The following is a 226,222-nucleotide window of genomic DNA, read 5'->3' on the forward strand; positions in this document are numbered from 1 at the left end:
TATCTGAGATATCTTCTTGGGGAAAGTGGGATTTGGAAGGAGGAGTGGAGGTAGGGCTATCACAGGGAAGACTATGGAGAGGGTGGAGCACTTAATCATCTTTGAAGAAAAAAGAGAAGAATATTCCAGAAAGAAGGAATAGGCTGTTTATGTGGAGCCGAGCTTTTGTGTATTGTCATGATTAATCACAGGAACATATGCCAAGCTTTCATCATAAAAATATTCTCCAGGAGAATTCATCAAGTTCCATTGCCTATTAATTTCTGTCGATGCATTTTGTTTCACATCTTCAATAACAGGGGAAACTTTTTTTTTTTTAAAGAAATGAAGGCAATAAAATGAAATTCATTAAAGGACTGATTTATGTGTGATATTTTAAAACTGAGCAATGCCATTACCCCAGGCAAATTGAGTCTTTAGTTTTAGCACATTTTTAGTGTCCTTGAAATTTCTAAATGTATGACTTGACATTTTTACCTAGTGCATATCAATTGATAGTATTTTATCATCCTATACTTATCAAGAAATTATGAAGCAAAGCACTACAGTGCTGTGACATATATTTTCAATTGGAATAAAATACTTGGAGTCTGACTTTTACCATTAAATATTCTTTTCTTGTATGACCTTGAATATATTTCCCATCTGTGAATCTGTATAACTTGTATAACAATGTACAAAATAAATGAGACTAAATGTAAGTGCATCTTAATCTCTTCAAGTTTTAAAATTATGTATTTTTTTTTAAAAAATCACAATACTCTTCTATTTTCATCCTTTAAAAAAAAGCCACATTCATGATGAATGGGACCTGCACATTTCAAATGTTTTTCTTCTTAGGTAGCAAGATAATTTTTCATGGGCTACATGGCAGCTTTTAGCCCAGTTAAATCTTAATGTCAAAACCAGCATCCCAAAGAAATTTAAAAAGATAAAGGATGATTTTAAAACAATGTCTTTCTGCTCCTGGTTGGGGCTTGCAGGGAATTCTGAAATATGTATAACTTAACATTAATTTCAAGAGTTTATGAGGTTTTCCAGTTTTAAACGGCATCCACTCATATAATTGCACTTGACCTAAGTGACCTTTCATTAAAGGTAATGTATTCAAGCCTCACCACTGGGGTGGTGATAAGTGGATGCTACTTCTATGTGGAGGGTGTATCCACAGGAAGCCTAGAGCTGATGGATGGTGTCACACTTATGACTATAGCACCCAATTCCTGGTGGTACCATTACTCTCTCTCTCAGTCCCCCATCTTGAAGATTAAGCTCCCATTCTCTGTGTTAGAGAAGATGTTTGCAGGTTATCAACCAAGACAGAGCATTGATTAAGCATTGCGGATGCATCTCTATCAACAGAAACCATGGGGTGGCTGGCAGTTTTCAGAACCTTTGCAAGAAAGCTTAGAATTGGCCTCTGCATAGTCATAGTTTCTCCAGCCCTGAGAAACTCTTTCATTTTCATAAGCCTGGGTCCTAGATGTGCATGTAATTCTAGCTTACACATAAATAAATAACATCAGTGCTAACAATACATACACTTTTGTTGTGAGGTAAATTTGTCCTAAATGCTTATAGTTATACATTTTTAATTCCCTTTAGAATAAATAGAAGCAGTTCTTTACAAAGTGGTTAATGAAAGGTAAAGCCCTTTTCTTTTATTCTTCTATTTGATGAGAATAAATGTCTACATCTTCTTTAAGATTTAAGAATGTAGGAGACCCTATCTTTATTCCCTGAAGCAGATTTGAATTCTCTAGTTTTACTTTTTAATGTTTAAATGTTACTATATCAACCAAAGTAAGATCATGACTGTAAAAACTATAATTCACAATAAACCTGAAGTATATGATCATTTGAAGTTAGCCTCAGTATAGTGTAAAAACCATAGTACAACACAGTTAGGCAGACTGAAATTGAGCTTCTGGCTTCACTAATTGATATCATTATGCCTTCTGGAAGTTGCTTAAGTTTTTTGAGGCTTTGTTCTTGTCTGTTTAATGGTGATGATAATCCAAAATCATAGGGTTGTAAAATAAGATACTGAGATATGTTTGCTATAACAAAGATGTCCAAAAAAATACTATTCTTTTCCCCCCTCTCCTCCTTATGTTGAAAGTACAGGGTAGGAACTTAATGAAAGCTTCACTGAAAAAGAAAATCAAATCTTCATGATTCCTTCCTAGGTCTCCTGTTTTCCTTACTTTATACACTATCTTGAGCCATCTTGATCTCTTTTGGGGCCACAATTACCACCTCTATACTGATAGTGTTAGTTGCTCATTCATGTCCAACTCTTTGCCACCCCATGGACTATAGCCTGCAAGGGTCCTCTTCCCATGGAATTCTCCAGGCAAAAATGCTGGAAAGGGTAGCCACTCCCTTCTCCAGGGGATCTTCCTTGACCCAGGGATTGAACCCAGGTCTCCTGCATTGCAGCCGGGATTTTTATAGTCTGAGCCACCAGGGAAGCCCTATACCGATGGCCCCCATATGTTTGTTTCCGGTCCATAGCACTTTCCTATATTCCAGACTCTTTTATTTATATACTTTTTAGTAATCTCACATGCATGCTCCTGTTAAACTTTGTGTTTTCAAAACTGAATTTATCATCATCCTATCATTAAAAAATGTAATTAACAATTTTAAAAATTGCATTCTCTTACTTTGTTTCCTTTCACAGTTACCCAAGCTAAAAATTTGGGTTATAGACTGATTCCTCTCTCTTTTTCACAACAAATTGCCAAATCTTGCCCTTCTACTTCTAAAGTATCTTTGAGACCTATCAATAACTTTTCATTCTTACTGCCACTACCCTGCTTCAAGCCACCATCTGTTCCCAGATGGTGCCAGTGGTAAAGAACCCTGCCAATGCAGGAGACATAAGAGACATGAGTTCAATCCCTGGGTTGGGAAGATCCCCAGGAGGGCATGGCAACCCACTCCAGTATTCTTGCCTGGAGAATCCCATGGACAGAGGAGCCTGGCAGGTTACAGTCCATAGGGTCACAAAAGGTCAGACATAGGGCCACAAAGGGTCAGCACATCATATTGTGTCTCTTCTTTTATTGTGCTTAAACCCCCATTTCCCATTCTAATGGTTTATACAGTGCATCTTTAATATACTTTATTACAATGGGATGCACTTCCTAGATCTCTTTGAAAATTCAAGTGTTCATTGTAGTGTTGCAGCTAACAGCTCTAAATTCTGTCCTTCCCTGGGACTTTCCCTCAGCTGAAGAGAACCTACATGCACAAGTTTATACCCTCCCCAGGACAGCCGTCATCCAATGACACCTCCATTCAGAAGCATAAAATTCTAGTTTCCTGAATACAATCATAGACTATTCTGAAGGTCCATCCCTATTTCAGAGCTTCTTGTGGGATTGGCTGAAGACTTTGTTGTGATCATATTACAGCCCAACTTCCCAGCCCAGGGAGAGAGAGGTTGGGTAGTAGAATGATTTCATTGCCTCACAGGTGTTGATATTGAAAACTCTCCCCAATAAACCTCCTATATCAAGACCTCAGCCTCTGAGCCTATTTTCAAGATGTTGGGGGAGTGTGTAATTTCCTTGGCTCTGTCTCGTCTCAAGAAAAATTTGAAGCGATGGACCAGCATTACAGCTGTCAGATGGGCCACCGTTACAGCTCTCTGACAGACCAGTGTCACAGCTCCATGTTACAGCTCATTTTTATTTAGAAAATAAAGGAAAATACATCCTCGAGGCATGAGGGCATGATAACCCAAAAGACTCAAAGAGGAGAGAGACCGAGCAAGAGAGCGAAAGGGAGTGAGGGAGACACCGGGTCCTTTGGCTCCTCTTTTTACATATTTTTCTTTTCCCCCTGGGCCTGCCCTATGTAAATTGGGATTAGCCAGGAGTGCTGTTTGTTCTACCTGAAGTCCTCACTCCAGTCCTCAGACCTTCCTTTGTTCTATTTTCACAGGCTTTCCCCTTCCTTGTCTTTTAGCCACCAGCATTCTGGATTCCTTTTTCCTATTCTAACTACATAACAAAGAGAACACAATATTTGAATGAGACTCTCCGATGATGGACTGTTTAGCATTTCAGCCTCATACTGTATGACCTCTTCCCTTTGTACTCTCTCTCTCTCTCTATATATATATATTTCAATCTGGCCTGACCTAACTTCAGTTCTTCAAATATACAGTGCTCTACCTTTGAGCCTTGGCACTTATTCTTTCCTGAGCTCTCTCCTCCCTCATTCTTTTGGTCTTTGCTAAAGTGTCACTCCTTTCAGGAAGCTATTCTGATCCTTATTCTAATTAAGTGCATTTCCATTGTGTTCTGCTGTACTTCCTTCCTTACAGCATTCACCACTTTCATGTTGTATTGTTATAGCCCATGGCCATGTCTAGTCCGTATTGTTGACTGGCTGTAGGCTTTGTGCGGAAAGGGAATTATCCACTGTTGTATCTCAGCTCATTTTAAGGTGTTTGGTTTATGTTAGTCTCTCAAAAAATACTTGCTAAGTGACTGAAGGAATTAATCAATGAACAAACTGTTATTTAAGACTGGATTTAGAGTGGTTATAATTATGACATTCATGGAAGAGGAATTATCTTAAGAATGATCATATGCATTTTGAATGCTTTAGTTTTTACTGTACATACTCATATGTGTATGTTAATTCTCACACAAATAATCATGACCTCATCTATCATTCAAATGCAAGAATTTAAAAAAATTCTGTAAGGCATAGCTCTCCATGAGAGTTATTCAAAAAATGTCAGTTCAGTACCTGCTAAGAATTTATGTCTAACTATATTAAAATCTTTCGTGAAAACCTGATTTGACAAACTATCAGAACTTATATTAGGTTTCTCCTCCCCACAACCTACTTCTGTTCTGCTCTTTCCAACAGTCTGGGAAATGAAGAATCAAAATCGATCAAATACTTATGGTTTTATTAAGTGACCTAAGAAATCAAATGGCCTGACAAAGGTGTTTGAATTAGTAAATTCTCAGCCTTATGCCATAAAATGGAAAATTAGGAGGAAATTTGATGTGACTGTCAACCATTCCCCAGATTGACCACCACAAGTTGGGTTCCCTTGAAGCAGGGTGCATTGTCATTCTACTCAGCAGCTAGATTTTGAGGCATCAGATCCTCCCCTCTGGAAAAGGGTGGAATTTTCTATGTGTTTCCTAGTGACGGGGTCACTCTTACTGGCCTAGGGGAATTCTTCAGAAAAGAGGGAAGCTCTGGGTATGAAAACTGACAACAACTGAGGGACCTGCATGCTATCCTAGTAAAGGGAATTTGAGTGAGGACCATGCCTATTACTCAACATTCAAAAAGCTAAGATCATGGCATCAAGTCCCATCACTTCATGGCAAATATACAGGGCAAAAATGGAAACAGTGACAGACTTTATTTTCTTGGGCTTCAAAATCACTGCAGATGGTGACTGCAGCCATGAAATTCAAAGACGCTTGCTCCTTGGAAGAAAAGTTATGACCAACCTAGACAGCATATTAAAAAGCAAAGACATTACTTTGCTAACAAAGGTCCATCTAGTCAAAGTTATGGTTTCTTCAGTCGTCATGTATGGATGTGAGAGTTGGACCATAAAGAAAACTGAGCACTGAAGAATTGATGCTTTTGAACTGTGATGTTGGAGAAGACTCTTGAGAGTCCCTTGGACTGCAAGGAGATCCAACCAGTCAATCCTAAAGGAAATTAGTCCTAAATATTCATTGGAAGGACTGATGTTGAAGCTGAAATTCCAATACTTTGGCCACCTGATGCAAAGAACTGACTCATTGGAAAAGACGCTGATGCTGACAAAGATTGAAAGCACGAGGAGAAAGGGACAACAGAGGATGAGGTTGGATGGCATCACTGACTAGATGGACATGAATTTGAGCAAGCTCCAGGAGTTGGTGATGGACAGGGAAGCCAAGGGGTCAAAAAGAGTCAGACACAACTGAGTGACTAAACTGACTGACACCTATTACACTGTTCCCACGCTTCTATGGCTATGTCTTTAGATAGCTACAAGCCCATTCCATGCTGCTTGCTGTCTTTATCTAGACCTCAAGCCCTTCTTTCAGAATGGAGGCAAACCTGTGCCAGAATCCCCTCCATTGTCAGTGGTGATCACTAATTTTTTCTTAGAATTTACAAGTTGTCTATTGCTGACAGTCTCTTATATCTAAATTAAAAATAATTCTAGCTTAGAATTTAGCAATAATATCCAATTTACTATAAAGTCTCTCAGATATGAGGAAAGAATATGGAAGTCTAACCATTTCTTACAAAGTGTGTTAGTAAAAACAGAAATTATTTTCTAAAGCCACAATATTATACTTGCTTTTTAAATACTTGGGGACATTTTTGATGTTGGTGGGAAATCTGCACCTAATTACATATTCATTCCCCAAAAAACAAGCCAGAAAAGAGAATTAGTAGGAAGACTATTAGGAGGCTCCAGCATGAGGGAAGCCATAGCATAGGTCCCTGCCTCATGTAAGAGCTTTGCTTAAGACATTGTATGCTTGTTCACAAAAAGATGACAGCCTGCCATCTACACATCTTATACTGAAAGCATAGGATGACTTGTGGACATGGCAGGGGAAGCTAAGGGTGGGATGAATTGAGAAAGTAGCACTGGCATATATACACTATCATGTGTAAAACTGATAGTGAGAAGTAGTTGTATAACATAGGGAGTCCAGCCTGGAGCTCTGTGAGGACTCAGAGGAGTGGGATGAGGGGAGGAGAGGGAGGCTCAAGAGGGAAAGGAGCTAAGTGTAGATATGCGTGTGTGCGTACCTGTGTGTATGTGTGTGTGTATATGTGTGTGTGTGTGTGTGTGTGTGACTGATTCGCACTGTTGGCATAAACCAACACAACATTATAAAGCAATTTTCCATCAATTAAAAAAATTTTTTTTAAATTACAGTTTTAAAAAAATAATTTGCCCTTATCAATATCCCAGGAATACTAGTACTTAAGGCCCTTGTCAGAAACTATAACATCAAACTGTTTTTGACTTATCAAAAGTCAGAGAAGTAGAGTTGGCAAAGGATACTTTGCAGTTCAGTCTTTTTTGTAGTTTTTACACACTCCGTTATTGGATAAGCAGAGAGCCTTATTTGGGACCACATGGAAACTCAATGGAAACACACAATGGTCAAATTCTAGAGAGACCCACTGCAGGTTTGATTTGATCATAATCATGTTGTTTTCAACGATGTTCAATAGAATCATAAGATGCTGCAACTTAAACAACTACCAGTGTTTGTTAACAGGCTGACTGAACAGTTGTAGTTTAAAACCAAAGATCATCTAAATATATATCTTTGGGACAGTAAAGAAGGAAAAATACCTTAAGTGAAAATTGGCTTTAAATCAAATTGAGAAAGGGTTTTAAATGAGATCATGTTTTTCAGATGAAAAATACATGGGAATTGCTACCTAAATACTGACTATGAAACTTGGCACATATTATAAATTGCTAAACTAGAAAGTAGTTGGACAAATACTGTATGCTATCACTTATGTGTGTAATCCTAAAAATACAACAAACTAGTGAATATAACACAAAAGAAGTAGACTTACAGATATAGAAAACTGGTGGTTACCACTGGGGAGAGGGAAGAGGTACACTATGGGTGTAGGAGTAAAATGTACAGACTATTATGACAACAATAATATATTGAACGACACGGAAGATAAAGCCAGTATTTTATATTAACTATAAATGGAGCATAACCTTTAAAAATCGTGAATCACTATACTGTATACCTGTAACTTATATAACATTATACAGCATCTATATTAGTTTAAAAATGATTAAAATAAAACAGGGTTATTAAGTGGCAGATAATTAAATTATACCTAGACTTTGCTTCCAGAGTCCATGGTCAATAAATAAATATTTGTTGAACTGAGGAATAAATAAAAGAATCACAAATTTTTTAAAAAGTTCTTTCATCTTAGAAATGTCTGAAACCTCAGGCAGCTTTAACTTGCATTCAGTGAAGGAAGAACAAGCAAATGAGCTCTGTCTTTGATCAAAGTGCTCCACAACAAACTCAGTATTCAGCTACTAATTTTGAAAAATTGAGTAAAGGGTAGCAAAGTCCTTAGAAAGAACTAACTGTTCACTGTTTACAACTCTCAGATTATGTTACCACCTGCTGTCCCTTTTAAAACGTGTATTATAATCTTTCTGGAATTTTTGAATGTATTAGTGTTTCCACATTTTTGTAGTTGATATTTTCTATGTCTAACAGAAGTACCTAAGTCTTCAAGTTGAGATGATTCTACTTTTGCTTTCATTGCAGGCAAATACTTGAGGCATTTCCCTGTAGAATTTAAGACCGAGCTTCCCCAAAGCAACCTCTAGTTAACTGCTCCACTGTGATCTAAAAGATCTTTCTCTCCCACTGCGGTTACCAGGATTTTGACATCAGTTAGTGAAGCAAGAGGTACTAACTACTGAGGCTGAGTGACGGTCTCAGTCTCATCTTGGCACCTGTGTATGAAACAGGCTCTAACCACCAGCTGACAAAGAAGTCAGAGAGGCTGCTGCTACCAGAAAGCCCTTCCTGGAGTTAAAATCTCAGGTCAGTAATTCCCAAGAGCTTTGGAAGCTATGTGGAGATGTCAATTTCTTCTATACTTCCTTACTCATCCCTCAAAGACACACTTTTATGCACTTTTTTCAAAATAAGTAATGTGAAAAAGTATATGTGTGTGTATATATATTATGTGTGTCGTTTAGTCATGTCCAACTCGGCAACTCCATGGATTGTAACCTGCCAGGCTCCTCTGTTCATGGAATTATCCAGGCAAGAATTCTGGAATGGATTGCCATCCCCTTCTCCAGGGGGTCTTCCCAACCCAGGGATTGAACTCAGGTCTCCTGCATTACAGGCAGATTCTTTTAACATTTGAGCCTCCAGTCAAGTATGTGTGTATACACACACACACAATATGTATGTTATAGAACATACAACCGCATACATCCTAGTTCATTGTCCTGGGGATATGGTATAAGAACGTTTTTCTTAGGAAAAAGGACTATATATTGTTAAGGACATCCCCACAGAACTTTATTTTTATAACATGCTTTCTTTATTTTCCTGTGGTAGAAAGGGCTCTATAGAGAGCCAATAAAATTGCTAGCTTCCACATTGGTTTAATGTCTGCAGATGGAATTAAAAACATTTTAGTGTGCCCTTCAGTGCAATATTACCACTTCCTGGCCATTTTAAAATTGGGTTTAAGTGCTTCGATGTCTGCCAGTAGCAATATTCATGTTAAACAGTGATTGTGAGGCACGTAAAATATTTCACCAGGGCTTTTGTCTGAAGTCTCCCACACTGTCTTTACAGATGGGAACTAAACACGAGATACTGAATATTTTCTATGCACACTGGATGAAATACTTAAATATAATTGTTGGGAAGGTGTAACACTGGGATGTCTTAATTGCTCTGTATTTTTCTCTTTTAGTTGTATACAACTGTGGGGAGCTTCACTTTGCCATAAAACACATCTCTTAATTTTCTTTTATTCCAGGACTAATTGATAGAAAGGAAAGGGTGGATATGAATCCATCTCCCTACCTAATCCTTAAGCGCCATAAAAATGAAAACTTTTTACTTTGTAGTTCCTTTGATCCAACAAGTAAAATATTGTATACATTTAATCACAGATTAGTGATTAAAAGATGAGTATCATTTTTTAGAAATCAAGCTCTAAATATTTAATGACAGATTCAAAGTTATCTCATCAGTTTAGTAATGTCTATTCGCTAAGTGATGTTCCATGTTTGCTATGAAAATGCAATTTATTTATTGTCTTCTTGCTTCCTGTGCTTTTTATAAAAAATATCAAGCAACTATTCACTGGTTCATCTCTGTTACAGAAATGAAATGTTGATTTTTTGTCATCTTTACTTGTTTATGTTCTAATCGCCCTTTTTTTTTTATGTCTAAACTCACTAATAAAATATCTTGCTCAGTTTTGATGAGAATGTGCAACCAGAATCATTCTGTAAAGCATTTTCATACTAACATTAGCCCTTTTCATTCTAAATGAATCTTATTTTCTCATGAACATTTTTCTGTTTCCAAGAAGATACAAGAGCTTTGGGACCCTCTGCTTAGAGTAGAATAACTAGAATCTTCTTACATAGTAAGCTTTGTGCTCACTATTCTTTAACTGAAGCAGTTAAAACTAATACAAGTATGAGAAACACAGACAGTAGAAAAACTGTCCTTTTGAAAAAATTCATAATTTGTGATTTATTCTCAGGTTTAAGGTATTATTTTTTTTCAAGATAAAATTACTTGATAAATGTTTTGAAAATTTATGAGTATATCCAAACACTAAATGAAAAAGAAAACAGCAGTTTTAATATCTTTGTATTTGGAGATGCTTGATGAGTAACTGGGCAGCTTATCTCACTCACTGCCTGTGTCCTTAAATACAGTTCTGTGCAACCTAAATACCAGTTGGACAATAGAAATCCATCTCAGGTACAGCATTGCTATATTTTTGTTAATTTTTCTCTTTTCCCCTTTAATGTAAAACAGTTACCTTTTACACATAAAGTTCCAATTAAATACAAAACAGAATGATTGCCAACATGACCTTAAAGGAATATACAAGCAAACAGTGAGGCCCAAATCCTGAAAGCATCCTCACATGGCAACTTGCCCACTCTCTGCCCTCTCTGCATTGACCTGATTGTGCTTCCTGTCCAAAAGCCTGGACTCATACTATGGTTCCAAGTCTACCTCAAGGTTAAAGCCTCAGTCTAGTATTCCAATTTTAAATAACCTCTTTGCCCTATGCTCATTAAGCTTGCTTTATGTCTAAATGGATTATAAAATTCATGCAACAGAAGAACCTTGTTCTATAAAACCTCACCATTATATTCACCGGACTATAATGTACATCAATTCTACCAGCTATTCTTTTTTTTTAATTTTATTTTATTTTTAAACTTTACAATATTGTATTAGTTTTGCCAAATATTGAAATGAATCTGCTACAGGTATACATGTGTTCCCCATCCTGAACCCTCCTCCCTCCTCCCTCCCCATACCATCCCTCTGGGTCATCCCAGTGCACCAGCCCCAAGCATCCAGTATCGTGCATCGAACCTGGACTGGCGACTCGTTTCATACATGATATTATACACGTTTCAATGCCATTCTCCCAAATCTTCCCACCCTCTCCCTCTCCAACAGAGTCCATAAGACTGTTCTATACATCATTGTCTCTTTTGCTGTCTCGTACACAGGGTTATTGTTATCATCTTTCTAAATTCCATATATATGCATTAGTATACTGTATTGGTGTTTTCCTTTCTGGCTTACTTCACTCTGTATAATAGGCTCCAGTTTCATCCACCTCATTAGAACTGATTCAAATGTATTCTTTTTAATGGCTGAGTAATACTCCATTGTTTATATGTACCACAGCTTTCTTATCCATTCATCTGCTGATGGACATCTAGGTTGCTTCCATGTCCTGGCTATTATAAACAGTGCTGTGATGAACATTGGGGTACACGTGTCTCTTTCCCTTCTGGTTTCCTCAGTGTGTATGCCCAGCAGTGGGATTGCTGGATCATAAGGCAGTTCTATTTCCAGTTTTTTAAGGAATCTCCACACTGTTCTCCATAGTGGCTGTACTAGTTTGCATTCCCACCAACAGTGTAAGAGGGTTCCCTTTTCTCCACACCCTCTCCAGCATTTATTGCTTGTAGACTTTTGGATCGCAGCCATTCTGACTGGCATGAAATGGTACCTCATAGTGGTTTTGATTTGCATTTCTCTGATAATGAGTGATGTTGAGCATCTTTTCGTGTGTTTGTTAGCCTTCTGTATGTCTTCTTTGGAGAAATGTCTATTTAGTTCTTTGGCCCATTTTTTGATTGGGTCATTTATTTTTCTGGAGTTGAGCTGTAGGAGTTGCTTGTATATTTTTGAGATTAGTTGTTTGTCAGTTGCTTCATTTGCTATTATTTTCTCCCATTCTGAAGGCTGCCTTTTCACCTTGCTAATAGTTTCCTTTGATGTGCAGAAGCTTGTAAGTTTAACTAGGTCCCATTTGTTTATTTTTGCTTTTATTTCCAATATTCTGGGAGGTGGGTCATAGAGGATCCTGCTGTGATGTATGTCAGAGAGTGTTTTGCCTATGTTCTCCTCTAGGAGTTTTATAGTTTCTGGTCTTACATTTAGATCTTTAATCCATTGTGAGTTTATTTTTGTGTATGGTGTTAGAAAGTGTTCTAGTTTCATTCTTTTGCAAGTGGTTGACCAGATTTCCCAGCACCACTTGTTACAGAGATTGTCTTTAATCCATTGTATATTCTTGCCTCCTTTGTCAAAGATAAGGTGTCCATATGTGCGTGGATTTATCTCTGGGCTTTCTATTTTGTTCCATTGATCTATATTTCTGTCTTTGTGCCAGTACCATACTGTCTTGATAACTGTGGCTTTGTAGTAGAGCCTGAAGTCAGGCAGGTTGATTCCTCCAGTTCCATTCTTCTTTCTCAAGATAGCTTTGGCTATTCGAGGTTTTTTGTATTTCCATACAAATTGTGAAATTATTTGTTCTAGCTCTGTGAAGAATACCGTTGGTAGCTTGATAGGGATTGCGTTGAATCTGTAAATTGCTTTGGGTAGTATACTCATTTTCACTATATTGATTCTTCCAGCTAACACCTATCCTGCTCAAACTCTTCCAGAAAATTGCAGAGGAAGGTAAACTTCCAAACTCATTCTATGAGGCCACCATCACCCTAATACCAAAACCTGACAAAGATCCCACAAAAAAAGAAAACTACAGGCCAATATCACTGATGAACATAGATGCAAAAATCCTTAACAAAATTCTAGCAATCAGTATCCAACAACACATTAAAAAGATCATACACCATGACCAAGTGGGCTTTATCCCAGGGATGCAAGGATTCTTCAATATCTGCAAATCAATCAATGTAATACACCACATTAACAAATTGAAAAATAAAAACCATATGATTATCTCAATAGATGCAGAGAAAGCCTTTTACAAAATTCAACATCCATTTATTATAAGAACTCTCCAGAAAGCAGGAATAGAAGGAACACACCTCAACATAATAAAAGCTATATATGATAAACACACAGCAAACATTATCCTCAATGGTGAAAAATTGAAAGCATTTCCTCTAAAGTCAGGAAGAAGACAAGGGTGCCCACTTTCACCATTACTATTCAACATAGTTTTGGGAGTTTTGGCCACAGCAATCAGAGCAGAAAAAGAAATAAAAGGAATCCAAATTGGAAAAGAAGAAGTAAAACTCTCACTATTTGCAGATGACATGATCCTCTACACAGAAAACCCTAAAGACTCCACCAGAAAATTACTAGAACTAATCAATGACTATAGTAAAGTTGCAGGATATAAAATCAACACACAGAAATCCCTTGCATTCCTATACACTAATAATGAGAAAACAGAAAGAGAAATTAAGGAAACAATTCCATTCACCATTGCAACAGAAAGAATAAAATACTTAGGAATATATCTACCTAAAGAAACTAAAGACCTATATATATAGAAAACTATAAAACACTGGTGAAAGAAATCAAAGAGGACACTAATAGATGGAGAAATATACCAGCTATTCTTTATTTGGATGGCTAGTTTCCATTCTTCTTCTTTTGGTAAGAATACCAGGATTCACTTTGGGCAAATAACCTCTCCTCATATTTTTGTGCAGTCAAGATGTTTGCTCTCTGTCAGTCAAGAGGACAGGTTGGGTCAACTGGGTTCTTTCTGTAGACTCGGAAACATTTTCAAACTGAACACAAGGATAAAAAAAGTGGTCAGAGTTTGTTCTTTTTGGAAGGGATACTCTGATGGGTTTGTTACATTGGGCCTTAGAGTCTTGGTCACAGTTTTTCCCCTGAGTCCCCTTCTTTAGCCTTCTTGTAAACTTTGAACTACAAAGTATCTTTATAATACATTATTTTCTCCTTAAGTTACCCAGAGTTGATTTTGTTGCTTGTAACAAAAAAATTTTAGCTGAAATATGTTTCTCTCTTGAGCATAGGTCTGAACTGCATCTATATTCCTTACAGAATAATCAACATAATTATTTCTGAATGTACACTTTTGGGAAAATTTTGAGTTTTAGAAATGGTTTCAGGGAGGGTTAGGATATCAGCTTGCATTTTAGGCCAGGTTAAAGAGAAGAGTGCTTTAAAATATAAGATTCCTGGTCATGTAATAAGTATTTGTTTAGGTGCCTATAAAGAGCATATTTCTATGTTAGATTAAGAGGAAGATATAAAATAAAAGATTCACATCTCCATACTGAAGGAAGATTTAACAATCTAATGAGATTATGTTAGACATAACCACAGAAAGTTTTTTCTAACAGGTAAAATGTTTTAAATAAAAATTAAATCATAATACAAAAAGTGTCATAAGGCAAGCACAGGCTTACTGCCAAGTGAGAGACAGAGTAACAAGTGCTATGATGTCAGAGGAAGGTGAGACACCTATGCTTGAATGATCTAAGAAGGCTTCATAGAGATCTGGAGGAGACTGGGTTGAACTGGGCCAAAAAGCATGGGGTGTACAGTTGAGCAGTGTTTTTAATTTAAGCATTTCCCTCAACTCTGCAAAGCATACCAAACCAAAACAGAGTACAGCAGTAGAAGATACACAGTAATTCCCAAACTGGCCTCTGGCACACTGATACCTCACTCCTTTTACATCCTTCAACTCAACTCTCACGTTCACTTTCTTTCGGTTTGTTCAGATCATCTGACTCGGTAACTCCTTTGATCAAATCTCAGGGCTATTGGTCCCCCCATTTACTCACAGGTTGAAAACTGCCTCCTTTATCCAATATTGATTGTAAAGTGTCTTCTTGGTAATGGCCTTCTAACTGGTTCCTCCCCTGATAGAAGACTGGCCTTTTGAGTAGCACCTCCTGGGTATGTGCCAAGCTTCTCTCCTTCAGTCCCCATAAGCTGTACTCAGAAACTGAGAGGAGTTGGAGAGATTTAAGGAAAGAGACTCAAGAGTGATAAAGTACAGGGAAAATAGCATGAAGCCAAGGGCAGAAGTAGAAAGTACATGATGGATTCAGGACAGCAGCTCTGATTGAGTTGACAGGAGTGAAAGGAGGAATTGTGAAAAATTAAAATAATATAACAGGTTGGAGTTGATAAGAGTGTTGGCACCAGAATAATCAGTATAGATTTTATCTCTAGGTAATGGAATAAAATCCAATGGTTTTTAAGCAGCACTATCTATATAAACCTTGACTGGATTTTAGAAAGATTAATTTGGGAAGGTTCTAACCAATAGATTGAAAACAAGAAACTCTTGCAGTAACCTAGATACGAAGGTTGGCTAGATGGTAACAGCAAATAAGTGACTGAGATGACAGGCATAATAATGCTCCTAAGACCCCAGGTGGTTTTTATTGTGCTAAGCTTATGCAGAATAAATTACCAGTGATTATATATTTCAGAGTAAGCCATGATAATAAGAAAAATTATTCTTAATATTTTATCCAGGTTGGTTTTCAAAAATAGACTGATTCTTCAAAATTCTTCTGTTTGAGACACACAGGCATAGAGTTACAAGTACTGTTACCAAAATGGTGACACCAACCTCCATCCTCCCACGAAGATCAACCACGAGGCAATTATGAACAAAAACAGCTTTGGGAGAGCTCAGGAGCCCATTTAAGAAACTTCAGCAAAACAGTGGAAGAAAAAACCTGAGAATACAAAATTGGAATGAAGAACCACTTTATTTTGCCTGCATCACCCCAGCATCTAGGTTGGCACTGCTCATCACCAAAAGGGAACTCCCCAGCTGGAAAGATTTTCCTTTCCTGGGAAAGGGAAAATGGGTGAGTGACCAGCTTACCCAGAGTTTGGGGGCACTCCAATTGGGCCTGAACAACCCAATTCAGTTTCACAGAAGAGAGTGGTAAAGCTAAGACAGATGGAAAAGGCTGGACACAAAGAAGGAGAGCAGACTGGACTAACATCAGCCCTGAAATGGGAACAACTGTGGATCCCAGTGATCTGCCCTTGACAGAACCCTTGGAACTTTTGCCACCGAAGAAACCAGTGGGTACCATGGACACTGAGGACCTCCTGCAGATTTCACTAGTTTTTGTCTCCCAGGTAGTAGCATCTGCAGGCACCTATCCTGAGTCCTTTTCTGTTTCCTCTTCCCTGCCCCTGCCAGGTCCCAGGATTCTCACACACAGCAGCTATCCCAGCCTTCTATCTGTGTGAGAGGCCAGCCTAGACCCCCACAGCTGACCCCCACCACCATGACCACACTTGACGCCAGCCTCTCCAGCAGGGCTCCTGCACACTCCTGGCCTGATGCTTGTCACAGCCCCCACTGCTGTATTTTCCTCTGTGGTGAGACCCTGTAGCCATGGAAGTGCACACCAATAGCCAAGGCCACCAGAGCTGTGCATTGGCCCAGTTTCCATCTTATCTCCTATTCTTAATGGTCTCCTTTTCTCCTATCTCCTGCATCACTGGGCTCAGCTCCAGCTGCCTGTTTACCCATGCACCTGCATGACCCCTGCTCAACTCCTGCTGTTGGACTCTACGACTGTACATGTGCCTGTGGTGAAATCCTGTGGTCATAGGAGTGCACACAGATAGTCAGGACTCCCACAGCTGCCAGTAATTATATAGTTGACCCTGGCTCTTGCAGCTGGCCCTGGCATTAAGTGGGAGTCTTCCACTGGCCCTACTCTAGCCAGGTACTTGCAGCTAGGGCCCACGGCTGAGTGTGTACACACTGCCTACTCCAGCCACCACCACCGTTTGTCCTAGTCCCCAGCTTTTGGGGACTATTAGTGCTTCTGAGAATCCAAACAGTCCTAGAAAACACTGTGGACTCCCCTCAGGGTTTGTCAAGGATTACACAATGAACCCAGCAGCTCAAGATGAGACATCACATTCCCCTATACTTGAAGCAGACACATGCTCCAGCTCTCAATGCCCTGTACCTCTAGTCCTGGGGTCACAGCATGCTCCAGAATGCCTCTACTTGCAGGCAGAGATCTTTTCTTACTGAAGTTAAATCCATAAAATCTGGAAGAACTGTACTTCTTCAAATACAGACACCTACACAAAGCTACAGGGATTACAAAGAATCAAGCGAATAAGACAGCAACCAAAGAAGTAAGCTTCCAGGATTTGACACACAAGAAGTGGAGATATATGAAATGCCTGACAAAAACTTCAAAATAAAAACTTAAAAGTTAGCAGAAGGAGGGATATAGCAAAGATCAGAGTAGAAGTAAATGAAATCTAGAACAAACAATAGAAAAGATCAACAAAACTAAGTTGTTTTTTGGAAAGAAACAAAAATGGACAAAGCTTCAGCTGAAAAAAGGAGAGAAGAACTCAATTATGAGTTAAAGGATAGACATTACAACTCATACTACACATATATATGAAAAGCACAAAGAATATTATATGCCAACAAACTGAACAACTTGTAAGACATGGATAAATATGTAGAAACAGACAACCAACTCTGAATTATGAAGAAATAGAAAATCTGAACAGACCAATATCAAATAAGAAATTGAATCAATCAGTGCTCTGTGATGACCTAGGTAGGTGAGATGGAGGGTTGGGAGCAGATATATGTATACACATAGCTGATTCACTTTGCTGTACAACAAAAACTAACACAACATTGTAAAGCAATTATACACCAATAAAAAAAGAAATTGAATCAGTAATCAAATGAACAAATGGCCATGTTCATGGATCAAAAGAGTTTTTATTGAAATGTCCTTACTTCCCAAAGCCATCTATAGATTCAATGCATTCCCATCAAAATTCCAATGGCATTTTTCAGAGAAATAGGAAAAAAATCCTAAAATTCATATGGAACCACAGAAGATCCCAAATAGACAAAACAACCACAAAAGATCCCAAACAGACAAAACAATCTTGAGAAATAGCAAAGCTGGAAGCCTCACTATATTATGAAATTATGGTAATGAAAAGAGAATTATATTGGCATAAAAAAGATACATAGATCCATGGAACAGAATCAAAAGCCCAGAGATAAACCCATGCACATATGATCAACTAATATTTGACAGTGGAGCCAAGGATACTGAAAGGAGAAAGGATATTTTATTCAATGAATGGTACTGAGAAAACTGGTTATTCACTAGCAAAAGAATGAAACTGAGCCCCCAGCTTACATGACTTACATAATTATCTTGAAATGGATTGAGAACTTAAATGCAAGGTCTATAAGCATAAAACTCCTAGAAGAAATTGTAGAAGGTAAGCCCCTTGACATTGGTTTTGGCAATGATTTTCTGGATGTGACACCCAAAGCACAAGCAACAAAAGCATAAATCAGAAAGTAGGAGTCATCAAACTAAAAAACCTTCTGCACAGCAAAAGAAACAATCAACAAAATGCAAAGCCAAGCTACAGAATGAGAGAAAATATTTGCAAATCATGTATCTGATACAGTTAGTATCTAAAATATGTAAGGAACTCATAATTCAATTCCCAAAAAACTCCAAAACAGTCCAATTTTAAAATGGTCAGAAATCTTAAACATTTTTCAAAAATAAATACAGGAAAGCTAAGCAAGTATGCGAAAAGTTTCTTAACATCACTAGCAATTAGGAAAATGCAAATATAAACCACAATAAGACATCATTCCCTAACAGTTAGAATGGGTATTTTCAAAAAGAAAAGGTAAATAAATTATGATGATAATGTGATGTAAAGGGAATATTGTTACCTTGCCGGTGAGAATGCAAATTGGTGCGTTCCCTCTTGAAAATCGTATTGAGGTTCCTCAAAAAATTAAAAATAAAACTCTCATGTGACCCAGCAAATCCACCCATGGATATATCTCCAAAGAAAATAAAGTCCCTATCTCACAAAGAGATATTTGTACTCCCATGTTAATTGCAGTACCATCTACAATGGCCAAGACATAGAAATAACCTGAGTGTCCACTGATGGATGCATGTGTAAAGAAAACGTGGCAAATATACCTAAAATGGACTATTAGGCAGTCAGAAAAGGAGAAAATCCTGGCATTTGCAACAACATGGGTGAACTTTGAAAATGCAAGAGAGAGAAAGACTAATACTGTATGATTTCATATGTGAAAGCTGAAAACAATACATAGAAATACAAATTAGAATGGTGATTGCCAACGGCTAAGGGGTGGAGGAAATAAAATGTTGGTCAAATGTTAAAACTTTTAGTTAAAAGATGAATAAATTCTGGGATCTAATGTTCAGTATGGCAACTATAGCTAATGATACTGTATTCTATACTTAAAAGTTGCTATGAGAGTGGAGTTTTAATGTTCTCACCATAAAAACAACTACAAAATGTAATTATGTGAGGTATAGGATGTGTTTATTTATCTGGTAAGCATTTCTTTCTCTTGCTGTGTGTGTGTGTGTGTGTGTGTGTGTGTATCAAATCATCACATTGAATACCTAAATTTTTACATTGTTATATGTCAACTATATTTTAATATACTTTAAAAAAGGAGTAATCAGTACTGTAATTTTACAGTAACTCACATTCTAAAGCCTATTTGAAGGTTTCTTCTAGACAGGAATGTTTTCTCCAATTTTAATATAGTTTTAAGCATTACCTGTATGCCTTGGCCTCTGTAGAGGGCAGATTAGTATATTTTTTTAATGATTAAGAATAATAGTCTTCAAGTATCTTCAGTAATGTGATATAAATTGCATAGGATGATATTTACTTGTCACATTATAGTTTTGATTAAAGGTTTTCAAAATCCATCGATGGAGGCAAGGAAAGCATATAAAATTCTGAAGTAATCCTTGAAAATTAATATTCATGCTGCTGCCATATTCAGAAAGACAAATGCTATATCATTTTTCTAGGAATCATTTCGACCGTTTCTGAGCAGGGGACACACAGCAAATAAGCCTTGCTCCATAAGGGAGGCCTGCATTTGCTCCTTTCTGTGCTGGTTTCACCATCCTGAACTTCCCCCTTACATAAACACAGATACAACCAGGGCAAGTGCTGAATTAATCACTTAAAACTTTTTTATTTTTTAAACAAACTAGAAGATATCTCATTTTTGTTAGTAAAATTCATACTTCATTTTCAAAAAATTCAGGCTAGAGATGAAATTCATAAAACAACAACAATTCTTAAAACACATCCAAATATCACCACCAAGATATTTAGTGCTTAATGTATAGGCCTCTACACATTTTCACAAACTTAGGTTTGTAAGAATTTTAAAGAGTTGGAAAATGTTAAAATAAGTAGAAATACTTCAAACACACTCCCCTCTTTGACAAGTATTTTCAAATGCATATACATATACCCATTCTAGTTGTGACTATAGGAGCAATACATGAACACATTTCTGAGGCTGCTTATGATGAAACTTTGAATCTCATGGGAGCCTGCCCCAGAACCAGAGGCTGAGTTAGTAAGCCTTTGCAGCTAAGGGTTTCTATACACATTTTATTTAAAAGTGTTCCCCTAGGAGGATTAATACTTGGAAGCAAGGCTGGTTGATGATTTTGTCTTTGTTATCACAAAGAAACAGCACGCAAAACCCAGCTTCATTTCCCTGTTCACTGGAGTCAATTCAGTTAAATAGTATATCCTCCAGATGTGAGAGTTGGAACCTTTTACCAGCAACAGTGCCTTCACTGCTGAGAGAGAGGGGGGGATGCAGAGAGAGAAAGAGAGCTCTGTAAGATGAACCAAATATAGCACTCAGCTGCCAGCTGACAGTTTTAAGAAACAGATGACCTTAGGTTACTCTAACCATGACTCTATCTAAAATACATCAAAAACATAAAAATCAATTTTACCAACATAGAAATAATGGGAAGAAATGCATCAAAATTCAATAATTGTTTATCTCAAGACTGTGACCTTATTTTTTTCTTCTTCCTGTATTTTTCCAGTTCCTACAAAGAGCATGTTACTTTTGCAATCCAAGGAATAAGTACTAGATTTTAAGAAAATAAATATTCTATAGTGCAATGTGTTCCCCCAATACATCAGGAGACACAGACCCCTTTGAATTGTACAGCCTGATGAAATGTGGCTAAGCAGCTTACCTTCATCTGCCGACTGCACAGAGCTGGTCTGTGATTATTGACTAGTGAGTGCGTACTGAGATCTGGTTCATGGTTGCTATTTCTTTATACCAAACCAGCAATGACTGGTGCAAAGATTTAAAAACCAGATACAGACACAAATGGGTACAGTGGATGCAGCTCCCTAGAGCCCTCCTCCCCTTTGGAGGGACACCCAAAGAGAGCTAGCCACAAGCAGAGTGAGCAAGCAGTGAGATCATGGGGATCTAGAGCTGTGAGCTGGTTGTCTTCCTTATCTTTGGTGGCCACATCACAATATCAGACTTACTTACTACCAAATAGGGCAAACTTTGCGGTCTACAAGTTCACTTTCTAGGTCCATTTCTTACCATTAATCCCACAGGGGCACCTTTTACAGTAATAGCAACCTGTAGTGGTCTGAGGTATTCCTGACCCGTTATTCCTCACTGTTCTAGCTTGCTTAGTCCATGCCTTACTTTGCTTAGTTCTCTTGACTCTTTAGGCCATTTAAGTGAGATTGTGATTAAGAGGCCTGTTTTAAGTATAGATCCCAGTACTGTGTAAGTACTGCATAAAGTCCCCAGAAAACCGAGTATTGCTCAGGGCTGTCCAAACAACTTGCAGTGAGGAGGAGCATCCAGGCACATGAAATTTACAACAGAATCACACTAATCCTTAGCACCCCTCCCTACCCACAAAGTTCCTTTTCTGCCACACTGCACAGAATGAACTCAGCTTGTTGTGTTTTTTTTTTTTTAAACTACAAATGAAGGAAGTGAAAGATAATGAAGAAAAGAAGGGTGCTAGAAGAAATTTGTCACAAATATGATTGACGGATTGATTAGATGAAGAGATCCTGCAGGATCTGATGTAATCACACCCAACTACAATTAGCTATTGTTACTATTAGGTGATTAGCTATTGTTAATCATTAGCCAATGATTAGCTATTGTTACTTCTAAAGACAAACTGTTGTCTGCTTTGTTCCCTCCCTTTCCCGCCTAGTTCCTATAATACTATGTTACAAAGAAGGCATCAACTGAGTTGATTATTCTACCAAAACATCATTGGTTATTTTTTTCCTTGTACATTTCATATTAGAGAATATAAGACCTTGTTAGTGAGTTAGTGAAAATATTGTGTCCATTGAAAGTTCGCTAGAGACTTGATTAATTTGATATTAGAACACAACAACAATATTTTATTCTTTAGTTTTTTTACTTTTGAGGTAATTTTCATGTACCTTCATTTTAATAAAACCATTTAAAATATCTCAACACTGAAGTATTAGAAGATAATAATAATTAATGATATAATTCTTATAGAGCACTTATAGTACAAAAATTATGGTATTTCTCCCTAAAATTTCTTTTATTATTCAATTATTATTATTGTTGTACTTGTTTTATTCTGAGACATACTAATAGACCCAATATGCATTAGTATAAATAATATATTAGACTCAACCTGTCTTGATATAATATTTCAATGCATATAATAATAAATCACAATTTCCATAAATATAAAATGTAAAAATGCAATTTAAATTTAAGTACGTCACTATCTCCCTAGTATAAGAAAAGACTGTGTTCCTCTTAATAAGAAGTAAATCAACAGCTATAACCTGTGTATATTAATACTCAGCTACATTGAACCAGTAAGTCATATTTGCTAAGCCCCAGATAGACACTGATACAGTTTAAAATGGTCTGCCATTTTACTATGTTGTATGAACTAAAAAATAAATGGGTAACTTGTATTGTATCTGCTACTGGATATACTAATAAAGAATAAAACATTTCCATGAGATTTATATCCAGGCAGTACGTGGGCTCATAGCTGTTTTTTTTTTTTTTTTCCATTCAACTACACATTTTTTCTCTGCATTGATCTCTGAGGAAGGCTTTCTTATGTCTCCTTGCTATTCTTTAGAACTCTGCATTCAAATGGATATATCTTTCCTTTTCTCCTTTGCATTTAGCATCTCTTCTCTTCTCAACTATTTGTAAGGCCTCCTCAGATAACCATTTGCCTTTTTGCATATATTTTTCTTGGGGATAGTCTTGATCACTGCCTCCTGTGCAATGTCACGAACCTCTGTCCATAGTTCTTTAGGCACTCTGTCAGATCTAATCTGAGAGATCTAATATAATAGAATGGGAAAGACTAGAGATCTCCTCAAGAAAATTACAGATATCAGGGGAACATTTCATGAGAAGATGGGCAAAATAAAGGACAGAAATGGTATGGACCTAACAGAAGCAGAAGATATTAAGAAGGGGTGGTAAGAACTACACAAAAAAGATCTTCATGACCCAGATAACCATGATGGTATGATCACTCACCTAGAGCCAGACATCCTGGAGTGTGAAGTCAATTGGGCCTTAGAAAGCATCACTATGAACAAAGCTAGTGGAGGTGATGGAATTCCAGTTAAGCTATTTCAAATCCTAAAAGACGATGCTGTTAAAGAGCTTCACTCAATATGCCAGCAAACTTGGAAAACTCAGCAGTGGCCACAGGACTGGAAAAGGTCAGTTTTTCCAATCCTGAAGAAAGGCAACACCAAAGAATGTTCAAAACTACTGCACAATTGCACTCATCTCATATGCTAGCAAAGTAAAGCTGAAAATTCTCCAAGCGAGGCTTCAACAGTATATCAACAGAGAACTTCCAGATGTTCAAGCTGGATTTAGAATAGGCAGAGGAACCAGAGGTCAAATTGCCAACATCCGTTGGATCATCAAAAAAGCAAGGGAATTCCAGAAAATCATCTACTTCTGCTTTATTAACTACACCAAAGCCTTTGACTGTGTGGATCACAACAAAAACTGTGGAAAAATTTGAAGAGATGGGAAAACCAGACCACTTACTTGCCTCCTGAGAAATCTGTATGCAAGTCAAGAAGCAACAGTTAGAACAAGACATGGAACAGCAGACTAGTTTCAAACTGAGAAAGGAGTATGTCAAGGCTATATGTTGTCACCCTGCTTATTTAACTTATATGCAGAGTACATCATGAGAAGTGTCAGGCTAGATGAAGTACAAGGGGAATCAAGATCACCGGGAGAAATATCAATAACCTCAGATATGCAGATGATGCCACCAGTATGGCAGAAAGTGAAGAGGAACTAAAAAGCCTCTTGATGCAAGTGAAAGAGGAGAGTGAAAAATCTGGCTTAAAACTCAACATTCAAAAAACTAAAATTATGGCATCCAGTCCCATCACTTCATGGTGAATAGATGGGGAAACAATGGAGACAGTGACAGACTTTATTTTCTTGGACTCTAAAATCACTGCAGATGGTGACTGCAACCATGAAATTAAAAGATGCTTGATGCTTGGAAGAAAAGTTGTGACCAACATAGATAGCATATTAAAAAGCAGAGACATTACTTTGCAACAAAAGTCTGTCTAGTCAAAGCTATGGTTTTTCCAGTAGTCACGTACAGATGTGAGAGTTGGACCATAAAGATAGCTGAGCACTGAAGAATTGATGCTTTTGAACTGTGGTGTTGGAGAAGACTTGAGAGTCCCTTGGACTGCAAGGAGATCAAACTAGTCAATCCTAAAGGAAATCTGTCCTGAATATTCATTGGAAGGACTGATGCTGAAGCTGAGGTTCCAATACTTTGGCTACTGATGTGAAGGACTAACTTAATAGAAAAGACCCTGATTCTGGGAAAGATTGAAGGCAGGAGGAGAAGGGGAGGACAGAGGACGAGATGATTGGATGGCATCACTGACTCAGTGGGCATGAATTTGAGCAAGCTACAGGAGTTGGTGATGGACAGTGAAGCCTGGCATGCAGCAGTCCATGGGGTTGCAAAAAGTCAGACAGACTGAGTGACTGAACTAACTGAACACATCTTTTCTACTTATTGATACTTATAATTAACTTCCGTTTTCAACAGGTCTTCATTCCTACTAAGCTAAACCCATTAGCCCCCAAAGATCTCATATACTTACTGGGTTCAGATCTACTATTGAGAGTCTTTGTTCCTGTTAGAGCATTCCATCTCTAGGAAGCAAAGCTTGTTTGTGAGTTAGTATTCATACTTCCTCATTGTTATTTTAGCATAAGTATCATAAAATTTCTTCCAAATCAGAATGAAAAATTCAATGAAGAGGGTGAAGTATCAGCATTCTTGAAATCTCAGGGTAGTAGCAGAAGGGGAAGAAAAGAAGAAGGGGAAGAAACAGCAAGGAGGAGGATAGGGAATAATGAAGAAGGAAATCAGAGAGAACAAAGCAAATATGGCACCGTTTGCTTTCACATGACAATGTTACAGACATTGAGCTTGATTCAAACAATAAAGTAAGATTCTCAAGGAAGAAATTCAGTCAAATTCATGGAATCTTTCTGAATTCACCTTATTCTAAGAAGTCACCTTATTCTTTTCCTGACTCAGACTGGTTAACTTGTGGAGCATGACACATAACTGCATTTTCAAGCTTGAAAACGCTTTTATTTCATTCACCAGAAGATGGAGCCATTATATAAAGAATTTTTAAAATTTGCAGGCCAAAATTGATCTGCAGTTTCTCTCTTTAATATTTTCAACCATTTTATGCAATTTGAGTAAACTGAATGCCATTTTTCTTTAACAATGGACAGGAGGTAACATGTTTTAACCTCAGATACACAGAGAAATAATATATTATTTTCCAAGTTTTTTTTTTTTTAATACTACTCACTAATATGTATACAAAAGAAAAAGACAAAACAGAAATTAAATGTCATATTCAACTAAGTAAGGCAAACACTCAGTAAGCAGCAGAGACTGAGACCCTAAGGAGAACTTCCTAACTCATAGCTGAGGCAGTCTGCTGGGTCCTAAACCAGCACTGCAGCTAATGTCATTCAATACACACTTGAAACAAACCAGGACACTGTGGGAATGAGTGCTTTTCTCATGGGTCAGTTGTAGGGGGAACACTGAGAGCTGTGTGCAAAGAATATGGCATCTATGGATTAAAGCCAGAGCAACTTCTCTTGGTTTTCAAACTTAGCCGCACATTAGAATCACCTGTGGAGTTCTTCCTATTTCTACAACACTCAGGCTGCACAGCAGACTAATTAAATCAGAATCTCTGAGTTTCAATCCAGGCATTGGTTTTAAAGTCCCCTTGTAATTCAATGTTGAAAGGTTGTTGTTGAATCACGCGAATACACCAGGATTCTTGGCCCCCGGAGGAGAAGAATTCAATCCGGGGCCAGAGACGAAGCTTGATCGCTCAGAGCTTTTGTGTAATAAAGTTTTATTAAAGTATAAAGGAGATAGAGAAAGCTTCTGACATAGGCATCAGAAGGGGGCAGAAAGAGTACCCCCCTGCTAGTCTTTAGCTGGATGTTATATAGTCACTAGCAGTCTGTTAATGAAAGAAAGGAATGTCTTAAAATTCAGAATGGCACCAGGCCCCTCACCCATAAGATGCATTTTGGGATAATCTTGGCACCAAATGGTTTATCCTGGGCCATAAAATGATTAACTTGAATCTTGAAGAAGGGCAGACCACCATACAAATAGTTTCATTTACATAGATCAGGGGAACAATATCCATACTGGTTTGTCAAGTAGGTTCTGGGCCAAGAGGCGGAACCGACTTGGAGACAGAGTTTGGGGTAAAGGCATAGTACATTAGCATAGCTTAAGACGAATATTTCCATAAGAAAAAGGCATTGGTTATCTCTAGGCTCGAGAGTAGCTAACTTCAGGCGAAACCAGGTGTCATTATGGCAACACAACCAGGTGTCATTATGGCAACACAATATTTTAAGAGAAACCTCCCTTTAAATTTGTATAGAGAAGGAAAAAATATCGCTAGTTTGTTTCCTCCTGCCGCTTAAGAGAGATAAAAATGTCTGATACTTGCAGGCTATTTCCTCTATTTGGAGACCCCTGGCCTTCCTGCCTGTTACCCTCTCAATGTGAAGTTTGAGAAACGTGGTCTTGACCAGTGCTTTCCAATCTGTAATATGTATGCAAATTATTGGGTTATTGTGTGGTTACTGTATGCAGGTCAGGAAGCAACAGTTAGAACTGGATATGGAACAACAGACTGGTTTCAAATAGGAAAAGGAATACGTCAAGGCTGTATATTGTCACCCTGCTTATTTAACTTCTATGCAGAGTACATCATGAGAAACCCTGGGCTGGAGGAAGCATAAGGTGGAATCAAGATTGCTGGGAGAAATATCAATAACTTCAGATATGCAGATGACACCACCCTTATGGCAGAAAGTGAAGAAGAACTAAAGAGCCTCTTGATGAAAGCAAAAGGAGAGAGTGAAAAAGTTGGCTTAAAGCTCAACATTCAGAAAACTAAGATCATGGCATGCAGTCCCATCACTTCATGACAAATAGATGGGGAAACAGTGGTTGACTTTATTTTTCTGGGCTCCAAAATCACTGCAGATGGCGACTGCAGCCATGAAATTAAAAGACGCTTGCTCCTTGGAAGAAAAGCTATGTCCAACCTGGATAGCATATTCAAAAGCAGAGACATTACTTTGCCAACAAAGGTCCATCTAGTCAATGGTTTTTCCAGTGGTCATGTATGGATGTGAGAGTTGGACTATAAAGAAGACTGAGCACCGAAGAATTGATGCTTTTGAACTGTGGTGTTGGAGAAGACTCTTGAGAGTCCCTTGGACTGCAGGAGATCCAACCAGTCCATCCTAAAGGAAATCAGTCTTGGGTGTTCATTGGAAGGGCTGATGTTGAAGCTGAAACTCCAATTCTTTGACCACCTGATGAGAAGAGCTGACTCATTTGGAAAGATTTAGGGCAGGAGGAGAAGGGAATGACAGAGGATGAGATGGTTGGATGGCATCACCACCTCCATGGACATGGGTTTGGGTGGACTCCAGGAGTTGGTGATGGACAGGGAGGCCTGGTGTGCTGTGGTTCATGGGGTCTCAAAGAGTCGGACACGACTGAGCGACTGAACTGAACTGAATAAAAAGCCTCAGCATCACCTGAGAACTTGTTAGAAATGCAAATTAGGGCCACACCCTGCATCTGCTTCCCCTCCACTCCTCCGTGGCTCAACTCAGCAATAAAAAATCTGCCTGGAAATGTAGGAGACAGCTCGATACAAGAGTCAGGAAGAACCCCTGAAGGAGGCAATGGCAACCCACTCCAGTATTCTTGCCTGGAGAATCCCACCGACAGAAAAGCCTGGGCTACAGTCCATGGAGTCACGAAGAGTTGGGCAGACTGATCGACTAACACTGACTGACTGACACGATCTTAAGCAGCAGCATTAAGATTAAACATTAATTAACATTAAACCAAAATCCTGTTTGTTGTTGAGGTTAGGATTGCCTTCTTTGACTGCCTCTCTGTGAAACAAATGAGAAATGTGGTTTCTGAAGTCAAGCCTGGAATTGAGCTCTGGTTTTACCCCTTTCCAGATGTGTATTCATGAGCAAGTTACCTAAGTTTAAGTCCTTATCTCTGACATATGCCTATCCATTCACAGGCTGCTTTAAGAAAGGAGAGACTGAATTTGAAATCTCCACCCTGCTCTTGGCACATGCTAGCCAGCAGTGGTCTGCCAGAGCCAGCTTGGACCGGCTGGGGGGGCCTGTGGCGCCCATCTCCTCCCAACGATACATCCTGAGACTTCAGGTTGTTTGCTTGAACTTTGTTGTTGTAGGAATATTTATACTATAGGAATTGACAACAGGTACATACAAATAAGAGCTTTTTAGTCCTGAAGAAGAGCCAGTTAGTAAACATTTACCAGGACACTACTGGTAGGCATTCATTTTGTGGTTATTTACTCCTGAGGAGAGGTGATTTGCTTTTCTCTTGTGAAACAGAGTAACCAAACATAACCCAAATACGAGACAGGTGTGGGAGGATTTCAGGAAGGCCCTTCCCTGCTAGGCACTCCCCACCATATATTCCCAGGATTTCTGTGTTAAATTCACAGACTTGTGGAAAAGGTAACACTATAAGTGGACACTGACCTTTGCGTAATAGGAGTCCATTGGAGCTTTTCCTTTTCAAGCCAAACCGATGGAGTTCAGGCCTCAGAATAACCCATTGAACTAATCCTCACTGAGCCTCTGTTGGAGGTCAGACCTTCTAGGGTTAGAGAAGGCAAAAATAAAGAGTGTGTCTACCTCACATAGGTCTGTTTATCAGCTGAGAGGAGACAAGTCAACCAATGGATAAAAATCATAAGAATTTTAGGTAATAGTAAATGGTGAGATGAAGACGGAACTTCAACTTGGTAAAGAGTGGCTGGGGCAGTGGGGTTACCTTATATAGAGTGTAAGGCAAGGCCTCTCTAAAGAGGAAACATCTGAGCTGAAATCTAAGTGGCTGCAGCTGGGTTCTGAATCAGAGGCACAAAGAAAAGGGGAGAAGAGCAAACAAAGGAGCTGAGGCAAGAGTAGATTTAATGAGTCAAAGAACAGAAGGAAAGTCAGTGGAGCTAAGGCTCTGTGAGTTTCAGAAGTGGATAGTATGGCAGGGGGACGTGCAGTTAAGCAGGGCCCAGGTCATATCAGGCCCATTATGCTAAGAAGTCTGCCCCTCATGTTAAGTGGAAGAGGAAGCTCTGAAGAACCTTAAGAGGAAGTAGGGCAATGGGGGAGAATTTGTGTGTGTGTGTTCGTAACCCAGTAATGTTTGGCTTGTTGCAACTCCCAGGTACTATAGCCAGGCTCCTCTGTCCATGGAATTCTCCAGGCAAGAATACTGGAGTGGGTTGCCATTCCCTTCCCGACCCAGGGTTCAAACTCAGGTCTCTTGCATTGCAGGAAGATTCTTTGCTGTCTGAGACACCAAGGAAGAATGGTTTGTTTAAATGAGGGTTTCAAAGGATCATTCTGTTTGTTCTATGGAGAAAAGATTGTAGGGAATCAAAAGTGGAGCCAAAAGACCAGTAAAGTGGCTACCAGAACAGATCAAGCCAAAAACAATACTGGTTTAGACCTATGGGTAAAGGTGATAGAGATAAGGAGAAATGAACAGCTTTGGGGTGTATTTTATAGCTTGAACCAACAGTACTTGTTGATGAGTTGGATGCCTATATAAGGGAAGGATAAAAGTATGCTCTGAGGTTTGTTTTTTTAATTTGAGGAACAGGGTAGATATTATTATCTATCAGCTAATTTCTAGTCTGAGGTCAATTTAAAAGAATGACCAGTCTAAATAATGAAGAAAAGAAAAACTTTAAGACACTGCAAGCTGGAGAAAAGAAGGCTGTTCATATTGCATTCTTTATTTCAAGCCATTCCTCAAAAGATAAATGAATGTGTTTATCGTACATCCAAGTTCTCAGATAGCTTTGTGTTGTTAGTGAAATGCAATTACAATGCAGTAGGAAAATGATGTTTCAGTGAGACCACCAAATAATTACTCTCCTCTAAAATAATTAAGACATTATCTAAATTTACAAACTTAAGTCTCAGGCTTAATGAGTCTCTTTGAATAAATTATTTTCCCCCATTTTCCTACTGCTTTATAAAAGCTATTTCTAGGTTTGCTCTGGGAGGCTTTAGAAATGGAGAAAAAAATTCTCTTGGGAGCCAAAGTTTCATTAGGATGATCTTAGCTTTTATGACTTTCAGACAACATCACAAGAGATTCTTAAGTAGGATATCATTTCATGTCCATTTGAAAGTGAAAGTGAATGCCACTCAGTCGTGTCGGACTCTTTGGGACCCCAGGGACTATAAAGTCCATGGAATTTTCCAGGCCAGAATACTGGAGTGGGTAGCCTTTCAGGAAAGATCTCCAGGTGATCTTCCTGACCTAGGAATGGAACCCAGGTCTCCTCCATTGCAGGCAGATTCTTTACCAACTGAACTATCAGGGATGCCCATAAGCTTTATATAAGAGCATAAATATGTATTCAGTATTACTATCAGAAAGGATAGGAACTGAGCTATCATGGAAGCCCATGTCCATTTAATGCTCAACAATGAGATGAACAGATATCCTGAAAAAATTCTAATATAAGATGCGTGTTGAGTAGAATTTAATAGGTATATTTTTGAATGCAAGACGAAGCTTGCAAGAAATTAAAGGAAATTTCTAAGAACCAAAAGAAAAGAAGCAGCGGGACACAGAGGAGAAAACACTGCAGCTGAGCTGCCTTGGAGGTTTGGTGGCTGATCTCTAACTCAGAATACTTTCTAATTGTTGATTATTACTTTATTGAGGTATAATAAATATGCAGTAAGTGAAAAATCATGCAGTTCTAATATACATATTTATGCTCTTATGTAAATGCCACCCAGATTAAGATATAAAACATATCCTGTATTCTACAATTCTCCCTAATGCCCAAGTCAGTAAGCCTCCAAAAGGTTATTACTCTTTTGACTTCTATTATCAGAAATGAGTTTTGCCTGTTATTAAACTTTATAAATTAATTTATACAATGTATAATATTTTGTCTAGCTTCTTTAGCTCGTTATTTTGTTGGTGAGATTCTCTATGATACTGCATGTATCAGCTAGCTGTCCTTTCCTGCAGTGGATAGCATTTTGTTGTATACTCTACCACAGTATCCTTTCTGATAGAAATACTGAATCTGCATTTCTGAATTTTCATAAAAATTTCTTTTGGTGATTATAAACACTCATTTTTGTGCATCACAAAATTTCCAGTAATAGAATACATATATGTTTAAACAGATATTGACAAACATATTTTCAAAGTAATTGTTCAAATTTATATGTTTACTAGCAACGTATGCGGAGAAGGCAATGGCACCCCACTCCAGTACTCTTGCCTGGAAAATCCCATGGACGGAGGAGCCTGGTAGGCTACAGTCCATGGGGTCGCTAAGAGTCAGACACGACTGAGCTACTTCACTTTCACTTTTCACTTTAATGCATTGGAGAAGAAAATGGCAACCGACTCCAGTGTTCTTGCCTGGAGAATCCCAGGGACGGGGGAGCCTGATAGGAGGCCGTCTATGGGGTCACACAGAGTCAGACACGACTGAAGTGACTTAGCAGCAGCAATGTATGAGAATTTCTTTTGCTTCACATTTTAAAAAATTTATTGGGATACGGTTGATTTACTGTGTTGTGTTAGCTTCTGCTGTACAGCAAAGCAAATCAGTTATACATATACCCACTCTTTTTTCTCCTTTATTTTTTTTTAATTTTGCTTTAAATGCCTTACCTGCTTCAAATTTTTAACAAGACTTGTTATTGTCTGTCTTTTATATGTAGTCATTTTGGTGATAGTCTAATAATATCTCATGGCTGTTTTAATTTTCATTTGTCTGATGAATAACAAAACAAAAATTAAAAAAAGAAAAATACTGATATTTCAATGCATTAATAAGGTAGTATTTGTTTGACATTTTGAAGTTTATTTTTTATACCTCTTACATGTTTTTTTCCTCCTTATATCCTTTTCTTATTGACTTCTTCTGTCTAAATAGATATTTTCTGGTGTTTTCATCGAACTACAGGCCTTTATATATTCAGTTGCCTTCAGTACATTTTTTACTTTGACCCATAGTAACTCAAATTCAACACACTCAAAACTAACTCTTATTCACTTTTCAATATTTGACTCTAGTCCACCCTTACTAGATTTAACTCATCTTCCTCGTGCTCCCATGGTACATTAGCACTGAACAACCATCACTGACTGATTCTTCTACGATACAGCAGATGCTGAATATTATCTGATAGAATTTATTTCTGAATCCTAAGAGTGAGCAGTACTTCAGAAAATGCATAATAAAGTGTTTGCCTTTAAAACTCCTACCACATATTTATGTATTTTGGATCTAATAAGTGCTGGTCTCTTACAGATGAAGAAACAGGCTCAGAGAATAGAGTACATTGTTTAAGCTTATAGTCACATTGTTAGTAAGTGCAAGAAAGATTTAAACTCATGATACTATGTAATATGCTGCTGTTGTGTATATGGGTGGATATTTGTATTTTTTGGCAAATCTTAAAGGCATAAGATGGTATCAGACTCTGAAAAGCAGAGCTTAGATTTCTTTAAGTGCTTTCAATGATCTTGTAAAGAGGGAGAGGTTTGTTTTGTTAGTTTTAGCTCTGAAGATGACAGATACTGGGGGTAAACACGAGTTCTCTTACTTTTGGAGGAGATAACTGAACAGGAGGAAATGCTGATAGGGAAAAATGCTAATGGCATTTTCAGTCATTTTAAGCTGCCAGAATGATTCATTTTCCTGGATGTTCTTCTCAATCCTTGAAATTAAGAATTAATTTTATAGTAAAATGCTATGAATAAGAATTAGGTATCAAAATTCCACAGAAAACATTGGTTTTCTTAAACATCCTGTGAAACCCACAACTATCATACTTCTAAATATCTTCTTTTGACTCGCTTGAAGAGATTAGTAAAGACATAAGTTTCTTGTAATCTCCCTAACAACTCAGCCTGTCCTGATATAGTGGTTCTAGTTGATGAATTTAATAAAATCAACTGTGTTAAAAGAATAGAGGAAACAGAGGTGGGAAACAAATTCCTTCATGCTTCATTTTCCTGCCTAATTTATTTTATTTTATATATTCATCTTACTCTAACCACTGGTTTGGAGTCACCTAATTTGGTTCTGATACTTTTAAGTAAAGGAAAAGATGTTTCTCTCTAAGGAATCACACATTGTCCATTTATTTGAGAGGTAATGGGTCTGCCTCCTACAAACCACAGCCAGAGTACCACTTAAGAGCCAGGTTATAGGCAGAAAGGGATCTGGGAGGTAGCCAGGGAGAAGAAAAGAAATAAACGATCTACTTTAGCTTCATGATACTAAACCACAGCCTACATGAGAAATCTGAAGAATAACTGCAGGTAAGAAGTGAATGTGAGCAAGCATAATTTAATCGTTTTCACTGAAATAAAGTTAAAACTTCACTTAACTCTCATGCCAAGAGCTACAAGAGACATGATGAGCTTGGTCTAAGGAGGTCAGTGCTTCCATAGGAAAACAAAGCCCTTTGACTTGAACTAAGCTAGAAAACAGGGACTGGCAGACGTGCAGTAAAAGAATCTGCACAACCTCCAGTCACTATTTTTAAGTTATACCCAGAATTATGAAGCTTTTGAGAGTGGAGCATCCAGATACTGTCTTTCAAAGTATCATGAAAGAAAATAGTCTATAACATAGGTTATAGAAGAAATAGTAAAATAGAATTTAACAAATAGATGATTTATAATGAATGATAAATCAATATAATATTACACTCTGATATTTACATTCAGATGTCATCATCATGTTTGTCTTTCACGAAAGTGAGTGTTGGCAGTTCTAAAACTCTGCAGAAAGACCAAAAGTAGATGGGGTTTGGGTGGCTTTGCCAGAAGGTTGGAAAATGTCTCTTTTCTGTAGTCTCAATTTATTAACAGTCTTTCTCAGACTTTGAGTTGCATTCTTTCCCTTCAATAAATTATAGAAAATTTCTCCAGTAGTTCTCTTTTCAATTTTCCCTGGGGTTTATGCAGTGAAAATCAATTCTATTTAAATTTCTCTAAGGTCTCTAAGGTTCTCTAAGTACATTCTGCCTGGGTTGAAATATTCCCATTGGTGCCACCTGCTAGTTTGTACAATACATAGCTTTTTCAGAATGGTTTCTTTCACTTAGCAACATGGTTTGTTTTTGCTTTTCTTATTCTTGTAGGCCCATAGAGATATCCCAAGGTGTTGCTAGTCACTGAGTGGAAATTGACAAAATACAAGTCATATTGTCTTGCACAAAATACAATGGAAACTAGCACATGCTAGCAAATATTACATCTGGAAGAGGAATAATTTTTCCTCAATGCTACTAGGTTTTCAAAACTGTTAATAAGCTCTGAATCTTTTCTATATACTTACTACCTATAGTTTCATCCATGGCTTTTTTGCATTTAAATTGCTTATGAAAAATAAATTTGAGGGTCAAGCTAAAGCACGTGATACAGACATGACACAGCTTCCTAAATCTCTTAAAATTGGCTTTTTCTTCTGGGACAGATTGTCAATATGGGTATCCAATTACACAACTTTCAGAATAATAGACAGAAAGTACAGCATGTTTCCCCTGTTGCTTGTTTACAGCTCTCAACTAGTCATGTGTTTCACCCCACGTGCAGCAAATCCTGTTGCAGCAAAGGCCCCCTCCACTCTAATCAGTACGCAACCTTTCCCTCCCTTGAAAGAGATTTTAACTATGTACTCTGCAGCTCCTTTTGCCTGGGTCATGGTGTAATGTTAAAGGTTATTCTCACAAAAACAGAAAATACATGCAAACATGATTTTATTTTTTGATGACTTTTATTTTTAGATTCTATTACAATGTGCAGGTCTCAAGTATAACTACAATATAATTTATGACAAACTCAAACATTTTGAGCATTCATATATGTATGAAATTTATAAAGAATTCTATGTAAACAGCATTATTATATTCATGGCTATTCCTTTATTTTTATGAAGCAACTCAATTATTTTCCTCAAGAATATAACATAACAAACCACAGTTATTAAAAGAAATTGGTGGCCTCTATACATAGGTCCTAAACCCAAGCCAGTTACTTGGCCATTCTAATTTAGCTGGCCCACTTTCATCATTCCCATTAACATTTCTCTGAAATTGCTATTTAGAACTGCTTTATTTACATATGCATTTCCTCTTAACTTTTGAATAAAGCTATCAAAATTCTATAAAATCATGCTGAACAAATATTTAGAGTTGAAGTTTTCATCAGTTAGCATTTAGAAACAGCCAACAAGTTACTTACATCTTTTGCAAACTACGTAACAGTCAAAAAGATAAAATGAGATTCTCCCATGTTTATCTCCATTGGATGAATGGATTTGTGTTCACATCTGTTCCCTGCCACTTTATTCCAATTTAAATTGTACAGTGTAACTATCATTTTATATCATTAGATTAAATGTGTTATATGATAGTGTGACTTAAATATTAGCATTACAGTGCTGAGAATGGTATCTTATTATTAGTACCAAACAGTAATCTGTATGAAAAGAGAAGTCTAACTTCCCTTCAAGCTTGTAATATATTAAATGAGCACTTGGTTCCAAAATATTGTTATTAATTGATAAAAAGTTACAATTAGACATTCCTGGGAAAACATATATATAAAAAAAACTTAACCATGTTACATTAAAAAATTATAGTTCAGCATGAAATGGAAGGGCAACTTTGTAATTCTTTTTTTGAAATGTTTAGAATAAATTGTGTTGAGGAACAAGTTGCTAATATTTTTTTTCACATAAAAATCAGGCAATGTAAAAACATGAATAGTAAATCACACATAAACCTTCCCACATCTTTTCCCACTATATTTTATAAATACGCAAAGTACAGTTATATAGATTTAAAATGATGAGGATAAACTTCACATTTAAGGTAATATTAATTTCTTAATTTTGTGTATTAAAAAATCTTACAAAGGTAATATATTTTGCATGGTTCTCTAAATTGGTCAAAACCTATTTTCAACAGACTTAGCAGGGAGGTGATACAATGCTCTATATAGTCTAGGAAAACACTGCATGGTATCTTATATAGTAAATAAAAAAGAGGCCCAAATAATGTAAGATGGATGATTGGTAAAGAATCTTTGGCCCTAGGTTTAATTTCATTCATGCTTTAGGACAAATGTCTAGATGTGATAATCTCCTTCACTAATGCTGTAAAACACATCATACTTTAGAAATATTCTAGGTAGGAAGTTCTGTGGAGATGTCGCTTTCTTTGTTTTTGTCTGTCTTTCTCATTTCTGTGGTTTTTTTTTTTTGCCCTTTGCCTTTCATCCTCTATCTGTACTTCTTCATCTCTATGGGTATGCTTAAATCTCCTTTATTTTTAACTAGCCAAAAGAACGACAACGGAAATGTTTTAAGCACTTAATATAGAAATACAGTTTATGTTCTTTTTTCATTGAGGAAAGCAAATGAATGAAATATTGTTGTATATATTTGTTTTGAAACCTCCCACAAAATCTTCTAAATAAAATTACTTTCCACTTTTGTAACTCAGTTTTTGCCTGTGCATGAATAACTCGATAGAAGAATGATCTCACGTTCCTGGAATAAACTCATAAAAAATGCATTATGGCTATTTCTTTTCAAGCCAGTATTAACAAGTTTTTTTTCTAAACTAGATATATAATCCTTGATAGAAGAACAACAGCAGAAGCAAAATGAATGTGTGCTTGGTAAACTTTAAGCTCAGGGTACATTATTGATGGATACATAATATATCTCATAGTCATAGAATTTTAAGGAGAAAGTGACATCCTCCTCCTTTTGTAGATGAAAGAACAAAGGTTCAAGTGGATTACTAGAACCAATCAGGCAAGCAAGTTGGCAAGAATCCTGGTTGAATGCTATTTCATTCTTACTACACACAAGTTTGTGTTGAAAGCCTGCCATGTAGTACGACTTGAAAGCTTGCCATACACATTCAGGATATTATGCAGGTGAAATACTAAATACTGTGCCCAAGTCATTCTGCTCAAACATGTACCATGATATCAAATATCTTTCTGCATATCTGGAAGCACTCCACTGAAGACAGTATCAGCTTTGCTCAGTGCTGAAGAATGATTCAACAATACTGCATGAGAAAGCAGAAAACTGTGACAGAAATGATAAGAGTTGGGTCATTGTTGGTATTTTTGGAGCAGCACAGTCCGGCATTACAGTATATAAATTAAAATGGATAAAGCTTTCTTTAGTTGCTTATTTTCTCAATCATGTTCATTTTTTTCTTTCAAGGAACGTGATATGTACTTAAAATAATTTTTCATGTTTCATGATTACTGAATGAACAAACAAAGATATAGAAAAAGGCAGCCCACGAAGCACAATATTCTAAAGGTAACTCTTATCCTAATCAGTATATGCATCATGATAAACAAAAAGCATTGGTAGAACTGACCAGCCTACATGTCACATGGCATTTAGTGGGCACATATAAATTGGTTTTCATGTAACATGGATAAATTTAAGCACCTCAAAATATAGAATGACCTTTGGACATGGACAAAAGAGTCTTGCCCCCTAATAACAAGATAACAAGATGTTTTAACTGAACATTCATTACTGGTGCCTTCTATCAGAGCACTACATTGAAAAGTCAAGGCAAAATACTTTTGTAGATATCCAAATGTTAGGTATTGGCGTGTGTGTGCACCCACACATGCCTACATGCATGGGAAACATGAATGTTTACAATCCTGTGAAAAGATGACAAGGCAGATGTGAATATTTTCTACAAGTTTTTCTGATTTATTAAAAGTAAATAAAATTAAATCACCTCTGTTTGCTGTAATCAATAATTCCTGTACACTCACTCTTAACAATTCTTAGAGATACATTTACCAATGTAAAAATAGCCATCTGCTAATGCTGCCCACCTATGTCAGAGAATCAGAGCTAGCAAATGCACTGACTTTGAGAATAAATTGATAAAAAGAGATTTGGCATAGACCTCCTCAAAAGAGTCTTATTAACACAAATATATCACCTTCACAGGCTGTAAACAATATATCAAAAAATGAGCTCTATTTTTTGCCTTCCTTGCCATCTTTCCCTTTGTCTTCCTTTTCTGTTTTGTCTTTTTCATATTTCTCTCTGTCTGGTTTTGTTACACTATCATAAGAAGGTGGGGAGACAGTGGATGGAGTTGCATCTGTTTTTTCTGGACTTGAGTTCTCATTAACATTATCAAAAACCATATCTTCTTTATTGGGCAAATCATCATCTCTGTCACCATCTTTGATGTATATACTTGATATATTTTTGACATTTTGCCGTAGGCGGTAACGTCTGTAAGCACGCTGAATGACTGTAGCAGACACATCCTCTTGCTTTCTTTTTAGTGTAGTTGTGATGGGCTCATAAGACACCTTAGAGGGATTTGCAGACATGAACCTTTCTTCCATCTGTGAACGAAGAGAGTCCATCTCTCCACCTTCCCCCAAAACACGCTTTGTAAAAGCAAATAAGATGTCGAGGCAGTGGATCCTGTCCCCACTGACCATGGGCAGGTCCATGGCAATGAGCTGGACTTTGTTTGGTTTTGCTATGAGAAGAGGAGGATCCAGGGCAGCTGCAAAATCAGAGAGTTTGCTATATTCTATAAATTGGGTCGCGTCTGGATCAAACTTCTCCCAAACCTCATAGAACATCTCAAAATCGTCCTCACTCAGGGGCTCAGTACTTTCTTCAGTAGCAACACTGAAGTTCTCCAGGATGACAGCAATGTACATGTTCACCACGACCAGAAATGATATGATGATGTAACTGACAAAATAGAATATCCCGACAGATGGGTTCCCACAGTCTCCTTCAACTGAGCTTCCAGGATGAACTTTTTTGGGGTCACAGTCCGGTGGTTTACTGTTGAGGATAGGTGCCAGCAATCCATCCCAGCCAGCAGAGGTGGTAATCTGGAACAGGCAGATCATGCTGTTGGCGAAGGTCTCAAAGTTGAACATGTCATTAATTCCAGCTTCCTTTTTAACATAGGCAAAGTTGGACATTCCAAAGATGGCATAGATGAACATGACCAGGAAGAGCAGGAGGCCGATGTTAAACAGCGCAGGAAGGGACATCATCAAAGCAAACAGCAGCGTGCGGATCCCCTTGGCCCCTTTGATCAGACGCAGGATTCGGCCAATCCTGGCAAGACGGATCACTCGGAATAGGGTAGGGGACACAAAATACCTTTCTATCAAATCTGCCAGAAACATACCTGGTGAAGAGTGGAGGAGTAAATGGTAAATATTTAAATATCTATGCTACAGAAAATTATGACTCTAAATAGTTTTATGTGCCATTTTATCTCTTGTGATTTCAGGATTTTCATTTTATATTGAAGACAATATTATAACAATCCAAGGACTGAGCAATCCCACAGTAAAATGGCTAGCCTTAACCACTATGACTTTTTTTTCTACTTTAGTAGGTTTGTGAACCTTATATTTTTTCATGCACAGTTTTTTAATTTGTAAGGGTAGAAAAATTAAAGTCACATAGTAAAATGCTAAAAAGAAAATATAAATCACCTGAAATATCAACCAACCATTAACTGCTGTTAGTATTTTGTTTAGGATCACTCCATTTTTCTATGCAAGCACACAAACATATACAAATGTAAGCATGATAATAGAAGGGTTTTTTGGTCATCTGTTTTAGTTATTTCATCATATGTTATGGAGGTATTTCCATATAAATGACAACAGAACAATTCCCTATAGTTGTATAATGTTGTGTCAAAGTCACCATATTTTGAAGAATTTTATGCTGTTTCCAATTGTTTTGATTGAAATGAATATCTAAGCAGGTATATTTTTTGCATGAGCATTTTTTGATAATAATAGAAGGTAGGTGAAACAGTGATTTAAATCTTTGTTATATATTGCAAATCTACCTCCAAAAAGTTTGTAGAAACTAACTTTTATAATGATAGTCTATGAAAGTGCTCCCACTTCATATGCTCACTGGTGCTGTTTTCTTCTTTGTAATTTTACCAAAAATATCTCTGTGATGTTTGAAACATCTCAGTATTGTGGCATTTTTTTGGGGAAAAATAATCCACATTTTCTTAATTTATTGGACATTTTGTATGCTTGTTGACTATTTTCAACTTTCTCCTTTTGGCCTAGTCTAGTTTTTGGATATTTTTCTGTTGGGAGATTTACTTCTTATTGATTTATGAGGAATATTTTTTTGTGTGTGTGGTTCCTTTTTTTTTAAAATTTATTTATTTTAAATGGAGGCTAATTACTTTACAATATTGTACTGGTTTTGCCATACATCAACATGAATCCACCATGGGTGTACATGTGTTCACAAGTACTAATCCTTTGTTAGCCATAAATGTTACATTAACAATTTCCTTGTTTTTAACATGTTTTTCAACTATTTTTTCTTTTAATTTGGTGGCAGTAGTGATTCTTCCTCCATAGAATAAATATTTTGATTTTTATGTGGTCATATCTATTATTTTGTCTCAAGGGAGTTGTTTGTCATGAATAGAAAGGGCTATTTAAGCTCATGGTTATAAATCTATTTCTACTAGAATACAATTTTACACATCCATTAATCTTGATCCATGAGATCTTTTAACTGAGTAATTTAGTAATTCTCCATATATTGAAGCTTAAATTAGGATTATTTATTTGAATCTATTACTTCATCAACGTAAAAACAATCTTTAATATCTGGCAATGTAAGTCACCCCTCATTACTCTAATTTTTCTTCCAGATGAATTTTAGAATCATTTAGATTTATGTTGCCAATTTATTATCCCACTCATATTCTCATTGGGGTAACACTGGATTTAGTATTTAAACTTTCTTTTGTTTCTGTTAGTTTTCCTCATAGAAGTCTTATACATTTCTTATTACAGTTATTTCTAGGTATTTTCCTTTATTTTTACTGGAATCATGAATCAGATTTCCTTAGATATATTTTCTAATCTTTTGGTCCACATAAACAATTATTAACATTGGTTCATGGTTCATGCAATTTAAAATCTGTACCTTCTGAACTTTAATTGAATCCATTTTATTGGTTGATTCTCTTGCATTTTTAGAGTACCACAGTAAGATGTGAAACTGATCATTTGCTCCATTGTTTAAATATATGTACCTCTCCGTTTTCTCATCTAATTGGATCAGCCAACACTGTTACAAAGCGAAGTGATAGAGGGATATTCCTTTCTTCTTCCTAAGTTAAGTGGAATGCTTCCTCTCTTCTGCTTGCTGTTAATGTGTGATTCCTACCTAAATTTTAATTTTTCTTTTATTTTTTTCAAAAATTGATTTTGAATGCCTATTCTAAGTTGCAGTACTCAATATGGCAGTTTTAGATTATAGTACTTTCAACCTTTCTGAGTCTCCTTGTTTCAGCATCTCTAAGTGAGTTTGTATTAAATAATCTCCACAATCTCTTCTGTCTAAAATTTATAATTATAAAAATAAATTCAAACCTAAACTACTGGGAAAGGCATGTACAAATAATGAAAAACAAGATGACAGGAAAACAGCTATGGGAATGAAACAAGAGGAAGTATAAAATCAAATATTGTGATTCACAGACATGACTGTGGTTGGCTGAAAATGATTACAGACTTGACAAGTATGAAGCTGTAAGAAATGAAGCTGGCATTTCTTCATACCTTAACTTCACTTTGATTTCAGGGAGAATTTTCAATCACCAATATTCTGGCTAGTTATATTATCACTAATCAAGGGATAGTTCTCATATATGCAAAAACTAGAAATGATTTCAGATTCTACATTTAGATTTACATTGCCAGTTTACATTGGTCTAAGACACATCTATCTACTGGCACACTTGCTATGTTTGTGAAGGGTATCCTGGAAGTCAAACATCAAGGGGTATTATGTGCTTCCAACAAATAGAAAATGTATCCTTCAGGTTCATAACGTGAACCTAGGAATTCTGACGCAGATGTTTTTGTTTAGTTTTGCTTTAAAGGTTACTTCATTTTTTTTCAGTGTTACTCAAAAGTAGGTTTATAGTCATGAATTCAGAAACTTCTCTGAATACGTGTGATGTTTAGTTTGACTCAGAATTAAAATCTGATTAATAAATGGTCTTACCTACAATGGAGAGAATTACAACCACAAAATCAAAGATGTTCCAGCCTACAGTGAAGTAGTAGCATCTGAGGGAGATCAGTTTCAGCACGCATTCTCCAGAGAACAGGATAATAAAAACCACATTGATCCAATTTAAAACTTCAGTCACGTAGTCACTTTGTCCCTCTTTTTCCACCATCATGGTTACCATGTTGAGGCAGATCAGAACCATGATGGCTATATCAAAAGCTTGGTTTGTTACTAGGTCAAAGATACATCCTTGGAATTTGTTCTGCAAAGAAACAAAAATGATAGGAAATTGTACAGTAAATTTTCCAAGTAGTATCCATAAATGATTACATTAACAAAACAAATTTTAAAGGTACCTGTCTTCAAAACTTGCATAAATTATCCTTGGTTATAAATTCTTGCTTTGTTTAAGGAATATGATTAATGGGCTAGATCTAAGTCAGAGTACATGACAACTTGCTGTTGACTTTCAGTGTACCAATTCTTCAATTAACCTTGTAAACTAACATTTGCTTTTAAGTCTATCCACCCTAGTATGTCATACAGGAATTGCCAGGATCACAAGGTAATTTTTTTACTAAGAAACTCTCAGAGACAAAAAAAAAAGAAAATCTCAGTTCCATTACCTACAGTGTTTCAAGGTAATAAAATGACATCTCTAAATTTCTACTTTGTCACCTTATTTTGACTAATGTGTTGGCATCATTGTCTTACACTGGTATTACTGCTATAATATCAGAGATATATACTTTCCTGTCTCTTCCATGTATAGAATATATACTTCCAAACATATCCATATTTAACATATCACTTTTCTTATCAATCTCACTGAACAGTACTGTGCTTTTCATGAAACTCAATTTCAAAATCACTTTATTGGTTACATAAGCAAGTTTTAAGACACTCTATCAAGATCAAGTAGGGTACTGAGAAAATTAAATACTAGAGCTTTAAATTCATAGATTATGGTTCTGTAGGTCTGGATGAAACCTGGCCATGTGTCCATTTAAAAAGTGCTGGATAATCCTCATGTAGGCAGCTGGTACTAAACATATTCCCATTTTTAGGATGCTCTGTCTTCAGCCACAACTTTGCTCTACAGTGTTATACAAAACAGAAATTGAGATACATAAAATGCGTTTAAATTTATTTTAACTATTAGAGGAATACAAACTATTTAACTGCTAAGACTCACTATTTACACCTGAGCCTATTCTGGTCTTTGATCTTATGGCAGGATAAAGTTTAGATTCATGACCAGTCTGACTGCTTCCCTGGTGTTCTGTCTGTTGTAATATCAAAGGTCTACAAGGTTGGTTTCACCTGACTAAAGACACCTATCACTACATGCTGTGACTACATCATAGAGTCATCAAGATAATCAAATTTCAGTCAGAAGTACATTTTATTTTGATTCTCTATAGAACATTTGTACTAATAGTAAGATGTACAGCTAATGTAGAGTAAAAGCATATATAATTATTTTTTCATTTTTATAGAAAAGGAAAATATATGAAAGACTATTAAGAGCTGTGATAGTGTTCAAAATACATATATTCAGTTTTATAAGGACTTTTTTTTAAAATGTTAAAATTATACATTCATGTTTAAGAAATAATTATACATTAAAGATGAATTAAAATAATTTTAAAATTTACATGCTAAATATAATATTTTTTACCCCTGGCCGAGGTATTGGCTTTTGTGGTTTCTTGGATCCCAGCTTTTTCATTGCATTATAATATTTCTTCTGTTCTTCTGTCATAAAGATATCTTGACCTCCAAGGTAAAGAAATAAAAATAAATCTAGTTAAAACCAGAATCATTTTCCAGATATTCCTTCAGGTGATTATTCAGGTTAAAAATGTATTCATACAGAAATGAAATGTGTTTTCACTTCAGTAGCACATATATTGGAGAAGGCAATGGCACCCCACTCCAGCACTCTTGCCTGGAAAATCCCATGGATGGAGGAGCCTGGTGGGCTGCAGTCCATGGGGTCGCTAAGAGTCAGACACGACTGAGCCACTTCACTTTCAATTTTCACTTTCATGCATTGGAGAAGGAAATGGCAACCCACTCCAGTGTTCTTGCCTGGAGAATCCCAGGGACAGGGGAGCCTTGTGGGCTGCTGTCCATGGGGTTGCACAGAGTCGGACATGACTGAAGCGACTTAGCAGCACATATATTAAAATTGGAACCATATAGAGATTAGTATGGCTCTTGAAAAGTATTGCATACTTCTGGTGACAGATGGTGACACATGTAACTAAAGTCTTATGGTAATAATTTCACAATGTATGCAAGTACTGAATGATTCTATTGTACGTGCTGTGTGCTGAGTCATTTAGTTGTGTCTGACTCTGTGCGACCCTATGGACTGCAGCCTGCCAGGCTTCTCTGTCTGTGGGATTTTCCATGCAAGAAAACTGGAGTTGGTTGCCATTTCCTCTTTCAGGGAACCTTCCCAACCCAGGCTCTAACCAGCATCTGTTGTCTCCTGCATTAACAGGCAGGTCCTTTACCACTAGTACCACCTGGGAAGCTAATATATTGTTATATGTTAATTACACTTCAATAAAATGAAATGTATCTTATTATGTGCAAGGTAGCTATAAATCAAATCTATCTTAAAGGATTACCTACACATAGGGACATGACTCTCTGTATGTAATGTAATATGCATAATATATAACATATATGGATTACGTGAAATAATAATTGGCTCACTTATTTTTTAGTAGCCTAACTTGTTTTGTTTTAAATGATATGCTGGTATCTCATTTTATCTGCTACTTGTCTCATCAGGCATTTCATTGTTAAATAACAAATATATCAGGAAGAGTGATAAGAAACAAAAGTAAGTAATAATAAGTTGGCTAATGTTTACTTATTAGCCATACTGACTCATAAATAGTAGGGGCAAAAAGTAATAATATTTTTGTATTCACTTGTATTCATTTTATCATACCATATTCCTTTAGCATACAAATGAATATACTATATATGTTATGATAACACATTGATAAATAGTGTACACACACAAATATATTTGGTATACACATAGTACATTTATTTACTTATTTACTAAAAAAAACTTTCATTACCTCTTTAATTCCAAATAAAGGAATTTCAACATAAACACTTTATTGGGTATAAACAATATACATAATAGAGTTTTAGATGTTGAGAAAATTATCAATACTCTAGGGTTTCTGACTTGAAGGACTTTCTAATTGAATATACAACATTTAAGATTCAACAGTAAATAAAGTAACATCTAAATAAAGTTTCTGATCCTTTCTTCACTGTAGAAGTCTAAATCTCACACAGGAGACCTAGAAGCTTTGCCTATTCTTTTAAACTCTGTTGATTTCTTAAAATTATCTACAATTTATACAGATTCATGCACATTCCTCATTGACCTGAAATATAAACTTTAAGTTATGGCATAAATTAGCACAATCCATGTAATTAGGAATTGGGGGGGAAATTTATAGTTCTGAAATCTTTCCTTTACTTGTAGGGTCCTGGAGTTAAAGGTGATTTGGATATGGTTTCCCTTTGGTTTTCCTGGATTGAATTTTCTTATCTATCAAATACCTAATGAAAACCAGTCTTCCCTTTCTGTCTTATGTGTTTTAATTTACATGTCCTCTAATTGATACGCAGTCTTTGTGTAACTTTGGTATTCATTTGATCTACTGATGTACAAGAAAGAACTTTCAAGATAATGTCAAGAGAAACCTAAACCCTTCACTGTCTGGTGACGAGGGTTGAAAGTGAGTACATGCTAAGTCGCTTCAGTCATGTCAAACTCTTTGTGACCCTGTGTGCTGTAGCCCACCAGGCTCCTCTCTTCATGGGATTCTCCAGGCAAGAATACTGGAGTGGATTGCCATGCCCTCTTCCAGGGGATCTTCCTGACCAAGGGATCAAACCCATGCATCTTATGTCTCCTACACTGGCAGGCGAGCTCTTTACCATTAGTGCCACCTGGGAAGCCCAAGGGTTGAATATCATAGCCTATTAACTTATAATTACATGTCTTGTCTTCCGTTGACGATACCCTGGTTGTCAGTATAATGAAGAGCGGGATGAAGCTAAGAGGAGATTACAAAACACTCCAGTAGAGAAACTCGTGTTGTAATTTTAATTAACCGTAGCTTATAAAGACCCTGTGAAATGCATCCCTTTAAAACCTAGGTGGCAGACATTCTGTAAGTCAGGCTGGTCTTTACATGTTATGTCAAAGATGTATTACATAGCAGTTAAAATCAAATCCCTTATGATTATACAGTGGAAGTGACAAATAGATTTAAGGGACTAGATCTGATAGAGTGCCTGATGAACTATGGACAGAGGTTTGTGACATTGTACAGGAGAGAGGGATCAAGACCATCCCCAGGAAAAAGAAATGCAAAAAAGCAAAATGGCTGTCTGAAGAGGCCTTACAAATAGCTGAGAAAAGAAGAGAAGCAAAAAGCAAAGGAGAAAAGGAAAGATATACCCATTTGAACGAAGAGTTACAAAGAATGGCAAGGAGAGATAAGAAAGCCGTTCTCAGCAATCAATGCAAAGAAACAGAGGAAAACAATACAATGGGAAAGACTAGAGATCTCTTCAAGAAAATTAGAGATACCAAGGGAACATTTCATGCACAGATGGGCTTGATAAAGGACAGAAATGGTATGGACCTAACAGAAACAGAAGATATTAAGAAGAAGTGGCAAGAGTACACAGAAGAACTGTACAAAAAAGATCTTCACAACCAAGATAATCACGATGGTGTGATCACTCACCTAGAGTCAGACATCCTGGAATGTGAAGTCAAGTGGGCCTTAGGAAGCATCACTACGAACAAAGCTAGTGGAGGTGATGGAATTCCAGTTGAGCTATTTCAAATCCTAAAAGATGATGCTGTGAAAGTACTGCACTCAATATGTCTTCAAATTTGGAAAACTCAGCAGTGGCCACAGGACTGGAAAAGGTCAGTTTTCATTCCAATCCCAAAGAAAGGCAATGCCAAAGAATGCTCAAACTACCGCACAATTGCACTCATCTCACATGCTAGTAAAGTAATGCTCAAAATTCTCCAAGCCAGGCTTCAGCAATACATGAACTGTGAAATTCCAGATGTTCAAGCTGGTTTTAGAAAAGGCAGAGGAACCAGAGATCAAATTGCCAACATCTGCTGGATCATCGAAAAAGCAAGAGAGTTCCAGAAAAACATCTATTTCTGCTTTGACTATGCCAAAGCCTTTGACTGTGTGGATCACAATAAACTGTGGAAAATTCTGAAAGAGATGGGAATACCAGACCACCTGACCTGCCTCTTGAGAAACCTGTATGCAGGTCAGGAAGCAACAGTTAGAATTGGACATGGAACAACAGACTGGTTCCAAATAGGGAAAGGAGTGTGTCAAGGCTGTATATTGTCACCCTGCTTATTTAACTTATATGCAGAGTACATCATGAGAAACGCTGGGCTGGAAGAAGCACAAGCTGGAATCAAGATTGCCGGGAGAAATATCAATAACCTCAGATATGCAAATGACACCACCACCACTTTCGCAGAAAGTGAAGGAGAACTAAAAAGCCTCTTGATGAAAGTGAAAGTGGAGAGTGAAAAAGTTGGCTTAAAGCTCAACATTCAGAAAACGAAGATCATGGCATCTGGTCCCATCACTTCATGGGAAATAGATGGGGAAACAGTGGAAACAGTGGCAGACTTTATTTTGGGGGGCTCCAAAAACACTGCAGATGGTGACTGCAGCCATGAAATTAAGACGCTTACTCCTTGGAAGGAAAGTTGTGACCAACCTAGATCACATATTAAGAAGCAGAGACATTACTTTGCCAACAAAGGTCTGTCTAGTCAAGGCTATGGTTTTTCCAGTAGTCATATACGGATGTGAGAGTTAGAATATAAAGAAAGCTGAGCACAGAATTGATGCTTTTGAACTGTGGTGTTGGAGAAGACTCTTGAGAGTCCCTTGGACTGCAAAGAGATCCAACCAGTCCATCCTAAAGGAGACCAGCCCTGGGTGTTCATTGGAAGGACTGATATTGAAGCTGAAACTTCAGTACTTTGGCCACCTGATGTGAAGAGCTGACTCATTTGAAAAGACCCTAATGCTGGGACAGATTGAGGGCAGGAGGAGAAGGGGACGACAGAGGCTGAGATGGTGAATGGCATCAGTGACTCAATGGACATGAGTTTGGGTGGGCTCCGTGGGTTGGTGTTGGACAGGCAGGCCTGGTGTGCTGTGTTTCATGGGGTCGCAAAGAGTCGGACACAACTGAGTGATTGAACTGAACTGAACTGAACTGAAGGTTGAATAATCTCACACTGCAAGAGTAATTACCTCATTGGTTTGTTGTGAGGATCAATTAAGATACTGCATTCCAAACATTCAATAATTATTTATAATTCCTGTGGTTGTTATTAACGTTCCAAATAAGGTTACTGTTACTGAAAAGGGTTGATGTTACTTAGAATTTACTTACATGTACCAAGGTCTGTACTAGTCATTTGTGTAAATACATTGCATACATTTCCCTTTTATAACCTGAACTCATTAATAACGTTAAGTTCAAATTTTAGAAGTATATTTTCTGATGAACTATTAAAACCCAATTATCACATAGATTTGTTAAAGATAAAAACAGTATTTATAAGACTTAAGGACTAGTTTCAAAGACTAGTTTGAAAAACTAGTAAAGTGGGGTTGGCTATTAGAAAGAGGTATGGGTAATGGTGGGCATCCCAGGTGGCTCAGCAGTAAAGAATCTGCCTGCCAAGTGGGAGATGCAGGTTCGATCACTGAGTTGGGAAGATCCCCTGGAGAAGGAAATAGCAACGCACTCCAGTATTCTTGCCTGGAAAATTCCATAGACAGAAGAACCTGGTGGGCTATAGTCCGTGGGGTTGCAAAGAGTTGGACATGACTGATCAACTAACACTTTCATACCAAACCGAGATCAAAGTGTTGAAGTTAAAAAGCACTAAGAGGCCACATTTCATTTTGGATGGGCTTTGCACTCAAACAGAACTTTGGACCCTGACTGCCAATGACCTAGTTCTTGATTTGAAACAAGCTGTTTACTCTTTATAGGCCTCGGTTTATACGCATGTATAAAGGTACCACTTTCATTTGCTTGTTCTATGGATTAGATGAATTCATACACACTTTGTATAGCACAGGAGGCCTCCTACGTAGTAGGTTATTAACTGAAGACAGGTTGTTCCTGTCTTCTTTCATTCTCCAAGTAGGTTGGAAAGAAACTGTAAACTTACTCAGAAAGGGGCAGAAGATAAAAAGCATGTTTCAAATGCAAATGAAACACGGGAAGAATGGTAGGGGATAACAGGAGCTGACAGGGTTTTGAAATTAGTAATTTTGCCTGATGCTACTGGGAATGGTGTCTATTCATCCCATCTTCCTGCAGTGGCAATTCTTGTTGTAAGAATAATATTTAAAAGCAAGGGGACTAAAGCAGTGAGGGCTGTAGCTGTCCTGTCATGGTCATACTGCTCTTTCTAGATACATGTATAATTCATCCTCTATAGGAAATGCTGCAGAACTATATATGTGTGCTTATATATCACAGGTACACATATATAATGACCAAAGTAGGAAAAATAACTACATTGGAAATGAAGGTATAATTTATATTTTTTTCAAGATTATTATTTAAGATTCTCTGCCTAAAGGCATGAATATATGATAATACTAACTTTGACTGTCAGATATAAAATGTTAGAATGGAACAAGGAATTTAAAAAATTCTTTGAAAAATAAACACCTGTATTCAGAATGTAAGCATAAACAACACAATATTTACTACATTTTCTTTCACCCATGAACAGTCAATCATATCATGAATGACATTTCATTGCAAGTACATCTGTCTTTTCTTAGATACTAAGCCAGTACCTGAAATCACTTCCTCTTGTTATTCTATACCTCATCCTTCTAAAGTCTCTTTTCCTGTGGGTGGTGCTACAGCCACAGTAACCCAGTTTACTTTGAGAAAACTGAGACTTCATAGATAATTTTTTCTCCTGCAAACCACAAACAATACTGTAGATCCTACCCTCTAAAATCTCTTAATTGAATGTATCCCCTATTCTCTAGTGGGTTTCCCAAGGTGGCGCTAGTGGTAAAGAACCCTTCTGTCAATGCAGGAGACATGACATGGGATTCCACCCCTGGGTTGGGAAGATACCCTGGAGAAGGGTACGGCGACTCACTCCAGTACTCTTGCCTGGAGAATCACATGGACAGCGCAGCCTGGTGGCTATGGTCCACAGGGATGCAAAGAGTCGGACATGACTGAAGCGACTTAGCACTCACACACAAACATTCTCTAGTGCTGCAAATGACTAATTTGGAGAATGAAGTGCGGTCTGCTGCTGCTGCTGCTAAGTCACTTCAGTCGTGTCCGACTCTGAGGCTCTCCCATCCCTGGGATTCTCCAGGCAAGAACACTGGAGTGGGTTGCCATTTTCTTCTCCAATGCATGAAAGTGAAAAGTGAAAGTGAAGTCGCTCAGTCTTGTCCGACTCTGTGCGACCCCATGGACTGTAGCCCACCAGGCTCCTCCATCCATAGGGTTTTCCAGGCAAGAGTACTGGAGTGGGGTGCCATTGCCTTCTCCGAAGTGTGGTCTAGGTAGCAGGTAAAGGAGAGCCTAACCTAGTCTTTGGGCTCCTACAGTCATTCTCTGCATCACTGATAGATTAATTTTTTAAATTAAAGCTGGATTTCCATAAATTCTGGGAAAAAAGACCTCAGAGTTGGATCTACGATGCAGCTACTTCTGAGCTATCCAATCATGTGCAAGGCACACAACCCCTCTGAGAGGTGAAATGCGGATACTATGCCCTCTACACTTACAGAATGTGATGAAGATTACTGTGTAAAGTACTTTACACAGGATCAGACATGTCATCAAATCTTAATAAATGTGTATGTCCTGCTTGTATGTTCTTCCTTAATACTTCAATGACATCAGCTCCTATTGAAAAATATCTAATATGGCTTTTCAGATCTGTGCTCAAGCAAATCAAGACCTCTTGCTATTTCTTTTCTCAAAACTACATCCCAACTGAATGGACTGGTATTTTGCCTGGATTGCTGCCTCCTTTATCATCACTGTGCGTGTTCTCAGACATATCTCTGACCCGCTGTGGACTACTTATCCTTTTGCCTCCCCGTTGCTATGTGTTTCTTCATCCATCTTCCAAGGCCTGCTCAATTGTCACATACATCATAAAAATGTTTTAGCTGTATCTAGCTTTCTTCTAACTGCCTATTTACATTTCTTGTTAACTTCTTATTGCATTTATAACTATATCATATTAAAGTATTTGGGGGGTAGAAAGGGGCCTAAATAATATACAAAGTATATAAGATCAACTGCTGCTGCTGCTGCTGCTAAGTCACTTCAGTTGTGTCCGACTCTGTGTGACCCCATAGACAGCAGCCCACCAGGCTCCCCCGTCCCTGGGATTCCCAGGCAAGAACACTGGAGTGGGTTGCCATTTCCTTCTCCAATGCATGAAAGTGAAAAGTGAAGGTGAAGTCGCTCAGTCGGGTCCGACCCTCAGCGACCTCATGGACTGCAGCCTACCAGGCTCCTCTGTCCATGGGATTTTCCAGGCAGAAGTACTGGAGTAGGGTGCCATTGCCTTCTCTGATAAGATCAACTACTGACTATTAAAACCCTATCACTTACCAGGTGCATAATTTTGGTAAATTACGCAAAATCTCTGTGCCTTTTCTCGTTTATAAGACAAAGTCTATAACAATAATCCCTCTTATGGCTCAGAACAGAATATAGGAACTATTTATGAAAAGCATTTTGAATAAATAATTAGTGCACTGAGTTTTCTTAATCAAGTCTCCACAGGGAACACTGGGGGAAAAAAACCTGAATAGTTGATGTATTGCTTAAAAATAATTAGGACTTTGTGGTCATTTAGTTACTAAGTTGTGTCTAGCTCTTGTGACCCCATGGAGTGTAGCCTGTCAGGGTCCTCTGTCCATGGGATTCTCCAGGCAAGAATATTGGAGTCGGTTGCCATTTCCATCTCCAGGGGATCTTCTTGACTTAGGAATTGAACCCAGGTCTCATGTATCGCAGGGTGATTATTTTCTGTGCAGAGATGAATGAGATTAAGCATATCCATCACTGGATACTAAAAACTACTTGGAAAATTAATGAAATTCTAATGAAGTAATTGACATTAAATTTCACATTATATTTTTTGGAAAAATAATGTTCATGTCTTTCAGGGCAATGACAAAAACTTGAAATACTTATCTTCTTTTTCTGTTGGTTGAAATTATCTATGATGACACCAATGAACAAGTTCAAAGTGAAGAATGACCCAAAGATGATGAAGATGACAAAATAAATATACATGTAGAGGCTGTATTCATAAATGGGCTGCTTGTCTACCTACGGAATTAACAAAAGTTAACGTATGTTGACAATAAATTCATCATTTTCTTTCTCACATGCTCTGACAAGGAAATTCAAATAGTGCAATCCTAGGTAAATGTGGTTTTACAGAAGCCATAGTGTTGTCAAAGTTCAACATAATCATTCTTAAACATTTACTCAAAACTAAATATAATTTTCAAATAACTACAAAGGGCTTATCCACTTTCTTGGATTATAGGACAATGTAGTAAGTAAATTACAATCCATGTTATTTATTTCCAGAAAAAACAGTAAAAGAGATGACATCATATTTATATAAATTTTTCCTTTTTAAATTTGATTATAGAAATATCTTCACTAATAATTATCACTTTTGTGATAATATAAACTAGTCAGTAGTTTTCAAAATTCCTTAGTGTGAGACTTATTTCACATTAACTCTTCCAAGGCACTTTAAAATATAAAAGCAGTAAGACTGATAAATAAAACATGTTATTTCATTTTTATTTTGATAAATATTTACTGAACACATTACTGCCAGGATGAACTAAGTTCTCTATTTACATTTTCTAGCTGGATCCAGAGAATAGCCCCATGAGGTAGTGGTGAATTATTTTCTTTTTATGGATCAATAAACAGGCTCAGAGAGATAAAGTGGCTCGCTGCAAGTCAGATGCAAGCTTGTCTGATACAGTAGAGTCACAGAATTTAAGTCAAGCTCTGTTTCCAAATGCCACACAGGTAACTGAGGCAACTACCAGGTGGATTTTCTTCAGTGAGCATGCCCGTAGCAAGAGCTTCTTGGAGCTGCTGTTTGGAAACAGCCTAACTCAACAAAGAAGCTTTTCAAAACTGTAGAGTTCAGTGTTATGTTTACCAATACTTACGTTAACAGAATCAACTGCTGCATACATAATATCCATCCATCCCTTAAATGTTGCCTGTAAATATAACATTGATAGACTCTGAATGTAAAGCTCATAGTCTAAAATAGCCATAAATGAGTAAGTGTATTTAATATTACAACTTTTAAGTAATATTAAGTGAGTGAACTATACAGTCGTCCCTTGGTACATGCAGGGGGGACTGGTTCCAGGGCAGTCCCTGAAAATACCAAAATCTGCCCATGCTCAAGCCCTTGCATCATGCAGATGCAAAGCCATGGATAAAGAGAGCCCATTATATTTCAAGATATCAACTTAACATAAAGATGCTGTGTCAAGAAGAAAAAGAGGGGGGGCACATTGCCAAGTCACGTTCTAAATCTCAGTCCTAGTGGAGGAGGAAACGGCAACCCACTCCAGTGTTCTTGCCTGGAGAATCCCAGGGATGGGGGAGCCTAGTAGGCTGCTGTCTATGGGGTTGCACAGAGTTGGACATGACTGAAGCAACTTAGCAGCAGCAGTGAATTTCCAGGTTGTTAGAATTGCCTGTGAGTTTTGTACCTGAACTTTTATTTTTCCAGAGGGGGCAGAGAGTTTTACAACTAAGGAAAGAAGCAATTTTTCTCCATATCTTAAGGACTTTCTGTACCAGTGGCAAGTCCTTCTGATTTCCTTGTAGTGTGAAAGCAGTAGTCCAAAAAATGACTATTCATTTTTGGAGCAATTCAGAAGGCACAATGGCAGGGGGTCAGGTGACTCTGAAAAGGTGATTATGGATTAATCACCTGTACAGCAGTGCAATAGAGCCCATGCTTCTTAACTCATGTTTATAGGCACATGTTCTACGAAAGACCACTTCTGTTTTTTGTCACACAGTACTTTATCTTTAATTTTTAGTCAATAGCTACATGATAATGACAGCTCCTCCATCCAACGTGCACTCAAATATCAAGCATTCATAAAACGAGTCACTTACCACTTGAAGTAGAGACAGGTAACCAAGTCCAACATTATCAAAGTTCACTTTTAGGTTTTTCCATCGCACGTTTTGACTGACATTCATAAGCGCAAGACAGGCAGAACGGTTTTCCACTTCACTTGTAGGAAAACGTAATCCATTTGTGGTGTTAATACACTCATAAAACTTGCCAGCAAACAAATTTACTCCCATGATGCTAAATATCAGCCAGAATATGAGACACACAAGTAGCACATTCATGATAGAAGGAATTGCACCGATGAGTGCATTCACAACCACCTAGCATTCAAAAGAAAGAAAAGAAGGGTTAGGACCAGTAAGAATGTTAAGTAGGCAACATTAATGAAACATTATGCAGAATTTAAAAAGTTAGAAGAGCTACCCTTACATGTTTAAGACATAAGACTTACTGAATGCCTACTATACGCTCAGCAGTGTGCTAAGCAGGACAAAATGAGACAGGAGCCCCGTGCTCAATGAGTTTACAAAAATACATGAGGATCACACAGTGAAACTATTAGCAACAATACGAAACAATTTACTAAGATTAAATGACAGTTCAAATAAATTAAATAAATAAAAGAATAAACCAAAAACCTGATGTATGTAAGGTGAAGTCATAAAATCTGCATGCTCTAGAAAAGAAAGAAATTTATAAATATAAATGATTAAATAAACAAAATGTACATTTAAAGGTTCATAGTCCTAGAATTACCAGTGCTAAAATTCTTCCATGTAAACCATTACTATGTATAAACTGGAATTAAGACTAGGAATCTTTTTGTGGTTTGAACTCCTTAGATTTAATTGGTTCTGCTAGTTAGGTGATGGGGCTTCCCAGGTGGTACTAGTGGTAAAGAACCTGTCTGCCAATGCAGGAGACATAAGAAACTCAGGTTCGATCCCTGAGTTGGGAAGATCCCCTGGAGGAGGGCATGGCACCCCACTCCTGTATTCTTGCCTGGAGAATTCCATGGATAGATGAACCTGGTGGGCTACAGTCCATAGGGTCGCAGAGAGTTGGACATGACTGAAATGACTTAGCATGCATGGACACTAGTTATGTGATGCATAAATATCTTTAAGACTTTAGGATCCCTGTTTCCTCTTCTGCAGAATGAGAGCAATCTTTTCAAATTAATTATTCTAACTTTGAAAAGAACTTTACACATAAGCCTTGGCTAAATACAGATAGAGCTAGTCTCAGCTAACACAAAAATGCAATACAGTTTATCTTTCATGCTCCCTTTATTTCTGCTTTTCAGCCATTTCTACTACTACCTTTCACCAATGCCTCTTCCTACTGCATGGCAACTACTGTAACATTTATCACTCTCCAGATTTTCTTAATTACCTCATCTTTCCAAACTTACTATCTTCTTAAACTTTACCCTGAATTTGGGGATAAATGCATTAAAGACTAACTTGATAAGTAAAAAGCATATGTTCCCTCTTTTTTTATAATATGTTGAGCAGGCTCTCAAGACGTTTCCAAAAGGGAAGACATTAAGGATCCCTGATTACTTTTGAGATTGTCTAGAGCAGGAGTTGGCAAATATTGTCTTCAATGTTTTTAGGCTTTGCAGGTTATATGATCTCTGTTGCCACTATTCCATTCTGCCATTGTAGCAACAGACCATACATAAACCAATGGGTGTGGCTATGATCCAGTGGGGCTTCCCAGGTGGCTCAGTGGTAACGAATCTGCCTGCCAATGCAGGAGTCACAGTGTTGATCCCTGGGTTCAGAAGATCCCTTGGGGAAGGAAATGGCAACCCACTCCAATATTGTTGCCTGGAAAAACCCCATAGACAGAGGAGCCTGGTGGGCTACAGTCCATGGGGTCATACAAAGAGTCAGACACAACTTAGTGACTGAAGAACGCAATGTGATCCAAAGAAACTTCCTTTATAAAACAGGCATCCAGCTTGTGGGCTTTGGTTGTTGACTCTTGACCCAGAACTACAGTTACTACCCTGCGATTTCTGGACCTGTAGAGGTTCCATGGGGGCATGAGATTATATGAAAATATTATGGGCATGCTTTGTTTATGGAGATGATTTATACTTTCACAAGAGTTTTATAGTGTACATCACCCTCAAAAGGGTTAGGAAGAACAGGATTAGAGAGTTCAAAGTGGTCAGCTATAATTCAAACCTGCATTTTCACCCTCATTTCCTTTATCCTCCCACTATGCTTATCACCTAGGCGTGCTGATCCTTCTAGTCGCTGCTCAAACACACCTTGCCTATGCAACTCTGTCCTTCTCTACCGAGTTGCACCTCTGCCTGAAATGCCCACCTGCCTGTGAGCTAGGGTCCATTCTTTCAGTCATGGCTCCAAGGTCACCTCCTTATGAAGCCCCTCCAAGGTCCCCCCAGGCAGCCACTTTCATCTTCACTCCCGTAGCACTGGGTGCCTACTGTTTACAGCAGAAGCCACAGAATAACTAATATTCCCCTGTCTAGCTCTCCATGGACACTGTCCTGACTCACTCCTGGAGGGCTGGGGTCTATTTACCATTGTACTTCTTTTATAGAACAAAATTTGACTCATAGTTGGTGTTGAAAATGTTTGCTGAAAGAATGTGCGTTATGATGGGTCTCTGAGGGAGATGGATGTATGTTGTTCTGATGAGAAGCCATTTGGAGAAGTCAGTAAGTTCAAGAACCTCAAGTCTTTTCAAAGGAAGCTAACTATAAAATGTCTCCAATCATATTCTTAAAAATGACCCTGCATTGTGAAGAAAAGTCCCTTTTTTTGCCTGGCTAATAAACATAACTAAATAGATACATTTGTCACTCCAAATGCATTAAAACATTCTCCTTCATCCTATTCAGCTGTATTACAGATAAAGAACAAAGAACAGGGTAAAATAATGGAGTGACTTAATCACTGAGGGAAGTAGTCTTGTTGGTCAAAGTATATTCCTTGATCATGAAAATGTCATAAGTGCTCCGCTTGAGTCCAAGGATCAGTGAGAAGTTCTGATGGCAACATTCTATATACTAATGTTCAAAGAGCAAAATTAATGTCAATCCCAATATTACCTTTGTGTATAAAATGAAACGTAATTTTTCAGTTCTTACATGACAAACAGGAATTGACTTTTACTTATGAAATTTTTTTTTGTATAATCATGATCTCTCATATACATTGGAACAATATGCAGTGGATACACTAACTGGTTGAGGTAATAGTCTTAATTAGGTTAGTAAGAATAACAATGAAGATCTGCTGGACTAAAAGACGTCTACCATTCCCCAGAGGCTTCAGATTTCTGAGCCCCACTCCAGAGTTTATCATTCAGCAGATCTAGGGTGCAATCAGGAATTTGCATTTCTACTAAGTTTTCAAATGATGCTGACTACATTTAGAGAAGCAGCAAGCTAGATTAATCTGCATGTTAAATTGTTCAGAGACTACAGAGAGGCAGTCAGATAAATATGTATGATGCAATATAATAAGGATTTTATGTGTTTGAACACATAGGAAGGATGCCCAGTTATACCTGGACAGATAAGGCACATTTAAATTTAGGTCTAAAGGATAAGTAGGAATTTGCTATATTGATGAGTTAGAGTTGAGACAGGGGAGGGAGAAGCATTCCCAGCCAAGAGAATGGAGGCATGAGAAAGCAGGAACCTATCTGGAAAAGAAGAAATTTGAGGGGAGTAGCAACAAATGAGGACATGGACTCATTAGAGAAAATAAAGTCACTGTCCTCTTATCCTCTATGTATTTTATGAAGAAGTTGCTGGTTTAATATAGCCCTAAAGCTAGGTTTCTGGTAGTCATTATTTATCTCACCTGGTTTGTTTCTGAAAAATGAATCAGTTGTCAGGCACTATACAGACTAGTGCAAATTAACTCAGAGCTTCCATTTTCTCAAATATAATTTGGAGATATTTCCATTTTTATTGAACCATATATTTCAAGAATGAAATTTAAAGTGATGCCTGATGCTATTTCTCTGTCTTTTCTTATGCTTCCTACCCAGAATGACTCCTTAAAAAAATATTATTTAAGCACTTGATACAGGCAAGTTCTTCATGACTTGTATTTGAGAGATGCTGTCAGGACTAATAGTGTCCCCTTCATTTGCATTTCCTACCATAGGAAAGATTTTCATTTAGGAAGGGAAAAGTAACTTATTTGAATCACTGCCTAACAATATAATATGAAGGAGGCATTACTATATTTCACGTACTCTTTGTTAAACAATATGCACTGAAATGTGTGTATATGCACATGTATACACACTTATTTACATAAACAGATCATACATATGTATATATATGCACGTGTATAAACAGTCCATAATTCCTAATTACCCATTTTTCATATTTCATACTCTATTAAGAAATATGAATATATTAGAAAGTTTAGTATTTTCTTACCCTCATTCCTTCAAATCTAGATAAAGCTCGCAGAGGTCTTAAAGCTCTAAGTGTCCGAAGGGATTTAATGGGACCAAGATCTGAGTAGCCAAGAGTGTTTGCAACTAATGTAACCAAAGAAACCTACAAAAAAGAAAATTTTCATTAATCAAAAATTTCATCTAATCATTTCAATTAAATAATAAAGCATGATGAGAACAAGTCAATTTTAAAGATCACTAAGAGCAACCAACAAAGGTCCATCTAGTCAAGGCTATGGTTTTTCCAGTAGTCATGTATGGATGTGAGAGCTGGACTCTAAAGAAAGCTGAGTGCCAAAGAATTGATGCTTTTGAACTGTGGTGTTGAAGAAGACTCTTGGGAGTCCCTTGGACTGCAAGGAGATCCAAAGAGTCCATCCTAAAGGAGATCAGTCCTGAATGTTCATTGGAAGGACTGATGCTGAAGCTGAAACTCCCATACTTTGGCCACCTGATACGAAGCACTAACTCATCGGAAAAGACCCTGATGCTTGGAAAGATTGAGGGCAGGAGGAGAAGGGGACAACAGAGGATGAGATGGTTGGATGGCATCACCAACTCAATGGACATGAGTTTGAGTAAATTCCGGGAGTTGGTGATGGACAGGGAGGCCTGGCATGCTGCAGTCCATGGGGTCTCAAAGAATCAGACATGACTGAGCAATTGAACTGAACTGAAGAGCAACTCGACAAGAACAACATGATTTATATATAAAGTTATCTACTAATTGTCTAAAAATTGGTTAAAATAGATGCCTTTTTAAGGAAATAGATTTAAAGGAAAGTTAACCAGAAAAAAAGAAATAGTAGAAGGAAAGTAAGTTATTTCTTATATCTGAATAATAAAATCACATATGCTTTTCATACTTTTGTAGGTTTTTTACTTGCTTATTAATTCTGAACATTTAATTAAAGCAACTATCAAAATTTCAATTGGAATAAAGTCCAGGGTATTTTCTTGGGCTCTAAAATCACTGCAGACGATGACTGCAGCCATGAAATTAAAAGATGCTTGCTCCTTGGAAGAAAAGCTATGACCAACCTAGACAGCATATTAAAAAGCAGAGACATCACTTTGCAGACAAAGGTCTGTATAGTCAAAGCTATGGTTTTTCCAGTAGTTTTGTATGGTTGTAAGAGTTGGACCATAAAGAGGACTGAGTGCAGAAGAACTAATGCTTTCAAATTGTGGTGCTTAAGAATACTCTTGAGAGTCACTTGGACAGCAAGGAGATGAAACTAGTCAATCCTAAAGAAAATCAACCCTGAATATTCATTGAAAGTACTGTTGCTGAAACTGAAGCTCCAATACTTTGGTCACCTGATGTGAAGAGCCAACTAACTGGAAAAGACCCTAATGCTGGGAAAGACTGACGGCAAAAGCAGAAGGGGGTGACAGAGGATGAGATGCTTAGATAGCATCACCAACTCAAGGGACATGAGTTTGAGCAAACTCTGGGAAATAATGGAGGACAGAGGAGCTTGACATGCTACAGTCTATGGGGTCACAAAGAGATGACTTAGTGACTGAACAACAATAATGAACTGTGTGATTCTAAAGCTAAGTCCAAAGAGTGTGGCATTCACTCAGCCAAATTTATGTCCTAGTATAGACCTTGTTCAGAGAAGGCAATGGCAACCCGCTCCAGTACTCTTGCCTGAAAAATCCCACGGATCGAGGAGCCTGGTAGGCTTCAGTCCATGGGGTCGATAAGAGTAGGACATGACTGAGCGACTTCACTTTCACTTTTCCCTTTCATGCATTGGAGAAGGAAATGGCAACCCACTCCAGTGTTCTTGCCTGGAGAATCCCAGGGATGGGGGAGCCTGGTGGGCTGCCGTCTATGGGGTCGCACAGAGTTGGACATGACTGAAGCGACTTAGCAGTAGCAGTAGTAGTGCTAGATAGACAAATTTCTGTTTTTGAGATAATAAAAAAAAAAATCTCAACTCCTCCCCTAAATCCACATGCCTAGATGTGTATGAATATTGTGAATATTGGGTAAAGTTTTGCTCTGTTGCGTTATTAAGACATTTTGTAAACATACACATATATATTATATATATGTGTATATAATTTATTTAGCTTTTTGCAAAATATTTTAAAAATTCAAATTGAAGCTATATAACTTTTCTGAATTCTGCATATTACATACTCCAAAATATTGAGAATCACACTTCATATTTTCAAAATACAAACAAATTCCATTATTAAATAGCCATATCCCTTTATTAACTAAAAATAAATTCAACTCTGCTTGTAAACTTTTTTCTTAAACTGAGAGATGAAAAGAGCAAAGTTTGGGATAATATTTTAAGAAGTTTGTGAAGATTTTAAATATTTTATAATAATTTTTAGAAGACTCAATCATAATTACAGGTTAAAAGAAAAGATCTAAATTCTTTCTGTTCTTATTTTGGCTAGCCTTTCTTTAAAACTATTATATTGCAAAAGTATTCATCTTACCATTCATTTTTCTAGGCAGTAACTATGTAACATATATATTAAAAGGGTGAATGAAAAAAATCATATATGAAATTATTAGTATAAGTATCAAAAATCAAATTTCTCATAGAGGAAGTCTGAGAGAACACAGGAGATTATAAGGTATAGCTATGCCTTGGGAAAAACTGTTTCTTGCATATCACGTATCTAAATATGATTAATACACAACATTAGTGAGATTTTTCAGAGCTCTTATTATTAAGAATAAACCCTCTTTAAAATTTACTCAAAAGTACCTACATCGACAATTAAGAAATCCAGCCAACACCAGGCATTGGTGAAATAGGTTTTGTAACCATATGCTACCCATTTTAGAAGCATTTCTAGAATGAAGATATACGTGAATATCTTGTCAGCATACTCCAGGATAATCTTAATGTTCTTTTTCTTTTCAATATATATATCTTCAAAAGCCTGTGAAAATAACATTTGAATTTAAATTCGGTACAACTTAAAGCTTATGATTCAAGACCAAAACAGGAACTGAAATTCTGATAAAGAAATCACTGACGTATTGTGCTATTACGGGGCTGCTGGCTTTCTTCTGGTTTACAGTTACAGTGGAGCACATGTGCTTCGCAGGTGGCGCTAGTGGCAAAGGGAGAAAAAGAAAGAGTCTGTTGCTAAGTTTCCTACTATGCAATCCCATGGTCTGCAGCCCTCTGTCCATGGGATTCTCCAGTCAAGAATACTGGAGTGGGTTGCCATTTTTTCCTCCAGATCTTCCAATCCAGGGAATCAAACCTGGGTTCCTGCATCTCCTGTACTGCAGGCGGATTTTTTTTTTTTTTTTTTTACCACTAAGTCACCAATCTGCCTGCCAATGCAGGTAGACGTAAGAGACACCAGTTTGACCCCTGGGTTGGGAAGATCCTGCATCCTGCAGGATTGAGAGACCTATCCCATTCTCATCCACTCCAGTATTTTTGCCTGGAGAATCTCATGGACAGAGGAGCCTTGCCACAGGCCACAGGGTTGTTAAGAGTCAGTCATAACTGAAGTGACTTAACACACAAGCACACATGCAGGTGTAACACTCAGTTCTCATCAATACAGGTGGCTGGTCACCAGAGGTCAAGAGAAATAGGGTGCAAAAAAATGAAATTACTATAGTCCTATAAAAGAACCATGATCTCTGACTCTTTCAGTGATTTCCACTATCTGACACCCCTAAACGCTCCTGCAAACTAGTAAGTCCTAATAATTTAAGACATGATTCCAGGGTCAGCCCCTCCTATAAATCTCTCTCACCCTGCACTCTTCTTCAAGCCAGCAGTAGGATTTAGAGCCTCTCCTTCAGCTCTTATGTGCTTATGAATTCTCAGTACCTAGCTCTATGTCAAGAACACAGCAGGAAAGGTTTGTAAAATCAAGTGCTGTAGCTTAACAGGGCTATGGAGCACAGAAGATGGTTTCTTTCTTTGAATTTTTCACCAACCCTTTATCATTCATTAAAAGCTTCAGCTCTACTAATATCTGTTATATTCATTCCATCAATGTGACACCTTTTGATCCTTCCCAAGAACTTTTAGTGAGTGGTAGATGATGATACTGTGGTTACAGCCACAAAGTCCTTGAGAAATAGTTTGAAAGGACTTAAAGAACTGAGTTAACTGAAGCCACTGAAAATGACTGCTGACCTAGACAGGTCTAAAGGATTAGAATTTTCTCTTTCAAGTTTAAACAATATTCACCTTGTTAGAGAAAATTAAAGCAAAAGGACCTTTATCTTTAGTGGTTAACAGTGGTCTACTTGTCCACAGTTATGGACTTGTGCCATTCTTATTCTTCTTATTCCAAGTTTTTCTATTGATACTTTAAAAATAATCCTTAGCACTTTTTACAAAAGTTTATTGTCAATATTGAGGAAAACACAGACGTTGGGATATAGAGAATGGACAGACCTACTAAGATGTTGAGAGAAGGTTCCAGCAGTTGGCAGAGTTTCTGAATGACAGTGGAACTGAAATGCAAGAATTAAAGTCAAGCCCTCAGGACTTTCTTGCTTCCCTTCTCTAAGTCAAGAAAAAGCTCAGGGAGCCTCTAACTCTCCCAGATCCTTTTCAAATCTCATAGAAAGTGTTAGCACATGTATAAGAATGAGAGACCTATCCCATTCTCATACTAAAACTACAGTATTTTCTTTTATGCAAGATGCTTCCTAAATTGACACTGTCTATCTTTTTCACAGTATCTCTGGTCACCACCCACCTCTCTGGATTTGCTCTTCCTCCCACAACACTTTCTACACTTTGACAACTTTCAATTTCCTAAATGTCTCATGCTATTTCATGCTTCATTCCCCTCAGGCCACCTTCCTGGCTGGAAAATTCCTATTCATCTTTCTGGATTTTGCAAAACATCATCTACCTTTCTGAATTCCCAAGCAGATGACTCTTCTTGCTCCAGAGCTTAAACGTGCATGTAATTCACTTACAAACATATCCCAGTTCTGTACCACTCATGCCTCTTACTTCCCTAAAGCTCTCTGATCTCCTTGAGAAAAGTCTGTGGGTCTTAAACATCATTGCATTCCAGGAGGAAGAATAATGCCTGGCATGTAGTAAGTATTTACTAAGGTAACTAACATGTTGTCCTTTACTGATCAGAGGGATTAATTTTTAAGTAAAAAAAAAAAAAATGCCACAATATTTTTAACTTCCAACACATTTATTAAAAATAATGGCCATCCATTTAAGCATTAGGTGTCAGATCACTTACCAGAGCACCACTGCTGAGCAAGATCATGAGAACAATGAAGCTTTCAAACCAACTGTGCTCAACTATCCTGAAGCAGGTTTTCCTGATGTTCCACCAGATTTTTCCTTTCCCTGATTCTATGTTAACTTGGCAGCATGGGAACCTCTGTACGCAACCTGGCAAGAAAGACATGCATGTAAAATCTGGATATTCAGAATAAATAAAATACTTAAGAAATATTATTTAATGTAAAGTGCTCCCTATGATAATTCCTCAACCAAATAATTTCAAGCACATCTGAAGCTTCAAATAATTTTAACTTGAGTGTTGCTTTTTCTTATCTCCTAAATCTCCATGGCGTTTTCTTAATATTTGTCAGTAATTTCTAACTTGGATATATTTGTGTTTTCTAATATTTCTCTAGTTCCTCATCAACATCTTCTACAGTATTTAAACCACATACTGTTATTTATTATTGCAGCCCTAATACAATCCTAATCCTGATACACAATGAGCAGTAAATAATGATTGGTGAATCAATATAAATCTCAAGATAATATTGCATTTCATGACCTTCTTGATGTGAATTTAGTCTACAATCTGGTGCTGCTTCAACTCCTCTATAAAAAAGCACTTTTGAGAAACAGCATTCTAAGTAATATTTTAAAAATTAGTGGAAGGACCTATACATTCAGTTCAAAAGAAAGAGATCTTGATTATAAGATGCAGATAAAACTTTCAAATAATGTAGGTTAAAAACCAATTTGACTTTGGAATCACAGATGTAAAACATACTTCTATTAAAAAAAACAGGAATTTTTAAAGTTGTCTAGGTTTATTCATTCACATCCTTATCAAACATTTATTTAGCAAGCATTTTACTCAGCTGTGTACATAGTTTCTTCTTCTTATGGAATCTACTTTTGGCTTTTAGCTAGGCAGCTAGATATAGAAATAAATGGCCACAATAGGATAAAGCAACTAAAAGGACAGATATGCCGGGGTTATTTTTGGTAGCATGGAAGACATTCACCTAAGCTGGCTTAATTTGTTAAAAAAGTAAGGTCAGAGGAGGTTTTCTGGAAGAGGTGTATTAAATCAAATTGTTAGTCAAGAAGAGTTTGGGTGGAATTCCAGCCAAGAGACAGCAAAATGTGTACAGAGATTATTTCAGAACTGTGATGTATTTCAGAACTGTGATGAAAGCAAAGTGTACACAAGAGGCACGGATGAGAGATGAGGCAGAGAAATTGGTCAGATTATAGAAATATTTTCCCCCACCTTAAGTAGTTTGGTCTATATCCTATATTCTGATGACGGGTAAGTGAAGGGTTGTAGGTAGAGAATTACATAGGAAGATCATAATTTAAATAGACATCTCCAACAACTGTGGAGGATAAGTTGGAAGAGAAGAAAAAAGAGGGATGGGAAGGTACAAAGAAAAACCCAGACTAGAAAACCATTTAGGGTGCTGGTTCAGTATCCTCAACAAGAAAAATAGATTAGGGTAGCTTTTGTTAGGAACTAGAGCAGTAACAGAGTCAAGACATATTTGGTATAATCAGTGGATTTGCTGACTGACTGGATATGGGATGTAAGAAGAAGGGAGAAGCCCAGACAATTGTGAGGATGTCAGCAATGAATGAAGACCACAGAAGCAGGAGCTGCTTGGGGTGGTAATGAGTCTGAGATGCCGGTGAAATCTCTAAGCACAGAGGTCCTGTAGATATTTGAAGGTGTGAATCTGTGAAGTTTAAAGGAAAAGTCTGGGCTGGAAAAGAATGTGAAGGAATAATTAGCATGTATGTGTCAGCTGAGATCAGGATAGTTGTTAAGGCCACACAAAAAAAGTATTTAGGGTAAGAGAGAAAAGGGGCAAGTCTGGAACATTCTGGAACAGCTATATTAAGAGAATTCAAAGGTATGCTGGAAATAATTCACATTGGTCTTGACAACTTATTGTTAAATTGTCAGGAAATTTTTGCTAGCCTGTTGTTAAATGCAGCTGTTATCAAAAATTAAAGTGTATAAACCTAAAAGTATAACTTTAGAAAAGGTAATAAATACTAAAAACATACTACTCTAATAATTTTACTACAATTTACAATTGGTGAAAAGCAGAGACATTACTTTGCCAACAAAGGTCCATCTAGTCAAGGCTATGATTTTTCCAGTGGTCATGTATGGATGTGAAAGTCGAACTGTGAAGAAAGCTGAGCACCGAAGAATTGATGCTTTTGAACTGTGGTGTTGGAGAAGACTCTTGAGTCCCTTGGACTGCAATTAGATCCAACCAGTCCATTCTGAAGGAGATCAGCCCTGGGATTTCTTTGGAAGGAATGATGCTGAAGCTGAAACTCCCATAACTTTGGCCACCTCATGCGAAGAGTTGACTCATTGGAAAAGACCCTGATGCTGGGAGGGATTGGGGCAGGAGGAGAAGGGGACAACAGAGGATGAGATGGCTGGATGGCATCACTGACTTGATGGACGTGAGTCTGAGTGAACTCCGGGAGTTGGTGATGGACAGGGAGGCCTGGCATGCTGCGATTCATGGGGTTGCAAAGAGTCGGACATGACTGAGCGACTGAACTGAACTGAATGCTCTTGAGTATCTTTATGTATTCTACCTGGTTGGTAGAAATATGTTACACTGTTGGGCTACTGTGTGTCTCTTTTCAACTCCACATGCAGCAAAGTGACACCAGTAGTTTGAAATGAGTCATGGTGGGAATCTTTACAAAAGTTATCAAGTGCTATAAATCAAGGCTTGCTGATTTTCTAGAGTAGACTAAGACAGTGATGGATAAAATGTTAATAAAACAGTAAAAGTTATGTATGTTTGCAGCCCTTACACTGTGAATAGCATGAAAAACTTGAGGAAATATTCCTTCATTGCTCAAATCCTATTATCTGATTCAGCAAAAATTTGTTCACATCACTGATGAATGAGTCAAGTTCTGACAGGAAGTCTGTTTCATGTTACTGATTAATGTAAATGAAAATACCAAGCAACCTTCAGGTTAAAACTATTATTGTTTATCAATTGCAATCATTGTTATAAATTTAAAAAATTGGCAAAATTCACACTCTGTGAGAATAGCTATATGGAATAGTCAATGAAGGATGTTGATTATATTATTATTTGTAAATTGTGTACCACATATCCTTTACATCAACAGAATATGGTCAACTGATGGCAGTACGTATACCATTTTTTTTTTTTTTCTTGGAGAACTGGTTGTTAAACATTTAGCTGTACATCACTGGGATAGGCGGAAGAAAAGAAAACCCTGAAGGAAATGACAGAGTCGGTAGTGGGGGAAATGTACAAGAGGCTGAAGTAAAAGAAAAGTTAGAAAGGAAGAAGTTTCCTGAAGGACTGTGAACAGAGCTATGACCAAGAGAGGCTTAGAGAAATAACAATTGAAAATTTTAAAAATTAAAATTGATTAAAGAATAAACAATCAAAATTACTTTAAAAAAAAAGAAAGAATTTAAAAAGAGGTACTATAGTTAATTCTTCTCTTAAAAATCTTAGACATAAAACCTCATTTGGAAAGAAAGTAGAATTGGGAGAGCAAAAATGAACAGTGCTTTCAGAAACTTGTTTCAGACGTTTCAGTTCAGTTCAGTTGCTCAGTTGTGTCCGATTCTTTGTGACCCCATGAACTTCAGCACGCCAGGCCTCCCTGTCCATTATCAACTCCCGGAGTTCACCCAAAGTCATGTCCTTCGAGTTGGTGATGCCATCCAGCCATCTCATCCTCTGTCGTCCCCTTCTCCTCCTGCCCCCAGTCCCTCCCAGCATTAGAGTCTTTTCCAATGAGTCAACTCTTTGCATGAGGTGACCAAAGTACTGGAGTTTCAGCTTCAGCATCATTCCTTCCAAAGAAATCCCAGGGCTGATCTCCTTCAGAATGGACTGGTTGGATCTCCTTGCAGTCCAAGGGACTCAAGAGTCTTCTCCAACACCACAGTTCAAAAGCATCAATTCTTCAGTGCTCAGCTTTCTTCACAGTCCAACTCTCACATCCATAAATGACCACTGGAAAAACCATAGCCTTGACTAGATGGACCTTTGTTGGCAAAGGAATGTCTCTGCTTTTGAATATGCTATCTAGGTTGGTCATAACTTTCCTTCCAAGGAGTAAGTGCCTTTTAATTTCATGGCTGCTTTAAAAATAATTTCCATGTCTATCAAGCAATATATTTCATTAAAATATTGAGCCTATCAAGTAATAACTTCATATAATCATAAACTGTATGTCCTGAAACAACATAGCTAGAATTTTAATGAAATACATTTTTTGGACAATGTACTGTACTTCTTTTATGATTCTGTAGTAAAATTAGTTCATTGATTCTTAATAGGAGGTAAGTCTTAGTAAATAATTTTCAGCTTTATAGAAATGCAGCAAGTGATGTTTCCCCCCAAGTCTCTGACATTTTTCCTGGCATGTATATTTTATGTGTTCTTGTCCTTTCTGGGAACTTCTAAGTTCTGGCATCTCCTGCATTGACAGGTGGATTCTTTACCACTGAGCCATCAAGGAAGCCCCAAGAAGATTTTACCATTTGGGATTTATTTTTGTCAGTATTTAGATTGAAGAGAATATTATTCTTATGATTCAGGTAGGAAAAGGCACTATATATTATAATTAGAAAAGTAGATAAACCTTTTATCTGAGATGAAGGTGCATAAATATTTTCCTCAGGATTTATCATACCTCACAGAGTTTCTCTCTTATTTTGAGACAGGAGTGTAAGACCACTGCCTGTTTGACCATCATAGAAAGGTATATCCCAAGGTGTTTCCAACCTAGCTGGTTAGCAATGGAATCACACTTTCTTTTTTAAAAGGACTATTAATTAAATGTAAACATAACAGAGAACCTCTCAAACATTTTAATGGGTCCCCACGGGTAAATGCTATTCCTTTTGGGTGGTTTCATTTATTTGCTCTTATGAGCCATTACATCAAATCTCCACTTGGTTTCATCATGTTAAACTAACGCTTTCAAATAAAAAAAACCCACAGACTTCTTCTAAGACAGTTTATCCATTAATAAAAATGTAACAGCATGATCAGTATAATTAATGTAAAAACTGATTAGAAAATGTCTTTTTTTAAACACTTAAAAAATTATAAATCCTTTAAAACAAATGTTTTGTCCATATTTTCCTTCAAAAAAAAAAAGACAAAATAGGCACAAAAGAGTTAGTTATTGTGTTATCAAAGTTAGGATTAGTTATTAGCTATTTTTTAGGAAGTTGAACTCAGAACACTTGAGGGCAGAGCTGAGTTAGTGCCTCCTATCAAATTAATAGAAAACACATCCTTTTAAGGAAGAGTGTATCCTTCTCACACCCTAATCCTAATTTTTTGATTTACTAATTGTTTAATCCAACAGGAGTACAATATAAAACCAAGCAGAACCAGAGTCATGTCATGCTCATAATTATACAGATTGCAAAGACATTTAGAATTAAGGATAGTAAAGAATGGTACTAGAACTGGGGAAGGAACCTGAAGTCTTGAATTATAACACTAATGACAAAGAACTAAAGAAAGACACACAAGAAGAGGGAGGAGAAAAAGGTGAAGAGGAATAAGGTGCAAACTGATAAAGTGGTAGTCATGAAGCTGAAAAAATGCATGCGAGACTATAAACAACAAAATCCTGTTAGTGTTCGTCTTCACCAAAACACAATTATTCTGACTTAACTCACACATTTGCCTTGATTTTTCTGCTGCCATTCAGGTAACAAAAACCTGTGAAGGCCAAACACTGCTCTAAATTGGCACTGATTCTAGCTCAACGCCTGTCAGCCAATCACAGCTTGGTCAGGGTCATTCCTACTATAAATAAACAAACTGTGGATTTCCCATGGAGACCAAGCCTGCTCATTTTTAACCCTTCGTGTGGAGACTATGTATTTCTCAGAGGGCCCAAGCTTGGAGTCATCTTTGACTCTTCTAAAGAAAAGAAAGCTTTAACACCCAACATCTAATCCATCAGCAAATCCCTTCAGCTTTAACTTCAAAATACATTCAGACACTTATACTCCCACAGTAGTTTTTAATTTCCCATCACTTCTCACCTGGATTACTGCAGGAACATTCAGAGGTTTTCCAACTTCTGCCCTTGCTACCCACCCATCTGCTTATAAGATGGCATGTTGTGAGACTTCTAAATAAGATTCTTATGTTTTTTCAATACTCTTATGATCTGGCCTCTGTTGCATCTCTAACCTCATCTTTTTTTTTTTTTTTTCCTAACCTCATCTTTTACCAATCTTCCCACCTCTCAATCTGTTCGACTCATACTGGCCCCTTGATTTTGTTTTCAAATGTGCATATCCCCACTTCAGGGCATATGCCTTCCTTATTCTGCTTGAAACAGTCTTCCTTCATATATCTGCTTCAATTTCCTTTAGGTCTCTGATCAAGTGTTATCTTTTTAGAAAGTCCTTCTCTGATCACTCTACTTATATCGTAGTAGGCTTCTACCCCTTGACCTTGGTACTCCTATTTTCATTTTACTTCTCTAGAGCACATATTGCTTATCTGATCTACTACATACTTACATATTTCATTTGGGTAAGAAACTTTTTTCTATTTTTCAACTGCTCTGTCTAGTGCTCAGGCCTAGGCCTGGCAGAAAGTACTTAATGATTATTTGGTGACTGGATAAAATAAGTAGATAAGCTGAAGGTTGCCATTGTTCATTGGTTGCCCTGTTTAATTCATCAGGCTGAACCTCTTACCCCAGCAGGTCCAATGAGTATAAAGTCTCTAGTGGAACACAGCTGCTCAAAATGATATAACTAAGAGATGTGTGTTTGCTCATAGATTTTCTTTGGTGTTCTGGTCATTAAAAAATATATTTATCTATTTATTTAAATTCTTGAGGAGAACGTACATACAGTATAGTATATATATTTTAACTATATAGATTAATGTTCTCATGGAATAGCCATGTTGGTCATGATATAACATTTTCAAGCACCCGGAAATCACCATCATGCCCTTTCCCAATCTGTACCTCCTAAAGGTGAGTATGAGTCTGACTTCTACCTTTGTAGACTGATTTTGCCTATTCTTCTTTTGGGCTTGCCAGGTGGTGCTAGTGGTAAACAACTTGCCTGCCAAGGCAGGAAACACCAGAGACATGGGTTTGACCCCTGGGTCGGAAAGATCCCCTAGAGGAGGGCATGGTATCCCACTTCAGTATTCTTGCCTGGAGAATCCCATGGACAGAGGGAGCCTGGTGGGCTACGGCCCATAGGGTTGCAAAGAGTCAGACATGATTAAAGTGACTTTGCATGCAAACATTCTTCTCTTATTCTGTCCATTTTTTTCAGCTTTATTGAGATAATTGACAATTAAAAATTTAAGTTATACAGCTTGTAAATATGTTATGTTTACACTGTGAAATAATCACCACAATCAAGCTAATTAAATTGCCATCTCTTCATATAGTTACCAATTTCTTCTTTTTTGGGGGGTGGGTAATTAAAAACATATAAGATCTACCCTTTTGTGTATTTAAGTATACCATAAAGTATTGCTAACTATAATCATATTGTTGCCTGTTATATTTTCAGAATGCATTCATCTTACACAACTGAAACTTTGGTTTACAGCATGTTTTCAGTGTTGAAGGCTACAATTCATTGAAAATGTGTTTCTGTAATATCTCTTATATACTAGACTCAAATTAGAGTTGTGAATTTGAAAAGTTATGAATATCTCTAAGTTATTATATAAGTATTCTCATTGGTATTTTATAGGATTAAAATAGCCTTTGTAAAGTTTGATCTCAGTAAAATAGCACCTACAGTCTGAAATAGTTTAGCATTAATACTTTCCACAGAGGGTTTGCTGCTGCTGCTGCTGCTGCTGCTAAGTCACTTCAGTCGTGTCCGACTCTGTGCGACTCCATAAACGGTAGCCCACCAGGCTCCGCCGTCCCTGGGATTCTCCAGGCAAGAACACTGGAGTGGGTTGCCATTTCCGTCTCCAATGCATGAAAGTCAAAAGTGAAAGTGAAGTCGCTCAGTCGTGTCCAACTCTTAGCAACCCTATGGACTGCAGCCCACCAGGCTCCTCGGTCCATGGGATTTTCCAGGCAAGAGTATTGGAGTAGGGTGCCATTGCCTTCTCCAGATGATACCCTTAAATGCCTTTAATAGGGATACTTCTAAAGGAAACTCCATGTGTTTTGCTTATAGTACTAATTTGAGCAAACACAAATTTCCATTAATCGGGTATCACACTTATTTGCTTCTCTCAAAAAATGGCAGTGCTTTACAGCATAACACACACATAAACATTCTAAATTACTATTAGTAGCATAAGTATGGAAACAGAAGCCTAGTCAAAGAGCCATGACTAAATCAGCATGGAATGGAGTCTTCTGACAGTTTATTCATCAATCCCAAGTAAGCATTAGGCTTTAAGACCGAGGCCAAAACATTAACAAATGGATGTTAAGTGAGGTCTCAATTTTTCTCTTACCATCGGTAAAACAGGCCTCTGGCTCATCTGAATTTACAGGCTCAGCCTCTGCCTCTTCTTCTCCAGGCACAGGGTTATCAACTGTGCTGCACTCTGAGGAACTTGATTGGTTCAGCCTCTAAAAAGAAATCACCACCCCACCAGAGAGTTCATTTAGGGTTCAATTCAAATCTCTTGTTAAAAACCATATTTGATCATCAGAGTCATGCAAAGTGTTATGAAAAAAAGATTAACAATACGATGGCCATAAAAACATATAAACATACACTGAGATCAGGTCACCTTACAATGCATCTATGCTTGATCTTTCTATCTACACATCCTGTGCAAAATACATTTCATTATTTTTAGTATGTCAACAATTATTAGGACAGAATTAGCCTGAAGGTACAATTTTTATGTAAACTATAACATTTGCAAAGTATTGACCACACCTTTGTTTTATGTTTAATATAAGTTTATATATACAACTAATTACTATTTTAGAACAACTAAGACCCTAACAGCAATAATATACAAATGCCAAATTGCCAACACCTGATAACGGAAAGGTCTGATCTGACAATTGGCAGAAAAAGCTAGTTGATACTTAAAATTTAAAAAAATAATAAAATTAGTGTAAAATGAAATCCAAACATATTTTTTCTATCATTGCTTGGGTTTAAGAATATGTATCAGGATGATATAGATAGAAGGCCTTTCATCCAAACAAACAAAAAAGTCAAATACTGTATCAGAATCAGAATGTCAACGTCTATAGCAATTATTCATCATCACCTATCTTAGTGATGGAATTTCAGGATAGAGTAGAAGAGATCATAACTAGTATTTATAATGTCGAGAGATACTGGCTACTAAAGCGCGCACCACATGCAAAGTCTGAAACAAAGATTCCATGAACTTGAACACGGCAGACCAACACATGAGAGGAATGAACTCATTGTCATTATGATCATGAAACTGATCATAACACAAACAGGCTTTTTCCCACCCAGGACTTTGTGATCAAACAGGATGTTTACGCACACACAGATACACAGAAAGTTTTCAAAAAAATACATACAGCAACTGTAGCAAAACTCAGTCAGACTTTCCTAAAATTATTTTATAATGGAGCAGCACATCAATGCAAGAGTTCAATTTTCATTCTCATTTGCTAAATGACATGTGATTATTGGAAACCTCTAGTTATTACAGCATGTAGTCTCTTACTAAGATTACAGCTTTACTTGTTTTTTTTAAAGAATAATTCCAAAAAAAATGCAAGTTTTAAAAAGGAGAAAATTCTTATTTCATTTAGATTTATTCTTCAGTCTCCTGAATTGCATTAAGATCACAGGCCCAGCCTAGACTATTAACTTTTAGTGAATGACTTGGAAGCTAAAAGTGTGCTTTATGGGTACCACATTATGTTCTCAACACTATTATTACCACACAGTATTCAACATCAGTAAAAAAAAGGCGTTGATAAAGTAATGAGCATAAGCAATGAAGTAAGGAAAGCTATTTGTATAACTGAAGTAAAGAACTATGAATACTCTATTAAAATTAATACTTCTAATCTATATTAGCATAGAAGTATTTTTCCCACAATGTCAAAGATTTTTAAAATATTATGAATTAACAATATCAATATTAAATTTCATTTAAGAAGTAGGGGAACACATGTATAATTTTTTTAAATTAAAATTGAAGAAAAATTATAAAAAAAAAAGAAGTAGGTTATTTAAACTGATTGTACTCATCTAAAATTACTTTAAAGCAAATACAAATTAATTATAAGACTGGATATTCCGTAAGACTTAAGGTTTTAAAATATTTATTACTCCTGGAAACAATGGGGAAATTTGTAATTACTAATATGTCCTATTGTGCCAACTACCACAAAAACCAATTTTAAGTACCATATCCAAAGACTACAATTATTTGATACCCTCAATTTTGACCTTTAGGGACATGAAAGATAAGACACTTTGATTCTGTGGAGCTAAAATCAAATACTGCCATCCTGAAAAAAAGTTACTGGCTTGGATTTGAGGCAAAGCAGTGGGTGAAACAGTTGATAGAATAAAAAACTCCTTACTGTCCTTAGCCAAAACATTGACCACTTGGATATAATTATAATGATTTTCTCTCACCTGGTAATAACTTCTAAATAAAATGACTAAAATTCGCAGAGCTGTAACATGGGTTAAATTAATGAAAGCATCCCACTCTTCAAAAGAGCATTAACAAAGCAGATTAATGCCAAGTTAATTTATAAGTAAAAACTAAGATGATTTTACGAAGCATATCTTGCCATTGAAATGTACCCCCCATAAGTTTTATGGCAATTTTTTTTGTCAATGAAATTCAGAGTTTGACTCAGATTTTATACCATAAATGACAGTTATTCAAAATTATTCCTCACTGGAACATAAATTATCAAAATATTCAATATGTACTATAATTTGTATCACAAGTCAAATTCTTGTGGCTTTCAAATTCAATCTTTAGAATGTTTTTAGGAAATCAATGCTTTCCTGGGAATGTACTAAGTATTCACACAGTAGTAATTTCAGTACTGTATATACTTTCAAATATTTATGTGCATGTCCTAGCAATATAGATAGTTTAGTTTTAATCTATTCAGCTTTTAAATTTAATACTTACTAAAGCAGAAGTTTCTTTAACAGGGTAAATAGAAAGGCTTACATTTGTAACAAAGTTTTTCTCTTGAAGATAAATTTTTCAAATCTCATAGTAGGTGTTCTGATTTTAACTACTGACTGTTTTTTTATTCTTATTTAGTACACAGAGAAGATCAAGTCAATTATTTGTGTTATTTTAAATAATTATATGGTTATTTTCATTTCTATAAATTCAGTTATTTGCTATTTATTTAGCTTTCTTTCTTGTGATTTTGGAAATGGAAGAATAACTATACTATACTAAAAGCAGTAAAATAAATACTTCAGAATGAAAAATTTCTCCTTTGGTTTTATAAATAGGTCATTTTATAATTTCATGTTGATTTTATTTTTAGTAAAATATGAAATAAACTTTTTGCCTATTCTTTGCTTGTCAACAGGGAATCTTTCGTCTTTGGTGTTCTACACAGAAGTGGAAACAAGTGTAAAAATAGGATAATTTTTAGTAGAATCACTAGTATAGTATGACTGTAGGTACTTTCTAATTTTTTCCTTCTTTCCTAAATAAAGTCTATATACTTGCCTCAAAAATTTCAAATGTACAGTAGTATATGATGAAAAATACAAGTCTCCTTCACTCTCTCCCTGATTATGTCTCCTTTAGGTAATTATTATATTATACATGTGTTTTGGACATAGTTTTCTATATTCAGTGTGTATCCATAAAATAATAAAGTAGTTTTGTAACATTCTAATCTTGACTACAAACTTCTGTAGCTATTTCACTATTGAAAATATGATCAAAGTAAAGCTCAACTATTCTTTATGCATTTCCTTTTGATTGCCTTGAAGGTGTGCTTTTTACAAAACTGCATTTAAGAAGAGATTCTGTTAAATATAGGTGTCATATGAAAAACTGCCCTAGGTTGGTCATTTACAAATTTCTTACTGACATTTCCTGAAATAGACATTCACACTGTAAGCCTACTTCATGCTAGTATGGATGCTCATTAATGTTGGTCATATTTTATCTTGAGAAGTTTGAAGTAGGATTGTCTAATAACTTGATAGTCTAGCACTCAAAATCAAAAAACACTATCAACATAGAGCACTGAGGAAACACAGAAGTCAACAAAAGCCTTATTCAAAGAGGACGGCTGGTGTTGAAAACATCCCAAAGATGTCACATTTAAAGTACATATTATAAGGCTGTTTGCTTCACACAACAAAAGAAAGATATTCTTTGAACAGCACAGTCTAGAATAGTTATCTCACCTGAGCATCAAATCAGAGAAACACGAGGGACAGGAAGAAGGGTGAAAGAAGCAAATCAAAAGGAAGGGCTGGCCATAAAAGGACAAAAAACTATGGGAAGCATTAGTGATTAAAAAGCTCCACCGTACGTCAGTAAGCAAGGAAGACTTTATTAGATTCAAAGACTTGATTAGATCCAGTATCACGCATCTTTTAACTTTACAGCCTCGTTTTACAATTTATACATATAGTGAAGTTCTGAATCTACAGTGAGTAAAATGGTAAACTTTATAACAAAGGATCAAAGCACCTTTAGAGAAGAATTCTATAGATAGAATTCTATACTATGCTCTGTGTGACTAGAAGTCCAGTTTTCCAAGTTTACCATTCTATTACCGGATAACTTGAATTTAAAGCCAAAATATGCTTTCCTCTCTCTTGCAATTGAAAGGCCCCCCTTTTTCCCCCCACCTTCTACGGAAATGCAAACACTACTCTCTTCAGCACTTTTAAAACTAGAGATTACCTATGATATTACCATTTGTATGTTTGTTTTTATCTTGACAGTAATGGTATTTATTTTCTTTACATGATTTAGCTTCTGGGCCCCATAAAGTCCCTCAAATCCTCTTCTGGTCTCTCTGGAATTCTGCTTTCTCTCAAGATTATATTTAAAACATAATGCTCCAAGGTAAAAAATGTACCAGATCAGTTAAGTTCAGTTTCCTAGCTCAGTTGTGTCTTTGCAACCAGACATCATTCATCAATGATACCAGATATCATTCATCAGTGGAATATTAAATATTTTTTCCTCTCTGTGGTCTAAATTTTCATTTTGCTTCCATTTAGGTTAGTACAAAATAGTTTATTTACTAGTTAAATTCTTTTCTCACATAGTTAAGTCTGGAGCCCTATATCAAGTTCACAGGCGTGGAGCCCTGTACCGAGGCCACAGGATAAAAACCTCTGGAACTGACCAAGCCCCATAGCAATACTGGTCGGCCTATTCCTCAGTTGGAAAGGAGTCAGAGAGACTATCACCCATTTGGGTGGAAGCTACTGGGGCCCAGTGAGCAGTGGCACTCACTGTGGAGAGTTACACTGGAGAGTAACCCTGGCCAGAATTCCTCAGCTGCTTCCACAGCCACTTGCCTGTTTGCAGAGGGTCCTTATGAGAAAGGAGAAGTGAGGAGGTAGGGGAAGAGACCCCAAGTCCAAGTACGGGCCACCAAAAATGTTGTGGTCTGTGTGCGGGTTGGAAAAGAATTTCCAGACATGAGACAGAATGAGCAGAGAATAAAGTTTATTAGAGTGAGAGACACCATTAGAACAGTGGGCTGGCTCAAGGGAGAGCCGAACCCTTTTGCAGGCTAGCAGCCACTTTTTATAGTCTCAAGACAGAGAAAATTCCTACTGGAATGGTGGCACTGGGTGATTGGTTAGGATACCATGGAGTGGATAATAGGGTGGGTATTTTACTTAATATGGGGTCAGGGAACTGGCCAGTTTAGATCCAGAGGCTCATGGAAACAGTTGCTATGGGGCTTGGTAGTTTCAGAGATTTTTATCCTGTGACCCTGGTACAGGGCTCCATACCTGTGACTTTGCATAGGGCTCCACATTAAGGGCAACTAAAACACCAGCACTTTCTAAAATAAAGAACAAGAAAACAGAGTTTTTCCTTTCCTAGTGTTTTGTTTATTGATATTAGAGAAGCTGCATAGGCTTTGGGGGAACAGCTGTTGTTCATTCAGCAGGAAACCCACTTAACAGTCCTATCTTATGATCAATTGGTTTATAGTTTTAGATACTGGAGAAATAATGAAGTAAAATCTCAGTCACCACCAGGAAACTCAAAGCAAACACTTTACTAAAAGTTCTTTGTTTTCTTAAAGTCTTGTACCTAGGGTAATTTCTGTCCAATACATGACAATTTATGCGACTGAAAGATACGATCTTGCATATAAAAGCAAACAAAAAAATGCAAGAAAGTTTGGTCATATAAGAAGATTGGACTGGTTTTAGACTTCCCAGCCAGATCCTACAGTTTCATCCACTTCTTTCTAAAGGAAAATGGCATTCACCCTGGCATTCAAGGTCTTGAAAGGTAAAACAACAATTGGTATTCAGGGGCTTTGTGCTATTTGCAGAGAAGAGTATATAAATAGCTGGAATGCAGTGGGTCAAATCAGAAAGAATACCTTAAAAGTTTTGGGAACAAATATTTAAACAGTTCTACTTTTGAGGCCTGCTAGAATACTGCAAGTTGGTAAATAAGGATCGGGACACAGGCAAACATGACAGCAAAATGTGAGGTAAAAGCACGTACTCTGTGACTTAAGATCGCTACAAATTATCAATAATAAAAAAAGAAATGACGAAGAACAAACTGCCTGTACCTCTGAATGATGAATACTATTTCCTAAAACTATCCACTTGTAAGGAGGAAGGACAAGGAATGACAATTCCAATAATACAACAATTACCATTTTTTAAAAATATATCCAGGCTTCTAATATTGCAAACACAGTGTAAAAATAGAATTTGGCACCAATAAAAATATATTTTTTCTGCCAAAGAAAATATTTCAAGTCATTCTTTGCAACTGAGCCTTTATCTAGAGAATGACCATTCCTTAATATGCACCTCATGTTCTCTAATATAGTTTGATAACAAGAAAAAAGTAATAATAATTTAGTAATTAAGCACACATACACATACATGCATATATATGTGTGTATCTATATGTATTTCTAAAAATAGTTTTCTCAAAAATAGTGTTTTACCTATACATATATAGATGCTATTGCATATGTATGTATCTTTACTTAGGTTCTAGAAGGAGGACTGACTACACTTTGGAGCAAAATAGTTTTCTAAGACAATATTGCCTCTAAATCATCATCAATCTCAAATACAAAAATATGTCTTTTACTCAGGAATTCCTTTAAAATTAACTGCAAGTAAACTAGAACAAACTATATGCTTCTTTTTAAATTTGAAACTGAGCATTATTATTCCTAGAGTGTATGAACTTCAGGATAAAGTTTTGCTTTCATTATTGAAAACAGTAATAGAAACATTCTAACAATGACAAATAAATTAAAAATATGAACTCTATTAAGTATAAAAAAAAGCATGATTCCTATTAACATGGGTTTTTCCTTCCAGTTCAGTCATTCAACAAGCTATACTAAAATTAAAACAAGATATTATATCTGAGTAGCATATTTTTTATATGTTAGACTTTAGTTATAGCAATTCATATTAATCTGTTTCTAATTTTAAGAAAGTGTTTTATGTCTTATTGACAGATTTAGTGTCCACTTCATAATATGTTCCACTTAAACTTTTTATCTTCTTGAGGCTACTCTATGTATCTATCTCCTTATGAGATAATCACAGATATACACAGAAGATATCAAAATCTGCATAAGTTCAAGTCCCTTATATAAAAAGGTATAGTATTTACATATAGCCTATGTACATCCTTTATACTTTATATATCCCTTATAGTTTAAATCATATCTAAATTACTTATGATAGCTAATACAATGTGAATGCTATGTAAACAGTTGTAAATACAATGCAAATGCATGTAAATACTTGCTGGCATGCAGGCAAATCATGTTTTGCTATTTGGACTTTTCTGGAATATTTTTGATCCCTAGTTGATTGAATCTGCACATGCAGAACCCATAGGTACAGGGGGCCAAATGTACATAATCAGAAACTTACTCTCATCAGTGTATAAAATTGATTCTGGAATCAAATTAATCATTTCAGGCATTTATAACTCATTCATTCATAGGCCCAGTAAATTATTAATGATACACTTTACATATGATCAAATAAAAATCAAATGTTAATTACTGAATCAATAAGGGAATAAAGCCCTAGTTATCATTTTGCTTAAAACTATTTCAAAATATATGCAAAGTTTGGCCTAGAAGCTGGGTAACCCTGTCTCTGTCTTCAGGGTTCTACACGCGTCCTCAGAAACTGCACGAGCCTCAATTTCCTTAACCTGTGAATAAAAGACCAGCACTAGAATGGTCTTTTCTTGTTACAAGATTTTTATGTTTATACCTGAAATAATACTCCCACAAAATATTTCTTAATAAAATTTTAATTTACTGACTTTAATGTGACAATCTTAATTTTTCCCCCGAGATGTAATTGACATATGGCACTGTGTAAATTTAAGGTAAACAAGGTGATTAGATTACATGAATATACGGTGAAATGTTTACCATAATAAGGTTAGTTAACACATCCTTCACCTCACATAATCACCGTTTTTGTTGTTGTTGTTATGGTGAGAATATTAAAACTCTACTCTTATCTCAGTAAGCCTGACAAGTTAATATGATATATATCTATACATATACAGTTGACCCTTGAACATCATGGGGGTCAGGGCACAATCCTCCATGCAGTCTAACATCTGATTAAAACTTACAGTCAGCCCTCCACACTCACGGTTCCTCAGATCCTCTGTTCCGCAACTGTGGATTCAACCAACCATGGATCATGTAGTACCGTATTATTTACTATTTAAAAAAATCACTTTATAAGTCGAACCATGCAGTTCAAACCCCTGTTGTTCAAGGGTCAACCGTAAAGCTTAAATTAGGAGGGGAAGTTGATAGAGGTTTTTAAATTAAATGCTGCTTCAGTGGTTTCTGTTACATGCTATACCTTATTTTAAGAATCTATCCAATAAAAATCTATAGCTCATGCACTTGAAATCACCTAAGGACATGAGAGATATATCAAGGGAGTCATCGAGAGAATAACAAAAATAGATAGAACTGCCCGTGACATGCTGTGATGTCAATTTATCTATGGCACAATTGTATGTTTCTACTTTCTTGCAATGGGTCAGGCAGAGAGATTTTGTAGCTGAACAGCATGCATGACACTGAAAAAAAATATCATATACATATGTATGAATTTTTTTTTAGGTAACCTGTGTAAAAGTGGTCACATATGTCTCTGCCTGGTTAAAAGCACAGAGCTGCATCCTTGATGGATCCAGTTTGTTTTTACCCCTGTGAGAAGTAAGAAAGTTAGGTACTGAGGTGTGGAAGTGGAGCATGATGGAACAGCTTAATCAACTGATTTAAGTGTTTAAAGTCACATACCTGTAAGTAGAAATTAGTTACATTTGACAATGCATGCTATATGCTAAACACATAGAAATATATTTGCCACAGAGTAATAGCACAGACTGTAAACAATGAACTAAACAGTTATATCATTCTGTTTTTTATGAGATGAATTAAATACTGTAATTTCTGAAGGCAACCTTTTGCATTCTGTTTGCGTTTCATAACAGACATTTTAAAGGAAGTCATCCTCAATTTTGGAGTGGGGTGAGAGTGCCACTATATGGTTTTTGAAGCATACTGTAAAATTAGCATTGATGATTTAATTTTGACATTCAAACGATATTACATGAAAGGAATGTTTTCAAATTTATCAAAATATAACAATTAAGAAACACTGATTTGAAAACATCAGACCAAAATTTCATCATTTTTAGACACATGAACAAATGCAATAAAGAGGAAAAAATTTTAAACAGTTTAGAACCAATCTGCAAAAAGATGATCTAAGTGAAATCCTATAGGGGTATTCTGTTTTGTCTTTGTAAGAATCTATGCATAAAAGATAGGGATGTCAGCTCCCCCCAGAAGCATAATTGAATATTGCCAAATCCAATGAATTTCTGGAAAAATTAATATATTTTCTAAAATGGAATAATGAGAAGAAATCTAAACTGCCTGCAACTGCCTCTTAGCGGAAAAAAACTTTACAAAAATCTTAGGAGAGACAGACCTGACAACAGTGTAATAAAACCACCACATAGTAAAACACATAAAATATTCAACATAAACCACCATATAGTAAAAAACATAAAATATTCAACCTCGATGACTGCAAATATTTAAAATTTGTATCAAATCAATAAAAGGAAGCAATAACAAGTAAGCACACAAAGTTTCTCAAAACATGATGGCTTGCAGAAACTGAATACTGAATAGATGAATGGGTGGATGGATAAGTGATTAAGTGAATCAGATGAATAGCACGACTGTTTGTTCCTCTGCCTGGGGTTTCCATCCCTACCACATTCACACAAAAATATGATCTCCATTCTTTAATGTCTAGCTTAGGTGCCACTTCCTTTCATGTGCCTTCAATCTAATAGAATCCGTTACTCAACTCATCCTCATTGGACTGGCTTCTCATTTTCTCATGGAATGTGCTTTGTTCCGCTTTGTGTTATATTTTGAAAGTAGACTATAAGCTAATAAATTAGCACTAAGGAGGACTAGAAACTGAACATGAATCAGCAAATGCACAATATCATTGTAACAGAAAATCTGACCATGAATTGCAGCATTGCAGGGATATAACAGAGAATACATTCCTACTCATGCTTTTGCCTTTCCATGATATGTATTAGAGGTGGTTAAAGCCTGGAGTTCAAATTTAAAATGACTCTCAGAAACATCAGCAACTAACCTGCACTATTTCTTAATCCTTTAGCATTTTAGTTATCTGTGAATATAGATTAACATCACCCTCTTTCCCAGGTTGCTGTAAGAAGGAAAGTTATATAGTGTATATGAAAGTGGCTAATATATACATTCTCTCCTTAGTCTCTTTGGTGCTTGCTTTCATGTCCACTTGTCAAGTTATTCACTTGTCCTCTTCCTCCTGTGGTCCCTGTATTGCAGTGGATACTGTGGTTGCACTGCCCAGATCTGCCTTTCAAACAAGCTACTCATTCCTTCACCTTCTAGGAGTATTGGCAGCTGAAGGCTCACAGCTGAGTCCCTCTCTGGGAAATGAAATACAGAAGGGAGCTGCCTTACCCAAGGTCATACTCCCTTCCCTGGAAGAGTGGAGGGAGAACCTGTATCCAATGACTGAGGGGTTCAGGGCACACAGGTCCTGAGCCTTGCTTTGATCTGGGATTACTCCAAAGGCTCATACATACCAGCGATGTCTATAGAACCAGCTGAACCCTCTGCTACAACTGCAGAGCATGTCAACTCCTCCCTCGGCCCAATCAACTAGCTTCCATCATTTCATACAGGCGTTAGGTGTTTAACCTGAAAACACTACTCACAGTTGGTTTCCCAGGGAACCTGACCTAAAATTTACATACAAAATTCCAAGCTGTCTACAACTCTTGAGTTATCTTCTTAAAACCTCCAAATATCTACTGTTCACTATCACTTAGCTATCCTGTGAGTAGTATACAATTAAGATGTCCCCAAATTAAACTCTCTCTCCCCTACCTCCTTAATATTTCCCTCCTGCATATTTTTAACAGCATCAATATCCATCCAGTCGTCTAAGCCAAAACTCTTTTATTATGAATTACTTTGTATCTCCCAAAATATATGTTGAAGTTCTAATGCCTGTTACCTTTGAATATGAACTTATGTGGAAAGAGGGTCTCTGCAGATGTAGCCAAGTTAAGATGAGGTCACTGAGGTGAGCCCTAATCCAATATAATTAGTGTCCTTATAAAAAGAAAAGACAGGAAGAATCCCATGTGACAAAAGAAGCAGAGATCAGAGTGATGCAGCTGCTAATCATGAAGGCTAAGGATGAAAGACCACCACCAGAAGCTAGGAAAAAGCAAGGGAGAATCCTTTTTAGAGCCCACTGAGAGAGCATAGCCCTGCTGACACATAAGTTTCAGACTTACAGCCTCTAGAACTATCAGAGAATACAGTTCTTGTTGTACAAAGCCCCGGGTCTCTGATACGCTGTTATGGCAGCCACAGAAAATGAATATGCCCTTTGAAACAGCTCATAATTCACATATCCAGAACTTGAGCCCTTATAGTTTAGCTTGGAAGTGTCTTTCACTTATCCCAAGTGTCACCATCACTCCTTGACCTTGAGCCTCCATCAAGTGTCCTTAGGACGGTTGCAACAACTTTCCATCCTCTCTGCTTCCTCACCTTTATTACACCCCCAAACTTCCTTTAAAAGTAGAAGTCTGCTAACAACAAAGAATAACACAACAAGACAAAGTTTTCCCTTTCTGTTAAATAAAAAGAAACCTACTTCAATCTCCAAATCACAGTAAGTCGTCACTCACTATCTGGCTCCAATCAACCTCAGTCACCTACTGCATCCTATGTGGCCATCCTCTCGTGTATTTAATGGGTGTTTTTGTATCTGGATGCTTCCACACAGGCTGGGCCTTTTACATCTACCAGAAAGGTGTTTCTTTGTCCTTCTTCGTCTCTGTCTCCCTCCATTCTTCCCCTTCTCTCCCTATTCTTTCTCTCACCTGATGAATTCTTTTTATCATAAAACATACTTCAACTGGCATCCCCATTGTGAAGTACTCCAATTTATTGTCAAGGTTAGTCACCCTATCCTTATCCTGCCTCAATATGTTTTCTAAAAAATCTGTTTTAATTATTTTTATATATGTATTTATAATTCCTGATTTTTGTGGGTGTTTTAACTCAAAGGTAGGAACCTAGCTTTACTCTTTACCACTTACAACACTTTACAACACCATAGACCAAGAAGACTCTGAACCACATCTCCTGAGGAAATGAGTACACTGCTGACGTCTTTCTAGAATCCAGCAGGCATACGGCAACAAGCAGGTGCTTAGGAAATGGAAGTTGAAAAAATGAATAGCCACAGTTAATGGAATATTTACTCATGGATTCCTTTGCAATTTTTTCTCCCACAATAATCAAAGTGAATGAGGGCTTTAGGTGGCCTTCACTTCCTTTAAGAACATAAATTTTGCATAACTGTTTTTGCAATGTTTTAAATGACACTCCCTTGAAGGTGAGAAGTTTGATTAGGTAAATTTGAAAGTTTCATTGCTCTCTCTCCTTTCTCTAAGGACCTCTGCTAGCTCCATCACAACTTGGAGACAATGTTTCAAAACACTGAAAAACCACTGAGGAAAGCTAAGTATTTGCATTTGGATAGAGGAAGAATGAATGGGGAGATCTTTCTGTGAGGATGTTTTCCTCTCTGCTGAGTACACAAGATGAACAAATTCACTTTAGCAAGCATTGATAATACATTCGTCAAAAGAGCATTAAAGAAGATTTAGGGTTTTAGATTCATAGCTACCAGCGTCTCTGAAACCTGTCAGAATTTATTCCAAAAACCACATGACTGTTATGTTTTAAAATATTTGGAGAAATAAAATGGATAAATTTAACGTTTTCCCCTGAAATTTACACACACATTCAAAATTAACATCACAAGTCTATAATTAACATCACAAGTCTATAAACTGGTTATTTTTCTTTCATCTTGAAAGCAAAAAAGGAAGTAATCTGTAATAACAGAAAACAAAAGGATGTCCCTTTAACCCTCTAAGAAAGAGCTCTCCATTAAAAAAAGCTTAGTAATTTAGTTTTTTACAACTTTCAATTTTGAGATTTGGCACAATTTAAAAACAGAAAAAAAATTAAGCCAGATGCCAATCACATTGAATTATTGCACCTGGCTGAAAAAAAATTTTTTTTTTCTCTAAGCAACTATTAGCACAATGCCTGGAGCATAGTAGATCTCAATAAATATTTATTGAATGAATGGATGCATTTCATGCTTCATTTGAGGCTCATAATAATGAAGCACTTCAATGCTAATGGTGAAAATCTGCAGTGTGTTAATGTTTGCCGAGGGCTGCACTGCACCCCAGGAGGAGATTGATTCTGAGGGTGGCCATCAGTTCAGCATGTATTCCGAGAAGCAGTGACAGGAGCCTTATTCTCATGGGTCCCTAGAGATGACAGCATGTCTTTCTTGATTCTGAGACAGACTCATCCTCAGAGAAATGCTGGCGTTCTAATGCCAATTATTGCCTCAAAACTCTTAAGATATTTTACTCAACACCTTACTTGAACTCATCTCTGGTCATTTTCTGATAAGGTATTTGATGACAAAGTATTTTGCCTTCATTCTGGAGTGTATATATCTAACTGTCTATCAGAAGAAGAAAACTTGCCTGAGAGCTAATGCTAGAAGAGGGCAGAAAAAAGAAAAAAAGGATATTAGGTCATAACAGACAGGGTGGATTTATTTTCCAGATGGGGAAGGGGAAAGTAGGAAAGGTCAGAGATTTTATTTCCCCCTGTTCAAAATGCAGATTCTTAAACAGACAAATGTAGAATATATCCCCAGCCCTTGAATAAAGAAAATGAATTTTCAGAAACCTGGATCAAGACAAGCCAGAGATGAATTAGGTTCATTTATGCCCACCAATCCATCACAGTGGTCACTGGGAGCACCGCGGCAAGGATTCTGAGTGCATCCAGACTTAGACAGAGAGCATTTGCAGGATGCAGCCCAGAACGGGCATTTGCAACAAGCTCCTACATTTGTCTTTACACATAAAAATTTAACCTGTAGCAAATAGCTGCTTACAGTATGTACATGACTACCCAATTCCATACCTATGGCAATTGTTAATTGGGCACTTATTTTTCAGCAAGCACTTGTTTGTTTACCCAAATAATGTAATCTTGATTATAATTCTATTTTGCATGTAAGTAAACTAGAAAAAAATAACCAGAGGATTTTGTAAATTGCTCAAACCATGGAGACAGTAAATATTAAGGCTAAGATCTAAGGCAAGAATTCTCTCTCCAGAGGCTGCCTTCTTCACCATACTCCAGGTAGTGCTTAAGACTTAAATAACTGACATTCAGTTGGGCAATATTTTCTATCGGATAATCATGATTTGCCTTTTTGGGAAAAGTTCATCAAGAATTATTTCAAAGATGAAAATATAGGAAAGATACAAAGGAGAGAATAAGCAATTAAAAAACTGGGAACTCAATGGGAGCTGAAGATTAGGGGAATTAGAGCAGAGAGCTTAGCCTGAAATGATGTAGAAACACTTCAGGTAAATAAGGAAATGTGAATTCCTTTTAGTGTTCTGAATTGAAAAATAAAACCAAGTCATAACTAGAAACATTTAAATCACAAGGCACTGGAGAGGAAGACTAGATGCAGGTTGTTACAGTTGGCAACTGCTTAATACTACATAACAAATTTCTTATAGATCTTGAAATTTCATTACTTCTCAAGTCCAGTATATAGTCAAGCGGGTTTGAATACACTCAGGGTGACACACTTTTGAGATATGTCATGGAAAATGTCTTAAGGACAAAATTTCAAAGCCCATAATTTAAAATCTGAATTTCTAGAGGCTAATAATGATGATGAATACAATAATAAACACGATACCTAACATTTGTTTGCTGCTGCTGCTGCTGCTAAGTTGCATCAGTCATGTCTGACTCTGTGAGACCCCGTAAATGGAAGCCCATCAGGCTCCTCTGTCCCTGGGATTCTCCAGGCAAGAATACTGGAGTGGGTTGCCATTTCCTTCTCCAATTTGTTTAGGGCTTACCAACTCAAATACTGTGCAAATGACTTAAAGAAACTAGTTTATGTATTTTAAATTATGACCTACAAGGTAGCCTCAAGCTCCTGAAAATGATGCCACGTATTTCCATTTCTATGAAATAGAAAAAAATGTATTTTTTCTCAAGTAGTTATGACTACAATGTCATAAAAAAACTCAATGATAATTAAAAATATTAAGTTACCATCAAATGGTCTTTGGATAACACAGTTTAAGTGCACTAAATTTCATGCTTTTTAGGTTTAGGAAAGGTTTATGGGACAGGTGGCAGAGTAATTTTATGAATGGTTAAAATAGTCTATTTCAGTACCAAATAACTTATAGATGAAATCATTAATTATAGACAGTTGGATACTGCTGCTGCTGCTAAGTCACTTCAGTCGTGTCCGACTCTGTGCAACCCCATAGACAGCAACCCGCCAGGCTCCCCTGTCCCTGGGATTCTCTAGGCAAGAACACTGGAGTGGGTTGCCATTTCCTTCTCCAATGCATGAAAGTGAAAAGTGAAAATGAAGTTGCTCAGTTGTGTCCAACTCTTAGCAACCCCATGGACTGCAGCCTACCAGGCTCCTCTGTCCATGGGATTTTCCAGGCAAGAGTACTGGAGTGGGGTGCCATTGCCTTCTCCGAGTTGGATACTATGTCATCACAAACCTCCTCTGGATACCACAGGATATGTAAGTTCTTCAGAAGCATGGCTCAGTATCCCAGGGGAGACAAACTGGGTATGAACCCCATTAGGAATGTGAGTTTTATCCCTGAAAGGGACAAAGACAGGAGAATAAAGGCAGACTTATGCACATCAAGACTGGGACTTGATTTTGCTCTGCCCTGAACGAGTTTCATAACTGTAGATAAAGTTGCTTTCTCTTACTGGCTTTCTGAATTAGAAAATGAGGTGCTATATGGGACAGGTCTATTAGATTCCCTTTAAAATGTTATAATTCAACATACTAAGAATATGATATTTGCCAGCGACTTAAGGAGATCCATGTAAGGATAGCCACAGGCTTTGAGCAAAGAAAAAATGACCAGGTAAGAAATTATTCCTCTCAAATGTGAAAGTTGCTCAGTCGTGTCCGACTCTTTGCGACCCCAAGGACTGTATAGTCCATGGAATTCTCTAGGCCAGAATACTGGAGTGGGTAGCCTTTCCCATCTCTAGGGGATCTTCCCAACCGAGGGATCGAACCCAGGTCTCCCGCACTACAGGCAGACTCTTTACCAGCTGAGCCACAAGGGAAGCCCAAGCTACCACAGTGCTTTAACACCCAGAATCTAAGCTTATTCAGAAAGTCTGCTAGGCAGTTAGGGTTTTACAACTCTAAACTTTGTAGGCAGAAAAATGGGTAATTGAATTCGTTTTTCTTTTCACATGAGTCTAGACCCAGATTACTGCTTCTGCACAGGGTATGAGGAATCGAATTTTCTACTTTCAAACCAAAACAACTATACCTTCTGAATCTTTGGAGTTATTAACCTCTTCCACGCAAAGATTTTTAAAATAAAAAATAAAATATTTTATTCCTTACTTTGTGATCTTGGAGATAATTTCTTTGGCTACTTAAAACATATATTCATAATTTATTAATCATATATTTATTTAGTGAATAAGTATTAAGCATTTACTATGTACCTAGTATTGGTTACATGGCCAATGCACATGTGCACACATACACACAGAGCTGTGTATCTTTTTCCAAAATCCACTCTAAATTTAAGAAGGATAGGTCTTAATATGTGTGTGTGTGGTGTGCTCCTTCACTCAGTCATGTCTGACTCTTTGTGACCCCAAGGACTGTAGCCTGCCAGGTTCCTCTGTCCATGGAATACTCCAGGCAAGAATACTGGAGTGGATTGTCATTTCCTACTCCAGCGGTTCTTCCCAATGCAGGGACTGAACCCACATCTCTTGGGTCTCCTGCACTGGCAGGTGGATTCTTCACTTTCCCACTGTGCCACCTGGGAAACCCAGATCTTAATATAGGGCCAAGCAGATAGAAGATGTTTGGGAAATACGTGTCAAATATTTTCAGATGTGACCTAAAGAGAGGAAAAATATTGTAAAATGGTATCTTAAAACTTTAGAGAGATGCCATAAAAATCCTGTCATAAAACTCACTTATGATTATATTCTATATTAATAAAAATGCAGCTCAATAATACTTTGAATATATGCCCCTGGAGGTGGGGAAGGAGGATACAAAAAAGTTGTAATGAAGCTTCCTGTTCTCAATGAGTTTATAGTACTATTTGATGCATATAATAATTTTTTAAGAATATAAAATATAATGCTAAATAATCAGTACAACTTCTGAGCACTGTGAATACTGTTCTAAGCATTTACATGTGCAATTCATTTAACCGTCACCTAGCTCTTAATAAGGGCTAATAATTTTATATACAAGGAAACTGAGGGCTGTGTCTTAAAGGGCGTACTCAGGATTTTGACTGAAGAAGGAGACCCCAAGCAAAATCCCGCAGGTTGTGAGTTGTATGTGGCCCAGAAGAAAACTGGCTTGGTTCAGGGGTAGGAGCCCCAGGGTGACACAGCCAGTCAGTTGGTTGTGAGGGCATGATATGAAGGCTTTTACCTACAGTGTACAATTCAAATCTATCTTGGGGATCAAGGATACTTCAAAGGAGTGATGTGATTAGGATTGGACCTGAGTAAAATTAATCAAACAGATGGATTAGAGTAGATGGAAAATGAAGGCAGAGATATCGGTGGGGACACCATGTGGAAATGGCTTAGCCAAGCAGAGGGCAAAGGCAAAGGTGATGGAGAAGAGCTGTGGATTCAACAGACACTATTAAAGCAGACTGCATATGACTTTACCGTTGATGACAAACGGAATAAAGAAAAGGAAGACTTAAATATTCCCAAACTTTCAAATCTAGCTAAATAAGATTGTATCAGTTATTAAGAACCAGTAGGTAAAACCTTACCACGTGAACCTTCAGGAAGTTACTGTACAAATTCACAAAGTACCTATTAGTATGCATATTAGAAACTAATTCATGACAGCAAAAATCTGAAATTTTAACTCATAATAAATAACATTAAACAATATATGTAAAAAACAATCTTACCCCTTTGCTGTATTCGCTATCTGAATCACTGCTAAGTTCCTCAGTGTTCATAATTTCCAAATCAGATTCCCCAGGTGCAATTGGTACTGTCACTGTGAGGCTGGGATTATGAATAAATGACTGACCATCACTTTCTTCCATTAAGTATTTGTCCATGCTGTTTCCAAAACCACTGGTTTTATCTTTTTCTTTGTGGAATTTGTGATCCTTGCTCATTTCAGCAAGTGTGCGGTTAGAGATGTAGTTTTCCTTTTTACAATTTAGATCTTCTGTTTGTCTAATCTCTTTGGAAATCTTTGGCTTTTTGGAAAATGCTTTTAGAACAAACCCCCGTAAGGTTTGTTTCACGTAATTTATTCCCTTCTTAATTCTGGCCACTGCAATCTGGAGGTTGTTTGCATCAGTGTCTTCTTCAATGGCTGTAAGATTGTCTGAACTAAATGAGCTCAGTAATAAAGCAAGAAATAGGTTGAGGACCTATGTCAGGAGGAGAATAGGGTTGGAGAAACAGGGAGATGGGAAATAAAAAAGAACATAAATACAGTTTTCTGAAATATAGGCCAAAATCCAAACCAGCAATGAAGAGCTCTATACATCTTCATCCATAGATAAGAACACAGGATGGGGCAGCAGAGGAGAAGCTAGAGTTCTCATCAATCTCCCATGTGTGAGCCTCTGTGCACGCTGGAGCAGAGGTCAGCCCGACCCTTAAAGGGCCAGCATGAGGAGCAAAGAGAATGCTCCCTCACCATTGCTGTGATGTCATTCCTAAACTCATTTCTACAGCAGAAAACCTGTGTCCAAATTCCCTTTTATGCACCTAAAATGCCCTCTTGACATTTGCCTTTACTTAATATTTGTTACCTGTGAGAAACAAGTAGAACAAGAAAATTGTGACTAGTGTCTGTTGTGCTGAAGGTAACTTAAGCCAAGATCTGCGTTTACTTTTCCCAGAAGATAAACTTCACTTATTGCAATAAGTGGAACATACAATGCTTTCAGAGTTCCTGTAATAAAATACTCTGTCCAAGAATTGTGCCAACTTGCAACTTAATGAGACTTTTAAAGCAAAGAAAAAGATCTGCCCATTGAACCCAATTCAAATGAGATAATGGCATTATGATTGGGTGGCTTTACTGTCAATCATTTTGGCCCTGGAAAATATTATAAAACAGGTCAGGATAACTCCTGTCCTTGAAGCAAAATTTTGTGTGCAAAACCATTTCTGTTTTCCTCCTAGAGGTAAGGGTACAAGTAAACTGAATATTATTTTTAAAAAAATTCTCACAGAGGGCTCAAAATATGTAAATTATATTTTTAAAATATTTTATATAAAAAAAGATAACTGAAAAACCCTTTTGTGTAAGTCTTCATGGCCAGAAACATCTACTTCACATTTAAACAATCAAAATTATACCAAACTGAGGAAAAAGGACTCACCACTAATTTTGGTCACATCTAGAATAATTTCTCAGAAATGTAAGTAGAAAAGCATAAGTAAAAAAATGTCTGTGCTAATATATCAGGCTTAAGAGAAGAATCTGAGATGGAGGGGAGAGAAAATCACAGAAATCAATTTGATGAATCATTAAGAAATTTTAAGACTATTTTCCTTTTGGTCTTCATTGTCAATAAAAAAGTATTTTTCGCTATAAAATATATGTTCGTTGATGTGTGTGTGTTCTGATAGGAATGGTGATGACGAACCAAGGGCTCATTTTCCCTTTAGTTTTCTTAATCATTGCAAATATTAATAGTTTTTTTTCCTTCAAATTTGTAATTAGATTTAGCTTTTCTAGCTTTATTGAGATATAATTATCATATTACATTGTATAAGTTTAAAGTGTACAACATGGTTTGATGAGCATATAGACAGCAAAATGATTACCACTATAGTGTCAAGGAACACCTCCATCATGTCTCATAATTACCACTATTTTTTTTGCAGTAAGAACATTTACGTCTACTCTCTTACCAACTATCAAGCTGGCATGGGGGCTACAAGGATTAAAAAAAAAAAAAAATCTAGCAACTTGTTTTCAAGTCAATGGGAAGTGAAGGTCCTAATCATATGGCTGTTACCATATACAACCATACTTGATGACTGGCTGACCAACTACATCAAATGAACATGATGGCTTTGAAAACTGAAGTGAGCCACTGAAAAGCATTTTATTGCAATTTTCTCCTGCCTCTAAGCTTGAATATTCCCACCAACAGGTAGGTATAAGATAGAAGGAAACAGAAGGCATACAAGCTAAGAAAACAGTAATGGAGAAGCAGATCACTTGTAAAAGAGATGCTATAGAGTAGTGGTGGGCAAACTTTTTCTGTAAAAGGGCCAGGTGGTAAATTATTTAGGCTTTGTAGGACAGAGGATCTCTGTCTATGTAGAGTAAAACAGCTACAGACAACATGAAAATGAATAAGCATATCTGTTTTCAATAAATTTTGCTTATAGAAACTATAATTTGAATTTCATTTAATTTCCCTGTGCCAAAAAAATATTTTTCTTTATATTTTTAAACTACTTTAAAATGTAGAAAACATTTTAGCTTTGCAGGAATCATACAAAAACGGGCAGTGTGCAGGATTTGGCCCTTGGGCCATATAGTTTGCTGATACTTGTTATAGATGCTAGTCTTATATATGACTAACACAGCAGGACTAGGCCTTCCATTTGCCTTGTTCCATTATAAATTCATTTTGTTATTATTAATTTAATCATATTCTGTTTACCAGCATAGCTTCATGTTTGAATCAACATTTAAAAGATATGAAAACCATGGATTAATTCATATGACATTACTATCAAAATGAAAGAAGTAGAAAAATGAAAACTTTCCATTAAAATAAATATTGTGAAAGCTATAAATAAGCATTATCTGGCAGAGAAATTAAGACAATAACTCATTATCTTTTCTGTTCTTCACTGGATTAAAATAGTCAATATTCTATTACAATTAATGGCTTTAGACCTAATTAACCCTATAATTATAAAAATAAATGATCATATCATCATATAATAATTTTCTATGGAGAATTTTAAATGTATGAACAGGCGATTACATACCACCAGGTTTCCAATGACCATGACCATCATGTAAACAATAAGGCACATGGCTTGACCGGCCACCTCCATGCAGTCCCACATGGTCTCTATCCACTCTCCACACAGCACCCGGAACACAATCAGGAAGGAGTGGAAGAAGTCATTCATGTGCCAGCGTGGGAGTGTGCAGTCTTCATTGATCTTGCAAACACATTCTTTGTAGCTCTTACCAAAGAGCTGCATGCCAACCACAGCAAAAATGAAGACGATGATGGCCAACACCAAGGTTAGGTTTCCCAGAGCCCCCACTGAATTGCCAATGATCTTGATCAGCATATTCAGTGTTGGCCAAGATTTTGCTAACTTGAAAACTCGGAGCTAAGAGTAAACACAAAACTTATTATCAGTTTTTATGAAAAAGTTCTCAATGTTTCCAGTCTTGAACTTTGTTTCAAAATTTAATTCTAAAATATTATCATTATCTAGTTAAAATCAATTATTTTTATTATTAATTTTTAATCTACTGTCAATATTCCTATTATTTTGTTATATTTGCCACTATACAATTACTACACATATTTTGAAGAAACTGTAATTTTAGTTCAGGATAGTTATGGAAATCTCTTATCACAGTATCAGATATTATATCCTTTAGAATTGATCATTTATCCTTAATTCTATTTTCTGATACTTTCACAATTTTTTTTCATGCTGACATAAGGAGAAAGTTCAATATATTAGAGGGAAAAGGATTAAAAAGTCATTTTTTTAAAAATATTTTTGACATCAGACAGCAATTTTGAGGGGATAAACTTTATGAAATCCACAAAGTTATGAACATATTATAATGATTGAAATTCTATAAACCATAAGCTTCTTATTGTGATATAAATTACTGCCCTATCATTATACTAGCATGTAGAACTGAATACGTCTTCAAGATCCCAAAATTAAAACATTCAAATATTGTTGAGCTCTTTAAGTGCATTTGCTACTGAAGGAACTTCATTTTACTAGCTACTGAGATCTAATCTTATATTTTGAATCACATCTCCAAAAGTTAAAAAAAAAATAGTAATGTGAAACCAAAGAATCACCCCTTTATACATAGAATATAAAGGCAAGGTTGGGTCTATATTTACCAGTCTGAATGATCGTAGAACTGACAATCCTTCCACATCTGATAGAAAAAGTTCCACTAAGCTTAAGGTCACAATAAGACTATCAAAAATATTCCATCCTATTTGGAAATACTCATATGGATCCATGGCAATTAGTTTTAAAACCATTTCAGCTGCAAAGATGCCAGTAAAGACCTACACGAGAAATAAAATATATATCTAGTATTAAAAGGTATGAAAACAACCTAATGATGATAATGACTATTTGTGTAGCATTTACTGTGTTTCAGACAATGTGCTTTATAAAGATACTTTATAAACATATATTATTGTTTCATTTAATCCTATAAACCAACTATCACTATTCCTATAGCTATAAGCATTGAAGAGTTAAGAAGCTCTGACTCTATCAGTTTTCATCACCTTTAGAGAGCATTTTAGAAGAGTACACTAAAATCTCTGATACATAAAACCTTTGAAAATTAAGATAGGCACTCTTTGTAAAACACTTATTAAATAACTTATGTCAACAAGTTATTCTGGAAGATAGTAAAAAGGAAACATATTGATACTGAAATTTTGAGCCAGTCTTTTTTTTGGTCTGACTGCTCTTAGAGTAATAAGGAATAAGTTGACTCACTCCAAAGATGTATCAGTAGAAGAGGAAAAAGTATTTAATCGATACAGTGGCAGCTAAAGTAAGATTTTCTACTTAGTGATGTCTGATTCTTTATGACCTGATGGACTGTAGCCTGCCAGGCTCTTCTGTCCATGGAATTCTCCAGGCAAGAATACTGGGGTGGGTAGCCATTCCCTTTTCCAGGGGATCTTCCCAACCCAGGGGTTGAACTCAGGGCTCCTGCATTGCAGGCAAATTCTTTATCCTCTGAGCCACCAGTGAAGCCCCAAAGATTTCCAAAGCTTTGACACAATAGTACATCACAAAACATCATTAATTTATGACATGGCATCAAAAGGACTCATTTAAAAAGGCAACAGCAGAAGTCTTATAAATGACTTGGGTGCAATTTGATTCAAAGAAACAGCAAAGAAGGTTCAAAGGGAAATGGTTAGCTCTATAACTGTGAGTCATTTGTAAAATAATACATCATCAAGAAGACTGGCAGGGAGCACCCAGACTTGGGACTGTATAGACAAGAAACATGATGAATCATTTGTGGATTCACAGTGATACAGACAACTCAGTGAGAAGGTACTGGTATTCATGATCTGACCTCTACCAACAATTAGAAACTAGACAGTCCTGCCCTTTTGCAATTAGGAATAGAAAGAAGAATGCTAACTCAGGGCACATGAGTTTAAACATCCTGCCTTGGAATATGTGTAAGAAATTTTGGATAGAAGACCAACTCAGAAACACTCCTTGACTTCAAATAGCAATTGATTTGGGACCATGGCAAAAGCAAAATTATCTTATACAGACATTTTGCAAAGACATCCAGAGTTATTCATGATTGATTAAGAGTTACACACTGGGACCTTTTGGCTGTGAAATAGAACTTCTGCCTGGTTATGCAGATTGCTGGAAACTAGCACTTTCTGTTTGCCATAAGGCATTAATTGAGTGTGATCACCACTGCCCATTTAAGAGGTCACTCTGGCATCAACTTTCCTAACAGAATCCTATATCTTCCTGAAGCTTACAGATCCCTTCTAGGCTGCTGTTATTTCTTCTGTGTCCAGTTTAATCATTTTGACTTCTAAATATTTTTGTTCTTAAGGCTTGTTTCTGCTGATTCATTGAAAGCATGATGATTATAAAAAACAGATAATTAATAAGGAGCTACTGTGTAGCACAGGGAGCTCTGCCTAATACTCTATTACAACCCATATGGGAGAAGATTCTAACAAAGAGTAGATATACGTCATGTGTATAACTGACTCACTTTGCTGTAAAGCAGAAACTAACACAACATTGTAAATCAACTATACTCCAACAAAAATTTTAAAAAAAAGAAAGCATGATGATTACGATGATGATGGTGATGACTGATGAAAACAGGTTTAAGTACTTACTATATGCCTGGCTAATAAGTAGAAAGTCTTCATTCCTCTCAATAAATATTAATAAATAAGCATTAATTTTATTTATATATTTAATATAAACAAAGCATTATTGTTATATTAAAAATAAAATATTATTTTATAAAGAAAATATTATTATTACATAAATGAGAAAATGAAAGAGTATAGATATTAAAATTTTTTCCCAAGGTCATATAATGAGTAGGAGGCAAAACCAGGACTCAAACTAAGGACTTTGGGATTCCAAAGGCCTGAATCCTTTGCCTATATGTCAAAACAAAGTGTCCGTAGTTTTTCTGAAAACTTGTAGGGTATGTACTCACAAGTAAGCTGCAAAATAATTATAAAATGGCTTAGAAAGTATCAAGTTTTCAAAGTGTTGCTGCTAACAGACATGCCTGTCAGAAAACACACATATTTACTCCCAAGATGGTGACCAATTATGGAGATAATGCTGTTATTCATAGACCTCAATATGCCTGCAGAATTACTTTAACATAGTGTTTATTACCAGAAACTTCTCTCTGTACAATGATTCACATTATGAATCCTGAACATGCATAACTAACTAGCTAAATATCCATCTGACTTAAGAAAAAAAAAAAACAGGAATGATAATCATGACAACCAAAGAGAGACGTTCTGGGTACATAATACACATTAACAGACTTACCAAATTTCCCACAACGAGCACATTTTTGATTCCTCAGTCATTGGGTGATGTTCCATAGCCATGAACAATGTGTTTAAAACTATGCAAATGGTAATAGCAAGATCTACAAAAGGATCCATTACAATAAAATAGATAAATTTTTTGAATTTTATCCAATATGGAGAGCAATTCCAGATCAAGAATGTGTGTGCAAATCTGTACCACCAAGGTGGACATTTCTGTCTGGACTCCTCAAGTTCTGGAAGAAAAAACCACAGAGATCACCAAGTTAATCATTAGCATATTATATATTTTATTGCTAACCAGATACACATCAGCAGTACACTTTAACATTGAAACAAGTCTTCTGCTTTATACTTTGTAAGTTTAACAATATCCTTTCTACGAAAGCATAGCATATAACATAAAAATCTTATATCATGCATTCATTTATTAGATCAATCATAAGAAGGCAGTGAAATTAATGAATAAGAGCATTTATGGGTATCTCTGAGAGAAACAAGCACTTAACATATGATGTTAAAAGAATTGATGTTTTCTTAATTCAGATAATGTATATATTTAAGATAAATGTATATAAACCAATATATATACATACAAACACAAACACACACCCCAATATATACATTCCCCTATGCCCTGAATCCATTACAATAATAACACATTTCTATTCTCTCCAGGAAAAGCTTTTGCCAGCTCACAGGTGAAAATAATCCCAGGACCAAGAGACTAGAAATAATTTATAGAGCTATTCATGCAATAGGTAGCACACACCATTAGCCCATTTAGTTCTCATCATAAATTTAGGAGGTGGGTGAAAACTTTGTCTGGGCCCATCATGGGTGTGTTGGGGGATGAGGTGGTATCCCATGGATAAGGTGGAACCAGAGGCTTGTTGAGGGGAGAGAAGGTGGGCGCCAATACATTATTGAAATTGCCGCCCTTTGGCTGATCACTACTGTTCACATCATATTCTCTAAACTGCTTTCTCTAGCGCTTTTGCATCACTATCTTGAAAGATGTTGTGTCACATATTACCATTTTACAATTTTATAGAATGTTCTCAGAAGCAGAAACTTACAGAACCTGGAAGTTGGTATTGTTTTCTTGCCTGTTAGAAAAATGATCAATTTCGAGAGACTAGGTAAGATTTCTAAGAGTATATACAGTAAAAGAGTCACATAGCCCTGGGCCACCCTCACTGTCTTCATTTAGTACCATAAAGCTATTTATCTTTGAAAGGTCATTATTGTCCAAAGAAAGAAAGAAAGAAAGAAAGTGAAGTCGCTCAGTCGTGTCCGACTCTTTGCAACCCCATGCATGGTAGCCTATCAGGCTCCTCCATCCATGGGATTTTCCAGGCAAGAGTGCTGGAGTGGATTGCCATTTCCTTCTCCAGGGGATCTTCCCGACCCAGGAATCGAACCCGGGTCTCCTGCATTGCAGGTAGATGCTTTACCGTCTGAGCCACCAGGGAAGCCCTTATCACCCAAAGCCTGTCTTTAATCACAAAGAACTTTATCCCCTTTTTAAGCACTAAAGACAATTCCATTAGTACCTATTGGTTAGTCTTACCATTGCTCATAACCATTTTACATTCTTTGAATTCTTCCTAAGTACTTGCTGTATCTATTCGAGGCTGACCAGGACTTACCTGAATTTTGCTTAAAAATCTGTATGGTTAAGAGAATGTTATTCCATACCTTCTACAGTGTTTGTTAATATGCTTGCCCTACTCATTGCCCTTTGTCTGAGATTGGGGTCATTCAACATATCCTCAGAAAGGAGGTAAGAACTGTGACGTCTTTTCTTGTGTATTTGATTGGTTGTACCCTGAAAAAAAAAAGATGATTAATTACAGTTTAAGAATGGCATTTCAATAAATTGTAGGTAGAAAATAAAATCTTGCCCACAAAGTTGTAGTGAGTAATTAGAGCCTAGACTGTTGATTTGAGTCATGGCTCTGCCATTTACTGGCTGTGTACCATAGGAGAGTTACTTAACCTGTCTCCATTTCATCACTGGTGAAATGGAAATAATCATAGTACTTGCCTCACAATCTTGTTATGAGGATTAAATGGCTTAACACTAAGGAAATAAAAACTAAAATGAGCTGCTTTCATTGTTATAATCACTATCATTATCTATCTTTCTTGGTCTCCAATTTATTCAGATAGCTTTACTATGTAAGAGTCCTAACATGAAAACAGCTAAATAAGTTTTGCAATGGTGTATGTGTGTGTGTGTAAAGGAAGAATTTCAGTGTTCTCTGATAAACTTCTGTAATTATTCTTTGTTGGGGCAATAACAGGGCAATGGTCATGACTGTTTCTCTTGCCAAAGCAGATCTCATGAACTGCTCTATCAAGATGAATGACTCAGTAGAAAAACAATGATTAAGACTGATGGACACTGTATCAAAATGGAGAATGTAAGCTCCATCTAAAAGAGGCTTCAAAGGATTGCTGCCATGCAGGAATATGAGCTCAATTTTACCAGGTATACCATATTTATGTAAAGATATCTTATTTCTAAATCTCGGCAGCTAATTCAGAGTTAAAACACTGTGCCAGTTCAGTGCAGGCCAACAATACACACACACATACACATATATACATATAGACTTCAGACAACTTTATGGAGAAGGCAATGGCACCCCACTCCAGTATTCTTGCCTGGAAAATCCCATGGATGGAGGAGCCTGGTAGGCTACAGTTCATGGGGTCACAATATGTGGTATGTATATATATATATGTGTATACACACACACACCATTCTACAAACATATACATAGATATACAGATTTAGAGTTGTAAAGTATAGTTGTTTAGATACAGTTATATATGCTTGTATATTAAAACGTAGACAAACAGGCATAAATAGATGTACGTGTGTTTATATGCATGCATGTCCATATATGTGTGAGGATACACACACACATATTTGCAGGTGGCTTCTTACGGAGATCTGTCTATAACCATGTTTTAGCTGAAATACTCTCTAATTTACTGACTTTCTGGAAGCAGTGATTTCTTTTTTCCCCAAGTCAAACAAATAGCTGTGTTGATAAAGCATTTTTTTCTCCATGTAGACATGTCTCAGGTCTCAAAGTTATATTATTTCTCATGCAATTTTTTCATCTAAACTGTACATTATTTCACGCTATTATGTTTTGCATTTATTTCTATTGAATTATAAAGTATCCACTAATTACTCCAGCTCTGTAGTTTTAGTCTTAGAATTTAGAGTGATAATGATTTTTCTGTGGTAAAACAAAGTATTAAGTGAAACATTTCATTTAAAAATAGGAAATAATCTCTAAATCTGATATACATTATATAATCTTTTATAGGTAATACACATTATTGAAAAGCAAAACACAGCAAAGATATGATTCCATGGAAATTTAACATGCTTGTTTGATAAGAAAAACACCTTGACAGAGGGCTGAAGCTGTATCATGCAAGCACAGAGGTCACATATGACCTAAAAGCATATGCATGCATTCAAACAAAAATGCATGCGTGGCCATGGCTTTGATGGAACTTCATTCTCACTTAAAATACTTCATTGTCTGCAAATATGATTTATGAATAGGTGGCACAAGTTCAGAGCTTGTTAAGTTAGTCAAAGCCTTTCCAATATCAAGCAACACAATGTAACATGGTGAGTGACCTTAACACATAACCAAGAAACTCTAAAACCAGAAAGATCTCACTTTCAGGCTTCATCACACCCTTTTCTCATACCACTCAATGACTCCCGAACTCTTGAAATTGTTGTTTTGGAAAGGTGTTTTATTTTTATCTTATATGTATATGTTTGCATTTACGTATGTATTTTGGATATTATGTTTTTATTCACAGATTTCAGATGAAAGAATTTTGGTATTTCTTTTAATGATAACAGTGTGTTTCATTTATGTGTGGGGGAAAATCACAGTTACTCTAAACTATTCCTAAGAAGTTTACCACATCCTGGAGAGAAAGTGTGGTGGTTAAAACCACAAGCTCAGAAACAGAGGGCCTCTTTATGAATTTCAGGACTACCATTTATTGGCTGAGTGACTTTGCACAAATTGTTTCATTTCCCCATGACTCAGTTTCCCCAGGTGTATAAAAGGGATAGTAATATATCACCTCCTAGGGCTGCTATAAATACTAACGTGTCTGCTATTATTATTACTATTATTAATTATTAAGAACTCAAATAAGATCCCTTGGAGCAAGGTATATATAAAGTAGTGACTTGAAAAAATAGCAGTAGGTGGCAAATAACCCAAATCTCCTTACAGACATGGAACCTATTATCAACTAATAATGTTAGCATTATCAATGCATTTTATGCTGATATATATATTGTTTTCTAAGGGGGTGAGTCATAATCAAGTATAATATCAGTAGATAAGTACTATTTTTTCAAAAATGGGATTTTAAATATGTTGGAATTGGATACCTACAACAATAGTATAAGGATTACATTAATCAGTTAAAGGTGTGTTTCTAGCATAAAAAGTATTGCAAGATGCAGAGCCATTCAGAGGACCAGAGAGAAGGCCCCTCCAGCAGAGAGAGTGATGGATGCAAGAATAAGGGCCGAACCATGCCTGAGCTATTTAAAACGTCCTTACGCTGTCATCAGAAGTTGCCTTATCTATTATCACCTCTGGCAGGAGCTGTCCATTGGGTAGCATGAGGGCGGAGGGTCCATCCACCAAGGAGACCACGCCATTGCAGTCGACAGCGCTGTGCATCTTCCCGTTCACTGGCAGCACTGGGGGAGACCTACTGGCTTGGCTGATGTTACTGCTGCGCCGCTCCCGAGGTCTGTGGGGCACAAACAGGGAGCCCCTTCTGCTCTCGTTGTCACCAAAGATGCTGTGCTCGTCGTCGGCAAATTCAGTCTCAGATCCAATATCTCTTCCTCGACCTTTGAAGCTGAAAAGACTTGTTCTGCTGCTCCGCCTTGCAGAAAACAAGGAGCCACGAATGCTCAGTGGTGACTGCAGGAAAAATAAAAGGTGATGTGTATCTGCTGAAGCAGACGTGCATTTCCTAGAACTCCTATGAAGACCACGGACCTGAGGGCAGAGGGCTCTGTACTGGGTTTAAAAGAAACATATTTAAAAACAAAGAAATTCAGCAAAACAACAAATTCTTTCAAATAAGGAATAAGGAGACTGGAAAAGTTCATCTTTTCAGGACCAAGTGCGTTATCTGCTACTGTATCATTCTCTATACTTCTGGCATCAAGTTATCTCTCCACTCATTCTGTACCATTCATGTTGCTATAAATAAATTATTACTTAAAAAAGAATTTGATACTAATAGCTGTTACCGAGCTGTTCATACATCAACCCCTACATTGCTTAAGTACTGAAACTTTCTTGAGGCTAAGACCACACTGTACGCATCTTTGCATTCCGTTGCTTGCAACTCTACCCTGCACACTGAGGGCTCAGTTACGGTCTGTTAAGAAAGACATTCTAATTACCAATGGATTTACAAAGTCTTAAAAATATTTTTTGTCGTTGTTGTTTAGTCACTCAGTTATGTTTGACTCTTTTGGGAAACTGTGGACTGTAGCCCGTCAGGCTCCTCTGTCTGTGGGATTTCCCAGGCAAGAACAGTGGAGTGGGTTGTCATTTCCTTCTCCAAGGGATCTTTCCCACCCAGAGATTGAACCCTGTCTCCTGCATTGGCAGGTGGATTCTTTACCGCTGAACCACCAGGGAAGCCCCCATAATAATATTAGAACATGGAGAAGAAGCTGTCCAATACTAAAGAGGTGAAAACAAATCACATTTATATGACTTGTGTCCAAGATAAACTATGTGTATAAATCAAACTGCATATTCCTTGGGTGTATCTAATTCAATGAACATTAGTGCTTACTATGTTAAGGACAATGTGATAGGCATTGAGAATAATGGGAAATGCATATAGTAACGTCTTTACCTTAAAACTAGCTTGAACTGCTCCACTCATAGTTTTGTTTTGCTTTTTTTTTAACCGATATTACATTCAAGTTCTATCTCCCCAACTAGATTATGAAATCTTTGAAGGAAGGGATTCTTTCACTTTTGTGTATATCTGGTAGGGTCCTACAGACTTAAGCAGCAGAAGCTAGAAATTTTAATGACATAAATGAAAATGAGAGTAATTCTAAGTGGGTAACTGAAGAGCAGATTGGGAGGAGCAGAGAGAACAGAGGACTCTGTGGATGGGTGGCCCCTGAGCTAAGGGGCAACGAATGGGTGGCCCCATGCCAGGAGGAAAACAAGGAAGAAGAGGAAACCATGTGCACCAAGTCAAAAGCCATGAGAACATAGGGCATGGAGGGGAGAGTCACCGTGGTGGTGGACCGAGGCTACATGCAGGCTGACAAGAGTGGGACTAGATCAAAGCCAAGGCATTGACAAGACGTGGGGCTTGTTCTGTAGTCAGTGGCTATTCAACATAGTTTTTGTCTGCTTTTTATGTTTTAAGTTGAGCAGAAAAACTACTTGGTTTTAGAAAACTTATTTGAAGGGACTCTGCAGTGGAAACCAGGGACGTGTAAAGAAGAATAGGAATTCTTGCTCCTGGAGGTTTGTAGGCAGGAAGGTCTGAAATACAGAGGTGTCAGTGGGGAAAAAAAAAAAAAAAAGAAAGAGAAATTCCACACAAGGAGAAATAAGAGACTATGGGAGGGACTAGATGGTAGAGACTGGTACCTTTTGGGGTAGAGGCAGTAAGGTTTGGGTGACTGATACTTGCAGTCATGTGGTGACTACCTACAGTAGTCTGGTGTACCTACACTGGTGAAAAAAGAAAAAAACTAATCTAAGGTTAGTTTTTAACCAATGAGGCACTGCAAAATGAAGACTAAATAAAAACAAGAAAAGGTAACTGATACTGTAAATGTTTTCTTCATTTCTACGCTGGTTCTCATGAACATGTGTTTTGGATATTTATATTGGAGAAGATATGACAATTCTAAAACTATAAGCTCCTTCAAAATGGTCAAACTTAAATGGAAGACTATACATCTCTATGTTCTTTCCATAAATGCCCAGTCATCAATAGGTTTTTACCTAAAAACATACTAACGAAGTCACTCACTCTTCTCCTGAGCGCCCTTCCCTCAGACAGAACTCCGTGATCCCACCTCTGGCAATACACATGTGAGGGTGTCAGTGGTACCTGGTTAGGGGTAGACAATCTTTTTTCACGTGCTCGCCTATGACCTTCAACACCAAGGTGGAAACTTTTTCTCCTGATGCTCTCCTCAGATTCCGATTTGGACAGTTTCTCATCATCTCCCTTTTCTTCCCCACTGGAGAGTTTCTTTTGGTTCTTTTTCCTTCTCCTGTTTCTTCTTTCTTTAGCACTTTTAGAGCTCAGTTTGGATGTTTCAGAAGAACTCTCAGACAGACCCATTATTCTGCTTCTCCCAATGCTGGTATATTCAGCTGCTGCTAATGCTATTGCCTGTTGAACCAAGAGAACACACATACAGTGAGTCAATTCCAAGAACTGCAAAATGCACCTCTTTACCACAAATTTAATTATACTGTGCATATAATCATGTCCCTCATACGGGAAGTAATGTTTCCTTTGCATCATGACTGAGAGCTTATAAAATGTATGTTTATCACTTCTCCTGCATTGTTAATAAAGCCCTACGGTATTTCATAATTAAACAATTATATACTATTACTATACTTATAATAAAGCAATTTTAAATAGTGTATGTAAAAGTTTTAACTGTAGATAATTCTGGGACATAAAACATACCAACCATGTGATAAGATAATTCATTTGTATACGTTGTTCAGGTATACAGTATACTTCAATATTATCAATAGATTCACGCACTTCTATAGTTAAATGAAGAAAGAATTATTTTAAAATAATATTAATTATTACAGAATAATATATCAAGAAAATAAAAGACACTTTTAGCGATTACCCAGGAAATTCCTGTAATAGCCTAGTGCTAACCCTTTTATAAAAATTAAGGTTTTATTATTAAAAACCCTTGTAAAACCTTCCAACCCTTACAAAATTTGGAATTAAAGATATTGTGAATAAAAAGCAAGAATTACTCACAATCCTACATCCCAGGAATAACTGGCATTAACACGTCTTTCAGTCTTCATATATTTTTAATGTATATCTTACATTCAATTTTGTATTCTATGACTTAATATATTATTATATTAACACCTTTTCCTGTCATAATATTCTTAAAACACATATCTTATGGCTGAGTAATATTTCAAGACACAAAAATATTATAATCCTCTTAGCTACTTTCTAATTTTTGGAAATCTAAATGCTTTCTGATTTTAAATATTAAAATATTACACTGAACATCTTTCTGCCTAAAAGCTTCTCTGCATTACAGATTACTACCTTCCTCCCAATAGGTTAGATTTCTTGAAGAGATTTTACTAGGTCAAACCATCACTTATGTAAAATACTTGAAATTTTGGTTCTCTTAGTACAAACTTCCTCAAACTTTTCCACTGACGTACCCCTTTGGAGGGAGGAGTAAGGAAAAATCCACAAAAATTTGCGACTTAACCTAAAGTGGCCACAATCATAAGTATGATTTTTTCAACATCTCACATTACCTTAAAATTTTTGCAACTTTAACCAAAACTGATGCCCATTTGCTTTCTACTCCACAGTGTATTTGTTAACTCTAATAGCAACATAATTTTCCCTAAGGACATGTGTACAATTGTTAGTGTGGGGAAATAACATCATAAATGTTTCGGGACTTTGCTTAATACCATACACACTGAGGAATCATGGGGAACAGGCTTAGGAAAAAGAGCTTAGAACATTCTCCATGCTGAAGTGAGCTGATTAAGGGGGAAGGTAGAATGAAACAGATGTCAACTCTAACTCAATACAGAATTGCTTCCTTTGACCACACCAGAATGAAAATTCAGTTTATATGAAAGAATCCAGGAGAGAAAATCTCCCTGGGAAAGGTCAGACAGAGATCACAGGGGTTCTGTTGTTCCCTTTGCCTGTTCACTTCTAGGAAGAATTTTAAACCAAATAAAAATACCTCCGCTTCCTCTTGCTCTTTTTTAAGTCGATCCAGCATCTGCTGAAATTCTAACTCTTTCTGCCTCGCTTCTTCAATGTTTGCCTGGTTCTGTTCTTCATAGGCCATGGCAACAACAGCCAGGATCAAGTTTATTAGATAAAAGGATCCCAGGAAAATCACCACAACAAAGAAGATCATGTAGGTTTTCCCAGCAGCACGCAGGGTCTAGGCAAAAAAGGAAATCATTATTTTAATAACACAAAGGGTTTTTTTTTGGTAAATCATTTCAACTTGAGTGGCATATTAAGGCATGGTAAATCGAGCAGTTCTGTATAGTCTCATGTTATCAAAAAATAAAGGAATAAAACTGTATCTTCATGGAAAACAATCAGTATTAAAACACACACTTTTCCAAGACAAAAGATATAGCAATGTATTAAGCCTGTACCAAAATTAAATATGATTCTAGACTATGATAAGCTTAATAAGAACTCTAAATTTTTTTCTCCCCTAGTCTGAAAATTACTCAAAAACTAGATGTTTTTACTCATTTTCAAATTATAGGACTAGATAATTTCTATAGTATCACATTCTGATATATTAAATATTAATGTTTATGTTACCACAAGGTAAATAGCCTTATTAAATGAACTTATGTATTCAACTTTTACATATTTTTAATTAACACTAAACATTTTAAAATGTAATACATGTTAAAAAATTAAATTGTACCAACAGATATTAACTGAAAAATAAGTCTCTTTATCCTTTCTCTAAAAACTCAGTTCCTTTTTCTATCAGTATCAGTTGTTACTGAATTCTTCTTTTGGATAAATTCTTAGTAGTGGAATTCTTAAGTCAACAGGCATATTCATTTTAATTTTCATAGAAACTCCCATGTTAGCCTCTCCAGTGGTTCACAGAAATGTGTGAGAAAATCTGCCTCCCCATAGCTTAATCAGACAGTATCTTCTTTTGATCAACTTTTTGATCATTGTCATTCCAAGAGATGAAAAGTTATATGTCACTCTAGTCTTAATTTGCAGTAAAGGTGAGTATCTTTTTGCATCCTTAAACAGTCATTTGTATATTTCCTATTTTTTCCTGTAAAGTTAGATTTCCATATAATTTCTATATTCATTTATAATATTCTCAGAAATGAAACAGACAAAACAAGCCAAAAGAACCTGTGGCAATCTGAGAAAGATCAGATCAGATCAGTCGCTCAGTCGTGTCCGACTCTTTGCGACCCCGTGAATCGCAGCACGCCAGGCCTCCCTGTCTATCACCAACTCCTGGAATTCACTCAGACTCATGTCCATCGAGTCAGTGATGCCATCCAGCCATCTCATCCTCTGTCGTCCCCTTCTCCTCTTGCCCCCAATCCCTCCCAGCATCAGAAGCTTTTCCAATGAGTCAACTCTTCGCATGAGGTGGCCAAAGTACTGGAGTTTCAGCTTTAGCATCATTCCTTCCAAAGAAATCCCAGGGCTGATCTCTTTCAGAATGGACTGGTTGGATCTCCTTGCAGTCCAAGGGACTCTCAAGAGTCTTCTCCAACACCACAGTTCAAAAGCATCAATTCTTTGGCACTCAGCCTTCTTTACAGTTCAAATCTCACATCCATACATGACCACAGGAAAAACCATAGCCTTGACTAGATGGACCTTTGTTGGCAAAGTAATGTCTCTGCTTTTGAATATGCTATCTAGGTTGGTCATAACTTTCCTTCCAAGGAGTAAGCGTCTTTTAATTTCATGGCTGCAGTCACCATCTGTAGTGATTTTGGAGCCCAGAAAAATAAAGTCTGACACTGTTTCCACTGTTTCCCTATCTATTTTCCATGACGTGATGGGACCGGATGCCATGATCTTCATTTTCTGAATGTTGAGCTTTAAGCCTACTTTCTCACTCTCCACTTTCACTTTCATCAAGAGGCTTTTTAGTTCCTCTTCACTTTCTGCCATAAGGGTGGTGTCATCTGCATATCTGAGGTTATTGATATTTCTCCCAGCAATCTTGATTCAAGCTTGTGTTGCTTCCAGCCCAGGGTTTCTCATGATGTACTCTGCATATAAGTTAAATAAACAGGGTGACAATATACAGCCTTGATGAACTCCTTTTCCTATTTGGAACCAGTCTGTTGTTCCATGTCCAGTTCTAACTGTTGCTTCCTGACCTGCATACACATTTCTCAAGAGGCAGATCAGGTGGTCTGGTATTCCCATCTCTTTCAGAATTTTCCACAGTTTATTGTGATCCACACAGTCAAAGGCTTTGGCATAGTCAATAAAGCAGAAATAGATGCTTTTCTGGAATCTCTTACTTTTTCGATGATCCAGCGGATATTGGCAATTTGATCTCTGGTTCCTCTGCCTTTTCTAAAACCAGCTTGAACATCAGGAAGTTCACAGTTCACATATTGCTGAAGCCTGGCTTGGAGAATTTTGAACATTTTTTACTAGCGTGTGAGATGAATGCAATTGTGCGGTAGTTTGAGCATTCTTTGGCATTGCCTTTCTTTGGGATTGGAATGAAAACTGACATTTTCCAGTCCTGTGGCCACTGCTGAGTTTTCCAAATTTGCTGGCATATTGAGTGTAGCACTTTCACAGCATCCTCTTTCAGGATTTGGAATAGCTCATCTGGAATTCCATCACCTCCACTAGCTTTGTTCGTAGTGATGCCCTCTAAGGCCCGCTTGACTTCACATTCCAGGATGTCTGGCTCTACGCCAGTGATCACACCATCGTGATTATCTGGGTCGTGAAGATCTTTTTGTACAGTTCTTCTGTGTATTCTTGCCATCTCTCCTTAATATCTCTGCTTCTGTTAGGTCCATACCATTTCTGTCCTTTATCGAGCCCATCTTTGCGTAAAATGTTCCTTTGGTATTTCTGATTTTCTTGAAGAGATCTCTAGTCTTTCCCATTCTGTGTTTTCCTCTATTTCTTTGCACTGACCACTGAGGAAGGCTTTCTTATCTCTTCTTGCTATTCTTTGGAACTCTGCATTCAGATGTTTATATCTTTCCTTTTCTCCTTTGCTTTTCACTTCTCTTCTTTTCACAGCTATTTGTAAGGCCTCCCCAGACAGCCATTTTGCTTTTTTGCATTTCTTTTCCATGGGGATGGTCTTGATCCCTGTCTCCTGTACAATGTCATGAACCTATTTTTTATAATACAAAATAATCATTTTTGGTCTCCTTTCTCTTGAGGTTGGGTGCTGATAACATACAGGTGAAAAGATAGAGCCCACAGTCCCCAGAAGACCACATGTAAGTTGGAGGAGATGGCCACATGAATGAAGAATTCCACTACAAGAGATGGATGATGAAACCTGCAGCTGAGTTAGGGAGGAAAACTTAGAGTCATGAATTGAGTCTTCCATTCCTATTCTAGTTTGCTCAGGCTGCCGTAACAAAATCCTATAAATTGGGTAGCTTACACAACAGAAGTGTATTTTCTCATAGTCCTAGATGATGAAAATTCAAGATCAAAGTGTTGGCAGGTTTGGTTTTTCCTGAGGCCACCTTCTAAGTCCTCACTTGGCATTTTCTGTATGTGTGTGTGTGTGTATGGTGTCTCTCACTCATGTCCTAATGTTTCCTTCTTATAAGAACATGAGATTGGTTTAGAACCTACCCAAATGGCCTCATTTTAACTTGTGCTCAGTTGCTTAGTCGTGTCTGACTCTTTGCATCCCCATGGACTGCAGCCTGCCAGGCTCCTCTATCCATGGGATTCTCCAGACAAGCATACTAGAGTGAGTTACCATTTCCTTCTCCAGGGGTTCTTCCTGACCCAGGGATTGAACCCACATCTCCTACATTGGCAGGTAGATTCTTTACCAATGAGCTACCTGGAAAGCCCTTCATTTTAACTTAGTTACCTCTTTAAGGGCCATAACTCTAAACATAGCCATTCTAAGGTACTGGGAGTTAGGACTTCAACATATGAATTTGGGGGAGATACTACTGAGTCCAGAACAAGTGTCCAAGGTAGTTAAAAGATAAAGTATGGTGAGCACAGGAGAGCCTAGTATTTAGAGCACTGTAAGCAGGGAGGCATGTGTGGAAAGCATAGAGTATATAGCAGTGCTATGAGAAAATGTTATAGGATATTTCTTGCTATTTACCTAGGACCCCATGGGATGCTACATTCACAAAGAGGGAAAGAGATCTGGAGATCAAAAAGCCCAGAAAAGATAAGAAAATAATTTATGATTTAAGAATGATCCATTCTAATAATACTAGAAGTAGAACACACAGGACTAATACAATAGAGTTTTCTCCATTCTAAATCGAATAAAATGTCTCATACATAAAGCTGGTTAGCACATACATCAGTTTTTTTGTGGAGTGAATACAATGAATGCTTCTCTTGGCACGCACCTGTTGGTAAAGGTTTTCCCAGTAATCCTGGGTCATTAGCCGAAACAAGGCTAAGAAGGCCCAGCTGAAAGTATCGAAGCTCGTGTAGCCATAGTCAGGATTTCTGCCAATCTTCTTACAGGTGTACCCTTCTGGACACTGACTACATGTGAGAAAGAATATCACAAGTCAGAGGATGCAAGCTGAAGAGTCTTACAGAGAAGTCAAAAACTCAAGATTTCCTTTTCAGGGGGACAATATCGAATAATTTTTAAGAACACACTTTTTGAAGTCAGAAAGAAGTGGGTTTCAACCCCATCCCTACTTTTTACTAGTTGCTGACTTTGTCAAATTACTTAAATTCTGCAAGGCCCAGTTTCTTCTTTCCATGAGACAAGATAATAATACATACTTCCAAAGGTTAAGATTGTTTTAAAGTTTAAAAAAGATAATGTATGCAAATTACCTAACCTACTTCCTGTACATGAAAAACATTTGATAAATGGTAGCTGCTATTAGTATCATCATCAACAACCATCAAAACTTGAAAACTTTCACTTGATATCATATAAAAATTCTTATATTCACAAAGATTGATATTAATATACAGGTCTCTAATAAAACTGTTTCCCCAAATTATTCTTGAGGTGAACTAGAATCAACAACAGTCAACAGATAGCAATTGTGTAAGTTCATGGAGATTTATAATTAGACTTTTTGTCTTTTTAAAGTTGGTAGATTGGTATCCACAATGACAGATAAAAGGTGTTTTGATGTGTCTTTGGGAGCAGCAACTTTATCTTGTTTATTTTTATGTTCCCTGTGTACACAGAGTCTGGTCAAGGGATCTCTGGGCAGGGAGAGTGCAAGAACAAAGGCCGTACAGCAGAAATAAAGTTGTGTATGGGAGAAACAGCAGGTACTTACATAAATATGATATCTTAAAATAGCTTTACCCAAGTCCGTGGGACCCTTTTGTTTAGAGTGGCCAAACTGTCACTGCATTCTGTCACCCATGAACTGTACTCGATGGGAGAATGAGTAGAATTTAGGGATGGAAAGAAAAGCTGATTTTATCACTCTTCTTTCTGGAAACAAGAAAGGCTAGAAACTATCCAAACAACTCTTGGTTGGGTTTTTTGGAAGTAACTTTCTTTCTACTTCCTTAAGATATATATGACTGGTATCTTGTTTTAATCCAAGCATACCTATGTCTTGCTTTCAAAAGTACGCATTAACCATGATCGTTTTAAAGTCTGGACTCACTGTGGGACAGAATGCGTCAAGTAATGTCATGAAATATAAGAAAATAACATAGAATCAAAGGTCCTTCTTAGCAAACTGATTGAACTTGCTTTTTCTATTTTTCAGTCTTTAGACTAAAATTGAAACAAATATTACATACCCTGAATCACTGCTGAAACCACAAAGGAGAGCATCTTTGGATCCCTCCAAGTAATAAAAATATTCTGTTTAGGAAGAAATTGGACAACATCACGTTATGGAGTGTAAGCTTTCAGAGTGGCTGAGTAGGTAAGTTAACTAAAACAGATATATTTACAAATACATTCAGGCCCGGCGATAGGCATTCATTTATTTATTGCATTCTTATAAATTCTCACTCAAAAAATGTTGATAACCTATTATGGGCCAGGCAGTGAATACAATGACAAACAAGATAAATAAGATCATCAGTTTTATGAAGCTTTATGCTCAGGTAAGGGTGGAGGCTAGGGATGGCGAAGAACGCTTAACAAGTATATAAATAAATATACAAGGGATTTTCACATAGGGGAAGATGCCCTATAAAAATATATTAAGAAAGTGTGACAAAATGTGGCCTGGGAAGTCTTTTCTAAAGAGATGACATTTAAACTGGGACCTAAATGCTACAGAGAAGCCAGCTACTCAAAGATCCTGATGAAGAGACATCTTGACAGGGTGAAGAGCAGAATAAAACCCTAAGGTGAAAATGAAATTGGTATGTGGGAAAAAACAGCAAAATGGTCAGCCCAGTTACAGTGTAGTGAGTTGGGGGTATTGTGGTGGCAGAGATAGGCAGGGGCCATGTGGCAAGTCTTTGCATGACATGCAAAGGAGTTTGGATTTTAAGTATGATAGGAAGCAATAGAAGTAGGAAGTAGAGATACAAGACAATGTTGCTGTGGCTGCTTTGTGGACTCTGGACAATAGGAGGGCAAGTGTGGAGGCAGGGATACAAGCTAAGAGACTACAGTGAGAGGTGACAGGTCTCCAGAGAGTAGCCATGGATACGGAGAGAAGGGCGTAGAATAAAGGTATCTATTCTTCCTTTAGGAATGTGTGTGGGATGTGTGGAAGAGAGGGGACACGGGGATGTGTCAACTGGTCAGAGCGGTGCCAGTTACCTGGGATAAGGAAGATTGAGGCAAAGAAACGGCCTGAAGGAAAACCAGGATCTCTGTTTTAGCTGTTCTTTGTTTGAAATGATTACTAGGTATTTAATTATATTTGTCAAGTAAGTAAGTGGATGGATATGTCTTAAGGTCAGTGAAAGTATCAACTACAGTCAGGCCAAGGGGATCTGATGAGTGAACCCAGAGAGGAAGTGGAGTAAGGGAGGGGAGTGGAGGGAGGGAGAAGAGAAGGGAAAGAGCTCCAAGGATTCCAGAAGAGGAAGAACCGGCATGGCAAAACCACAAGCAAAGGAAACGTATTTTCTGAAATTCTCTCATTGTTTACTCACTAATCAATATCTACTTACGACTTACTAAGTTCTGGAATGCTGAGGACATTGAACTGAAATAAATGCACATTTTCCCCTCTCATGGTACCCTTGGTGCCCATTTTCAGGTGCAAAGGAACTCATAACTCTTCCTTTATTCACTGCAACAACTTATTCTTAATACAGAGGGTTGATCCAAAAGCACATAGTAAAGGTATAAAGGACAAAAAAACATTTTAATAGGGGCTCAACTTCCTATTTGGCTCAAGTCAAAAAAAAAAAAAAAAGATATCATTTTTAGCAGCCTCTGGAGCAACAGTAGAACAAAAACTCTGAAGTCAGATGTACTTAAATTTGAATATTGCTTCCACCCTTTCATATGTAAGTGAATTGCTTTACCACTTTATGATTTGGCTATTGCAGTTGTAAAATGTGGATAGGAACACCTACTTCAAAGAGCTGTTGAATAGTACTAATATGATATTGCATGTAAAACACTTAACACAGTACCCCACACTTTCTATATAAATACTCAAAGAGCAGCAGCTCTTATTAAATAACTTCAGGTAAGACTGACCAACTTACACATCACCGTTTGGCATTATGCAGAAGACACAAATCTTAGAAGACACAAAGCAATAAAGCCTCTTAGTTTGGGGAGAAAATTCTCACACTGTGCTTTAAAAAAAAAAACAACCCTGTGCCTCAGGGAGGGTAGGCATGGCAGAATGAGGATGGAGGAGGTTATCATGTAACTTTTTATCCATAAATCTCTGAGATTTTTTTTATTATGGAAAGATTACTTTAGAGTCATCCTTTAAGGTAATGCTGATTCATATTGGCCAATCACTGAGGAGTTGCTTTATAAAAGTGGGCTCTACAGCTGCCTGCATAGGCATGCTGCAGGGCTAACTATTCAATTCAGCGCATGAATGATGAAAGGGAAAGCAATGGGAAAGCTCACGCTGGTCTGGTGGAACACTTGAAAATAATTCCTAAACAAGTAAACAGTAAAGTAGGTAATTAGCCTCGAGAGAATTTAAGGTTAACATGTAATGGGAGAATGTAATACAAAGAGAAGAATTCTGTTCCTCCTAGCCAATGATACATCTCACACTTTTCTGCGGAAATAAAAACTCCTGGGCTTGACTTAATCCTCTTCTGATGAACGCTGCAGCCTGCTCCTCCATCTTTCCTCCTGCTTCAATGGTGGAGATGTCTCTCCCCTTCGCTCTTCCATTTTCTCAAGGACTTGCCTCTCCCTACTCTCCTGAATTATTAATCCATATTTTACTACTCATTCCTCTTTAGCGCTAGAAAAATCTCTCTATCAAAATCCACCTTAAAAAAAAAAAACGCCAGCCACTGTCCCTGTTATTCTGATTCCCTTATAGACAAATGTCTTGGAAGAACTGTCTACACACAGTCTTCTCTTCTTTCTGCTGTCTTATTCACCCCTGTCACCGCCTTAGTCCACCCTGTACTCCTACCACTTCACTGAAATTTCTGCATGAAAGTGACTAATGATTCCCATGTTGTTTAAGCTAATGTACATTTCTCCATCCTCATCATCCTTGACCTTAACCTTAATCCTTGATCTTGCAGCATCATTCAACACAAGCTTTCCCTTTTTCTCAATCTACTGTCTTCTCTGGGCATCCTTACTTATATCTTTGCTTCTTGCTTTACTGGCCACTCTTTCTCTATGTCTTTTTGGGGTACTCCTCTCTACCTGCTTTCAGACATTAGGGTTGTGGAGATTAGCAGCTTCTAACCACCAAATTTGTTTTAAAAACCAGATTGCCCATTCTCTACCTACTTATAAACATCAGGGTTTTTCAGAAGAATGTGGGTAGCTGTGTACATATCTTTTCCTTTTGATGAATACTTCAAAGTATGTATCTCCAAACTAGGCAGTTCCTCTGGTCTCTATTCTTAAATCTCCAACTGTCTACTTTCTATCTCCATTTGGATGTCCCAGTGACTTCTCAATTTTAACTGGGTAATAGTGACTTTCTCCTATAAACCTGCCCACTCTTCCCTCATTTCCCATTGCCACCTATCCAGTTACTATGGCCAGAAACCTAGATGAGATCCCCAAGCCCTCCTCTCCTCTTTAATCCATCCATGAGTTATATAGGTCATCTTGAACACACCCTTTTCATTTTCTGACTTCTCTCAAGATGAAGTCACAATGTTTTCCTGTTTGGATGACAGAAACAACATCCTATGGCCTTCAATATTTCAGTCTACTATCCATTCTTGCGCAGTGAACTCTCCATATGGCAAAAGTGATTAAAACCACTGCATTTAAAATAAAATCAAAACTCCTTTCCTTGGGCTAAAATATCCTTCATGAAATGACCCCTGCCTTTTCCCTTTACTTTCTCTGTTGCCATTCTGCCTCTCTTTTGCTAAAGTCTAACCATACTGCTGTTTTCCCATTCTTTTTCTTTCCCATTCTTTAAATACATACTCTTTCAGTCTTAGGGCTTTTCCATAGCCTCTTCCTTCTAACTCAAGGAACAGCCTCCATATACACTTACACTGTGTTATGACTTCTTCTTATCCTTCATATCTCTGCTTAAATGCCACCTCCTCAGAGAAGGTTTCTCATTTAGTTGGTATCTCAGCCCCTGAGATTTACTTTCTTTGCATAGCATTTATTATAACTTATAATATTGTTATTTGTCTGTTCCCCTCCTTTTATTCTTTTATTCCCCCAAGATGATAAGCTCTGTGGATGCTGGGTCTGAGGTTACCATACTCATTGCTGCAGCTCCAGAAACTTGCACAATGCTTAGCTCGAGGAAGCATTCAATAAAAAGACATGATAAACGAATGCTTGAAGAAATATTGCAGTGAGACCAGGCTTCCATGACACAACAAACAGGTGGGACATCAAACTCAGATTCAACACAGTAATCTCTGCTGTGAAAGTATATTTCAGACTAAAATCAAGAATAATATACAGAATTAAGGGAGAAGATGATGGTATAAAATTTCACTCTTAGCTAAGCTGTAATGTAAATGCAACAAGAGGACACACTGCAAAATCTAAGAGCTTTTACTACTCCTTTCAAAAAAAATTGCTTATAGCAATTCTAAAATGTTTTTAAAAATCACTCAAATCATCAACCCAGGAATGAGACCAAGATTCTGAAAAAAGGACATAGTGATCATAGTACAAAAAGTCAAGTTTAAGTAAGTGCTGTAAACCAATTCATAAAACAGAATATAAATGTCAGCAATTACCTGTAAGATACATAAATTTTTATGGCATAAAATTAGAAATAAAGTCTTTGGGAAATATATAAAATTTAGTATCATATTAATAAAATCAGAAGCTAAAAAAATAAATTAAAAAAGGAAAGGAAAATCTGCTAAATTCCTTATCCTTCAGTTAGTAAAAAAAAAATACATTAAAATTTTACTTTGAAAATCTTCAGTTTTCTTGTTTTAGGTTCATTTTTTTTTAGTTTTCTTTATTTACAGTTTTTTCCTATATTAGCTAGATTTTATTTGCCTTTATATTTCTCAGTGAGTAGGAAAAACACACTGAGTTTAAAAAAAAAAGATGCATATGACGCTTTATTATTTAAGGAGAATTAACCCCTGACCTTTACTCCCTGATCCCCTTCTTCTTTTTTTTTTTTTTTTCCTGATCCCCTTCTATCTAAGGCACTTGTATATCCATTTACCTCTGGATTCAATTATCTATTAACTTTCATGGGTTCTGTGGGTAACATCATACAGACACACTGCAGGTGTGAGACAGAAAGTACAATCTTGTCAGACCTCATTCTCACTCAAACTAATCAGCTTTGGTGAAAGGAACTGTGGTAGGAGATAACTGTTAGGAAACATACAATTTATGCTTTCTGTAAGATACTCAAAAATATATTCGTGAATTAAGTAGACTTCTGGGACTGTGTATACATATCATCTGAAATGATACCTACAGAACAAGTTCTGAGGAATTAAACTTCAATGGTCTATTAGCTAGATTGAGGGGAGCCATTAGAAAGCTCTGTGAAACACATCATTGGTTATAATAGGAGGATAGAGCTTAATATAATAAGATGAAGCTGAATAAATTTCTCTGCTTATACAAATCTTTAGAAATATATTGAGACAAATATTTTAATATGTGATAATTGACATTGTACCATGATTAATGTTATAAAAATAATACCAGTATAAAAATGTAATTGTATTATTATATAATAAATCATACTATAAAAAATGTAAGCATAAACTATACAATAAAACTACAGTATATAAACATATAGTTCATGATGAAATCTAATGGTCAATACCATTGATTTATAGCTAGATTTATTTCTCTACAGCCGAATTTATTCTTTTTTATTTTATAGAAATTGAGAATTATGGAACTATCCCAAGTTCTCAATATTAGAGCTGCTAGAAAGCTTAGATCCAAGGGAAATTTATGAAAATACAACATAATAAAAACTCACACTGTTGCAACTTTCTGTATATTTGAGTGGTTTTGAAATAATTAAAATGAAAGCAACATTTCATTGCCAAAAGAGAACAATGCTCTTAGCCTTATTTCAACCTATTAGCAACTACAGAGGTATTCTTACTTGCATATTCTTCTTCATCGAGGGTGTTCAATATGTTTTCCATTGTTTCATTATTTGCAAGTGAACTCTGCACGCATTTATGCTTCAGGTTGCCCATAAAGAGCTGCAGCCCAATCAGAGCAAACACGCTCAGACAGAACACAGTCAGGATCATGACATCTGAGAGCTTTTTCACAGACTGGATCAGGGCCCCCACGATGGTCTTCAGGCCTGAATACAGCGAAGAAAAGGTGTTCAAAATGAAATAAAGTTTCTAAATGAAAAACAAAAGCAAAATACAAGCTTTCCTAGAAGTGCATGCACTTTATCAAATCAATGATCTTAAATAACCTAGTTCAAAAAAAGTCTACCAGCTCAAAAGGGGGATCTGCTGTTTTATATATTTCATTTCTGTATATTGCAGCAAATGACTAAAAACTTTAAAGTATTTCCAGAGAATAACCAGTCAAAATGAATAATTTGGTTGCTCGAATCATAGCCACACTCACTTGAAAAAATAACTTGTGTCAGTTCAGTAAATGTCTGTCAGACAAACCATCTCTTTATAATGACCAAAACAGAGGCTGAATTACAGGATACAGTGACAACTGTTTTCAGTAAAGAAATGGTTTGTTGAGGAAAGAAAAAAGCATTGTGTCATGCAATCCTCCCCATGCTAATATTTTTATATCTCTTTTCTTCACTCTAAGAAAGCAGTAAAACAAATTGAAATTTTTATTCCTGGATAAGCAAAATGGAAAATAAACTGTTAAACAGGAGGAAAAATTTCAAGTTGAGATGTGAACCAAATGGCCATCTTCATCCTCTAAGACTCATGCAATTGATTAAACTCAAAGGCTGACTTTACATAACAATTATGAAAGACATGAGATCAGATTTAATTAAAATTATGTTAAGATTAAGTTTTTATTGTTTTTTCCTTCAAAAGATCAAAGTCAGCCCTGGTGTTTAACCCCACTCTCACCTGGAATGACTGAAATTGTTTTCAAAGCTCGGAGAACTCTGAAGGTTCTCAACGCTGAGACATTGCCCAGGTCCACAAACTCTGTCACATATCTGAAATAGGGGAGTTTATACACAAACACGGTGACAACACACACCCACACACACACACACACACACACAAAGAACAACTCCCAAATAGTTGGAGTTATGAGTGACCTAATGCTTCGCACCAGTTACTTCTTACCTGGGATTACAGAAATAGTTTTCAAAGCTCTCAACACTCTGAAAGTTCGAAGAGCTGAAACATTGCCTAGGTTTACAAATTCTGTTAAATACCTGCAGAATTAAATCAGAGTTATTCAGAATTTAGATAGAGTCTATGATACTTACCTGTGCCTTTAGTCAAGGTGTTTCCTATGCTTGGAACTTCTTATTTAAATTTATAGTTCTGCACATCTTTTGCTTCTATCATTACTAATTTAATTTGATTTGAGTCATTTGATGTGAGCAAAATGCAAATATTAAAATGGCTTCATACACTTAAATGCCTAAATAAACGATGAAATGCTTCAATGACTAGACTTCAATATTATGGTAATATTGATAATGTTCTACAAAACACCATCAGCAAATCTTAACAACTGTATGCTAATTAAAAGAAACCAGCCACAAAAGGCCACATATTTTAAGATTCCACTCATGTGAAATGTCTACATTAGGCAAATCCAGATACAGAAGATAGATGAGTGTTTTCCAGGGACTTGGGGGAAAAAGGGAAGGAAAGTGACTGCTCTCTGGGATAATGAAAATTTTCTGGAGTTAGAGGGTGGTGATTGTTGCATAACTTTATGAACATACTATAAAACACTGAATTTTATACTTTAAAAAAAGATAAAGTTTATGGCATGTAATTTATACTCAATAAAAAAGGAGACCCCTGAGAAGATGCAGCCTTTTTGACACAGTGTTATCTTAGCAGGTGGTGGGTGGACCTACAGTAGTCATGGATGAAGGACAAAGAGGTGGGGCAGGTGTACAGAATTGGAGACCAGAAATCTCAAGACCCTTTCTATTGTCTAAATCCCTCCAATGAACACGTATTACTTTTACACTTCAAAATGACAGAGGGAAAATATTGCATTTAGGTTTGAGATGTTAAAACTAAAGAAATGTTCTGACAAATATAGTTAGGAAAAGAGCAGCAATATAAATAAGCTAAAATTATATCTTAATGTGATATTTTTCCCATGAAAATAAACTGTAGATGCTTATGTAATATATACACAATGCATTAATGTTAGGTTCAGTATGCAGTGACAGTTCTTATGAAAAGATTTGCTTCTATATTTTATTAGTTCTTGAATAATATACATTAATAGAAAGAGCACCATGCTAATAATAAATGCCAGAGTTTTCTCTGTTTCTTTTATTGGTTTCACCAGATATTAAATAAGAATTTGGGAAAAGTGTGACTCTAACTGCCACCACATATGCTATCCTTCCACATGCTGAGCACAGAGGAAGATCCTCTATTATAACGATATCATACATACATGTTTGAGTGGGAAATGCTCTTTCTGAAAAATTATTACCATTTTTTGATGACTAGTTTCCATGCAGTATCTTTTAAATCAAACTATTATATGTAGGAAAAGTCTGATCCCAAAGTTCTTTCTCACTGGGATACTGTGCTGTCTGAGATTTTCATGAGTTTGGAGTTTTAAAAAATAAATACTTACGCAAAGACAATGACTATGAAATCAAGCCAGTTCCATGGGTCACGAAGAAAAGTGAATTCTCCTACACAGAATCCTCTTGCAAGGATTTTCACAAGTGACTCAAATGTATATATTCCAGTAAAAGTGTACCTAGGTAAAGGAGTCCATTGTGATATTAATCCATTGTGAAAAGAACATGGTACCAGGTAAGCCTTTATAATTATTTTTCTCAGATCAACCAAAGGAAGACACTGATTAGAGTATGGCTGATGATTAAGGGGCCCATTCTAACTATTAGAATAAATTACAATTAAGATCTTTCCAGAAAATCTTGAAATGTATATGTCAGAAACACTCCCAGAAAGTAGAGGTATTTTAAAGTAAAGGTATTTACTAAGAACACAGGTATGAGATCTGCCTAGAAAATTCCTGTATTGTTCCTATCTGAAATACATCCAAGGACAAGAGATACATGACATGTCTAAGAACAGGCAGGGTATCTGGTAAGATCTTTTTTTCTAGAAAAGACTGTAACATGTATTATTCTTTTCTAATGTTAGCAGGTTAATAAAGGAGAAAAACTAATTGAAAGTAAAGTAACTATAGAACATGGGAAGATAATCACCACAATTTTTATACATGCAGTAACTTCCTGGTATGAAAAAGGAAGGATAACAACCATAGTAAGACTATATTAAATGTACTTATACCCACTTACTCTACATTCTTGGTCCAGTCTGGAGGATTACTCATGGTCATAAATATGCAGTTCGTCAGAATAGTGCACATGATGAGCATGCTGAATGCGGTAGCTTAGAGTCAAGGAATACGATCAAAGAGCACATGGTAACTTTGAATATCTGATAATGACATTTGTTGAAATGCTGACAATTTTCCTTAGAAAAATAATTCTAAAAGAGCCTATAGACTTAAAAAAAAAAAAAAACCTCTCCGAACAAAAGAGTAATGGATAAAAGCAATTTATCCTAAAATACTAAAATTGCCATGATGATGATGATATAATGAACACATGCATGCATGCTAAGTCACTTCCGTCATGTCCAACTCTTTGCAAACCTATGGACTGTAGCTCACCAGGCTCCTCTGTCCATGGGGTTCTCCAGGCAAGAATATTGGAGTGGATTGCCATGCCCTCCTCCAGGGGATCCTCCTGACCCAGGGATCAAACCTGCATCTCTTACATCTCTTGCATTAGCTGGTGTGAGTTCTTTACCACTAGCACCACCTGGGAAGCCCCAAATCGCCAGACTCCCAATCTATGCAGAGATCTACACCAAATTATACTGAGATTGACAGACCTAAGTCTTCTCAGGTAGGAAAGAAAACTCTATGTTTAAATAAAATAGCCAAGAACTACATTTTAAAGAACCACTGTAAGTAAGCATTTTAAAAAGGATATGCATGTACTAAAATCTTAATAGATATTCTTCTGAGAGGACTGAAAGGAGAGAGCATGTACAAAGCAGGTGTGGCATTGAAACGGAAGATTGCTTTCCCTTTGTTCAACACTATGAAAGTCTGCAGGAGCAAAAAGAAAACAGTATGAATTGAAATTCCAAAATTTCAATCTAGTACATTAATAGTTGCAGTTTACCTCTGCATGTGGTAGAGTCATATTAAAGAAACACTGCCATCAGACTCAAGCAGTGCGATTCCAAAGCCATTGATGGAGATATTCACGTCATGTTAGCCAATGAACTCCAAGTCCATTGTCCATTTCTTCAATAAAGTAAGAAGTGAGCCATTTATGGGTATGTATTATTTACAGCTTTCAAAATGCAGTGTTCTCTTTTTTATACCCCTTAACATTCAAATCAGTAACAATAACTTGTGGCCACTGGAATTATTTTAAATACAACTTCCTTGTACCATTGCACTGCATTTTATGCAAACCAAATAGCAACCAGCTATCCCTGATTTTTATCATGTTGCTTTGAGAATTGTAATACTTCCTAGCTATTGTCAGGGTTAGTAGCAAATGTTCTAAAATATGAGTTTTCAAAATATTTTCATGAATTTAAGGAACATTAGAGTTGAAAAATCCTATTACTCAATTTGATTTTCCTATTTTACATATAATACTAATAACAGCTAAAATAAAAGAACACAAATTAAAGAACTTGCTTGCTACTATTCATGGTAATTTTTTGAAATGTGAATAGAACCATTGAAAAAATATGTAACCACTGAATAATGAGTTACATTCTCCATGGCTTTGGTATTTAGTTGAAAAATTTAAAAGCCAAACAAATAAACAGCAATAACAACAAAACATTAAAACAACCTAAGGAATTGGCTTGGAAACCAGAAAGACTTAAGTTCAAAGCCTGCTCTTACTTATCTGTGGCTGGCAAGCAAATTCCTTGTGCTATGTATTAACAGAAGACACTGATTTTTGGTCTTTTTGATGCTGATTCTGAATTTTATATATGTTTATGAGTGGTAAACATATGTAATAAATATTTTCCACCCAATTTTAGAGATATAACTTTGGGTAATCTTGCTTTTGTATGTGGCAATGTTCCTGAGAAAACAAATGAGAACTATCTTAGGTTAACTTTTTATACTCCTTGTCTCTTTTACTATACCAGGTACATTAAAACATAATTGAACATAAAGTTCACTGTTATATTGAAAATTAGTTTCAAAATTAATACCTCATGTTTGAGTACAATTATTGCTTTCTTAAATCTCAATGCACTGTTCTTTTTAAAATTCATTCATCTAATATTTTCTACAATTGTCTCGTGAACATGAGTGTGTGCTAAGTCGCTTCACTTTTGTCAACTCTTTGTGGCCCTTTAGATTGTAGCCTGCCAGGTTTCTCTGTCCATGGGATTTTCCAAGCAAGAATACTCTAGTGGGTTGCCATGCCCTCCTCCAGGGGATCTTCCTGACCCAGGGATCAAACCAGTGTCTCTTAAGTCTCTTTTGCATTGATAGCAAGCTTTTTTTTTTTTTTAACCACTAGTGCCACCTGGGAGCAACTATGGCATAAGAGATACTGAAATGAATTTGAACATAAGTGAGGCATGAATTTTGCATTCAAGAGGTTTCAGAGAAAAGTGATTAAGAGCACAGTAACTAATACAGGGCTTCCTTGGTGGCTCAGAAAGTAAAGAATCCACTTGCAACACGGGAGACCTGGGTTTGATCCCTAGGTTGGGAAGATTCCCTGGAGGAGGGCATGGCAGCCCCTCCAGTATTCTTGCCTAGAGAACCTCCATGGACAGAGAAGCCTGGCAGGCTACAGTCCATGGGGTCATAAAGAGTCAGACACGACTGAGTGACTAAGCAGACAGCACAACTCTAATACAAGGCATGACATGACAGGTATCATACAGAGAAATTCAAATGGCAGAGCATGAGAGTAAAGAGGGAGCAGGGTCTTACGTCTATTGGAATAATCAGGGAGGCTTCACGAAACAGAAGTCATCTGAGCTAACATGAAAATATTACTGCCTCAACTTGGCAAGATCAAGTTAACTTGTACTTGAAATTAAAAAAAAAAAAAGACTTGGCTTACTATTTTTAAATTCAAATTCCCAATTTTCATTTACATTAAAAACTTCTTTAGGATTGTCTGGATTTATACATAGCCACTAGTTAATTACAGATGGGAGAACAGATATGAAATTTTGAGTAGCAGAATGAGTATCTCTAGAAAACTCTAAATTCCTGCTAGCAAATGCACAGATGTCAATGTCTGAATAAATTATTTTAATATGGCTCACTTATTTAATAATTTATTGAACATAAAATCGAGAATTATGAAATTACGAGTATAAGCTTTGGAGTTGGACAGATAGTATTCTAAACACTTGATCTACCATTTCACAACTTGAGAGCCAGCACTCAGTGTCTGTGAAGCTTTTAAGTTCTGGTACATTGTAACTTCTTGGTAAATGTTGGGAACATGTATGCATGCTAAGTCACTTCAGTCCTGTCTGACTCTGTGTTACCCTATAGACTGCAGCTCACCTGGCTCCTCTGTCCATGGGATTCTCCAGGCAAGAATACGGGAGTGGGTTGCCATGCCCTCCTCCAGGGAATCTTCCCACTCCAGGAATCAAACCCACATCTCTTATGTCTCCTGTACTGGCAGGTGAGTTCTTTACCACTAGGGCCACCTGGGAAGCCACTTAATACATTTATCATATATGAAAATGAAGCCCTAACCTCTACATACCTCTACATTAATTTATTAAATGTTCTTTTTTTTTTTTAACAAAGCATTGACCATTACACTCAAGCATAAGTTAAAATCTGAACCTAAGTCAAATCAGGAGTCATTAAGATTTTTAATCCAAGCAATGATTATAGTGTAGCAGAAATAAAGTTCTCGTCTATTAGTGTGAATAACCTGAAACATTAAAGACTCAATCCACATGAAAGTCAACCTGAAGTTGCAAGGGGATGTCCAAACTATTTTAACCAAGAATGATTGAGGAGCTAGGACACAGCACTGAAAGTTGATCATTTAAAGCTCCAAACCAAAAAATAAAAATAAGAAGACTCAATAATCCCTTTGGGTATTTATTTATTTGTTAAGAAAGAGCCATGAAAAATAGATTACTTAGTCTGACTTAGCTCTACCTAAGTATTATATTCTGATGTAGATGTGCGTTGTGCTTTTAACATGGTTGGTGTCACATCTGAAAGGAGCTGGTGTCAAAGCGAGGGACTAGAGTCCCACCCCAAATATTCTCTATTACATTAGTCTATCCCAGAGCTAAAATGATTCCATTTTTCATCCTCCAAATGCAAACATTTTCTTCTTACCTCCCAAGTCACTTTAAGCCAATATTAGTTTATGTCTCTGAACTGGGATTTACTCCAGAAAGATTTTTTTCCTCCTTAAGGAGGCTGGTTAAATTACATCCAGGCCCTCTCTGGAAATGGGAAATGCAGGAGCCAGACATTTTTCAGGATGAAGTAATATCAATAAGTAAAATGAGAAAGCATTTTTAATTTTGCCTATTTCATTATTTATCCACTCATTGTCTCATTCATTTTTGTAAAGTTGTGAGCACAGTAGTTGCTATACAACAGAAACAAAACCAAACTAAGAGATGCCAGACAACATCTCAGTAGGGAGTCAAATCAACTTGAACTAAAAAATCTAGGATGGAATTTACGAGTGTTTATGTAACATTTTGTGAGTTAATTAATTTCCTTGAATCCTTTATTAATTCCTATCTCTCCCAGTTGTGGTGAATATGTTGCTAATTTGTATGAAAAATCCAGTGTCTATCACAGAGACCCTAAAAACATGTTAGCTTTCTTTTCTTCTGTGTCGGAGTACCGATGGGTGAATAAGAATGCTGGGTATTATCTCAAAGGCTTCTCAGGTATTGTGCTTGTTTGACATGCTGTCAGTTTGTTGACATGCTGATTTTAATATGAGGCAAAAAATTATGCATTGTTATTCATAGTAGATGTGTTTATACCATCAAAATTAAGTTAATCACATTTTCTATTTCACAAGACATTTTACTATTCCTTATTTTGTCTGCTAGTTATCTTATCAAGAAATGTGCCCTTTTATTTATATCTTAAATAAAAATAACTTTTAAACGGACTTTATCCTGCCTCTCTTGACCTCTTGACGGTAAGTCTGCAGGTGCTGTGCAGCAAAGCGTTATTGGGAGAAAGTTAGGGAACCTGCTGATTTTATCCTGTACTGTCTCTTCTTTGTCAAGTTATATCTGGTTGTATCTGCTACTGTCTCAAAAATGACGGTAACCTCCTTCTCATTTTGTTGGTAGAATTATCTTTACAGCAATTGTTTCAAACTCTCCCATTTCCTTGTTCCCAAGACTGACTCTCAAAGGACAGCTTCCACTCCTGTAGCATGGAAAATATTGACAGTATTTAACGTGCATTTCCTCAGATGTCCCTACATTTACTTCAACATATCTTAAATCATCGTATTTGCCCTACAAGGCTCACACAGTAAGGCTTCTCTCCACTTTTCTGAAGTTTTCTAATGCAAATTCAAGTCGACTTGTGGTTTATCCCTTGTCTGTTAACATCAGCAACTAACTACTTTACTCAACCTTCTGTATTTTCCTCTCTGGGAATAATTTTTCTCCACTTTTAAACATGCTATTTATACCCTGTGTAAAAAAGGTTTTCAAGGGACTTCCCTGGTGGTCCAGTGGTTGAGAATATGCCTACCAATGCAAGGCGACATGCGTCTGATACCTGGTCTGGAAGATTCCACATGCCATGGGACAACTAAGCCTGTGTGCCACAACTACTGAAGCCCATGTTCTACAGCAAGAGAAGCCACTGCAATGAGAAGCCCACACACTACAGCTACAGACTAGCCCTTGCTCGCCACAACGAGAGAAAGCCTACCCAAAGCAAGGAAGGCCTAGCACAGCCAAAAATAAATACTAAAAAAACTGTAACTGCAACGTTTCATTATTTAAAAAAAAATGTTTTCAATTTTTCTGTTGCCTTAAGTGACCATCTTTCTGATGGAAATTTCTCAAACTTCCTCTTTTCACTTGCTGTCCAACACTATCTTGCTTTTTCAAAAAAATGAACAGAGTATGGTTAATTACAATGTTGTATTAGTTTCAGGCATACAGCAAAGGGAATCAGTTATACATATATCCTCTCTTTTTTTTTAAGATTCTTTTCCCATATAGGCCATTACAGAGTTTTGAGCAGAGTTACTATTCTCTTGCTTTGATTTCCATCAACATAAACTGCTTGCAAAAAAGTTACCAACTCATCCTCCTTGTTCATTCCAATAGTCTTTATCCAGCCTCAGCTTCCTGAGTAATTTTATGAGATATTCTCTTTCCTTTTTTTCTTGAATAGTGGAAAATTTTCTTATTTATGTCTTACCTTTCTGACCATCTCAGATTCTCCATTCTCTCCAACCCCCTAAATGAGTGGCTCTCAAAACCCTATAATTAGTTAAGTGATTTTATATATTCCCACGGATTCAACTGACACCTCCATGCAAATGCATTCTGGACGTTTACCCAGGTCTTACTTCTCACATTGACAGTTATTTTGTTTCTATGAGGATGCACTTATGTCATGTCTAAAGGGCAGAACATGATACTGAACACTATTTTCAAAAAAAAAAAAATAGTATGCCAGTGACAGAATCAGTTTTGATGAAAAATTAGAAAAAGTACATATTCTGAAATATCCTACATATGCATTTTTAACTAAACATGTTTTCATGATGTAATTTTTCACTAAATTCCTCTTAATCTCAGTATCTGTTTGTACAAAAGAGGTAAAGAGAAACTACACCATTGCAGGTACAATAAACTTACTTTTTTGTCTGCATAGTAAGGGTCCAAGTCCTCCAGGGGCTCTGACACCATGCCCGGAGGAATGTCCCCATAGATGAAGGGCAGCTGCTTGCCGGCTTCCAAGTCACTGCTTGGCTTCGGCCCTTCATCGTCATCGTCTTTCTTTTCTTCTTTGGGTTCCTTTGCTTTTCCTTCAGCAATACGTTGTTCAATGAGGGCAAGAGACTGTTTTGTGAAGAAGACAAAGCTCTGAGGTCCCGGGGGAGGCAACATTGCCATCTTTTCATCCTGTATGTTTTATTTCCCCTTCAACTCCTTACATAAGAGGCCTAAGGAGAAATAAAGAAAGCTTTAACTGTTTGCCAGTCAAGAATGACACTTAACAAATAATAATAATAATTATAGTAATAATAAAAAACAGATTCTGGTTTCAATTGCAAGAAGTAATGTGTTCACATAATTACCATCATGTTGAATGGGCACCTACTAAGTGACTACCATGTACATGACTTATTTCCCATGCCCTCTAATGAACTTTACTTAAGAACTTGAACTTAGTACTTCGTGGATCTTAGTGACAACTTAATTAAAAATGCTTAATTCAGTTTTCTTTTCATCTGTGCTTACTCTTAGGGCAATTCAACTTCCCTTGTTTAAAAATCTCTGTGATAGGACTTCTGACAGCACCATGTCCCAGTTCTCCTCTTTCTGCATCACCTGATCCTATTCTGACATACTCACAGTCTCTGCTTCTCTCTCTTAAAGAAACCCATTTCTATAAAGTGAAGCGGTAGAAGATTGTTTTACTCTATTTTACACATTTAGATTTTCTTACAATAAATACATAGGCTTCCCTGGTAGCTCAGATGGTAAAGAATCTGCCTACAATGTAGGAGACTGGGTTTGATCCCTAGTTCAGGAAGATTCCCTGGAGAAGGGAATGGCAACCCACTCCACTGTTCTTGCCTGAAGAATTTCATGGACAGAGGAGCCTGGCGGGCTACAGTCCATGGGGTTCCAAAGAGTCAGACACGACTGAGCGACTAACACACACACACACACACAATAAATACATGCCATTTTACAAATCAGAAAACATTTTTACATTTTGAATTAAAAATGATTTAGGGAAATGTTTTAGAAGAACAAAGAAGATAAAAGGAATTTTGGAAATGTTTGGGGAAAGATTCAATTTTTTTTTTTTTATAGTTAATGTATTTATTATCTTTAAAATCTGATGAAAAGGCAATGCTCCTTAGGTACTTCATTGAAAAATTCTCAGTTCTTGTCACTGAAACCTGTAAGTAGCTGAGCAGCTTCTGTCTGTATCTGTTTATCCTCCTCTGTGTGCACTGGGTAGTCCTTGGCCTTTGTTAGCCAGAAGGCAGCGAGCTTTTTGTTGTGCAGCTTCAAATATGTCTTTCCTAGAAGGAGCAAGTTTTTGCTGTAGAAGTTTGGATCCACTTGCTCTGCCCTGTGAAAGTAGCCTAGGGCTTCCTCATAGGTGGAGCTAGGTGGAGTTGCAAACAGCACTTTAGCAATCCTTCTTTGATACCAAGGCATTTCAGCAACTGTGTAACACCAAATACCCATAAGGTGAATTGAAGTAGCGTCTTTAGGGTTCAGTTCAATTGCTTTCTCAAAATGCTCCTTGATAATGTAGGCATTTGCAATTTTAGCCTTGATTCCTTCATAATCTCCAACATCACCAATACAGATTGCATACCACTTATGGACCGCACGACTGGATTCGTTTTTCTCTAGTGCCCTTTTCGCATACTCTAGGGCTTCATATACCAAGAACTTTTTCTCCTCTTCCGAGGTTCTACTAAGCTGAGCTGCATCACGTGATGCCTGTGCCAAACGCCACAGTAACTCTGCATCTTCACTTTCCTTGTACTGGGTTAGCAACTGGTAAAGTTTTTCTGTTTCTCCACTTTCATATAAGTAGTCTGCTTGTTCAAGGACTTCTTCAATTTTGAAGACTTCCACACAGAGCCTTTGTTATTGCTGCTGCTGTGGTGCGCTCAGTCATGTCCGACTCTGAGACCCCAGGGACTGCAGCCCGTCAGGCTCTGCTGTCCATGGGATTCTCCAGGCAAGCATACTGGAGTGGGTTGCCATTTCCTACTCCATCAATTTTTAAAGTTAAAAAAAAACTATGACCAGATCAGATCAGTTGCTCAGTCGTGTCCGACTCTTTGTGACCCCATGATCACAGCACGCCAGGCCTCCCTGGCCATCACCAACTCCCGGAGTTCACTCAGACTCACGTCCATCGAGTCAGTGATGCCATCCAGCCATCTCATCCTCTGTCGTCCCCTTCTCCTCCTGCCCCCAATCCCTCCCAGCATCAGAGTCTTTTCCAATGAGTCAACTCTTCGCATGAGGTGGCCAAAGTATTAGAGTTTCAGCTTTAGCATCATTCCTTCCAAAGAAATCCCAGGGCTGATCTCCTTCAGAATGGACTGGTTGGATCTCCTTGCAGTCCAAGGGACTCTCAAGAGTCTTCTCCAACACCACAGTTCAAAAGCATCAGTTCTTCGGTGCTCAGCCTTCTTCACAGTCCAACTCTCACATCCATACATGACCACAGGAAAAACCATAGCCTTGACTAGACGAACCTTTGTTGGCAAAGTAATGTCTCTGCTTTTGAATATGCTATCTAGGTTGGTCATAACTTTCCTTCCAAGGAGTAAGCATCTTTTAATTTCATGGCTGTAGTCACCATCTGCAGTGATTTTGGAGCCCAGAAAAATAAAGTCTTACACTGTTTCCACTGTTTCCCCATCTATTTCCCATAAAGTGGTGGGAAACTATGATAGGCACTCAAATTATGACTTCCTTAATTGACTTACATGTATATACAAAACAACACAAAAAGTGCAGGAAAGAAAAATTTAAAAATTATATATTATTATTTTGGAATGTTCTAAATAAAACAGCATAAAAATCACAGTTCTTATTTTTAAAATGATAGGCGCATTATTTCATTGAGTCAAGGTAACTTTATAACGCCTCCACTGGGAAATAAAAATGAGTCCTTCTGCATCAGGATTGCCTGAGTGTTGGGATACACCAACTTCTAGTATGTCAACCCGCTGTGAAAAGCTTGAAAGACTGTGCATTAAGTGATCTTGATACACAAAGGGAGGATGAGCTAAGAGAAGCCATGGTCTGCTCTTTTATTTTCCGTTGTGAAACGTAAAAATTAAGCAAATCACAATAGTGACAACACAGGTTATATAGATTCAGAAAAAGAAGTGAAAGGAAGCTGAAACTAATTATTCTTTCTTTTACAGATTTCTCCGCTTCCCATGTTAAAATCAACTCTAGTTATGTTTAGAGCAAAATGGATGACTCTTCCCCTTAGCTACTTGAGCACAGTATAAGAATAACAACCCTTAGTAAGTAGTAGTGTTAGTCGCTCAGTCGTGTCCAATTGTTTACAACACCACAGACTGTAGCCCACCTGTGTCCACTGTTCACGGAATTCTCCAGGCAAGAATACTGGAGTGGATTGCCATTCCCTTCTATAGGGATCTTCCTGACCTAGGGATCGAGCCTGGGTCTCCTGCATTGCAGGGAGATTCTTTATTCTCTGAGCCACCAAGGAAGCCCTTATCAGAAATCTATGTATTTTTTAAAGGTGGAAAGCCAGTTTAAAAACAACATAAAAACAATCATTTTGCAATGTAAATTTATGTAAAAACTTATAAAGCAAATTTAGCTTTTCTGAAAAATAACCTTTTTATGTTTTATCACACAGCTCAGTCAGTAAAGAATACGCCTGCAATGCATGAGACCCAGGCTCGATCCCTGCCTGGGTCAGGAAGATTCCCTGGCAGGCTATAGTCCATTAGGTCACAAGAGTTGGACACAACTTAGCAACTAAACCACCACACACTTGAATCTGGGTTTTGCCATGGCAGTGTCTTATCACATTTCTTTTTAACTTTGCTAACTCATATTCATTTAAAATAATTTTACCAAATAGTTAATCTGGGCATGTTTCTATATCAGATATATAGAGCTATGAGAGTAAGGAGAAAACACAGCTTCTGTGTTTATGAAACTTCTAAAAAGGAATACCAATTGAACCAAATCATACAGACAAACCTGGTTTGACCATAGTAAAGGACAATACAATTAGTTTAACTCACATTCTTTTTTTATATATTGAATGTAGAAACAAAGATAGAGAAATTAGGCATGGATCAGGAGAGAGGGTACCATATGTAAGAGGAAGTAGTGAATTCTCTGATTTAAGAACAAAATTTCAAACATTTCTGACAAATTCCAAGACTCTTTTAGTATCCTCTCCAAATATGCAGAACTAAAACCCTCTTATAAATAGTAGACATATAGCAATCATTCACGGGAAAGAACATGTTGAAAGCCATGCAATGGCATAATTAGAAATAAGAACATATCTCTACCTGGATTCAGAATTATAGAATTTTATAATTATAGAAAAGAACAAAGTCTATGCTACTGGCCACAAGCAGCTAATAATATTGCTTTTGAACAGTTAATGACTACATGTTTGCTGGCTTTCCTGGGTTTTAAAGTATTTGACTAAGATTATTTACTTCATTGGACTTCTCAGGGGTGCTGGTGGTAAAGAACCCACCTGCCAATGCAGGAATTGTAAGAGATGTGGATTCAGTCCCTGAGTTGGGAATATACCCTGATGGGCTACAGTCCAAAGGATTGCAAAGAGCTGGACATGACTGAAACAACTTAGCATGCATGCATTCATTTACTCCATTGTTTCTATAAATTCAAACCAATAAGAAGAAACATTTATTATTTATTTATTTTGATGGAAACTAAAGCTGAGATGACTTTTTTTTTAAGAAAGTAGTGAAAGATAAGGAATATCTCAATGTGCACATTCAAAAGCAGGCCAGGGTGACTCATGAGAGAATGAATCATGACTCATCATTTCACTACTACGTAAGTACTCAAAAGAATTTAAAACACGTCCCCATAAAACTTGTACATGAATGTGCATAGCAGCATTATTCTTAATAGCCAAATAGTGGAAACAATCCAAATGTCTGTCAACTGACAAAATGCAGTGTGTCCACATAATGGAATATTACATGAAAATAAAAATTAGCAAAATATGGACTCATGTTACAACACAGATGAACCCTGAAAACCCCATGAATGTAGCCAGATCCAAATGGCAAAAGGCTGGATGGTTCCATCCATGTGAAATGTCCAGAATAGATACATCCTCAGAGACAAAAAGAACATTACTGTTGCCAGAGGCCAGCAGGCGGGGATAGTGAGAAATGACCATTAATGGTGATGGGGTTAATGGTTAATAGGAATGAAGCTTCTCAGAGAGATGAGAAAAAGTTCTAAAATTAGATAACGCAATGATTCTGCAACTCTGTAACTATGCTATAAATCACTGAATTTACACTTTAAAGGATGATTTTTATGATATGTAAGCTACACCTTCATAAAACTATTAAAAACAATTTCTAAGAAAACAGAATCATGAAATCCATGAAAACTGTCCTACGTCAAGAAAAGAGGTTTAGAAAATGGAAACAAATGCACACGTTCAACACCAATCTCTGCATAAGTCTCTATGGTCTCAGTATAAACACAGAATATCTTTTGGTGTAAGACTAATTTAGGAGAAGCTATGATTTAGTTTTAGCACTTGCAGGCCAAGCCTGGTACAATTTACAAAACTGTGGTCACAAATCACTGGATTCCAGAAGTTAGTAGCCTTTTGGAAATGGTACTACCTCTCTCTGAGAAACAAGGTGGTGAGTGTAGTTGCCGTTTGGGCTTAGGAGATTCCTCAACGCTTCTAGAAATCAAAGGGGTAAGGAGGGGTTACTTGTCCTGATTGACTTTAAGTGTACACATACTTGGTCTCCTGGGGGAAGAGATGGCTGAAGAGCTGGTATTTCTGTACATTTTATATTCAAATGGAGGTGTCACATGTTTCAAGAATTATTTGACAGAAATTCTGGTAAGTAGATGTCATGACCTCAGATATCCAATACTCTTCCAATATTGTTATTTTCTTTTTCCCTGTTTTTTCTTGTCCTCACTCTCTATTCATGCACATTCTCAACATACAGTTTAAAAGTCACTAAAGTATATGCCAACAGTGAGGGTGGTGGGTGATTCAAGTCAGTGGTACCACAATTTTAGATACTTTCCTCAAGCTAAATTGAAGGAAGATGTTAAGCCCTTGCTTAACATGAGGGTCTTGAAAAAAGTAAGTTAAAGAGCTTTGGGTCAGATTCCATAATCATCCTCTAGTTTGGGGGGTAGAGGGGAAATCACAGCCTCCTGTCTGGATGATGGGAAAAAATAATGTGTACAAATTTTTGAGGGTAATTTTGCAATATCTATCAATAAATATGTTGATTCATTTTTATTGCCAAATAATTTCCCTTCTAAGAAAGTAACCAAAAGCAATAATCTCAGATGTCTTTAAACATTTATGAAGATATAACTGCAATATTTTTATAATATTGAAAAAGTGTAATCAATCCAAAAGTCTAACTGTCAGGGTTTCATTAAATGAAAAATGAACATATAATAGGAAACTGAGTGGCGTCTAAGGAGTGCTTTAAAGACTATTTAATATATTTTACAAATCTTATATAAATAACAGAATATAGGGTACACAAACAAAAACATATACTTACTTTCATCTCAATTTTTAATTTTTTTTAATTTTTTTAAATTTTATTTTATTTTTAAACTTTACATAATTGTATTAGTTTTTTTTTTAAATGTATTGAAAGTATGAAATTAAATGTACTGTATATTTAATGAATGCTATTCCTAGCTGAAGGATTAGGAGTTATTTACTAATTTATTTATATTTTTTCAAATTTTAACATTAAAAATGTCATACTTTTTTATCAAAAAAATGTACTTAAAACAGAAGCATTGAAATTTATTTGACCTCTGGTGGCTCAGCGGTACAGATTCCACCTGCCAATGCAAGAGACATGGGTTCAATCCTTGGGTCAGGAAGAGCCTCTGGAGAAGGAAATGGCAACCCAAGTCTAGTACTCTTGCCTGGGAAATCCCAAGGACAGAGGAGCCTGGCAGGCTACAGTCCATAGGGTCACAAAAGAGTTGAACATGACTTAGTGACTAAACAGCAACAACACAGTTAATAAAATTAGCCAATATTTATTCTTTCCTTTTTAGTTTATAATTTGAAAATACCATATTTCCATGCATTAATATCTATGAAAGTATTCTGAACTCTCTTATTTTCTAGCTATTACCTATGTACATATGCATCTACCATCTACCTATTTTTATCTTATACATCTTTCCAGTCAAAGCAATGTCTGCTTCCAGTTCATGACAATGGTCTTATTCCATGTGTTTATCACTCTTTGGCTTCTAAATCCCCACTACATTGAAAACAAAGATGCACAGAAGGGAACCAAGGGTTTTATGACATCACTGAAAACCAAAAAAAAGATACTAAAGAGTTTTCACAAAACTAGAGATGGCGATAGACAGTGATAGAGATCGGAGAAGGCAATGGCATCCCATTCCAGTACTCTTGCTTGGAAAACCCCATGGACAGAGGAGCCTGGTAGGCTGCAGTCCATGAGGTCGCTAAGAGTCGGACACGACTGAGCAACTTCACTTTCACTTTTCACTTTCATGCATTGGAGAAGGAAATGGCAACCCACTCCAGTGTTCTTGCCTGGAGAATCCCAGGGACGGGGGAGCCTGGTGGGCTGCCGTCCATAGGATTGCACAGAGTTGGACACGACTGAAGTGACTTAGCAGCAGCAGCAGCAGCGATAGAGATACAGACAGACTTCCCTGGTACCTCAGATAGTAAAGCATCTGCCTACAATGCGGGAGAACCAAGTTCAATCCCTGGGTCGGGAAGATCTCCTGGAGAAGGAAATGGCAACCCACTCCAGTATTCTTGCCTGGAAAATCCCATGGACAGAGGAGCCTGGCTGGCTACAGTCCATGGGGTTGCAGAATCAGACACTGAGGGACTTCACTTTCATTTTCAAAGAGATAGCAGATGGGATTACCCTAGAGAGGAGATAAAAGGAGAAGGCAAGGCCTAAAACAATCATCTGAGAATGTTCAAGAAAGAAATACTTCTTTCTAGCACAGAAGTCATAGAGTTGGCACACGAGCAAGTATGTCAGAAACCAAGTTGACTAACCAAGGATTATCAGCTTAACAACTTGCAGGTCGCTATCCCACAATTCCCTCTATACTTCTGTATAAGGCAGCAGAATTCATCCTGAGGCTAAAACCAAAGAGTTAATCTCTGAATTAACTGAGATAAGACCTCTAGAATGTCCATATTCATTTTAGGTGAAAGCGGAGTAGAGTCTGGGGAAAGATGGATTCTTCTTCTTGCTCACCTATCCTAAAATGAAGCCAGTCTATCAACTCATCAGATACATATAGAGAACTTGAAATCATCCTGCACTTTCAAGGGAGTACTTATTTGGAAAACAGGCCTACATAAAGGCAGAAGAAACCCTGACCAACAACATCACAACCTTTTATTTATAACTACTAATAGATAACTAAGGGTAAACTGGTAATCAAAACTACCAAACATGAAACTGAAGGACTAAGATGTACAGATCAAACTCTTAACTCCAGAAGAAAGGAAAAAGCAAACATAGGGGAATATTAAGAGTTTAAAATTAGCATTCCCAGAGAAATTTGAGAGGATAGAGAACAATATCAAGAATCCATAATATGAAATTAATGAGTCTTATTCCCTGTCATTTTCTTAAATACTACTATTTCAAAATAGTAAGTACTTTCCCTATAGCTACCAAAAAATATTTATGTCAGAATGAAGGTATACTCCATTCTCAATGTAGGTATATAAAGGAATCATGCGTATAACTTAAAAAAATACAACTGTCAGGGTTTATCCAAGTAATGCTGAAATAAAATTTTTCAGGGAGGGTTTACGCTTATCTACTTTTAAAAAAATCATAAAATATTGATGTGACTTCTTTTAAGAACCATTTTTTTAAAGGAACAAATGCACCAAATCAAAACATCAGACTGGGGCTTCCCGGTGGCGCAGTGGTAAAGAATCCACCTGCCAACACAGGAAACACTGGTTCAGTCCCTGGTCCAGGAAGATCCCACATGTTGCAGAGCAACTAAGCCTGTGCGCTGCAACTACTGGGCCTGTGCTCCAGTGCCCAGGAGCCACAGCTACTGAGCCCCACTGCGGCAACTAGCGAAGCCCGTGCACCCCAGAGCCTGTGCTCTGCAACAAGAAGCCACCACAGTGAGAAGCCGGCACACCGCAACTGGAGAGTAGGCCCTGCTCATCACAACCAGAAAAAACCCACACAGCAACAGATATCCAGCACAGCCAAAATCACATAAACTGTTACAAAAAATCAGATGAACATTGTAAATTAATTACCAGGTTTCATTATTTAATAGAGAAAACAAATGCAATTAAAACCACACAAAATTTTTTGGGTTATGCTTTATTTGAACAGTAGGTAGTAGGAAGTAAAATATGAAAATTTAAAGTCTCCATGTTAAAACTGAAAGGATAAACATAAATTCCATTCAATAAAAACAACACATTTTTGAACTCTGAATCTCTATCATGCTCAGTTAAAGAAAGAAGATTTTGGGATGAGGTGGGGAAAGGAGGAAATGAAAGAGGTTGAGCAAGAGAAGGAAGATAATAAACAAACCAAACACAAAAGGAGAGTGTAATAGGGGAAAGGGGGGAAAGACTAACAAAAATACCCTGAATCCCTTAGCTCCCTTCTAGCTACAAAGTCCAAGATAATAAAAGAGCAAAGCAAGTTCTTTGCCATATTAATTTTTATTTTTAATTCTCAACATTTTAAGCATCACTCATGCTGTATTCCCTGTAGCTCAGTTGGTAAAGAATTCACCAGCAATGCAGGAGATGTGGGTTCAATCCCTGGGTCAGGAAGAGCCCCTGGAGAAGGAAATGGCAACCCACTCCAGTATTCTTGCCTGGGAAATCCCATGGCCAGAGAAGCCTGGCAAGTTGCAGCCCAAGGGATCACAAAGAGTCAGACATGACTTGGCAATTCAACCACACGTTGTATCACTCATATCGCTTCATCACTATTAAGCCTGGAAATTTCAGTTTTGTATCCTTTATGCTCTCCATTTTCATTTGAGGTAAGCAATGCTCCTCCTGGGAGTGTCCCCCACACTCACTCATCCTTCAAATCTGTGGTCTCTCACGCGAGCCCAGATAATGTTTGCTAAGCAATAAGCATGGAGAGGAATAGCTAATACTGCTAAAAAAAAAAAAAAAAAAAAAAAAAAATACCAAGAGTTACCTTTAGCCTTTCCAAGTATGTCTTTTTAAAAGCTGTTCTTCCATGGTGACTATAGTTAATAATACTGTATTACATATTTGAAAGTTACTGAGAAAATAAACTTTAAATATCTTCATCACAAGAAAAACAAATTAACTATGTATGACAGATGGTATCTAGACTTCCTGTGGCAATCATTTCACAATGTATACAAATATCAAATTATTATGCTGTATATCTGAAACTAATTACAATGTTATATGCCAATTATTCTTCAGTTTAAAAAAAGCTGATCTTCAACTTTCAGGAATAAATGACAACACTGCAAAAAAAAAGATATTAAAAGATGCATGTTTATCAGCTTAAGAATTAAAGTGCTAGTTGCTCAGTCATGTCTGACTCTTTGGGACTCCATGGAACTTTAGTCTGCCAGGCTCCTCTGTCCCTGGAATTCTCCAGGCAAGAATACTGGAGTGGGTAGTCACTCCCTTTTCCAGGGGATTTTCCCAACCCAGGGATCAAACCCAGGTCTCCTGCACTGCAGGCAGATTCTCTACCATCTGAGCCACCACGGAAGCCCTTAAAACTAAAGGTACGTGGTAATTTATGAATGCTATTTAGGAATGTGCACACTTTAAAAAAATAATTTTTCACTTTATGTAAGTTTCTCCAGTTTCTTTTCAAATTTGAGTTTCTATAAGATATTGAAAGTATGGCATGTTGATGTATGGCAAAACCAATACAATCTTGTAAAGTAAAAAAAAAAATAATAAAATTAAAAAAAAAGAAAGTATGACTCAATTTCCAAAATGTAAAATATAAAATGGACAAAAGTTTTCATGAGGTATACTTGCACTCAATACAGGAAAATCTGAACTGTTTTCAGTAGCTCACAGATCATTTCATCATCTTGACCTTTCCTATCACAATCCACATTCTATGTTCTACAGCTATTAACTCCGTACATATGACTTAACTTCTCTGAGCCTCAGGTTCCTAGTTTGAAAATGGGGTTAATAATCACTGCCTCAAAGAGTGGTTAGGATTGGGATGATTAAGTGTATATAAAGAGCATAGGAGAGAGTTTTTCATATAGTAACCATAAATGGTGCCATTAATATTATTAACTTGTCTCATTCTTTCATTTAAATTTCTTGCTGGGGTCAATTTCATCATAAATTTGTAATTAAGATCTATTAATTATGATCAACTTGAGGATATTTCAGCTTATAGATATATATTAGCCTGTAATACTTTGGCCACCTGATACGAAGAACTGACTCATTAGAAAAGACCCTGATGCTGGGAAAGACTGAAGGTGGGAGGAGAAGGGGATGACAGAGGATGAGATGGTTGGATGGCATCACCAACTCGATGGACCTGAGTTTGAGTAAGCTCCAAGAGTTGGTGATGGACAGGGAAGCCTGGTGTGCTACAATCTATGGGGTTGCAAAGAGTCAGACACAACTGAGCTGAAATGATTAGCCTTTTAAACATGAAACATAGCTCAATATATGTGTATAACATAAGCAGAGATTTGATTTAGAGAAATGATTCAAGTGCAAGTTCAGGAGCTAAAAGTCCTAGAGTTTGAATCCTAGGTTTTCCAGTAACTAGGTACGTGATCTTGTATATCAAAGTTATGCAACCTCTCTGAGCCCAAAGATGGCAAAGCATTTATAAAAGAACCGGTTACTTCATAAACATAATGTTAAACAGTACAAATACCCTAGGAGGCATTTTGATTACTCAGAGATTTAGACTGCTACTGAGTTTCGTTTAAGTAAATCCCCATTATTTTGCTGAACTTTATATGAAGATTTGCAAGATATTTTTTTATTTAGACAAAGTTAGGTGGTTCAAGAACTATCATTAAGATTTTTTCTTTTTTTTTTTAAACTTAAATTTGTATTTGTGAACAGACTCAAAAGGAAATGAATTCAACCACTTGGTTCACCTTCTAAGAAGCATTTAAGTATCATTAATAGAGTCTCCGAACAGAGAACAAGAATGATCCCTTCCTTCAAGCAAAGAAATATGACAGTCTCTAGAGAGTTTTAGGGACTATAGGTACTTTCTATGGCTCTGAACATACTGTTTCAAAAACTGGATTTTTGTCATCATATACTAGCTGCAGCCATCAGGAAGCTGTTTGGGGGGATTCCTTTAATCTTCAGAGCCCTATGAAGCCCTTGCCATAGAAGTAACCTCTGAGAGTAAGAAGGGCATGGGGTCCCATAGATATTTACAATCCAAACTGGGACTCTCATAGAAATCACTGAAGTAAACCCCAAACCAGTTCTTACTTAAGTGACTGAAAGGGGAAAATGTCTGTGCCCATTATCTTATGCTGACAAAGGTCTCAGCAGCCTGTTTCCTTAGTGCCACGGCAGGTGCCTAATGCTGACTCTAATAAACCCAACTGGTTTATTAATGACAGTATCTAGTCTATCGTGGTTCAGGTAGCATATGTATATATTTTTGTCCATATAATTTTCTAATGAGAGTCAGGCTTTTGTAATGATATCAGCATATTTTGTCTTACACATGTAATACAGATTTAAAAATACAATTATTCTCTTAAAATATTTCCTACGGAAATCCTTTAGCAGTTAGTTTCATTTGACAGCTTTCAATATTTCTTGTAGAAAGAAACCACCATTTGAACTTCCTGTTTCTTTCGTTGAGATTAGACAATTAAAGATATACTTACTCATTTCAAGGAGCAGGAGAATAATTATATGCTCAAAATTCTTTCATAATCTCAGATTCTGTTTTATATTTCCTCATTGGGTTCTTACCTATGGCTAATTTAAATTTATATAAAAGTAAAATAGGTTCAATAAACCATTTTGAAGATCTGTCAAAATCTGAATCAGCTTCAGTCAAATCTAAACTATTTAAGACAGTGGACAAATGTAAAAGGAAGTAAAATAGAATGTTGTATTGATACATATGGTTGTCAAGCAAAAAACTGCTTTGAAACTGCCACTTTCCCAGAAACAAATGGTGATATTTTCCCATAGGTAAGATTTTAGCCAGAGTACCAATTATTTTTAAAGCTTTCTGAAGGCACCATGGAATCCATACACAAGCACTTTAAAGAGCAATTTAAGACAAATCATTCCTCACATCAGCAGTGATAACATGTTGATAACATGCTCACTTGATATATGATGATCATGGTACTTTACTTGTATAGTCTTCCTCCCCAAAACCTTGATCTAAATCATGAGAAAAACATCAGAAACTCTCAAGTCAGGGACATTTTACAAAATGCCTGACCAGTACTTCTTCAAATCATCAAAGTCATCAAAAACAAAGGAAGTCTGAAGAACTGCCATGGCTTGAAGATGCTTAAGGAGACATGATGGTTAAATGTAATATTGGTAATGTGGGAAAGATCTTGGATGAGAAAAAAGACAGTGGGGAAAAGCTAGGGAAATCTAAGTATAGTAATAGCATTCTTTAATAATAATAATGTATCATTATGGTTTCATTAATGCAACAAATATACCATAACAATGTAAATTGTCATTAATATAGTAAACTGAGTATGGTTTACATGGGAACTCTGTACTACCTGTAAAATTGTTCCGTAAATCTAAAGCAATTCCAAGATCAGTAGTTCATTTAAAACAAGAAGAAATCACAGGTGTAAAATTATACTAATATTATGTAACATTACCAATGTCTCAGTAATTTGATTTTATCAAGTAAATACACTGCTATTATTTAGAATGTACCTGCAATAATAGATCTACAAAACTGAACTACTTTAATTAAAATGGGCTATACTTAATACATAAAAATAATGTTTTACACAGTAAAGATAGCATAGATTTAATAAATATGAGATCCATTAGAAATGCTGATCAATTTTTAAGTTATTATGCTTGGGAGGTAATTTTTATAAATGTGCCCTCTTGGGTAAGGAATAAGCTTACAATTTATAAACACAGAACTTGACTGGATTCACAATGTCTGAGCCCTAATTATACTTGAGATCATTATGACTAAGTGGGCTAAAAAATTCATCTATAAGGGATTCATGTGTGTTTTCTTTTAGAATAGGTCTGGGTTGGGAAGATCCACTGGAGAAGGAAATGGCAAACCCACTACCGTATTTTTGCCTGGAAAGCCCCATGAAGAGAGGAGCCTGGCAGACTACAGTCCATAGGGTAGCAAAGAGTCAGACACGACGGAAGCGACTTTGCACAAACCTGCAAGGGCAATTTCACTCACTCCGTAGTGTTAAGATGCCAAATATCTTCTAAGTTGTTAAATTAAAGCTTTATTATATATCTGCATGATGATACAGTTAAGTTACAAAAGGCTCTGTTCCAATTTCTGTATTACTTTAGGAACTGTAGGATAATACTGTGATGAAAGAAATCTGACTGCAAAATTCTCATTTTACTGACATCTAAACACCTGAGAGCTTCCCAGGTATCTCAGTGGTAAAGACCCTGCGTGCCACTGCAGGAGATGTGGGTTCAATTCCTCGGTCAGGAAGATCCCCTAGAGAAGGAAATGGCAACCCACTCCAGTATTCTTTCTGGAAAATCCCATGGACAGAGGAGCCTGGTGGCCTAGAGTCCATGGAGTCTCAAAAGAGTGAGACACGACTTAGCAACTAAATAACAACAAACACCTGATAACAACAAACAAGACAACAGACAACTCTGGCTAGCAGGGATACACTTGATTAACCATTTCTTACAACCAAAGTGCTCTTTTGCCAGCACAGTATTAAAAAAAAATTTGTTTGGCTGACTTGCATCTCAGTTGTGGCATGTGGGATCTCCGCTGCATCATGCAGAATCTTTTATTGCAGTGCAGATGCTCTAGTTATGGCAGGTGGGCTTACCTGCTCTGCAGTATGTGGCATCTTAGTTCTCCAACCAGGAATTGAACCAGTGTCCCCTGCACTGCAAGGTGGATCCTTAACCACTGGACACCTGGAAAGTCCCACCACCAAAACATTTTAAAATCCTCACCTATGTTCAATGACATCCCCTTTACAAATTTTCTATTCATAAAATCCAAAGTCTCTTGATAAAAGAGAAAGTCATCATCAGGGGAGACGAGAGAGGCAAGCTTCTAGTATGACTGTCGTGATACAAGCTCTCTTTCATGAGAACTGAAAAAATTTGGATGAGTTTGGAAGTTCTGCTCTACCTCTTGGCTCCAAAGGAAACATGTGGATCCTTCCTACACCCAGCTTCAGCACAGGAGAGGAATACCTAGGTCAATTAGATCCTAACTGTCAACAACAAGGAAGACGAAGGTGAAACAATTTGAGATAAGAGGACTTGCACATTCGTCAACCACTAGCTCTCCTACTTAGATAAGAAAGGGAAAGCTGCTGGAGAACTAAATCTGGAGAATACAGAGGAAAAACAGTAACTGAACCAGGTGTGGGGCAAGTACTGGCTGCTTTCTGAATCATAATTAGAAGGCCTCTCCATAGTTGTTCATTTTACTCACACATGAATACCTGATAGGGGCTTCCTAGGTGGCGCTAGTGGTAAAGAATCTGCCAGATAACATCACTGGAGGAAGGCAATAGACAGATATGCCCTGGGTGTACAAATCTGGTTCCATCCTTGGCAGGATAACTGTGGCATTTACACAGCAAAGCAAAATATTTTGTCAAGATTAAATGCTGTATCACATCAGACACCAAGACATAAATCGAAAGACATAAATCTTAAGAGACGTATATGCCTATCTTCCTCTTGAGACATCATAGAAGTTACCAAAAAGAACCTGAGAGCCTTATAAAGGCACTCGCTTGTAATAAAATTTTCCTCTTTCAGGAAGCATGTGAGACTAATTGTCTTGATGACTGTCAAGATATGCAATCTTGGTATTGTGTGCTTTGCTCAAAGATACATGTTATAGCTGCACTGCAGTACTAAAATAAACATAAGCAGAACTTAAAACTTAAATTCTTAAGGTTTAATCATTTTAACTGCTTCTTTTTACTATAATCTACTTTTAGTGCATTATCGTTCATACTTGTGTTACCTTTTCATATTATATTATTTCATAGTTCACTTATCAAATTAGACAGTAGGCATAGTTGGGTTCTAAATCACTTGGGAATTCTCTGAACAACAGTATTACAACTACATAGATAGAAAAGCACCACAAATTATCTATTACTTTGGGGTGGTGGTGGTTTAGTAACTAAGTCGTGTCCAATGCTTGCAACGCCATGGACGGTAGCCAGCCAGGCTCCTCTGTCCATGGGATTCTCCAGGCAAGAACACTGGAGTGGGTTGCCGTTTCCTTCTCCAGGGGATCTTCCTGACCCAGGGATCAAACCTGAGTCTCCTGCATTTCAGGCAGATTCTTTACTGACTGAGTTACAAAGGAACCCCCTACTTTGGAGAGAAGGGGTTACCAATTGCTACCATAAGACAAATTCAAATATAAAATGATACTTTATTGAAAAGTCATACTACTTGAGGTAAAATGCCTTCCTTTGCTTCAAGCAAAGGAAGATATAAAAGGTATATCTATTCCAACTCACTGCACACACAGATCAGTCTTACATCAGTTCAATTCAGTTCAGTCGCTCAGTCGTGTCCGACTCTTTGCAACCCCATGAATCGCAGCACGCCAGGCCTCCCTGTCCATCACCAACTCCCGGAGTTCACTCAGACTCATGTCCATCAAGTCAGTGATGCCATCCAGCCATCTCAGCCTCTGTCGTCCCCTTCTCCTCCTGCCCCCAATCCTTCCCAGCATCACAGTCTTTTCCAATGAGTCAACTCTTCGCATGAGGTGGCCAAAGTACTGGAGTTTCAGCTTTAGCATCATTCCTTCCAAAGAAATCCCAGGGCTGATCTCCTTCACAATGGATTGGTTGGATCTCCTTGCAGTCCAAGGGACTCTCAAGAGTCTTCTCCAACACCACAGTTCAAAAGCATCAATTCTTCGGTGCTCAGCCTTCTTCACAGTCCAACTCTTACATCCGTACATGACCACAGGAAAAACCATAGCCTTGACTAGACATAGTCAGATATTAATTTGCTTCATTTTTTAACCTCAAAGGAAATTACAGATATGTCTATGCAGAGAAGTATGTGTGTATGTGTATATGTATATACATTTATATCCAACAACCAATCTTCCTTCTTAACTGGGGTGAACAGGGATGTCCCTTTGAGAGTAGTGGTGATGGAACTTGAGCCTTTACCTCTTACTATAAAAATCTAAGGTGAATTATCCTTCCTTTCTACTCTTGTTAGAATAGTGAGGCCTCATCTCCTAAGTTGATCCAAATGGACTAACTTTCCCTTTACTTTTACTCTGGATTGAGTGAAGCCAAGATGGAGGAAGGTCAAATTGGAATTCCTAGGTGCTTGAGTCTTTGTGCAACTACAGTAAAGTCCAGTTGTGGTAGAACTGTCCAGCAGTTCTGTCCTGGCCAGATGAGTCTGCAAATAGTCTCTGGCCCTCCCGTTGGTCTGTTCATTTCCCCATCCAGCTTGTCCACATTCCCAAAGCTGTCCAGTGACCGTGTGAGAACCCAGAATCTTCCAATAAAACTCCTTTTGGTGTGAAAGAGCCAATGTTTATTTCTCTTGCTTTCAACTAATATTCTTGCTTAATAAGGGAAAATTACTTCTGACTCACTGTGTGGAAACTAGGTTATGAAAAGAACAGGCTAATTTTAGACAGGGCAGTTTTGCTAAGTGATTAAAATACTTCAAAATTAAATTTTCTTTTAATGTTACATTTTTAATAGACTATTTATAGTTTTTTATCCTCAGGAAAGTCTGGGATAAACAGGAATATTGTGATTATGAGAAATATAAAGATTGATAATAAAGTAATTTAAATAATCATAAGAATGCTATATTATTTGATCTTGGCCTAAACTAGTGGTTCTCTCAACAGGGCAATACTCCCCTACTCACTACTCAGGTAGAGTTACCAGAGTTAGCAAATAAAAAATCACAACATTCAGTCAAATTTAAATCATTTCTAATTTTTTATGCAATTATGGAAAAGGTCAGTTTTCATTCCAATTCCAAAGAAGGGCAATGCCAAAGAAGGTTCAAACTACCGCACAATTGCACTTATCTCACATGCTAGCAAAGATATGTTCAAAATTCTCAAGCCATGCTTCAACAGTACATGTACCATGAACTTCGGGATGTTCAAGCTGGATTTAGAAAAGGCAAAGGAACCAGAGATCAAATTGCCAACACCCTTTGGATCATAGAAAAATCAAGAGAGTTCCAGAAAAACATCTACTTGTGTTTTATTGATTATGCCAAAGCCTTTGACTGTGTAGATTACAACAAACTGTGGAAAATTATTCAAGAGATGGGAATACCAGACCACCTGACCTGCCTCCTGAGAAACCTGTATGCAGGTCAGGAAGCAACAGTTAGAACAGGATGTACAACAATAGACTGGTTCCAAATTCGGAAAGGAGTACATCTGTATACTGTCACCCTGCTTATTTAACGTATATGCAGAGTACATCATGCGAAATGCTGGGCTGGATTAAGCACAAGCTGGAATCAAGATTGCCAGGAGAAACATAAATAGCCTCAGATTACATAGATGACACCACCTTTATGGCAGAAAGTGAAGAGGAACTGAAGAGCCTCTTGATAAAAGTGAAAGAGGAGAGTAAAAGAGCTGGATTAAAACTCAACATTCAAAAACCAAAGTCATGGCATCTGGTCTCATCACTTCATGGCACATAGATGCAGAAACAATGGAAATAGCGAGAGACTTTATTTTGGGGGGCTACAAAATCACTGCAGATGGTGACTGCAATTATGAAATTAAAATATGCTTGCTCCTTGGAAGAAAAGCTATGATCAACCTAGACAGCATATTAAAAAGCAGACACATTACTTTGCCAACCATGGTCCATCTGTATGGATGTGAAAGTTGGACTAAAAAGAAAGCTGAATGCTGAAGAATTGATGCTTTGAACTGTGGTGTTGGAGTAGACTCTTGAGAGTCCCTTAGACTGCAAGGAGATCCAACCAGTCCATCCTAAAGGAAATCAGTCCTGAATGTTCAATGGAAGGACTGATGCTGAAGCTGAAACTCCAATACTGTGGCCACCTGATGCAAAGAACTGACTCAATGGAAAAGACCCTGATGCTGGAAAAGACTGAAGGAGGTAAGAGAGGGGGTGACAGAGGATAAGTTGGTTGGATGGCATCACCAACTCAATGGACCTTAGTTTGAACAAGCTCTGGGAATTGGTGATGGACAGGGAAGCCTGGTGTGCTACAGTCCATGGGGTCAAAGAGTCGGACACGACTGAGTGACTGAACTGAACTGAATTGCTTATGCCCATTTTGAGATAAATAAAACACACACATAGAGCATACTTACTTTAAAATTTCATTCATTGTGTATCTAAAATTATCAGTATCTAAATTATCTATACCTTTCTTAAATATTTCCTTGGTGTTTCGGCTTTCATTAACAGCTCCTTGTTTTGCTGAATTTTCTTATATAAAATTTCTTGCAATTAGAGTCTATGTTCCATTTACATTGTAGCATATCTGGTATAGTGTTCACATCCACTTATTTCATTCTCTTGTCTACTGAACATTCATTAAGGAGAAAACATGGTCAACATCAGCCTTTCAAGCTGAAATACTGAGCACATATGTACAATGACTCTGAAGTCATATGACTGATTTCTTTGAAGTGTATAATATTACCTTTCATGATATAACTTGCTTTTGTATTTTTTAGGACTAAGTCATCTCTCTTGATCTATGACTTTTTAAAATGTTGTCTACTGACAAACAAACACTGTCTTGAATTTTTAACCTCTTTTTCTTTGACTACAGATGGTTCCAGTAACCCCATTCTGGAAGAGAATTTAGCAACATTCATAAGCAAGAATCAAATTCTTCAAGAGATGAGTCATTTCAAAATACAGTCATCACGCCTGCCGTAATAATCATTCATTAGAAGATGGATTTTCCCCCACTTGTTCTTAAGTAAAGTTGTCCCTTTTAAAAACAGCCTTGGTATTTAAGGAATAACATTTTCCTTAATTTTTTTCATTCAACAAGTTCTTTTAAGCAGTGGAGTACTTCAATAATACTTTCTTCTCTGCTTTCAAACAGCATAATCATACTGTAAAGAGATACTGAAAACTATAAACAGGAAATAAGTAGGCATCACTCAGTGAGTTATTTAAAAAGTCAACAAGAATTTCAGAATGAATATATGATTTCAGTGCTTCAAATAGTCAAGGACTGTCTCCACTGCATTTTTAGAAAGCCACTAGCTTTTAGAATGCAAGAGAACTGAAAAGTAATGAACGCAAACAAACTATAAAAATCCTCCAATCATTCTGTTTGAGCAGAATCTTAAAATAAGAAAATAATTTCACGACGATTACATTACTGTCAATATGGTGCTTAGTCGCTAAGTCATGTCTGATTCTTGTGACCCTGTGGACTATAGCCCACCAGGCTCCTCTATCCACATGGTTTTCCAGGCAAGAATACTGGAGTGGGTTGCCATTTCCTTCTCCAGGGGATCTTTCTGACCCAGGAAATGAACCTGGGTCTCCTACACTGCAGGCAGATTCCTTACTGACTGAGCTACCAGGGAAGCCCTTACTGTCAATATAAAGGACACCAGATGTTGCTCATTATGTAAAACATGGCAGAACCGTCAACACTCAGAGACTCATTTATACTTTGCTTCAACTTTGAATAAACAACACACCTTTAGGTAAACATCCACCAAAATATGAATGTCCCAGAATCCGCCTGCTAATGACACAAGAGATATGGGTTCGATCCCTGGGTCGGGAAGATCTCCTGGAGTAGGAAACGGCAACCCATTCCAATATCCTTGCCTGGAAAATTCCATGGACAAAGGAGCCTGGCAGGCTACAGTCCATGGAGTCACAAAGGGTCAGATATGACTGAGCGACCGAGCACACACACATCACCAAATTATACTTGTATTATCTCCACCAAAAAAGTACAATTCTTATAATTAATGCCTAACTCAGTAAGAGGAGGAGTGCTTGTCATGAACATCAAGCAGGAAGAGTCTAGGGAGCTTGCTAACCATCCTACAGGAACACCTCCAACAACAAAGAATTACGTGGCCCAAAATGTCAATCTTGCTGAGTTGAGAAACCTGTGGTTAGACCACAGTTTTATCCACGGGCCCCTCTGATTTAGCACTGGCCAAGGTTCTTAGGAACTTACTTGCTAATCTGACTCACTGATTTTTACATTGTCTACTTGCTGTTTACACTGTAAACTCCCTGAGCAAATGGCTCAGTTTTTGGTTCTCCTTCTCCTGATGGGTATTGTAGGCTGTCAATAAATCCACAATGGCTCCACTCTTCTCAGTTATAATCACTACATTATCCTTAGCTTTGGTCCAACCTTTGGTACTTCTACTATAGTACTCATTATAAAGAATATCTGTGCAGAGCTAGAGACCTAGATATTGACACTAATTCACTTGGGAAATATTCACTCTTCCCATTCCTTTTAAAGGAACTATGTCCTTGAAAAAATAATGAAAAGAAAGGAGGGTTGGAGAATAAGGAAGATGCAATGACTGTGAATTAATTTAAGCAGGAAAATGATCAAATCTGTATTTAGTAAAACTCATGTCTTCCACAGTGCAGAGGGTGAATTTACAGTATAGAGATCAGCTAGCAAATGAGTACAAAAATGTAGCATATCAAGGTGCAGAAGCATGATCATATTTGAGAGCACATGAAAAGTTAAAACTGACACTTAAATGTGGTACCCTAGGAATGAGATGAGAATCAAAAATTGCTTTCAGGTATCCAACTTGGACAACCAAGTAAATGCTTCCATAATTTCTGATGGTAAGAAAACTAGGAGGATGAGACTTAAACAAGAGAGAAAAATGACGGGTCCAGTTTTGAACATAATGTGTTTGAGATGTTTGCAGACATAAAGTATACAGGTGAATAAGTAGTGAGCCATGTTCAGTGACCCACTCAGTATATGAGTGGGGATGAAAATAGTAACTCTGGACTCATCAGCATAAAGAACCATTTGACACAGACCAGAAAAAATTCTATTTTTAAAGGGTAATAGTCTTTAAGAAAGACTTATGTACAAATTAGCATAATACAAGGGAGGCTGAATGGAAAAAGTACTTTAGAAACACGAGGATGTAGAAGTGTGTTTGAGCTAGGGTAGGAAAGATAAGCCAGAATTCCATAGAAGTTCATGGTTGAATAGATATTTCTAATTATCCTGACTATATAACCCAGGCAGGAGAACTTCTTTTTAATCCTGACTTCAAGACTTAGAAGCTATGTTACCTAGGTCAAATAACTTAATTGGGCATTTCAATTTACTTACATGTAAGACGAGTATGGAAAGGATGATGGAGAATTAAATGAATCAACAAATATAAACTCCTCAGAACTGCATCTAAAACAGTAAGACTTTAATAAACGCCTATGATGATTGCTATTATTATCATTATTGATCTGGCAGTGGGAACAAAATGAACCAAGGCACTGATGCATCAAAACACACAGAGCAAACTAAAGAAATGATGAGAGGTCTATGGAGTACTTGGTAGCATTAAACCCAGGAACAGATGATTATGAACAAGAACTTCCTAGCAGAGTAGTGCTTTCACTGGCATTCCTCTTCTGGTGGCTCAGATGGTAAAGAACTTACTGCATTGTAAGAGAGGGTTTAATCCCCGGGTCGAGAAGATTTCCTGGAGAAGGGAATGGCTACCCACTCCAGCAGCCCTGTCTGGGGAATGCCATGGACAGAGGAGCTTAGCAGGCTACAGTCCAAGGGGCAGCAAAGAGTCGGAGACGACTGAGTGACTAACCACTTCTATAGGAATCTGTGCAGCAATTTTTATGCCATTACGTTGCGGGAAGAATATTAGTAGGAACCTTAGGAAACCATATTTATGTTCTGGCTCTTACTCTTGTCACCCATGAGACCCGGAGCAGGTTTTACTCAGCTTACCCTAGCGCCAGTTATTCCACTGGGAAAATGAAAAATTTTGATGATGATCTTTAAGTTCTTTTCCAATCTAAAGAGTTCATAATTTTCCTGAACTTGTAATTTGTTCTGACTAAAAGTTCTGAATAAAAAGTTTTTGTAAACTTGTAACTTTTTCTGAATAAAAAGCACAATGTCTATAAATGATTATTTAATAAACCCTTCAGTATTACTTGATAATGAGACTGCTTCTTGAAAAATTTAGAAAACCTCAAATGGTCCCATCATTTGGAACAAAAGAGGAAATGTATGTGTTCTAATATTCATTCTCACTCTCTTTTTTTACACAAGAATCCTGGGTTATCAGCTCTACTGAAAAACTACATTACTCAGTTTTCCTCACAGGTAGGGGTATGACTAGTTCTGACTAAATAAATGTAATAAGTATTGATGGAACTTCCTTGTAGATGCCTGAAAAAGGAGAAGCTGAGTCCTCCCTCCTTTCTGTTGCCTTGAATTTGGGCATTAGCACTCCAACAACCATCTTGTACTATAATGGACCTTCTGGCTGGAAGTCAGGAGTAACAGAAGGAGAAGGACCGTGTAGGTACCTACTGATTTTTTGCAGGCACTAGACAAGTCCTGGATGTCTATCTTGGCCTTCCATTCAGTTCAGTTCAGTCAGTCAGTCATGTCCGACTCTTTGCGACCCCGTAGACCACAGCACATCAGGCCTTCCTGTCCATCACCAAATCCCACAGTTTACCCAAACTCATGTCCATCAAGTCGGTGATGCCATCCAACCATCTCATCCTCTTTCATCCCCTTCTCCTGCCCTCAATCTTTCCCAGCATCAGGGTCTTTTCAAATGAGTCAGCTCTTCACATCAGGTGGCCAAAGTAATGGAATTTCAGCTTCAATATCAGTCTTTCCAATGAACACTCAGGATTGATCTCCTTTAGGATGGACTGGTTGGATCTCCTTGCAGTCCAAGGGACTCAAGAGTCTTCTCCAACACCACAGTTCAAAAGCATCAATTCTTCGGTGCTCAGCTTTCTTTATGGTCCAACTCTCACATCCATATATGACTACTGGAAAAACCAGTCTAGCTTTGACTAGACGGACCTTTGTTGGCAAAGTAATGTCTCTGCTTTTGAATATGCTGTCTAGGTTGGTCATAGCTTTTCTTCCAAAGAGTATGCGTCTTTTAATTTCATGGCTGCATTCACCAACTACAGTGATTTTGGAGCCCCCCCAAATAAAGTCAGCTACTGTTTCCATTATTTCCCCATCTATTTGCCATGAAGTGATGGGACCAGATGCCATGATCTTAGTTTTCTGAATGCTGAGCTTTAAGCCAACTTTATCACTCTCCTCTTTCACTTTCATCAAGAGGCTCTTTAGTTCTTCTTCACTTTCTGCCATAAGAGTGGTGTCATCTGCATATCTGAGGTTATTGATATTTCTCCCAGCAATCTTGATTCCAGCTTGTGCTTCATCCAGCCCAGCATTTCTCATGATGTACTCTGCATATGGGAGTTTAAGCTACTGTGTTCAGGTCACTATTATTAGCACTGGAATGTAATTCCAAATAATCCTGAAGCAATATTGAATAACTATCAAATTAAGTGATATTAATTTGATTCATATTAAATTAAACTGATTAACTGAATTAAATCGCTCTTAATAACATCATATACCACATGGAAACACATTTCATGTGCTTCTGCTTTTTACATTTATGAAACATTATTTCATTTTTCACAATTATTTCTAATTTTAAAAAATTATCTTATTCAGTGTTTGACGTGTTACCACACAGGTTGGTTTCAAGAAGCAAGTTGTTCTTCAAGATGTACAGTCCTTATGAATTGCAGACAGCTATAAAAACAACCCTATAATTGAACAACTTTAATATCATAATTAGTATTATTTTTCCAAAGAGAAGAGAACAGAGTGACTACATCGTAGGTGCCATTTAAGAGGAAGTTCAAAGCACAGCAAAATAACAGTTTCACTTATAAGAAAATTCCAAGGACTATTCTCATGAATCCAGAGGTAATATTTTAATAGGACTTCAACAACTATAGTACATTCAGACCTTGGTCCAAATGGTCTGCATATAAATGGCTATATTAAAATAATTTTTCCTAATTGGAGTTTTCCAAAACCAAGATTTTCCAAGATAGTACTAAAATCTGTTTTATAGCCTAGAAATAAAAAGACAATTTGAATACTTTAAGTAGACTACATTAATTACTATCTACTGAGGCTCAACAATTATTTATCATCTTGATTTAATATGCAAATCTTGGATGGCAGGATCAGACTCATTGTTCTGAGAGGAATAGGGTGCAGCAAAGTCAACATTAAAATTTAACCACCAAATGGACTTTTAGGATGCAGAAAATACTTGAAATACTTGCCCTCACCTTAACAGGGCAAAATAGTATTCAGTGCCTTGAGCACATTCTGCTTTTCCATGACTACTTTTTTTTTAATTGGTGGAATTGCTTTACAAATTTGTGTTGGTTTCTTCTGTACAACATGAATCAGTCATAATTTTATGTATATATATTCCTTCTCTCCTTTGCCTCCCTCCCCTCGTGACTACTTTTAATATAATCAAAAAATTATATCATACATATTCAAGGCATGAATTATTCTGGTTTGTGTTTACTTTATTCTGAGGTTTACTGTTTGGGGACATGGTGTTTTTAAGGCTATTAAGACAATTAAAATTCTGTAGTGGGAACAGGTGTTATTTAAGTTTGTATTTGCAAACCAACCATTATAAACAGAGTGGGAAAGATCCGTAAGATTCTAGAGAAGTCCTCACAGTTTATGACCATGACCCACAGTGTAACTTTACACTGAGGCTGAGTATACATGTTCACTTATATCTGAAACAAACTTCACAAACAATATTTACTCTTACTATAAATAATACGGATGTTCTCTCTTCTAGTCTACCCTCATTTCCTTGAGTATGTGTGCCTGTGTGTTAAACCTACATGCTACAACTCACTAATCCAGTATAAAAACACTACTCTAGAGTCACTGGAACTTAGAGGAAATCTAAGTCAGACCTCTCAATTTACAAATATGTTAACTGAAATGTCATCTAGAGTGTGACTTTGTCCAAGATGACAGAGCTGTGTGAAGCAGAGTCAAAACTAAGCAACTAAGGTTGCTGATTCTCAATGTGGGAAAAAATAACACTAGAAAAGGGATATTCATGATTTTAAAAGTTCAAAATGCAGAAGTATATGGCTGAGAGGATGTACCTGTCACAAAGGTCTTGGTATGTGAATCACTGGAGTTCTTAATTGATGATTCATTTGGCTTTGTTTAGCAGGCTTGAGTTTAGAAATTCAATCAGCAAGTAGTTTATCTAGTAAACTGACTTCATAATTAAATAAAACAATCCCCAGAAACTTAATTGAGGAATGTCTACACATCAGTAACACTGAGAAGGTACATATACTCTGTTGGTGTGATTATGTCACATTTCTGTCACACTGCTCTTTGAAAATCAAATTTAAAATGACACTGTTTGCTCTTAACTTCCTTAAAGGCATAAACAAGTAACTGCAAACTCTGAAATTTAATCTGTCAAGGAAAAGGATTTCATAGGCAGCAACTTTTTATTGATAGGCACACAATTTGGGAATTTCTGAGTCTGTAACTTAGACATTGTAATTAAAGATTAGTAAATATGCAAAAATAGGTGAGGCCAAGAGGACATGAAAGATATGCCTTGGGGAGGAAACACATTTTCTCATATTTTGTAGAAGTACAACAAACCTATTGGTCTTTGTATTTTTATAGGCCCCCATCCCTAAACATATGAATTTATGAAGATGGAAGAGAAGCTTTTTAAATCTATTGCCTTTTGTTCTAATATTTGATATCAAGTCTCTCCAACATGAGAAACGCTAGACTGAAAGAAACACAAGTTGGAATCAAGATTGCCGGGAGAAATATCAATAACCTCAGATATGCAGATGACACCACCCTTATGGCAAAAAGTAAAGAGGAACTAAAAAGCCTCTTGATGAAAGTGAAAGTGGAGAGTGAAAAAGTTGGCTTAAAGCTCAACATTCAGAAAACGAAGATCATGGCATCTGGTCCCATCACTTCATGGGGAATAGATGGGGAGACAGTGGAAACAGTGTCAGACTTTATTTTTGGGGGCTCCAAAATCACTGCAGATGGTGACTGCAGCCATGAAATTAAAAGACGCTTACTCCTTGGAAGGAAAGTTATGACCAACCTAGATAGCATATTCAAAAGCAGAGACATTACTTTGCCAACAAAGGTCCGTCTAGTCAAGGCTATGGTTTTTCCAGTGGTAACGTATGGATGTGAGAGTTGGACTGTGAAGACGGCTGAGCGCCGAAGAATTGATGCTTTTGAACTGTGGTGTTGGAGAAGACTCTTGAGAGTCCCTTGGACTGCAAGGAGATCCAACCAGTCCATTCTACAGGAGATCAGCCCTGGGATTACTTTGGAAGGAATGATGCTAAAGCTGAAAGTCCAGTACTTTGGCCACCTCATGCGAAGAGTTGACTCATTGGAAAAGAGTCTGATGCTGGGAGGGATTGGGGGCAGGATAAGGGGACGACAGAGGATGAGATGGCTGGATGGCATCACCGACTCGATGGACATTGAGTTTGAGTGAACTCCGGGAGTTGGTGATGGACAGGGAGGCCTGGCGTGCTGCAATTCATGGGGTCACAAAGAGTCGGACATGACTGAGCAACTGAACTGAACTGAACTCTATATTTAAATAAAGAAATATATTAACAAAACTGAGTCCCTTATATCTAAGTGTCTGCAAATAAGTATTGGTTAATTAATTATAAATTCACCACTGCAAAGAAGAAACTTGGTATTAGTACAAAGATCATCTTAGTAAGATGAACCGACTTTCATTTAAATAATCTCTGTATAATATGGCAAAAATATAAAATAAAGAGCACCTTAGTGCAGAATATAAATACATAAAACATCTCTTATGAGATTTCTCTTTGAAACTAATGGCTACTGTCCAGAGAGGCAGCAAATTATAGCTGGCAAATCATAAGCTCTCTTATCACAAAAGCAAATGCTGTGACAACACTTTTGTTGTCAACATAAACAACAAGAAATTTATTCTCCCCAATACTCTAGAATTCTACATCCCATTTCAGTGGTAAGAAACCTAACTGGCTAATCTGCTGAGAAGAAACCATGAGATATATGTGTCTACAGACTGTTTAGTTTTAGTCTACTGCATTACAGCTAAAAGAAAGCAAGCAAGCAAGCAAGAAAGAGGGATAAAGGAAGGAAAGAAAGGAGGGAGGAAGGAAGCAAATAGGAAACCCATCTCTTAATGAAAATGAGTGAAAACAAAATTCCCAAATAACTCAAACTAAAAAGAAAATATTTTAGAAATTTTATAATTTATATTGACTGCACTTGACCTGGGTTTTCTCTCAAACTATACAATTTTAATATTGATATATACAATCTAAAGGCAAAGACACATATGTTCAGGCGTGCCAAGTCACTTCAGTTGTGTCTGACTCTTTGCAATCCCATGGACTGCAGCCCACCAGGCTGCTCAGTCCATGGGATTCTCCAGGCAAGGACACTGGAGTGGGCTGCCATTTCCTCTTGCAGGGGATCTTCTCAAATCAGGGACTGAACCTAAATCTCTCAAGTCTCCTGCATTGGCAAGAAGGTTCTTTATCACTAGCACTGCCTGGGAAGCCCAAAGACACATGTGTATTTTACCAAACACAGCTTCCACATCAGTTCCACTATGGACTTCGGATTCATTTTATTTCAACTCATCCTACTGATTCTAGGTTTCTAATTTTTATTTTATCAGGTTTCCAATGTTTTAGTCCTCTCATCACATTATAAAGTTTACTTCCTGATGTACAAATTTATGCTAAGAACATGGCTTTGTGTACTTGCTCTATATTTTATTATTATATCTACATTTCTTTGTACTTTTGACAGACATTAACATGCCAGGGCTTCCGTGATAGCTCGTTGTTAAAGAATCCACCTACAATACAGGAAACCCCAGTTGGTTTCTTGGGGTGGGAAGATCCCCTGGAGAAGGGGTAGGCTAACCACTGCAGTATTCTTGGGTTTCCCTTGTGGCTCAGCTGGTAAAGAATCTCCTGCAATGTGGGAGTGAAAGTGAAAGTCACTCAGTTGTGTCTGAGTCTTTGTGACCCCATGGACTATACAGTCCATGGAATTCTCTAGGCCAGAACACTGGAGTGGGTAGCCTTTCTCTTCTCCAGGGGATCTTCCCAACCAAGGGATTGAACCCAGGTCTCCCTCATTGCAGGCAGATTCTTTACCAGCTGAGCCACAAGGGAAGCCCAAGAATACTGAAGTGCGTAGCCTATCCCTTCTCCAAGGGATCTTCCCAATCCAGGAATCGAACCAGGGTCTCCTGCATTGCAGGCGGACTCTTTACTACTGAGCTATGAGCTGTGTTCAATCCCTGGGTTGGGAAGATGCTCTGGAGAAGGGAAAGGCTAGAAAATATGCCAACATATTTTCTAAAGAATTAATTTGTTTTGTCAATACCCCTTGATAGCACCCTTTTAGGCAAAAAAATTAAAAATACATTTCCAATTCAAGGATAATTTAGATCAAATCAGTCACTCAGTCATGTCTGACTCTTTGCAACCCCATGGACTGCAGCACACTCTGTCCATCACCAACTCCTGGAGCTAACTCAAACTCACACTCGTCGAGTTAGTGATGTTATCCAACCATCTCATCCTCTGTTGTCCCCTTCTCCTACCACCTTCAATCTTTCCCAGCATCAGGGTCTTTTCCAATGAGTCAGTTCTTCACAACATGGCCAAAGTATTGCAATTTCAGCTTTAGCATCAGCCCTTCCAATGAATATTCAGGACTGATTTCCTTTAGGCTTGACTGGTTGGATTTCCATGCAGTCCAAGGGACTCTCAAGAGTCTGCTCCAACACCATAGTTCAAAAGCATCAATTCTTCAGCGCTCAGCTTTCTTTATAGTCCAACTATTATATCCATACATGACTACTGGAAAAACCATAGCTTTGACTAGACGGGCCTTTGTAGGCAAAGTAACCTCTCTGCTTTTTAATATGCTGTCTAGGTTGGTCATAGCTTTTCTTCCAAGGACAAGGGTCTTTTAGTTTCATGGCTGCACTACCATCTGCAATGATTTTGGAGCCCCCCAAAATAAAGTCTGTCACTGTTTCCATTGTTTCCCCATCTATTTGCCATGAAGTGATGGGACCAGATGCCATGATCTTAGTTCTGAACGTTGAGTTTTAAGCCAACTTTTTCACTCTCCTCTTTCACTTCATCAACAGGCTCTTTAGTTCTTCCTTGCTTTCTGCCAAATGGTGGTGTCATCTCCGTATGTGAGGTTACTGATATTTCTCCCAGTAATCTTGATTCCAGTTTGTGCTTCATCCAGCCCAGCATTTCACATGATGTACTCTGCATATAAGTTAAATAAGCAGGGTGACAATATACAGCCTTGACGTTTCCCAATTTGGAACCAGTCTGTTGTTCCCTGTCCAGTTCTAACTGTTACTTCTTGACCTGCATACAGATTTCTCAGGAGGCAGGTCAGATGGTCTGGTATTCCCATCTCTTGAAGGATTTTCCACAGTTTCTTGTAATTCATACAGTCAAAGGCTTTGGCGTAGTCAATAAAGCAGAAGTAGATGTTTTTCTGGAACTCTCTTGCTTTTTTGATGATCCAACAGATGTTGGCAATTTGATCTCTGGTTCCTCTGCCTTCTCTAAACCTAACTTGAACATCTGGAAGTTCATGGTTCATGTACTGTTGAAGCCTAGCTTGGAGAATTTTCAGCATTACTTTGCTAACGTATGAGATGAGTGCAATTGTGTAGTAGTTTGAACATTCTTTGGCATTGCCTTTCTTTGGGATTGGTATGAAAACTGACCTTTTCCAGTCCTGTGGCCACTGCTGAGTTTTCCAAATTCACTGTCATGTTGAGTGCAGCAATTTAACAGTGTCTTCTTTTAGCATTTGAAATAGTTCAACTGGAATTCTTTCACCTCCACTAGCTTTGTTCTTAGTGATGCTTCGTAAGGCCTACTTGACTTCACATTCCAGGACGTCTGGTTCTAGGTGAGTGATCATACCATTGTGGTTATCCGGGTCACGAAGATCTTTTTTGTATAGTTCTTCTGTGTATTGCTGCCACCTCTTCTTATTATCTTCTGCTTCTGTTAGGTCCATACTATTTCTGTCCTTTATTGTTCCCATCTTTGCATGAAATGTTCCCTTGGTATCTCAAATTTTCTTGAAGAAATCTCTAGTCTTTCCCATTTTATTGTTTTCCTCTATTTCTTTGCACTGATCACTGAGGAAGGCTTTCTTATCTCTCCTTGCTATTCTATGGAACTCTTTGTTCAAATGGGTATATCTTTCTTTTCTCCTTTGCTTTTCTCTTCTCTTCTTTTCTCAGCTATTTGTAAGGCCTCCTCAGACAACCATTTTGCCTTTTTTGCATTTCTTTTTCTTGGGGTTGGTCTTGACCACTGACTCCTGTATAAGTTTACGAACCTCCGTCCATAGGTCTTCAGGCACTCTGTCTATCAAATCTAATCCCTTGAATCTATTTGTCACTTCCACTGTATAATCATAAGGGATTTGATTTAGGTCATACCTGAATGGTCTAGTAGTTTTCCCTACTTTCTTCAATTTCAGACTGAATTTGACAATAAGGAGTTCATGATCTGAGCCACAGTCAGCTCTCAGTCTTGATTTTGCTGACTATATAGAGCTTCTCCATCTTTGGCTGCAAAGAATATAATCAATCCGATTTCAGTGTTGACCATCTGGTGATGGCCACATGTATTCTTCCTTTGTGTTGTTGGAAGAGGGTGTTTGCTATGACCAGTGTGTTCTCTTCACAAAACTCTGCTAGCCTTTCACTGCCCTGCTTCTTTTTGTACTCCAAGGCCAAATTTGCCTGTTACTCCAGGTATTTCTTGACTTCCTACTTCTGCATTCCTGTCCCTTCTAATGAAAAGGACATCTGTTTTGGGTGTTAGTTCTAGAAGGTCTTGCAGGTCTTCATAGAAACTTTCAACTTCAGCTTCTTCAGCATTACTGGTTGCTGAAACATTACATTCAAGAATAACATAGACTTACATAAAGATACACTGACTTATAATGGTTTTATAATTTTTATACCTGTTTCTCATATGGGAATGCTCTGAAATGTAAAATGTAGATATTCTGTTTTAAAAATAAATGGTGACATCGAGGTTTACAGTTTAGTATTTGCAAAGTTATATTGAAGGAAATATTGGAATCATGACTAGAGGTCAAGTTCTGAGCTTTAGTACAGTGCCTTCCACCACTTCATTATGTTTAAGATGAGTTACTTTGATAGTAGATGGAAGAATTGAGCATAATAAGCCTACATATATTTGCTCTTTTTTGAAAAAGGAACCAGCTTAGCCAATAAGTCTAAATGTGTCTCTGTTTTTTTATGGTTCTCATAAAGACACACTGATAAGAGTTCAAGAGAATGAACCAGGCCTTTGCGTGAAGAAATTTTTAGTTCATAGTTTGTGTGGGGAAAATGGGAAATTAAATTACAAAGTCTGAGAGGTTTCCTATAATTAGTGGCTATTGTATTACTTTTGCTTATGACAATATGAGGAAAGGGGAAAATGGAAGAGGAATTGCTATTTCATTTCTTTATTATTTTCCTAATTGCTTTTTTTTTAAACTAAAACAGCTTATTCTTCAAAGAAGCCAAGCCATAATCATTTCATCAATAATATTAACCTGTCATTTCATTCAGGAAATATGAGGCAAGTTTTGATCTTAATTTTAAGAAAACTAGGAGATTCTCATCTCTCTTTTATTGTCTTGTAAGCATACTTGCAGAATAATGAGGTCAATACACAGGAAATGTCTCAGACTTATTTCTGTGGATGTTATATAAATATCTACAAAATAATAATCAATTGAGTGATGACTGCATATACTTTCCAAAAATCTTGTCATGAAGATTCTGTTCTTGACATCTGAGAAATTATGATATCTTACAAACAGAAAAAGAGCAAATAAATATATATCAATATATATTAGATATATTATAATAATACATTATATTTACTTTAAAATAATGTAGAATTATTGTGTTATTTCAAGGTTGACTAGGAAACATAAATGCTTTCAATCAGTGGTGAGGCCAATCTACTCAGTCAATGGCACATAGAGGTTTGTGACTAGGCCAATCATGAGCCCTACAATTAATTCCTACAGTTAGTTTTCCTGCCTTTCCTTAAGACTGTGATACTTACAGGATCATGTTTGCAATCCTTATCATCAAGAAAACCTCCCAGACTCATTTTTACTAGCAAAGTAATAATAACAATAGTAATAAATTGAGCATCTCCCAGTACATGAATTTATACCACTGCTAAATTTTAAAGCAGTGGTAAAGTTAGTGTAAACTACTAACATGTAGTTTACATGTACAACTACAAAATAGCATATACATTAAAATGTGGACATAAAAGATTGAAAATTTAAAGGCAATAATTTTTCAAAAAATCTTCAAACATCCTTCTTAGATGTGCATAATCCACTTGGAGACAGCAGAATATGCCCTTCCCATGTTCAAATCACAATTTATTTGACTTGCTCAGGCCTCAAAACCACCACCAAAACTTCCCTGGAGAACTCTGGAAAGCATGTCCCTATCTATTCCTGCCTTCATACTGCAAAAATACTTTTAGAACACAGAATACTTTAGGTTTTGAAACTAGCAATTTTTTTCAACATCAAAATTAATTGTAATATCTGTATTACATCTTTCTAGGTGTCATGAAATTAACTATTGGGTTGGCAAAAAAATTCCTTCAGATTTTCCTGGCTGTAAATGATTATTATAGTAAGCATTTATAGGTATTTGGAAAAGACCCAAATGAACTTTTTGGCCAACCCAACACAAAATTTAGTGCAGGTGAAATATGTACTAAATTTATATTTATATAAAATAATTAGAAGACTGATTTTTTTTCTCAGTGTGGTGAAAAAGAAAACACATAAAATTTTTGTCATATCCTTCACCAGTTTTACAGAAAATCACATATTTGAGATAACCCATTTAGAATTATAACTGGTGTTTTATTTTGAAACAAAAACAAGAAGTCTTTACATATGGAAGCCCCAAGCTTTTAGGAGACATTACATATGTCGATATTTTACAGAACTGGGAATGTTTGTGTTTCAAAAAAGAAGTTATAGTTGATGCAAAATACCTGCCGATACCTTTTTTGGGAAAGGGAAAAAATGGAAATAAAACTTTGGTTTTTTTTTGCCCAAAGAATTACTCTATATATTTCAAAATCAGTCAAAAGACAGCCTTCGACTTGAGGAACATAGGACTGTATTAGGAACAAGTCAGACAAATGAGCTTTTGAAATCCAGTCCTATCATTTTCTGATTGTGTGTAATGAATTAGTGTCTTATCTAAGATCAAGTTTGCTCATCTAAGAAGTGATGACAACAACAGTGCTTTTCCTCATAATGTTATTGTGTGCATTACAATAGACAGTGCATGTAAAGCCATCTATTTATATAGATGGTGCTGAAAGGAGTACTGAACATAAGAACGACTCAATAAAAGAGTAAAACTCAAAATGCTAAGGTTCAATTCTGTGCTTATGTGGATAACTGGCTAGGGTCATGGAAGACTGTCTGAGAGTATAATATATCTTTCCATGGAGAAATAAATGCTAAGTGTTCCTATATGGATCCAATCCACTGCATTAGCTTTAGAAGGATCACATTTCAATCAACCAACCTAAACTAGCACAGACACATACTTAATTGAAAAATGATCAACCATATCATATTATTTAGAATCAATGAATCATCATTAAAAGCATATTTTGATATGCTTTATAAGGCTTTTAAAGCTTTATAAAGCTTTTTCAGTTTATTTCCATTTAGTTGGTCAATCGTGTCTGACTCTTTGCAAACCCATTGACTGCAGCATGCCAGGCTTCCCTATCTAACACCAACTCCCGGAGCTTACTCAAACTAATGTCCATTGAGTCAGTGATGCCATCCGACCATCTCATCCTCTGTTGTCCCCTTCTCCTCTTACTTTGAATCTTTCCCAGCAACAGGGTCTTTTCCAGTGAGTCAGTTCTGTGCAACAGGTAGCCAAAGTATTGAAGTTTCTTCCAATGAATATTCAGGACTGATTTCCTTTAGGATGGACTGGTTTGATCTCCTTGCAGTCCAAGGGACTCTCAAGAGTCTTCTCCAACAGTTTGAAAGCATCAATTCTTCAGTGCTCAGCTTTCTTTATAGTCCAACTCTCACATTCATACATGACTACTGGAAAAACCAGTCTAGCTTTGACTAGAGGAACCTTCGTTGGCAAAGTAATGTCTCTGCTTTTTAATATGCTGTCTAGGTTGGTCATACCTTTTCTTCCAAGGACCAAACCTCTTTTAATTTCATGGCTGCAGTCACCATCTGCAGTGCTTTTCACTTCAGTTCAGTTCAGTTCAGTCGCTCAGTCGTGTCTGACTCTTTGCGACCCCATGAATTGCAGCACGCCAGGTCTCCCTGTCCATCATCAACTCCTGGAGTTCACTCAAACTCATGTCCATCGAGTCAGTGATGCCATCCAGCCATCTCATCCTCTGTTGTTTCCTTCTCCTCTTGCCCCAATCCCTCCCAGCATCAGGGTCTTTTCCAACGAGTCAACTCTTCACATGAGGTGCCGAAGTATTGGAGTTTCAGCTTTAGCATCAGTCCTTCCAAAGAACACCCAGGACTGATTTCCTTTAGGATGGACTGGTTGGACCTCCTTGCAGTCCAAGGGACTCTCAAGAGTCTTCTCCAACACCACAGTTTAAAAGCATCAATTCTTCGGCGCTCAGCTTTCTTCACAGTCCAACTCTCGCATCCATACATGACCACTGGAAAAACCATAGCCTTGACTAGACGGACCTTTGTTGGCAAAGTAATGTCTCTGCTTTTTAATATGCTATCTAGGTTGGTCATAACTTTCCTCCCAAGGAGTAAGCATCTTTTAATTTCATGGCTGCAGTCACCATCTGCAGTGATTTTGGAGCCCCCAAAAATAAACTCAGCCACTGTTTCCACTATTTCCCCATCTATTTGCCATGAAGTGATGGGATTGGATGCCATGATCTTCGTTTTTTGAATGTTGAGCTTTAATCCAACTTTTCACTCCCCTCTTTCACTTTTATCAAGAGGTTCTTTAGTTCTTCTTTGCTTTCTTACATAAGTAAGTAAGTAAAGTCACTCAGTCATGTCCGACTCTTTGCAACCCCGTGGATGGTAGCCTACCAGGCTCCTCCATCCATGTAAGGGTGGTGTCATCTCCGTTATCTGAGGTTACTGATATTTCTCCTGACAATCTTGATTCCAGGTTGTGCATCATCCAGCCTGGCATTTCGCATGATATACTCTGCATATAAGTTAAATAAGCATGGTGACAATACACAGCCTTGAATTACTCCTTTCCCGATTTGGAACCAGTCTGTTGTTCCATGTCCGGTTCTAACTGTTGCTTCTTGACAACACTTAGAGGCTTTTTAGTATATATTATTTCATTGGAACCTAACAACACTGAACTATTAACCATCACCTAGGAATTATCAGAAGTGTGAACCATGAGAAACCACAAAGTAAAGCCCTTTGGTGAGAAGTTATCTTATGAAACTAAGGATGTGTAATCATATACTTTGGCTTAAAAAGACATCCTCCTACTCATGCGTCATCAGAATCTTTCAACCTTGTAGAGTATTGGGCTTGGTCAAAAGAGACTAGAGGACAAACCTTAAGAAGATGTATCTGACCTGTATAAATAATCATCATCCTAGCAATACACAAGTATGTGGAAGCCCTTCTGTCAAACACAAAACAAAGTTCCCTGTTGCTTGGACTGTTTTCTTCACTGCCAATAATGTCTAATTTATTTTGAAATTCCTTTTAGTGATCCCTTTCACGTGTGTTTTACGGAAAGCCACCTAAAATCCTTTGTCCAAGCAGGAAAAACTCCTCAAGATAATAAACCCAGAGATGGAAATTCCCACCGCTGACATCACTGACATCACAGCTGTGCCTTTAGATGAAAAAATCCAAAACACACGGGAGGAGAAGGTCGCTAAATATAAAAGTTTATGGGTCTGATGTGAAGCAGGATTGCAAGTCAGAAAAGCCTGAGTCATGCCCTCTGTTATCTTGGCAAAGCAGCTTTTCCTCAAGGCTCTGAAAGGGAGCTCTGACCATGTTTCAGACCTCATAAAATTGATAAATTAGATTTGAGCTGATTGTATTGCAAATACAACCCCAATTACTGCATGAGTTAAAATATCACAGCTGCCATGTAAGATGGGCATCAAATGGCCTAAATAGAGGCCCTGGCTCTCATCTGTATAGAAGAATAGCCAGCAAATTGCAGCTTGATGATACATATCTCAATTTAGGAGTTCCCAGAGTTCTTTCATAGAATCTCTACTCTTAGGCTATCTTTAGGTAATTTCATGACAAAGTTGGTACTGAGTTGTGGTGTGCATAGCTTAGAAAATTGGCTAGTGATAAGAGAGCTTTTACAAAACTATAAATGCCATCAGGAGAGAACATGATTTTTGAGCGAAGGTGGGGTTTGGTTGTCCTATAGAAGAAAACTAATATATAGATAATGCAGCATTAAGTACTGTGTTAGAATTATAATCTTTTCAGAAACAGTTATTATTCTCATCTCAATTTACAGAGACTTAGAGACAGTTCTTTGATACTATTATACCAGAAAGGGGCCGAGGCAAGCCAAACTCAATTCTCCCTGCTTTGAAAGTTTTCATCATGTTCAGGTCAGTAGACCCTTTAAAAGGTGATAGGGGAAAAAACCTATGGAAAGGGGGATACTGACTGAGATAAAAGTGCAAGTTATAAGATAACACACAGCATAAACAGGTATTTCAAGTCAATACAGAAATTTAAAAACCAATAAAATAAAAACCAAATGAACAGAACAAGTATATTTACCAGAAGGTTCTGCTGAAGGTGAGAACATTTGTTGCTTACCTTCTTCCTGAGCTCCCAAAGTTCCATGTTGTTAGTATTAGGAACAAGGATGATATCCTTGGCTATGTTTTCCCTACTATCAACTTCACCCAAAATAAAACTAACGGTGCCTATCCTGTATTTTTCTCATTCCCAAGAAAATTTCTTTTCTAAAGTTATAATCTGTTAGAAACCAAAGACTGTTTGAACAAAGGTATTATAGATTAGACTTTCCAGTCTAGTTGAAAAACAGCGACCTAGCATCCTTGCTAAAACATGGGAGTATTCTACACTTAAAATTGCCTTCCTGGAACACATGATGAAGTTCTATGTCAATAGGTCTGCTTGTTGGGATGTATAGGCTGAGGAGCTATTGTCATCTGCCTTGAAACCACCAAAACGGAGAATTCTTACTGAAATATCAATAAGGAGTGTCTCATCCGCAGCTCCTCTGAGTCTCTTGATTAACCTGTGCTGCTGTGGGAGGTCATTTGTCTCACCACTTGTAAACAAACAAGGGAAGAAGGACCAGTGATGCCCTAACACTTGCCCCCTCTTTCCTGCCTTAGTCAATTTCTCAAAAAGAAAATGGGCTTGCTCAGGGGATACAAAAATGGAAAAGATCATCAGAAAATCTCATTATTTAGGTCTATTCTTAATTCCAAAATTTAATACCGAAGATCATGAATCTTTTGCACAAAACTTTCCTGTTTTTCCCAAATGAATCTACCATGACTTGGCATTTCTCATAGACCTTTTCAGTCTTGACTTGAGAAACCGAACCCTTTTTATTCATCTCAATGCAGAGGATTTACTAGGATACTTAAATGTTTTAAAACAATTCAACACTGAACATGTTAGACATTTTAAAGTATACAATGATTGAGCCATGTAGGCAACACAGAAATGGGTCTCTAGGGGCATTTCTGCTAATGAATGGGAGGTGCTCTGCTCAAGCTGGAAAAAAATTTACCATCTGTTTGTGAAAGATATAGTTCAGCTGCTACCTTGACAACAAACCAAGCACAGTAGTGACCTGAGGGACTGCACAGATACCTGCTATTGTTTGACACCAAAAGGAACTGGAAACTTACTAAACATGGAACAGGTGCAGAGAAACTTATCATTGTTCTCGCTAAAGCATGGGTTCAGGTGGGAATGTCATGCTCAATGAAAAAGGCATATAATATACAAATGTACATGATACAGTATATGACTTCTCATAGTAGGTGGGAAAGCCAGGAGAGGAAAAACGCAGACAACAAAAATATAGAAAACAAGACACCTGCACAATAGTTTTGAGATAACTATTCAAATCATTTGAGCCTCAGACTGGACAGAACTCAGTGTGCTTGAAAGGTTGACTATTTCACATGAAGATTAGGACGGGGAATGGGACTGGGGCTGAGTCATCTACATGTCTCCTCCTCTTCCACATCAATTTGCTGATAACCGATTGGTCTTTTTTAATAAATATTTTTATGTATTACAGTGATCCTGAACTAATAAGAATGGAATCTAGAGAACATAAACTAGAAGCATTAGTATTGCAAGTTTGTCTAAAATCTCTAGGCACTGACCCACCCATCACTCTCTCCATCTTCCTAACTCATTTCCCTCTCTCCTCTAGGATTTTTTTTTTTTTGGAGTAGTCTGTCATTTCCACTTACACCTGTAACTTCTGGATCAAAGCATAAAATATTTTAATCAAGTCAAGTAACTGTTTAAGAGTACAGATGAAAATATTTTAATAATACCATCCTAAAAATCCAAGAGGCTCATGAATCATTGCTCTTAGAAAGCCTTTGACACCCAGGGGATATATTTTCATGCAAGTGGCCACACTAGGAGATCAGCCTTCCTAGTGGGTTGTGTACCTCATGGGCAAGTTGTATTTGTTTTCCCTGGCTTAGTAAAGTGCTCTTTAAGTGGACCCCCAATTGAAGTGAAAAGCCTTGAATTCTATGCTATTTAGTATGCCTCTCAACTGTTCCATAATTAACTAATTAATGCTCAAAACACACCTGGGGCCCTGTTATTACTATTCCATCATTCTGCCTGAGTTATAAACACATTAAGGTTTTATGTGAAGTCATCGATAAATGAAAACACTGAAAATAAACCCAGGAATTAGTGTCAGAAGTACCTGGAACTGACTGGTAGACGACCTCCCCCTGACCCCACCCTTCATATGCACTTAAAGTTCATGTCCCAGAATTTACGGAGTACATTCTAATCTAGAGCTTATATAATGAGGTCATGAGGAGACAGAAAAGGATGAACATTTTAGAAAAATATAGGACAGGGTTGCCAGATAAAATATGTGATGCCCAGTTGAATTTGAATTTCAATAGATGCAGGACCTACATAAGGAACTGGCAACTTTTCATGACCATGTTCCAGAGGGACTAAGCCTTTTTCCTAAGTAAGACGGCAGGTACTCAAAACTGGTGCACACTCAGGAAGAAGAGATGTGGGAGAGAGATGGCCCACTTCCTAGCTGTCATGTGGTGCCTCTCAGAGAGGACTTAGGGCAGCAGTCAACTCATGAGCCAATGGAAATCAGCTAAAATAGCACCACTGCACATATGCAGTTGTTTGTTGATTATCATATGGATTGCCTTTTTACAAACTAAGGATACAAACTAAGGATGGAAAGGCTTTCCATTGTAAAAACATGAAAAAAACAATTATTTTCCAACCTAGATACGTCCTTTGAATGGCAACCCACTTCAGTGTTCTTGCCTGGAGAATCCCAGGGACAGGGGAGCCTGGTGGGCTGCCATCTATGGGGTCGCACAGAGTCGGACACGAATGAAGTGACTTAGCAGCAGTAGCAGCAGATACGTCCTTCAGATTTGACAAACTCTTATCTATTTTTCCTATACTTTTATATTACTCTCATCATTAAATGACTCAACTAATCAGTAGCCAGTACTAGAAGTAACAAATATCACCCACTATCTGGGGATTCAGAATAGACTCTTAATATCCAGTCAACAAGTCCTACTAATTATTCTTTTTAAATCACCCCTAAATTCATTTCCTTTTACACCCCCACAGTTTGTCTCTTTATTCTTTACATCTTATCTACATTATCACAATAGTTTCTTATGTCTAGGTTTTCACTCTTTACCTCTAATCTACAGACTACATATTAATAGCAAAGTGGTAAATAAAAACTGACAACATCACTTCTCTACTTGTAATAAAAATCATCAATGTTTGTTTATGAGATTAACTACAAAAGCCTTTCTTAAGTGATCCTAGCCTCATTCCCTGAAATTCAGGCCCACACACCTATCCAGAAATCTAGCTAAGTGGCCGTGGTCCAATGGAGCATTCCCATTCATCCTTCAGGAGCCAGCCCAAGGATTATTTCCCCCAGGACAACTTTAATTAAATCTCCAAAGTAGTTCCTCTCATCATAATGTGGCATCTTATTCATCTGTCATTTCCCAATGGTTAGCCTAACAAGGCACATAGTAGGCAGACAACAAAACCTTGATTCAATGGTTGTATACTTTTTTCTCTATTCCTTAATCAAGAAGAGGTTCAAAGAAGCTCAAACCTCAAGACCCCAATAAAAGAGAAATGTCAAAATTACATAAGAGTTCTCCAGTTTTCTCTCATAGTTATTATTTTCTATACAATTTTCTATATAATCCATTTTATTTATTTCAATTTCTGCACTGAACCACATATTTTGCTTATCTATTGAATACTTTTTCCTCAACTCCCAATTTTGGAATATTAAATGGAACATTTTCAATGGCCAGAGAGAATTAAAATATTGTCAATTCTGTAAATTATAATATCTGCACTACATTGTAAGTTACGGCATAATTTTACTAAACACTGAGGGTAGTACATATAGGAATCTAGAATCATCGTGTACATAAAAATGTTTCATAGAAACATATCAGGTCTGTTATATTTTTAGTTCAAAGCCTTTCTACCAATAAATGACTTCACAGACTTGACTTTAACTTGTTACATTATAGCTAAACTATCTCTGGCACCAAGAACATTTATACAATGGGAGGTTTTAACTATACATCTGTAAGGTACTTTTCTGTATTACAATTCTGGTTCCATTTTTCCTTCGTATATAATTTACAGGTAATTAAAGAAGGACTTTTTTTTTTTTTTAACTGCTGTAAGATAGTAAAAACTGCTGACTGAGGACTTGGAGATTTACGAATATAAAGAGAGGGCTTCCCTAGTGGCTCAGTAGTAAAGAATCTGCCTGCCGTGTGGGAGACGTTCGTTTGATCCTTGATCTCGGAAGAGCCTATAAGCCGTGGAGCAACTAAGCAGAGGTGCCACGACTTTTGAGCCTGTGCTCTAGAGCCCACGCTCCACAACCAGAGACACCACACAATGAGAAGCCCACATACTGCAACTGGAGAGCAGCGCCCTGCTCGCTGCAACTAGAGAAAAGCCTGACACTGATGAAGACCCAGCATAAATAAATAAATAAAATTAATTATAAAAAAAGAATACGAAGAGAAATCTTGGTTTGGCAGAGAGGAATTAGTATATATATAAGTGTGCTCAGGAATCCACTAAGAAAACTTCAAAAATGATGATTACTTTTGCTCATGTCTTTAATTGTGCTTTCTATTATGCTAGACACAGGTTGAGCACTCAGGGATTTATCTATAAAGTGAGGAAGTTGACTCTTTTGGAGGGTATTTTCAACTTAGTTATCTATGAGTCCATAACTGTAAACACATTTTCTGTCAGTCATCTTGCAGTTATCTGCTGCTGCTGCTGCTGCTGCTGCTAAGTCTCTTCAGTCATGTCTGACTCTGTGCGACCCCATAGACAGCAGCCCACCAGGCTCCCCCGTCCCTGGGATTCTCCAGGCAAGAACACTGGAGTGAGTTGCCATTTCCTTCTCCAATGCATGAAAGTGAAAAGTGAAAGTGAAGTTGCTCAGTTGTGTCCGACTCTTAGCGACCCCATGGACTGCAGCCTACCAGGCTCCTCCGTCCATGGGATTTTCCAGGCAAGAGTACGAGTGGGGTGCCATTGCCTTCTCCGATCTGCTGATGGTCACCAGGGAAAAAGTGAAAGATTATTCATCACTTAAAAAGAACATTTTAAATGCATGGATTCAAGTAGGTTAGTAGAAAGTATATTAATATATGATGGGCAGCATATTATTAATCAAAAGGTAGTTATAACTAAGAGTAAGAAACAGGACTCTCTACAACTATAAATACATTCAAGGTCAATGCTATTTTATAGTGATATTTCTTTTTAAAGCTAAATTTTCTTTTAACATGATTTTAACATAAACTATTTAGAATGCTAAGAGAAAGCTGCATGAACATTGGCACAACAAAATTTTTTCTAAGTATATATTTAAGATGTGTATATATAAGTGAAAAAAGTCTAATGTGGGGACACAAATGGTTTCTACTGGAAGAATTAAAAAAATTCTTGAAGTATGAAATGCCTAAAACATGAAGAAAAACAATATAAAACAAAAACAGTGTGGAGGAATGAGCAATTCTGAAATATTTTGTAATGTTTTGTATGTTTTCTAGTTCACAGAAAATCAGAACTGTATAAATCCTGTTATAAAAAATGTCTCCCTGAAACTGAGCTGAGGAATTTAGAGATAATACATGTCAAAGGTAAAAACATGTTTCTTTTTCCCAGCAGGAGAGACAGGTCACATGATGATGTTCTATTGCAATATCTTCATGGCTCCCTTGCCAAAGGACTGATGTATATTTAATCACTTTATCTAATGGATGTAATTTCTCAAGTCACAGTTACCCATTAGGAAAGCTCTTGCTCTGGTTCAGCTGAGCACTCTGATTACATTTCCTGACTTTGTGGTTTCAGAGAGGCAGAGCTAGTGGAGAATTCCCTGGCTGAGCCATCTGTCTTTGCTATGGACAAGCGAATACAACAGGATCATCTAAGTCATTAAGCTTGGGGGATGGGTAGAAAAACCATGTGGAATCACAGAGTCCAAATCTTTTCATATAGTTAATTTTAATTACCAGAGAATAAGTCCTTTCTTTTTTTTTTTCAAAATGCCTTATCCTGCTTGATTATAATGGGAACAAATCTCATTCTGGAGTTTTAAACAATTATTATGAAGCATATCAGCATACCTGATGCCACCTACAAACATGTATATGTAAAATAATACAGTGACCGTTAAAATGTCTTTTATTCCATTATATATATTATATACATATAATATATATAGTATATATACTTATTTTTACTATCTTACAGTAATAGAAAACATTATAACACACTGCACTAGAATATATATATATACATATATTATATATATATCAAACATACATAGTCTAGCCTCCATTATAATATAATCTTTTATTATATGGCTAAATTATATATGATATCTACTATATCACAAATACTCTTTTCTACTGTCATTTCTTCTGCATATTGTTAAGCAACACATTATGCAATGTTGAAACTATACTGACATGACTAGAAAATAAACTTTATCCCTGTAAAATGGGAAAAAACTGCTAATTTGGAATATTGGTACATTTCCTATTATAATTTAAATGAGTTTCAGTTTTACACACTTCTCCTTCAGATAGCTTAATAGAAATTTTAGAATAGATAAATCCATAGTGATTTAATGATGTACTTTTAAAGCCTGTTCAACTCAACAAACATTTACACGGTTGACATGTGCACTCTTTTGCCCTGAGACAAGAAGTAAAACATACAAAATATTATCCAAACAATTGAAATTCAAAAAATGAAACACAAGGACAAATTAATGATGGTGATGTGAAGTGTGAAAGTCACTCAGTCATGTCCGACTTTTTGTGACCCCATGGACTATACAGTCCATGGAATTCTCCAGGCCAGAATACTGGAGTGGGTAGCCTTTCCCTTCCCCAGGGGATCTTCCCAACCCAGGGATTGAACCCAGGTCTCCCATATTGCAGGCTGATTTTTCACCAGCTAAGCCACAAGGGAAGCCCTTGTAGTGATAATGTAATGATGTGATGATAGTGTAATGATGATGATAACTTTCTAAAAAAATCCTACTGTAAGAGCAAAGTACAGAAAGGCTGAAACTAAGAAACCAAATAATGTCCTAGAAAGGACCTGCGGAAGTAAATAAGTACTTAGGAAAGCAATTCTCAATCACAAACTCTTAATCATTAGCTAAAATACATGTGCTGCTGTAATTGAAGGTATCTTTTTCAGAATTTTAATGAATTCATTAAAAATATTCTGCTTCAAATTTGTTAATTTTCCCTTTAGTTACAATGATATTGTAAGATATTCTGATATATCTTATCAAAATACTTTTGCCCCCACAATTATAAGAATATAGTCAGACTTTCAAACTTTACAAAAGGGGATGAAATTCCTAACAGAGCCTTTATTAGGAATCTAAGCCTTCACCTGAAAAGGGGCTTTGGGTTTCCATACTTCTCTGTTTTGGTACCTCTATCAATTGAAAATCGGGTGTCATTTCTGTACATGTGACATGGGCCACATTAGTGGATTTCAATTTAGGAGTATCAGGGGTTGCTGGAACAATGAATTAGTCTAGACCAAGATTTAAAATTGTTAAGGACCCTATATTTCCTTTGTATCTGTTTTTCTTATTGAAGCACCAAAATAATTCCTTTAGGGGGAAAAAAGAGTTGTGCTACAGAAAATGCTGGAAAGCATGTAGTTCGGTAGTACCAAGGAACTTTAGTCAGTTCTAGTATTCATTCAATGTACAAGAAACCCTGCCTTTATAATGGGAAATTCAGTAATCTTCCCCTGCTAAAAATAATCCTCTGTAGCTGACAGCTGCCTACAGGATAATCTGCCATGGCTAGGAAAAACACAGAAAACTTTTCCTAGCCAGGTGCTGATAGCCTCTTTTCCTTCCCCTGTTTGTGTCTACTACATTCCAGCTACATCTCTCTACATTTCATTTCCCCAAAGGGCAGCCAGATTATTCTACGATCCCTGCTTTCTTATGCTGCTCCTTCTATCCAGTTTCAACTATTCTGATCATCTCATTACTTTAAAAATTCAGTTCAACAAAATAGAAAGCCCAGAGATAAATCCACGCACATATGGACACCTTATCTTTGACAAAGGAGGCAAGAATATACAATGGATTAAAGACAATCTCTTTAACAAGTGGTGCTGGGAAATCTGGTCAACCACTTGTAAAAGAATGAAACTAGAACACTTTCTAACACCATATACAAAAATAAACTCAAAATGGATTAAAGATCTCAACGTAAGACCAGAAACTATAAAACTCCTAGAGGAGAACATAGGCAAAACACTCTCTGACATACATCACAGCAGGATCCTCTATGATCCACCTCCCAGAATATTGGAAATAAAAGTAAAAATAAACAAATGGGACCTAATTAAACTTAAAAGCTTCTGCACATCAAAGGAAACTATTAGCAAGGTGAAAAGACAGCCTTCAGAATGGGAGAAAATAATAGCAAATGAAGCAACCGACAAACAACTAATCTCAAAAATATACAAGCAACTCCTACAGCTCAACTCCAGAAAAATAATGACCCAATCAAAAAATGGGCCAAAGATCTAAAAAAAAAAAAAAAAAAATTCAGTTCAAAAAAAAAAAAGTAAAATAAAAATTCAGTTCAGCACTTCTTATATGAAGAGATCTGATCTCATCTCCTACCTTTCTTCCCTCAAATATAAATTCAACTCCTCATCAGCTTCTCCTTCTCTCACCTCTCCTAATTTGTGTTTCTACCTACCCCCCAGTGCAGATTTTTATCATATTTCCTATAATGCCTCATTTCTTTCATTAGTCTCCATGCCTGTCTTCTTCAACCAGACTCTAAGCTCCTTAGACAGGAAACTTGTCTTGGGTATCTTTTATCACTAGCGTATTGCATGGCATCTAGATGTCATAGGAACTTGTTGAACATTTGAAGAATGACAACTTCTGCTAACCCAAATACGGGAAGAATTGAGCACCCTGTCTTTAAGGCAATGTAAATGCCACACTGATTTGTAAGTGAATTACAATTATTATTTAGTAAAATCATGAATACTTGAGAGTTTAATATTTTAAGATTATCTTCAAATACAGTAATCAATAACTGTCATGTCATTGACTTTACATCAGAAAATTTTTAAAAAGTTATGATGTTCTTACTTTTTATCTTCTAAAAAATTAAAACACATTCAGAAACAATTCCTTACTTTATGTGTAGCCTCATGTATGCAAGAAATATAAAACTGGGGCTACCCAGGTGGTGCTAGTGGTAAAGAATAAATCTGCCAATGCGGGTTCAATCCCTGGGCCAGGAAGAACCCCTAGAGTTGGAAATGGCAACCCACTCCAGTATTCTTGCCTGGAAAATTCCATGGACAGAGGAGCTTGGTAGGCCACAAAGAGTCAGACATGATTGAGCAACTGAAAGTGAAAACCTTGCTGCTTTTATTGTCTTTTCTCATTTTAATGATACCAAAATAAAAGCTACTGTCTATCTACCTTAGTGAAAGCAGTATTCTAATAACAACCAAAAACACTCAAGTTAAAAGCTTGATCTGATAGATAGGAAGAGAGAATAGTATGGTAAACATCACCTAATCAAATGTTGTTGTTGTTCAGTCACTCAGTCATGTCCAACTCTGCGACCCCATGGACCCCAAGCTTCCCTGTCCATCACCATCTCCTAGAGTTTGTTCAAATCCATGTCCACTGAGTCAGTGATGCCATCTAACCATCTCATCCTCTGTGGCCCCCTTCTCCTCCCGCCCTCAATTTTTCCCAGCATCAGGGTCTTTTTCCAATGAGTCGGTTTTTTGTTATCAGGTGGCCAAAGTATTGGAGTTTCAACTTCAGCATCAGTCCTTCCAATGAATACTCAGGACTGATTAAGATTGACTGGTTGTATCTCCATGCAGTCCAAGAGAATTTCAAGAGTCTTCCCCAACACCACAGTTCTAAAGCATCAATTCTCTGATGCCCAGCCTTCTTTATGGTCCAACTATCACATCCATACATGACTACTGGAAAATCCATGCTAAAATTCTTCAATTCTGAATTATACTAGTCATGTATACTCACAATTATATTCAGTTCAGTTCAGTTCAGTCGCTCAGTCGTGTCCAACTCTTTGCGGCCCCATGAATTGCAGCACACCAGGCCTCCCTGTCCATCAACAACTCCCGGAGTTTACTCAAACTCATGTCCATCAAGTCAGTGATGCCATCTAGCCATACCATCCTCTGTTGTCCCCTTCTCCTCCTGCCCCCAATCCCTCCCAGCATCAGGGTCTTTTCCAATGAGTCAACTCTTCGCATGAGGTGGCCAAAGTATTGGAGTTTCAGCTTTAGCGTCAGTCTTTCCAATGAACACCCAGGACTGACCTCCTTTAGGATGGACTGGTTGGATCTCCTTGCAGTCCAAGGGACTCTCAAGAGTCTTCTCCAGCACCACAGTTCAAAAGCATTGATTCTTCGGCGCTCAGCTTTCTTCACAGTCCAACTCTCACTTCCATACATGACCACTGGAAAAACCATAGCCTTGACTAGACGGACCTTTGTTGGCACACACAATTATATTAGTCACTCCTAAAAATTCATTAGGAATGTTTTTCCATGTCATCAGTGGTTGAGCATCCCCAAATTGCAGATACTTTATTTGAAACATATACTTGATTAAGGACAAATATCTAAATGTCTGGATCTCTAGCAAAGTGGTAACTTACTCAACTGTGACAGAAACTTAGGCACAGATACAATACTAGATTGTTGATTAATTCCAGCTTACATGTTGCCATTAACAATAGTTTATTTAAAATCTGTAGGTAAATAACAAGGCCAAGTTATATAGAAAATACTTTTGTTCTTGCTGCTGCTATTCAGTCACTAAATTGTGTCTGACGCTTTGCGACCCCATAACTGCAGCACACCAACCTTCCCTGTCTTTCACCATCTCCCGGAGTTTGCTCAAACCCATGTCTATTGAGTCAGTGATGTTATTCAACTACCTCATCCTCTGTCACCCCCTTCTCTTCCTGCCTTCAATCTTTTCCAGCATCAGGGTCTTTTGCAATGAGTCGACCCTTCACATGAGTCCTGGAGCTTCAGCTTTAGCATCAGTCCTCCCAATGAATATTCAAAGTTGATTTCCTTTAGGATTGACTGGTTTGATCTCCGTGCTGTCCAAGGGACTCTCAACAATTTTCTTCAAAACCACAATTCAAAGGCATTAATTCTTCAGTGCTCAGCCTTCTTTATAGTCCAACTCTTATATACGTAGATGACTACTGGACAACCATAGCTTTGACTATACAGACATTTATCAGCAAAGGTCTGTAGAGTCAAAGCTATGGCTTTACTGTTAAATCCAACATATGATACCTTGAAGAAAGTTGTACACACAACTAATTTAAAGTTATTAATATAGCTGAATATAAGTATAGTAAATTTTCATTGGTATTTTTAGAAAACATTGAAAAGCATAAAGATTAAAATAAAAGTAATCTATTCAAAGCAAATTATTGATGATATTTTGATGTATTTCCTTTGTCTTTTTAAAGCACATGCTGCTGCTGCTAAGTTGCTTCAGTTGTGTCCAACTCTGTGCCACCCCATAGATGGCAGCCCACCCGGCTCCCTCGTCCCTGGGATTCTCCAGGCAAGAACACTGGAGTGGGTTGCCATTTCCTTCTCCAATGCATGAAAGTGAAAAGTGAAAGTGAAGTTGCTGCCAAAACGTTTTCCAGATAGGCTGTAAAAATGTATATTCCCTCTAGCAATATAAAAGTATATATTTTTCCATACCCAAACAATATTAAATATAGTAACTTGAAAAATGCTTGCCAATCTGATAGGAAAAAAAAAAAAAAACATTTAAAAATGTGCATTCCATGGAACATTTGTTTCTTCTTTAATCTACTTACTCTCTTAGTCCTTTTTCTATTGGGGTTTTCATCTTTTCTTTCTTTGATAAGGGGTCTTTTATGCTAAGGACATTGGTCCCTTTTTACAAAAGTTCTATCATTTTTTGCCAGTTTGTCATCTTAACCTTTGTCTTTGGTAAACCTTATTTTTGAAAATAAATAGAATTGCTATTTTACAAAACTATATAGTTAGTTTATAATAAGAATGTTCACACTTTTTTATGCATATGTATTTTTTCATTGTGTGAAAGCAGAGTTTTATTTTCAAGATATGTTTCTGGAATCACAGACCTAGGAATGAGTTAATGACACAGTCCCTAGAGTCAGGTCTGAGGCTAAGAGAGGTTGCTCATTTTACCTTAACTGGACTCATCCAACTCAACTTTTGCCTCTCTGCTTTTCTTAGTGTTTGGGTCAAGCACATTCTCAGATCTTCTGTATAAAATTTACTGCATTTCAAATTTTTGTATAGTGAAATGTATTTAATTGAGATGAATATTCTAAATAAGGCTAATAATATCATATATTCTTATATACATTATGGTATACTAAACACTCACCTGCATCATTCATTCATTCAAATTCAGTTTAGACATATTTTTGAGGATATGTTATTTGATTACAGCCCAAAGTTTCAGAGCAATCAGCAACTCCAAGAACAGAATACTTTTAAGTTGAAATGTTGGGCCCAAACTACAGGTTTACGACTCACTTTTCCCCTAGACAGCATCCTTACATTTGTTTTTGAAGAATAAATACAGCCACAAAACACAAAGGTACATATAACAAAAAGTGATTCTCCCTCTCTCCCTTTTTTCCCAGCCACCCAGACTCCTATCCTGAGATAATAATTGGTCCAATCCCTTATGTATCCATCTATGTGTTTTAATAAACACATACATACCTATTAATTTTTCTTTTCACATTAATAATATTCTATATACACACCACTTCATATTTTGCATTTATCACTTAAAAATATGAATCTTATCCCTATTGCTTGTAAGCTTGTGTTTGGGGGCAAGTCAATCTCTCTAAAGCTTGGTTTCTGCATTGGAAAACAGGACTGAAAATGATTATCCAATAAGTTCATTTTAGAGGAAAAAATGAGACAATGCATTTTAAACATAAGCACATTTCTCTAGTACATTTTAAGTGTACAGTACATTCTAACCATTCATTTAGCATATTTCCTGATAACGTTTTAAGTACACAAAAATCCTACCGATTATTATGAATGATTTTTATCAACTTTCTTACCAATTTATTTTGCACACCTAACATTCTTAAAAAAGGATAATAAATTTGATTACTTCATAATAGATAAACTTTGCATTTATCTACACACAGAAACTTTTCCTCTCTAGGGTATTTTATTTATTTATTTATTTAAGGTAAAAGATATGCATGTTTGTAATTTTGTAGAAGGTTTCTAACTTGCTTTTCTTAGGAGCTGTACTTATTTTTTTTAACTTTTCATTTTATATTGAAGTATAGTTGATTAATAATGTTGGGCTAGTTTCATGTGTACAACAAAGTAATTCAGTTATACATATACCTGTATCTCTTTTCTTTCAAATTATTTTCCCATTTAGCTTGTTACATAACATTGAGCAGAGTTCTCTGTGCTATACAGTGGGTCCTTGTTGGTTATCCATTTTAAATTTAGCAGTGTGTACATGTCAGTCCCAAAGTCCCTAAATACCCCTCCTCTCCTCTTCCCCGCTGGTAACCATAAATTTGTTCTCTATGTCTGTGAGTCTCTACTTTCAGGATATTTTAAAGATTAAAACTGAACTATGATCATTGTAAAACCAAAATGACACCGCTTTCTATCAACAGATGACAATATCTATCACACAGTCGTCATCTGGTCCCCGCCCAACCTAAGGCTCAGTTTATGGAGTGTATGTAGAATATGTGCATTGCTTTTCAGACGTGATAAAAACTAGTAAATCAATCAGGCTTGTTAAATGAAAATATACTGAGAATTTAAAATATCTGACAACCCAAAATTGGAATTTGATGAAATCCAAATGGAAATAATAAAATAATTTAAAGTATATGAAAATAAGGAATGTGGTGACTTCATAGAAGATTAATCAACAGACAGTAGAAATGCTTCTTTAGGACTGAGCAGGATCGTGCAATGGGTTAAAAACGCTGAGGGTAGGCAACAGTCTGCATGATACAGAGACACATTATTTACAAAAAAACAAAAAGGGAAAAATTTCTCATACGGGGTCAGAGGATTATTCTTTATTAGTAGTGGATGCTCCAGAACTTAAAGCTAAAGCATGAGAAGACTAGACACTCATTCAAGGTAAAATCTAAGTAGTGACAGCTGCTGATGAAATATTCCTTGCAGACCAGGAATGGTCAATAGACTCAAAGCCCTTTAGTTCAATATCAGAACAAGTGAATTAAGCAGTACACACGCCAAGAGATTCTTTGGAATATTTGCAGGCATTATCAAGAAAAGTTGTCGTCGACTTATAAGGCTTTTGGTGTATTTTATTTTAGGATGCATAATGCAGGAAGAGAAGGTTTTAAGATTCTAAACAAACAACTTATTTACTGGAAGTTCATTAGGGATGGTAAAGAACCACTGAATAAATAACATGGATTTACAAATCCTTTGCAAACTAAATGTCCATCAAACTACTATGCTCATCACAGAGAAACTTCCTATACTCCCTACTTCTCTACTCCCTCTTGGAACTAGAGGCTATCATTATGGCAAGGCATTCAGTAGCCCTGACCTTAATCTGGGAATAGGATGGAATCCACATAACAGCACTTAAAATGTACTCTTTTTTGAGACAGTTGTTTAAAAGATAGTCAGAAGATGAATAGTATGACTGTTTCCAAAGAGAGTGAATTAAAATATGATGGTATTTCTTATATTCTACCATTTTTAGACAGAATTTTAGAGTCTTATAAATGCAAACAGGCTTAGAATAGTGGAGAAAATTCCAGATTGCATACTGGCCACAGAGTAACCTGGTGGCTCAGACAGTAAAGAATCCACCTGCAATGCAGAACACCTAGGTTCGATCCCTGGTTTGGGAAGATCCCCTGGAGGAGAGCATGGCAACCAACTCCAGTATTCTTGCCTGGAAAATCCCTATGGATAGAGGAGTCTGGTGGCAGAGGAAGATGTTGGAGTAGAAGGACGGGCACTCATCTTCTCCTGCAAGAACTCCAAAATTACAACTTGCTGCTAAACAACAGTCGATGGGAGAATGTTGGATCCCACCAAAAAAGATACCCCACGTCCCAGGGCAAAAGAGAAGCCCAGTAAGACAGTAGGGGGGTGAAATCATGTTTAGAATCAAAACCCAAACCAGGCTGAGACACTCAGATGGTGCAAACAATCTTTGTGTGCACCAGAACCCAGAGAACCCACGGAGACTGAGCCAGATCTGTGTTTGATGTCTCCTGCAGAAGTACGGGTCAGCAGTGGCCTGCCCAGAAGGAAGGGCTCTGGGTACAGCAGACCTGGGTATGGCATAAGCCCTCTTGGAGGAGATCACCATTAATCCCACCATAGAGCCACCAGAACTTACACAGGACTGGGGAAACTGACCCTTGGAGGGCACAAACAAAACCATGTACACACTAGCACCCAGAAGAAAGGAGCAATGACCCCAAAAAAGACTGACCCAGACTTGCCTGTGAGTGTCCAGGAGTCTCTGGCAGAGGCGTGGGTTGGTGGTGGCCTGCTGCAGGGTCAGGGGCACTCAGTGCAGCAGTGCATGCATGGGACCTTTTGAAGGAGGTCACCATTATCTTCATTGCCTCCACCATAGTTTGGCCTGAGGTCAAACAACAGGGAGGGAACACAGGCTTGCCCATCAACAGAAAATTGCATTAAAGATTTACTGAGCATGCACTCAATATGTAATCAAATTTGGAAAACTCAGCAGTGGCCAAAGGACTAAAAAAAGCCAGTTTTCATTCCAATCCCAAAGAAAGGCAATGCCAAGCCATGTTCAAACTACTGCACAATTGCACTCATCTCACACGCTAGCAAAGTTATGCTCAAAATTCTCCAAGCCAGCCTTCAACAATACTTATAAACTGTGAACTTCCAGATGTTCAAGTTGGATTTAGAAAAGTCAGAGGAATCAGAGATAAGATTGCCAACATCAGTTGGATCATCAGAAAAACATCTACTTCTGCTGACTATGCCAAAAGTCTTTGACTGTGTGGATCACAACAAATTGTGCAAAATTCTTAAAGAGATGGGAATACCAGACCACCTGACCTGCCTCCTGAGAAATCTGTATGCAGGTCAAGAAGCAACAGTTAGAACTAGACATGGAACAACAGACTGGTTCCAAATCTGGAAAGGAGTACGTCAAGGCTGTATATTGTCACCCTGCTTACTTAACCTATATGCAGAGTATCATGCAAAATGCTGGGCGGAATGAAGCTCAAGCAGGAATCAAGATTGCCAGGAGAAATATAAGTAACCTCAGATATGCAGATGACACCACCCTTATGGCAGAAAGTGAAGAAGAACTAAAGAGTCTTGTGATGAAAGTGGAAGAGGAGAGTGAAAAAGTTGGTTTAAAATGCAACATTCAGAAATCCATGGCATCCAGTCCTATCACTTCATGGCAAACAATGGAAACAGTGACAGACTTAATTTTCTCGGGCTCCAAAATTGCTGCAGATGGTGAGTGCAGCCATGAAATTAAAAGATGCTTGCTCCTTGGAAGAAAAGCTATGATCAACCTAGACAGCATATTAAAAAGCAGAGACATTACTTGCCAACAAAGGTCTGTCTAGTCAAGGCTATGGTTTTTCCAGTGGTCATGTATGGATGTGAGAGTTGGACTCTACAGAAAACTGAGTGCCAAGGAATTGATGCTTTTGAACTGTGGTGTTGGAGAAGACTCTTGAGAGTCCCTTGGACTGCACAGAGATACAACCAGTCAATCCTGAGGGAAATTAGTCTTGAATATTCATTGGAAGGACTAATGCTGAAGCTGAAACTCCAATACTTTGGCCACCTGATGCGAAGAGCTGACTCATTAGAAAAGACCCTGATGCTGGGAAAGATTGAAGGTGGGAGAAGAAAGGGGACAACAGAGGATGAAATGGTTGGATTACATCACTGATGTGATATACGTTTCATTTGAGTAAGCTCTGGGAGTTGGTGATGGACAGGGAAGCTTGGCATGCTGCAGTCCATGGGTCCGCAAAGAGTCAGACATGACTGAATGACTGAAGTGAAGTGAGCATAGCCCTGCCCATCAGAACAAGACTCAGTTTCCCCCTCAGTTAGCCTCTCCCATCAGGAAGCTTCCATAAGCCTCTTACCCTTATCCATAACAGGGCCAACAGAATGAAAACCACAATCACAGAAAACTAATCAAAATGATCCCATGAACCACAGCCTTGTCTAACTCAATGAAACTATGAGCCATGCCGTGTAGGGCCACCCAAGACCGACGGGTCATGGAGAAGTATTCCGACAAAATGTGGTCCACTGGAGAACAAAGGGCAAACCACTTCAGTATTCTTGCCTTGAGAACCCCATGAACAGTATGAAAAGGAAAAAAGATAGGACACTGAAAGATGAACTCCCCAGGTAGGTAGGTGCCCAATATACTACTAGAGAAGAGTGGAGAAATAACTCCAGAAAGACTGAGGAGACTGAGCCAAAGTAAAAACAACACCCAGTTGTGGATGTGACTGCTGATGGAAGTAAATTCCGATGTTGTAAAGAACAATATTGCATAGGAACCTGGAATGTTAGGTGTGTGAATCAAGGCAAATTGGAAGTGGTCAAACAGGAAGAGTGAACATTGAGATTTTAGGAATGAGTGAACTAAAATGGAATGGAATGGGTGAATTTAACTCAGATGAGCATTATATCTACGACTGTGGGCAAGAATCCCTTAGAAGAAATGGAGTAGCCCTCATAGTCAACAAAAGAGTCCAAAATGCAGTACTTGGATGCAACCTCAAAAATGACAGAATGATTGCTGTTCATTTCCAAGTCAAACCGTTCAATAATACAGTAATCCAAGTCTATGTCCTGAACAGTAATGCTGAACAAGCTGAAGTTGAACGTTTCTGTGAAGACCTACAAGACCTTTTAGAACTAACACCCAAAAAATATGTCCTTTTCATTATAGGGGACTGGAAAGAAAAAGTAGGAAGTCAAGAGATACCTGGAATAACTCCAAGACAAATTTGGCCTTGGAGTACAAAAAGAAGCAGGGCAAAGGCTAACAGACTTTTGCCAAGAGAACACACTGGTCACAGCAAATATCCTCTTCCAACAACACAAACGAAGACTCGACATATGGCCAATCACGAGATGGTCAACACTGCAATCAGACTGATTATATTCTTTGCAGCCAAAGACGGAGAAGCTCTAAAGAGTCAGCAAAAACAAGATTGGGAGCTGATTGTAGCTCAGATCATGAACTCCTTATTGCCAAAATCAGACTGAAATTGAAGAAAGTAGGCAAAACCACTAGACCATTCAGGTATGACCTAAGTCAAATCCCTTATGATTATACAGTGGAAGTGTGAAATAGATTCAAGGGATTAGATCTGATAGAGTGCCTGAAGAACTATGGACGGAGGCTCGTGAACTCGTACATGAGGCAGGGATCAAGACCATGCCCAATAAAAAGAAATGCAAAAAGGCAAAATGGTTGTCTGAGGAGGCGTTACAAATAGCTGAGAAAAGAAGAGAAACGAAAGGCAAAGGAGAAAAGGAAAAGTATACCCATTTGAATGCAGAGTTCCAAAGAATAGCAAGGAGAGATAAGAAAGCCTTCCTCAGCAATCAGTGCAAAGAAATAGAGGAAAACAACAGAATGGGAAAGACTACAGATCTCTTCAAAAATTTGAGATACCAAGGGAGCATTTCATGGAAAGATGGGCACAATAAAGGACAGAAATGGTATGGACCTAACAGAAGCAGAAGATACTAAGAAGAGGAGGCAACAATACACAGAAGAACTATACAAAAAAGATCTTCATGACCCAGATAACCATGATGGTATGATCTCTCACCTAGAACCAGACATCCTGGAATGTGAAGTCAAGTGGGCCTTAGGAAGCACCACTAAGAACAAAGCTAGTGGAGGTGATGGAATTCAAGTTGAGCTATTTCAAATTCAAAAAAAGATATTGTTAAAGTGCTGCACTCAATATGCCAGCATATTTGGAAAATTCAGCAGTGACCACAGGACTGGAAAAGGTCAGTTTTCATTCCAATGCCAAAGAATGTTCAAACTACTATACAATTGCATTCATCTCACATGTTAGCAAGGTAATGCTGAAAATTCTCCAAGCCAGACTTCAACAGTACATGAACCATGAACTTCCAGATGTTCAAGCTGGGTTTAGAAAAGGCATAGGAACCAGAGATCACATTGCCAATATCCACTGGATCATCAAAAAGCAAGAGAGTTCCAGAAAAACATCTATTTCTGCTTTATTGACTATGCCAAAGCCTTTGACTGTATGGATCACAAGAAACTGTGGAAAATCTTCAAAGAGATGGAAATACTAGACCATCTGACGTGCCTCCTGAGAAATCTGTATGCAGGTCAAGAAGCAACAGTTAGAACTGGATATGGAACAACAGACTGGTTCCAAATTGGAAAATGTCAAGGCTGTATACTGTCACCCTGCTTATTTAACTTATATGCAGAGTACATCATGTGAAATGCTGGGCTGGATGAAGCTCAAGCAGGAATCAAGATTACTGGGAGAAATATCAGTAACCTCACATATACAGATGACACCACCCTTATGACAGAAAGTGAAGAAGAACTAAAGAGCCTCTTGATGAATGTGAAAGAGGAGAGTGAAAAAGTTGGCTTGAAACTCAACACTCAGAAGACTAAGATCCTGGTATCCAGTCCCATCACTTGATGGCAAACAGATGGGGAAACAATGGAAACAGTGACAGACTTAATTTTCTTGGGCTCCCAAATCACTGCAGATGGTGACTGCAGCCATGAAATTAAAGATGCTTGCTCCTTGGAAGAAAAGCTATGACCAACCTAGACAGCATATTAAAAAGCAAATGCATTACTTTGGCAACAAAATTCCATATAGTCAAAGTTATGGTTTTTCCAGTAGTCAGGTATGGATGTAAGAGTTGGACTCTACATAAAACTGAGTGCCAAGGAATTGATGCTTTTGAACTGTGAACTGTGGTATTGGAGAAGACTCTTCAGAGTCCCTTGAATTGCCAGGAGATACAATCAATCTATCCTAAAGGAAATCAGTCCTGAATGTTCATTGGAAGGACTGATGCTGAAGCTGAAACTCCAATACTTTGGCCACCTGATGTGAAGAACTGATTCATTGGAAAAGACTCTGATGCTGGGAAAGACTGAGGGCAGGAGAAGGGAATAACAGAGGATGAAGTGGTTGGATGGCATCACTGACTCAATGGACATGAATTTGAGTAGGCTCTGGGATTTGGTGGTGAACAGGGAAGCATGGCATGCTGCAGTCCATAGGGTCCCAAAGAGTTGGACATGACTGAGCAGCTGAACTGAACTGAACTGATATCTACAATGAGAATAGAAAGAGTTCTTGAATCTATTAATTAGTTAGAAAGGAATCATAATTCTTAAACTACAAAATAATTTTAATAATATTTGTCTAAAGGATGAAAGAACCCAATTAGAGACTAGGAGAATGTGAATATGTAATATTCTTTCTGTACCAGGCATCCCTCTATATCACTACTATACTTTTTCAATAATTTAAGCATTTTAATCTTGCCATACAAGAAAAAATGCAATGGACATTATTGAAAGGAAAATGTTCAGAGTAAGGAATACTGCACTAAAGAACAAACCACTGGGAATGATGGGTAAAGGGAAGTGGGAGACTCTAAAACTCTGTAACATCTACAGGAATGGAAAAAAAAATCAACAATGGATCACAGACCTAAACATAAGAGCTAATATTATAAAAATAAGAAAACACGGTAAATCTTTAAGACATTGGATTTGGCAATGATTTCTTGTATGTAGTACCTAAAGTACAGGTAGCAGAAGAAAAAGATAAATTTGATTTCATAAAAATTAAAACTTGTGTGTCAGGAGACATTATTGGAGAGTAAAATGACAACCCGGGAACAGACAAAACATTTGCAAATCATGTGTGTGATAAGGGAGCAATATCCACAACATATAAATAACTCTTAAACTCAACAACAAAAACAAACAGCTCTATTCTAAAATGACCAAAGGACTTGAATAGACATTTTTTCAAAGAAAATGTACAAATGGTCAATATACATATGAAAAAACAAATTTCACTAATCATTAGGAAATGCAAATCAAAACCATTGGGAAACCCAACCTCACACCCAGTAGGATGACCATTATTTAAAAAGAGAGAAAGTAAATGTTAATGAGGATGTAGAGAAATTGGAACCATTGTACATTGCTGGTGGCAATATAAAATAGTACAGTCATGGTGGAAAGGGGTATGGCAGTTCTTCAAAAATTAATTATAGAATTATCCTATGATCCAGCAGAGTTGGACACGACTGAAGTGACTTAGCAGCAGCAGCAATTCCACTTCTTTTATACATCCAAAAGAATTAAAAGCAGGAACTCAATGAGCTATTTGTACAACAATGTTCATCAGAGCATTATGTATAATAGCCAAAACACAGATGCAACCTAAACATCCATCAGTGGAGGAATGGATAAAGTGTGGTATATACACACAAGGGGCTACTGTGCTGTGCTTAGTAGCTCGGTCATGTCCAACTCTTTGCAACCCCATGGACTGTAGCGTGCCAGTCTCCTCTGACCATGGGGATTCTCCAGTCAATGAACTACTACGTATCCTTAAAAAGAAAGGAATTCTGATACATGTTGTAACATTAATGAGCCTTAAGAATATTATGTGAAGTGAAATAAGCCAGACAAAAAAAGGCAAATGTATATCTTCACTTACATAAGGTATCTAGAATAGGCAAATTCATAAAGAAAGACAGTAGAATGGTCGTTACCAGGGTCTGGGGGGAGCAGAAAGCATGAGGAATTATTGTTTAATGGGTACAGAGTTTCAGTATGGAATGATGAAAAAGTTCTGGAAATGGATGGTGGTGATGGTTGCAAACAGTGTGAATGTACTTAATGCTCCTGAATTAAACACTTAACAATGGTTAAAATGGTAAATTTTATGCTATGTATATTTTACCACAAAAATTTTTTTATTTTTTAATTTGCAAAAATTTGCTGACAACTGTAAAGAAGAGAGTCAGGAGATACCAAAGGCACAGCAGTTAGCATTGGGTCTAAGTTGATGGGATTCAGATGTGCTTTCCTGCTATCTATTTTGCCAGGCAGGACTCCTTTATAAACTTGATCTTAGCAAAAAGGCCAAGAAGTTACAGGACTCAATTACATATATGCAATATCATTATTTCATGAGAAATAATTTGCATGATATACAAAGTAATCAAAATATACAAACTCCTACTGTACTTTCACCACATATTAATTTTCAGAATTTAAATATTTAGATACTCTCAACTGTAAACTCTATGTTACCTCTTTCTTCAAATGGCTACCAAGAATCTAATCTATTGCAGTTGGTAAAATAATATGACCTTTTCATATAAATCATCAAAAAAATGACTAAAAGATAAATTTGTAAGGAAATTAAGAGTTTCTCAATCATTAATTTGGGTTGTGTGGTACTCACGTTAAGAATGGGATCCAGTTTTTAAAACATGCACACTTCACCCCTCCCAAAGTTTGTCCCTTGCTATGACGTTGGTCCCACTGTAATGTTGGTTTATCACAGAGGCCTCCAGGCAGACTTAGTAATCTTTTCCAAATTAAGAAAAGGCCTTCTTCTACCATTTTCAACTCTGCTCTCTGTACTTCAGTCACACTGATTTCCTTGCTGTTCAGTAAACACATCAGATAAACCTTAGGGCTATGGAGATCACTGCTTCTTGTGACTGGAATAAATTTCCTGTCACTTAGCTGGCTTCCACACTTCCTTATCTCTTTCAGGTCTCTGCTCAAATAGCACCCACCCCTAAAAGACGAAAGCCACTCTTAATAAACAATGCCTACTTTCCTATATGGGTTCTGTCCTGCTTTTTTTATTTTCTTCTCACAGTATACAGTGTAAGGTCAGGAAGTGATAACCATTTGTTTACTTATTCATTATCAGTCTCAAAACTAGCAGGAAACTGCCATGTTTTGTTCAATGCTGCGTGTACAGTGTCTATGGTAGTACCCTGAATACCTACTCAACAGATAGTTGCTGAAGCGAGTGAACAAAGGAAGAGGGAAGGAAAGAAGGAAATACCATTAAATTTAAGAAAATGTACAAATGCTGAGAATAGTGAGGCTGAGAGTTCCAGGAATGGACCTGGGGCAACTCTGCATCCCTTTACCACTGCCCTTGGGACCTCTGCCAGGTCTTCCCTCCCCACAAACCTCAAGGGCACTGATACCACCTTGGATACGAACGCCTAACCTACACATTCTGGAGGCCAGCCAGATAGGGCTGAATGATTGATCATCACCTCCACACAAGTCAGTTGAAAATTTTACTTTGAACTTTTTATTTTTACTATCTGGTTACTGATTCATCTCTTATGTGAATCCTTCAACAGAAATCCTTCACTTTTAGAAAAGGATTTGGGCTTCAGCCTTTTTAAAGCATCAACTTGCATACATGTCAAAATATTTCAGCTCTTCAAGGCAAAGAAGGCTAAATATTGTCATCTACAACTGATGAACCCATACTGGAGCAGAAAATAAGAAAAAAAGCAGGAATGCTGTCCCTTCCCTAAGTAAGAAATAAAAAACGTGAATTTACCTTGTGATGGTAAAAAGCTACATGAGAGAAGTATAAATTATTAAATTCTTAACTTCCTCCTATATTCTTAGAAATTGTTCCATTTCAATGAAAAAGCTATTTTTAATTAAAGTCAAGGACATGGTTGTGTAATAAGTATTGATGAAATCTGTTTTTATTGATGAGATATGTATTAAGAATGACTGTGTAAATGGCACCATGCAGAAATGCCAATATGAACAAGTTATGGTCTCTGCTATTAAAACTTTAACAGTCTAGTGGATAAGCTGACAAGGCACAATCACTAGAACAGACTGAGATATATCATAGAACTCAGGGGTCCATTTTCTCGTTTTTTTTATATACCACCCAAAGGACAGTATCTAAGTAGATAACAGATACTGATAGAAAATCATCTGTCTTAGAAAATTATGTGTCACATAAAATAAATTATTTTTCCCCAAATGTTTTAAAACCCTTATTTAACCCTGAATTACTGATGTGTTCTTGCCTGGAGAATCCCAGGGATGGTGGAGCCTGATGGACTGCCATCTATGGGATCGCACAGAGTCAGACATGACTGAAGCGACTTAGCAGCAGCAGCACTGATGTTAAAGAATCACTGTAATTGACATAAATAATTGATTGTGTGACAATAAATACTAAGCTTTAGAACATAAAAACACTTTAGATGAATACTGTCTTCTTCTTTTCTTACCCTGCACAAGATCACTTGGCAATCTCTCCTCCACCCTCTAACACCCAGGATCTCATAGATATACTCCACTCCCTGTTTCTACTCCATTTCATAGCTCATAGCTGACTAAATCTGCCCCAGACATTTCACACACATACCCTTTTCAATGACACTATCATCCTTCTTTCAACTTTTGCCCACCTTGGAAAAGTCTCCTTTCCTTGAGTATGAGTACGAGAAACTCATAATATGCAAAATATTCTAATTATGGCCAAGTCAAGTCAGAATCGGAGAAGGCAATGGCACCCCACTCCAGTACTCTTGCCTGGAAAATTCTATGGACGGAGGAGCCTGATGGGCTGCAGTCCATGGGGTCGCTAAGAGTCGGACACGACTGAGCGACTTTACTTTCACTTTTCACTTTCATGCATTGGAGAAGGAAATGGCAACCCACTCCAGTGTTCTTGCCTGGAGAATCCCAGGGACGGGGGAGCCTGGTGGGCTGCCGTCTATGGGGTCGCACAGAGTCGGACACGACTGATGTGACTTAGCAGCAGCAAGTCAGAATAATATAGTGATACCCCTAGATCAAGAAAGCAAAGCTACTCAATGTCTAAAACAACCTCAGAAACACTTCAAATGTATAGATGCATTTCATAATAATATAATGTCTTCAAACTCCTACCTACATCTCAATTTCAGTTTAATACAAATGCACTCCCCAAGATCAATATTCAAGATGAACATTTAAATAAGCTTCAACCTTTCTTCTTCTTATTCTCTAATATTATAATTACACTGTTTGGTATGTTTAATTGCAAATGTAGATTATTTCAGCTCCCTTATAAAAAAGCGTTTGTAGAATACACAGTAATCAGGTATATCTCTGTGGGATATTTGTAAGCTTAATCTTGGGATAAATAAGATTTTGCTTTCATTAAAAGGAATATATATGTTACTCAAGTTTCATAATCATAGTGAGTCTCTGGGAAGGTTAGCTAACTTCTGAGCCTTAGTGTTTTCTCACCTCAGAGGGTGATCGTGGGGATTTAAAAAGAGCATTAGCAAATCCCTTAATGTACTGCTCAGTGTAAAAGGATACCCTCACACATAAAGCTGTTAAATTAATGTTATTATCAGTAATATTGCTGTTGTTCAGCCACTAAGTCCTGTCCAATTCTTTGCAGCCCTATGAACTGCAGCACACCAGGCTTCCCTGTCCTTCACTATCTCCCGGAGTTTGCTGAAATCATGTCTATTGAGTCAGTGATGTTATCTAATCATCTCATTCTCTGCCATCCCCATCTCCTCTTGCCCTCAATCTTTCCCAGCATCGGGGTCTTTTCCAGTGAGTTGGCTCTTTCCATTAGGTGGCCAAAGTATTGGAGCTTCAGCTTCAGCATCAGTCTTTCCAATGAATATGCAGGGTGGATTTTCTTTCAGACTGACTGATCTCCTCGTTGTCCAAGGGACTCTCAAGAGTCTTCAGCACCACAGTTTGAAAGCATCAGTTCTTCGGCGCTCAGCCTTCTTTATGGTCCAACTCTCACATCTGTACATGACTACTGTAAAAACCATCACTTTGACTATACTGACTTTTGTCTGCAAAGTGATTTCTCTACTTTTTAATATGCTGTCTAGGTTTGTCTTAGCTTTTCTTCCAAGGAGCAATCAGTAATTTTAACAAGATGTAAATTGTGCTATCTATAATTTTCCCTTATGGTAATGTATCCATTATATGCTTATTTTATGTCTTCATGATACTGCTCTAGCCCACCTCTTATTATTCTATGTATCTGAGCAAAATTTATGATTGCCTAAAGAAAATGACTAAAAAACTAATTATCGTTCTTAATTTGATGATTTGCTTTACAAGACGTGGATTTTTGTTCGTGTATCACTAGCGGAATAAAGTAAGAGAATGGATGTAACTGGCAAGTATTTCCCTCAAGTTCACACATTTTATTCACTGATTTATAAATGCAAAGTTATACTCCTGATGATTGAATTAGTAGAGTAAGTCTGAATTCATACATAAGTGAGAAATTTCATGTATGCTTTTTTTTTAATTCCTATCAAAGTAGATAGTATTTGTTGTAAGGTCACTAATAGGACATCTGACAGGTCACCTCCACAGACCTGCTCTCTATTAATGCAGAATTCTGATGGATCAGGTTGAAAGTCATAAATAAAGTGTAACTGGATGGTTAAATTCTTGATCTTTGAATGCCTCTCTCATGTATTCCTACTGAGAAGTTCTTACATACTTCATATAAACTATGTGAAATAGCTTATAGCTGAAAACTTTACTGGCAAGTGTTATAAATGCAGTGGTCCTGTGTTTGAGATGTATAACTATACTATCATGAAAAAGTCAGGATAAAGTGTATTGTTAGTATTCACTGAAACAGGATTAAACTTTAGATGTTGCACCATTTGTATTCAAAATATAATGGGTAAATTTTGACTATAATATACTGTTACCAAATGTCTAGCCAACATTACTGAACACCTCCCTAAAATGTGAGACACTAAAATGCTGTTGATAATATATATAGTTTAACCTAATTTGTACAGCCACCCTGAGAAATAGACACTACCAATTTTATAACAAATTTGATCTGAGAAGCGAAAACATTTGACTAGGGCTTACCTGGTGGCTCAGACAGTGAAGAATCTGCCCGCAATGCTGGAGACCTGGGTTTGATCCCTGGGTCAAGAAGATCCCCAGGAGAAGGGAATGGCTACCCACTCCAGTATTCTTGACAGGAGAATCCCATGGACAGAGGAGCTTGGTGGGCGATAGTCCATGGGGTTGCAAAGAGTTGGACATGACTGAGAGACTAACACTTTCACTTTTCAGCATTTGACTAAGATCATATGTTCCGCAAAGGAAATATCTAGAAAACAATTCTTTCACTACAGTAATGTAAATACAAATTTATTCCTCTGTGTTTTCAACACATTATAGAGTATTTTACAAAGATTCTGAATTACAGGAGAGACAATATGAATTTTCAAAAGAAATTCTTTGCATAGCCATTATTCCACAAGCATTCATTCCTGAAAGTCTGTCAGATGATCTCACAGGATTGTAAGAAGCTGAATATTCATTGGAAGGACTGATGCTGAAGCTGAAACTCCAATACTTTGGCCACCTGATGTGAAGAACTGACTCACTGGAAAAGACCCTGATGCTGGGAAAGACTGAAGGCAGGAGGAGAAGGGGACTACAGAGGATGAGATGGTTGGATGGCATCACCGACTCAATGGACATGAATTTGAGTAAACTCCGGGAGTTGGTGATGGACAAGGAGGCCTGGCATGCTGCAGTCCATGGGATTGCAAAGAGTAGGACATGACTGAGTGACTGAACTGAACTGAAATGTTTCCAGTTGACCCCTGATGATGACATTTCTTTTCTCCCTACTTGAATTACCCTAATTTTTCCAGGATAACAAGAATATATGTATTACATTGGAGGAGGGAGGTCATTTCAACTTTGTAAAATTTGTTCCATGAAAGGATTACCTATAAATATTGGGCCCATAAAATTTACCTATAAGCAATATTAACTCTATACCATCACCCAGAGAAAGCAAAATCATAATTTACCAATAAAATATTTTACTTATTCCATTTAAAACATATGTATAGTTAGCAAATTATCCTTACTCAAAGAACAGTCTTATGGACTCTATGAGAGAGGGAGAGGGTGGGAAGATTTGGGAGAATGGCATTGAAACATGTAAAATATCATGTATGAAATGAGATGCCAGTCCAGGTTCGATGCACGATACTGGATGCTTGGGGCTAGTGCACTGGGACGACCCAGAGGGATGGTATGGGGAGGGAGGAGGGAGGAGGGTTCAGGATGGGGAACACATGTATACCTGTGGTGGATTCATTTTGATATTTGGCAAAACTAATACAATTATGTAAAGTTTAAAAATAAAATAAAATTTAAAAAAAAATTTTTTTAATTAAAAAAAAAAAAAAAAGCCCTAAAGGAAGCAGTTCCATTGGACTTGAAAGAATGAACATTCAGTGGAATTTAAGTCATACATAAGGAGATATTTTATTATCAAACAACATTTCTCTTATTTTCCCACGTTATATTTTTATGTATCAATATGAATATGTACTATTTACTTCTACTGTTGCTACTGCTAAGTCGCTTCAATTGTGTCCAACTCTGTGCGACCCCATAGACGGCAGCCCACCAGGCTTCCCTGTCCCTGGGATTCTCCAGGCAAGAACACTGGAGTGGGTTGCCATTTCCTTCTCCAATGCATGAAAGTGAAAAGTGAAAGTGAAGTCGCTCAGTCATATCCGACTTTTAGCGACCCCATGGACTGCAACCTGCCAGGCTCCTCCATCCATGGGATTCTCCAGGCAAGAGTACTGGAGTGGGGTGCCATTGCCTTCTCCGATTTACTTCTATTTGCTTCTTTTTTGAACTTGTAAATCACAGGCCCTGAAGAAGTTAACATTTTTAATTACATTGAATGACTGATACAGTTGGCAGACACTACATATCGTGAAATTGCCCCAATTTAAAAAAAAAATCAGGTGACACAAGAAGTTTGGTTTGGCATATAACACAAAGAAGATTTCATTAACCACCTGTATAGAAATGTCTTTGTATTTTAATACATCTATCTAATCTTATTAATTCTTCTTTAGAGGCTCAATTTTCCAATTATTTGTATAAATACTTTGACCGAGCAGTGGAGCGAAATTTGTATTACTGTTTAGAAGATGAGATGTAAGAGAGAAAGGGAAAGAAAAAGACATTCATTTCAGGGGAGGGATGGTAAGTTAATGATAATGTAAATGTACTCACTCTCTTTAAGAGTGAACAATTTCTAAGTGAACAATCGTAGGTGCAATTAAAATTTTATCAGATGTTGATAAATGATTCAGACAGCTTTGTAAAAAATCCAAAGAGACGTTTTAAAGAAAGTTGTGATCAATAATGGCAGTCTCTCAAACACCTGACACAACAAAAGGAAATTATAAAACGAATAGCCATGAAATTACAATTAAAGTAATGGTATAATTTAACAGTAATATATGGCTTTTAGCTCCAGGTTATATTATTCTAAAAATCCAAAGCTATTTCCTATATTAAAAAGCCACAACGACAGAATGTCTTTTCACTTAAAACACAGTTATTTTAAAGAGAAATGAAAAGAGAATGACTTTCTCAGTGAGACTAAAAAGTTAGAGAATAATTCAGTTCTCCATATAATATTTACTCAAATTTGTTTGTGGCAGATGATATTTATTGGCACTCCTTGAGACATTCCCTCCTCCTTCCCCTCTTTCATGGTCTGGCATTTTCCCTCACCACTCAAGGGTTTCATTCCTCCAAACTTCATTCTACTTTTAGGTGCCCAAGGCTTATGTTTTCCTAAGTTTCCTATGTTTTCCTTATGTTAGCCTGTTGCCTAAAGCCACTGGCTGCTAGCTACACAGAGAAGGAAAAGCAAATTAAACCTTTGATGAAGAAATTTCATTCTGCAGGATGGCAAGGCATCAACTGTTCTCTCATATTCCACAAAAGTAATCTACCCACCTTTTTTGAATGTGCTCTTATAAATTCTCATAAGCAAATCATTTTCATACAATCTTAGGATATCCATTTCATTATGACCTTGCCATACTAAATAGTAACCTAATCCTACACAGTTCCAAAGAAGGAAGCCTAATAACTATATGTGGGAATGAATTAGTTAATGGAGGATATGTAAAATGGAAGCCTAACTTCAATGAGTACACAGATGCACTCCAATACATTACAACAACCCCACTGTACCACTATAAGGGCAAATTTAACAAAATCCCTAGTGACAATTCATGAAGTAGTGCAGTCCTTCAAGAAGAAACACGACTGCCCAATTCTTTACCAAAAACAAACAAACAAATGTTTGGTCACTTGCAAGACAAAAAATATCACTAATCAAAGCCAAGTGCTTAATTGAAAGCTACATTTTCAACCAAATGTTACTATAAAAACTTATTTTTCATTTAATATCATTAAGTATAGGCTCAAAAAAAGAAGGGGCTTATTGCCACACAAAGTGTGGGCATACACAAGCGTGTGTGTGTGTGTGTGTGCATAAACTGCAGTATAAATACAATGCTATCATTAACCAACAAGCATTTTTGAAGCCCTGTCTCCTATCCCCAAAATAGTGATGGATCTTCCTGGGTTAGCCCACAGTGTCTCTCTGAGTTTTCCTACTGAATATTTTGGATTTGTGAGATAATTTGCCCCTTGAGTCTGGAGTAAACACAAATTTGGATCATGTGGGCACCAATCCATGACCTCCACTTCATTTGATTATACTTCCATCCACTGAGCCCAATGTTCTCATTTATTATGAAACAAGATTTTAAATTTAGTGATTACAAAGCGACCCTCAAATCCTGGTGAAAGATGTAGGTTTAAACCTAATAAGGTCATCATTGTATATTATGAGTCACTTGCACTAAAGTCATAAAGTCATTGGATTATGCACTCCAATGTTTCTTTAAAATACATTTTAATCCAGTTGTGGTTACTGCCTTTTTAGAGTGTGTTATAATCTACTTCCCTTTGAATACCTTAAAGCCTATACTGCTGAGAGATCTCAAGATATTTAAATTTTACCTCTTCAGAATCATAGTTCTGCATTGTAAACTTACCAGATGCTCAACAAAGAAAGAATTGGAATCCTCAAATGCTTAAGTTTACAGGGTTAGTGCACTCTATGGTGAAATAAGTCTTATCTTTGTTCATAAATATCTAGGAACCCCCTACTTCCCCACTGCAGGTACGACTCTGGAAGCAGGGTCAGCAAGAAAGACATGGTGTCTGTTTGTTTGGAGCATCCAGTACACAAAACCACAAAATATACAGATCTACAAAATACCTGCATGCTGTAATAATCATTATGGGGGAAACAGACAAGGTACCAAGACAGAAACAAATGTGTAACAGTCTACTTTTGACAAGGAGATCAAGAATGATCTCTGTGAAGGAGAGACCTTTGAGCTGAGGTTTTAAGTCTGCAAACAAGAGAGGCATTTAAATAGAGGAAGGAACAGTCCAGGCACTGGGAACATTTGAAAAGGCCTTAGGGAGTGAAACTGCTTCTTGGGTTTCAGGTACTAAAAGACCAGGGTGGCTGGAGCATATAAATGAGTGGGCGATGCGCTCAGAGAGGCTGTAGCGGAGGGCCAGATTAGACAGTGAGCTGGATGCTAACAGAAGGAATGTGTTGATAATCCGTTTTTGTGTTTCTGCACTTATTCCTTTTTTCTATGTAGTTATGACCCACTGAATGTTCTTAAGGGGAGACACAATGGTGTTGCTTTCTTGGAGAGGTAATTACAAGGGAGCAAACTATGGAAGCAGAGAGGCTGCATCAAGCCTGCAGCATGAATCCATTAAAATTATAATGATGCCACGAATCTGGTGGCAGGGTAGATAAAGAAAACAGGGTGGAAGAGGTACAGCAGAGAAGTATAATTGAATAGAGATGCATTTGGGAGACAGGATTGAGAGATCGAAATATGGACTGGTTAGGGATGAAATGCTATGAGGAGGGAGAGAAGGCAGTAAATACTTGGTGAAAGGTGGAACCATTAATTCAGATGACAAAGACTGGGGAAAAGGACCTGAGAGAGTTTTAGGGAAAATCATAAATTGTTACCATTATGACATTCAGAATGACTCATTCATAGCTCTAAACTTTAAGTTCCTTTACAAGGTTAGAAAAAATAGCATATAATTCTTCCCAGTACTTCACACTCTTTCACATATCTAATAGGCATAGATATTAGATAAATATTTTTATTATTCATGAAACACACAAGATTCTATTTTTTTCCTTGCCACAGAGAAAGTTGGTCCGTCACATTAAATAGGGTGAATAGGATCCCACAGATTCCACCTCTGAATTTCTTACTTTTTCTTTGCTGCCAAAAGTCTCCTCAGCAACAGGTAGCAAAAACACAGAAGCACTGCCACAGGAGGGCTCCCATGATTAGCTCCTGGTCCTAGGAGACACAGAGGCAGGAGGATGCTCTTGGCAGAGAGACAAACCTGACTCATCTTTCTTTCATAGAAGCATCAGGTGCCCTGGAAGCCCTAACCTGTACCACAGGAATCATGGCACACCATACCCCTGGCTTCTATAAGAATATGTCACCATGTCCCTCCATTTCACAATGGTTCACCTTCAAAAGGGGACCTCTAAATAGACAGGTACTTAAAACATCTACAAATACAAAACTTATCTTAAGCTATTGTCAGTTGCTTAATACAGGGCACATCCTTCATTATATCATATGCCATATTTTGTCGAGCATTTTATTGTGAATAAGCTGTTCTAGCAATCATGATTATCCCATATATAGAACTCAAATAAGACAAGCTTTCCAATAATTAACAACATTTGTTAAAATGTTAAACAAAGATTAAATAAATAAAGATTAACAACTTAGTTTCTTAAAAAAGTGAATTCTAGTTTATATTTTTTAAATGATGGAAAATAATTTGAAGACTTCAATAAAATGGGCTATTGAATAATTGGACTTGGTTTGCAGATTATATAGAGATAAGTCTTATTGATATTAAAGCAAAAATCATGAACATATATTTTAAATCACCAAGAGAAAGAAAGAAAGGACAGTACCTTTCTCCTGCCCATGTAGAATCAGGAGAAATAGACAAGAACATTAATTGTGTCTCTGAAAAAACTTGAACCTTTTAACACTGACTTCACAACAACAGATGAAAATCCATCATCCTTTTAAAAGCCTATGTTGATCTGGTATTTATCTTATTGAAGTGAGCTGTTTAAAACTTTCCCTTAAGCTTCTCTCACATAAAAATTGCTCTTACCTTCAGAGCAGATATAAATTACTTCGAACGCTGCTACTGTAATAATAAAAAAAACACTAAAATAAATAATTTCAAACGCTGCTGATATAAACACTACAATAATGAGAAATCTTTGCTATAATCACCAAAGTTGGCACTGAAGTTTCTAGTTTGTTAATCTCGTTTTAAGCTTTTGTATTTAAAAGAAGTAACGAAAACAACTATTTTCTTCTAAAAACTAAATGATAGTTTCAGCTGAAGTCGATAAAAAGTTAAAATGATTCTGAAATCCATCTGAATTTCACTAACAAAATGCACATTCGTTTGAAAAGAAAATAAACTGGGCCGAGAAATAAGGCTAACCCTCCCGTCAATCATCTCTGTTTGTGTGCTCAGAAGGGGTGCGGCGCATCCTTGCCACCCTACAGGTAGTGTCAGCTCTGCGGGTTCTGCACGCTCACCTTTGCAAATGGGATACAGAACACATGTTTTTTGCTCCTAAAGAATACGACCTAACCCTGAAACCGAAACCCATCCGACGACTCAGCTACCGTAGACAGAAAAGAAATAACAGTAGCCATTCGGTACAGCCACATTTTCAGGATCTGGCAGCATACCCACACCGTCAAAACTGGCAAAACACCGACCTTGCAAGGGAAACAGCTGCCTTTCCAGCTCCCCTTTGTCCAGTCGCTGGCACCTCCTCGCCTAACTTCTCCCCGCTCTACTTCCAGGTGGCCAAAACCCGAGAGACGCGAAAACGGACACAGGTGGGTGTGGCGGTTGAGCAGAGCACTGGCGAGAGACTGACTGGCGGCCTCCGTCCCCGCCACACCAGAGGAGCAAGAGAAAAGGCACTTACTTGCCACCGTGTTCGCCGATCATGCCCACCCAGTGTGCCCGCAGAGTCTGGCCCCGGGGAGGGCGCGGGCTTCAGGGACCCTTCCTCTCCTCCGGCGTCCTGTCCACTGCTGCCGCTGCCTCTTTCTCTGAGCTCCTGTTGCTCGGCCGGCGCCTGCCACTACCCGCCGCTGGCACCCAAGCTAGCCCAACCCCAATTCCGGAGCCCGCGGAATTGGAAACCAGACACTCGCCTGGTGAACGCGGGCGAGGGCCAGCCGGGCCACTGCGCCCCTCCTTCCCGGGCGCGCCCAGAAAGGCGGCGGCCCCGCCCCGGCTCTCCGGCCCCTCCTCGCTCCCCGCCCTTGCCCCACCCTAGCTCCGCGCAGCCCTCCACTCCTGCTGGGGGCGCTGGGCGGGGACCTAGCCCCGACCTCCGGGTTGGAGATGCCACAGGCTCTCCATTGTGCTCCAGAAGAGAGCAGAGGAGGGGATCGCAAGACTGCGCACCCTCACCTACCCCATTGGATGGGGCGTTAGTATGTGAATGTGTGCGTGTGTGTGTGTGTGTGTGTGTTCCTCCAGCTGCCAGAAGAGTCCTTCCCTTATTTCACTCCGCCCCCATCACCCTTTCCACTCTTCCTGCTTTGCTGAATCGGCTAACGTTTCCGAGAAGCCACTTGACGCGGAGCGAGAGAAAGAACCACGGGCAGAGGAGGTGGGGACCGATGGCAGTGACCCCGCCAGTCCCTCCTGGGCCCTGAGCTCCGGGGATTCAATGCTGGGAATCCGTTCCCTCCCTGGGAGTTTCCCCACGGTGTCTGTTGGGGGGGATGGTGGCGCGCAAGACCTGTTTCGAGGCTGCGGTTTTTCTTTCCTTTTTTATGATAGATCGATCAGGCTACCGAGACTTCCAGGCAAGCAAAGAATGCATTTCCTTTCAAAGGTGGAGTGAGGAGCTCAGGTCTCCCTGGGTGGAGAGGGAGACTTGACGCAGAGGTTGCCTTTCCCCCACCTGGGACCCGCTCATCTGGATAGGCCATCAGTCATATAGGTTCTGACTTTCGGAGCTGGATAGGAGCGATTGTGAAAAGAAATCTTTATAAATCATTGTGTGCGGTTGCATGTGTGTGCGCGCGCGTTTTCTACAACAGCCTGTTGGGAGGAAGAATGATGCAAACAAAATCGAATTATCTTTCTCAAAGAGAAACGGGAAATTTCCACCAAGGAGGAAAATGGAAGGATTTATGACGTTGTGGCAAAGTGGATCCCGGCCTTAAAAAAGAGATAGATCACCTTGCTATATAAATATGAATGATGGGCGTTTGCAGCTTTAGTGTAATTTACTTCCATACCTTCTAATATGGAGATGATAACCTAGTGGTAAACACACAGAATTTCAAGCCCCAGGATTAACTTTTCTGGGCGGCTTACTGAGCTTCTGAGATTTGCCCTTTGGACCTTAGCTGTCAAGTTTCTGAGGCTCTCAGCTGAAGAGTACACTCGGTCACTTGGGGCTAATTCTCAATGCCACTTCGTGACCAAGTCACTTTCTCTTCCTTCATTATTTGCAGATAGAGGAAAAAGAATTAACTGTAGTAGGAGTGACAGCCTTTTTGACTAGATGCGGTAAAGTCACTGTCTTTTCTTACCACCTTGAAGTCCCCCTTCAACTAAATTGTCTGATGCACTGCTATGTAAAATTAGCTCAACCAACCATTTCTCTATAGTTCCCTGACACCTAATCTGGGTTTCATTAGGGAATAATCCATATGATATTCAGAATAATTAGAACCCAGAGACTTTCAACCTCATGTTATTTTTTTCCTCAAGAAGATGTAAATTACAACATAAAGACTCTAGCTGATTAAGACAAAGAAATAATGATCAATGCCTATGAGATGATTAAATTTATTAATATGATTAAGAGGAATTTTGATCAAATTCCGTAACACTCAAAGCCTTAAAGAAGCAATCAAGAACAAATCAAAGTACCATGCTATAAAGTATAGAATGTGTTTATTAGATTTGTATTTCCTAGAGGTGATGTAAAATCAAGACAGGGACAAGATGAACTGATAAATGATGGCACCATATAGGAAATTAGAGTCACTTTTGGTGGTTAATGTCAGGTAACACTGTCCAGAAAACATCTCTTGGGATAGTGATGAGGTACTAGGCTGGGTGATCCACTGGTTTGATGAAGTGTAGCTGTTTTTCTTCATGGCAAAAAAACGTTCTCCCCACCTGTGTGGTAGGAAAGGGATTTAGTATCTCCATCCCCCTGCCACTAAGAAAATAATATACACCATGCTTTGATAATGAGTGTATACCACGCTTTGCCACTGTAGGAGTCCCTTCACTATACCTGTGTTCTCATTGGGAGTCTTAAAAAATAAACTTCCTTGATTTGTATGAGGGGTCCCTGGTGAGATTTTGCCTGTGAATTTATTTGCAAAGTATGGTGTGTATTATTCATTCTTTTTCTAATTCTGTTTCATCTCCCAACTATTTGGTTACCATCCATCTATTTAGTTCATGTACCATTTTCAGTCTCACAAGCTTTTTGTAATCTCTGCCTTTAGTCCATGCTGCTTGTGTTTTTATTGCTCTTCTGGCAGTGCTGGGATTATTTATTATATTTTTGTCTCTGTCTAAATTCAGAAAAAAGATCATCTGAGTCTCCTATTCAGTATTACATTAAATGCCCCTAAGAATTCACCAAGTACCCAGTGATGGTGTTATATATAGATATAACTAGATAATGCCATTGAAAAGTTTAAAAGGTAGTCTTGAATTACAGGAGGCAGAGAAGAACCTGGTTGAACCAGCCAACAACCAATTAATTCTTGAACTATTCACAATTGATCTTCTATAATTTGGGTAGAAAAAAGTAGAGATGTTTGTATTTTGAAATTACTAATATTATTATTCAAAACCAAAGCAAAAGAAAAGAATTGTTTTACTTTGGGCTGCCTGGGTGGTTCAGCGGTAAAGGATCTGCCACAGGAGAAATGGGTTCAGTCACTGGGTTGGGAAGATCCCCTGGAGGAGGGCATGGCAACCCACTCCAGTATTCTTGCCTGGGGAATCCCCATGGACAGAGGAGCCTGGCAGGCTACAGTCCATAGGGTTGCAAAGAGTCGGACATGACTGAAGCAAATTACCACACACACACAACGTGGAAATCTACACATTTGTTTTTTTCACAATTGCCACTCCAATTTTCAAAACTATAGAAGTTTCTGGAGAAGAAATAGGCAGCAATGTGAGACAATAAACTAAGCAATGTAGTACTGGCAGACTTTGCTTTTTCTCATTAAATAGGATTAGAAATATATTTCTTTACTAGTATGTGCTAATGACAATGGAGAAGGCGATGGCACCCTACTCCAGTACTCTTGCCCGGCAAATCCTGTGGACGGAGGAGCCTGGTAGGCTGCAGTCCATGGGGTTGCTAGGAGTCGGACACGACTGAGCGACTTCACTTTCACTTTTCACTGTCATGCATTGGAGAAGGAAATGGCAATCCACTCCAGTGTTCTTGCCTGGAGAATCCCAGGGACGGGGGAGCCTGGTGGGCTGTCGTCTATGGGGTCGCACAGAGTCGGACACGACTGAAGCAACTTAGCAGCAGCAGCAGCTAATGACAATACTCTAATTTGAGATAAGACAATTACAATGTTGTGAAAATGGGAGCCTACAGCTACAAGTCTTTCTGTATACGTAGCTAAAAAGTAGCATTCAAAAGTAGTTTCAAAGTAAAATTACAAAGGTCTAGAAACATGATGCAATATGCAAGGGCTTCCCAGGTGGCTCAGTGATAAAAAATACATTTGTCAAGCAGGAGTGCGTGCATGCATGCTTATTCACTTCAGTGGTGTCTGACTTTGCGACACTATGGACTGTAGCCTACCAGGTTCTCTCTGTCCATGGGATTCTCCAGGCAAGAATACTGGAGTGGATTGCCATGCCCTTGGCCAGGGGATCTTTCTGGCCCAGGAATCCAAGCAGCGTTTCCTGCATTGCATGCAGATTCTTTACCACTGGGGAAACCTGCCAACCAGGAGATGTATGTTCAATTCCTGGGTAGGGAATATACCCTGGAGGAGGAAATGGCAACTCACTCCAGTATTCTTGCCTGGAAAATCCTATAGACAAAGGAGCCTGGCAGGCTACAGTCCACGAGGTGGCAAAGAGTCTGACACAGCTTAGCAACTGAGCACAGACCTACACAATATGCAAAGAAGATTTTAGACATAATCTGGAGTAATAAAGATTATTTATGCATATGCATATAAAATTATGCATAATGAAACAGCAGGAGAAAAGTAGTTTCCTAAAATGTATCAGCTTCAGAATGTTTGCTGATCTAATTTGATATGGTCTTGGCCTTTGTACCAGGGCTAGAAATAATTTGCATTCCTGCAGTGAACATGTAAAGACCTTGTAACATGTGAGATACTGGTAGAATTCTTAGAAGAGTATTCATTGTCTTAGTAGTGGGGCTAAATTAGTTTTAAAGTTGCTCCAGATTTACACCAACAAAGCTTAAAAGCAAGATTTGAAAGAATCCAACTGGTTTCAACTTGCTAAAATGCTAACCAGAATAAAATTCAACACTTTCTGAAGGACCTAACAACGTAAAATTATCACTGATTGGCATCCATTTTAAAAAAATTACCACACTTGCAAAGAAGAAGGAAAATATGAACCATAACTGGCAGAAAAGTAAATTAACAGGAACAGACTCAGAAATGATATAGATGATGGAATTAACAGATTAGTACATTATATTCCACATTTATGTGTGCTTTGTATGCCCTGCTGCTGCTGCTGCTGCTGCTAAGTCGCTTCAGTCGTGTCCTACTCCGTGCAACCCCATAGACTGCAGCCCACCAGGCTCCCCCGTCCCTAGGATTCTCCAGGCAAGAGCACTGGAGTGGGGTGCCATTGCCCTCTCCGTTGTATGCCCTGCTGCTGCTGCTACTGCTGCTAAGTCACTTCAGTCGTGTCCAACTCTGTGTGACCCCATAGACGGGAGCTCACCAGGCTACCCCGTCCCTGGGATTCTCCAGGCAAGAACACTGGAGTGGGTTGCCGTCTCCTTCTCCAATGCATGAAAGTGAAAAGTGAAAGTGAAGATGCTCAGTTGTGTCCGACTCCTGCAGCCTACCAGGCTCCTCCGTCCATGGAATTTTCCAGGCAAGAGTACTGGAGTGGGGTTCCATTGCCTTCTCCCTAGATAGTAGAAAAAAAATTGAGCATACACAAAATACAAACTGTTCTCTCCTTAAGCATTCATTTTAGATAAAGGTTATATCTACTGCCACCTGGTGTTCAAAATAAGTCAAATGTTCAGTTCAGTTCAGTCACTCAGTCGTGTCCACCTCTCTGCGACCCCATGAACTGCAGCACGCCAGGCCTCCCTGTACATCACCATCTCCCAGAGTTCACTCAAACTCACGTCCATCGAGTTGGTAATACCATCCAGCCATCTCATCCTCTGTTGTCCCCTTTTCCTCCTGCCCCCAATCCCTCCCAGCATCAGAGTCTTTTCCAATGAGTCAACTCTTCGAGTAAGGTGGCCAAAGTACTGGAGTTTCAGCTTTAGCATCATTCCTTCCAAAGAACACCCAGGGCTGATTTCCTTTAGAATGGACTGGTTGGATCTCTTTGCAGTCCATGGGACTCTCAAGAGTCTTCTCCATACGGAAACGTAATCTTTTCTTTTTCTTCTTCTATTTTTGTTTAACTTAGTTTTCTAAGAGAAGCTTTAAGTTTACAACAAAACTGAAAGGGAGACACAGAGCTTTCTCATAGGCACCTCGCCTCCATACATGTCCAGCATGTTTGTTCTATCTAAGCAAAGGAGAAAAGAAGCAGCAGAGAGCAGATTTCTTTCCAGGAGATGTTTCTTTCCTTCTTTTTTCTTTCTTTTCCTTCCTTCCTTTACTTGTTTTGTGGGGGAGAGTATTCATACCAGATTCTCTCAAATTTATTTATTTCCATTACTATTCCCATTCTCTTTGCTTGAGTGGCATGAACTTTTATCTGGGTTATATAAACAGTACACACGTTGCTTTTTCAGCTTAAGCACTACCAATTCTAATTCTCTACAGTTCCTATTTAACAAGTGGCATTCAGGATGAAGGTCAAATTTCTTAACTTAGGTTTTACCTCTAACAGGAACACTTTTGCTCTTGCACTTTCCTCTAATGAAGCGGTCTGCCCCAATACCTATGCTTGACTCACTCCTGTCATTGTCCGGGTCTTAGATGTGACATTCTCTAAGCCCTGCTTGCAGTGTTAAGTTTGAACTAAATTCCCCTCCTCCCTACTTCCATTATACCCTGTTTTATCAAAACATTTATCATGTTTTATTGTAACTGTTTGTCTGGGTGCCAGCAAAACCTTCCCAATGAAGTGATGCTTTAGCTGGACTTGGGAGGCTGTTCATGAATTAGTCAGGTGGATGGCGTTGAGGATAAAGGCCTTCCAGGAAGAAGCAATATTCCTGTGCAGCTGCAGATGACTTCACTTTCAGTTTGAAGGAAATTTAGGAAGCATTTGGGCCAATGAGAGAACATAAACCAAGAGGGAAGGAGGCATGTGGTCATAAAAGGTCTTGAATGTACACTGATAAATTGTCTGGACTTAATCCAGAAGGATGACATTCTCAATGTTTTGAAAATATGAATTATCATCAGCATATTTGATTTGTAGAAACACAACTTATATTAAAAAAGAAAAATACACATTACTCTGGCAACACTGGAAAGATTGGTCTGAATAATCATACAGAGGAGAAAAAATAAAGACCTAAAGAAACCAATGACGTAAAAATGGAGCAGTATAGTCAGAACTTGTTTGCTTTTTTTTTTTCCTTTAAGTAGAATTTTTTTTTAAAAATACATATTTATTGAATTCAGACAGGAGAAAAGATTGAGATATTTAGGGTAGATCACAAGTTTTTGAAATGCGTGGCAATAGATGACAATGTTGATTTTATTAATAACCCTCGGCTACTCTCCAAAAGAGGAATAAAAGGAATAGACTTAATGTGAGAATTAGATGACTAAGAGATGCTGGGGGACATCCAGGCGGAAGTGTTCAGGAAGAAAACTGGATGTGTGGACTCAACATAGTATTGTCATTTTTAAAAATCCCAAATATGATATTTAAAACCTATATTTAACACCAAAGGAGTACACAGAACATAATCTCAAAAAAAGTGTTTTTGATAGGAGTCACACACAACTCAATTTTATTTGGCAATCTCACTTTGCTCTTAATTATTTTCTTGACTTATGCTTGTCACTTTGCTGCTGAGGCTGCTGCTGCTGCTAAGTCGCTTCAGTCGTGTCCGACTCTGTGCGACCCCAAAGACGGCAGCCCACCAGGCTCCTCTGTCCCTGGGATTCTCCAGGCAAGAATACTGGAGTGGGTTGCCATTTCCTTCTCCAATGTATGCATGCATGTTAAGTCACTTCAGTCGTGTTCAACTTTGTGCGACCCCATGGACAGCAGCCCACAGGGCTCCTCTGTCCACAAGATTCTCTAGGCAAGAATACTGGAGGGGGTTGCCATTTCCTTCTCTATGCTTGTCACTTTAGGGATCCACATTTGGCAACAAAACACAGAGAAGAGAACCAAACAAATACCCAGTATACCCCATCCAGTGTATCACAATGTCTCCACATGGTGGATGTTGTGGCATGTTTCCCATCCCCCAGGAAAAATAAACTAATCCCTGAAATCAGAAGATGTATGGGTTCCTCATGCCTTATAGCTATGGTCCTATATGGGAGTTATCCTTGAATGAAGGAAGAAGCCTAACTCAAGGTGTGGCCCCTCTCCAGAGGCAGCCCATATTCCAATGACTGGTTAATGGAAGGGTACATAGACCCAGCCACTTTGCCTGGATATAGGGTAGTAAGTGCCCTATGTTGACTGAGGCTGCTGCTGCAACTGCACTAAAATTCAATTTCTTTTGCCCAACTAGTCTTCCTTTATTTCTGCTCAGCTATAATTCCTGAGATGACTTCCCAGTGAACCTCCACACTGCTCTTTATGTCTGATTCCTCTGTCTCAAAAGAGTCAGTATTGCACAGAAATGTTAAGGAAAGTGGAGCCAACTTCCCTGTTATATTGTTATGGGGAAACTGAGAGTTTAAAGAAAATATTTTCCAGTCTCTGTCATCTGGCAGTATTTCTGACTTTTCCTTGAAAGTCAGAGATTCAAAGCATTGGAGACAAGGGAGTGAATGGGAGGTAAAAGAGCTTTGGAGACTGCAGATCCCTTCAAGCCAGATATATATCTGCCTACAATAAGAGTGTAGACTGGAGGTTTTGATCCCCATTATAGAGAAGTCAGAAGTTGAGGACACGTGAAAACGCCTAATGAATTTGTATAAATCATGAGCCAACAGTGACAACCTCTTGTTTGGAGAGTCTGTTACTATTTATATTATTCCTTACCATAGACTTTGTTCAGTTCAGTTCAGTTACTCAGTCATGTCCGACTCTTTGCGACCCCATGAATCACAGCACGCCATGCCTCCCTGTCCATCACCAACTCCTGGAGTTCACTCAAACTCACGTCCATCGAGTCAGTGATGCCATCCAGCCATCTCATCCTCTGTCGTCCCCTTCTCCTCCTGCCCTCAATCTTTCCCAGCATCAGGGTCTTTTCAAATGAGTCAGTTCTTCGTATCAGGTCACCAAAGTATTGGAGTTTCAGCTTTAGCATCAGTCCTTCCAATGAATATTCAGGACTGATCTCCTTTAGGATTGACTGGTTTGATCTCCTTGCAGGCCAAGGGACTCTCAAGAGTCGTCTCCAACACCACAGTTCAAAAGCATCAATTCTTTGGCACTCAGCCTTCTTCACAGTCCAACTCTCACATCCATACATGACCACTGGAAAAACCGTAGCCTTGACTAGACAGACCTTTGTTGGCAAAGTAATGTCTCTGCTTTTTAATATGCTGTCCAGGTTGGTCATAACTTTTCTCCCAAGGAGTAAGCATCTTTTAATTTCATGGCTGCATAGACTTTGTGGTATGATTAAAAACATGGAGTGTCTTCCCCAACTCAAATGATGCCCCAAAGATCTGGACTTCATAAGTACAAATGATTTTCACTTCAGGTTCTTACCAGAGAATGTATTACATTCTGTAATTCAAAAGCATTGTTGAAAGAAAGGGGATACTGTCCTAATATTCAGCCATTGTATGTGCTTCTGATTTATGGACACCCCTAAAATATATATTTGAACCAGACCATCAGAGAACTGTAAACTGAGATCCAATTGATATAAATATTTTTTCTGATCTCTTAGGCCACTAGCCCACATTGAGGGTTGTTATCATAAAGCATCAGCCTCATGGGAACTGGGGAAGGAAGAGGATGGTGACAGAAGGCTGAAATGATGGCCACTGGCTAATTGTAGCTTTTAATGATCTACCCTACAGTTTTTTGGAAATCTCCCAAATTATACATATTTGGAAAATGATCTGTATCATTAATCTGGGTTGGCAAGGACATTATAGTGCTCAAGAATGAGCAACATAATGGCTGCACTTTGACTTATTTTCTTTTACATTCTTGTAACAATCCCTTTGCTCTCTATCCTTTTGTCTATATAAAGCGCTTATGGCTAGGTTTGTCACATAAAACTAATAGTTAATGCTCAAGGACAAATAGATGAATAAATAGAGCAATAGCTCAGTTTTTGAGGCAATTGGCACACAATCACATTCAATCCTCAATACAATCCAAGTGTTAAGGATTTTTACTGTTCCTATTGAACAGGTAAGGAGACTAGGGGCATATCTTAAATAATTTTCTACACAAATAATAAATGATGCTATACCACCTCTTTTGAGTGGAAATAAAAATCAACAACCAAAGAGGTAGGGAGGAGAAGAAGAGGGAGAAAGAAGAAGGGGAGGAGGAAGAAACAGGAGTGGGGAGGTACAAAGAAAGAAAGAGAGATAGAAAGGAGAAGCAGTTTATTTCAGATAGTTGGAACATGAAATACTTCTTTTCATTTCTACGGCCTTTGACCATGCAGCTTTCTCTGACTGGACAGGCGCCCTCATTCTTTGTGTAGATAATTCTTTTCAACCATTATTTCTCAATTTGAAGCCAATTCTCAGCTTCTAAGCCTGGGTCAGGTTCTCCCTGCCTTATGCTTTGTACTTTTCTTTCATTACATTTGACACAATTTTAATTGATCTTCTATTTTTCAGCCTAGCCTGCTAGACCATAGCTCTATGGGAAAAAAAGGAATATATATATATCCTATTTATTGTTGTTATTTGTTGTTTTGTCTCAAAGTTGTGCCCAACTCTTTGCAACTCCAGAAAGTGAAGCCCACCAGGCTTCTCTATCCATTAGATTTCCCAGACAAGAATACTGGAGCGGTTGTCATTTCCTTCTCCAAGGGATCTTCCTGACCCAGAAATCGAACCTGTGTCTCCTGCATTGGCAGGTGGATTCTTTATCCCTGAATCACCAGGGAAACACTCTATTTATTACTATACCTTAACGCTAAAGATGCCTGGTACAGAGAAGAAGTTCAAATGTTAAACGAATGAATGTAATGATGAAGAAACTGGTAAGTGAATGTGAGGCTGATGGTGATAAAATATTTTACCAAATAGCATGTGCAAACATGGAAGGCAGAAATAATGGTGCATTGAAATTATGACAATCTGATTACTTTCATATATGATACTGAAGCTGAAACTCCAATACTTTGGCCAACTGAAGCAAAGAGCCAACTCATTGGAAAAGACTCTGGTCCTGGGAAAGGCTGAGGGCAGGAGAGGGGGGTGACAGAGGATGAGATGGTTGGATGGCATCCCCAACTCAATGGACATGAGTATGAGCAGACTCCCAGAAACAGTGAAGGACGGGGAAGCCTGTCCTACCCTGTGCTGCAGTTCATGGGGTCACAAAGAGTCAGACATGACTTAGCAACTGAACAAACAACAGTGAGGAAGGGAATGAATGAAAGTCAAATGGAAAAGATAAGCAGAAATCACAAATAAAAAGTCCCATGACATGCCAAGGAACTTAGACTTTATCTTGTTTGTGATTGGCAACCAGATTGGTGTTATCTTGAGAACTTTGATTTATGAGTTTCTCTCTGCACAGGATGATAGAAAATTTAAGACAATATTCATAATGCATTTCTAACAAGTACAGGGAACCCATGAAATGAATACTTGCCTACTTAAATTTATTGCTGGTTTCATTATATCTTTCCTTCCCTTGTTTTCTGTTAGTTTCATTCCCTTCTTTCCTTGCTTTTAAAACTAAAAAATAACTCATTTCCCTAAATATTGGAGTCCTTGAGTCTCTCCCAATTCAACTTCTACACTTAACATCCTCATCCACCATATTGTAGCTCCTGAGTCTTCTTTCAGGTCTTATAATCCACTGAATTTGTTCTGAGCTGTATTCCTTTCCTAGGGCTACTGTGATAAAGTACTGCAAACAGCAGATTGCCTTAAAATTTTTTTTTTTCTCGCATAGTTCTAGAGACCAGATATCTAAAAGTAAGGTGTAGGCAGTGTTGAGTCCTTCTAGAAGATCTTAAGGAAGAATCTAGTTTTCCATGCCTTTCTCTTGGTTTTTGGTCATTGTTGACAGTTCGTGGTGGGGTTTTTTTTTTTTTTGGTCTCTAAATGCTTGAATTGGTCTCTGTTTTCACAAAGCACTCTCCTTGAGTGTGTCTGTCTCTGTCCAAATTTCCAAATTTCCCTCTTCTTTTAAAAGTACCAGTCATCTCAACTTGATGGCATCTGCAAGGACCCTTTTTACATAAAGCCACATTCATAGGTACTGGGGGTTAGGACTTGAACATGTCTTTATGCAGGACAAAATTCAACTTTCAACACGATCCTGGAGTTTGACTTAGCACTGGTTGTTTCCTCTGCCTAAAATGATCTGCCTTCAGATCTTAGCATGGCTGACTCCTTGTTACCAGCCCAAATGTCCCTTCTGAAATCAATAGTGATGTCACTCCAAAATGTTTCCTTCCCTGATCACATTCTATGCCTCACATCTTCTGTTTCCCAGTCAGTCTCGGTTATACCATCTGGTTTGATTTTCTTCATGTACCTTTCACTATCTGAAAGTATCTTGTACACATTTTAAAAAATCTGTGTCCTTGTATGAATGTAATCTCTGCAAAGAGCAAGGACCTTGTCTGTTTAAATAACTACTGTAGCTCTAGCATCTAGAATAAAGTGAGCACTCACAATCTCTGCTCATTGAAATTTATATTCTGGCAGTTATTTATGGCCATAATAATAATGCATAATCTGCAGTCACAAAACTCTCAATGACATACAATAATTGGCATTTATTGCCACAGGGATTGGATCAGTTCAGTTTAGTTCAGTTGCTCAGTTGTGTCCAACTCTTTGTGACCCCATAGACTGGAGCATGCCAGGCCTCCCTGTCCATCACCAACTCCCAGAGCTTGCTCAAACTCCTGTCCATCGAGTCTGTGATGTTATGCAACCATCTCATCCTCTGTCATCCCCTTCTCCTCCCACCTTCAATCATTGCCAGCATCAGGGTCTTTTCAAATGAGTCAATTCTTTGGATCAGATGGCCAAAGTATTGGAGTTTCAGCTTCAGCATCAGTCATTCCAATGAATATTCAGGACTGATTTCCTTTAGGATGGACTGGTTGGATCTCCTTGCTGTCGAAGGGACTCTCAAGAGTCTTCTCCAATAGCATAGTTCAAAAGCATCAATTCTTAGGTGGTTGATTCAGTGATTGGATGGGTGGCCCTAATTGTCTGGACTGGGCTTACACATCTGGAGGTTGACCAGAAGTAACTAACCTAGACTGACCTAGATTGGCTTCAGCTGGGACACTTTGGACAACTCAGTTTTACAGTATAGATCTTTCATCATCTGCAGGCTCACGGAGGCAGGTTTCATGTTTTCAGGCACATGACACAGAAGCAGAAACATGTAAGATCTCTTGCAGCCTGTGCTCAGAACTGGTGTGCAAAGGCCAAAGCAAATCACATGATAAAGCTCAGATTCAAGGATGGAGAAATGAGCATATCTCACTCTTTTGTGAGATAAACTGTAACACCACATAGTAAAGGGCATAGATATAGGGAAGAGTGAAAAATTGGGACCAGAAATACAATCTACAATATAAGTAATTTTGAAAGTTACCTTAACTCCCATTCTAGAACAGTATGGGTTACAAATCAACATCTATACAAATATAAGTTTTTCCTGATTTAAGAAAACCAAATAGACATTTCACTGTTTTTACTTAGAAGTGGTTAAGTGTAGTAGAGTCTGATTACATAGATTTGAATCATATCTCTAGCATATACCAGCCTAAGAGTCATCTGTAAAATGAGGACAAGAGTAATTTCCATCCGCTGAAACTTTGTAAGAAGGTAATATGTATAAAATGCTCAGGATTGAGAGCCTGGCTTATTGTCACCATTCAACAAATGATTGCCACTATTATTAGTATTGTTATTCATCACCTTTGAGGGAAGGAGTGAAATTTATGGCATTATGCATAAAATGGCTTTTATGAATGCTATATTATTGTAAGCACTAAAATGTTCAGTACAAATATAGTTGAAACATTTTTTCTTATAATTTTTCTGTGGCTAATTTGGTTGGTAAAATTACACTAAAAAATCTGCTGTCTCTAGTATATCTCTCTTTTATATTATCTATATATCTATAGACTGAATAAAAGAAAGTCATAATCAGAATTAAGAGTAAGATCAGTATTTAATAAAGTGAGATATCCTGTGATTTATTAAAATTATACAAAAATTTACATTGATTTATAATGTTAATTATAAATGCTAATTTATAATATATAAAGCACTAATATTATGATAATCCCCTGATTGGTACTATTTTACTAAATATTATTTCATTTATTTTACTAGAATTCAATTTGGAATCCATCTCACTATCTGAGAAGAATTATTTCAAAGATATTCCTTCATTAGGGTATATCTGATGGCTCAGCCAAAGAATATTGACTACTTATGAGGATAAGGTATTCCTGAAATTATAATGTAAGCCAGAAGTGTGTGAGAAGTCACTAGACAGAACATTGTTTTCCAATATCTTGGCTGAAGCTTCTCTTTCCATTATGGGATTAAGTTACATAAATAAGAAAGAAAGAAAGAAGGGAGGAAGGAAGGAAGAAACAGGGAGAGCAGGAGAAACTGAGGAAGGCTAGAATGTGAAAAATAAAGTGGTGAGGGCAGAAGAACAAGGAGGGAGAAAGGAAAGAAGAAAAGTGTTGCTGTTTTTTATATCTGGAAAGATGATGGCACTACTTATTCATTCTTTTTTTTTTTCATAACTGTCTTCACCATGCTTGGACAACTTCTCTTCCACATTAATTTTGTAATCAGCTTGCCAAATTCCAACAAGAATAGTAATATGAAGAAAAAACATTAATTTGAATTATATTAGCTTTAGGAGAGTTTGCATTTTTTTTTAATATTGAGGCTTTCCATCAACATACTTATTCATTTATTCTTTTTTGAAAAATGACTTAATAGTTCTTAGAAATTTCTCTAATATGTTCTTGTTCATTATTTGTTACCAATTTCAATTTTGTAAATGATCATGTTTTTGAAAAGATTGTATATTTTTTATTTTTTATGTGCAGGTTAGATCAATTCATTAATAGTGATCTTCAAGTCTTCTAAATTATTACTAGTTTTTTTGCATAATATATTTCTCGAAGAAGTGCTAAAGTATGTCCTTGTATGAATATATAACTCTTTTTTATAATTCTATTACTTTTTGCACCTCTAATTTGAATCCCACTTTATTAGGTTTATGCTTTTTTATTTTAAATTTATTTATTTTTTAATTGAAGGATAATTGCTTTACAGAATTTTGTTGTTTTCTGTCAAACCTCAACCTGAATCAGTCATAGGTATGCATATATCCCCTCCCTTTTGAACCTCCCTCCCATCTCCCTCCCCATTCCACCCCTCTAGGTTGATAGAGAGCCCCTATTTGAGTTTCCTGAGCCATACAGCAAATTCCCATTGGCTATCTATTTTACATACGGTAATGTAAGTTTCCACGTTACTCTTTCCATACATCTCACCTTCTCCTCCCCTCTCCCCATGTCCATAAGTCTATTCTCTGTGTCTGTTTCTCCAATCAGATCAGATCAGATCAGATCAGTCGCTCAGTCGTGTCCGACTCTTTGCGACCCCATGAATCGCAGCACGCCAGGCCTCCCTGTCCATCACCAACTCCCGGAGTTCACTCAGACTCACATCCATCGAGTCAGTGATGCCATCCAGCCATCTCATCCTCTGGTGTTGCCTTCTCCTCCTGCCCCCAATCCCTCCCAGCATCAGAGTCTTTTCCAATGAGTCAACTCTTCACATGAGGTGGCCAAAGTACTGGAGTTTCAGCTTTAGCATCATTCCTTCCAAAGAAATCCCAGGGTTGATCTCCTTCAGAATGGATCTTCAGTCCCTTGGATCTCCTTGCAGTCCAAGGGACTCTCAAGATTCTTCTCCAACACCACAGTTCAAAAGCATCAATTCTTTGGCGCTCAGCCTTCTTCACAGTCCAACTCTCACATCCATACATGACCACAGGAAAAACCATAGCCTTGACTAGACGAACCTTTGTTGGCAAAGTAATGTCTCTGCTTTTGAATATGCTATCTAGGTTGGTCATAACTTTCCTTCCAAGGAGTAGGTGTCTTTTAATTTCATGGCTGCAGTCACCATCTGCAGTAATTTTGGAACCCAGAAAAATAAAGTCTGACACTGTTTCCACTGTTTCCCCATCTATTTCCCATGAAGTGATGGAACTGGATGCCATGCTCTTCATTTTCTGAATGTTTCTCCTACAAATAAATTCTTCACTACCATTTTTCTAGATTCTATATATATGCGTTAGTATACAAATTTATCTTTCTCTTTGACTTACTTTACTCAGTATAATAGGCTCTAGGTTCATCTACCTCGTAGAACTGACTCAAATGCTTTCCTTTTTATGGCTGAGTAATATTCCATGGTGTGTATGTACCACAACTTCTTTATCAATTTATTTGTCAGTGAACATCTAGGTTGCTTTCATATTCTAGCTATTGTAAATAGTGCTGCAATGAATATTGGGATACATGTGCCTTTTTCAGTTTTGGTTTCCTCAGGGTATGGGAATCCTAGGAGTGGGATTGCTCAGTCATATGGTGGTTTTATTCCTAGATTTTTGCATGTCTGGTTTTTTTTTTTTTATCATTTAAGTAGCATCCTTGTTCATCTCTATTAAAGCTTTTTATCATATATTTTTTATTGTCTAATGTTAATATTGCTAACCTTCCTTTTTATTAGCATTTGTTTGTGTGTATGTTTTGCTGTTTCAACCTAGCTCTAATATTTTCTTTATCTGTACATCTCTGAGGATATACATTGGAGAAGGCAATGGTAACCCACTCCAGTACTCTTGCCTTGAAAATCCCATGGACGGAGGAGCCTAGTAGGCTCTAGTCCATGGGGTCCCTACGAGCCAGGCATGACTGAGCGACTTCACTTTCACTTTTCACTTTCATGCATTGGAGAAGGCAATGGCAACCCACTCCAGTACTCTTGCCTGCAGAATCCCAGAGAGAGAGGAGCCTAGTGGGCTGCTGTCTATGGGGTTGTTCAGAGTCGGATACGACTGAAGCAACTTAGCAGCAGCAGAGGATATATATCTAGTATTTGTTTCTTTTTTATATATAGTCTTAAAATTATTTTTAAGAGCAAATTTTATGGAGTTATTTTTGTTCTTATATATGTTTTGTGGTTTTTATTTACTTTAAAATTAGATTTGTGTTTACTCTGTTCTTTTACTTTTATCTTTAGAGCTAAATACTTAATACAGTAATTTGTCTTAGATTCATATATACATAAATTTATAATATATTTTAAATTAAAAATATATTTTTATATTTTAAAATCTTCTGAACAATTTTAGATTTATAGGAAAAAAATGAGAAGTTTCCATATATCTCACCCTGTCCCTCCAATTATTAGTTTCTTAATTTAACATGGTATTTGTTATAATTATTGAACTAATATTGAGAGATAATCATTAACTAAAGTCCATATTTTATTCAGACTTCCTTAGTTTTTACCTGATGTTCATTTTCAGTTCCAAAATCCCATCCAGGATAACACACTGCATATACCTGTCATGTCTTCTGGGATAGTCTCCCAGACTTCCACTGTTTTTGATGACCTGGACAATTTTGAATAGTACTAGCCAGCAATTCTGCCAGATGCCCCTCAGTTGGAATTTGTTTTTGTTTCTCCAATGATTGGACAAGGATTATAGGATTTGAACAAGGGTTATAGGATTTGAAGAGGAAGATCACAGAGGTAATGTACATTTTTTGCTGCATCATATCAAGTGTATGTGTTTCCCTGGTGGCTCAGTGGTTAAGAATCCACCTGCCAATGTAGGAGATGCTGTTTGATCCCTGGGTTGGGAAGATCCCTGGAGTAGGAAATGGCAACGTACTCCAGTATTCTTTCCTGGAAAATCCCTATCCGTAGGGTTGCAAAAGAGTCAGACATGACTGGACGACTAAACAGCAGTTATTGATATTTACATCAATCATCTTGCTATCCACTATTTGCTTTCTATTTATTTCATCCGTTATTTTTTGGTTTGTTTCCAAGTGTTCCTTCTTTTAAAAATTATTTTAGTACTTTAAAGTTTCCATTATATTCCTCTCTTTGGCTTATTAACTTTCTGGTTTTTTTTAAATATTTTTAAATGGTTATTCTACAATTTTGAATGTATTTCTTGAACTTATTATGGTCTAATTTCAAATAACATACCATTTCATGTATACGGTATAAAACCTATTCCAGTGTACAACTGTGTTGTTATGCATTTTTATACATGTATTACAAACAAATTATAAACAATATACATTACCTTTGCTTTATACAGCCAACTTAAAAACTATTAAAGATGAGAAATATGTCTTCCATATTTATCCACGTTTACAATTTCTAGTGCTCTTCACGACATTGTTTAAATCCACGTTTCAATCTAATATTTGCTTTCCACCTGAAGAACTTCCTTTGACCTTGTAGTACAACACTACTGGTGTTTGTCTTAAGAGGAGGCTTAAATGGTGGGCTTGGACTTGGTGGGCTTCTTGGGCTTCCCTGCTGTCTCAATGGTGATGAGTCAGCCTGCCAATGCAGGGACATGAGTTCTATCCTTGGTCTGGGAAGACCCTGCATGCCATGGAGCAACTAAGCCCATGCACCACAACTATTGAGCCTGTGCTCTAGGGCCTGGGAACTGCAACTACTGAGCCACATGCCACAACTACTGAAGCCCTTGCATCCACAGCTGTGCCCCACACAAGAGAAGCCACCTTAATGAGAATCCTGCACACTCCAGCAAAGAGAGGCCCCTGCTTGCTGCAACTAGAGAAAAGTCTGCGCAGTAACGAAGACTCAGCACAGGAAAAAAGTAAAATGATTAAAAAAGTGTTCATCTTTATTTTGGCAAGATTATACACATATAAGATTGCTAGTTATTGGCCCATAGGTCACTAAATCTCTGTAATTTTTTTTCTTTCTGTTAAATTTGCATAGTTTTTATTCCACATTTTCAAGTTCACTGATCTCTTTTGCAATTTCTAATCTGCAGTTGAACCCATCTGGTTTATTTTTCATTTCAGATGATTTTTATTTATCCCTAGGACTTTACTTGTATAATTTTTACACTTTCAATTTCTCTCCTTATTAATTCATGTGTTCCTTTATAACCTTGTCCATAGCTATGATATTCAGAATACCTATTTTAACATCCTGGTCTCTTATTTCATAATTAATATCAAAACTGAACCTGCTTCTCTTTACTTCTGCTTAAGGGCCACATTTTCCTGCTTCTTTCATTATCTGAAAGTTTTGGATATTGGACATTGTGAATTATACATTACTGAGTGCCATATTTTATTGTATTGCTTAAGTATGGCAATACTTAAATTCCTTTCGGACTTGTTTAGTCTTTTTTGAGGCTTGCATTGAAGTGTATTTAAGTCAGGTCTAGACCAGCCTTTAATAAAGGTTGGAGATCCTGAAACTTAATTGTCCCAGGACCCATTCTCTCAGATTTCATAATATTGTGCTCACTATGATTGATGTCTACAAATATTTGTTTCACACATTTTCTCATGTTTTCTAGTTATTTACAGTGAGATGGCAATTCCCACATCAATCTTTTGTAAATGTAAACAGAAGATCCTGACTTTAATTTTAAATAATCTTAAATAAATTCCTCTCCCCCACCCCCAATGATTGCATCTCACATTAGTAACAGCTTAGAATTTGATTTTTTTCTCTTCCACATTAGCATATTCAATTTTCATGCATTAAACCAACACAGATAAGTAGAAGTAACTAAGATATGGAGAACATAACCATGACGGAATAATGATATAACCAAAGCTCTACCACAGCCAACAATATAGAATCTCCAGATCACCTAGCTGAATTACTCTATAATTTCAGAGGAAATTAGTCAGATGCAAGTAATATTCTATAGGACTTATTGATAACATAAGAACCACTGAGATAAAGCAATATAAAACAAATAAAAACATATGGAGATTATTTTAGTTCTGTCTTACAAATACCTATAAAGGCTTACTATAATAATCATTTACAGTCTAGTTAGGATAGTGTATCACATTTCCATCTTCTTGTTAAAGAAGATTTGTGTACAGAGTTGAGAGGTTTATGCCTGTAATATATGACTTGGCCTTGAGGGTCATCCTTCTAGAGCAGCAATCAATTGTGTTAATAATTCTGGCAGATTGAGGTGAATGTACAAAGGCTGTTATATTGTAGGTTTAGCATAAGTCTGTTATCAGGCAAAAATAAAAAGTGCTCACTATTTTTTTTCATCTAAAATAAAAAAAAGGTAATGTGATCGTATTGGAGATTAATGATGGCTGTTCCAGGAAGGTGCTTAGAGCCTCCTGACATTTCTTGTCATTGGTGTTAAGAAAATGGAATAGAGTGGACTCATATCCTACAAGTTGTTCCATTGGCGCTCCATCAGCACTCAACACCGCCTCGTGAGCACTTGTCTAATTATAAGGTGGCCTCGTGATAAGCTGTCTTTGCTTCTGAACATACTCTACAGTGAATGAATTGTTCTGGATTTACATACTCACTGTTTTAAAACATTTTATATTTCTGTTTAGCACTACAATTCTGATTATTGCTATGATTTGTGTGGAGTTTCAGTAGATAATAATGCAGGCCAATTCAAGCTAATGCACATGCAATCGATGTCTTACAAGCTTTTAATCATACTTTCTTCCTGTACAGATCAATCGCGAATGAAGGTATCCAATTACTTTCTTTGGAGTGTGTTTGGGAATAGCATTAAGTGAAGAGATCTTGATATGGCCACCTGTTTATAACTGTGTATTATTCATGAGACCTTTCCTGTGTATATCAAATGCTGCAGCAGCAGAGATCCCCAGCAGACCTTGGCTGGTTTTGCTTGCATTGCACTGCAGTAGAATCTTTGTGCTCACTGGAAGGATGCAGTATTTTCTTCTGCAGAAAGCTATGTGAGGACAGGGAAATATGTTTAATAATTTAAGGTTCAGGAGAACAACAGACATCTTAGAGATGATTCTTAGTCACTCTCTGTGATGTAAAGAGCAAATAAATCAACACATCTTCTTTAATCAAACTGATGCTACTACTTCAGTCTTACATGTCCTAAATATGTCAGTGCTTCTCCTTGATCTGAAAGCTTCACTCAGTCAAGAAAACAAATACTTTCCTTCACCAAAACTGTGAAGCATGACTGATAAACCATCAGAAAGAAATAATTGTTGTTGTTCAGTCACTCAGTTGTGTCCAACTGTTTGCAACCCCATGGCCAGCAGCATGCCAGGTTTCCCTGTCCTCCATTATCTCCTGGAGCCTGTCCAAGCTCATGTCCATTGAGTCAGTGATGCAGAAATAATTATGCAACAAAAAAACATAGCTCTTTCATGTACTGAAACAGTATGATGCACCCAATGATCAAAAAGGCATTTCTACTTCACATTGCATTATTTTATAGGTTTAGGATAGTTTCCTTCCAGTTCAGTTTTTGGGTTTTTTGAAGAGTGTTAGTCACTCAGTCATGTCCAACTCTTTGCGACTCCATGAGCTGTAGCCCACTAGGCTCCTCTCTCCATGGGATTCTCCAGGCAAGAATACTGGAGTGAGTAGCCATTCCCTTCTCCAAGAATCGCTGAATCATCCCAGGGGATCTTCCCAGCCCAGGGATTGAACCTGGGTCTCCTCACCAGCAGACTCTTTACCATCTGAACCACCAGTGAAGTTCATACTAAGTAAAAAGTAAAAGTCAATATATGGTTGGAAACTACTTTCTGTAACACCCATATGGCTAATGAAGAGCAAATTAAAATAGGATTTTATATTAGAGTGATATGCTCTCTACTGCATAATAATTTTTCTGGTTTGAACTCTAAAGAATATGGTGTGAATTTTTTAAAAAAAGATTTGAACCTTTGCAAATTTTAAAAAGAGATTTGGGTCATACTTCAGGGGTTCTTATTTTTCTTCATATTTAGGAAAAGAAGATACAATGTGATCTGACAGTTGCCTGCTTTAATCATGAAATATGATTATAGTTTTATCATTGAATATGATTACCTAAACCAGGCTCTTCTATCTTATTGCTTATCATTCACTGATTTTTGACCTTCCTTGTTTCGTAACAGATGGCCTGCCTCTTCATCCAGGTCCAGTCAGTGGAAAGAAAGTTAAAAAGGACAGAATTTGGTTACATGGCCAGCCTGAACCGAAAAAAAAAAAAAAAGATTATACAGTATTTATTCCAGAAGGCCATGTATCTAGCTAAGAATCAGGAATGTTATTACCATATAAGAATGGGAGAATATGTTTGAGGAGCTAATAGTCACTTGTAATATACTCAGAGTCTACTTAATGAAGAGATCTAGTTATAAAGTAAACTTTTATCTAAAGCTTTCACTTAGTAAAAGGAATTTGTTGAACAGTATTTACTCTCGTGCCTTGAATTTTCTGCAGTTTTGCTCTTCAGCATAACAGAGTATAGTGCCCATTTGGAAAGGAGTCTGCTATCTCTGTTTCCACTGGAAGGACTGTAAGCTTTGAGAAAGTTAGACTCAGTATGCTTGATGATGGATTTTCAAGTGCTCAGGCTGGGTTTTGGCAGCAAAGTTGTGATTTTCTGAACAGAAGAACTTCAAGTAATTGGGAGTTGAAGCAAGAGAGGAAGAATTGGGCTGAAACATGTGAAAATATTTTTTTTTCCTAATTGCGTGCATACTGCTAGTGTGTGGTCAAAGGCCAGATCAAGTCCTATGGTGATCATCAATTCAGTAGCTGTGGTACATTTACTTCCATTAATACTCTGAGCTGTCACATATACCAACTTTTAGATATCATTTTATTAATGGTCTGTTCTCCCACCTAAATGACAAGTTCTTGGTCAGAGAGTCTGTATTTTAACTTGGTTTTTGTACCTAAATACACTACTTGGGTCACTCAACTAGAGTCAGACATCTTGGAGTGCAAAGTCAAGTAGGCCTTAGGAAACATCAATATGAAGAGCAGTGTTCTTGCCTGGAGAATCCCAGGGACAAGGGAGCCTGGTGGGCTGCCGTCTATGGGGTCACACAGAGTCAGACACGACTGAAGTGACTTAGCAGCAGCAGTGGAGGTGATAGAATTCCAGCTGAGCTATTTCAAATCCTAAAAGATGATGCTGTTAAAGTGCTGCACTTAATACGCCAGCACATTTGGAAAACTTAGCAGTGGCCACAGGACTGGAAAGGGTCACTTTTCATTCCCATCCCAAAGAAAAGCAATGCCAAAGAATGTTCAACCTACCACATGATTGCACTCATCTCACACGCTAGCAAAGTAATGCTCAAAATTCTCCAAGCTAGGCTTCAACAGTACATGAACAGAGAACTTCCAGATGTTCAAGCTGTATTTAGAAAATGCAGAGAAACCAGAGATCAATTGTCCAACATCCACTGGATTATAGTAAAAGCAAGAGAATTCTAGAAGAACATCTACTTCTGCTTCATTGACTGCACTAAAACCTTTGACTCTGTTGTGGATCACAACAAACTGTGGAAAATTCTGAAAGAGATGGGAATACCAGACTACCTTATCTGCCTCCTGAGAAATCTGTATGCAGGTCAAGAAGCAACAGTTAGAACCAGAAATGGACCAACGAACTGGTTCCAAATTGGGAAAGGAGTACATCAAGGCTGTATATTGTCACCCCGCTTATTTAACTTATATGCAGAGTACATCATGCAAAGTGCCAGGCTGGATGAAACACAAGCTGGAATCAAGACTGCCAAGAGAAATATCAATAACCCCAGATATGCAGATGACATCATCCTTATGGCAGAAAATGAAGAGGAACTAAAAAGCCTCTTGATGAAAGTGAAGGAGGAAAGTGAAAAAGCTGACTTAAAACTCAACATTCAAACAACTAAGATCATGGCATACGGTACCATCACTTCATGGGAAATAGTTGGGGAAACAATGGAAACAGTGACAGACTTTATTTTCTTGGACTCCAAAATCACTGAAGATGGTGACTGCAGCCATGAAATTAAGATGCTTGCTCCTTGGAAGAAAATTATGACCAACTTAGACAGCATATTAAAAAGAAGAGACATTACTTTACTGGCAAAGGGCTGACTAATCAAAGCTATGGTTTTTCCACTAGTCATGTATGGAGGTGAGATTTGGACCATAAAGAAAGCTGAGTACCAAAGAATTAATGCTTTTGAACTATGGTGTTGGAGAAGATTCTTAAGAGTCCCTTGGACTGCAGTGAGATCAAACTAGTCAATCCTAAAGGAAATCAGTCCTGAATATTTATTGGAAGGACTGATGTTGAAGCTGAAGCTCCAATACTTAGGCCATTTGATGTGAAGAACTGACTCATTGAAAAAGACCCTGATGCTGGGAAAGATTGAAGGCAGGAAGAGAAGGGAATGGCAGAGAATGAGATGGTTGGATGGCATCACTGACTCGATAGACATGAGTTTGAGCAAGCTCCAGGAGTTGATGATGGATAGGGAAGCCTGGCATGCTTCAGTCCATGGGATTGCAAAGAGTCAGACATGACTTAGCAACTGAACTGAACTGAATGCTACTTGGAAGGGTTTCCCAGGTAGAGCTAATGATAAAACACCCATGTGCCAATGTAGGAGACATAAAAGACATGGGTAAGATCCCTG

General features: G+C 37.5%; 2 protein-coding genes across 2 annotated transcripts; both read right to left on the bottom strand.

Annotated features, from left to right (window-relative positions):
• Positions 1–35,451: 35,451 nt before the first annotated feature.
• SCN9A (sodium voltage-gated channel alpha subunit 9) lies at positions 35,452–202,134 on the bottom strand. Its single transcript, XM_070357851.1, is given in 28 exon segments — positions 35,452–39,900; positions 42,780–43,050; positions 44,470–44,574; positions 53,121–53,258; positions 54,131–54,184; positions 55,104–55,385; positions 59,507–59,629; positions 62,272–62,445; positions 64,753–64,907; positions 73,256–73,373; positions 91,679–92,155; positions 94,752–95,108; positions 95,873–96,046; positions 98,571–98,599; positions 98,602–98,808; positions 100,274–100,403; positions 103,201–103,572; positions 105,755–106,042; positions 107,637–107,843; positions 112,012–112,153; positions 113,396–113,459; positions 119,305–119,514; positions 120,494–120,585; positions 121,989–122,117; positions 122,686–122,775; positions 123,388–123,506; positions 129,293–129,600; positions 201,893–202,134. Coding segments are annotated over 27 exon segments (5,958 nt in total). The 5' UTR covers positions 129,551–129,600; positions 201,893–202,134; the 3' UTR covers positions 35,452–38,707.
• Positions 130,492–142,946, bottom strand: LOC102274815 (regulator of microtubule dynamics protein 1). The gene is made up of 3 exons (XM_070360722.1): positions 142,894–142,946; positions 135,043–135,107; positions 130,492–131,256 (listed from the first exon to the last, which is right to left on the bottom strand). The coding sequence occupies exons 1-3, from the start codon at positions 142,944–142,946 to the stop codon at positions 130,550–130,552; spliced, it is 825 nt and encodes a 274-aa protein (XP_070216823.1). The 3' UTR covers positions 130,492–130,549.
• Positions 202,135–226,222: the final 24,088 nt, after the last annotated feature.

The sequence above is a fragment of the Bos mutus genome, chromosome 2 (genome assembly GCF_027580195.1).
Source record: "Bos mutus isolate GX-2022 chromosome 2, NWIPB_WYAK_1.1, whole genome shotgun sequence".
Lineage (NCBI taxonomy): Eukaryota > Metazoa > Chordata > Mammalia > Artiodactyla > Bovidae > Bos > Bos mutus.

What these genes read in the sequence shown, in the direction of transcription:
- LOC102274815 (XM_070360722.1), bottom strand. Translation starts at nt 142,946, where the DNA reads ATGGCAGTTCTTCAGACTTCCTTTGTTTTTGATGACTTTGATGATTTG. An exon ending in GACTTTGATGATTTGAAGAA is followed by an intron (nt 135,108 to 142,893) that starts GTACTGGTCAGG and finishes TTTGATTTCTAG; the next exon opens with AAGCGTTGAGGAATCTCCTA. An exon ending in ACCTTGTTTCTCAGAGAGAG is followed by an intron (nt 131,257 to 135,042) that starts GTAGTACCATTT and finishes TCTGTGTGGAAG; the next exon opens with TCTTCAAAATTGAAGAAGTC.